The sequence below is a fragment of the Camelus bactrianus genome, chromosome 22 (assembly GCF_048773025.1).
Source record: "Camelus bactrianus isolate YW-2024 breed Bactrian camel chromosome 22, ASM4877302v1, whole genome shotgun sequence".
Classification (NCBI taxonomy): domain Eukaryota; kingdom Metazoa; phylum Chordata; class Mammalia; order Artiodactyla; family Camelidae; genus Camelus; species Camelus bactrianus.
In genome coordinates, this window is record NC_133560.1 from 26499991 (window position 1) to 26774966 (window position 274976).

Genomic DNA, 274976 nt, shown 5'->3' on the forward strand with positions numbered 1-274976 from the left:
TCTCTGACCCGCGCATCTGCCAACACACCGCGGGCGCCCTGATCCCCTCGAGCTCACCGCTGGGCTCTGTGGGGAAGGCCTGGACGCTGCCTCAGGCCTCAGAGGCCACCCCAGCTGCTCCGACTCTGGGGACCTGTCCCAGCTCGCAGGCCAAACTTGTTCATTTCGTGGTTCATGAGGCCGAGACGCGCTCAGGGACCAACCAGAGTTGGGAACCCAAGGAACCACCCTGGGGGGTTGGGAGGCCTGGAGGACAGCTGCGCGAAGGCTTGGGGTTCGGTGGGGTGCAGGGGCAGAGCTGGGAAGATAAGGCGCGGAGCTAGGCCAGCGTGGGTGGTGGCGAAGCCCCAGACTCCCTCTTGCCCAGTGGAACAGAAGGTGATCCGGGATCCGGAATCAGCAGCAGCGCAGAGGGGCAGGGAGCCTGGGTGAGCCATGAATGCAGGACAATCCCGGGTCAGGCGGAGGTGGTCTGAGAGCACCTGGGCAAGCACCTGAAGTCCAGCTGTTCGCCAGTTGAAGGGAAGAGGGTTCAGAGCCGCTGGCCAATCCTACCGTCATCTGGGCAAGTGGCTTCACCTTTGGACAGTAAGTCTCTCCCTGAAGCCGACCCAGGGCGAGCTGGGGGAAGCCCAGGCTGTGGGGCCCTAGGCAAGTTGCTTCACATCGCTGAGATTTGATTTCCACACATACAAAGGCGAAGGGCAACAGAGCCATCTGTTGCAACTGTGGGTGAATCTGTCCCTCTCAATCCAGCGTGGAGGCTTTGCCGTTCCCTCTGCTGGACTATCTTTCTCTTTTCAAATGAGTGAATCCTTCTCCCTCAAGTCTCAGTCCCGTCCTCAGAGGCCCCTGCAGCCCGGACCTCTGCCCCACCATCTGTCCACATTCTCCCTTTTATTCTCTCCCTCACCCTCCAAGAGCTCCTTTGCACATCAGAAAAGGGAAGATGATAAAGCCTCTTTTCTCAGTTGTTACCAGAGGGCTGTGGTACACCTGGGCTTTGCACCTAGGTGTGCTCAGAACATGGCAGATATTTGCACTAATCCTGACACCGGAGACACGGTGGAATGGGGCACTCCAGACCACAGAGGAGAAGCAGCAGATCCCTGGAGAAGTGGAGGGGAGGCCCTTAAAAGAGGATTTGGGTGGGCTTGGGTCAGGGAGAGATTTCAGGTGGAAGGTGCACATGGACAAAGGTGCGAGGCAGGAGGAAGGGCTCAGCCCAGCAGGAAGAGATGCAGGCTGGGCCTTCTGCAGCTGGGCTGCTCCTTGGCTACCCCATGCCCTGCTTTTCCTGTCCCCACCCAATCTGTGAGTATAAAGTGTTCCTGGCAGGCTTCCTGGAGGAGGTGACATCTGAACCCTGAGAGATGAATGGGTGGGGGATTCAGCTAAGTTAGGTTTCCAAAGGTGAGTGAGGCGAGGACAGCAGGGCAGGGCCAGTCACTAAAGACCCTCCAGGGCTCTCCTAGGAGAGACCCAATCAGATTTAAAGTTAGGCATGATCAGATTTAAAATGAGACTGCAGTGGGAGTGGCCAGGGTCTGGTCTGGGAGTTGCAGGCAGGAGTGAAAGGACCGGCAGGATTCAGAGATAAAATCACTAGGGTTTAGGGGAATCAGAGGAGGCTGGGGCCTGATTGGTGGGAGTGGGGAGCCGGAGCCATTTCTAAGGTCCAATGTAGGGTGTCTGGGTGGTAGGAGGGGTGACCCTAGGGAAGCAGGGGAAGCTCATTTCCTCCTCCTCCCCTCCACACTCTCTGTGCTTGAGTGTGGGAGAGGAAGGGAGGACTGGGGTCTGGTAAGCCCTGATCCAGGGGGTAAACTGGGGGCTTCTCTGTCTCTCCTGCCCCCCTCAGATGGCTGGTCCTAACTACATTGGCCTTTTCCAGACCCTGGGGCCAAAATGGCCAGGCCTGGAGGCTGGACCCTGGACAATGGACCCTGCACTAGGCAGAATAAGGATGTCCACACATCCTAACCCCCGGAACCTGTGAACATGTGAATGTCTGTGGCTAAAGGGACTTTGCATGTGTGATTAAATAAAGAATCTGGAGATGAGGAGATCATTCTGGATTATCTGGGTGGACCCACTGTCACCATCACAAGCATCCTTATAAGAGGGAGGGAGGAGGGTCAGCGAGAGAGAGAGATAGGAAGATGCTAGACTGTTGATTTTGAGGATGGGGGAATGGGCCCTAAGCCAAGGGATGCAGGCAGCTTCCAGAAGCTGGAAAAGGCCAGGAAGCACAATCTCCCCTAGAACTTCCAAAAGGAATCCAGCCCTGCTGACACCTTGATTTTAGCCCAGTGAGACCCATTTTGGTTCTGACCTCCAGAACTGTCAGGGAATAAATGTATTTTATTTTAAGCCACCAAGTTTGTGATTTGTTACTGTAGCCACAGGAGACTCAGGCAGAGCCCCAACCTCCCATCCGGAGTCCTGCTTACACCGTCAGGTCCCTCCTGTCTTCAATTTTTTTTTTTTTTTTTTTGCTAGAAGTACTGGGGATTGAACCTAGGGCCTTGTACATGCTAAGCACACACTCTACCACTCAGCTGTACCCCACCTGCTATCTTGACAGTTTCCAAATCAGCACCCAGAGGACCCATCCAGGTCAGACCTACCACCCCTGCTATGTGCTCCTATCACCCACTCCTTGGGACCCTTTGCCCTCGCTGGAGGTCTCAGGGGTGGCTGCTCCCCTGTTCTGGTAGAGCGGGAACTGAAGTCCCAGACGTCTGATTGTCTGTCCCTGCCTCTCCATGCCCTGGAGTGTCTACTTCAGTGACTCTTGCTTCCGCCCCTCACACTGGCCAGGTGTCGGCTGTCCCAGGCCCGTGGCTGGCTGTTCTCCCTGGCCCATCCTTTGTCCATCAAGGTTCCTGCCCTCAGTGGGGGGTTTCTCTCCCTGAGGATGGCAATGCAGGCAGATCTGAGCCCACATTTGTGCTGTGTGACCTAGGGTGTATGACACACCTCTCTGAGCCCTGTGGTATCCTCTTCTGTGGAATGGAAGATAGGCAGGCCGGGGGGGTGGGGGGATCCTAGAGGGACTCTCTCCCCCTGCTGCCCCCCAGCTGAATAGCCTGAGTCACGGCTGGGGATGGGATGGGCAAACAGGAGAGGGGGGGGCCTTTGCATTGGCCGTTCCCTCTGCTGAAGTACTCTTCCTGCCTGTCCATGTGGTCCTGTCCCTCACCCCTTTGGGCCTTTAGTTAAACCCACCCTGCGCCACCTAGAACAGGGCCCAGCACATGGTGGGTGCTAAATAAATGTTCATTAAGAGCAGAGAGGTTGGAAAGAGGCAAGGGGGGAAATGGAGTTTGTCCAAGAAAGGCTTAGAAAGAGGGTGGGTCTCTCTGGGTGTGTCTGTGTATTCCTCTGGGTGTGTCTCTAGGAGTGTGTGTGTCAGTCTGCCTGGGGGAGGGTGTCTGTGTGTCTGTGATCTGGCTAGGTTTCTGGAGGTGTCTGTGTGTGTGCCTCTGAGTGTGGACACAAGCAACCTCAGTGTTCTCAGCAGTGGATCTCCCGCTTTTTCTGCCTGGAGCAGCATTCTCTTCCTCTCCAGTCTTGCTGCTTTTCCCCTCCCTGTCCCAGCACTCTCTTGGCTCCAGGCCTCAGTGTCCCCCTTCACCGGCCCAGAGTAGGTGCTCAGAGCACCCGGCTTCCCTCCGCCTCCAGTCCGGCCCTCCCAGCTCTGCAGGGGCAGCAGGTGAACTGGTTTGAGTTGCGTGACCAGGTTTGTGCCAGGTGCTGTGCTGAGATCTTTACAGAGATGAATGGATCCAACCCTGTCTGTGAAGCAAGTGCATTGAAAGTTCCCACTTCCCAGATGAGGACTCAAGGCCAGAGAGGGGCAGGAAGCTGCCAAAGGCCACACAGCCACAGGAAGGGGTCATCTTGGAACACAGCTCCTCCTCTTTCTTATTCTCTACCCGCTTTCTTTCCCTTTGCTGGGTGGGTTGGGGCACAGAGGACCCTCACCTTCCCTTACGCAGACAGCTCACTTTTTTTTTAACTAAAGGATAGTCAGTTTACAATATTGTGTTAGTTTCTGATGTACAGCATTGTGATTCAGTTACATATATTCCTTTTCATATTCTTTTTCATTATAGGTTATTACAAGGTGTTGAATATAGTTCCCTGTGCTCTACAGCAGGGCCTTGTTTATCTCTTTAAAATATAGTAGTTTGTATCTGCGAATCCCAGACTCCCAATTTATCCCTCCCCATTCCCTTTCCCCACTGGTGCCCTTAATCTGTTTCCTATGTCTGTGTGACTGCTCACTCCTGAAGTCCACACTCGCCCATCCCCCAGGGCTGGTTGTCTCCTCCCCCCTCCATCTCTGTCCCCTGGGAGATCAGGTTGGCCTGGCTCCCTGTGGCCGAGACACAGGAAAGGGCCCCTGCTCCTACTGTACACCCATCACTCACCACCCGCTCCTCCCTTCCGGCTCACAGGAAGCCCTGGTTCACTGACTCCTGCCTGGCGTCCCACTACCCTGCACGGCGTCTGGGAGGCTTGCCATTTCGCCTCATCCTCACCTGCACTCCCTCGAGGTCTGTGCAGTTCAGCAAATAAAAGCCCCTGGGCCCGGAGGCACTGTGGCCAAACACCTGTGCCTGGGACACTGGACTTCCAGGGATCACATCAGGACTGGCCTGAGCAAACCGAGATGGTTATTCCACTGAGAGGGGAGGTGACTTGCCTGCAGTGACACAGCCAGGACAGAAGCCCCCATTCCTTCCTTATTTTTAACCAAAAGCTTGTACCTCGTGCATTCCTGTGCATCTTGATTTTTTAAAAAATTGAGACAAAATATACATGATGTAAAATTGACCATTTTAACCACTTTGAGTGTATACTTTAGTGGCATTAAGCACATACATGTTGTTGTCCAAACATCCCCACCATCCATCTCCAGAACTTTCTCATCTTCCCAAACTGAGAATCTGTCCCCATGAAACATTAGCTCCCCATCCTCCTCCCCCAGCCCCTGGTACCCACCCACCTGCCTTCTATCTCTATGAATTTGACTCCTTTAGGAACCTCATATAAGTGGAGTCGTAGTGTATTTGTCCTTTTGTGTCTGGGTTATTTTTACTCAGCATCATGTCCTCAAGGTTCACCTGGGGTTATTCCATGTATCAGAACTCCATTCTTTTTTATGGTTGAGTAATATTCCACTGTATAGTTGGACCACATTTTGTTTCTCTATCTGTCTGTTGATGGACACTTGGGTTACTTCCACCTTTTGGCTATTGTCAGTCATACTGCTATGCTCATGGATGTACAACTATCTCACTGAGTTCCTGCTTTCAATTTTCAGGGCAATAGACTGAGAAGAGGAATTGCTGGGTCATGTGGTAATTCTGTGTTAAATTTTTAAGGCACCCGAATCTTGGTTTTTAAGTTAATATTTCTGGGAGTTCCTCAATATCAATGCATAAAGAAGACTCTTGTACTTTTTTGTTTTTGAAAGGGGAAGGGAATTTTGGTTTTTGTTGTCATTGTTTTTTTTATAACAGCTTTAGAGATGTAATTCACGACGCTAGCCAGTTCCTCAATTTAGTGTTTAAGTCAAGGGTTTTTCGTATAGCCACAGAGTCAGACAGCTGTTACAACCTTGTTCTTTTTAAGGGAACTTGTCCCCTCTCTGTGGACAAGAAGGTGGCTTCGAATCTAAGCAACGGTGTACCGAGTAACGTGGGGCAGAGCTGATGTCTAGCCAGTGGGAGTAAATCATCATAAATTCCTAGAAGTAGGACTGCCACCCAGGGCGTGTGTGAGGGTAGCATTCGATAACTGTTGCAGCCCAGTTCTCCATCCTCCACAACTGCAGCGCTATCAGGCTCTGTTAATCAGAGAGGTTAAAAATCAGGTAGCTCTAATTTGCATTTTTATTACTCTGGGTGAGGCTGAGTATCTTCTCAATCTTTGAAAGGTGGATCTCTAGTCTTTTCCAGGAATTTTTTCTATTGTAGTTGTCAGACATAAACATTTATTTATAGAGGGTTTTTAAAAAATTATGGTAAAACACACCTAGAAACTCTTTTTAATTTTTTTTTTAAAGGCGGTACTGGGGATTGAACCCAGGACCTTGTGCTAAGCCTGTGCTCTCCCACTGAGCTACACCCCCCTACCTCCAAGAAGCTCTTTTTAATATTAAGGACACTATTTCTTCTCTGATATGAGCTGCAATATCCACTCCCAGACTTCTGCCCCCACCCCAGGATGTATTTTTACTTGGTTTATAATATTTTCTCCCTATACCTCTGTTTGGATTTTTAGAAAGTTGGACTTATCCACCTTTTCCGCTCACATGCTTTCTTTTTTTTTCCCTTAGTGCTTTGATGATTTTATTTTTCCCATGTTCAACTTTGGTCCAATAGGAATTTATGTTGAGGTGAGGTGTGAGGTAGGGATCCAACTTGTATCTTCCCAGCTGTCCCAACAACACGTATTGCATCATGTGAATGAAAAATATCACCTGCCATGTCAGTAAACAAAGGATGCTGCGGCCATCAAGCCATCAGCTGCTACCACCACCCTCCGAAGGTGAGCTAGAGGGAACTCAGGATGGAGACAAGCAGGCTGCCCAGCCTCTGCAGCCATCCGCAGTGGTACCCCCTGAGGGGACCCGGGATGGAAAAGAACAGGATACTAGCCCTAGATAGCTAAGGTGCAGATGAAAGGAATGATTTCACTGAGTCCAGGCTTTCCCATCTTCCCATACACAGAAAAGCGCTAAATTCCTTAACTTGAGACGTCTGGTGTTCTTTCATTAACAGTAATCTTTTTGGCGGGAGGGGAGACATAGCTCAGTGGTAGAGCACATGCTTAGCATGTACAAGGTCCTGGGCTCAATCCCCAGTACCCCCATCAAATAAATAAACCTAATTACCTCCCCCTCCAGAAAGAAAAAAGCAGCAATCTTTTGATTTTCCGACTACCTAGTCTGTTGCAAAAACTCATATATCCTGGCTAATCCCTTATGTCTTTGGAGCTGTCCCTCAGAGCCGTCAGGGAGGCTTCCTCCCAGGCTTGAAGTCCTAAAAAATTCCACCCAATAAAACATAACTCTCAACTTTTAGATTGTGCTTTTCTTTTTTTCCCCAGTTGACAAACATCGATCTTTCAGATGCAGTTTTGAGGAGATCCCTAGAGCTGTCACAGCTGCAGGGAGGGTCGCTGTGAGGTGTGGTGAGATGTTAGAGTCGTCACAACATGAAAACTCTTTACTACTAACTTGACTATTTAGTTCCTCATCCAGACTTCCAGGTTTTTTCTGCACTTACCCATGGGACATGACTGTTTTCTAGATCAGTTGTTCTCTGGTTGTGGGGTATTATAAACATTCACCCAAAAGGCTGCTAACACAATGCAAAAGATATAACAAATCTTCCAACCTGATTGGATTTCATGTGATGGAAGGAAAAGGCAGGGAAGAGGAACCCAAAACACTGGTAATCCTACTGTGCATCACAGAGAACTATATTCAATAGATTGTAATAACTTATAATGGAAAAGAATATGAAAAAGAATATATATATGTATAACTGAATCTCTATGTTGTACACCAGAAATTAACACACTGTAAATCAACCAAACTTCAGTTAAAAATGACAACCACAACACTGGTAAATCATTGACCAAGAAAGACTTGGTGGTCAGTCCAAGAAACAAACATGGAGAAGGCGGCCATTGGTGAAGGTGGGGTAGGCTGCACCAGGGAGAGTGACACAATGCATCAGACCCAGAGAGCTGTGTGTGGTTTCCCCGGGGCTGCTGTATGTAACCCTGTGTCTTCAACTGGACCACTTAAATCATGGAACTTACTCTCTTGCAGTTCTGAAAATTCCAAGTTGGAAATCAAGGTGTTGGAAGGGCCACGCTACCTCCAAAGGCCACAGGGAAGAATCTTTCCCGTCTGTCTTCACTTCTCCGTATTTGTTTCTCTGTGTCCAAATCTCTCTTATAAGGACACCGGCCATTGGATTTAGGGCCCACTCCACTCCAGGATGACCTCATCTTACCTTGATTAGATCTGCAAAGACCCTATTTCTGAATAAGATCATAATCACCGGCTGGGGGCCGGGGTTAAGATTTCAGCTTATCTGTCTGGGGGACACAATTCAATACCCCAATGCCTTTCCCTTTGAAGCATTTGTTTTGTTTTCTTTTCTTTGTGTGTGTGTGTATCTGTTTTTCCCCAAAATGACTCTTTCCAGAATGCTATTGGAATATTAACATGAGAATTATTAAATACAAATTTGTGGTGGGCAGAACAACCCATCCATGTTTCCAAAACCCAGTAGATTAACTTGTTTCAAGAATTAGTCTGTAGTTTCAATTATAACCCACATCTTGTCCACTAGAAATTAGAATGAGTTCCTTGTTATAATTTGGACTCTGACTTGGAAGGCTACAGTTTCTTCCAATCAGGCCTTTTATTTCCTGTTCTTGGGTTTTGGTGCCCCTGTTAATTGGAGGGACTTTTCTCTGGGACCCATGAGCCAGAGCTAATGAGGAGGCCCCTTGGTAATTCCAGGTCAATGTGGTGGGTGTCTCTGGGGATGTGTGTGGGTGAGGACAGGATGTTCAGGATGCGGGCAGGAGGTGGGGGTAGGCTTCCCCAGGATGGCACAGAAGGTCCCCCTGATGAAGGGGCAGATAGGCAGGGATGTGGGGTGGGGAGAAAAGGGATCTCCACTGAAACAAAAACCCAGTGTGACTGAGGGGGCAGCCCAAGGGAGAACTGTCCACTCAGGCCTGGGGGCCCTGGGTTCAGACTTCACGGAACCACAGTCAGTTTTTACAGGAGGGCATCATGCTCTGATTAGCAATTCGGAGGGTCACGTGGCTCACGGTGGGTGGTGCAGGGAGAAAGCAGAGTGAAAGGGGCCTGTTTCCCAGATGAGGGTGTCTGCAGGCTGGCGGGGCCAGAGGAGGGAGGAGAGGGGACAGAGGGAGGTCACGGGGCAGGCCAGGCCAGCAGGATGTCTCTCTGGCTGGGCGGCCAGATGGGCGTCTCTGAGTAGGGCACACAGGGTGACAGCAGATGGGGAGGCAAGGGGCTGGATGGGACGGGGGAAGTCCGGATGCCTGTGGGAGGCATGCTCTGCCCTGGAGGTTCGGTGCATCTGTTTGAGCTGGAGGTGCGGTGTCCCTGTGTCAACCCAGGGGAGAGGCGTGGGGTGGTAGGAGGCCCCATGGCTCCCACCCACCTATATGTGTAAAGGCAAGAGAAGGAGGGAGGGGAAAGGTTAGATCTAGTGCAGGGGCAGCCTGACTAGGGCTAGTCCAACTTTGCCAGACAGATGTGCTGAAGGTCAGCAGTTGAAGGATAGATTCAGACCTTGAACTTGGCCAGAAGACTATCCTGGGGCCGAGGGCGTGTGGATCCAGAGGAAGAGCTGGGAGGGGAACCAGAAAGCCTCACAGGGCATTTAAGTGCCAGACACTATTTTTTGTTTTTGGTGTGGTAGGTAATTAGGTTTATTTATTTATTTACTTAATGGAGGTACTGGGGATTGAACCCAGGGCCTCGTTCATGCTAAGCATGTGCTCTACCACTGACCTAGACCCTCCCCACTCAGACACTATTTTAAATAAAGACATCTGATCCCTTTACAGCTCTGTGAGGTCGATACTCTCATCCTTTTGCAAGGGAGGCAGCTGAGGCACAGAGAGGTTAGGGCACTAGGCCAAGGTCACATAGCCTGAGAGTGGCTGAGGTGGAACTGGAATCCAGGTGCTGTTTCTGCTCTCTGGGTCATGAGTCAGTGGCCATCACTGTCCGCAACGTGAGCAGCCTTGAATGAAGGCTGCCCAGTGTCTGTTCCATGAGTTTATGTGCTGGGAGGCAGGGGTAATGGGAGACAGGCTTGGCTGAGTCTCCCAGGGGTCTGTGCAGCACTGAGGGTGTGAGGTGATGCTCGGACTGACCTAAAATCGACCCCTAGAAACTCCCCTCCTCCCACTTCCCCTTTCGCAACCGTTACAGAGTGGGGGTGGGTAATCCTCCGGAAGTAGGTGGTAGGAGGGAGCCAACGGCTAGCTGGGCAGAGCTGGGGGAGGGGACTGGGTCTGCAGGGAAAGAGGAGGGGCAGGGTTCAAGCTCAGGACCTTTGGAGTCCTGGCCTCACCCTTGCCCACTGAGGGAGGGGGCAGTCTTTGTGTGATGCCTGGGATTTCTCAGTTTCCCTCAGCCCCAGAGTGCCCTGGGGTAGCCCATGCACTGACTAGAGGAAAATCACCTATGGTCCAAAAGCCTCCTGGCCCCTAGATCTGAGCAGGGGGAGAGGGGAGGGACGAGGGAGGAGGAGGCTTCCGGAGCAGGGGCACTCAGGCTGAACCTCAGAGGGCAAGAGTGTGTTGAGGCAGTTAAGCAGGGAGGACAGCAGGTGCAAAGACCCAGAGGTTTGAAGCAGTGTGTTCTGAGTTGCAGGTTAACCTAATGGTGCGAGGAGCAGAGAGGGTAAGTAGAGACGAGACTGCAAAAGAGGCAGGGTCGGTGCCAAGAAACTCCTTAAAGGCTTGAAGCTAATCTTGAGGGGAATAGGGAGCCATGGAAGGCTTCAGAGCAGGGAGGGATATGGTCTTCTAAGTGTGCACTGGAGCTCCCCTGGCTACTGTCTGGAAGATAGACTGGGGAGAGGGGAGGGTGGAGGTGTTGCAGGAAAAATGGTGCGAGAAGATGGTTGTGTCCCAGGGTCTCAGTCAAATCCCTAGGATGTGCCCCACCAAGTGGGGGTCCTTGGCTTCACGCAGGAAAGAATTCATAGGAGAGCCATAGCTGAGTGAAAGTAGAGGTATTCAGAGATGCACGTTCCAGAGACAGAGTGTGGACTGTCTCAGATGGCCAGAGAGAGCGACCACGAGGTGCCAGATCGTTAGTTTTACGGGCCCAGTAACTTCATATGCCAACAAGTGGGAGGGTTATTCCAGCTACTCTGGGGAAAGGGCTGGGATTCCCGGGAACTGGGCCACCGCCCACTTTTTCACCTTTTATGGTCAGCCTCGGAACTGTCACTTACCATGCCAGTATATTACAATGAGCGTATAATGAAGCTCAAGGCCTGGTGGAAGTCAAATCTCCCGCCATCTTGGGCCTCACGGTCCACTGGGAGGGGACTCTCCAATTGCTGTGTCGTTCTTATACAGGTTGTGCCTTGCCCCCTTCCCTCCTGTCTCAGGGGCACTTGTTCAGTGCAAAGTTGATAAAGCCTGAACAGGACAGAGGTGTGGAAGGAAGGGGGAAGATTTTTAACTTTTAGAAACTTTTACTCAAATATAGCATGAAGGGAAGGTATAGCTCAGTGGTAAAGCACATACTCAGCATACACGAAGTCTTGGATTCAATTCCCAGTACCTCCATTTAAAAAAATATTTTTAAAAAATAGCACACATTGAGAAAAAATGCACAAGTCCACAAAAAAGTGCACAAGTCACAAATGTACATCGCGAAGTTTTCACAACTTGAACGTGCTTATAGAGCACCCAGATCAAAGACAGAACATCTCAGCCCCTAGCAGCCTCTGCCATGCCTTCTCCTGTCGCTCCCTTCCATGGTGACCCCGGACTTGACTTTGAATAGCGTAGAATCACTTTGCCTGTCATTTGGACTTTACTATAAATGGAAGCAGGCAGGATGTTCTCTTTCCACCTGGTTTCTCTCGGGCAGCATTGGGTTGGTGTGTTTCCTTGTTCTGGATTATAATCTTTGTTCATTGTCATTGTTGAATAGCAGAGTTTCTCAACCATCATTAACATTTAAGGCTGAATACTTCTTGGTGTGCCCCGTCCATTATAGGATGTTGACCCCCTTCCCCAAGTTCTGACAACCAAAAACATCTGCAGACATGGCCAAATGTCCCCTTAGAGGTAAAAATCAAGGGGGGAGGGTAATAAAGCTCAGTGGTAGAGCGCATGCTTAGCATCTGTGGGATCCTGGGTTCAATCCTCAGTACCTCCATTAAAATAAATAAAAGATTGAGGGGTGGGTAATAGCTCAGTGGTAGAGCACAAGCTTAGCCTGAGGTCCTGGGTTCTATCCCTAGTACTTCCATTAAAAAACAAAAATCACCCCTGGCTGAGAATCACTGCTGTAGAGTGTTCCATTTTGTGAAGTCACCACAATTTATTGACACACCCTTTTGTCAGGCATTTAGATGGCTTCCGGTTTGGGGTTATTGAAAGCAGAATTGTTACGAACATTCTTACCGGCTTTTTGGTAAACAGAAGTCCACATTTCCTTTGAGTTTATTCCTGGGAGCCACAGTCTAGGTGTTTACTCAGCTTTCCGGATCCTGCCAAGGCTTTCCTGCGTGGTTGTGTCATTTTACAGTGTCACCAGCAGAGTAGAAGTGTCACTTGGTGTGGTCTTTGTCATTTTAGCCATTCTAGTAGGTGTCACGGCTTTTTTATTTTTTAACCTAGTTATATCATTTTATTATTATTATTTTTTAAAATTCTGTTTTATTGACTTATACTTTTTTTTTTAAATGGAGGTACTGGGGATATAACCCAGGACCTCATGCATGCTAAGCACGCACTCTACCACTGAGCTATACCCTCCCCACTACATTTTGGTTTTAATTTTTATTTCCTTGATGACTCATGGTGTCAAGCATCTTTTCAGTGATCAGTCATTTGGAGATTATCTTTTATAAAAGGTTCATTTTTCCTATGACATTTCTGCCTTTTTCTTGTTGATTTCTAAGAGCTCCTTATATATGCTGGACACATGGTGGCATCAGGGCCATCTTCACTCTGGGCCCTTTGGCCACCTCCAGCACACTGATGCAATCAGCTGCATTGACCATCAGGTTACATATTCCACTCTGGCCAGTGGACTCCAGGGGTCACTGATCTACAGTGACCTGATCTCTCTGGCCACTGTGGGGAAACACACTTGAAAGACACAAGTACCCAGAACAAAATCACTGCAATTCCAGCAGGGACAGCCATTTCCAACAAGTGTATTTACTTTCACAGGCAGAGGTGTATCTGGAAACAACACCTGTGTGTGTGTGTGTGTGTGTGTGTGTGTGTTTAATTTATATAAATAGTATTGCACTGTACTATCATCACACAACTTTTTTTCATTCAGCATTATCTTTCTTTTTTTTTTTTGAAGTATATATAGTCAGTTTACAATGCTGTGTTAATTTCTGGTGTACAGCATAGTCATTCAGTTCTACACACATATTCTTTTTCAGATTCTTTTCTGTTATAGGTTATTACAAGCTATTGACTATAGTTCCCTGTGTTGTACAGTAGGACTCTGTTGTTTATTTTATATACAGTAGTGTGTGTCTGCAAACTGGCTTCTTTCACTCAGCATAAGAGTAACAGGATTTTCCTTTTTCAGTAGACCTTATGTATTAGAGTAGTCATAGGCTCACAGTGAAAGAGAGCAGAAATTACAGGGTGTTCCCATATACACTCTGCCCCCACACACGCACAGCATATTAACTGTCACCATCAACATGGCACTGGAGCAGTGCATATGGTACAATCCATGAACCTGCCCTGACACATCATAATCACCCCAAGTCCACAGATGACAACAGGGTTCAATCTTGGTTTGGTTCATGCTGTGGGTTTGGATGAATATATAATGGCCTGTATCCACCATCGTAGCGTCCTACAGAATAGTTTCCCTGCCCTAAAAATCCCCTGCACTCCTTTTATCCATCTCTCCCTCCTTAACCCCTGGTGACCACTGATCCTTTTACTGGCTCCATAGTTTTGTCTTTTCCATAATGTCACAGAGTTGGAATCATACAGAATGTAACCTTATCAGATCAGCTCCTTCCACTTTATAATGTGCATTTAAGGTTTCTCTGTGTCTTTTCACAGCTTGGTAGCTCATTTCTTTTTCTCAGTGAACAATATTTTCTTGCCTGGGTACACCATGGTTTATTTATCCACTCACCTACTGAAGGATACCTTGATGGCTTCCACATTTTGGCAGTTATGATTTGATCTGCTGTAAACATTCATGTGCAGGTTTTGTGTGCACATAGCTTTCAACTCACTTGGGTAAATATCAGGGAGGGTGACTGCTGGATCATATTGCAAGAGGATGTTTAACTTTATTAAAAAACCCACCAAACCATCTTCCAAAGTGGCTGGACCGTATTGCCTTCTCACCAGCACTGAATGAGGGTCCTGCTCTTCCATAGGCAACAAGATTTTTATTTTTTATTTTCATTTTGTTAATGGAGGTACTGGGGATGGAAACGAGGACCTCATGTATGCTAAGCACATGCTCTACCACTGAGCTACACCCTCCCTGCCAAGATTTTTAATCATAGAAAAATCTAGAAAAAAATACTGGATTCCGTCTGTATGCACCTATTTTCTTAGATTATTGTATAAAAACACTTTCCATATCATTAAAAAAAAACTCTGTAGCATTAGAAAAATCTTTCCAGTTTGTTAAAAGTGTTAAAAACATTTGTAATGACTGGCTCACTGATATGATCGTGTTACTGTAACACAGTTTACTTAATTGTCCACCTTAAGCTTTGTGCTCAGTGAATATTAAAATAATGCTACCATGAGTACGGTTGTGTGTAAATATTTGCCTACTTCTCATATTTCTTCAGAATGAATTCTTGTGACACAAACGAACTTATTTATAAAACAGAACGAGACTCAACAGACATAGAAAACAAACTTATGGTTACCAGGGAGGAAAGGGGGAAGGGAGGGATAAATTGGGAGTTTGGGATTAGCAGATACAAACTGCTATGTACAGAACAGATAAACAACAAGGTCCAACTGTACAGCACAAGGACCTATGTTCAGTGGCTTGTAATGAAAAAGAATATATATATGTATGTATAACTGAATCACTGTTCTGTGCATCAGAAATGAATTTAAAAAAATTAAAATTTTTTTAACAAAAGAATGAATTCTTGGAGGTGGAAATACTAGCCAGAAAGAGACAAACATTTTTTGATTCTTGGTACATGTTGCCAAATGTTTTCCAGAAGGCTGCCATATATGCTGAAAGCGGCAAGCCAAAGCAAGATTCTGTAATTTTTTTTTCAAAGCCATGGTTTAAATCGACAAAAAGATGTCTCATTTTGAATCAGCAATGATCTTTGAGTATTCACGAAGTGGAATGTCTTTCCCCTGGTGTATCACCACGGCATTGACTGTTTCACCAGGACACTAGTGACTGCTTTGTTCGTCTCCATCTCTTGGCTGGAATATTCATAAAAATCAATTCAGATAAGCTCTTTAGGTTTTAAAGAGGGACAACCTGGAACATTCCTTCTGCAGCCTGGACTATATTCATTTTTATACCAATGCAGTTCTAAATATAATTATAACTTTTTTTTTTTAATGGAGGAAGGGGACCATGAAAGCAGAAGTGCCTAGGGTCCCTTAATGCAACCCTGGAGCGCTCCTCCCAGGAAAAACCCAGCCCCACCTGTCACCGCCACATGTGTAGAGATTGGGTCCCATCCTGTCTCTGCTCAAAACCCCCCAGCAAGTCCCCATCATACTCAGAACAAAAACTTCAGTCCTTATGACCACAGCCAAGGCCCCCATCACCTCCCGGCTACTCACCTCCCCACCCCAACCCTAACCTCACTGGCCTCGCTGCTGTTCCTCGATGCACCGAGATCATTCCTGCCTCAGGGCCTTTGCACTTGCTCTTCTTTCTTCCTAGTTCTTATCATGGTTGAATCTTTCTCATCCTTCAGGACTCAGCCCAAATGTCACCTCCTCCAAGAGGCCCTCTCTGGTGCCCCCAACTAAAGCAGCCCCCTGCAGTCACATCACTCTGCTTGTGTCTCTGTATCACCGACTTACATTCTCCTGTTTGTTTACTGTCTCTCCCGATTCCAGCTATCCACTGCTTCATAACAAGTCACACCCAAACTTATTATTTCTCGCAGTTTTAGGGGTTGCCTGGGCTCAGCTGGGTGGTTCTTGCTCAAGGTTTCTCATGTAGTCACAGTCAGGCTGGGACTGGAGTCATTTCCAGGCTTTCTGGCTCGCCTGTCTGGTGATGGATGCTGGCTGCTGGCTGGGGGCTCTTAACCATAACACCTACCACATGGTCTCTCCATGTGGCTGGGGCTCCATGTGGCTGGGGCTTCCTCCATCATGGCAGCTGGTTCCAAGAGGGAGTGTCCCCAGAGGGACCTAGGGAGGAGCTGCATCGCCACTGACGACCTAGCCTTATGGTGTGATGTCACTCTACTGGTTAAGGTAGACACAGAGGTCCACCCAGGGGCAAGAGGAGGAGACCTAGACCTCAGCTCTTGCCCAAGGGTGTCAAGGTCACACTGAAGAAGAGCAAGTGTCATGGGAGAGATTGTTACCACTATTTTTGGAAAATAAAATCTGCCCCATGTCCCCTGGAGTGTCACATCCAGGAGGGCAGGGTCCTTGCTCAGGGTGGTCACTGCTGTGACCTCAGCACCTTGAAAGTGCCTGGCACACAGATGCTCACACATCAAATACTTCTTCCAGAACATTCCAGTGCTTTCCTGAAAAAAGCCTGTGTTCTGAAAAGTCATACTCCCAAAATAACAGGATATTACTTATATCCTTATATACTATAACATAAATATCATCGTTTATATTATAAGAGGATATTAATTATAATAACATTATGTTACATGAAAATCAAATATTACATTTAATAGCAAAAATAATTGGCGGGAAATAGGGTTGAGGGCAGAACACCCAAGCCCACAGCACTTTGTGCCCAGAGCACTAACAAAGCCAGCGGTCATCCTGGTCCAGTCTACCCTAGGTAAACCTCTCTTGGCTTCTGTGTCCAGTCTCTGGCCTCAAACTCAAGGTACCTGCCTCCTCCCTTGAGATGAAGGCATTACTCCCAGGAGAGGTCACTATTAACCTAGTTCAAATCCGATCCGGCCTGTGAATATCTTCATTAATTTATTGCTTTCAATGAGGGGAAAGTGTCTTTGTTGTGTCTTCACATGAACTTGAAACTTCCCCAGGCAAGAGAGCAGAAGGTTTAGAGGTTCTTAAAGCTCAAAATCAGTCATAAAAAGCCAGCCAGGAAACCTAGCCATGGAACCCAACAGAAAACTCAGCCACAGAATCCAACACAAAACTCAACCACAGAATTCAAACATGGAGCCCAGTCTCAAATCCCCACTGTGGAATGAAGCCACAGAACTCAGCCATAAAACCCAGCCAGGAACCCAGTATAAAACCCAGCCACAAAACTCAGATACAGAACCCAACGTGAAACCGAGCCACAGAACCTAGACATGGAACCCAGCTACCGCTCATCCTGAAGGCAGGCATTTTTGTGGCTCTTCAGTTTTTTCCATTTTAAATAAGATTTTTCTCATTTACCTCGTTAAGACTTTCTCTTTAATTCTGGAAAAAAAAAAAAAAAAGGCTAGTAAAAAACCATGCGTGAACAAACGCTCCCAGGTTATCCCAACCAACATCCACGCCCTCTCTCCATCAATTCCAACAACGTGACTTACAAAAAGGAAGCACATGTGGTTGCAGAATAAGCTGTGATTATTGAATTGGTCCACGGAGACTGGATGCCCAGGACTGGCCTGAAGAACCTCACTCCAGCCTCCACAATGCTGCCTGATTTTGCTTTAACGAGAGAGAAGTGTGTGCTGGTGGTTCAGCCGCTTGCCAGCTGGGCACACTTAGGCCAAATCGCCTCCTTGTTTCACCATCTGTAAACTACAGCATGCGTGCATGTGGCCTGTACGCTTGCCCAGGGCCACGCGCTCAGAAGAGCCCTCCACTTGGCTTAATGCTCTACAGTTGCCATCTGGAAATTTTTTTTCCTCCCCAGCTTTACTGAGATACAAGTGATACATCATTGTAAATTTGAGGTGTATGATCTGTTGATTCGCTACAGTTGTAAATTGCAAAATGATTACCCCCGCATTGTTGGCTACCACCTCCCTCCTTAGTTTCTTTTTCTGTGGTGAGAACATTTGAGATCTACTCTCTTAGCAACATTCAAGCATGTGATACAGTATTAGCTATAATCACCATGTCCTGCATGAGACCTCAAAGTTGTCAATCTTACAGCTGGAAGTTTTTTTCCCTGTGACCAGCATCTTCCCATGTCCCCCACCGCCAGACTCTGGTAACCACCAGTCTACTCTCTGCTTCTTTCTGAGTTTGTCTTTTTTTCAGATTCTACATATAAGCGAGATCACACAATATCTGTCTTTCTCTACCTGATGGATTTCACTTAGCATAAATGCCTCCATCTGGAAGTTTTTAATCATGTTACCTTTGAACTTGTGCTCTGTGGATGAAGTATGACGGGGCAGCAGAGCATGGGGTGAGCAGAGGAGATCCACTGACACCGTTTGTGATGCCCCGTGAGCCCAGAATTTCAGTGGACCCACGACAGCTCAGCAAGACCCAGAGTGGGCGTGAGGTGTGACATCTAGTACTGAGTAAGTGGAGACACTGAGAGCCTCAGGGGACAAGGCTTTCCATGCAAATCAGAACTTGCTTCTAACTTTGAAAGAAAGCAATAGTGTTCTAAGAAACAAGAAGCCCTAAACAGTAGGATGCTCATTATGATGCTTCCATATCTTGGCAATTATAAATAATGTTGCTGTTAATAGCAGGGTGTATGTATCTTTTTGAATTCATATTTCTGTTTTTCTAGATACATGCCCAGGAGTGGAATTGCTGGGCCATATGGTGGTTCTGTTTTTAGGTTTTTGAGAAACCTCCATATTGTTTTCCATAGTGGCTGCACCAATTTACATTCCCGCCAACAGTGTACAAGGGTTCCCTTTTCTCCACATCCTTGCCAACATTTGTTATTTGTGTTCTTTTTGATGATGGCCACTCTGACAGGTGTGAGATGATATCTCATTGTGATTTTGATTTGCATTTCCTTGATATTAGTGATGTTGAGCAACTTTTCATGTTCCTGCTGGCCGTCTGCATTTCCTCTTGTGGAAAAATATCTGTTCAGTTCTTCTGCACTTATTTTAAATGGCTTGGGTGGTCATTTGTTTGCTTTTTAATTGAAGTACAGTTGATTTAAAATGTTGTATTAGTTTCTGGCGTACAGCATGGATGGACTTGGAGGGTATTATGCTAAATGAGATAAGTCAGACAGAGAAAGACAAATACTGTAAGATATCACTTACATGTCAAATCTTAAAAAAAAATACAACAAACTAGTGGATCTAGCAGACAAGAAACAGACTCACAGATGTAGAAAAGGAACTAATGGTTATCAGTGGGGAGAGGGAAGGGGGCGGAGCAAGATGGAGGTGGAGGATTAATTGGTACAAACTATCAGGTGTAAAATAAGCTACAAGGATGTATTGACAACACGGGGAATGTAGCCAATGTTTTATAATAACTATGAGTGGAGTATAACCTTTGAAAATTTGTGGATCACTGTAATGTATACCTGTAACATAATAATGTACATCAACTATACTTCAATTTATAAAAATATGATATTGTAAAATAAATACAAAAAATAAAAATTTTAAATGGTTAAAAAAAGAAGAAACCCTAAACAATAAGGTCCTACTGCAGAGCACAGGGAACTATATTCAATATCTTATAATAAACTATAATGAAAAAGAGTATGAAAAAGACTATATATATGTATAACTGAATCACCATGCTGTACACTAGAAACTAACACAACATTGTAAATCATATGTCAATTAAAAAAAAAAGAAATCTCATTATAGCTTTTCTTATTCGTGAAGCTGGCCTATACTAACCAACGACTGAAGCGTAGGATGACACAGAATTAGACAAGTGACAGGACAACTCACAGCTCCGCTTCCTTTCAGCCCTTCCTTACTCACCAGCTGAGAGGAGAGACTGTGGGTAGAACGTGGGTGTATCAAAAAGTGAACATAGCAGGGGGGAGGGTATAGCTCAGTGGTAGAGCACATGCTTAGCATGCACAAGGTCCTGGGCTCAATCCCCAGTATCTCCACCGAAAAAAAAATTAATATAAGTAAATAAACCTAATTACCTTCCCCCCAAACCCAAAAACAAACAAACTAAAAAACACAAGTGAAAAAGTGAATGTTTTGGGAGGCATTTCCACTGTTCTGGTAAGAACAAAGTCCGCGTGCACAGACGAGCTACAACATCTGAACCGTACAGTGGAGTGGATGTCACAAACAAGTTAAATGCTCGTCCATTTGCATTTAAAACCGTCATTGGACAACATAAAGGTGAATGGTAAAACTCATGCTACGATTTGAACATGTCAAGTCCTCAATACTTTGGATGACATGGGAAAGGTGAATATGTTACTTTGATATAGAAGACACCAGGGCAAATCGAGAGAGAGACTAGAGAAGAAAGGGGAAAGCTTTGTTCTTCTGGTGGGTTGTTTTAAACAAGGGGCCCACATTTTCATTTCACACCAGGCTCCACAAGTTGTGTAGCTGGCCTTGCATAGAACCTGCCCTGTACCAGGGTTATAAATGCACATAAAGTGTTTGGCCCAGAACTTGGCACAGAACAGGGCTTCGGTGGAGATTAGCTGCCACTATCATCATCATCATCATCATCATCAACTTCATCATCATCAACTTCATCATCTTCATCAGCATCAACATCATCATCTTCATCATCATCATCAGCCTCTCTCTGTCCACAACCCCTGTGCTCTCAGCTCACCCACCTCCAGCTCCCTGACTGCTTCCTCCTCTCCCCATTGGTCAGTCCAGCCTCCGTGACCCCCATGACCCCTCTATCCCCATCACCTCTGCCCATCTGACCGTGCTTTGCCTGCACGCAACCACTGGCCTCCCCACATCTGCATCAGTTCAGCCGACAGTCGCACTGCTCCAAGGGGGCTCAGTCTGGGTCAGCTCTGCCCTCAACCCTCTCCCTAATCACCTCCTCTTCCCTTTGCTCACCCCAGTGTCCCAACAAAATCTCACCAAGCTTCCACAGTTCCTCACCATCTCTTCCACTGAAGACCCAAAGCGAAAACCCTTCTCCAACCCAGTACCCCTCCTGCTGCCTACAACCTTCTTCCCTTTAGCAGCGATCCTTGCTCTTACATCCAAGTCAGAGACGACACTGCCCTCTGCACACCACTGCTGGTCCCGGCCTAACACACTTGAGGAGCCCTCCTCTTTGCTCCACCTGTGTTGCCTGCCTTCATTCATTCCGTCAGCAAACGCTTATCAGCCCCTCCACGCGCAACATCTTAGGTTCCTTGGGCCACTGCGGCGGCCAGAACATGTTACCGAGTCCAGGCTCGTACTTCTCACCCCACGGCAGGCCAGTAAATAGAGAGACAAGTTGTTGGGGAATAGTAGACTTTATCTGGAGGGCCAGCAGACCAAGAAGACGGTGGGCCAGTGTCCCAAAGAACCATCTTGGCTGAGTTGGAAGTCAGGCTTCTTTTAGACTAGAAGGGGAGGGAGGAAAGTCAAGCATTTCCAGCTCCCTTCAGCCTCCAGAGGGGATGTGTTGATTTCTTCCTGCCTTCAGTCAGTCACGGGTGGGCCTGGTCAGGGTGTTTCCTGTGAGCTAAACAAAGGTATTTAAATGCTCATTACTTGGGAGGCAGGGTTCCCAGAGATGGGCCATTATGTGTAATATAAGTTTATAGGCAACATCTGCTTAGTGATTAACTTGTAGCAAAAGCAATAGATTGCAAAGCTTAAAGTAAAAGAAACAGATCCAATATGGAGTCAGATTTGTTCTTCCCTATTTATGAACAGATCACAGCTCATGGTCCCCAGGGATCCAGACCCTTGACCTCTGTTTCTAGTTTTGTACCAGCTTCCTGCCTGGTGCTCCTGACTCAGCCCACTCCCAAGCCCACCTGCCACCAGCAGCTAGAGAGATGGCTCTGGAACAGGTGGGATGGCGTCACCCATCCCTGCTGAGAGTCTGCCGATACTTTCCTACAGCCCTGAAGAGGGCTCATTTTCTTAGCTGGAGACGCAGAGCCCTTTGCAAACTGAACTCACTGGCCTTTAGGATGATTTAATCATTCCTTCCTCGTGGTCTTAAGCACTGATCACCCACCACATACACACACATGGCTCCTGCTTCCCCAGCACATCAGAGCCTCACCTGTCCCAGGGCCAGTGCCTCCTCCTCTGTCTGCTATCAAGTCATGTCCCCTCTTAAGTCCTCTCTGTATCAGAAGAGCAAAGAGCAAAGTCTGTGCTGTGGGGACCCAGTCCTGTCAATCACTGCAGGTGTGACCCAACCCTGGACACAGCCTCAGGAGAGCAATTAGACTCCAGCTATAAAACTGTGAAAGACGCACACCTTTCAACTCAGCCACCCCCTTTCTGGCAAAGCAACCTGCAGATAACTTGCAGGCGCAAAGAAATTCACAAGGTGATTTACAAGGTGATTCCCTGCTGCATCATTTGTGGTAGCAAAATGTCAGTGTCTGTCCATTGTGGTCCAGTTAAATAAAAACAGTGGCCCCTCCAGGAAAGGGGATCCCTGTGGCTGCCATGTGGGTGGAGAACATCCCAAGAGAAGCAGCTTAGATGTGCTGTGCCGTGATGGGTGCTTTACCTGTGTTTACGGTTTTTCTTTATACGTATTGAAACATTTATCACACTTTTTAAAATTTTTGTTTGTTTGTTTGTTTTGGTGGGGGGAGGTAATTAGGTTTATTTATTTATTCTTGGAGGGGGTACTGAGGATTGAACCCAGGACCTCATGCATGCTAACCATGCGCTCTACCACTTGAACTGTACCCTCCCTCGCTTATCACATTTAGATCTGGGAAATAGGTGCTGAAATTCTCCCCCATTTTACAGACAAGGAGGGAAACCGAGGTGGTATTGAAGGATTATAGGATCTGCCTGGAGTCACAGAAGTAGTGACAGAGCCAGGAACTGAATCTGGGCAGCGCATGAGCTAATCTCGGAGCTAGCACAACTCTGTTGGCTCATTCAAAAGTGTCCACCATCCACTGTTCATTTTAAAAGCAAGGAACGGTTTTGGAAAATGTTACTCTTTAGAAGAATTAAAAGGAAAAATGCCTCCAAGAGATATCTGTACACCCATGTTCAGAGAAGCATTATCCACAGTAGCAGAAAAGGTGGAAGCAACCCATGCGTCCATCAGCAGGTGAATGGATCAACAAAATGCAGTCCAGCCATAACATTAGAATATTATTCAGCCCTAAAAAGGAAGGAAATTCTGACACATGCCACAACATGGATGAACTTTGAGGACATGATGCTCAGTGAAATAAGCTAGTCACAAAAGGACAAAGACTGTATGATCCCACTTCCAGGATGTCCCCAGAGTAGTCAGATTCATAGAGATGGAAAGTAGATGGTGGGGGCCCGGATCACGGGGAGGTGGGTGAGGAGTTAATGTTAATGGGGACAGTTTCAGTTTTACAAGTCAAAAAGAGTTCTGGAGATGGATGGTGGTGATGGTTGCACAACAATGTGAAGCATTTAATGCTGCTGAAATGTACACTTAAAAAATGCCCTTCTTTATTATGCCTTTGTGCCAGCTCTGTTTCTGGGAGCATCTGTCAATATTTGCCAATGACGGTATGCACCAAGGTGGGGAGGGGTTGTTGCTGCCTGAGGCTGGACGGGGGCTGGGCATGGCTGGGGCTAACTTCCAAGTTACCTGGGTTTATGCAACTGTGCTGGCACCCAGATCACAGAGGATCTTCTCTGGGACCTTGTAAACTATTCAGAAAACAGTAAAAAGAACATTTCATATCAAAATCCCTGAAACAGATAAAACTGATCTTGGAGAAATTCTCAGAGCCTTAATTATCCCATTATTATAATAATGAAAAAGAATATGAAAACAAATATATGTATTTATATGTACGACTGAGACATGTTGCTGGACACCAGAGATCAACACATTGTAACTGGCTATATACTTCAATAAAAAAAAAAAAGCAACAAGGACGGAACTACATTAACAAATTAGACTAAGAACAAAAAGAAATTAGGAAGATGGAATGGATAGAGATGAAAAACAGAAATGAATCAAATGAGGGGGAAAGGTTGTAAATGGGTGCCTACGGAAGTGGGTTCTTTAAAAACCAATGAAACAACAGTTCTATCCCCAGTATCGCCATTAAAAATAAATAAACCTAATTACCTCTCCCCTAAAAAAATTAAAAGAAAAAAAAATGAGACAGGTAACTCCTTGAAACCCTGATAGATTTGTAACAGTCAGAGCAGAAAAATAAACAGGTTTAGCGACCTTGAAGGAGATAAGGTGTCAGCATACAAGGGAACAGTTAAATAAGAGAATTCTACATGCAGCTCCAGGTAACATTCTGAAAATCCTAGGGGAAATCAATGATTTTGAGAAAAAAAAAAAAGCACATTTTGATTACTGACCCAAGGGGAACATCTGATTAGTTCAATGAATATAGATGAAATTAGAAAGATGATTAAAGAACCACATTGAACAGACACAGACAACTTATGGTTTCCAAAGGGGAGAAAGAAAAGGGATAAATTAGGAGACTGAGATTAGCAGGTACAAACTACTGTGTATAAAATAGATAAACAAGGTCCTACTGTAGAGCACAGGGAACTACATTCAGTATCTTGTAATAAGCTATAATGAAAAAGAACATGAAAAAATATATCTATATGTAAAACCGAATCACTATGCTGCACAGAAATTAACACAACATTGTAAATCAGCTAAACTTCAACTGAAAAAGAACCACATTAAAAATTTTTTTTAATTAAATTTTTTTATTGCTTTTTTTTTTTTGGTGGGGGAAGGGAGGTAATTCGGTTTATTTATTTATTTATTTTTAGAGGAGGTACTAGGGATTGAACTCAGGACCTCATGCATGCTAAGCATGTGCTATACCACTGAGCTATACCCTCCTCCCCCTTTTTAAAAATTTTTGTTTTATTTTTTGGGGAGAGGGTATGTGTTTTGCAAATGTTTTCTTCCAGTCTGTGACTTTTTTTTTTTTAATTCTCTTAATAGCACCTTTTACAGAACACAAGTTTTTAGTTTTATTCAAGTTCAGCATCAACTTTTTTTCTTTCATGGATAATGCTTTTTATGTTGTATCCAAAAATCCATTGCCAAACCCAAGGTCACCTGGATTTTTTTTCCTATGTTTCCTTCTAGAAGTTTTATAGTTTTGTGGTTTACATCCAGGTCTATGAGCCTATGTGTGTGTGGGGAGGGGTGGGAGGGAAATATACATAATATACAATGTACTACTTAACCATTGTTAAGTATATAATTCAGTGGCATTCACTACATACACAAGTTGTGCAATCACATCACTATTTCCAGAACTTTTCATCATCCCAAACAGAAACGGTACCCATTAAATAATAACTTCCCACACCCCCTTTCCCCAGCCTCTGGTAACCTCTATTCTCCTTTCCATCACTATAAATTTGCCATTTCAAGGTAATTTATGATGCTGTATTTTGAGTTCATTTTTTTGTGAAAGGTGTAAGGTCTATGTCTAGATTTTTTTTTTTTTTTTTTTTTTTTTTTGCGTATGGACATTCAGTTATTCCAGCACCATCTACTGAAAAGGTTGTCCTTTCTCCATCGAATTTGCCTTTGTCAAAGATCAATTGACTATATTCGTGTGGGTCTATTTCTGGGCTCTCTCTTCTGTTTCATTGATCTATTCTTTTGCCAGTCCCATGCTGTCTTGATTACTGTAGCTTTATAGAAAGTCTCGACACTGGGTAGTGTCGGTCCTCCAAGGTTGTTCTTCATATAAATTTTAGAATCAATTCATTGATATCTACAACCTGATAAAAATCTATTAAAATTAGTAAAAATACACAAGCCCTCATCCATCAATCTCATTCTGGAAATATTTCCCTTTGAAATAAAAGTATCATTGTATACGGACATACGTATAAAAGTATTTATTATTGTAGTGCCTTTTTTCCCCCTTTTCTTTTTGGTAGCAGAGGGAATAAAACTTGCAAACCAAGTGAACACCTGTTAATGGGAATGTGGTTCAATAAATTTAGGGTCATCCACACCATGGGAGATTATCAACCAATTACAAAGGGTGAATTAGAACCTCAGCAGGTGGTCTGAGAAATTTCCATAAGATGCCTTGGGTAAAAAAGTGGATCCAATATGATTCCATATTGATAAAACAATGGCCCTCACTCTCTATTTTCAGTCTGTTTATTTATGCATGTGTAAGTTTATTCAATGAGCTAGAAGAATAATCACGTAGGAAACACTGTAGGATGACCAATACAAGAGGAAATAAGAGAAAAAGAGTTTGCTTCTGAAAACCATTGAAAACAGCAGCTCTTCCCTCTAAGCCAGTGCTGTCCAATAGAAATATAATTGTGGCAGGGCCAGGGGGCGTATAGCTCAGTGGCAGAGTTTGTGCTTAGTGAGCACAAGGTCCTCGGTTCAATCCCCAGTGTTCTCCGTTAAGGGGAAAATTTTTGTAAATGATAATAAATAATTAAAAATTTAAAAATATGTAAAAAAAGAAAAATAGTAATATAATCGTGACTCATATATGCAATCTTAACCACATTACAAAACAGTAAAAAAGAAACAGATGAAATTTTAATAATTTATTTAGCCCAGTGTGCCCCCAAATATCATCATTTCAACGTGTCAATATTTAAAAAAGCAATGATGAGGCCTGTGACATTCTTTTTCCCTTATGAAGTCTTTGGAATCCAGTGTGTATTTCACACTTAAATCTCTGTTCGAACTGGCCGTGTTTCTAGGGCTCAACCGCTCACCATCTGGACAGTGCAGACCTGAAGACAATCTACAGGAATACTTGAGTGCCCCCTAGCGACAGACTCAATGAACTCCACCCTTCTTGACAGTTGATCCAACGCAAACATAAATGAGATCATGTGGCTCCCTGCCTAGAACCCTCAATGGCTCCCTGCTACTGCTAGGTCACATTCATGCTCCCAGGTTTGGCTCCCAATCTGAGTACAACTCACCTCTCTTCACAGGCAATTTCCATTCCTTTCCCCGCAGCCACAGTGGACTTACCCACCATTGATTGATTGATTGATTGACTCAGTGAGTGTTCACTGAGGACCCAGGGGCTACCCTGGCTCATGTGTGTCTTCAGAGAATCAGTGATGCTTGAGCTTCTGGGCCCAAGAGTCTGCACATAACCAACTGCACTGTTGGTCCTCACTCTTCGAGTATGATCTGGGGCTTCACACCTTCCTAGGAGGATCACTGGGGTGACTCACTGTGATAACAGATGTATAGTACCTAGCACACAGTGGGTGCTTAATAGATGCTGACTGAACAAATGGCATCCTTGAGGTTTGGGGGGAGCAGGGCAGGAAGCTGTAAGTGAGGACTCTGATAGCAGTGGGGGTGTGATGGGACCATCAGGAGATACCAGAGCTCCAGAGAGATGGGTGCAGATAGCAGGGCTGGTGGTGGATGCCCAGGTCCTCCTCTCTCAGCAGGATTAATCCATGCCTGGCCCAGGATCCCCAGTCTTTGCAGAACCCACTTGCAAATCACCCCTTGCAAATCACCCCTTGCATGAAAGTCCTAGACAGCTCCCTGCTGATTTTAAAGGAGCAAGAAAATCCCCATGGATGGCCCAGCCTCTCTTCTCATTCCTCTCTCGCTTTTGCCTTGTGCTCCAGCCATGCAACTCACACAGGGCCTTTGCACATGCTGTTTCCTCTCATTGGGATGTTCTTCCCTTCCTTTCCCGTCAGTTTAACTCCTCCATATCCACCAATCTAAAAGTGAGTGTCACCACCTTGGAGAAGCCTCCTCTGACCAACGCCCCAGCCTAAGCCAGGCCCTGGGGCACCAGTACCTCCCTTCCACGTCACTTACCACCACTAGAATGTGAGTTCCAGGGATCTTTGCTTTATTTGCTACCAGTCTCCCCAGCATCTAGAACAGTGCCTGGTATATGGTAGGCACCCAATAAATGGTTGAATGAACCCTGACTCTGATAAACTGCAGGAGGGCAGGGCCTGAGGCTGTTTCTGCTTTCTTCCTGTCCCCTGTGCCTGGTATGTAGTGGCTGATGAAGAAATGGTAGTCATTATAAACAGTTCATACAACTCAGTAACAAAAACCAAACTACCCAATTGAAAAATGGGCAGAAGACCTAGACAGACATTTCTCCAAAGAAGATATACAGATGGCCAATAGGCACGTGAAAAGATATCCCTAATCATCAGAAAATGCAAATCAATGGATTACTGCATTCTGTTGATTCTTATTTTGTAGTTGGCTGTATTCCTTTGAGAGCTATATAAATTCAAAAAGCTAAAGCTCTAAACTGTTCTTAGAAACAATGATCAGTACACATATGTAAACTAAAAAAAGTGCAGTATATTGTATACATGTATTCACATGCAATATATTGTATATGTGCAGTCAAATTGTAACAATTCTATCTAATAAAATTGAAAACTGAAAAAAAAAAAACAGAAAATGCAAATCAAAACTACTATGAGATATCACCTCACACCAGTCAAAATGGCCACCATTAAAAAGTCCACAAACGATAAATGCTGGAGAGGGTGTGGAGAAAAGGGAACCCTCCTACACTGTTGGTGGGAATGTAGTTTGGTGCAACCACTATGGAAAACAGTATGGAGATTCCTTAAAAAACTAAAAATTGTGTTACCATATGATCCAGTAATCCCACTCCTGGGCATATATCCATGGAAAACTCATATTCAAAAAGACTCCTGCACCCCAATGTTCATAGCAGCATTATTTACAATAGCGAAGACATGGAAACAACCTAAATGTCCATCAACAGATGGCTGAATAAAGAAGATGTGGTCCATATATACACAATGGATTCAGCCATAAAAAAGAATGAAATAATGCCATTGGCAGCAACATGGAAGAACCTAGAGATTATTATACTAAGTGAAGTAAGTCTGAGAAAGACAGATATCACATGATATCACTTTTATGTAGATTCCAAAAAAAATGATACAAATGAACTTATTTACAAAACAGAAACAGACTCAGAAAACAAACTTATGATTACCAAAGGTAAAAGCGAGGTGAGAGATAAAGTAGGAATTAGGGGTTAACAGATATACACTGCTATATATAAAGCAGACAAACAACAAGGCTCCTCTGTATAGAGCAGGGAACCATGTTCAATATCTTGTAATAATCTATAACGAAAAAGAAGATGAAAAAGAATATATATGTATAAGTGAATCACTATGCTGTGCACCAGAAACTAACACAACATTGTAAATCAAATATACATAAATCAATCAATAAACGGTTGCATAGAAACAAATGATGCCCTCAGGACTGGGTCCCTGGGCATCTGTGTCTTGGGCTACCACATGGCCATGGCATGTTTCTCTCAGCTTGACCCCACTTGATTTTCCCAAGAAAAGGACCAAAAGAGATTTTCTTTCCCATTTTCCAGATGAGGGAAACAAGGTCTGGAGGTCGAGAGGCACAACTGGGACTTCACAACTAGCTCATTCCTCTGGAGCTGATGATGAGGTATCTTCTCCATCAGGAAAACTCTCCAGAGCAACCCAGAGATGTCCACATCTTCATCCCCAGGACCTGTGGAGATGTTACCTAACGTGGAAGCATCTTTTCAGATGGGATGAAGTTAAGGGTCTGGAGATGGGGAGATGCTCCTGCGTTACTTGGGTGGCTCCAGTGGAATCACCAGGGTCCTCATAAGAGGGAGGCAGGAGAGTCAGAGAGAGGTTAGAAGATGCTACACAGGGGGGAGGGTCTAGCTCAGTGGTAGAGTGCGTGCTTATCATGCACGAGGTCCTGGGTTCAATCCTCAATACCACCATTAAAAAAAAAAAAAAAAAACCAAACACCTAATTACCACTCCCTGCAAAACACTTAAAAAATTAAAAATAATAATAATAATAATAAAAGAAGATGCTACATCACTGGCTTTGAAGATGGAGAAAGGGGCCATGATCCAAGGCATGTAGGTGGCTTCTAGAAGCTGGAAAAGGCCCAGAAATGGACTCCTCCTGGAGCCTCCAGAATGATCACAGCCCTGAGGACACCTTGACATTAGCCAGTGAAAACCATTTCCGACTCTGACTTCCAGAACTGTAAGATAATCAGTTTGTGTTTTTCAAGCCACCAAGTTTGTTGTAATTTGTTACCGTGGCCATAGGATGCTCACGCCTCCTCCAACTGAAAGGAGAAGGTTCCGGCAGGTCAGCGGGCAGTGAGCAGAAGGCTTCCGATGGATGCTGCATTGACCATCACCTCACGTTCCAAGCTCCATGTTCTGGGTGCAACCAGCCTGGCTGCTCTAACTGTTCCCCCAAACGGTGACCAAGTCTGCCCTCCCCAGTGATAGAGAGAGGACTGTGACTCTAGAAATGTGTCCAAACTGTCAGAGGTACAGGAAATGCATGACTTGTGAAGGGGAATGGCAGCTAGCAACTATTTGTCCTAGAGCTGCAGAAACATCTAGGCTTTTCTCTCCCTCAAGGGAGAGGAGGGTATTATCTCTGTGTCAGAGAGCATGCTTAGCGTGCACGAGGTCCTGGGCTTAATCCCCAGTACCTCCATTAAAAAAGAGAGAGAGGGAAAAAACAAAAACCAAGAAAAACACTGAGCACTCAGTGAAGCTGGCATGAGTCATATTTCTGGGGATGCCCTGGGGAACAGAGATGGCCAAGGAATCAGACTCGCCCAGCCCCACCCCTCCAGAGATGGAGGCCGAAGGTAGGGAGAGAACTCTGCCAAAGGGCTGGGCTTGGATGAGCTCAGCAGTGAGACTCCACATTAAAACAAAAAATGTGTACAACACACATGACATAAAATTTGCCATTCAAATCATTCTTTAAATTCTTAAAAAATTTTTTTCCTACTTTATGGAGAAGTACTTGATAAATATAATTGTATTTGTTTAAAGTGTACAATGGGATGATTTGATGTACACATACATCATGGAACGATTGCTTCACCATCTTTAAGTGTACTTTTTAGTGCTATTAAGCACATTGTTGGGCAACCATCACCACCATCCATCTCCAGAATGTTCTCATCTTCCCGAACTGAAGCTCTGTCCCCATGAAACACTGACTCCCCCTCCCCCTGGCCCCACCACCTACTTTGTGTCTCTAAGGATCTGACTCCTCTCGGAACCTCCCATGAGTGGAATCTGACAGTGTTTGTGCTTTTGTATCTTATTTCACCAAGCATCATGTCTTTAAGGTTCATCGTGTTGTAGCAGGTGTCAGGATCTCCTTTGTTTTTAAGGTTGGATAATATTCCATCATATAGATACCACATTTAGTTTATCCATTCATCTGTTAATGGACACTTGGATTGCTTCCATGTCTTGGCTGTTGCGAATCCTGCTGCGATGAACATGGGTGCGCAAATACCTCTTCCAATATGGCCTCCAAACTTTGACCTGGAGTCGCTGACCCATCTCCCCCACTGGGCTTCCCCAAACCCATGCGTTGTTTCTGGACTCTGTCCTCATGGGAGATTCCTGAGAGTGTGGTCCTTGGAAAAGGGTCACCTTCTCAGCCTCCTCCAGGTGAAATGAAACAGGTCCTAAGCAGGCACAAGCTTCTTATTCACCTTGGTGACCTCCAGTCCTCGAGCCTACCTGGGCTCTGCTGATGGGCTGCCCAGGGTTGGAGTCTGGAGGGTTGAGGACATACTGGATGCAGAGGAATTGAACACACTCTTGTGTCACACCTAGTGTCAGTCAACAAGCAAACGGGTTCTCTCAGGGGCTCAGGTGGGTATCAGCTGATAGAACCTGTTATGGTTTGAATTGCATCCTTCCCTGCCCCCCACCCCTGCCAAAAATATGTTGAAGTCCTAACCCCCAGGACCTCAGAATGTGACCTGGTTTGGAAATAGCATTTTTACAAAGGCAATCAAGTTATAATGAGGTCATCAGAATGGGCCCTAACCCAATATGACTAGTGTCCTTACAAACAGAGAGAAATTAAGATGCAGAGACTTCTTTAAAATGTGGGTTTTATCATTATGCAGGTATGACAGAGACAACGGGCCAGGAGACAATGGCCATTGAAAAGGCAAGTGGTTGGCAGGGGAGTGTATAGGTCAAGTGGCAGGGCGCACGCTCAGCATGCATGAGGTCCTGGGTTCAATCCTCAGTACCTCCTCTGAAAATAAATAAATAAGTAAACCTAATTACCACCTCCCTGCAAAAAAAAAAAAAGGTTATTACAGTTCCTAAAAAGAGGGGCACAGTACACTACACAGGGCCACATGGGGCAGCACCAGGGTTGGTCAGGAGGTGGACAGGGCCTGGGGAAACATAAGAACTTTATCGTGGTTCCCAAGGGGAAGGCCAGGCAATGCAGGGTAAGCAGGTTTAGGATTAGCCAGTTTGAATAATTACAGCCAGCTTGGGGCGTAGGGGCTGGCACTCTCTGCCTGGCACCTGGTCCCAGGTGCTTAGGGCAGGGGTGAGGCCTGTGGTGGTTGAAGGTGTGGGCTGGACTGGTTGCTTTGCATCTGAATGGTGCCCTGCGGGGTGATACCAGGAATTAATTCATCCTGGGAGGGGCAGTCCCTCCAGAGTGAGCAAGGCCTCAGGTGTAAAAGCATCAAAAACACAGACAACAAAAAGCTATGCTTATACACTTCCATGGTTCTAAGTCACCTAGTTCATGGTACTTCATTACCACTGCCCCAGGAGACAGATATAAACCCTTTCTGGAGGGTAGTGTTGTAATAATCACAGAAATATGTGTCTGTTCTTGAAAAAAAAATGAGGCTGAATACAATTCCATTGTATGGATGGACCACATTTTGTTTATCCATTCATCCAGCAATGGATTGTTTCCACCTGTTGGCTATTGGGAATAATTATGCTATGAAAATGCATATACAAATATCTTTTTGAGACCCTGAGCTCACTTCTTTTGTGTCAATACCCAGAAGTGGAATTACAGGACCATACGGTAGTAGTTCTTGGTTTAACTTTAAAAAAATTTTTTTTTGAAGATTTATTTAATTTTTTTGGAGAGGGGAGGTAATTAGGTTTATTTATTTATTTTTAGAGGAGGTACTGGGAATTGAACCTAGGACCTTGTGCATGCTAAGCATGCATTCTACCACTTGAGCTATACCTTCCCTCCTTGGTTTAACTTTTTGAGGAATCCCCAGGCTGCTTTCCTCAGGGGCTACACCATTTTGCATTCCCACCAGCAAAGCATGAGGGTTCCAATTTCTTCACATCCTCACTAACACTCATTATTTTCTATATTTAAATCTAGTTTTGGTTTTTTTTTTAAATAATTGTCATCCTCATGGATGAGAGGTGGCACCTCCCTGGCACCCCAGCTAAAAAGCCTCTACGAAGTAGAGTGGTTCTGTTACCTTCTGGCTTCTGGAGGTTCTGGATGAGAATGCTCTCCTAGGACGCCCTCTAGATCTTCCAAGTCATGACATTCCAGAAGTGGCAGAGGTGTATCTCTTCTTGGGGGTGTGTCACCGGGGGCAGGGCGCAGTCTGACAGTCAGGAGCCCTTTCCTTTAGAGACACGAGCCTGTCTCCAGCTCAGGAAATGTTTGCCCATCATGGTTCTGCGGCTCTGCTCCGATTTCTCTACCCAGAGTTTCTGGAAGCCCTCCCGTTCCGAAGTTCCTGCCTTGGACCTCCAAGGGTCTTTGGGGCACCGTGTTCCTCCCACCCCTCCTCCTGGCCAGCACTTTTGCTGTCAGCAGTGGCCATCCCTCCTTGCCCTGGGCTGAGTGGCCGCTGGACCACGCGACTGCTAAGCTGCATCTGCTGCCCCCAGATGATTCTTAACCCTCCCTGCGATGCTCGTGTGGCCCTGCCATTTCATCCTTCCTGTGGCTCTGTCTTCGTAGGAGTCACAGGGGACAGCTGTCCTCTGTGCATCTTGGGCTTCTGCTCTCTTGGGCTTCTGCTCTCCAGTGGCTGATCCTGCAGGAGCTGTCATCACCCAGGTTTGTTCCTTCATTGGACAGGCTGGTTGGGTGGGAGGTGGCGAGAGTGACCATACATGGATAAGGGTTGAAGCTGACGAATGGAGTCATGGAGGCTCACCACACTGTCTAGATATTCTCTCTGCTTTTGCATATATTTGACATTCTCCCTAACAAAAAGCCCCACATGACATGTAGTGTGGGGTGGTGCCTGGACTAGGCTATCTCCTGAAGCACTGTCTGAAATTAACAAAGGCTCATCACTAGCAGATGACGTGGTAAATAAACCACAGTTCCGCTCACCAGCGGAGTCCTCCATAGACATGGAAGAGAAGGAGCACGTTATCTTTGAAGTGACACTGAAATAGTTCCAAGAAGTCTTAAGAGGTGAGAAGAGCAAGTCCGTTCATAGCAGACTATTCACAAGCGCCCAAAGTGGAAACAATCCAAGTGTGTGTCAATGGATACACAAGCTATGGTCCAATCCATACAATGGAATATTATTCAGCCACAAAAAGGAAGGCAGTTTCCATACAAGCTACAACGTGGATATACCTTGATGTCATTACTGGTTGAGAAAAACATTAGATTGAAAGGCTACATACTGCATTATTCTATTGATATGAAAAGTCCAGAGTAGGCAAATCTATAGAGACAGAAAGTAGATTATTGGTTGCCGGGGCTGCGGGGAGGGGGTAGTGGGTACAGGATTTCATTCTGGGCTGATGAAAATATCTTGGAACTAGATAGATGGTTGCACAATACTGGGAACTGTGCACTGTAAAATGGTTAATTTCATGTTATGTGAATGTTATCTTAATTTAAAAAGCCGAAAAAGATGATCATCACCGAAAGGCACTTATTTGGTTTACAAGGAAGAGAAATGTTTACAAAGAGAAAAAAAAAAAAAGCAAGGGCAGAAAGATACAGAAAGCAGATGGGTCCTAATGTTTAAGTTCATTGTCAAAGAGAAAAGAATGTATGAGAGACAGAGAGGTTTCCACTGCCTCCCTCTTTCCAGGAGACTGAGGTTTGGGGCTTTGTGACCTGGAATCAGATCTGCCTGTGCTCTTTACTGGCTGTGGGGACTGGGTGAGTGACTTGGGGGCCCTGTGCTTCTGTTTTCCCATCTGTGTAATGGGTACAAGAGGGCCTGCCTCATGGGTCTGCTGTGAGGGTCCTGCCAGGCACAAGGTGAGCACACCGTGAAACAGATGGGGAAGCCCTGGGGTCCAGATGTTCTCTGTGACCACCCCCAACCCCCTGGCCTGTGCCTGACCTTCTCAGGACCTTCCCGGGAACTCCAGGACCTGTCACCCTTTCACCGCCACCCCCAACCCCCCGCCAGTCTCATTTCCAGGCATCCGGCCAAACTCTCCAGCCATATGCTCCATCCTCCCTGAGCCCAGCTGCTTCCTGCGCTCAGACAAAGAGAGCTCTGTCCCCAGACCACCAGGCCCAGGCAGGCCCAGTGCACCCCACACAGCACAGACTGCACCCCCACCGCCATGTCTCTTTGTCCCCAGCCCTGGCCCTGTGCTCCTGGGCACACTGTGCCAGCCCTGTCTCCATCCCTCCCTCAGGACCATGCTAATGGGCAATTGGGAATCTTCTGGCCCTGGACACACACAGTTGAGTTCTGTCTGCAAGAGGGGACTCTGGAAAGGCACAGAAAGTCAGGGGAGGGGGCACGTGGGGAGCGAATGGAGCTGGAATGACTCAGACATTCCAGAGTGCCCCTCCAGGATGACAGCAGTGTGGGGGTGCTCAGGGTAACATGAACGGTGTGGCAATGTGACAGCGACAGGTGACAATGAACAGGAACAGGGGGGTGATGGAGAAAGTATGACAGCAACAGGTGACGATGAGGAGACAGTGTGACAGCAACAGATGACACTGTAATAGGAGAATACCCTAGAGATTGGGGTAATGTCAGAAGGGCGGCCATACTACGGTGACTGGGGACAGCAGGGGAGCTTTGCAGTGAGAGGTGACAGCACTGTGATGACAGGCCTGCGCCGACCTGGTTTTCTTCAGTCTGGTCAGGAGGAAGAAACAGTCACCCTTTACCCACCTTGGGCCTTGTTTCCTGGAGCCTTGACTGCTGTTCAGAGCACCACCCAACCAGAGACAGCCTCCTTTCCAAAGGCGGTGGAAGACCCGGTTTGCTGGGGGAAGCGGTGTTCTTGGGGAAGCACAGTAGGAGGCTGGCTGGGGTCCGCGTGTCCATCCTGGGGTGCTGCTGGCTCGGCTAGGTGATAAGGCCTGTGGTCCTCTCCAGGGGCTCGGGACCCCCAGACCCTGTCTTTGAAGCGAACACGCTCTCTCCCGTTGCCGGGTGGCTCCATGCAGGGAGAGCTATGTGTGTAGGGCAAGGAGACTATACCCGGGTCAGGTGTGGTGAAGAGTGACGAAAGTTGATTGGCTGCCAAAAAAAAAAAAGACAGTGTGATGCGGATGGGGGTATAGCTCAGTCGTAGAGTGTGTGCTTAGCATATGCGAGGCACCTCCATCAAAAAAAAAAAAAAAAGACTGTGATGGTCATGAATGACAAGGCAGAGGGTTCAGGAACAGGGACTGATGACAAGACAGCATAGAGGACCTCTGCCATCTCCTTGGCCATCAGGCAACTCAGATGACCTTTCCCCGGGTCTGGGAAATACCCCCTTCACAAGGTGGATCCCATAACAAAACGTCTGCATTTTCCCAGCCCCCTTGCAGCAAGGTGAAGGCATTCACCTGCATCGTCCTCCAGCCAGGTGGCTCTGCCCTGAATCTTGACAGACGCTGGCATCAGAATCGGGGCCCCTGGATTCCGTTTTGCTGAGGGTGGCACTGGTTTCCAGCATCCGGGACCATCAAGCATTATCTGAGCCCAGGGAGTGGAGAGGGAATGTATGGGACCAGCTCTGTGGGTGATTTGGGGGTGACTCTTCTGGCTGCAGAACCCCAAATCCTTCCAGGGATTCTGCACGTGACCATGTGCCCTTTCTGCTGAGGCTGATTTCTTGTCACTTGCAGTTGGAGAATCCTGACACTCTGGGTGGCAGTGCAATTATTAATGGATGACAATGTCACAGCAACAAGATAAAGGTGACAGGAGACAACGTGAATGTCACAGGCAGTGGAGGAAGCCATAAACAGCAAGGTGTCCCATTGATGCGTGACAGCAGTGAGTGACAGTGACGGGTGACCTTGGAATAGGAATTTGGTGATCCTGCAATATTGATGGGGAGACTGTGTGACATGCTCTGTCCTCATGACAGTGTTGGGGTGGCCCTGGGATGCCGGGAGGCGGGGAATGAGAGCTTAAATGTCACTTTGCGACAGTGTGACATACTGGATGACCACATAGGGGGCGTTCTCAGGGTGACCTCATTGGTAATGGGCAGCAGTGTCACAGACCCAAGCAGCGGTGCCAATGAAAGGCAAGAAGGTGTGACAGTAGTTGTGGGGGTTGCAATGACCAGAAGCACTCAGTCCCTACTGTCACTGAGAACTTCCGCATGTCAGGGAGACTTCCAATAATTCCACATTGCTTTTGTCTGGGCACATTTCATGGAGTCCTTCTCTCCTGGCTGCCAGAGAGCAGGTAGGGAGAAGGAATCACTGCCTGATCCACCAGCCTTCCCCTGGGCTTAGCCATCGGAGTATTGGTCATGCTATGTCCCTGGCATGGGATGATCCCTCCCTACCTTCTGCACCTACGCTGGGCGCTTCTAGGACAGCTGGTACCTACCCCAATGTCTGTGTAAGATACATTTGGTGGCTGCAGAGCAGACTAGGGTGGACCTTGGCAAAGGAGCCTGAGAAGGGGTGACAGAGGTGTCCCTGGAAGCTGGCTCTTCCACAACAGCCCCTGCGCCTTCCCATACTGGAATGCCACACCTCTGTCAACTTGACCCTGAGGTTCTGCCCTCGCCCACTCTCCCCACGCCTCCCATCCATCCTGACCCTTCTCCCAGGCCCTGGGAACCCTGCTCCCTCTACCAGGATGCCCTGAATCTTGTCCTCAAAGTTTCCCTCTGCCTCATGCTTCCTCAGCCCAGCCCTGGAGCCATCACTGCTCCCAGAATCAGTTCTAGACCCCACAGAGTAGCCTCTAGAGTGACTCCTCTTCTTGGGAGCCCACCACGGCCCCCCTCAGAGGTGGGGGTAGACTACTGAGGGCTTCTGGGTGTTCCTGGCCTCTGCTACCCCTCCAGGGCCCCTCTTGCCCTCCTTCTTTTTCTCCTTTCCCCCAAATCTCCAGCCTCACTCAATTCCCGAATGTTCCATACTCTCCTGTCTCTAGGGTTTTGCCTGTCCTTCCCTCCGCTTTTCATATTTACTTCTTTCCACTGATCCTTCAAGGCTCCCATTCCTGGGCAGAATGCACCTTTCTTTTCCCCCTTCCAGGGTCCTTCTCTCTGGCGCAGGAATGTCATTGAGTCCAGGTCTGTCTCTTGGAACCCATATTGGGAGACTGTAAGAGTATCTCCTTGGTAGGGTTTCTTGGCAATTAAATGAGATAATGTATATGAAACTCTTAACACCAAGCCTGGCACGTAGCACCAGATAGGTAACGGCTCAAATTGTTATTTGCTATTTATTATGTTCTGGAAGTGCTATGACGGAGTCATGATCGGCACAGTCAGTTTTGGGAATTCAATAGGGTAAAGTTAGTTTGAGGGTGGGGAGGATTTTTGAACTGGGCTTTGCCAGATGCATAGAAGTTTGCCGAGTGTAATAACAGCCTCAGGTCCGACAAACAGCTTCTGACCAATTCCCATATTAAGGATCACTGATGGTGTCTCTTCTCAAGGGTGGGAAAGTTTTCAAGGAAAAACTAGAAAATTTTACTTGGGATATAGACTCCAGATATGAAACAAAAACTCTGAAATTCAGCCCTTGTGACAGGTAGAGAAACTGAGGATCAGAAAGTCTAGACATTTCTGGATTCTTAAACTCTTCATTTTAAGAATCAGGATGAAAAATGCGGACCTCCTCCCTAGGAAATGCATCTTTGCCCAGTGTTTTGTCTATTTTTAAGGGATTCTGGATCTTAGTCGAGTTAAGAATCCAGGCTACAGGTAAGTTTCCCAAGTCACTGTTGGAATTCTCCTTGCCCGAGGGAAGAGGCGGCGGCGGCTTGGGAGGACGCAGGAGAGGGCCTCCAGGTGAGTCCCGGGACATCTTGGGCCTGGATCTCTTCCAGGCTACCCCGACTCGCAGCCCCATCTCAGGGCTACCTTCAGTTAATTTCTATACGAAACGCGGTCCCCGCAGCACCCACACACCGCGTCTCAGCCCACGCCTCGGCTTCGTGGCCCCCATGCCGTTTCTTCAGCCCCTTGGAGTTTCACCCGGAGCCCCAGGCCCTCCCCCAGCTCCAGCCCCTCCTCCAGCCCAGGATCTGAGCCCCGGGCCCCCGCCCCGGGAGCTTCGAGGTGCAAAAGCGCCCTCCCCCAACTCCTCCCGCCCCCGACTCCCCCCAAGTGGCAGCTCTGGGCTGGGAAGGCGGCGGGGTCGGCCTCTCGGTTTCGTGTTCCCGCCCCGGGCCCCCAGCGCCGCTCCGAACCGGCCCTCCAACGCCGAGCCTCGCGCATCCGCTCGCGGCGCCTGCCTCCACGCGCGCCGGTTCGCAGGTAGGGCAAGCGCGGGACCGGCGGCGGACGGAGGAACTGGGGACGGCGGGAGGGGGAGGCAGGGGCGGGAGGAGGGGGCCGGGGCGACGGAGGGGGAGGGGATTCCTTTGTTTGTAGCCGGCAGCCCCGGGCCCAGCCCCCTCCCCTCCCCGCGCTCGGATTCGCGCGGGAGTGGGGCGCGGGGACTCGGCGGGCAGGAGGGGCTCTGCTCGGGTGCGGGTAGCGGGCGGCTGGTGGCGGGCGGGGCCGGGCCCCGCGCGGGGCACACGCCCGGCTCTGACACGCAGGTGAGGGCGGAGCCGAGTTTGGTCGCGGCCCCCGGGGCCTGCGTCCCGGGCCCTGCCCGGTGGAGAACGCGGCCCGCTGGCTCCGCGGGTGCGCGACCCTCCTCGTCCGCGGAGCCCGGGGCTCCTCGCTACCCACCCCCGATTCTCTCGTGCAGTGCGCGCGGTCCCCGCTCATTCATTCCACCAACTCCTGGGCGCGGTTCGCGGAGGCAAAGTTTTGGAGGGAGGGGCGCGGGGGCTGGGGGAGCTGAGTCTGGCGGGGCAGGAGATGGAGGCCCCGCGGGGCCCTGAGCTGCCTAGAGGAGTCCTCAGAGCGCAGACCCGCCTGGACAGCTTGGAAGCAGGAAGGGGTGTCCCTCCCTCACCAGCCGGGCCGAATCTTTCTCGCCTGCCCAACAAAGATGACAAGGATCTTTTCCTTCTCTGAGGACCTTGGAGCCACCTGGTCAGACCCTCATGTCACCCCGAGGCCCAGAGAGGAGCAGCCACTGGCCCAAGGGCACACAGTGGACTCATCCATTGTGCTCCCAGCCCAGTTCCTCTCCTCCCTGGTCCAGAAAGTGGGGCTTAAAAGCCCCCTCACCCATCCTGTCCTGGAGGGCCACTTGGTCTGCCTTCTGTCCCTGGAGTACTCAGTTTTCATCCTAACTTTTGCCTGATCATCTCCTCCGCCATCGCCTCCCTCTGGTCCTTCCAGGTCCAGGAGAGAGTCAGCCACCTCCTGAGGGTGGGGTGCCTTGGATCCTCTTCCCCTCCCACCCCTCTGCCTGGGCTTCAGCGCCCATTCAGCTCCTCACTGTGTGATGGCTTAGTGTCCCTTGACTGCCGGGCCGAGGGCTGTTCTGTCCATTGTGCCCTGTGCTCCTGCCCAGAATGTCCTCCTGTCACCTAGCTCCCACCCCTCTCTCCCTCCACTCAGCCCTACCAGCCAGAATTCTAGGAGTCTCCTCAGGCCTCCCATCTCCCTTCAAATCAACCTCTAACTGACGTTTACTTCACCTCCTCATTGTCCCCCAAATCCTTTCCTCTCACCTGGATGCCTGCCCCCAGCCTCCCTAACTGCATTCTTCCTCTGGGGTCCCTACAAGCCCTTCCACACTCCATCAAACGCCTATTTCTGCCCTTCTTCCTCCCACTTAAAGCCCTTCAAGGGCTCTCCATAGCCCTTGGCCTAAAGTAGATGCTCCTCTCCACCACTGTGCACTCCTGAAACACCAGGGTCCCCAGGCCCTCTGTCCCCTCCACTTAGTGTTCCATGCTCTTCTCACCTCTGCTCTCACTGTGCTCGCTCTGTCCCAGCACCCTTCTCTTGGCTGACTCCATCTCTGAGATACCACACCTCCTCCCAGAAGTCTCCCCTGACTGTTCACCTGCTTCCGGGTCAGGGTCGGATGTGTCCCTAGATTCCCGCAGGCCCCCAGTTTCTCCATCCCAGCAGCTGTCCCACTGCTCCTGGTTCTCCTGGGTGCCCTGTGGCCAAGGGTTTCTGGTAAGATTGACTCTGCTTCCTCCCCGCAGCCTCAGAGGGACACATCATGGTTCTGGAGGGTCCGTGCTTGACAGGAAGAAGGGCCAGCACCCTTGCCGTTGCCCGGGACCCCCTGGCTCGGCTCCTGCTGGCCTGGACAGTCCTGTTGTGCGTGGCGGGTGTCCAGGGCCGTTGGGACGGGGCGGTGGAGTCTGCCGGTCTCGGACGCATGCGCAGGCGTGGCAGCCCAGGCGTCTTGCAGGGGTGTGTGGTACCAGGGATGCTGGGAGGCCCCTGGGGTGTGGGCTGAGCTGGGCTGTCCCACTAGGCTGGGGGACGAGACCCAAGGGACAGCCAGCCTACAGGGTCTCACCAGCCACGCCTGCTCTTCTGAAGGCCAAACGTGTGTGGTTCCCGCTTTCATGCCTACTGCTGCCCTGGCTGGAGGACGCTGCCCGGTGGGAACCAGTGTGTCATGCGTGAGTGCCGCTGCCTTCTGGAGGTGGGAGGTGCAGGCAGGGGACGCTGGGGCAGCTGTCCTACTGCCAGCAGTCCAGCCTTGTTTACAAGAGGACTTGGCCTAGGGCATCTGGCTAAACCATAGGAATGGTCCCTGCCTCTGTCCTCAGGCTGCCACACCACACCACAGCTGCCTGTGCATCTGTCTGTCTCTCAGTCCTTTGTCTCTTTCTGTCTTGGTCTCACTTTCTCTTGGTCTTTCCCTAAGTCTCTGTCTCTGTCTTTGTCTCTCTGTGTCTGTCTTTTTCTCTGTGTATCTCTTTCTCTCTTTCAGTCGCTCTGTCTCTCTCTGCCCTCCCCCCTCCCCAGAGTGTCTAGAAGCTTACTCCGCTCCGCTCCCGGGAGACTCTCACTCCACCCTCCTCCCCTGCAGCACCACAGCCACTGCCCCAGCACCTGCAGCTTCTCTCCTTACCACTCAATGGTTCTCATCCAAAGAGCACCTCTCTCCCGATGGCTTCAGCAGGAAACTGGAGCCTCGGCCCGGTACCCGTGGGGCGGGGATGGAGGAGGATTCGGGGCCTGGCCCTGACTGATGCCCACTCTCCAGCCGTCTGTAGGCACGCCTGTGGCGAGGGCTTCTGCTCCCGACCCAACCTGTGCGCCTGCGCGGACGGGAAGCTGGCCCCCAGCTGCGGAGTGAACCGAGGTGAGCAGGAAGTGACCCCCAGGGGCCGGAAGGGAAGGTGAGAGGCTTCCGGAGGCTTCTGGGAGCCGAGGCTGGTTTTGCTGCAGGACCAGAGCTGGGCTGGGTGCACCTGGTCCCACTGCCTTGTATGTGCATCTCGGGCCTTACTGTGTGTCCCGCCTCCCCTCCTTCAGGGTCAGGATGCAGTGTGAGCTGCATGAACGGGGGCAGCTGCCAAGGGGAGTCCTGCCTGTGCCAGAGGGGCTACACCGGCACCGTATGTGGGCAGCGTGAGTAGCCCCCATACGCACCTGGGCTGGGGACCACAGAAGGCAGGTCCCTGCTGCCACCTGCCCACTGCCCACAGGTCACTCTTCTAGGACAGGGATTGGAGGGGACACATTGTCACATTCTTATCATTCAGTCTGGGCCGGATTGTGGGGATTCCTGGGTGAAGAAGGGCTTGCTCAGGCCCCAGGTCTCTCTGCTGCTGGGGGTCCCCAGGCCACCCACCCACTCCCTTCCTTCACAGCCATCTGTGACCGCGGCTGCCACAACGGGGGCCGCTGCATTGGGCCGAACCACTGCGCCTGCGTGTACGGCTTCATGGGGCCTCAATGTGAGAGAGGTACCGAGCTGAGTATGGGGAAGGGGTCTGGGGGGAGGAGGGCTTCCTGGCAGCCCCTGATACATGGCCAGGCCCTGGGAAGGTCCAGCTGACCTCCTTCTTGCTGTCCCTGCTGCTGCAAAGGGCAGAGAAACTGTCTGCTTCAGGGAAGGGAGTCAGGAAGGGCTTCCTGCAGGAAGGGATAAGTTGGAGCTCATGAGAATGATCCCATGGGCTGAGGTGGGTGAGGTCACCTGTTGGGAGGCTGTTGCCAAGACAAAGATGGTGGGAGCAGCGGGATTTTGTGAGAAGCTGGATGGGGGTGGGGAGGGATGGAGGCAGGGATGAACTCTGGGTCTGATCTGAAAACTAGGGGAAAGGTGGTGCAGCTGGCAGTCAGGGAGGGGGAAGACCTTGAGCTCAGTGTTGGCTGAGGAGCCTGTGGGTCATCTAAGAAGCAGCTGGACACCCAGGCCAGTGGCTGCCCCATCCATGGGGTCTGAAGCCTAGCAGGTAGTTGAGGTTCCTGGGGAAAAGAAGGGAGGGCAATTTAAAGGTGCCCTGAAAAGATGGAGCCCACTGGAGGCTGAGACGGAGGTAGTGAACAGGAGTGGGTGGCATTGCGGATGCCCAGGCTGGTGGGTTTTTCAGCTGCTCGAGCCATCAGAGGGCTCAGCCTGCCCAAGGAGTCCAGGAGGGCTAAGATGGCCAGGGCCCTGGAACTAACCCCAGTGTCGGGGATGCCACTGGGGGAGGAGGCACAGCTGTGCCCGAAGTCGGGCTGGAGAGAGTAGAGCAATGAATCAGAAGCTGGGGGAGCTGAGGGTTACTTGGGTTTGAGGGTGGGCTTTGGGTAACTGAATTTGATAAGAAAGCAGAGTTGGACTTTGGGCTGACAGAGGGGGAGCAGACCGGGTAGCTGAGGGAGAGTGAAGGTTAGTGGGGAGGGTGAGAGAGGAGAGGCCTGGGTGGGTGGTGGACGGTGGGGGCCCCTGAGAGAGCCAGGGCTGGGTGCCTCGGCAGGAGTGAGTGGGGTTCCAGGGTCTTGGGTGAACTGGCGTTGGGAGTCAGGACCGTCAGCGGAGGAGGGGGGTCTCTGTGAAGCCCCTTCTCCATATGGGGCCTGGGCTGGGGGCTGGTTTTGGCTTCTCCTTCTGGGAGGGGCTTCCCTTGGTCCAGTGCCAGCCCCTTGATTGGAACCATCTGGAGGATGGAGCCAGGAAGTCACATCTGGGCCTGTGCACAGCAGTGGGGGCACCGAGGAGACCACCTTCTGCTCGGTCAGGAATGTAGAATTGTGGGTTCAGAGCATTTGGGCGGATACTGGGTACCTCCCAAAGTCTGGGAGATTTGGCAGGGCCAGATACGTGCTCAGGGATGAGACAGGCTCTCCAGTGGGGCATCCATGGGTCCCTGCCCAGACCTGAAGGGAGGGTGGGCCTAGGGGAGGGGTAGGAGTCTCCAGACAGGTCTTGGGTTTTCCTAGGGGAGGGGTAGGAGTCTCCAGACAGGTCTTGGGTTTTGTGGGCTTGGAGGTCCTGGCCTCTCTTGGAGGTTGGCTGGAGAATGCTTTAAAGAGAAAGGGTTTTGAAGGGTGAGTAGGAGTTCATCAGGTAAGGAACGGGAACAGTATGAATAAAGGCTTGTGGTCAGGGAAAAACCTGGTGTGCTGGTATAGGGAGGCTGGGAAGGCAGCTGCTGCACTGGTCCAGGCTACAGAAGTAGAGGCCTGAGCTGGGGGTACTGAGATGGAGATGCAGAAGATTGTGGGGGTGGGGGCAGCCTGAGGCCAGCTGCCCACATCTATCTGCCCTGCAGACTACCGGACAGGGCCCTGCTTTGGTCAAGTGGGCCCTGAGGGGTGCCAGCACCAACTGACAGGCCTTGCCTGCACCAAGGCTCTCTGCTGTGCCACCGTGGGCCGTGCCTGGGGCCTCCCATGTGAGCTCTGCCCAGCACAGCCACACCCCTGCCGCCGGGGCTTCATCCCCAATATCCGCACAGGGGCCTGCCAAGGTGAGTGAGGGGCCAGCATGTGAGGACAGAGGTCTCGGAAGCCAAGGCTGAGTGGGAGCCCTCAGCAGCCTTGGTTTCTTTCTCTGATGGGCCTCTCACTCCCTTGCAGACGTGGATGAGTGCCAGGCTGTCCCAGGCCTGTGCCAGGGGGGCAGCTGTGTCAACACTGTGGGCTCCTTTGAGTGCCGCTGCCCCTCTGGACATCGGCTCAGTGAGAACAGCGCCAAGTGTGAAGGTGGGTGACTGGGAGAGGGACAGGCTGGGACCTCCTCTCTGCTCTGGGTGGCTCAGTCTCCCCTGCAAGGAGGAGGAGGAGGAGGAGGTGGCTTAGGGTTGTTGGGGGCCCTGCTCTGATGGGGCATCTGTCTACACAGATGTGAATGAATGCCTTAGTGTGCCAGGCCTCTGCTCCGGGGGCGACTGCACCAACACTGTTGGGAGCTACGTGTGTACCTGTCCCCGTGGTTTTGCCAGCAGCCTGGATGGCACCCGCTGCCTGGGTGAGCCGGGGCCTGAGGGGGCTGGAGGGGCAGAGGGAGAATAGGAGGCCAGCCCCTTGCTCACCTATTCTCTGCAACCCTATGGCCCTTCGGGTCCTCTAGCCCTCCGATTTCTATGTCCTTGTGTCTTTTTTGGACCCTGGTTTCCATCCCCTCCAAAATTCTGGCTCCATAGGCATGAGCCTTTGTGCTCTGGCCCCTAGTCTGAAAGCCCCTTTGGCCTTCCAACTCTATGTCCCTTAGCTCTTTGGTCCTCTGTTTTGGTCTCGTGGCTCTACTGCCCGGCCCCCACCACAACCGTGCCCCTCTGCCCCTCTGACTCTATGCCCTTCTGGCTCACTGGTTGTCTTTCTTGCCTCTCTGGCCCCTGCCTCTATGCCCCTCTGCTCCTCTAGCCCCCATCTCTATGCTCTTCTGCCCATTGGTTTCTCTGGCCCCATGTCTCTCTATCCCTCTTTCCACTTCCAAAGACTTTTTAAGAGTACACCGTCTTCCCCTACACCCTGTGTTTGAGATGGGGAATCGAGACCCAGAGATGAGAGCTTTTCTTGAGCCAAATCAACAAACCCAGAACTGATAGACACCCAGACCCAGCTAGGGTGGGGTCCCCGGGGCCATGTGTCCCCTGACATCCACCCTCCTGTAACCCCCTATACCCCGCCTGGCTGGGCAGTGGCAGAGGGGGATTCTTGGGCCCTCACTCCCTGTCCTCTGTCTTGATGAGCTGGTTGTTAGACTTTCAAAGTTGCCGGTGGCCAACAGGGCTGGCTGGGAATGTGGACACTTGTGGAGGGGGGTGGGCAGAGTCCAGGTGTGGGGAGGAGGGGCGGGCTTGGCAGGTCTCCAGCACCCCCCGAGCCCTGCAGACTGGGTCTCTACTGGGCAGGACCAGGAATATTGTGTTTGGAGTTCAGCCAATGGCCACAGCACCAGACCTATTCCTTCACCTCTGGGTCCATCTTGTCTGGCTTGAAGGCTACCTCTGGTCACATCCCCTGGACTGTGGGGGCTGCTCCCAGCTACTAAACAGCAGAGCCCAGATTTGAACCATGGTCAGGTTGCCTTGGAACATGGGCTTGGAGTTCAGTCCTGGGTTCCAACTGCTACTCGAGCTGCCTGCAGACTCTGTGACCTTGGGCAAGTGACTTAACCTCTCTGTGTCTCAAAAGTCTCATCTGTGAAATGGGAGATAACAGCAGTACCTACCACATGGAGAGGATTAAAGACAGCGGGTGGAATGATTTGCCCCGGGCTGGATGTAGTGGGCACGCAATACACATTCACCAAGACAGGACAACAGTGGAGTTGGGCCTGGGACCACTTAGCAGGCCTAACTGCAGTCGGTGGTGAATAAGCAAAGGCAGCATCATTTTTGTTAAAATTCTTCCATTCTGTCTCGTCTTCCCTACTCGAGGGGAAGCTGCTTGATCAGATCTCCTGGGGTTCCGAGATCTGGGTTCCCATCCCCCCTTCTCCTTTAGCAGCTGTGTGACCTTTAACAGATCTGTTGACCTTGCCTGGGCAGGCCCAGCCAGGGACAGTGCTGGGAGCACAAAACCCTGACTCCCACACTCGCACCTGGGGACACCCCCCACCTCCCACCACCCCAGGTGCACAGGGTGTGGCCAAGGAGGTGGAAATGCATGGATTCTCAGCCTCAGGCAGCTCAGGGGTGGCTTCAAGGGCCCTCCTGGCTGGTGGGAGGGGTTTTTCCACTGTGGGCCACTGGCCAACATGTGTGGGTTTTTAAACCTAAACACACACTTTTTGAGTCAGAGCCTGAGAAATCTGATCACTAAGTAAAGCCATCCAAGTCGGGGCGAAGTGGGAGAGGTTCCGTGGTTCTCCTACCTGGGGGGCCTCTGCCTCAGTTTCCTCAGGGGCTGCAGCCACCAGCCTGTCCACCAGCCTGGCCTCTCCTCAAATTCACAGCCTCTTAGGTTTCCCCGGGATGTCCAGGGCTGGCAGGTGGGGACACCGGCTGGAGATCTTTGCTCCAGCATCCGCCTGATTTTCTACCAGTGCAACCCTGAACCCCGGGTCTTCCTCTGTGTGGTTGAATACTCACAGCGATGGGGAGCTTACTAAAGTGCCAGCTTTAGGTGTCAGGGCACTTTTGCTTGGAATGAGCCCAGATCCACCTCCCTGGGGTAATTTGGAAATCTTGATAATGAGAGTGTTGCTCAGTGAGGATCGGCCACTTACCAAACATGGTGTGCTCAGCAACACTCTTCCGAGGTGAGATGGATGCTCTGAGCATCTCTGGTCCATAGATGGGGAAACCGAGGCACAGTGGCAAGGGGATCTGTCCTGCCCATGGTGCTGGTGGAGCTGGGATTCGAAGTCTGGTGACTGACCCTCCCTACCCCCCTGTTGCAGACCACCGTGCTGGCACCTGCTTCTCGGCGCTGATTGTGGGCCGCTGTGCCAGAGACCTCGCGGGCCACTACACTCACAGGCAGTGCTGCTGTGACAAGGGCAGGTGCTGGGCAGCTGGCCTGGCCCCTGAGCTGTGTCCCCTGCGGGGCTCCGGTGAGTGGCCCAGGGGCTGCCTCCCGCCTTCCTTGGCCCCTGGAGCAGGCTGGGGCCCTGGGGCACGACCAAGGGCCTGGCCTCCAACCTCTCTTCCTTGCAGATGAGTTCCAGCGACTGTGTGCCCTGGGGCTCCCGCTGCTGCCCCCCTACCCTGCCCGCTTCCCCAGCATCCCTGGCTTCGGATCAAGTGGTGGCTTGGGTCCTGGCCTGGGGCCGGCATGGCACAGCCCCCAAGGCTCCAATGGGCGTGGGGTTCCCAGCCTGGGCTTTGGTGATACCAACATTGGTGAGGACTTGGGCAGAAGGATCCAAGACCTGGGGGAGGGGTTCCAGTCCTCAGAGGGAGGATTGGGGCTTGGAGTAGGGGTGAGGGTACCGACAGCGGTCTCGGGGTGGAGGTGGATTGGGGATCTGGGCCTCAAAGTCCAGATTTGAGCTCTGGGTGAGGGTCTAGGGCTAGGGTAGGGGTCTTGCCCCACGGTGAAGATCTGGGGGGTCTCAGCCAGTTTGGGGGTCTGAATCTAGGGCAGAAATCTGGGCTGAAGTGAGAGAGCCTGGCCATAGCAGGTGGGGTTCCAGCCTCTGAGTGGGACACTGAGTCTGAACACAAAGGCGAGGTCCAGATGTACGGCCAGGGGGCCAACCCGTGCTCAGATGCCCCTCTTGGCCCCACCCGCAGGCACCGCCACCCTGAACCAGACCATCGACATCTGCCAACACTTCACCAACCTGTGTCTCAATGGCCGCTGCCTGCCGACCGCTTCCAGCTACCGCTGTGAGTGTAACATGGGCTACAAGCAGGACGTCCGAGGGGAGTGCATCGGTAAGCGGCGGCCGGGGTGGGGTGGGGCGGGGCGCAGCATGCCGGGCTGGGGCTCAGGGTCCTCTGCCTGCAGATGTGGACGAATGTGCCAGCAGCCCCTGCCGCCATGGAGACTGCGTCAACACCCCCGGCTCCTACCACTGCCGGTGCCATGAGGGCTTCCAGGCGATGGTCACCAAGCAAGTGTGCCTGGGTATGGCCTTTCCATTGGAGCGTGGGGGGTGACAGGGGGCTGGCTGATGGATCCTGTGGCTGCGGCCTGAATTAGAGTCTGGAGGCGGGGTGGGGACGCCTGCTGACTGCCCACCTGCCTCCCCCCAGACGTGGATGAGTGTGTGGTCAGCAGTGGCCTCTGCCACCATGGCCGCTGTGTCAACACGGAGGGCAGCTTCCAGTGTGTCTGCAATGCCGGCTTCAAGCTCAGCCCTGACGGCAAGAACTGTGTGGGTGAGTTGAGGGTGGGTAAGTGGGGAGGGGGCTTCTGGGCCCCAGTAGCTGCCTTTTAGAGCCACCTTGCACCATTACTCCTGCTCCATCACCCACCTCCATCCTTACGATGGGTCCTCTGCTCACCTTTCTGAGTCCAGCCAGCCAGTCTGAGCTCCTTCTTGTGGTCTGTGCATCCCCACAAACTACATTCTCTCCTTCTGGGACTCATTCTGGGACTCACTCTGTGAATCCCAGGAAGGCACCTCTGAGGCAAGACTGTGCTGTCAGCTGTCTGCCCCTGACGTGTGGCCCCTCACCTGTCCGCAAGAGGGTCTGACTTACGACAAGAGGTGGGATCAGGACCGTGGAGAGCGCTCTGGTCGCAGGTTCCCTGTGGCGTATAGGGGTGCTGTCCAAGCTCCCACAGCTTGTGGGGACCCCTGGGGGTCCCCCTTTATTCTCTTCTTCCACCGTATCTGAGGAGACCTGCCTTCAAGTCTTCCTACATCAGAAAGGATTTTTTTTCCTTTCCATATTCATTTATCATTCATTCATTTTAAAAAACCTTTTTAGCATCTTTGATACATAATTCACAGAGCAGAAAAGTAGCCACGGATGTACAAGCATCCCCGCAATCTAAGTTTAGACCCTCTTTCCACCTGGTCTCCGTTAGTCGTCTTTCCAGAATCCTCTTTCTCTCCCCCCAGCCCTTGTCACTGGCCAATCCACTTTGTCTCCATGGATTTGCCTGGTCAGGGCACTTTGTGTAAATGGAATCGCACACTTTCATAACTGGCTTCTTTTGCTGAGCATCATGTTTTCAAGGTCCATCCATGTTGTAGCTTATCAGAACTTCATTCCTTTTCATTGTCAAATGACTCCCCATTATATGAGGAGACCGTGTTTTGTTTATACCTCATCAGTTGAAGGATGTTTGGGTTGTTTCCAGTTTTTGCTATTACAGATAATGCTGCTATGAACATTCAGGTGCAAATTTTGATGTGGACCTTTCACTCATTTATTCTTCTATCTTCCTCCCTCCCTCCCTCTCTCTCTTCCTTCCTTTCTTTTGTAATCTTTTATTGTTCAGGACTTACACTGTGGTTAACAACTCATTTTTGCACCTACCGCCTTTCTTTAAATTAGATTCTTTTCTTATTAACTGATTTTTTTGCCTGTTTATTTTAAAATTCAGGTGAGAGTCACACAAGAGAAGTGTTATCATTTAACAGTGGAAAAATTCAGTGGCATTTAGTAATTCCCAGTGCTGTGCAACCACATTTATTCAATTTTTTTAATAGCATATAGCATTTTTAAGTGAACAATTTGGTGACATCTGATATGTTTCCAGTGTTGTGCAACCATCTCATTTCTCCAATTCTTTTTTGCATTTAAATAATTGTGGCACAACAGACGTAGCGGAAAATTTACCAGTTTAACCCTTTTTAAGGGAACACTTTGGTGGCATTTAGGACACTCATAATGTGCAACCACTACCTCATTTATTCCATTTTTTTGCATTTCTTATTACGGCTATATGTATACATATTTATATGTATATAACATATTAAACATTTTTACCATTTTAAAAAAGTTTTTTTTGGGGGGATATTTGGTTTATTTATTTTTGGAGGAGGTACTGGGGATTGAACTCAGGACCTCATGCATGCTAAGCATGCGCTCACCACTTGTGCTATACCCTCCCCCGACCTTTTTAACCATTTTAAAAGGAACAATTTGGTGGCATTAAGTGCAGTGCTATGCAGCCAGCATCTCACTGATTCAGCTTTGTAAAACTATGAGGCACCTACATGTGCCAGCGTGGAAGAAGCAGGTGTGAAGAGGCAATGCCCCTCCTGCCCCGGGGAGTTCACAGTCCATCAGGCCAATATCCAAGCAGACAGTCACGGACAGCCGCACCGGGAAGGGTCCCTGGAGAAGTGAGAGGGCGGGGCTGGTCTACCTGGTCGGACTGACCCAGTGAGGGGTGGGTTCCGGGACCCTGCTGGAACCCAGTTTCTCTCGGTGTCCCCAGACCACAATGAGTGTGCCACTACCACCATGTGTGCCAATGGTGTGTGCCTGAATGAGGATGGCAGCTTCACTTGCCTCTGCAAACCCGGCTTCCTGCTGGCGCCCAGCGGCCGCCACTGTGTGGGTGAGGCTGGTGGCTGGACCACCAGGGAGCAGTGAAGATAGGGAGGAAGGGGAGAGGGGAGGCTGGAAGGGCGGGTGGCAGGGGGCTGGGACCTGGCCCAGTGTCCCACACATCTGCAGACATCGACGAGTGCCAGACGCCGGGCATCTGCATGAACGGACACTGTACCAACACGGAGGGCTCATTCCGCTGCCGCTGCCTCGGGGGGCTGGCGGTGGGCGCCGATGGCCGCGTGTGCGTGGACACCCACGTGCGCAGCACGTGCTACGGGGCCCTCGACAAGGGCTCCTGCGCCCGCCCCTTCCCTGGCGCCGTCACCAAATCTGAGTGCTGCTGTGCGAGCCCAGACCACGGGTTTGGCGAGCCCTGCCAGCTGTGTCCTGCCAAGGACTCAGGTGAGCATCGGCTGCCCAGCCCCCACCCGCTTTCCATGGCCCTGCTCTGCTTAGTCCTCGCTTTTAGTTTATCAGCCTGGGGACAGGAGGGGAGGAGAGTCTTGGCTCTCAAAGGGTGGATAGGGGAGTGTCCTTCCCCATGAAGAGACTGAAGTGAAGTGGCTCTTTCTGTCGGGAGAGGCATCTTAGTCCCAGATCCTGGCTCGGCACCAAGGGGCCATGCCCTTGGGCCTGGCTTGGGCTCAGCAATGGCCAGTGACCCCTCTCGCCGCTCCTGCCCCCTCAGCCGAGTTCCAGGCCCTGTGCAGCAGCGGTCTCGGCATCACCACGGATGGCAGAGGTGAGCAGGGCGGTGGGTGCCAGGGCAGAGGGGCGGGGCCGTGGTTGGACACTACATCAGTTCGCTGGGGCTGCAGTAATGATACCACAGGCGCAGGGCTTCAACGACAGGCATTTGCTCTGCAGCTCTGGAGGCTGAAGTCCAAGGTCGAGGTGTGAACAGGGCTGGCTCCCTCTGAGGCTGGGAGAGTCTGTCCTGTGTCTCTCCCACAGCTGCTGGTGGTTCGCTCTCCGTTTGGCTCAGAGAAGCATCACCTTGGCCTCTGCCGTCATCCTGGCCTGGGGTTCTCCCTTTGTGTGTCTGGGCCCAAATTTCCCCCTTTCATAAGGATACAGTCATATTGGAATAGTTTGCGGGTCCACCCTAATGACCTCATTTTAACTGGATCATCACTGTAAAGCCTTTATCTCCAAATAAGGTCACATGCTGATATCCTGAGGGTTAGGACTCGAAGCTATGACACCATTCCTTCCTGAAGCAGTCTTTCTGACTGATCACGAAATGAAAGGACTTAGGATACACTCAAATTTCTCATCAACTGCTGGGCCATCAGAGAGAACAGATGTCTGCCCCCCACTTCCCCCAGTTAAAGGGACAGGTTCTGGAACCAGACGCCTGGGGTTCAATCCTGGCCCTACTATTTACTGATTGAACAAGTTGGGCAAGTTACTGCCTCTGTGCCTCCTTGTCTGTAAAGTGGAGATAATAACAAGACCCATTTCAGGAGTGTTATCAGGATCAAATGAGTTATGCTTGGCATGTTACAAAGCATCCTATAATGTGAGTGATTATGATGGCGCTTTTTAAAAATTATGTTGCTTCTGTATCAATGTCTGTTCCCGGGAGGGTGGGGGGAATCCTGGCTTCTGGAGCCCCCAGGGAGCCAGGGCAGCTTGCTGACACCCTCCTCCGGCTGCAGACATCAACGAGTGTGCCCTCGACCCCGATGTCTGTGCCAATGGCATTTGTGAGAACCTGCGGGGCAGCTACCGCTGCATCTGCAACCTTGGCTACGAGGCAAGCGCGGGTGGCAAGGAGTGCGCAGGTGAGTGAGCCCGGCGGGGGGACGGGCAGGCGGATGGGCTGCCCCCGCATCACACCCCTCACTGTGCTCCCCCCCTCACCCTGTAGACGTGGATGAGTGTGCCCTCAACAGCCTCCTGTGTGACAACGGGTGGTGCCGAAACAGCCCCGGCAGCTACAGCTGCTCCTGCCCCCAGGGGTTCAGCTTCCAGCAAGACACGGAGACCTGTGAAGGTACGGGCCCCAGGGGCACGTGTGTACACACAGACACACGCAGGCACATGCATGCTGCACGGTATACGTGTGTAGCCACACGCACTCAAAGACAAATTCACACTCAAAGACATAGATATTTAGTTTCACGGTTATACACACTTGTTGGTACACACTCAGACACACATACCCACAGTACACACTCATTCTCACCCTTTATGCACATACTCACAGCCAAAGTTACCACCTCCAAGGCACACCCTTATGCATGTGTTAAGACACTCATACATTCACACACGTGTGCATGTGATCAATCACTAGGTTACACACACTGGTACTCAAAACACACATACACACCCATATTCATGCTCACAGACGCTCTCCTCCACACGCTCTCACGTGCACACTCTCAAAGACATGTATGTCCCCACGTTCCTTCACTCACCCTTTCACACACTTGGGCTCACAGCCACACGCACTTCTGTGTGCAGTCACACCCACCCACACATACACAATCGTGCATTCACACACTTTGCACACTCATGCTCACACATGCCTTCCTTGCTCACACACGTGCTCACCACTGACCTGCATATACACACACACATGTTCAAGCATGCATGCTCACCATTGCGCACACACACTTTGTGGCAGTGCCCATCACACAGACCCCTCAACACTCACAGACATGTGCAGGTGCACACACACACACAAGCCCCACCCCTCCCCTGGCCCTTTCTGTCTTTTTTTCCGGCTGACCCCCCCGCCCCCGAAGCCTGGGTCCCCTCTGGGTTTTCCTCCTGCCTCTCAGTCTTGTCCTCTCTTGTGCTGCCGTTCCCCACCGTTTCTGTCCGTCTGCATCTTCACCCCTGCGTGCCCCGAGGCCCCTGCGAGCCAGTGTGCTTGCAGCGTGGTGTACAACACGATTCCATGCCAACGCATGTGCGTGTGAGCCTGTGGAGCCTCCGCAGTCAGCTCCCTTGCCCTCCGCCCACATGCCCATGCCTAGTTTGTTCAAATATGCGCATGCGTGGATGTCCGTGTACCCGCGTGCGCCCCCTGCCGCTGGACTTCAGCTGTCGTGCAAAGGGGGCCCCTGGTCAGGTGGGGCTCCCTGACCTGCAGCTCAGGACCTGGTGTTGGGGGGGTGCTGTCCCCGCAGATGTCGACGAGTGCCTGTCCCACCCGTGTGTGAATGGCATGTGCCTCAACCTGGCCGGCTCCTACACCTGCGAGTGCGCCCCCGGCAGCCGCCTGGGACCCACCGGCACCGTGTGCCTAGGTGAGAGGCCTCAGGTGCTCCGGAGCAGCGGGGACCCCGACGCCCGGGGCAAGGCTGGGCCTCTGCGGGTTGGCGTGCAAGTGTGAGCTCGCCAGGTGAGACTGTCGGCCCCTCCCCACAGACAGCACCAAAGGCACCTGCTGGCTGAAGGTCCAGGATGGCCGCTGCGAGGCGAACCTGCATGGAGCCACCCTGCGGTCCGAGTGCTGCGCCACTCTTGGGGCTGCCTGGGGGAGCCCCTGCGAACGCTGTGACATGGGTAATGCCCTGGGTGGGCTCCAGGAGCTCCTAGGCCTTTGAGAGAACTGGGGGTGGGACAGGGTCCCTGGATCTAGGTGGAGAGTGACTCTTCTCCCCACCCGTAGACCCAGCCTGTGCCCATGGCTTCGCTCGCACAATGGGGCTCACCTGCGAAGGTAATCCACTCCACCATCCACTGCCCAGAGCCGCCCACCGGCCGGCGCCGGTCATAGGGAATCCCTGGGTTCCTCCCTGAAGTCTTCTGAGATCAAGACAGATTCTCCCTCCTTAGTACCCAGGGCTTCCCTACAATTCCCCAGCCCCCTCCCACCTGCCCAAGGACCACATGGGTGTCCTGGGTCCCCTCGGGGGACCAGCTCCTGGGAGCCTCCAACCCCTGCCTCTCCTTGCTTGCCACTGCCCAGATGTAAACGAGTGTGATGTCTTTCCTGGGGTCTGTTCCAATGGGCGCTGCCTCAACACCGCTGGCTCCTTCCGCTGTGAGTGTCCCCAGGGCCTGACGCTGGACACCACCGGCCGGCTGTGTGTGGGTGAGTGCCGATGGGGTCCCGGTACATGGCTGCCTGCCCTTCCTCCATTGCTTCCACTCCCAGCGACTGGAGACCACTCCTAGGGACAAGAGGGATCTAGGAGGTCCTCCGGGACCCTCTGCCCACTGTCCACCTCCCACTGACCTGTCTCCAAAGACATTTACTTCAGGGGGATTCATCTTCCTTTAACTGTCCCCAAACAAAGCTCATTGCAAATGGTAAACTCCTGTGGAATAGTACCAGCAACCTTTGTTTATTCCTTCTCAGTACCAAGTAAGGTCTACACAGGGTGGATGTGAGCACGAGGTGCCTCTAGCATGAGTGCTGAGGTGCAAGCCTTCAGCTGAGCCAGTGAACCTCCTTCAGGGCTCAGACCCTCACCCTGAATGGCTCTCTCTCAGACTCAAAGCCTCTGAGAAAATTTCCCCCTCAATGAGGGCTTCTTGACTTTGCCCCTATCAACATCTTGAACAGGACGTTTCTTAGCCAAAAGCATCTGTCAGCCAGCAGATGGGACTCTGTGTTCTATCAGTTTTTCCTCCCATAGTTCCATCAACCCATTGGTAGCCTCCTTGGTGGCACCTTGGAGCCTGGTTAACCATAAGGCAGATGGGCTCTGCTGACCTGTCTCAACTTTGATTTCCTTCTAAACTGAGCTTCAGCTGTTCAGCAGGTCTTCTCACTGACCCAGAGGTGTGAGCAAGGATAGGAAGTAATCAAGTGAGGAGGAAAAAAACATTGTGTCAAGGGGCAGCCTGCATATCTTTATTTTTTTCTAAAGATTCTGTAGCAAGGATTCACCCTCAGATTGACCTTCTTAAATGTATGTTCTTTTGTTAAGAGAGAGAAGTTTTCCTAGACCAGAGACCAGCCGCCTGCTTCCACAAAGGGCTGGAGAGTAAATGTTTTCGGCTTTTTGGGTCCTCACGGTCTCTGTTGCAGCTACTCCACTCTGCTGTGCAGTGTGAGAGCAGCCACGGACAATGCAGAAACAGGTGGATGTGGCTGTGTGTCAATAAAACTTTATTTACAAAAACAAGCAGCCAGCCCCAGCCCTAGACCCTTGTGCCTGGTGTGGAGGCTGCCAGATTGTTCTGAGGGAGTTCTACAGATAAAGCATACAGACTCTGGAGCCAGATGGTCTGATTTGAACTCAGCTCTACCTCTTACTGTGTGACCTCAGACCAGCTATCTAACTCTTCCCTGCCTCAGTTTTCTTGCCTCTGAAATGGGCACCATAACGGTATTTTTGTCTTGGTGTTATTTCAAGGATTAAATGGATTGATGAGTTTAGAAACAGTGTCTAGCACATAGCAAGTACCCAGCAGTGCAAGTTATTAAAATGTAACTCTTGGATGACATCGTGATTAAAACGTAACTGTTGGGTGACACTGAATCTGGGTGTGAAAGTCGCTCCCCTTTCCCGCTGGGGAAAGTCTTCCCGTTGGGGAAGCGGGCAGAGATACAGCGTGGCAGGGGCGGGGCTTGTGACTGCCCCTCTTTGCTGCCCCTCTTTGCAGACATGCGCCTGGAGCTGTGTTTCCTGCGCTGGGACGAGGACGAGTGCGGGGCTGCCCTGCCCGGCAAGTACCGGATGGACGTCTGCTGCTGCTCCGTGGGGGCCGCGTGGGGGGCCTCGTGCGAGGTGTGCCCGGAGCCAGAGTCACCCGTGTTCACCAGCCTGTGTCCCCGGGGGCTGGGCTTCGCCAGCCGAGACTTCCTGTCGGGTCGGCCCTTCTATAAAGGTGCGTTTGGTCACATGGAGCCTGGAGGGTGGGAAGAGGGCACCCAGGGACATTGGGGTGGTTTGACGCTTTTGTGGTCCGGCCCCGCAGATGTAAATGAGTGCAAAGCGTTCCCGGGCCTCTGTGCGCACGGCACCTGCCGCAATACCGTGGGAAGCTTCCGTTGCTCCTGTGCTGGGGGCTTCACCTTGGACGCTCAGGAAAGGAACTGCACAGGTATGTGTCCGCCTCTGCCTCCTGGGGGGAAGGGGAGGTGCCTGCAGGGATGGGGGCCGCAAACTAGAGGCACCTAAGGAACAAGAACTGAACTTGTCCTGCCCACCCGCCTGCCTGCCTGCTGTGTGACCCAGAGCAGACTGCTGCCCTCTCTGGGCCTCAGGGACCTTGGCTGTAAAAGGAGGGGCTGGCAAAGGTGATCTCCAGGGGCCTTCAGGCTGGGAGGAACTTCCCTGCCCTCGTCTAGGGGCAGTCACGGCACCTCTGTTTCCCTGGGGGTTTGGCAGCTTAGGGCTCCCTAGCAGCCCTGTGTATGCAGATGTGGAGGCCCGGCCCGCACCCACTCTCTCCACAGACATTGACGAGTGCCGCATCTCCCCGGACCTCTGCGGCCACGGCACCTGTGTCAACACCCTGGGCAGCTTCGAGTGCGAGTGTTTCCATGGCTACGAGAGTGGCTTCATGCTGATGAAGAACTGTGTGGGTAGGCGGCCGCCCCTGGGCAGGATGATGCTTGGGGGTCTGGGGGTGAGGCCAGGGGGTGGGGAGGTTGCTGTGATGGATGCAGGAGGAGGGGGCGGGAGTGGGGAGAAGCCGTGATCCAGCTGGGATGTGGCAAGTGGGGGCACTGTGAAGCGTTGTCCCAAGGCAGCCGGACATTGGGTCTGGTGTTCAGATCAGAAGCCCAGGGACCAAGATTTGGTCAGGTTCTCCCAGGGCAATATAGGGTGTAGCGTGAGAAAAGGCAAGGGCCTGGAAGGGAGGAGCCTCTCCCCCTTCCTTCAATTTGTTATTCATTCCATGAACATTTTGTGTACATCGACTCAGGAGATCCACAGAGAGCTTGGCAACAGGGGGCCATTTTCTCCGAGCTCATGACCTGATAGGAAGACAGATGTTAATAGGATAAATCCCCAGAGAAATGCAAAATAAATAGCCACAGTCAGGAGCACCTGAAAGGGCTGCATGGTGTGGTGGGAGCATGGGCCCGGGGGTGTGCCCCATTCTGTGGGGCTGAGAGAATGGGAGTAATTGGGGTAAAGAGGGGCTGGAGAGTAGCTTAGAGCAAGAATAGTGTGTGCAGAGGTCCTGGGGTGGAGCTGAGTGGTGGAAGGAGCTGCTGTGTGGAGGGCCAGGGCAGGAGGAACAGCATGTGCAAAGGCCCGGGGGTGGTCCTGAGGGGTGGGAGGACCCTTGAGGCTGGAGTGGGAGGAGGATGGTGAGGTGGGTGGTGAGGTCCTCAGCTCCCTCCCTGTGCTGATACCTGGCCGGGCCTTGCCTTCCTGCTGTGTCCTCTAGGGGGCTTCTCAGGGCCTCCTTCAGTTACTCCAGGACCATCAGCCTTGTGTCCCTGATTCTTCTGAGAATTCCAGCTTCCCTCCCAGTGTGACTGATCCCTGCTCCTCCCAGCTCAAACTCTGCGCCCCTGGGTCATCCAGGCCCCAAGTCTCCAGGCCCTTTTGGCTTCAGCCAGGGTGATGGGGTGGGGGACGGTGTGGGGGGTGCTGTAGGGAGGAGCTTCCACAAGCTACATCTCACCTTTTGAAGGGAAGGAGGATCAGCATCCTCACAATCTCCTGTCACTCTCCACATGCCCAGACGTGAATGAGTGTGCCCGGGACCCGCGGCTGTGCCGGGGCGGCACCTGTACCAACACAGACGGGAGCTACGAGTGCCTGTGCCCCACTGGACATGCGCTGGCGGCCAAGGGCACTGCCTGCGAGGGTGAGTCTGGGTTGTATGAGGGAGCTCGGGGGAGTGTGTGTTTGTGCATCTCCCTGAGCACACACCTGCGTGTACGCACACGTCTGTGTCAGCATCTATGTGGGTGAGCGGTTGCATGCACGTGAGGTCATGGAAAGCGTATTTGCATGTGTGGGGTGTGACTGTGGGGGTGTGAGATGGAGGGAGTGTGGATCTGCAGGTGTGCATCTGTGAATGCGTCCGTACTAGAGTGAGCATGTGAGTGGGTGTTTGCGTGTGAGTCTGAGTTTGTAAGTGTGTCTACACAGGATGAGTGTTCTCATGGGAGAGGTGTGAGTGTGCATCTACATAAGCCTGTGAGAAAGTGTGTGTCTGGGTGTGGATGTGTGGTTGCACACGGGTGAGTGTGCTTGTGGGAGTGGGAGCGCGTGTCTGCTGAGGGGGAGTGTGCATCTGGTTGTGAAGGTGTGTGTTTGCTGAGGGTGATTGTGTGTGAGTCCGTGTGAACGTGCACGTGGGTGTGTGGAGGGTGAGTGTGCATTCAAGGGTGTGATTTTGGTGAGTCTTGTGAGTGTGCATGTGGGTGTGCGTGTGTATCTGGGTGTGGGTGTGTGTTTGTACAAGGGCAAGGTGTGTTTGGGAGTGTGTAGACTTGCACCTGTGGGGACGGGTTGATGCCAGTAGTGTGAGCATCTCAGTGTTTGCAAGCACCCAGGTGCCTTGGGGTCCCCGACCTGCTGTCCCCACCAGCTGTGTGCTCCCCCCGCAGACATCGATGAGTGCTCCCTGAGTGACGGCCTGTGTCCCCATGGCCAGTGCATCAACGTCATCGGTGCCTTCCAGTGCTCCTGCCACGCCGGCTTCCAGAGCGCACCTGATGGCCGGGGCTGCGTGGGTGAGACCGCACCCGCCCCGGCCCCAGCCCCAGCCGTGGCCCCCACCGCAACAGCAGCGCCCCCCCAGCCCCTCCCTGCCCTGCCCTCCAGTCAGCCCCATGCTTGACCCTCTCCCTGTGCCACCCCTGCAGACGTAGATGAATGCCGTGCTGGCAGCGGTGGGTGCGCCGGGCACTGCGTTAACACTAAGGGCAGCTACCGGTGCGTCTGTGGACACGGCTACTCGCTGATGCCTGACGGGAGGGCGTGTGCAGGTGGGTGGGCGCCACCCCCTCCCTCCCCGGGGTGTCCCGGGGGAAGGGGTGACGCACCTGGCTCGGCCTGGTGGAAGCCAGCCAGACCTGGGACAGGCTGCTGACCCTGAGGTGGGGTCCCTGGGACTCCCCTTCCATCCCCACCTGCCTGCAGCCCACCCCCCTTCCTGCTCGCCCAGATGTGGACGAGTGTGAGGAGAGCCCGGACATCTGTGACGGGGGCCAGTGCACCAACGTGCCCGGGGGTCACCGCTGCCTGTGCCATGACGGCTTCGCCGCCACGCCGGACACGAGGACGTGCCTGGGTGAGGAGCTGGGACTCCTTCAGGTGGGGGAGGCGGCATCAGAACTCAGCCACCAGTCTTCCACTCGGAGGCTTGGGGGCAAGACAGGCACCATGTCCCATCTTGTCGCTCGCAGGCAGGGGAGATGAGGCTTTGCACCTGGTGGGCTGCTCCTGGCCACCAGTGCCCCGAGCCTGTGCACCAAGGCCCGTGGCATCTCATTCATAGCAGCAGAGCTCCTCCAAACCTGATTCTTTTAAATATGTTTGATGACACTTACCGTGTACCTAGTGCGTACAGAGGTGCGTGCCCTGTTCTGAGGATGGCATTATGCAGTTTTGTGCAGAGGAAGGTGAGCGAGACAAGAAATACACTGTGTTCTCCGAGCCCTGCTTGGGGCCCCTGGCTGTTTGGGCCGTGATCACCATCCTCTCCTGCCTGCAGGTCTTCCTGGGGCCCGGGGAGCAGGTGTGTACTGGGTGCCCCATCAAGGCAGAGCTGGGGCCAACGTGGGAAAGTTCCGGGAAGTGAAAATGTAACTCGCTCCCAGGAAAAATGTGTCCAAAAAATTCCAGATCACAGGAGCCTTAGGAAGCATGGAAGAGAAGGGCCTTGGGACCAAGTGAAGTAGGGAAAGCTGCCTCCTCCATCCCTTCTTACAGAGCCACATTGGCATAAAGGTTCTGAAAAGGCCTGCAGGGGAAAAAAATCCAGTTAGCTTTGTTGACTCAGTGTCCTCTAAATGTATTGGGCTATCAGATCCTTTGGGAAGGGCACGTCCAGTGTGTTCCACGGAATATGCCCTGGAGAATGGAGACATAACACTCGATAGCTGCCCGGTGGTGGAGTCAGGGGAGCTCCCCACCCCAATGATGGGCAAGGGCTCCTCAATGCAGGGGACCCACATGGCGGGGCACACAGCTGTGCTGCCGTGCCCCCACCCTCACCTGCTTCCTCTGCGTCATCCCACAGATGTGGACGAGTGTGACCTGAACCCCCACATCTGCCTGCACGGAGACTGTGAGAACACCAGGGGCTCCTTTGTCTGCCACTGCCAGCTGGGTTACGCCGTCAGGAAGGGGGCCACGGGCTGCTCCGGTGAGCAGGCGAGGGGCCTCCAAGGGGCCATCTCAGGGGTCGTGGGGTCTGCCCCATCACTCGGGGGAGAGGGCGGCCAGACTGCATTCTTACCCATCTCCGCTTGTGGGAAGCCTTGTGTTAGAGCCGATGGGGCTCCAGTCACGTGCCCCTGGGACTCCCTTAACAGCTCTGTGGGGGGTGCTCAGAGCCCTCAGTATCCACGGCAGCTCGCCCAGCATGCCAGCCTGATGCTTTTAAGCACGGGGATGAACGCGTAAACATTTCAGTAGCTACTGTTTTAGTTTTCTAGGGCTACGGCCAGCCATTCCCACAAACTTGGTGCCTCAGAACCACAGAAACCTACTCCCTCGAGAACGAAAGTTCTAGAGGCCGGACTCTGAAATCAGGGTGTCAGCAGGGTTGGTTCCTTCTTGGGGGCCCAGAGGGAGACGCTGTCCCATTCCTCTCTGCTCGCTTCTGGTGGCAGCCGTGGGTCCTCGGTGTTCCTTGGCCTGTAAGTGCATCACTCCAATCTCCACGTCCGTCGGCTGAGGGCAGGAGGTACTGGGGACTGAACCCAGGACCTCGTGCACGCCAAGCCTGGGCTCTACCACTGAGCTCTACCCTCCCCTCCTTGAAATTTCCCTCTTCTGACGAGGACGCCAGTCATTGGATCAGGACCCACTGTAATCCAGGATAACCTCACCTTGACTTGGTTACATCTACAAAGACCCTGTTTTGCAAGAAGACCACAGGCACAAGTTCTGGGAGTTAGGGTTTGAACCTCCTTTTTTGGAGAACGTGATTCTCCTTGCTGTAATTACGGAGTTCTTTTAATGCAATTGAGAAGCAAACGTGAGAAAACAGAGCATCAAAGCCATGACTCTTGAGATCGTTGTTATAAATTTTTCTTTTAAAATACATTTGTGTGATGTGAAGCCAGGAGGCAGCGAGAAGGAATGTTCAGTCGACAGTAGCTCACTTAGGTGGTGTGTGAATATTGCAGAGATACAAGGGTGATGCAAAATAGGCTAAGGATTGGAAACGCTGGTTTATAAGGAAACCCTGCTTTAAAAAGAATGTGCATGAGGACAGTTACTCTTAATGTCTACCCCTAAGTCTCTCATGCTGCCATTTCAGACCACTTTGTGGGGCTGCTGGGAGTCATGCCTAATTGGATTTAGCCCATTTCCTCTTGGGCTTCAGGTGAAGGTGGAAGCTCCCGCAGAGGTAGTCGGGCATTTGTGGGCTAACTAGGGATGGCCCGAGCTCTTTCCCCTGCTCCTGCATTGAATCTTCCCACTCTGTACCCAAAGCCGTAGTTCTTCTAGTCCCAGGCCTTGTGGGGTTACCGTGTCCTCCACCCCCTCTCCTGGTCCCCCTCCTATGCCTGGGTCCCTCTCCTCTCAGATGTGAACGAATGTGAGCTTGGGGGACACAGCTGTGATGGTCACGCCTCCTGTCTCAACATCCCTGGGAGTTTCAGCTGCAGGTGCCAGCCAGGCTGGGTGGGGGATGGCTTCGAATGCCACGGTGAGTGCCTGGGGGCAGGAGGTCCGGGCAGAGCAGCCGAGGTAGGTGGGGCGGTTGGGGAGGTGGGTGGCAGGGCAGGGGTGGCCAGGTGCGGGGTGATCAGGGCTGAGATTGGAGGGTCTGCCTCCTTGCAGCCCCCACTCAATGCACACACCTGGGTGGGGGGGCTCCGGGCTCCGTCTCCTGCAGACCTGGATGAGTGCACCTTCCAGGAGCATCAGTGCAGCCCCAGAGCTGACTGCCTCAACACCCCTGGCTCCTACCGCTGCGCCTGCCTCCCAGGCTTCGCTGGGGACGGCTTCTCCTGCGAAGGTGAGGTTGGGGGTGGGTGGGATAAGTGGACAGGAGGGGCCCGAGAGGGACAGCCACAGGGACTGGATTCGAAGGTGGCTACAGTGGTTGGTTGGCTTCCCGACTCACACTGATCCACCCACCACTCTACGTGGGTGCCAACAAGGATGCGCCTTCAGCCCGGGGGGCCACAGGCCAGGCCTGAGTCCCCTGGGGCAGTCTTCTCCCCTGGACTCTGAATGTATGGAACCTTCTGGATGTGGGGTGCAGGAACACTTGCTTACTTCCCAGCAGCCCTTCACCCTGGATCCTGAGTGATCAGGTCCCCATCTGCTCGCTGGAACTAACTTGGTCACATGACCACCAAGTCAAGGTCTAAATCCTCAGGGCTATTTGCCAGCTGCCTGGAACCCTCAGTGGCAGTGAAGGGTTCAGGGCTCCCTGCCCACCCTGCATGTGGGTCCTGGCCAGCTGGCCCCTAGCCTTCTGCCTCTTGGGGCCTCTCAGACAGGGATGAGTGTGCGGAGAACGTGGACCTTTGTGAAAACGGGCAGTGTCTCAATGCCCCTGGTGGGTACCGCTGTGAATGTGAGATGGGCTTCAACCCCATGGAGGACCAACGTGCCTGCCAGGGTGAGGCCGGGGGCTGCCGGGGTGCGGGCAGAGCGGGGGTCCCTAGACCCGCTGGCACTGGGAACAGCAGGAGCAAGCTGACCTGGGGTTCCCCCTCCCCCAGATGTGGATGAGTGTGTTCTCGGGAACCTCTGTGTGTCCGGGAGCTGTGAGAACCTGCCGGGGATGTTCCGCTGCATCTGTGACGAGGGTTATGAGCTGGACCGCGGTGGCGGCAACTGCACAGGTGTGGGGGCCGGGGGTGGGGCTCACTCATTGTCATTGTCATTCATCGTCCCCTAAATAAATGCGGTGAATCAACGAAGGCGGGTTCCCCTCCACCACGACTGTCAAAACGGTCTCCCCTCTGTGTGTTTCACATGGGGGTCAGTGGACTTTTTCCATGAAGGGCCGGACAGTATTTTCCGTTTTCAGCCATACAACCTCTGCCTTGTAGCTCAGAAACCGACACGGGCGCTCTGTGAATGAATGGGCATGTCTGTGTGCTAATAAAACTTTATTTACACAAACAGGTATGGGGCTGGGTTTGGCCCACAGGTTGTTGTCTGCCAGCTCCTGGCTTGAAATGCATCCTAAATGTTGGTTTTTGTATGTTAAGTCATGGGACCTGGAGCAGGGGGAGCCCTCAAGGGCAGACCTCCATCCCAAGTGGAACAGGGCAGGGGAGGGCATGGGACGGGGCAGACCCCAGAAGCTGCTGTCCCCTTAGGCTTTCTTCCCAGGGGAGGACATGGCCTTGCCCCTAAACCCTGTCCCCGAAATGCAGGGCTTCGACACCCCAGGAAGAAGGCAGGAGGGATGTGGGCCAAGGGAGGGCTCCCCACCACCGCAGCTGATGGCACCCTGCCTCCCCCACAGATGTTAACGAGTGTGCCGACCCCGTGAACTGCATCAATGGCCTGTGTGTCAACACCCCCGGCAGCTACCTCTGCAACTGCCCTCAGGACTTTGAGCTGAACCCCAGCGGGGTGGGCTGCGTGGGTGAGTATGCACTTTGCTCTGGGCGGGGTCCTGGGGTCAGGGAGCTGGATGGGGCCACCGCCTGTGTCACCTTGGCCCATCAACCTGTTCAAATCCACCTGCTTCTCACAAACAGGCCCCAGCCGGAGTGATCATCCCTGTTCTCTGTTGAGATACAGCCTTCTGCTGTAGACAGACAGACACACAGAATCCCACGTGCACACGGACACATGCACACACAGAATTCACGGTCACACGTAGGCAGACATGAACACACCGTTACGCACAGAGGTGCACACACACACACAGAGCTTTTCTCCCCCATCACTTGCTAACCGCTCCTCTCTGCCTGTTCAGACACTCGGGTTGGGAACTGTTTCCTGGACACACATGACCGAGGGGATGGTGGCATTTCCTGCAGTGCTGAGATCGGAGTTGGCGTCACCCGAGCGTCCTGCTGTTGCTCCCTGGGACAGGCCTGGGGTAACCCCTGTGAGCTGTGCCCAATGGCCAACACCAGTGAGTCCCCGGAGGGGTAGGAGCAGGGGAAGGCCTGAGCCACAGAGACCTAGCCCTGGTCCAGGCCTCCTCTGGGTTTGGGGGGCTCATCTCTGCTAAGGGAGGGACACTGGGAACCAGAGAGGGAGAAGGGCTCACCCTGGGCCACACAGCATCTTCTCAGCAGTCCACTGTTTAGGCCTCTCCCCAAAGTCTCTTTCTGCCATCTCTTCCTGCAAGTTCTTTGTGTGTTTCTATTCACTTGCTTGCTCAGTCAGTCAACAAACATTGAGAATTTCTCTGTGCCCTCTACTAGGGGACAGGGACCTAGAGAAGGATGAACCACAGCCGCTGCACACTGTCCCTCACCTGTAAACCAACAGTCCCCAGACTGTTAAGAGTAGAGCTGTCCTAAGGGTCTGTTTGAGGCATAGCGATGGCTCAGGAGGAAGCCATGGAGAGGAAAGGGGGAAGGGAAGGCTTCTCAGGACAGGGGCTTGAATGAGGTTTTGAAGGATGAGTAGGAGTTTTTCAGGCAGGGTAGTGGGAAGGGTGTGTGGTGCAGTGGGAACAGCATGTGCAAAGTCCTCAGGTGTGAAACAGGGAGGCACTTGTCCACCTATTCAGGTGTGTGTGTGTGTATGTCCAGAGTCTTCTTTTCATGGGGGAAGCTTGTGGTCACACTAGGCTCTGGTTTTGGATCACAAAGAATCCCTACTCCCCAACTATTACAAGATCCATCTGCTCACATATTGAATGTGAACACATGTGTACACACACACAGAAACATCCCCCCCCCGATCCGTCAGAATTGGACCAATGTCTCTTGGCCCTGAGAGGCTGAGGAGGTAAGGGGATGTAGTTTCTGTGATAAAAGAATGCAGGGCCCACTCTTGAGCCCTTTTTAGGGCCCTTCCCCTCCCCTGCTTCCCCTGAGCTTTGCCCAGATACCCCAGCCCACAGCCTCTCGTAAGAGCCTACTTTCCTTGCAGCTGAGTACAGAACCCTGTGCCCGGGGGGTGAGGGCTTCCGGCCCAATCCTGTCACTGTCATTCTGGAAGGTGAGTTCCTGGTAGACCATCCATCCATGCACCCACTGACTGACCCATCTCTCATCCCCACCTCACCAAAAAGCAGAGTTGGGCAGCTTTGGTGGTGGTGGGGAACCAGCTTGTCTCAGCCATTTCTTCTTCTACCCACTCATGTATTGATCCATCTTTCCATCCATCCCCCATCCACCCACCCATCCCCATCTATCTATCCATCATCCATGCGTTCATCAGCCTATCCACCCATCTTTTCTTCCTTCCATCCATCCCTTATCCACCCATCTACCCGTCCCTCCATTCTCCATCCATCCATTATCCTACTTTCCTTCCTTCCTTCCCTCTTTCCAAGCACAAACATTCATCCATCCACTCATCAACTATCCATTCATTCATCCATCTACTCACTTACCTACCCACCCCTCCATCCACTCATTTATCTTTCCGTCCCTTGACCCGTTTGCTTATCCACTCATCCTTTACTTTTCATATCCATCCATCTACCCATCCACACATTCATCCTCCCACGTCTGTCCATCCATCCATCCATCCATCCATCCATCCATTCATTTATGTATTCACCTACGTACTCACCCACCTATCCATTCACCCATCTGTCTTCTTGTTCATTCTCACTCTTGCTTGTCCACACATTCACTACTTTTTATATCCATCCACCCACCCACCTACCCCCTCATCCATCTATCCATGCATGCATGCATCCATCCATCCTTCTATCCAGAGGGGATAATGAGATTGAAGAGTTCTATCAGGAGGGAACTTTTGGATGGATGGATGAATGGGTGGATGGGAGGATGGACTATCCAATGAAGGGAATGAGGATGAATCCAGGGTGACATTGACCCAAGAGAGTCTGGGTGCAGCCTCCAAGAGAGGTCCTGGCCCGAACCCTCCAAACATCCAGCAGCTCTTCTTTAAGATATTCTTAAAGAAGCAAGACTCACTCCTCCAGAGCCCCAGAGAGCCCAAGGCAAGGTGTGGGTGTCCCCCTGAGTCCACTGCTTGGGTTTCGCTTCCAAGCATGACTTCCTCACTTCCTGACAGACATTGACGAATGCCAGGAGTTGCCTGGGCTGTGCCAGGGGGGCGACTGTGTCAACACCTTCGGCAGCTTCCAGTGTGAGTGCCCACCTGGCTACCACCTCAATGAGGACACCCGCATCTGTGAGGGTGAGCTTGGGCCAATCCTTCCCTCCCTGCCTTCCTGCCCAGCCTCACCCCACCTTCAGATATGGGGGCCTGAAATGCTCTCCAGAGTCTGCTCACCTGCCTGCTGCCTGGGACCCACTGAAAGGGTTGGGAAGCTTCCCTGGAATGCCCGGATCTATCCTCTTCTCTGCTGCCTCCTCCTCCCCGTTGCCTGACCTCCAGCCTCCTTCCCACCCAGAGTGGATGGGTGAATAAGCAAATGGGTCAATGGACGGAAAAATAAATGAGTGGCTGGAGGGGTGGGTAGGTAAGTGAGTAGATGGATGAATGATTGGATAGTAGATGAGTTGGTGGATGAAGCTTGGAAGTAGGAAAAAAAGGAAGGAAAGTAGGATAATGAATGCATGGGGAATGGATGGATGGGTAGATGGTGGATAAGGGATGGATGGATGGAAGGAAGGATGGGTGGATAGACTGATGCATGTACAAGTGCTTCACCTCTTGGGTTGAATCTTAAGTATTTCATCTTTTGGATGCTATTACAAGCGGAATCATTTTGTTAATTTCCTTTTCAGTTGCTCGTTGGTACCATATAGAAATACAACTGAAATTTCTAGGTCGGTGTGTTGATCTTGTGTTCTGCAGTTATGCTGACCTCATTTATTAGCTCTAATAGTTTTCATTTGGTGGGTTCCTTAGGATACCCCATAGCAGATTCCCTGTTTCTGACTAGATTCCAGAGTTCTGCAAAAATTGACTTTTGTCAATTTTCGCCCAGCTCAGTAGTTGGTTTTGTGAAGGAACAGAGCTCTGGCGTTCCCTGCTCTGCCATTTTTGGAGACGTCACTCCTAGCATGCTAATATTCTACCACCTGTTTTTACAGCCCATCGCTAAGAATGCTTTTTTACATTTTTTTAAATTATTGAGAAAAAAAAGAAGAAGATTTTGTGCCACATGCAAATTGCATGACATTGACATTTCAGTGGCCCTGAATCAAGTGTTTTTGGAGCACAGCATGCGAATTTGTTTACCCATTGTCTGTGGCCGGCTGCCTTTACACTGCAAGACAGGCAGAGTGAATAGCTTGTTGGAGACCATGGTTTGGCTTGCAAAACTGAAAAAGTCATTATTATTTGCCATTTACAGGAAAAGCTTGCTGCCTCCAGACTAGAGAACTGATTAGATTGAGAATCAACGTTTTTTTCCTCAAGAGTATTGTATTCATGGGGCCCTTGCTCCCCATTGCATCACATTAGGAAGCCCATGGTTGCCCCACTCTTGGTGATAATATAATTAATTCATGGGCTCAAGTCATATTTTTCTTAGTAGAAGTGGGATCATAGTAAACTTTTCCCCCACCTAGCACCATGTTGGGTATTTCCATGTCACTAAAATGTCTGTGCGTTTTAAGTTAATCTTGAAATTAAACTCAAGCACATAGTGAAGTGGCTCTGCCAGACCTGGGGTAGGGAGTTATCCAGACAGTTACTGGATGCTGCTCCCCGCTCCCCTGCAGATATCGACGAGTGCTCTGTACACTCGGGCATCTGTGGCCCTGGTACCTGCTACAACACTCTGGGCAACTATACTTGTGTCTGCCCCGCGGAGTACCTGCAAGTTAACGGCGGCAACAACTGCATGGGTATGAAGTGTGCTGACGGGGGAGACCGGCAGTCATGGAAAAAGCACTTGGGAGTGGGAGGGACTTCGGGGAGTCTCCAAGCCTTAGAAGGGTGTGGAGAGGCATGTTTATGGGAGGAGAGAGGGAGAGCAAGTGTGTATCTGAGATGCTGGTATGCAGCAGTGAACGGGGCTGCAGGGCTTAGGGGCTCCGAACTGCCATGAATGGTTGTCCAGGTTGTGCACTGCCCAAGAAAGGCTAACGTGCATTGGGGCCCTCATAGGTGTTGGGGGAGCAAAATCAAGCCAGTAATTTTCAAATGGGTTGGTGAATAAGTTCCGATCTGTCTGACTCTCCCCCTCTGGCTTGGGCATCTCTTATCTACCTTCTCCCCAACCCAACCGCAGACATGAGAAAGAGCATCTGCTTCCGGCACTATAACGGCACATGTCGGAATGAGCTGGCCTTTAACGTGACCCGGAAGATGTGCTGCTGTTCCTACAACATTGGCCAGGCCTGGAATAGACCCTGTGAGGCCTGCCCAACTCCCACCAGCCGTGAGTGCCACTCCCCTGCCTTCATTCCTGCTTGGTCCTTTTTTTTTCCTTTTCATTTTTTTTAATTGGGGGGATATTAATTAGGTTTTTTTGTTTGTTTGTTTGTTTATTTAATGGAGGGACTGGGGATTGAACCCAGGACCTCATGCATGCTAAGCAGGTGCTCTACCACTGAGCTGGACCCTCCCCTGCTAGCTTGGCCCTTTTCAGTGCAGTGTTTAAGGAGACAAGCCATACTTAGGGCTCCCAGATGGGTCTCCGTTGTCTTGGTGAGAGCTGAAGAGTTGAAGCTCCCTCCCAATCAGTGCGTGGAAAAATCAACTCTTTTAAGAGGGACAAGGCATCCGAGGCACCCTTTCATTTCACAGCCTTGAGGAATTCAGGATGGATCAATGAGGCTCTCATTTTTAGGAAAGGTCCTTGAAGACTCACAGACTATTTGGTGGCAGGGAGGTGGTCAGCGAGTGCCTGGCGCCAGGGAGCGCAGCACACTGGTCAGAAGCACCAGGGGCCCCATGAGCTGGGGGAGGGGCAGGCCCGGGGAGGCTCACGGGGGGATTGCAGAAACGTCAGTCAGGATGAAAAAGAGCGTTCCAGCCAGGGAACAGCATGTGCAAAGTCCTGGAGTAGGACTGAGCAGGAGGAGGTTTTGGCAGTTGGGAAGAGGCCTATTAGAATAAGCAGCAGCCCAGATACCAGGAAAAACTGCAGAGAAACAGCAGGGATTTACTGGATAGCGCAGGGAACTATATTCTATGTCTTGTAATAAACTATAATGCTAAGGAGTATATAACCAAGTCATTTTGCTGTACACCTGAAACTATAAATAATAAATCAACTAGACTTCAATTAAAAAAAAAAAGAAAGAGCTGCAGGAATGAGGCAATGACTAGAGGGGGTAACTGGGCGATTACAAGTGTATTAGTGCTATGCACTGAATGTTGTGTCCTCCCCAAATTCCTATGTTGAAGCCCCAGTCCTCACAGTGATGGGGCTTGGAGGTAGAGCCCTTGGGGGTTAATTAGGTCACGAGGGTGGAGCCCTCTGAATGGGATTAGTGCCTTAGAAGAAGAGACACACCAGAGATGCTCTCTCTTCACTATGTGAAGACACAGAGAGGAGACAGACATCTGTAAACCAGCAAGAGTTCTCACCAGACACCAGATCTGCTGGTGCCTTGACCTTGGACTTCCCAGCCTGCAGAACTGAGGGAAAGAAATGTTTGTTACTTAAGCCAGCCAGTCTATGGTATTTCCTTATAGCAGTCTGAGCTATAAGACGATTAGTTACCTAGGGTTGTGGCAACAAGTTACTCCAAACTTGGTGGCTAAAAAAACCCCCAAAACTGTGTTTTCTCACAGTTGTGGAAGCTAGAAGTCAGGAATCAAGGTGGGGGCAGGTCCACACTCCAGAGGCTGTAGAATTCTTCCTTGCCTTGACCAGCTTCTGGTGTTCCAGGCATTCTTTGGTGTTACTTGGCTTGTACCTCCATCACCCCCATCTCTGCCTTCGTCTCATGTGGCTTCTCCCTGCATCCGCGCACGTCTCTCCTTTTTCTTATAAGGACGCCAGTCATTGCATTTAGGGTCTACTGTGATCCAGGATGACCTCATCTTAACTTGATTATATCTGCAAAGACCCTATTTCCAAAAAAGGTCACGTCCAGAGGGTCTGAGTTTCCATAAAGTTTGAGGGGTGGGGGTCATTGTTCAACCCAGTGCAGTGCAATGGGGAAGGGTCATTATTGGGCATCTCTGAGGGCCAAGCCCTGTTCTGGGTTCTAGGAAACAAGAATAAGGTAGACCTAAGCCATGAAGTCTGGGAGGAAGCTGCAGACAGCCAAGTCTGGTCATGAGATTGTCAAGACAGATCCAGTGTCACCCACAAATCATGTACTGGAACTTAAGTACCTGCGTGAATCTTGTGCACCTGAGTTTGAGGGGCAGGTAGAATATGATGAGGCAGAATTCCACTAGACTGAGATTGGTCTGTTCTCATCACGATGTAGGCAGAAGAGTGAGTGAGCAGCAGGGCAGGGACCTGGGAAAAGGTGGCACTGCCCAAACGTCTGACCATTTGTGTCAGATGAGTCCAGGGACACCCACCCACTTGGGGATTGACATCGGGCAAGCAGCATCTTGGTGTCATCAGTCAGATATAATTAGAAAGTGAATTGCCATGGGGTGCCAAAGAATGGCATCATCAGCTGTCCAGGGCCAGAGTGGTGGGCTGCCCTGAGTCCTCAAGGTTGAAGTGGACTATGCCAGGGAACAGCAAAGGGAACAGCATGTGCAAAGTTTTGATGGCATGGCAAGGCGGGACATATCCAGACATGTAATGAAATCAGTGTAACAGGAGGGCAGGGGTTACTGTTGGAGGAAAGGTGGGGCTGAGGGTGAAGATCTTGAGGTCCAAACTGAAGACTATGCATTGTGTGGTGAGGACAGTGGAGCGTGGCTGGCGACACTCACCCAGGGAAGAGGGGAGGAGATGAGGGAGGTCTTGGCCACGTGTTAGAAGATCCCACTGCAGAGGCGAATGGCGCCTGTAACCCACCAACTGGTCAGAGTGGAGGGAGGGAGAGGGACTAGTTATCAGAGGCCAGGTGAGCACTGGGTGACAGGGATGGACGAGGTGATAAGAAAGAAGAGGAGGTGCCCTCCAGGTGAGGCTGCAGCCCCAGCACCCCCTCCCCTGTTCTCTTTTGCCCAGTGGATTACCAGATCCTGTGTGGAAACCAGATTCCTGGCTTTGTCATTGACATCCACTCAGGGAAGCCTGTTGGTGAGTGACCCCTGCCTTCCTGCCTGTAGCCCCAGGGCCCTCTGTCCCCAGAGCCTTGACCCCTCTCTTCCCCTCCCCAACAGCTCTTTCTCTTCCACCCTCCTCTACCTCTCGCCCTCACTCTTCCAACTCCCCAGGCCAGGAGTTCTGCCCCATGAACACTTTCCCTTTAAAAAATGCAATGGGAGTATTTTTATGAAATTGTTACTCGTTTAAAAAAACTCTGATAAAAAACACATAACATAAAATTTACCATTTTAACCAGTCTTAAGTGTCCAGTTCAGTGACATTAAGTACATTAGTATTTAAAAAAAAATTTTGGGTGGGGAGAGGTAATTAGGTTTATTTATTTCTTAATGGAGGTACTGGGGATTGAACCCAGGACCTCTACCACTGAGCTCTACCCTCCCTACCACATTCATACCGTTGTGCAACCATCCCCACCATCCACCTCCATGACTTTTCATCTTCCCCAGCTGAAACTCTGTCCCCATTCAGCACTAGCTCCCTGCCTGCCTCCCAGCCCTGATGAACCCTCGCCCTACTTCCTGTCTCTAGGGATCTGGCTGTTCTAGGGACCTCAGAGAAGCAGAATCATACGGTATTTGTCCTTTCGTGTCTACTTTATTTCATTCAGCACAGTGTCCTCAAGGTTTACTCATGTTGCAGGGTGGGTCGGAACACTCCCTTTTTAAGTTAAATGAGTTTTTTTTTTAAACAATTTAATATGTGAATACCAAATTTCAACTGTGTGGTGTTTAATTGATGAATCCCATTTTCAAGTGTTTTTATCCCACAGATGCATTCTTATTTTCAGCAGTTGGAACAGAGCAGATAAGATCTGCTTCCTCAGGGAGGAGGGTCTAGCTCAGTGGTACAGCACATGCTTAGCATGCACGAGGTCCTGGGTTCAATCCCCAGTGCCTCCATTAACAAAAACAAACAAGCAAACCTAACTACCTAGCCCCCAAAAATAAAAAAGCCAAAAAAAAATGAAAAAAAAAAGAGAAAGAGAGAAAATTTTTTCTTAAAAAAACCCTTGAAATTAAAAAAAAAATCTGCTTCTCCTCCAGTCACCCCCTGAAATCTAAGTCCCCTTCTCACTCTCCCAAGGTTCCAATGCTTTATACCTGGAATAGTTCTTTCTAGTTCTTCCTTCATGCATTTTAACACACAGAGGTCACTCATTGAAAGTATATGACATTGTTGTCTAGGGAGCTTGACCTAAGACTCCATGATGCCCTGCGACCTACTTTTTTCCCCCAGCAAAGGGCCGAGAAGAACTGGCCATGCTGCATGTGCAGCCCTGCCTCCCTCTTTGCCCTGCTTTGTAGGTGCCACGTGTGGACACATCCCGGGTCATAAACCAGTCCCCCATGGAGGGGCACATAGGCTTTTTTATAGACACAACAGTTTTATTGACATAAAATTCACACACCATGTACTTCACCCATCTAACACTTACAGTCCCGTGGGTTGGCGTATGTTCACAGACTTGTGCCCCACCACTTCAGTTTAGGTTTAGAACATTTTCATCGAATAGAAAGGAACCGTGAACAGTCACTCCCCATTCTGTCTCCCCCCACCCCCGGCTAAACCCCAGCCACCACTGTTCTGCTTTCCAACTCTTCGGATTTGCCTGTTCTGGACATTTCACGTAAGTGGAATCATCCAGTGTTTGTCCTTCGGAGACTGGCTTCTCTCACTGAGCATCATGTTTTCAAGCTCCATCCACGTGGTAGCGTGTGTTAGTGCTTCACACTTTTTTCAGGCTGAATCATATCCCCTTGATTGGATGGGCCACATTTTGCCTTCTTTTCCTCCTCTGATGTTTCCAGTTTCTTGCTAACTGTCAGCACAGCTCCTCCTATGCAACTTCCCAGGCACACGTGGGGCTGCTTCATTTCCGGAGACCCCATGAAGCAGGCTTGCTGGGTCGGAGCAAATGTGCACTTTGTTGATAGAAAGATGCTTTCTCCCCCTGCCTCCCCTCCCAAGTTCCCCATCTCTTTCCAGTGTAAGCAGATATCCTTTGGCCACAGCAGGGTTTTTCGAGCGTGTACTGGTTTGTAGCCACATCTTGCAGACTGCGTGGTCCCTTAGGTCAGGGTCCCCAGACGTTGCCAGGGACGGGGCTGCCTCTGATGGCTGACACCCTCCCCAGACATCGATGAGTGCGGGGAGATCCCTGCCATCTGTGCCAACGGTGTCTGCATCAACCAGATTGGGAGCTTCCGCTGCGAGTGCCCCACGGGCTTCCGCTACGACCGCGTGCTGCTGGTCTGCAAAGGTGCCCTCCCCCTGCATCCCCAGCCCCGGGCGGGATGCTCGTCCCCCTGCCACCCTTTGCTCTCTGGGCAAGTCATTTAAACTCCACGAACCTCAGTTTCCCCCTCTGTATGGGCTGATTCCTTTCCGAGAGCCTCCATCCCACATAACCCCCGTGACTCTGGTTCGGGTTGCTTCCGGAGAGACCGCCTGCTCAAGCGGAGGAGGGCGGGTGTGGGGGAGGAGGGCAGGGGTCAGGGGGGAGGAGGCTGGACTTGGGGGTTGATTCTGGCAGGGAAGATTCTCCTTCACCCCCACCCTGCTGGCTGTACTCCCCAGACATGGACGAGTGTGCCAGCGGGGAGAACCCCTGCCAGCAGAACGCCGACTGCGTCAACATCCCCGGCAGCTACCGCTGCACGTGCGCCCAGGGGTATAAGCTGTCGCCGGGCGGGGCTTGCGTGGGTAAGAGGGGCCCCAGTAGGGAGGGGAGGCAATGGGATGTGGGACAGAGCCAGACTGCCTACCCCTGTGACTTCTGGGCAGGGCACAGCTCCCTCCCAGCTTTTCTCCTTGGCTGTACGACGGGGTGGGGGTGCCAAGAGCACCTGTTAATAGGGGCCTTGTGAGGGCTGAGCGTGGTGTTGGCAGCAGCTAGAATGGGGGGCTTCCAGGCGGGGTCCAGCAGGCAAGGGCTCAGGACATACTAGGGGGTGGGAGTCCGGGGACATCACACTGCCTGCCTTCCCCCCCAGGACGGAATGAGTGTCAGGAGATCCCAAACATCTGTAGCCACGGCGACTGTGTGGACACGGTGAGCAGCTACATGTGCCTGTGTCACCGTGGCTTCCGGGCCTCAGCAGACCAGACCCTGTGCATGGGTGAGAGCCCCCTCCTGCTCCCTCCTTGAGGCCCAGGCTGCCACGGGCTAGGCGCCACAGGTCTACACCTCCCAGGGGTGGGATTGGTGCTTCCTGGCTCATAGACTCGCGGGTGTGAGTCCTGGCACCTAAGACCTTAGGTAAAGGACCTACTCGCCTCCCTGCACCTCAGTTCTCCCATCTGTAAAACAGAAGCAATAAAAGGTACCACAGATACTTTCCAGCTATCACTTCCCATCCACCTGGACAGGGCTAGGTGCAGGGGAGGTGGGCTGGGTTCAGCAGGCCCTCACTCCCCAAGCTGCCCGATGCCTTGAGTGAGCTGGGAGGGGACCAGGGGCTTTGCTCCAGCAGACATCGACGAGTGTGACCGGCAGCCATGTGGAAACGGGACCTGCAAGAACATCGTTGGCTCCTACAGCTGCCTCTGTTTCCCCGGCTTCATGGTGACACACAACGGAGATTGCGTGGGTGAGCTGCCCAGGCTGGTGGGTCAGCCTCAGTATACCCCGACTGAAAAGTGGGTTCTTGGCTAGAGGGCACCCCTCTGAAATAAAGGATCTCGCCCTAGGAATGCCTTCAAAAAAACAACCTCAGGGGAGTCAAAACGAGTTAACCACAAAGTTCTCCAAACCCCTTCAGTCGTCGAGTGCCAGGGGTCCCTTGCTAGAGCTTACACTCAGGTTGATAAGAGGCAGGTGGACAATACAGAGAGGAAGGTGAAGCACGAAGGCAAGACCTGGGTGGCATGATGCTGGTAGTTTTAGTGCAGTGGTTAAAAGAAAGCATGGATTCCAAGGTGAGATGGCATGAATTCCAATCCCAGCTCTGCCACCTGCCAGCTGTGTGACCCTTGGCAAGTCATTTGCCTCTCTGTGCTCCAGTTTCCTCTTCTGTTAAAAGGATATTAATAATAGTACCTACCTATCTTAATATCAGACCAAATTGACTTCTGAACAAGGAATATTACCAAAGATATGAAGAATCAGTATATATTGATTAAGGAGTCAGTTCTCTGAGAAGACACAACAATCATAAATGCATACGCAGCTAACAATAGAGCTTCAAAACGCACAGTAAAAATGGACAGAAGTGACAAAGAAATAGACAAACCCACAATTACAGTGAGAGACTTCAACACTCCTCCCTCAGTAAAAGAGGGGACAAATAGAAGATCAGTAAGAATATAGAAGCCCTGAACAACACTGTGAACCACCTAGACCTGAGTGATATTTATGGAACATTCCAGAACACACATTCTACTCAACTGCACATGGACATTTATCAGAAGAGATCATATTCTGGGCCAAAAAAGAACAAGCAACAAATTTTTAAAAATTGAGGTCACACAAAGTAGGTCATCAGAATGTAAGGAAATTAAACTAGAAGTCAGTCACGGAAAGATATCCAGAAAGTCCCCAAGTATTTGGAAATTAAACAATATTCCTTAAGGGTCCGTAGGTAAAAGAAAATGTTACTAGGGAAATTAGAAAATATTTTGAAAATGAAAATACAACATAACAAAATTTGTGGGGGCGCAGCTAAGTTAGTACCTCTAGGCAAATTTATGTAGCATTATAATGCTCACGTTAGAAAATATTGGTGTCTGCTTCATAGGATAGTTGGAGGGTTAATACACAGCTGGCATATGAGTGCTTAATAAGTTGAAGTCACTGCCGTCAACTCAGCTTTGCTGTGAACTGAAGTGGAAGAGAGGCCCAGAGCCCTGGGCTCTGTGGGTGACCCTGCCGGCCCGTCTCCCCTCTGCAGACGTGGATGAATGCACCACCATGGTGGGGCAGGTGTGCCGATTCGGCCAGTGCCTCAACACAGCTGGCTCCTTCCACTGCCTCTGCCAGGATGGCTTTGAACTCACACGTGATGGGAAGAACTGTGCAGGTGAGTCTCCCCGCGGTCCTGGGAGCCATCTCGCCAGCCCCTGTTCCGGGCTCAGCTGCGGTTGTTACTTCTGAGTGAGCCTGGTTCCATTTCATAACCGTGCGTTTATCTTAAGGTATAAACAGAAAGAAAACCAGCACAGCACACCCATGTTTTCACAGAGCTTCTGGTTTAAGATGAAGCTGCCTTGAAAAATCGAAGTTTTATGAACTATGGGATAGTAGAAGTGCTGAATGGATGCCACAGAAACCGTAAAAGGGTTCTGCACGTGGCTCGAGATTAGGAACCTTGCTCCTTCTTCCCCTGGCACCACCTGGCTCCTCCTATACCCCTCGCGGGGACCCAGAATATTCTTGTTCTTGTTCAGATGACCCTGCTTTCCTGAGTCTCAGCTCTCTTCCTCTTGATCCAGGAGGGCTTATCTGGGGGCCCTTGGCCATCACACAGTGACCGTAAGGGCTGGTCCCAGTCCACCAGCTGGTGCTGGGACCCCTCCTCCTCCTTCTCTCCACAGACACCAACGAGTGTCTCAGCCTCGCAGGAACCTGTCTGCCAGGCACTTGCCAGAACCTTGAGGGCTCCTTCCGCTGCATCTGCCCCCCCGGCTTCCAGGTGCAGAGTGATCACTGTGTCGGTGAGTGTCTGGCCTTGCCTCCCAGCTCTGGGGCCAGGAAGGCACCTCTTGGCCTCTGTTTCTCCATCTGTAAAATGGGAATGCCGGCTGGGTGGTGGTGAGTGAAGAGGTCACTTAGCCCAGCACCCAAGGCAGCTCCGTTTACTATTATTTATTGTTTTCAGTTCTCTCTCGGCTCGGGGCTCCCTCTCTGGGGCCCACAGCATTCCTCGCGAACCCTATAAAATGAGCGTGGGTGTGGGGTGTCCCTGCCCCTCACATTACCCAAACATGGAACTCCTCACTCAATGAGTGGTGGTCTAGGACCAGTCTGGCCTGAGCTCCTCTCGTCCATCCATCCATATGGAGTAGCCTTGTACTGTGTGGGCTAACCGGAGCCAGCCCGGCCTGGCCGCCTCTGCTTTATTCTATCTGAGCTAGCCTAGCACTATGTGAGCGAACTCCATCCAGTGTAATTTCTCCAGTCTTGGTTAGCTCTGCACAAACTGAGTCTCTAAAGATGAAGTTTTCCTGACCATGACCCCCACCCCGCACCGCACTCCCCACCTAGTGCTCTGGCTTATCCCAAACCTGGGGTTGAGGGGGTCCCCACCCTGTGTCAATCTCTGGGCCCTCCTGGGCTGGGTCCCCACTCCATCTGTCCCTCCTGGGAGCCAGGACCACCTCACTCTGGTGGAGGATCTGCTCACACCCCACATATCTTGTGTCCCTGCCACCCCAGACATCGACGAGTGCTCGGAGGAGCCCAACCTCTGCCTCTTTGGCACCTGTACCAACAGCCCCGGGAGCTTCCAGTGCTTCTGCCCGCCTGGCTTTGTCCTGTCCGACAACAGGCGCCGTTGCTTTGGTGAGTCCGGGTCCAGCGAGCACAGGGGGTTGGGGAGGAGGTGGGGGGTGGGGTGGGGAAGAACTGGGTCACCCAGAAGGGGGGCTGCGGCCTCTTGTTTGGGTCTCCAGGAACCCCACCGGGCAGAGACGCCCCTCCGCGCCAGTGGGGTTGTCCTAGTCCAAGGGGCCTCTGACCCTCTGGTCCGGGTCAGCCTGGTCCCCTGGGCTTGGGGTGTCCTGCATGGGCCCCCCTGCCCTACCTGGGCTGGCTTTGTCAGGTCTGGGCCAGCCTTTTCTCTCCCAGGTTAGGCCAACGAGGCGGAGGGCAGGGCACTTCAACCAATATTTGCTGTTCTAGGGGCCCAGCCTGAGGACTTTTCAGGCCAGTGGGAGTCCAAGGCTGAGGACGGGGGGTCAGGGACGAGGATTTGGGGTCTGAAGTCAGGGGTCCTTTGGCTGTCTGGAATGAGTCACCTTGCCTCTGCAGGAAGGGGCTTCTGATCCAAGAATGACGTAACTGGGTTTGGCCATTCTCCCGGGTGTGGGGAGAACATGGGGTGTTGCTGGAAGGGATTCCCAGATGTTCAGCAAAAGCCCCCGGGCTGACCCTCACTGGCCCAGTGTGGGTCACCTCTCCATCCCTGAACCAATCACCACAGAGTGATTCTGGAGTGCTCTGATTGGCCACTGGTAGGGTCAGGACCGCCCATGCGCCAGGATTGGGGTGGTTGGGGCACTGGCTAGGCGGGTGTGCGCTGCTGATGGCCCTTCTAACATTTCTCTGGGGCATCACCCCACAGACACGCGGCAGAGTTTCTGCTTCACCCTTTTTGAGGCTGGAAAATGCTCTGTGCCCAAAGCTTTCAACACCACCAAGACTCGGTGCTGTTGCAGCTGGAGGCCTGGTGAGGGCTGGAATGACCCCTGTGAGCTGTGTCCTCAGGAGGGCAGTGGTGAGAGCCCGCCCCCGTCCAGTCTCTCCTGACCCGGCCTGCCTGCCCCCATCTGCACTCCTCTGTTCTTCCTCCAGCCTTCCCTACACACAGGGGCATCCTGGGGGCCGCTCCTGGTCCCAGCACCTCACCTGCCTTCCCCTCTTGCTGTCCAGCTGCCTTTCAGGAGCTGTGCCCCTTTGGCCACGGGGCGGTCCCAGGTCCAGATGACTCTCGGGAAGGTGAGCCCCTTGCCCATGAGCTGAGAGCCCTCTGGGCCACCACATCGTCCTCCTTTCCCGCCCAGCCCTGCCTGGGCTCTATCCTGGGTTCCCAAGTCTGATACTCCCTCCTGGACCCACGGGTGGCCCTCGACTCCGTGCCTCTGAGCGTGGCCAGGGCGTGACAGACACACCGCATCTGCAACCCGTGACTCCCTCAGACGTGAATGAGTGTGCAGAGAACCCTGGCGTCTGCACTAATGGCCTCTGTGTCAACACCGATGGCTCTTTCCGCTGCGAGTGTCCCTTCGGTTACAGCCTGGACTCCACGGGGGTCAGCTGCGTGGGTGAGTGGCCAGTCCGCCCCAGCCTGCTTCCCAGGAAAGGATGGAGTTGGGGAGGGCAGACACGGCCCATGGCAGCATCCCGCCCCCCAGCCACCGTCCTGCTCCCCCACCCACTCGGCCTTCTCTTCTTATTCACTCACCAGTTCTCTCTTTTGCTCATTCATTCACTCACTTGGTCACTCAGTCACTCATTCACTTATTCATTTAGTCACTCACATATTCGTTTACGCATTCATTCACTTGCCTACTCATTTATTTACTCATTCACTCACTCATTCATTCTTGGACACATACCACATGCCTGCCCTGTGTCCAGCCTAGAAGTGACCCAGATTTGGCCCTGTCCAGTCTGTGGCCGTCAGCGGGAGGCAGACAGGATGGTATCAAGGATGGGGGCTCTCTGCGGGCTCTGACCTCCCCCCCCAACCCCAGACACAGACGAGTGCTCCGGCGGGCGCCCCTGTGGGGAGGGCACCTGCACCAATGTCATCGGAGGCTTCGAGTGTGCCTGTGCTGACGGCTTTGAGCCTGGTCCCACGATGACCTGCGAGGGTACGATCCCGCCTGCCCAGACCTGGGCGGTGTGACAGGGGTGAGGGGGGCCGGCCTGAGAGAGGGAGCGGGGGTCCCGCAGGCAGACCCCACCCAGCTGGCACCTCCTCTGGCCTCCCCAGACATCGACGAGTGCTCCCTGAACCCCCTGCTCTGCGCCTTCCGCTGCCACAACACTGAGGGCTCCTACGTGTGCACCTGCCCAGCCGGCTACACCCTGCGAGAGGATGGGGCCATGTGCCGAGGTAGGACCCACACAGGCAGGTGGGCGATGGACAGGGCCCTGGGGCTCCCCACGCCTCAGTCCCAAGAGAAAATGAAATAAGACCTGAGCCTCTAAGGGTGGGAATGAGCAAACAGAGACGGCAGAGTTGAGGCAAGCGAGGGTGCAGTGGGTGCTGTTCTGTGAATGGTGGCTGGACAGACCCTGAGCGGGCTAGCACAGTGGGGACAGCGGTTGTGCTCCCCGGGGGACAGGTGGTAACATCTGGACACGTTTATTTGTCACAGTTGGGTGGTGGTGGGGAGCAGTGCTGCAGGCGTCAAGCGGCCAGGGGTGCTGCGCAGTCTCCCGCAGTGCACAGAACGGCCTCCCACTACCAAGAATTTTCTGGTCCCAAATGTCTGCCATGTCAAGTCCCTGACCTGGGACTTGGTCCCTTAAGGGCTATTTCAGGGGCAGTTTCCAGGGACCATGGTGAGGGCCAGACAGATTCACAGACCCTGATGTGGGCAAGGGATGCAGGTGGGTAGGGGAGGAATGGGCATCTGGCAGAGGGACCTCACTCTGGCCCCACCGAGGCCACGGAGGGTTGGATCCAGGGCCTCCCAGCTTGGAGCTGGGCCATGGTGTGTCATCTGTCCATGGTGGTCCACAGATGTGGACGAGTGTGCAGACGGCCATCAGGACTGCCGCGCCCGGGGCATGCTGTGTAAGAACCTCATCGGCACCTTTACGTGCATCTGCCCGCCGGGCCTGCGGCCCCAGCCAGGCTCCGGGGAGGGCTGCACAGGTACAGGAGGGCTTCAGGGATGCAGGGACCCACCCCGCCAGTAAACGGGAGAGTTCAAAGCTACTGGAGGTGGAGGCTGGCTCGAGGGAATCTGGCCTCCCCGCCGGCCAACCTCATCCCTCCCACCACAGATGACGACGAGTGCCGGGTCCAGCCCGGCCTCTGTGCCAACGGCCGCTGCGTCAACACCGCGGGCAGCTTCCGGTGCGACTGTGACGAGGGCTTCCAGCCCAGCCCCAGCCTCACGGAGTGCCACGGTGAGTGTGGCCAGGCACAGGCGCGGGGCACACAGCTACCCACCATGTGGTGGCACCACCACCTGGCCCTCCCGCCACCCAGGAGCTCCCTGAGGTGGTTACCGGGCTGATCCAGACACATGTGTCCACTGCACGCCCCCACTCCTCCCCTTGTCCCTTCAGTCCCTGGACAAAGAGACCATCTCCTTGCTGCCCTGTCCACATCGTACCCAGGAACTGGCCCTGCCTGGGTCCACCACCTCCTGGGGGCTAAACCTGGCAGGCGACCCACTAGTACCCTCTGTTTTGGTGACAGGTCTGTCCCTGTCCCCACAGTCCTGCTGCTCCTCTCCCTCTACACTCCCCTCCGAGCACAGTCTCCACCCCTAGCATCAGGCCAGGCATGTGTATTCAGCTGCATCCTGGACCCTCTGTCCCCGACACCCGCAGCTGCAGCTCGCCCCAAGATGAGCTCCGAATCTTTGCCACACGAGCCCTGTCTCAACAGCACCCTGCCTCCCACCCAGACCCCCAGGCCAGCCTCCCGGAGTGACCAGTGGCCTCTCTCCCCGCACTTCACACCCAGTCCCCAACCTGTCCTCCTCACTTCCCTGGACGTCCCCCCCCCCCGCTCTGTCCCCACTGTTCTCTCTGTAGCCAGAGGGGTGCTGCCCTTGGCCCTCAAGAAGCCACCCCGGTCTGCAGCCTTGGGGTGCCTCTCCCATCGTTGGGGCTGCAGTTTCTGCCACAATCCAGCCCTAGTCCCGAGAGGGCGTTTCACAGTGCTAGGGGACCACAGCTTGGAAGATGTCACCCTGTGCACAGCGCAGGTGTCAGAGATGCTGGGAGCCTGTCTGTAGACTCAGCACCGCCAGATGCCGCGGGGAAGAGGGACCCGGTTGGCCCCTTCCTCCTGCCCACCATCCGCACCCGTTCTCTCCAGACATCCGCCAGGGACCCTGCTTCTCCGAGGTGCTGCAGGCTGTGTGCCAAGTTCCGTCCAGCGGCGTTGAGGTGGTCAGCAGGGCCGAGTGCTGCTGCGGGGGCGGCCGCACCTGGGGCCCCCGCTGCGAGCTCTGTCCCCTGCCCGGCACTTCCGCCCACAGGAAGCTGTGTCCCCACGGCTCAGGCTACACCGCCGATGGCCGAGGTGAGTGGGTGGGGTCTGTTCACAGTTGCGTGTCTGGGCTCCTCCCCCGGTTATAGCGTGTGAGCCCACACGTGTGCGTGTCTGCTGGCAGGTGTGAGCCAGAGCCCATTCCTTGCTCCGCACCTGTGCAAGTGAGTGGATGCGTGTGAGCTGGTGTGCGTATGTTCTCTGTTCTTGGTGCACACGGGTTCATTAACCAGCACGCGAGAGGGTGTGAGCTGTTGTGCATCCCCTGTGTGTGCAGGCTGGTTGACCAGCATGCATCTGTGCTACTGAGTGTGTGAGCTGGTGTGCTGTATGTGGGCTCTTCAGCGTGTGAGTGTGTGCACATGAACGTGTGTGCTGGTGAGGGTGGGGGCTGGGTGAGGAGTCCACGCCAGAAGGTGGGTGAGAAGAAGTGGGCTGGCCCAAGTGGTCAGGATTCTGATAAGCCTCTCCCAGGGTGGGGACGTGAGTGAGCAAGTGTGAGTGCATCTGTGCGTGCGGGTGTCTCATCCAGGGGAGCCTGTGTGCCCGTGTCCCTGTGATTCCGTAGGAGCGTCTGAGCGTGTGACTGGTGTGCAGTGCTTGTGTGCCATGTCTGTATACGGGGGTGCCCCGCAGAGGTGCTGCTGGTGAGGCCGAGGGGGTCAGTGTGTCCCCACTGCCGACATTCTCGTGTCCAGTAGAAGCAGCTTCGTTAGGATGCGCTGCTGGCTGAGGTCCAACCCACAGCCCCAGTGTGGGGTCCATGGTCCCCCAGCTCTGGGATGCAGGGAGGGGAAATTGAAGCTGGCCTTGCCTCCTGGGAGAGGGCTGGTGGGCTGCGGAGGCGGGCAGCCCCAGCCAAGCCCTGCCGTCCTCAGACGTGGACGAGTGCCGCGTGCTTGCCCACCTGTGCCCCTACGGCGAGTGCATCAACAGCCTCGGCTCCTTCCGCTGCCACTGCCGGGCCGGGTACGCGCCTGACGCCGCTGCCACAGCCTGCCTGGGTGAGCACCCCGCCCCGGCCCCGGCGCCCGCCTGGGCGCTCCCTGCAGCACCCCACCCGCACTGCTGGGAGAAAACCAAGACCAGAAGCTGTGTATCCCCAGTCTGTCCCTCCATCCCGACCCCGTTTGGGCCACTTGCCTCCTAAGATTTTCAGTTACGTTGTGGAGACAGGTGTCTGTCTAAGTTGGGCCTGCAAACTCCGGCCCAAGGGCTGAGTCCGGCCCGCCACTTGTTTTTGTTAATGAAGTTTTATTGGCGCACAGCCAGGACCGTTTGTTTCCTTACTCTGTGGTGCTTCCCTGCTACAGCAACAGAGTTGCTGTGGACACCATGTGGTCCGCAAAGCCAGTTATGTTTCCTCTCTGGCTTTTCCCAGAAGAAGTGCCAGTTCCTGGGGTGGTCTACAGAGCCTTGCTGGCTAGGGTCTGGGAAGGAGGCCTGGGTGGAGACCCCAGCCCTGGAGCCCCAGGAATGTCTGTCTGAGCCCCCTGCGTGCTGCATCCCCTCTAGATGTGGACGAGTGCAGCCTGGCCCCCACGCCATGTCCCTTCCTCTGCAAAAACACTGAGGGCAGCTTCCTGTGCGCCTGCCCCCGTGGCTACCTGCTGGCAGAGAATGGCAGGACCTGCAGAGGTGACCCCACCCACCCACGCCCTGTGGGGCTCTGTCCCTGTCCCCCCAGCCATATCTCCCCTGCTCCCGCTGCATGGGGTCGGGTGCCTTCTCCAGGGTCATCCCCTGGGCAGCCTGCAGCCTCAGCTGGGCCCTGCCCTGAGCCCCCGGGGACGTCTGTGCTGCAGACCTGGATGAATGCGCCTCCGGGCAGCACAACTGCCAGTTCTTCTGCGTCAACACCATCGGTGCCTTCTCCTGCCGCTGTCCCCCCGGCTTCACCCAGCGCCGCCAGGCCTGCTTCGGTGAGTCCCCTTGCCCCTCGCAGCTGGGGCATGGCCCCAGCCTTCACGTGTTTGTTCAAGTAGCAAGTACCCAGTGTGTGCCAGAAGTTGGTTCAGAAGTCACACCTATCACTTCTTAGTATCTTATGATCTTATGAGGAGAACCAGACCTCCCCGAGGGTGAAGCCCAGCCACAGAGGGCTTCGTTCAAGCTCCCACTAATCCACTCAGCCAACATCTACCGAACGCCTACTATATACCAGGGAGTGCTTTACCAGAGGTCAGCTGACTGCAGCCCCCAGATCAAGCAGGGCCCCCGTTGCTTTTGTCAATCAAGTTTTGTTGGTTCACAGCCACACCATTCATTGTGGCTGCTTTGGCACTACAATGGCAGAACCAAGTAGTTGCAACAGAGTAAAAAAAGATGTTTCCTATCTGGCTCTTTGGAGAAGCAGTTTGTCTCACCCTGTTCTAGGCCGTGAGGGCACAGCAACTGAACACAAGGGGCCAACCTGCTGCCCATGTGACCCAGCTCCTCTGCCAGGGAATCAGCCTAGAAACAAACCTGACAACAGATTCTCAATCCCAGCAACTTTTCCCCGCCGTCACAGGCACCAGCTCAGAATCCTTCTCAGCTGAGACCAGTGATGTGTCAGAAGGTGATGTGAGGCATGAGAGAAGGGAAAAACAAAGCAGACTAAGGCCATCAGGAGGGCTGCAATTTTATTTTTAATTGAGATACAATTGGCCTATAAAGTTTTATGAATTTTAGATGCACAACTTAATGATTCGATATCTGTGTACATCACGAAGTCATCACCACAGCAAGTCTTGTTCACATCTGTCATCACATGGTTACAAAATGTTTTATCTTGTGATGAGAAATTTTAAGATCTACTCTCTTAGTGACTTCCAAACATACCACACAGTATTGTTGACCATAGTCGGCATACTGTACATCGCATCCCAGGACTTATTTATTTTATACCTGGAAGTTTGTACCTTTTGACCCCCTTCACCTCTTTCACACCCCCCCCCCCCACCAAACCCTTCTCTGACAACCACCAACCAATCTGTCCTCTGTATCCATGAGTCTGGCTATTTTGTTTTGTTTTTAGATTCCACTTGTAAGTGAGATCACACGGCATTTGTCTTTCTCTGTTTCACTTGTTTCATCTTAGCAAAATACCTGCAAGGTGCAACCATGTTGTCCCGAAAGGCAGGATTTCCTTTTTCTTTACAGCTGAATAACATTCCGTTGTTTATACGTAACACATTGTCTGGATCTATTCATCCATCCAGATCTTGGCTGTTCTGAATAACACTGCAGTGAACGTAGTGGGGGCAGATATCTTTTTGAGTTAGTGTTTTCATTTTCTGCGGATAAATACCAAGTTGATTGGTATTTAATTTATTGGAATTGCTAGGAGGGCTGCAGTTTTAAAACAGGAATAATGAGAAGTCTCATTGAAAAGGGACATTTGAGCAAAGATTTGAAGGCAGCGAACGAGTCGTGTGCCTAGCTGGGGGAGGAGCATGCGTTCCCAGCTTTGAAATACCATTTGTTTCTCCTTTTCTGCACAGTGAAGTCATTTTCCCTCCCTCCTAAGGTGAGCACACTTAACATGGCATTTGTGTTTGTGCAGCTGTAGGCTCAGAAGCCCCATGGCCCAATGCCTCTTGTACCCAAGAGAGACTCCAGGTTCCCACAGGGATGTGCCTGGTGTCAAAAATTCCCATACTCAATGAAGCCCAGGCTACAGTTCCCACTGAAACATGCGGTTCGTTCTTCACACCCCCAGTCCCAATGCAGTTCACCACCACAGGCCATGAGCACCATAGCAATGTTTTCTGGTACCCAGGCTGCCTCAGCTTGGGCTGCCATGACAAAATATCATAGTCTGGGTGGCTTGAAAAACAGACATTTATTGCTCACAATCTGGAGGCTGGAAGTCCAAGATCAAGGTAGCAGCATGGTCAGGTCCTGGTGAGGACTCTCTTCCTGTCTTGCAGATGGCCACCTTCCTACTGTGCCTTCACATGGTGAGGGAGAGCAAGAGTAAGCTCTCTGGTGTCTCTTCTTATAAGGTCACTAATCCCATCAAAGGGGCCCCAATCTCATGACCTCATCTAACCCCAATCACCTGCCAAAGGTCCCACCTCCTAATAGCATCCCACTGGGCGTAGAGCTTCAACATGGGAATTTGGCAGAGGGGGACACACACATTCAGTCCATATCCCTGCCTAATATCCCACAATTGTCAGGTTTCCACAAGGAGAGAGTGCACTGGTTACCCAAGGTCAGTTCCCCACAGAGAAGGAAAGGGGGTTTGCTCATCTTTTACATTAAGCACTATCCCAGTGCTTCATGTGATTAGGTGAATTCTCACAAAACACAGTGAGGCACATATTCTCATCTCTACAGTACAGCTGAGGAAACTGAGGCACAGAGAGGGGAAGTCAGTTGCCCTATGTCACACAGCATTGGGAAGTGGCGGAGATGACATTCAAACAAAGCCCTCTATGTGCATGATCTCATATGTTCATGGTAGTTCTGTGAGGTGGGAATCTATTAAGGATCTCATTTCACAGAGAGAAACTGAGGTCCAGAGAGGTTAAGTGACTTGCCTGAAACTATGCAGTTGAGCAGGTGGTAGGCCTGGCGTCACAGTGCCCCAACACAAATCCCCTACCCACCAGGTGGCCCTGCCTATTCTCTGTCCTCTGCAGATAATGACGAGTGCTCGGCCCAGCCTGACCCATGTGGCACCCGTGGACGCTGCCACAACACCCCAGGCAGCTTCAGCTGTGAGTGTTCTCAAGGCTTCGCCCTGGACAGCTCAGGCCGTGACTGCAAAGGTAGAGCGGGGCTTTGGGGGAGAGCTAGGCCTGGGGGGTAGTCCTGAGGGCCTCAGGGCAAACCTTCTCTCCCTCTCTCTCACAGACGTAGATGAGTGTGATGGGCCCCATCGCTGCCAGCACGGCTGTCAGAACGAGCTGGGGGGCTACCGCTGCAGCTGCCCCCAGGGCTTCACCCCGCACTCCCAGTGGGGCCAGTGTGTGGGTGAGTGGGGGCTGGGAGGAAGCCCAGGACTCCTTGTCAGAATCTGTCCAAAGCAGGTGATGCTGTGATAAGCACAATTCCCTCAAGGTCTGATGGGCTAGTCTGGAAGGTAGTGAGTTCCCTACTGCTGAGGAGGATGGGGCATTGGGGGTCTACAGAGCCAGCGTGGCAAAGTGCTGGCCATTTCCTAGAGAGCAGTAGACTGGAGGGCTCAGCTGAGGATTCTGAGAGGGTATGTACCTGCGATCACTGGGGAAAGGTGTTGGGATCAATTAGTGATGTCTGCCATGGGTGTGGCAATGAGGAGTGAAGGCATACAAGCTACATCTCTGTCATAGCTGTTGCAGGGGCCCTCAGTTTAGGGGACTAGCCTTCCACCTTCCCCAGTTCACACCTCTCCTTGCTGCTCCAGGGCCTCCTAATGTCAGCCTCGTCCTCACCACTTCTCTTTTTTTCCTCCCCTACAGTCTGGCCTTTACTCTCTACCCTTATAAGGACCTGCTCTCCCACGACCTCTCCATCACCTCTCCTCAGCCTTTGCCTTTCACCTCATCTGCTCTGGGTACCACCTCCTGCTCCTCCTGGACTCTCTCTCCTCCCACGGCCTCTGTTACTCGGCTTTCCCCACCTTCCCACTGCCTCCGGCACTGCCTTCTCCCCAGCTGCTCTGCCTGCCCCTCCTGGTGGGTTCAGCTAACTTCTCCATTTCCCCCCACCTCCCTGGGGACCTCACTGACCATCTCAGTATGTCTCCTGTTCTGCATCCTTATTCATTTCTTCGGCGGTGATTTGCCCAGGACCTTGTACCAGGCCCTGTGGATACAGAAATGAGCCAAGGTCGGACTCTGTCCCTGCCATCCAGTTGTCCAGTCTCGTGGCAGGGATACACATTAATTAGGAGAGTGGTTCTCAACTGGGGACCGTTTTGAAGTGTCTTTGAGACATTTATGGTTGTCACAACCAGGCACCAGGTGCTACTGGCATCTAGTGAGTGGACACCCGGGATACTGCTCAGCATCCTATGGGCACAGGGCGGCCCCCTATGCCTGAGAATGATATGACCCCAAATGACAACAGTGCCGCGGGGGAGGAACCTTATTCCAGACTGTCCCACAATTTAGGATTCCTGGGAACTTTTGAGAAATGCTTTGAAGAACCACAGGGTTGGGGATGGGCATGAAGGAGTGTATAAGGAGGTGGCAGACCTCATCGGAGGGCCCCCACGGAGCTTGAAGGAGGTTTTGACTTTGACCCTAGGCTCTGAAGGAGGAGCCAGAGTTGCCTCGTGGGGATGGGAGCGTTGCGGGTGGAAGGCTGCCCCCCCACCCCCATGCCTTTTCTCTCTCCCCTTCCACCCTCCACAGACCAGAACGAATGTGTCCTGTCGCCAGCAGCTTGCGGCAGTGCCTCCTGCCACAACACGCTGGGCGGCTTCCGCTGTGTCTGCCCCTCGGGCTTCAACTTCGACCAGGCCCTTGGGGGCTGCAAGGACGTGGACGAGTGTGTGGCGCACGGCAGCCCTTGTAGCTACAGTTGCGCCAACACCCCCGGTGGCTTCCTGTGCGGCTGCCCCCGAGGCTACTTCCGGGCCGGGCAAGGGTGAGGGGCTTGAGCGAGGTGGACACAGACTGCCAAACCCTGGCAGTGTGCACACACGCGTGTGCATGCACCAGCCCATGCACGCACACGTGTACATACAGGTGCACGGAGAAATGGGCGCAGGGGCCCTCTGGCACCTGTACGTGTGCACGCACAAGCTCACACCCACCGTGCTGTCATTGTCCTGTGTGCCTTCCCAGGCACAATGCTCGGTACCCACTGCCCTGTAACGCACGCAAGTGCGTGCACGGCTCACACCAATGCCAGCATGCCCGGGCACCCTCATGCATTCATATATGCCAGCGCACACCTGTGTGCAAGCGCATGCCAGCATCCAGGGTGCACACAGGCTCACCATGCACACACCCTGAGGTACATTTGGGTGTGTGCATGTTTTCACCTACACCCAGGGAAGCCAAGGGATGCACACATCCCTTGCATATACACATGTAGGTGCATGAAAAGCCACATGGGCACATTTGTACACTCACATTTGCCCCACCTCCGGCAGTGTGGCTCAAAATGGAGTGTGGGGGTGGACGGATGGCTGGGGAGGTTCCACCAGCCTGCCCCCTGAAGACTTGCCCACCCCCTATCCTGGCCCAGGCACTGTGTCTCTGGCCTGGGCTTCAGCCCAGGACCCCAGGACACACCAGATGAGAAGCTGCTCTCACCCGAAGCCTGCTATGAATGCAAGATCAACAGCCAGCCCCCTCGTGACCGGCCACGGCGCAGCACCCACAGGGACCATCAGGTGCCACAAGGGATGCACTGGACATGGGGAGCAGTTAGTGGCAGGGGCAGGTGGGGAATGGGTGGAGGGTGGGGGCACCGGACTCCATGTCACAGCATGTCCCCTATGTCATGCCAGCCCACGTCTTCTCCTTGGGGCCTCTCTAGGGGACACAGGCCCCCAAGCACCCCACCTTACTCCTGGTGACAAGTCAAGCACTTCCCACACAGACTCTGGGTGTGATGCCCCCATGGAGCTCCCAACCCTACCTGCATCCTGGAACTTGTCATCCGTCACCTCCTGGCTGGCACAGCCGTTGGTTTTTGTAAGAGTGAGTGAAGTGGAATGGAGGGCTCCTAAGATGAACACAAGCAGATCTAGGCAGAGGGCTGGGTCCTGTGGCTTTGCCTGCAATAGCCACTGAGTGCCAGCAGGGGTCAGTAAGAGCATGTTTCAGAGCAACATTCCCTCTGAAGGGCTGAAACCTCCAGAATTGAGGAGCTGGGAAACAAGAATAGCTCTCACTTTCATGAAACAGCAGAACACCCTCTTCAGCATGTAAATTAGGCAGGACAAACAGCTCTGCCCAGAGCAAAGGAGAAGAAAACACAGATAGCATCCTGTGGGATTGAATCCATCACCCAGCCTGAGTCAGCCTGCCATTGAGGCTTGCTGGCTTATTCAGGGCCCTGTCCAGCTGCCAGAACCAGGAATGCACTCAGAGGAGCTCAGATAAAGAGGGGTTTGTCATCTGGGCTCTCTCATGCAGGAAGTGCCTCCGGGAACTGGAGAGCTACTAGGCAGCTCCTCTATCCGGCCCTGCCGGGTCTGTGTTCCCCTGACTGTATTCTGGGCTGGCTCCTGCTGCAAGGCCCTTGGTCATAACTCAAGCCACCCTAGACCACCTTTGAGTGATCTTAGGGCTCTGGAGCCCGATGCCATCTGACCAACTCCCAGTCTGGGGTCTTGAGGGGAAATCCTTCCTTCCCTCTGCCCAGGCTGGCAGGGATCTAAGTCCCTTCGAGTTGAAACAAGAGGTCTAGAAAAAGTGGCCACCTACCTGCCGCGCTTTCGTTCCTCCTGAGAGCCGGCGCCTGTTCCATCCTCTGTTTATAGTCCGAGCTGACTGTTGGCCTTGTGCGTGGAGGGCTGGACAGGGGTCAGGACAGAGAATGCTCCATGTTTTCCTCCACTTTAGAGTTGGCTAAAATCTCCTCTTGGCTCCCCACCCACCTCATTCTGATTCTCTTGGCCTCTGACCATCATCCACCTGGTCTTTTTCCCCAGGTGAGCCTGGCCAGCCTTGACTCAGAGGCTCCACTGACCTTGGGCCTGGACCTCTCGCGCCTGGGCCCAGCAGGGCACATCCTGGAGCTGAGGCCGGCACTGGAGAGTCTGGGGGGCCGAGTCCGCTATGTCATCGCCCGTGGCAACGAGCAAGGTTTCTTCCGCATGTATCACCTCCGAGGCCTCAGCTCCCTGCAGCTGGGGCGTCGGAGGCCGGGGCCTGGAACCTACCAGCTGGAGGTGGTGAGCGTGGCCGAACCCTGGGGCACCCGGCCGGAGGGGCAGCCCGGGGACCAGGCCTTGCGTCTGAAGGTGCAGGTGCAGCTGCTGTAGTCCGGAGGTGCCCACACCTTGCCAGCTGGCCCCAGGTCCCTCTTGCCGCCCACTCTCCAGACTCATCATCTGGGCATCGCCCAGCTCCTGCCTCCTTCCATGGGGTTTTGGGAAAATTCTGATGTCACTCTGTTTGCTACTCACCCCTGGGAGATCCTAGGTCACCCCGGGGCCCCCACGCCCTTGTCCTCTCCAGAGGTGGGAGATCCTGGAGCTGAGAGGGTTCGATCCTTGGTGGCAGTGGCTAACCAGGCGGGACCCAGAAACTCAGGAAGAGTGAAATGCTATGCTGTGACCTCAAGCAAGCTTAGCTTCTATCCGCGGGACCCCAACACTCAGCCTTTGCTGGAGACATCCATGTCACCCCTCCATTTCCAACAACCAGGGTCAAGGAGGGCCCCATGTTTCACTGTATCTGGTCAATCTCAGGCTTAAACTTCTGCACTGCACAGGGGCCTCACCCCCAGAGGGTCGGCGGGACATGGGAACGGGTGGCTGGGGTGGGCATAGGGCTTGTCCCTCCCAGCAGAGGGGCCCGCGGGGCCCCAGCCAGAGGTGATGACGTGCAGCTGTGTTTGTCCCCACGGGAAGCTGGGCCAGGGTTCTGAGGATGCTTTTATATCAGAAGCAGAAACGACAATAAAGTTATTTTGGGTTAAGTCTGCCCCCTGGGCAATTTCTGGCAGTAAGCAGACGATGCCCTTGGCAGGGCCAGGCAAGGTTCATGCAGAGGGAAGCAGGAGGCCTGAGGAGGGCAGAAGCTTTGGGAAGGATGGGCTTCCACTCAGATTCTGAGGAGAAAGTGTGCAGGTGAGAGACAGGTCAAGACCATCCTGCACCTGGGGGTGGGGAACACCATCCCAGGTATGCAGGTGGGTTCTGCCAACTTCAGACCTGTGAGCTGGGCACAAAACCAGGCTGCAGGTGGCAACCACCGGGGCCCTCGTGGGTTTACCAATGCTGATGAGAATGGCTTGCGTTCCTGACAACATACTACGGACCAGGCACCGTCCTAAGGATTTTTCAGTTAGCGACCCATTTGGTTGTCACTACAGCCCCATGAAAGAGGTGCTGTTATTCTCATCCCCATTTTATGGATAGGAAAACTGAGGCTCAGAGAGGTTCAGCAACGTGGCCAAGGTGACTCCAGGTTCCAGGGAGCAGAGCCATGTTCAAAGTTGGGCAGCCATGCCTGCGTCCATCCTGCCTGGCTCCAGTTTGGGCTGGAGCTACTGAATTTGATGGCCACGCTCGGGGACAGGATACTCACTGTGGTCACACGTAGCTTGTGCTTGTGTGCCCTGTGTGTCGCAGATGGTATCGTATTTAGTTCCCACAAACTGGTATGCAGCAGGCAGTGTCATCAGGTTCCCCATTTGATGGTAGGGAAAGCGAAGTTTAGAGAGTTTATGGAATCTGCCCGGGTCACCCACATAGTGTAGTGGGGCCTGGATGTGACCCAAGGGCCTTAAGTCTGCACCCTGGCCCCACACCACCTCCTGTCCTCTAGAGATGGTCCACTTGGTTTTCATCTGGAACATGCTCTGTTGTAGTGGAAACAGACTGTCCAAGGACAGCACAGCTGGGGGTTTGAGTCTGGGTAAGTGACCCAGACCCCAGCGTGTGGCCCTGCCTCCTCCCGCAGAGTTCCAGGACTCTGTTCTTGGCCCAGTTCCAGCCCACCTGACATATCAGGAGCCTCTGGGCTCCCTTCAGAGCTTTCAGAGAGCATCTCTGTCCATTAGCCTGTCTCACCACAGCCCAGGGATCTGGGCAAAGAAAGCACTGTGACCCCCTTTTTATAGATGAAAAAAGAGGAACAAGTGAACTGTTTCCTCAAGGTGGCCACTGGGAAGCATGGGGCTGGCCTGGCACTTAGCCCCTCAGGAGCCGTCTGCTCTGCCGGCTGAGAGCACAGATCCTGGGGTGGGAGGCGACCACGTGGAATTTAACACGGGCTGGGGACTTGCACCCTGCAATGAAATGTGATGGAGACAGGAGTGGCATGCCACTAAAGGTTTATTTAAAAGTTACAGACAAGCGTATCCTGGGAGAGGCATCCTTGGGTGGCCTGAAGCTTTGCAAGGAGCCAGAGGGACACAGGCAGGTGTGGCCCAGGGTGGGTGGCAGGAGGCTGCAAGCAGGCGAATCGTGAGGGTTCTTTACAAGAACCACTGTCCCAGGCAGGGCTGACTCTAGTGCCCAGAGCAGGCTCAGGCCTTGAAATAAGATTGGCTCCCTGGTTCCAGCCCCCTGAGGAGCAGGAGATGGCAGAGGTGATGGGGAGGGAACCAACGCAGCCTCAGGCATGGGAATTAAGATTTGTCCTGAAGGACAGAGGGGCTGGGACAGCTCTGGGGCCACGTGGTGACAACTGTGGCGGAGAAAGGTCCAGCTGGTCTTGCACTAGCTGATCCTGGAGAAGTCTGGGCTCACCGTCCTGCAGGAGGGGTTGGAGAGGGAGGTGGAGGTGAAGGTGAAGGAGACTGGCATGGAGTTGGGGGCCCTGCGGCTCTTGGTCCGCATGCCTGGCATTTCGCTTCAGCACTTGCCGAAGCCCACTGGGCAGGAGCAGGGTGGGGAACAGCTCCCCAGGACCCTCCCATGCGAAGCTGTGGAACTGGCCACAGAGCCAGCCCTCTGCAGTCCTGGCGGTGAGTCCCCTGATCCAGTATGGGCTGATGAGGAACCCTCATTCCTCAGCAGCAGTGATGAGTGGAGGCTGGTCACATGATCAAGAGTCCTGACCTGTATTAGCTGTTGTCAGGAGGGAGGCTTTCCTCTTGCTGCTTCTGGTGGGACCACTAAACTTTGACAATGGTAGCTTGGCGTTTCCAGAGCTCAACTTCCTCACCCCAGAGTGAGGGCCTGTTAGAGAGAAGGAGCGAGAAATAGATAAGAGCTCTACCTATACCTTTGGAGCACCTGGATCCAGCCAAACCTGAAGCTGCAGCTTGGCTGGTTATTTAAGCTGATGAGTCTCCCATTTGCTTGAATTTTCCATCTCTAGCAATTGGAAGTGTCTTGAGTTGCACATTCACTCTGCCTCCCACTCACCAGCCACTGGCTCTCCTTGGGGTGCGGGGAGCTGTCAGATGCTGGGCTGTCACCCCCTCTTTAGGGGTTGAGATGCTCAGGAGCCTGCAGCAGGGAGGGTGGGCCCCTTGGATGCTGGACTGGGATCTCACTCACCTTGGAAGTTTCTCCAGGTGCCATGGTGGTGCTTGAAGTGGGTCTTACTCCGAGCATCCAGAATCTTCATCCCAATCTGCACCCACCTGGCCCCCGGCCTCCCACAAACCATCCTGTCTTTCTGAGGGAAGAAGAATCTGTGGAGGGTAGGGGTGCCCAGGTGAGGGTGTCAGTGGGGAGACACATTGTGTGGGAGCCCTGCCACAGCCCCCACAGTCCCACTCACATCACAGCCGGCAGGTTGCAGCTCCCACTCACGTCCTGGCGCTGGTAACTGTGTGCGCGTCGGAGCAAGGATGGCCTGGCGAGGCTGTGATAGGCCAGGCAGCAGTCCTCAAAGGAACCTGCAAGCACATGGCCGCCCACAGGCTCGCGTCTCTATGTGTCCGTGTGCGCTTTGCACCGACAGCCACAGACGTGGGCTCCGCACACTCACCACACCCCATCCGGGCCCCGTGGAGGTCCAGGCAGTAAGGAAGCTGCTCAGCTCAGCTTTGGTCCTTGTAAGGGGCAGCTGGCAGGAACTGGAGCTGGGAAGGGGCTGGGACCGCGAAATAAATGGGGGACCAAGGGCATTTCCACTCCTGCTCGGGGGGCCGAGGGCAAGGAGGGTGCAGTGCCCTGAGGGGCCGGGGGCCACCACTCCCAGCCCCGCCCCTCCTCTGCGTCGGATATCCCAGCTCCCACTCCAGGCTGGCACTTTCCCACCTAGGGCTGTCTTGGTTGCCTTTTCCCCTCTGTCCCCATGCTGTGAGGGGAGGAGTGAGGCTGGGGGTGAGGATTGGGGGTTGCTCAGAGGAGGAGGTACTGGTGCCAGAAGGGTCCGCGAGGACGCAGGTGCAATGAGTAGAGGATGAATTAATGTGGAGATGGTGCTGGGCCTTTAAAGTCATCTGGGATCTGTCCCTCTGTGGAGCCCTGGAGGGCCACAGCTGAGTCCTGGAAGGGGGCAGCACCAGGGAGACCGGAAGGCTCTCTCCATCCCTTAACCTTGACCCCAAGGGCAAAGGGCAGTGGAGTCAGAGAGACCCTGTGCTGCAGTGCCAGGTAGGCAGTTCCTGGAGCTGGGGACACCCTGCCCCGGAGATCAAAGGGCCCAGGCTGGGCCTGGCACCTGAAATGGGCCTCCAATAGCAGGACAATGGGAAATGAAGCCCAACCCCCTCCTGGGCAAAGGCTAAGTTCTGCTGGGGGGCTGGGCTAGGGCCTCTCAGACCCAGCGAGGGGCAGGTGGGGCAGGTGGGTGGGGCTGTCGGGCTTCCACTGGACCAGGGGCCCAGCCTGGCCGGCTGCTGGGGCTCAGCTAGCTCCCTCAGGCCCACCGCAATGCAGCACACGGTGGCAGGGCTCCTGGGGGACACTGCATGTCCAGAACCAATATCCTCAAGTACCTAATCTAGGGAGAGAGGGGAAGGAATTCCCCACCAATAACAGTAATGATTATCGCTGTTGCTGCCGGGCACCAGGCCAAGAGTTTTGCAGGCATCAGCTCATCATGTCCTCATGTCCCATCTCTGCAGCCAGAATTTAGAGCCTCATTTTGCAGAGGAGGAAACGGGCTCATAAAGGCTGAGTAGCGACTCTCAGGCAGATGGCACAGGGAGCCTGAGTAGGGGAAGCCAAAACGAAGACCCACTCTTTTTGGTTCCTGGGGCTCGGATCTCAAACCTTGGCCCGGGCTCTGCGGGCTCAGGTCACTGCGTTGTGTCCCTGGTGGTAAGCGGCCATGCTACCGCTGGGAGCCACCCTCTGCTCCCCATAGCCCCATGAACTAGGGAGGGGGTACCAAGGGGCTCTGGAAGGAGGGGCAGAGAAAGCTGCACTGCCAAGGAGCTGCACAAACCCCAAGAGTTTTTGCACACCTGGTGGAGGAGAGCTGTCTGTCAGAGAAGTAATTCAATGGAGGTGAGATCAGGGGAGGCTCCTGGAGGAGGAACCTATGTTGGGGGGAGGGCACAGGGAGGATGGGGAGGGAGGGCTTCAGGGGAGCAGGGATAGTGTGGTCCAAGACAGTACCTTGAGCATGGACAGCCGGGGCCCAGGCACCCATGAAGCAGGCCACCAAGCAGACCAGGAGCCACGGGTTCATAGTGCAGGCTGCACCTCCTTCTTCGGCGCCTTGAGGATTAACTAGGAAGTGGGGTGGGGGTGATGAGGACCTAAAATGGACAGCAGCAGGCACTGGGAGCACCCCATCCCAAGCCAGGGCCCTCTGTGTGGGAGGCAGGTGGCACAGGATGGGGACAATTTGTGTTGGAGGACCTGCTGCCAGTATCAGCCGTTGCAGGGAGGGACTCACCAGAGCACACTAGGTCCCTGGAGCCGGTGCCTGCTGGGCCGTCCCCAAGCTCTCCTGCCCACCAGGTCAGTGAGCTTCGCCCTTTATAGATGGAGCCCCTCCCTACCGCTCCTGCCTTCCCTCTTCCTTGCCAGCCTCCTCCCACCCCAACTCCCAGCTTCTCTCTCTGCCCAGCCCTCCTCTCTTCGCCTCATTTCTTTCTAGCTCCTCTCTCTGATGTTATGGTGCACCTGGAGGAAGTTGGGGGCAAGGGACAAAAGGACCCTAAGTAGGAAACAATGATCCCTTCAACTAACTACTTGGACGTGGGACAGGCAGGGGTTTGGCAACCTTGGTGATGAGCAGTAGACGGATGCAGGTGGATAGACCCAGCCCTGACCTCAGTCAGCCCCCTTTGAAGGCTCAACTTCACCCCCACACCAGCCCAGGCCTCTCAGCCAGCACCCCTGCTTTCTCCCTGAAGGGGACTTCCTCTTCCCAGTCCCTTTCCTGATGTACCTCTAGGTGGACACTGGCGTCTTATGGACAGGACTCAGGCTGCCTAGAGCAGGGGGAAAGCCCTCACCTCTGCTCCCCACTCCCAAGCCACCTGTTTCGGTGGGGCCCTGACTTCACCAGATTTTTCTCTCCTTTTACGCACTAGGATGACTTATGTCACAGAAATTCCCTGTTTTGGAGAACAGGCAAATCCACAGAAACAGAAAGTAGAATGAGTTGTTGCTATGGGCTGGGAGGAGGGAAGGGTGGGGGGTGGCGGTGTGAGTGTGAAAAGGAGTGTATGGATTTCATTTTGTTCTGAAATTAGATAGTGGTGAGGGTCACGGGACTCTGCGAATACAGTAAAACACCGAGGAAGGGTACACTTTCAATGGGTGCAATGCCTGGTATGTGAATTTCCCCGGAATATCACCGGGAGAATAAATAAAGCGGTTATTAACAACCACAGTAATAAAGAAATGCTCCGGTTTAGGAAGAAAAGCCGGAGCCGCAGGTAACCACGCAGGCAGGAAGCAAAGCAAAACCCATCTAGAAGGAGTTTCTCTTTCCCCTGGGTCAGCCTGGCCCACCTGGAACAAGGGTGCGGGGAGAGGGGCGGGGAGGAGCGGCGGGTAAGGGGAAGGCGGGAGCTCTGCAGAGACCTCACAGACGATCGCTTTTCACTTTTTATTGCCCGCATCCTTAGCTATAAGATCACTCTGAGTCTTTATGACAGTCTATATCCTTCTGTCATCTCTCCTGCTCCACCAAGAGGCCCTGGAGGGGGACCCTCGCCCACTCCTTGGGCCCGGCCAGGTGGCTGGCTGGGTGAGGCTTAGCGCAGGGGGCGGGACTTGATGAAACGCACTTGGCGCCGGGGCGGGGCTTCCCGGTGGGGCTTAGGCTGGGGCGGGGCTTATGGGCCCCGCCCCCACATCCGAGCCGCTGAGACTCCAGGCAGCCCCAGCGCCCAGCGCGCCCAGCGGTCCTGTGGCCATGGCCGTGGCCGCCCCCGCGCTGAGCGAGGCTGGGCGGGAACGCGGCTCCGCGTGGCTGCGGGCGTGGGGACGCGGCGTGGCGGGCCGGGGCCAGCCTCCCCGCTCTGGCCCACTGCCCCTGCCTGCCCTGCTGGCTGGCAGCGACCAAGCAGTGGGGTTACCCAGACTTGGCGGAGGTCCCCAGCGAACAAGCCCACCTCCCCGTCCCTCACGATTTGTCCCACCGGCAACCTTAGCGAAAGGGAAGGGGTCTGAGGAGCAGATAGGGATTTTTATGCTCTTGGACCCGTCTAGGAACCCAAGTGTCGTGGCGGCGAACCGTATGCTCAGGAATTGAAGGCCCTGGCTGGAAACCCGGAATTCTGAGGACCGCAGTTGCTGAGTGTGCGGTCATACCTTCACGGTCAGGGCTGCACTGGGAGAGGGGAGGCCCCCATTCCTACAGCAGCTGCAGATGTTAGTTAACTGCTTCCAGTAGGGGACCGTCTTCTCCGCAGGTGTGAACCAAACGCAGGGGACAGAAGCCTCCTCTGGCCTCCTGGTCACCAGCTCTGAGCCTGGGGCCATTGTGGGTAGCCTCCAGCCTGCAGCAGAACCAAATGCAGGGACTGACCACACCCCAGGGACTTCAGGGCAGGCTGCAGTGAGCGGGTGGTGAGCAGGGGCACAGCTCAGCACTGGGTACCTCTACTGGGTGCACACAGATGGCCCTACTGCAGAATGGGGCAGCCAGTGGTCTCCGTGAAGGGTAACACCACCACTCCATTTGGAGTGAGCTGCTCTGGGGACTGAATACCAGCTCAGTCTCATTTTTGCTGGAGGACCCTTCCAGGTGCTCAGCATTGGCCCACTTTTACAGAGAAGGAGCCTGAGGGTCAGGGAGGCCAAGTCATTTGCCCTACTTTTTATTCTTTGGCCAGGAAAATCCAACTTTTATTTCTTAAATACTGTGAATGAAAGGGGGATAGTTCCCTAATGGGGGAGGGCCATTGAGCAGAGGCTTCGGGGTCGTCAGGAAGGAAAATGGCTGAAGTAGGGGTCCTTCTGCAACTGCTGTTGCTTCAGACTCCATCCCCAGTGCTTGCTACCTCCAGGTCCCGGCTCAGGTGGCCTTCGAGAGAAGCAGCTGGGCCCCCCCCCATCCCTCCACATTGTTGTGCATCCTGTGGGGAGCATACCAGACCCCCAGTGCCCTGTCTGCCAGGCCTGGACTCCTGTTGTGCCCAGCTGCCTCTTGCTCTGGTCCAGATGCAAAGTGTTGCCAGGTAAATGGAGGTAGCAAGGAAAAGTGTTTTTTCTTTAAGATGCCTTGCAAGCCTCTGGCCTGACTTTCAGGGACTTGGTTTATGGACTGTCCCTTGTGAGCCTTTTCACTGTGTTCCCCATGTGGTTGGCCCTGCTGCCTCCTGGAAGGCCTGCTTTGAGGGACTTCCCTCCCCAGACTGACCAGCTGCCTCTGTGTTCCATGGGGTCTGGGTGTGGTACTCGGGCTACCAGTACTGGTCATGGCCAGTCCTTGTGCTTCTCCTGCTCCTACTGGATATGTGGGGGCTGGGTCAGCCAGGGCTGGGGCAGGGGTGACGTGGGGAGGGAGGCTAGTGGGCCCTGAGGAGAGGGTCTTATAGGGTCGTAAGTCCCTCTCTGAAGCTACTGAGCTCCACTCACCCCTTCCACATGGGTTTTCTGGGCACCTCTTACATATCACTCAAGCACTAGGCTCTGAGGCTACTGCAGGGAGCCAGCATATGTATCCCAGCCATGAAAGATGACAGTGATGTCACTGATCCTCACTAAACACCTGTTTGGGGCCATTTGTTATCTCATTCGTTCAACAAACACTTAGCGAGCACCTACTATATGCCAGGTACTGGGCTGGGTACCGGGAGACAGATGATCCCAGCGCAGAGCAGACAAAATAAGCAACAAACAGCAAAGCAAGATCTTTGAGATTAAGATCACTTCTACAAATCCAAGTGTGACAGGGATGCTGGGGCTGGGCTGGGCTCCTCTAAAGAGAGTGGCTTGAGGTGAAAATAAGCCTATAGGATTAATCTCTATCCCAACTTGTCAGGGAAAAAACAATCAGCTGAGGTCCAGGTGCCTGATCAAGTAAGCGGGGCCAGATTCCAAGCCCAGGTCTGACTCCTTCATTCCACATATACTGATTGGGTGCTGTATTAAGCATGTCTTTTAAAAAATAATGTATTTTATTTAACCTTATCTATCCAAGATAGTATCATTTTAATATGTAATCAAATAAAAATGATTTATAAGATATTTCCCCTTTTTTGCACAGGAAGTCTTCAAAACATGGCTCATTGTATGCTTGCAGTATGTTTCAAGCGCTGAGAAGCCACATGTGGCTGGTGTCCACCTTACTGGACAATACAGATCCAGGCACAGATAATAATCAATTCATAATTTTGTATTGCTTCTTTTTTATTAAGACTTCAATATTTTTAAAAAAACAGTTGAATTTTCCCAGCAAAATTGACATTTACCATATACCCCAGCCCCGACACACGCACTGCCTTCCCCATTATCAACATCCCACATCTCAGAGGTACGTTTCTTACCGCTAATAATGAACCTACACTGACATATCATTATAATCCAAAGTCCATAGTTCATGTGCGGGTTCACTCCTGATTGTACATTCTGTGGGTTTGAACAAGTGTATAAGAACATGTATCCATCATTATGGTGCCATACAGGGTGTTTTCACTGCCTTAAATCCTCTGTGTTCCCTGCATGTCTTTTTTATTCTGATGTTTTGACAGCTGGGGCCTTGCTGATCCTGGAGGTACTGCCCCTCCCAGGGCTAGCAGGTTCCTAAAGATAGTAAAGGACTTCCATTGGAGGGCAGCTTTCATATGCAAACCAGCCAATCCAGAGCCCATACCCTAATCTGCTCCTCCATCAGGCTCTCACTCTCAGGGCCACTATCTTCCAGCCCTGAACCACCCCGCCCTTCCCTGCCCGCCTCTATCCCACTAGGTGCCAGACAACTAGGACCAGCCCCTGCACCCCAGAGCTTGCTGAAATTATTCCAGCTAGCCCATCCTAAGCCTGCTGACACTGCCTCACCCATTCCTTCCCATGGAAATCACAATAAAGGCTCCAGCCTACGTTTCCCCTCTAAGATCAAGAATAAGAAAAAGACGTCCACATTGGCCACTTCTTTTCAATATTGTACTACAGGTTCTAGTTGGGGAAATTCAGCAAGACATAGAAATAAAAGGTAATCAAATTGGAAATGAGGAGTAAAAATATTCAATTTGCAAATGACATTTTCATATATACAGAATAAATCCTAAAGAATCCATACACACAAAACTATTAGAGCTAATAAAGTCAACAAAGTTGCAGGACACAAGATTAACACACATAAATCAGTTACATTTCTACACAATAGCAGTGAGCAATCTGAAAGGTAATTTTTAAATAATTCCATTTACAGTGGCATCAAGAAGAATAAAATACTTAGGAATAAACTTAACTCTGGAAGTGCAAGACTTATAGACTGAAAAACTACGAATAATTGTGAAAAGAAATTAAATAAAACCTAAAGACATGGAAGACATCCCATGTTCATGGATTGGAAGATGTGATACTAAGTTGGCAATACTCCTCAGAGTGATCTACCGATTCCATGCAATCCCTATCAAAATACCAATGACTTCTTTTTTTTTTTTTTTTTTTTTGCAAAAATGGAAAAGCAGATCATAAAATTCATATGGAATTGCAGGGGACCCTCAATAGCCAACCAAATGGGAGCCCAGGGCCATCAGTGCTAGTGACAAAAGCAGCCCCTTTCCTCCTGAGTGGTCATGGGCTCTTGCTTGACCAGGCAATTAGAACCTGCAGCTCCTTCTGAGTACCACAGTGGACATACCCTCCCTCAGAGCAGGCCCAATCTAGCACTGGCCCTCACTCAGCTCTGGCATCCTGACCCCTCCACCTCACCAAATTCTTCTTCCCAGGGCTAGCAAAGTCAAATCCAGGTGTGCGCAACTCCTTAGAAATTCTATGTAGAATCCCTCACTCCACAAGAGAAAAATGAAATAAATAGAGCTGTGTGGTTCAACCAAGGGTTGGGGTCCCCAGAGCACTCCCACCCCATCCCCATCCACTCTTGATGAGTGGGAATCCTTGAGCCTCTGAAAGGAGTTTGAAAACCACTGGCTTATGGGAAGAAGTAGGGTCCCTAGAGTAACACATATAACTGGTCAAATTTTCTATTTCTTCTTCAATCAGTTTCTATAGTTTGTTTGAATTTGCTCATTTCATCTAGATTATCTAATTTGTTGGCATACAATTGTTCATAGTATTTTCTTATAATCTGCCATATTTCTGTAACATTGGTAGTTATTCTGAATTTAGTTATTTGGTTTCTCTCTTTTTCTTTTGTCAATTTCTGTTGATCTTTTCAAAGAATCAACTGTTCCTTTATTGATTCTCCCTATTTTTCTATTCCACTCATCTCTGCTATAATCTTTATTTCCCTTCTTCCACTAGCTTTAAATTTAGCTTACTCTTTTCCTGGTTCCTTAAGATATAAAGTTAGGTCATCAATGTGAGATCTTTCTTTTTTAATGTAGGCATTTACAGCTGTGCATTTCTCTCTGAGCACTGCTTTTGCTGCATGTCATGCATTTTGGTGTGTTATATTTTTGTTTTCATTCATCTCAAAGTATTGTTTAATTTCTTTGCAGACTGACTCTGTGTGGAGGGCATTCCTTCAACACTTAGCCAGGTAGTTTATAACTCTGCCTTAGCCTTCGCTTCCTGCTTATGCTGAGCCTGAAGGTCAGCTGGAGGGGAATGCTTAGGGTCTACTCCAAGCTTTTCTGAGCATGCATCCTGCCCTGGCCATGTGCATGACCCTCTAAATTCCCTGTTACATGTAGAATGTTTTCCAAAGCTATTTGTACCCCAAAGTGACTCTCTCCCCAGCTTCTCCTCTCCAGCTTTCATATGCCTATTGTTTGTGCTAACTGTAATCTTTCCCTCAATGTGGCAATACCTTGTTCGTTTATTTGCCTTTCAGTGTTTTCAAACAATGCCCTCTGCATAGCCCTCGTCTGCCCTAAGAGAGTTGCAAGTTAGGCAAAACAAAGGCTGGTGCCTTGCATCCTTCCTTCAGGGAGCCCCCTGAAGGAAGGATGCAAGTCAAAACAGGCCATCACAGCTCCTCAAGCACAAGGAATTTTTGTTTTGTTTTGGGGGACGGGGTAGCAAGTTACTTTATTTGAAGAAATGATACAAATGAAAGAACAAAAGATCTAATACAACTTATAGAAAAGATACACAGGCATGCAGTGCTTGGTGACCATGGAACACGTGTGTTTGGGGACCAGGGACGTCACTCCTGGGGATGGGGGAAGCCAGCCTAAGGCTGAGCTCTCATCAGCACAGTCTCCCAGAGGGTACTCATCGAAAAGTGCACTCTTCCAGGACACCCATCTTGTGCAAGTTGGTTATGTCATCACCTCGTTCTTGGATGGGTTTCTCCTGCTCATTCAATGAAGTCACACAAGTGACTTGGCCATTTTTTGTCATTGGCTACTCTGTGCAGTTCCAGGAGTGACTGATCCATGCCTTTTTCCCACGTATGACACATACTGTGGTGGAGGAGAGAAAAATTGGCCTGGGAAGAATGTGGGAAAAGCCTTTCAAAGTCAGCTATGTCAAGCAAAGATTGTGGCTTTTTGGTCTTTACAGGGGTAACTTTTTTTTTAATTGGGGGAGAAAAAGTGATCATTTTCTCTGTTTCTCCATTGCAGTGTTCTAAGCCTAAGAAGGTCTGGTCCACTCAAACCCTGACTCCTAAACCCTTGTATCCTCTCCATCTAGCAGGAGATGCACACAGTGGGAGACAGACAGCAGCCCACCGTGCACCACAGCTCCTGCCAAGAGAGGCAGATGCCAGCCTGACCACCAACCTCTCCCTGACTCAAGGCATCAGAGTAAATTCTTGTACAAGTTCCTTGTGGCTGCCGCAACAAATTATTGCAAGCCCAGTTGACTTAAAACAACTCAAATGTGTCCTTTTATAGTCCCAGAAGGCAGAAGCCCAAAAATCAAGGTGTTAGCAGAGCTGGTTCCTTCTGGAGGCTCAAGGGGGGACCAGCTTCCTGGACTTTTCCAGTTTCTAGCAGCTGCCTGTAATCCTTGGCTCGGGGCCCCTTCCTCTCTCTCCAAGCCCAGCAGCGGAGCATCTTCAAATCTCTCTGACCTTCCTGCTTCCCTCTCATAAGGACCCTAGTGATGACATGGGATCCACCTAGAGAATCCAGGGTCATCTCCCCAGCTCCAGAGCTTTAACTTCATCTCATCTACAGAGGTCCCTTTTGCCATGTAAGGTCACATCTTCACAGGCTCTGGGGATCAGAATGCAGACATCTTGAGGGAAGGGTATTATTTTGCTGATCGCAGCACCCATGTGGGGGTCAAACTCCTAAAAGCAGGGCCCATGGAACACTCCTCAGGGGAAGTGATATGTAGACTCAGTTCTGGGAGACGACGGGTTGGGAGGGGAATGGGGGGACAGAGAATTCCTGGCAGAGGGAAACAGGGCACATAAAACAGCAGGCTCCCAGAATACCTGACCCGGATGTGAGCTGAAGGCCCTTAACATCAGCACAGGAGCCCGGTCAAGGGAGCACTCTTTCCAGGCTTCCTTCCTAAGCGGGGGTGCTCACCTGGCCAATTTTTCCCCTGGGGGACACCTGGCCAAGTCTGGAGAGATGTTGTCATAGAGGCTGGAAGCAGGGGGAGGTGGTGGCCAGAGATGCTGCTAAACATCCTGTGAGGCACAGTTCTGCCCCCGCCAGGAAGAATCCTCCGGCCCAGAGGTCAGTGAGCAGCCCTGCTTGCAGGGCACCTGCTGCAGCCACTTTCTTAGCCATGTCCCTCCAGCCCAGAGGGGCTTCTCCCCCTCCCCCCATGGAGGATTTTTGTTCAGTGACCTTTGGCCTGTCTACCTCCGCCCCACCTTTCTGGGGAAAAATCTGTTTCTAGTTCCTCCTGACCCTTGGCCTGCTCTGACTGAAGGGAAGCACTGGTGTGGGTTGAAGGCTGGGGACTCTAGAATGCGAGGCCCAGCCTGGGTCCTGGGAGGGGACAGATCTGAGGGGAGGGGCGCTTTCTCCCCGCCCCCCACCCCTGCCCCAGGCCTGACCCACTCTGGCCTCCAGGTCCCTGCAGCTCTGAGGTGAGTGAGGCAGATGGTGTGCTAAGGATACTGGTCCAGCCTGTGCGGGTCACTGGACAGGGAACAAGCTAGTTCACCCACGAGGCACCAGACAGCAGGTGGCATGGCTTGTGACAGAGGGGTTGTGAGTTGGGGCTGGGGTGCCCCCTCCAGCTCCTTGTTGCCACCATCCCACAATGCTCATGTCAGCAACGCCCTCAACCATGGGCCCCTAGAGTCTGGCAGGTCCACCTTGGGCTGGGGCAGAAATGGGTGACCGTTTTGCCCAACTTGGGTGGCCTGATAGGGGCAGGGGGCAGGGATGGGGATGGCGACAGGGACGGGGTGGGCTCTGCCAGGACATGGTGAACCCAGGCTGCTGTCTTACTGCCCTTGGCCCTTGACAGGGCGGGTGGCTGTTTGGTCATTTGGTCAGCGGACCTTCATTGCCTACTGGGTGCCAGGCCTTGGGCTGGGCCCCGGGGAAGGCCAGCTGTTCCCTCCAGGAGCCCACAGCGCCTGGAGAGGGCAGGGCTCATGTTGCTGGCAGCTCAACTGAGAGTCAGGCCCTGGGCCAGTGCCCTATCTCCTGAGGCGTGGTGGGAGCAGAGCTGGGTTTCTAGGGGAAGGGGCAAGAGAGCGGTGGGGATCTGAGTAGAGAAAGCCCCGGGGCAACAGCTCAGAGGAGGGCAGGTGAGCATGTGCTCAGTGGGACTTCCCTGGGGGTGAGCTCAGGAAAACCCCTGCTCCTGGAGGGGGAAGCTGGTCCAGGGAGACGGCCCGTCCCTCCCACCAGCAGCTCCCGCCCGCGCTGTGGCTGTAGTTGCTCTGGCCAGCCTCTGCGCTCTTCCATGTGGTCCCCTGCTGAGTCTTGAGCCCCCAATGTACAGGTCCCCGTCCTCCAACTGGAGCTCCAGGTCCACTTCATCTGTCAGAGAATGGGGGTACTCAGACTCCAGAGTCCTCGTGACCTGTGGAAGACTGGGCAGTGCCTGTGTGTGACAAAGGCCATGTGAGCTCCCCTGTCCACACTCAGTGGGCTGGCACAATCCTGTGAGCTGAATCGTGTCCCCCTACCCCAAATTCCTATGTTGAAGCCTTAACCCCCCCGGACCTCAGAACCTGACTGTCTTTGGATTTAGGGCCTTTCAAGAGGTGAATGAGTTGAATGACGTCATTAGGGTGGACCCTAATCCAATACGACAGGTGTCCTTATCAAACGGGGAAATTTGGACACAGACATGTGCAGAGGAAAGACCGTGTGAGGACATGGGGAGAAGATGGCCATCTGCAAGCCAAGGAGCGAGGCCTCAGAATGAAACCAGCCTTGACCTTGGACTCCTTGCCTCCAGACCAGTGAGGAAATGGATTTCTGTTGTTTAAACCCCTGGTCTGTGCTGTTATGACAGCCCTAGTGGACTCACACGCCCAGGAGGCACCTGAGTAAGACGGCACTGCATCAGGTGCCCAGGGATGTGGGGAGGAGCAAAGATAAAGCTGCACCCTTCCTCCATGGCCTCGGCTTCCTCCCTCTCGCGTGTGAACCTGAAGCCGCACTTTAACTGCACTACTGGAGATGCCAGCTTCTCTCCACCCTCAAGCATCTTAAGCCGCTGGGCTCTGCTTGGATAGGGGGAGTGGAAATAACACCATAGATGCCACCACAAACCCAGGACCCCCAACCCCGCCTGGTCCTCCTTCCCCAGAGTGGTCCATGCAAGCCATCTCCCAGGGCCCTCCTCTCTCCCCAGCCCCTACACACCCCTTATCTGTGGCCTGCTCAGCCCTTCCCCCTGCCCATGGCCCCTGGGGCTGGGCCTCCCTCGGGGCTGGTCCACTCCATTTCCCTTTCTCTCCTCTGCCCCAACCTTTCTGGCCATGGGCGGAGGGCTGTGCTCTGCTCTCTTTTCCATCATGAGCAGTTTGGCATCAAGGTTGTGCCTGTGTGTGCCGAGGTCCATCAGTCCCTGGCCCCTTTCCACTCTCTTCTAGGAGTGACCTTGGGTCCACTTGATCCTGTAAAATGCAGCTAGTCAGACCCAACTCACAAGCTTATGTGAGGATTAACTGTGTCTGCACAGTGTTCGGCCCAGGGCCCGGAGGTGCCTTCTACTCCACACGGTCACCGGCCTCCTACCCGTCATTTCTAGTGGATGTGCAGTTCACCAAGCCAGCCTCACTGCTGGGTGTTTAGATCATTGCCAACCTTTCACTCATTAATGATCGTTAAGAAATAACCCCCTGTAAATAGCCCTTCCACTGGGGGTTGAAGATACTTCTCAGTGATTTAATCACAGAGTCAGGGTATGAACTCTTTAAGATGCCAAGTAAGAATCTTCCAAAAGGGCCTCCCAATTAACATGGCTGCCACCGCAAGGAGAGCCAGCGGCGGGGGGCCTGGTGGCACTGGGATGATCTCCCCGACCAGCTCGCACCCAAGGGCCGCTTTGAGGTTTGTTGGCTCTTTCTCCCCTGGGAATTGTCTGTTTCTGATCTTTGCCCCTTTGGTTCTTATCAATTTGTGTGAGCTTTTAATAGCTGATACCACACCTGGCTTGTTCCTCAGGCGCAACGTGCTCCTAACCGTGCATGATCAGAGGTTAATGCGCGTGGAGCACTCCAAGAAATGCTGCTGGCCGTGCTCTTGGAACTTTTGTCTGGGAAGCTGGGTGGTTTGGGGGTCTGTGCTACATGGAATGTGGGAGTTGCCAGGGTTGGGCAGAGGCCGGTCACGGGAACACCATCCGTGGCGCACTCGTCCCGGTCCATCGGGGCAGGTGGGAGGCACCCTGCAGGCGGACCCTGGCAAACTCGTGGGCCCTTGGCCTGCTTCCCGTAGGATGCTGGACAAGGAGCAGGGCTGGAGAATGGTCATGTCATAGCAGACTGAGCACCTGCCAACCACTGATAAGCCTCCATCTCATTTATAAACAAAAGACTGGGGAAAACAGTATGGTGTTTCCTCAGAAAGTTACTGTGGGACCCAACCATGCCAATCCTAGGTTATTTACCCAAGAGGAATGAAAACATATGTTCATACAAAAACTTGTCCATGAATGTTCACGGCAGCGTGACTCACAAAAGTCAAAAGGAGGAAACTGCCCAAATGTCCACTGATGGATGAATAGATAAACAAAATGTGATCCATCCATACAGTGGAATATTATTCAGTCCTAAAAAGGAATAAGGTATTAAATCACACAACACTGATGAACTTTGAAGACATGATGCTCAGTGAAAGAAACCAGACACAAAAAGCCATGTATCGTATGGTTGCATTTAGGGGAAGAGTTCAGAACAGGCAAATCCATGGAGCCAGAAAGTAGACTGGTGGTTGCCAGGGGCTGGGCACAGACTGCTAACAGGCATGGAGTTCCTTTCTGGAGGTATGAAAATGTGCTGGAATGAGACAGTAGTGAGGTTTGCACAACTTTGTGAATATACTAGAAACCACTGAATTTTTGCTTAATTTTTTTAAGAAGCATTGCAACAAGCCTGACAAATACACACAAGGCATTTAGAGACAAAGCAAGAACAAAGAGGGGAGGGTATAGCTCAGTGGTAGAGTACGTGCTTAGCATGCATGAGGTCCTGGGTTCAATCCCCAGTATCTCCATTAAAAACAAAAAAAGCACAAGACATTAAGAAGAACCCGTAGGGCATGAAAAAGAACCGTTGGATCAAAAAACCGCCAGAAATCTTTAAAAAAGAAAAAAAAGTAACAGTGGCTGCTCCTGAGTCACTGTTGAGAACGAGGTGGATGACAGTGGAAGTGAAAGTGATCACCAACAGCACAATTCTAACCTTTGACACGACGGGAGATAAAACGCCACTGCTGTTCTGGCCAGAAGGACACTGAGTGGAAGGGTCACGGGTCAGATCCAGGAAGGTCGTCTGGAAAGCGAAACTCACTGAGCTCACTCAGGTCAGTGACCCACGCCATGGCACTCGGGGACCCGTGACCCTGAGACGGGAAGGCGAGCCCTTCCTGCTCTCCAGGGTATTAAATACAATTTTCTTTATGGGTCTGTGCCACGACCGTCCTGGGCGTCAGCTGCTCTCCTAGGGGCCTGCCCTCCACGTGTTCCCGAGGTGGCCACGCCACCTGTATTTTACAAAGAAGCAAACCAAGGCCGGGGGAGCTGATGGGCACAGCAGCCCCTGGACAAAAGCCCCACGCTTCTAGGCCCGCTCCAGGGCCAGGCTCTCTGGGTCAGAAATGCACACACAGAGCCTCGGGAACCCACGCCTGGAAGGAGCCAGGGCCCATGGCTTCCTGTTCCTCCAACTCTGAAGTAATCGGGGATGTGACCTCCAAAGTGCTGCCGACCTGAGAGGAAACTCAACTGCCTGGGGAAAATGAAATAAAGCTTCCCAGTTTTCTGTAGAACTGGCCTACTCAGCACTTGAGACGGAATCAGGTTGAAGTCGGGGTCCCAAAGGGCTTGGGTGCTTGAAGGCTCTTTGGGCTTGTTCAGACTTCTGGTTCTCAGGATGGGTGCTCCGCTTCGATGTTTCCCAGACAGAGGTGACCCATGAATGGCTCCCCTGACGTTTAAACCTATTTCTTGTGTCCCCCAAATAACCCCCACCCATGTTCGGAGCCCTGGAAATGGTTCAGATGTCACGGCTTTCCCCCACATCACTGGGTCTGATGACTCGGGCTACCACCTTGTCCACGCCTGCCTGCTGCCAAGTCTCAGTGGTCCCACCTCTGGAACATCTGGAGTCCTCCTTCTCTCTATACCCCACCCCATGCCTGCTTTGACATCTCTCCAGCCAGATGTCGTGACAGCCTCTTGTGGTGACATCTCCCTCCTTTGAAGTGTGTACACCACCCTTGCTTCTGGTTCCCTTTCAATCAATCAGCAAAGAATCATGTGACTGTCTCATTTAAAACTCTCTTTGGCTGAAAGGCAAATTCTTTTAGGTGCTCACTGCCCATGGCAAGTGTATCAGTGCCCCGCGGATGCTGTAATAAATTACTACAACCCCGGTGGCTTCAAACGACACACATTTATTATCTAATGGTCCTGGAGGTCAGAAGTCCAAGGTTAGTCTTACCAGGCTAAAATGCAGGTACCAGCTGGGCTACAATCTGGAGGTGCCAGGAGAGGATCTGTTTCTTGGGCTTTTCCGGCTTCAAGAGGCATACATTCCATGGCTCCTGGCCCCTTCCTCCACCTCCAAAGATGTCAACAGCATCACTGTTCTCTGCTTATTACTGTCACAGCTCCTCTGATCCACCAGCCTCCCTCTGATAAGAGCCTCTGTGATTACATTGGTCTCATGCAGATAATCCAGTACCACCTCCCATCTTCAGATCTGTATCTCATCTGCAAAGTCCCTTCTGCCAGATCAGAGAACTCTTCACAGGGTCCTGGAGATTAGCACGTGGACCTCTTTGAGGGGCCTGTTATTCTGCTCACCACAGCAAGATTAGCCTACTTTTTTCTGAAAAGGGTTCGATAGTGAGTATTTTAGGCTTTGTGGGCCATACGACCTCTCGGCTAGATGATTTTTGGAGCCTGGTGCAAGATAAAAATATGCAGCTCCTCCATTTGTAGGTGAAGCATTTCAAAACAGCTGCAGCAGGAAGTGCAGGGCCCTGTGTGGTTGCCTCATCTGTGCAGCCCCGAAGCGGGTCCTGCTGGAGCAAGTCTGCCTCTGCCGTGGTGGCCTGAATATAGCCACGGGCAACACGCAGATGACAGCTGTGGGCGTGTTACTATCAGGCTTGATGGACGCTGAGACTGCGTTTCATGGAATTTTCTCATGTCACAAAATGCTCTACTTCTCTCGGTTTTTTCCCCACCATTTAAAAAATGGAAAAATCATTGGCAGCTCACAGGCTATACAAGAAAAGGTGTGAGTGGAAGCAGGCTGTAGTCTGCTAACTCCTGGCCTGATGTGTAAAATCTCAAGTTCTCTGCCTGACTCTCTGGGGTCCTTTACAGCCGGACACAGACATCTCTCCAATCCCACCTCACTGTCCACTTCCCTCACAAGCTGCATCGAGTGTGTCTACTGCTCCCTGCTCCCTGAACCATCCTCTGGGAGAAAGCTATGCCTGTGCTCCGGCCAGTCCCTCTGGCTGGCAGCCCCTTCCTCTTACTGTCCTCCTGCTCAGCCATGGCCCTCATGGGAGGCAGTGTTCTGTACCTAGCCCTAGTCACATTGGCTGGGTGCATGCGTCCTCCTCTGTCTCGGGGCAGTGATGTCTTCAAGAGCAGGAACCCAAGCTGAGTTGCCTTTGTGTCTCCTGATCGCACAGATCCTCCTGTGTGCTTAGAGGGGTGACAAGAACCACCTGGGACTCTGGTGGCTGAAGTGTACTCTGATTCTGAGCCTTAAGAACCAAAACTATGCTTCTTACTGAAAAAACAAAAAGCAAAAAATAAGAACTCCTATCTCAAATTCAGACCAGGGAAATAAAAGTTCTCTGGGACTAAGTAAACTTGGATTCAACTCCGGGCTCTTTCCTTACTAGACATGTGCACTTGGACAAGTCACCTCACTTGCTCTTAGGACAGGGTATCTCAACTCACCATGACCAGCCAGACCTTATGTATCCTACCCCTTTCAATCCTATGAGCCACCAGCCTTTTCTCAGTTCCTAAGTGTGCCAGGCTCCTGCCTGCCTCAGGGCCTTTGCATGTGCTGTTCTTGCTACCTGAAACATTCTGCTCCCCTTTGCCTGGTGACTTGCCCTTCCTGTCTCAGCTGCAACACTACTGACTTGGCAAGTCTTCCCTGGCTGCCCCCAACAGAAGTCAGGTCCTCCTGTTACACACTTTGCTGGCACTCCGAACCTCTGCAGAGTATAATTATTTGTGTAATTTCTTCTTATTATTAATAAGAATAAGACTTAATAAGTGCTTTATGCCAGGCTCTGTTTCAGAGATTTGAAAAGTGAGTGATTTCACCAGTCAGAATGGCCATCATTTTAAGCCCACAAACAAAAAATGCTGGAGAGGGTGTGAAGAAAAGGGAACCCTCCCACACTGTTGGTGGAAATGTAGTTTGGTCCAGCCACTATGGAAAATAGTATGGAGGTTCCTTAAAAAAACTAAAAATACTTACCATATGATCCAGCAATCCCACTCCTGGGCATATATCCAGATAAAACTCTAATTCTAAAAGATACACAGACCCCAATGTTCATAGCAGCACTACTTACAATTGCCAAGACATAGAAGCAACCTAAATGTCCATCAACAAATGACTGGATAAAGAAGATATGGTATATATACATAATGGAATACTACACAGCCATAAAAAGAAGGAAATGCCATTTGCAGCAACATGGTTGGACCTAGAGATTATCATACTAAGTGAAGTAAGTCAGAAAGAAAGACAAATATCATATGATATCACTTATATGTGGAATCTAAACTATGACACAAGTGAATTTATTTATTTAACAGAAACAAACTCATAGACAAAGAAAACAAATGTATGGTTACCAAAGGGGAAACCAAGGGTAGGGGGATAAATCAGGAGTTTGAGATTAGCAGATATACACCACTATATATAAAATAGATAAACAACAAGGTCCTACTATATAGCACAGGGAACTATAGTCAATATCCTGTAATAAACCATAATGGAAAAGAAAAAAAAAAGTGGGTGATTTCATTTAGTTTTCACAGTGCCCTCATGAAGTATTACGCTCACCCCCATTTCATGGAAGGGGAGACTGAAGTTCAGAGAGATTAAACAATCTGCCCAAGGTTGCACAGCTATTCAGTGTTGGAGCTGCCCTCTTAAGCCTATTCTCCCAAGATGACTGTGAGTTCCACGAGGGCACTTGCCACATCTGGTCACTGGTGTATCCCCAGGGCTGAGCATCTATACCAGCTGCATTATGGGCGGTTACAAAGTATTGATAACCTAAAAGAAGCAACACCCCAGTAGCAACGAGCACTCTGAGTGCCCAGATCTTGGTTTCTAACACTGTTCTCTACTAAAAAGAACCAGGCTTGGAGAAATGGCTGATGCTAGGACTAGGGCAGGAAATACACAAATTGAGCCTGGAGCATCTTGTAGTAACAGAAAATAAGGAAGTGCTCCAAAGGAAACAAATAAACAAAAAACCCAAACCAAAACATCTGTCATACACGTTGTGTAATACAACGTGTCAACGGCCAAAGGAACCAACTGAAAGGGCTTCCAGTGGCCAAAGATGGAGCAATTTAAGCACAGAATAAATAAAGCAGTATTGAGTTATAACCCAGAGTATAAATATCCAGGAGGCCATATTGATATAATCAAATGATTAGATAAACTAATAAATGGAGGGAGAAGACTCAAGTCTTTCATGCAGAAGAATTCCAAATAGTTTACGTAGCTATCCACCCATATGGAGGGGAACATATGTCTCCACTCTAGATGTGGGCTGCACATAGTGACTTCCTTCCAAAGGTAAGCGGGAGGAAAGTAAATTATAGTAGAGAAACCTGACAAATAATAACTCAGCCAGGTGATGAAGGCCAATATCAACAGGCACAGATAAAGCTGATAGTACGTACCCTTGATATGCGTGGTGAGAATGGTACTTTCCCTCTTCGGTCCTCCTCCCTCAAACCCATCATCCCGGTACTATCATGAGAAAAATACCAGACAAATTTCAACAGAGGGACATGCTATCAAACATCTGTCCAGCCATTCTCAAAACCATCAAGATCATCAAAAACAAGGAAAGTCTGAGAACCTGCCACAGCCAAGAGGAGCTTAAAGAGACAGGACAACTAAGAGAATAGATCTTAAAAGTTCTCATCACAAGGAAAAAAAATGCAACTATGTGCCGTGATGGATGTTAATTATTAACCAAACTTACTGTGGTGATCATTTTGCAACATATACATATATCAAATCATTATGTTGTAAAACTAATACAACGGTATATGTCAATTGTCTCTCTTTAGAGAGAGGGAGAGAGGTAAAGAGAGAGAGAGAAGGGAAACAACGAATGAAACGTGGTATCCTGGATGGGATTCTGGAAGAGAAAAAAGACATTAGGTAAAAAAGGAAGTTAAATAAACTGTGGTTGACAGTGATGTAGTGATACTGTATCATACAAATGACCAAACAAATATATCGTACTAATGAAAGGTGTTATAAAGATGGAAAACTGCGTGTAGAGAAAATAGTAACTGTATTTTCTGTGCAATATTTCTGTAAGTCTAAAACTCTTCTAAAAAAGAATAAAGTATATTAATGATAACAAGCACAAAGCATAGATGAATGAATCAAAGACGTCATTATTCATCATGGTGACAATGATTAGAGCTCCCGTCTTACAGTCTGTGAGGACTCCACAGAATCCACAGACAGCATTGAGCACACAGTACAAGCTCCATTCAGAGCGCAGGACTTCTCACCATTCTACTAAATCTGTGCTGCCCACTATGGGAGCCACAAGTTCTAGGTGACCAAATTTACATTAAGGAAACATTAATTTAAGTACATTAAAAACTCAGTTCTTCAGTGGCACAAGCGATATGTCAAGTGCTCCAAAGCCACAAGGAGCTAGTGGCTAATAAATCAGACAGTGCTTATTAAAAACATGCCACAGAAAGTTCTATTGGACAAACACTGCACAAAACAATAAATGACATGATTATTTGTTCAGTGATCTTAACTCCTTCTGCAAATCCTACCTTCTCAACCTTCCTGACAGCCCCCTTTCAAACTGAAACCCCTACCTTCCTCACCTGTGCCCTATGTCCAATCTACTTTCATCTTACCATTTTTTCAGCATTTGGGGTAGAATCTGCTCGATTTCTTTTCTACCTCGCCGTCCAGCACTACACAGCCCAATCCAGTAGCCACAGAAACTCTGACTGCTGAGCCCTTGGAATGCAGCCAGTCCAACTTCAGACCTGCTGTAAGCATAAAACACATACCAGATTTCACAGGCATGTAAAGTAAAGAAAAAAGGAAAATGTAAAAACATCCCATAATTTTTATATGGGTTACATGCTGAAAAAACATTTTGGACACAAACTGGGTTTCAAAAAACATAAAAATTAACATCACCTGTTCCTTTTTACTTTTTTTTAAAACATGGCTACTAGAAATTTTAAATTATGCCTGTGACTAACATTTGTGGTTCGCTTCTATTTCTGACGGACAGTGTTGGTCTAGAATACCAGCTGTCAGTAAAATTTTAAACATGCTTATATTTGTATTGGACAGAGGCAGTCTAGAATGTCAGCCAAACAGGCAGGTGTTTTCGCCTATTCACTGCCCTTACAGTGACTGACACACAGTAGGAGCTTAATTAAATTTTAATGAATGGATGTTGGGCTGTGCCTCTGGGAACCCGCTTGCACTAACAGTCAACAATGATGGAACATTGACCACGTCCCGTCCCCCCTCCTCACTACACCAGATAAGGAAACTGAGGCCCCGCGAGGTGACGTCAGCCTCTGCCCAACGGCACGTAGTGCGGAAACGTCGGGGCCGGGATTCGAACCCGGGTCCTGTCCCCACAGCTCTGGCGCGCTGACCGTTCCTACCTTGCAGGGTGGTGATGGCGGCGGGACAGGCGGGCGCGAGACACACAGCATGCGCACGGCAAGAGCGCGGCTCTTCGGCCACCGCCTTCCGTCTGCCTTCGTAAGCCTGGCCCCAGTCGGCCGCCTCCGCGGCCATCGCCGGCCACCCGCGTCTCAGCCTGCAGCCGAGCTCTTCGCAGGCGGCGCCAGCCGGAAGTCCCGCCTCCCCCGCGCGGCCCCGGGCGCCGCGACAGCAACGCCGGCCAATGAGTAGCGCGCCGTGGCGGACGCCGACCAATGGGCGCGTGCGCTGGGGGGGCGTGTCCGGGCCGCGGGCCGGAGCGGGTCGTGCGCGCTGAGGAGGAGCCGCCGCCGCCGTCGCCGTCGCCGCCGCTGCCGCCACCGCTACCGAGGCCGTGCGGAGCCGTTAGCGCCGCGCCGCCGCCGCCCGCCCGCCCCGGAGCAGCCCCGGGCCCGCCCGCCCGCGTCCAGGTGAGGCGGGGGCCTTCGGCGGCGTCCGACGGGGTAGGCCGCGGCAGGCCTAAGCTCTCCTGGCCGGGCCGCGGGCGCTCGCGGGCCTGCACCGGCCGAGGCCCAGGCCGCGCCGGGCCGGGAAGGGGACGCGCGCGGGCCTCGGCAAGCGGGCGGGGGCCGGCCGGTGTGGGCGCCGGCGACAGGCCCCGGGCCGGATTCTTCGGCCGCCGCGAGGGCCAGGCGAAGGGGACACAGCGTGGGCACGCGCCTGGCGGCCAGGATCCACGGCCGGGCCCGGGTAGTCTTGCAGGCCGGGTAGCCGGGGGCGGGAGAGCAAAGCCAGAGGCGAGGGAGTGGGGTGAGTGCCTTCAGCGCGCAGAGGTCACGGCCCACGGGCTCGCTTCCCCGGGAAATCCTACAGATTCTTTTGTGGTCCTTGTCAGAGGACCGCGGCCGATCTGAGGTCCTTTTAGAAGTGTGCAAACCCTTCAGTATGTATGAAAGCCCTAGAAAAAAAATATTTTTGAACGCCATCTCTAACAAAGCTGTTTTTTTGTGGCGTGGGACTTTTGGATTTGTAAAATGTGTATGTGTTGAAAACACAAACTGCACGCAATTGAACAATGGGGGATGGATGCTCTCCCTTCCTTTTCCGGTGTCCTCTGCTGCTCTGCTTATTAAAATGGGCTCTAATACCTACTGTGTGCAGGACTGGTGGGGAAGAACTTCTGCAGGCGCTTCCCTTGGAGGACCAGAGCCCCCCTGGCGGAAAGTATTCATGTGGGATCCGGATAGCTCTTGCTCTAGAAGTGGGATGATGGGGAGATGAATTCACTAGAGAAGGGTTTCTCAACCTTGGCACTACTGACATTTTCGGTCTGATCATTCTTGGCTTGGGGAGGGGCGGGGCTGTCCTTTCTATTGGAAGATGTTGAGCAGTATCCCTGGCCTCTTCTCACCAGATGCCAGCAGCATCCTTGCTCCCCAGTTGTAAAGATGAAAAACATCTTCAATCATTGCTAGAAGTATCTCACACACGTGTGTGAGAACCACCAGTAGACTAAATGATCTTTCGCTAAAAGTTCCCTGGGCCCCATCTCCGATGCTTTTGAATCCAGTGCTCCCAGGAGGTTGAACAAACTCAACAGTAGGAGCCTCAGTTCTCTTATCTGTAAAATGGGATGGATGAGAATATTGCTGTGCAGACTGAAGGGTGTGGGAAACTCTTAGTATCGCACATGTTCTGTGCCTGGTAGTCACTGGATATAAGTTATAAATAGTTGACACTATTTAGTGAGGATTTACTACGTGCTCTACACTCACAGACATTTATCTCCAGCCCCTGAGATAGGTGCTGTCATAATTTCAGTTTTAGGGGTGAAACCGAGACTTCAATAGATCATTTAATGTGACCAGTCTTACACAGAGAAGTGGCTGATGGCAAGCAGGATTTGAACTCAAGCCTTCTGACCCAACGTCCTTACTCTTAACCACCAGGTTTTACCGCTCTTCTAATCACAGGGTCCAGGGACATTCCTTTCAGTTACCATTGAGCATCTTCTGTGTCCAGAGCGCTGTGCTGGAATCTGTTAGAAAATTTTGCAACTTCAAGATCCATGAAGAAACCAAGATATATGAACATCTCAAAATGTGGAAATAAGTCATGTTTATGTCGAAGCATTGGTTTGGAAGAGGCAGAATTTCAGTTTGGATGTGTTGAGTCTGAGGTGATGGGGCAGCAAGTGGAAAAATGAGAGAAGAGTTAGGAAAATACCATCTTCCTAATGCCTTGCTTTTGCCTCACTCCCTCCCACTTCCCACCTCTATCATCTTTCCACACTCCAGCGAGAGTTGTCTTTTTAAATGCAGATCTGATTATATTACTCTCAGTTAAGTATCTTTGGATGCAAAAAAATTAATTTTTTAAACCTCTTTAGGTCGCTTAAAAGCTAAAGTTTGGGATCCCAAGTCTTGCACGTTCGGACCCTCGCTTCGTTTCTCATTTCACCTGCTCATAGGCCCTAAATGCCAACCCTCTCTGACCGTTGCCTCCACTGCCTGAGGGCTGTTCTCCTCCACCTAGAGATCTCTTCCTCATGCTCTGTGGCCCAGGTCAGAGCTCACTCACCATTTGAAGCCTCCCCTAGCTGCCACTCTTATTCTGTCTACCCACACTGGAATCAGCTGTTCCGTCGTTGTGTCCCCATCTCATTCAGTTGAATCAAATTAATGCTGAATGGCCAGAGAAGTGCAGTTACCTCTTTTCACCAGTAGATGGCAGTAGTGAAGCGGCGAGGCTGACCTGAGACTAGGTCGGGGGAAGACCAGAGGAAACCAGCCTACCAAAGGGAAGTTAGTCTTGCTTCCCTCCTTTAGCCAACTCTCTCTGCCCCGCTGCTGTGTCCCAGGCCCTGTGCTAGACTGGGGAGGCGCTGGCGATTGTAGTGTGGGCATAGATCCTTTTAGCCTACTCTGTTGAGTCTGGTGATGGTTATATGCACTGGCTGGTGTGGAAGTACAGAAAAGGAAGCTATTAACCTAGCCTTGGTGGGCAGAGGAGATCACAGGATGTTTCCTGGAGGAAGTGAATGTGAGGGGTGGGGAGGAGTTAGCCAGACCAAGACCGTGGGGAAGGGCTTTGTTGGATGCAGGAACAGCACAGCAAAGGCATGGAGGTGGTTACACTGTGGTTCAGGGAACCATGTGGGGTCTGGTATTTCAGAGGTAAGAAAGGTGACATGAGTGGTGGCGAGAGGACTCATGTAGCTGGTGTGCAGAGGGCTTGGATGTTGTCCTAGAGGCCAGGCCAAGAGTGGCTTTTGGGCAGTTTCAGTTCACAGGGTGAAGGAATCAGGTCTGCACAGAGGAGGAAGAGCTGGAGGCAGTATTGCTAAATGCCAGCAGACCATTTTGGAGGTGATTATTTTCCTGCAAATAAGAAAAGTCGCGACTATAACCCAGGCTGTAGTGGTCAGGAAAGAGAGGGGATGGATTTGAGACGTGGTTAGGGGGTAGAGGACATAGGACTCTGGGTATTTAGCTGTGGGATGTAAGCAAGAGAGAACAGCGGTGGATGCTTCTGGGTCCCTGCCTGAGCCTGGTAGGTGAATAATGGTCACTAAGAAAGAGAAGGCAGGAGAAGGATCCATTTAGAATGTGAATGTAGACCCAAAAAAAGCACATCACTTGAGTAGAATGCATGTCATGGATATACAGACAGGAAGTGGGTGGGTGCCAGAAGTCAGTGTCTGTCAGTATGTGTTGGCAGGACTCGCTTATCTGATCACTGTCCATTTTCACTCAACCCAGAGCCTCAGTGCCCTGGCCAATCAGCAGTCACTTAAAGATTGGACACATGAAACGTGACCACTTGTTCCTTGTTGCGGGAAACAGGGGTAAGTGAAAGAAACTGCCTCCCGGAGGAGTTCACAACCTGAACTGGGGAGAAAACACACAGATGGGTGAGATTAAGTAATAAAAGGATGAAGCAGTGGGGAGTGACAGCCTTGAGAGTATTAAGAGAAATGATTGTCCATTGTTTGGGTTTTGTTTTTGATGAAAGAACTGGTGTCCAAACTGGTTGTTGTAATCAGGGAGGCATGGACAGCAGTTTCCGTGTGCAGCCAGCAGCCTGAGTGAGTAAGAGAGGAGGCAGGCACAGTGAGGTCTGGAAGCCTGAGGGGACCGGTTTGGGCAGGCAGAGGGTCAAGAAGGTGAACTTGGAGATAAATCTAGAAAAGCCTGCCAGGGTCAGGTGGTAGAGGCTTTCTGGACACAGTTGAGAGGTGAGCTGGGAAGCTTGCTTTTCTGAGTGAGAAATAGGGGTGGGCAGAGCAGTCAAGAGGCTTTTGCAGCCCTGAGATGGCCCGGGATGGCCTGAACTTGAGTCTTGGGACTAGGACTGCTTCTTTATCTACATGCCCACTGCCTTGCTCGTGCCTGGCACCGGGTGTACTCCGTGTGTGCTGGGGGAGGGAAGGGTTAGCAAGGAGCTCAGAAGTGACTGGATCCAGCCATCCATCAAAGAGGCATTCATGTCAGAGGAAAGATTTACAGAAGGAATAGTCCATAACAGCCCAATGGCTAGACTGAAGACACTATGAACAGAAATGGGGAGACAGAAGGAATAGGAGTGATTTGGAGGGAGAAGACCAAATTGGGCTTAGAGACGCTCAGTTTGAAATAACCATGTGAGGTGAGCAGTTAGGAGTCATTCTAGGCAGAAGGTGACAGGGACCTGAATGAGGACGATGGCAGAGAGGTGGGGGAAGCGAGGTGTCTCAGATGTAAAACTGGCAGAACTTGGTGCTCACTCTGCTTTGGGGGATGGAGAGAGCTGGCCTGGGGGAAAAGTGTGTGCGCCACCAAATGCAGTGATTCAGGGGGAGGAGGAGGTGTGAAGAGGGGTCTAGGGCAGGAGGGGAGATGAGGGTGCTTGCAGTTGGAGACTGGCAGCTCAGGGAGACAGACTCTCACCTGGATTTTGTCAGTAAAGTAAGAGTAAGAGGGCAGGACTGGAATAAGGTTCATGTCTCTGGTTAAGAGATTAGGAGGCCTGCTGATTCGTTCAAGGTTCTCTTTGTGATTGGTGAGTGAGCGCTGACTACCAGCGAGATCTTCCACATTCCATGGGGTGCTGTGAGCATGAGCCCTGGCTGGTGAAACCACACTGGCTTCCATGGAACTGGGGTCCATTAGAAATGGCATCAGAGGTGTGGGTCATTTCCAGGGCCCCAAGGGGAAAGGGTTGAAAGTGTTCCTTAATGGACCTGGAGGTGAGCGATGAAGGGATAGCTTACCAAGTGTCAGGAACTGCTGGGGGCTGGTGAAGCAGGTGATACCACCCCAGTTTGCAGACAAGGAAGCTGAAGTGATGCACCCACTGTTGCTTGGCTGATGAGCAGTAGGGTTAACAGTGGATCTCAGATCTGTCAAAGCCCCTGCCATGCCCTGTTGCTCTGCTGCTCTGTGTGAGAGTCCTGGAGGGGTCTTGACAAACCAGAAAGAAGCCTTAGCAGGGCCGTGGATCTGATCAGGCCTCCTTGGGGCCTGTGGAGCACTTTGACTGGGCCAGACCCTGGGATGCACTGATCTGCACGTGCTCTGCTTCTCCCCTGGGCTCCTTGGCCTGGCGGGTATGGAATTGCTGTGACTTAGACAGAGCTGCCAAATCCGGGCAGCTCCCCCCAACGCCTGCTGTGGCCTGTGGGAAGAATGAGTAAGGAAACGTAGATCAAGTCGATCTGAGTGAGCCTTCCCCTTGCGTGGCAGTTCTAATTGGGTCAGGTGGTGCCTTTAGTTTTTTTTTTCTGGCACGAGAGTGTTTCCTAGGTGACCTTACGTTCCTGAGATTTTTTTTTTTTACCTTAAAGAGCTCAGGACTTTGTGTCTAGAAAGGACCTTAGAAATAATTGAGTCCAAGCCTCGTCTTATGGTGTGTGAAGTGTCAGGGCTGAGCCTAAGGATGTTTGACTATTCTAGTTTTGTTCTGGCCCAAGTAGTTTAGAAAGCCTGCTCTGTGGCTATAAAATGAGACAGATTCTCATGGGTGCCTGATGGAAAGCAGTCTTGCTGCTTTACGTATGTATCACCTACATATGTTTTTATGTCATTTATATATATGGATATATCTGTTGCCTATATACGTAGCAGGTACGCTCCTGATGTGAACAGCATCACTGAAGTCATACAGACAACCAGGATTGTTTAAAATAGTGCGATGGGGCTGAAAACCCTCAGAGATCATCCAAACAGGACTTCTTCATGATACATCCCTTACCAGAAACATTTCCAAATCAGCAGGAATTGCTTTCCTAAACTAAGTTTCCCTTTTTGCTCCCTGCAGTTGACTCTGATCCTGTGGGTTGAGATGGGATGGGATGATCCTAAAAAAGTTAATAGACTCTCAGTACAATTTGTAACAGCCCGTCTTTAACGTAAAAGAATGCACCAAGTACACACGATTCCCAGGTGAGCCTGAGATCCAGTGTCTGTCCCCTTCTCAGTGTACCTGTGTGATGCACCTACAGTTTGCCAGGTTCCCTAGGTTTGCCTGGGGACCCTTAGCAATAGTGCTGTAGCCTTGGCCCTCCAGGCTTTGGCCGGTGACGTGGGTGAAAAGCTAACAATTACAAGTTAGAGTGACTGGTGCAGTAACACAGGTTCACATCGGTGGTGGCGAGCACTGAGAACTAGAGCAACCTTGTGTCCCGGGACACACTTTAAAGATCAGTGAGGAGGTGATGGAGAGGCTGGTGAGCCTGCCAAATGGGCAGCCGGATCCAAGGCACAGAAATACGGAGGTCTGTGGCATGCCTCGGGGAGCTCGAGTGAGGGATGTAATGAGGGGACGAGCAGGGGCCATCAGGCTCCATCCTTGCGAAACCGCTCTGTAGTGACAGCTCGAGGGCTGGCCCTGCCACTTATTAACAGTGTGATGACTGCCCCTGAGCAAAGTCATGTAACCTCTGAGCCTCAGCAGGTGGTGACCCCACTGACAGGGAGAGCTGGAGGGGAGGATCCGGCTTGATGGGGCTGAGCATGGTGACCTGGAGGAGTCCACAGGCTGTCACATGGAGAGACATGCCGAGTGAGAGGAGGCGGGGCCTGGTGGCCTGAGAGACAGAGGGTCAGAGGTGGCCACGACTTGGGAGTCAGTGATGGACAGGCAGAGAACAAGACCCGGTTGTGGTTGGTGCTTTTGGGGACGGGGCTGGTTGGGCCCTGGATTCGATATGCAGATGTGGAAATGTCAGGTGAAGAGACCTGGACAGCACCGAAGCACCGAGAAACTGTGCTCTTGGGGTTTGGGTTCTTTGTTGTTGCCGGTTGACCAAGAATGGGGCCTGCAGGGGACTGCTCAGCCTAGCCAAGAAACAAGGCTGTAACGCAGAAGTTTCACCTGTTAAGTCTTTTAAAATTGATCTTTTAATTCACTCTTTTTGATGTGGAGTTCTTTGGGTTTTGACAAGTGAATAGAGTCTTGTGACCACCATCAAGATCCAGATACCAGAAAATTTTACCACCCAGGAAACAAAAATGTTTCCTCATGCTCCCCATGTCCTGTCAACTCTTCCCCTGCTCCTGGCAACCACTGAGCTGTCCCTGTGGTTTTGCCTTTTCCAGAACGGAATCATGTAGTTTGTATCCTTTGAGTTTGGCTTCTTTCATTCAGTATTTGAGATCTGTACAAGTTGTGTGAATAATAGTACCTTTTTATTGATCATCAAAGGTTGATATTGTCTGTTTTCTTGTCATTGTTTGCTTGCTTTTGTTTTTGTTTTAGATGTCCTAAATGGGTCTAAATGGATATTTTGATGTGGTTTTAATTTTCATTTCCCTGTTAACTGATATGTTGAGCATCTTTTCATGTGTTTATTTGCCATCCATATCTCTTCCTTGGCTTAGGGTCTGTTCACATCTTTTACCTTTTTTAAAACTGAGTTGTTTGTTTCCTTATTGTTAAGTTTTGAGAGTTTTTTAAAAAAATGTGTTCTGGAAACAAGTCCTTTTTCAGATGTGTGATAATGCAAATATTTTCTGGTCTGTGGATTGTGATTTTCCTAGCAATGTCTTTTTCAAGAGCAGAGGTTTTAAATTGTGATGATACCCAGTTTGTCAGTTTCTTTTAAATGGATGTGCCTTTGATATGGTATCTAAGAAATCTTTGCCTCACCTAGTATCACAAAGATTTTCTCCTAGAAATTTTTCTATTTTTACGTTTTAGAACAGAGGTCGGCACAGTTTTTCTGTAAAGAGCCAGATGGTAAATATTTTCAGCTTTGTGGACCATATGGTCTCAGTCACAACTACTCAACTATGTCACTGTAGTGCAAAAGCAGCCATGGGCAATACATAAACAAATGAGAGTAGCTGTGTGCCAATAAAACTTTATTTATAAAAATAGGTGACAGGCCAAACAGTTTGGCCCGCAGGCAATGGTTTGCCAACCACTGTTTTTTTTAGAAAACTAACTTTTTACCAGGCATAGCGGACACTCCCACCCTGACCCTCCTCCTCTGGATAATGAGAATGGGGTCATTACTGCCCCATTGATCATCCATGAAAGCAGGGTGAGGGAGAAGGCAGAATAGTAGATGCCTAACTCAGAACAAGGGTGAAGAGAGAGAGGGATAAAGGGCAAAAAAGAGGAAGGAAGAAGAAAAATGTTTGAATCACATTTTGAGCAAACTTCAGTGTGCATTTCAATTTTTCACAGTTAACCTTTGTACTTTGGTTCAGGCTTCAGCAGATGTTTCTGTTTGTTCATTTGTTTTTGAGCTAATAATCTAGCTTAAAGTCTCATGGCCACAAGCGGTTTAGCAGATTTGTGGAGCTTTTCATGATGAAACCCGTTAGTGCCATGCTTTCTACTGAAAATTGGTATTTATTTAGCCATCTTTAGGTTATGTCCAGCGTTTCAGTTTTACCAGCCATGGGGTTGTGTGTTCCTTTCATGTATTTCCCTGCACTCATGATTATTTCTGTAGAACAGTTTCCTACAGCTCTGAGTCAGAGGGTCAAATTCACGTTAAACATTTCTCTAGGCCCTGCCATGTCACACTCACATCAGTGGTGTGTGAGGGTGTTTCTTCCCCCCTTATCCTTACTGGCACTGGGCTGTATCCAGTGTAACTATTCCACTGGACTGAGTTCCATCTTACTGACAGAAGGTAGCATCTCTTTTTACTTTGCATTTTCTTCGTGAACTTGAGCTTCTTTTCATGGCTTACTAGCTGTTTGAATTGCCAGCATCTGTTAGTTGCTACTCAGATCCTTTGTCCACTTCTCTGTTAGTGATATGTTGCTTTTTCCCTGTTAATTTGTAGATGCCCTGAATCAAGTTTTCTCAGTCTTGGCAGTATTGACACTTTGGGCTGGATGATTCTTGGTAGTGGGGCTGTCCTGTGCCTTGTGGAGTGTTTAACAGCATCCCTAGCCTCTGCCCACAAGATGCCAGTGGCACTCCACCACCCCCAGTCTCGATAACCAAAAATGTCTCCAGACACTGCCCAGGGCCCCTGGGGGCAGAATCACCCAGGGTGAGAACCCCTGATCTCAGTCATGTGTTAGGGAGCACGTGTTTGCCCCTAGTCTTGCTGCTTGTCTGTTTGTGACGCCTTGTGCCATCTGGGAGTTTTTCACTTTGTGAAGCCTCACTTTCCAGTCTTTTCTTACTTGGCTTTTGATGCTGAACTGTTTTATAAAGAGCAGGGAGCACAGAACATTTTCAAAGAAAGAAATAGTTAGAGGTTGGGCTACTTGTGCCTGCTGTGTCTGGTCTGGCAAGTGAGGGCGTGCACAGGAGCAAAGAGCCGGAGTCTCCTCCAGGAAACGGAACCAGACCTAATTCCTCTCTCCGCGTTGACTCGGGGGCAGGTGGGAGATCCTGTGCAGGGGGTGTGCTCAGGTTTTTACACAACTGCTGGCAAGGCTATTTTTAAAGGGGGCTAAATGCTCTTGATACTGAGCACTGGGTTTTCAAGCATAAAATCAGAGCCAGGCAGTAGGAATCTAGAGGAAGGGGGTGGGCTGCCCCTTGAGACCTTAGGCTGGGTGGGCAGTGGGGCCTTTTTCTCAGTGATGACATTTTGGCCCTACAGGGTGCCTGCTTATCTAGAGGCGGGGGCATGGGACATCTTGGACTAGGCAGCCGCAGAGCAGTGCTTGTGAACAAAACCTAGAGCGAGAGGTGCTTTCAGAAGAGCGGTCTTGATCCAACTCTACTCTGAAGTCATTTCTGTGCTCTGATGTTTGTCACTGAAGGTAAAGATTTCTGCAAGTGGCCAAAGGTATTCCAAAGCCTGCAAGCTTTGAAGACCAAGTTCCTCTACTGGTAGAGAATCTTAACTTCTTTCTTGGCTCAGCTGCTGTGCCTTGGGAATAAAGGGGTGCAAGGAACCATTGGGTGGTCTGGGCTGGGCGCTCAGGCCCGCGGCGCAGGCTCCTCGACATGCAGCTGTGTCAGTAGTGCCCATGGGGACGAGTGAAGCACTCAGAGGTCTTTGGAACAGTCTTGAGGGACAGTCCATAGGCTTTCTCTGGGGGCTTGAGTTGTGCTGCAGGGGGCATGTGGGTTCGTTCCTTTGAGGCCCTCCTCGTAAGTGGAAGTGGCTGAACGTGGAGTTGTTTTGTTTTTGTTTTCACAGACTTCAGAGACCATGTAGTATGTAGCCTTTCAGACTCTTCTCTCCCTTGACGGTGTGCAGTTAAGACTCCTGCATGTCCTTGTGGCTTTCTGGCTCATTTCTTTTTGGCACTGAATAACACTCCGCAGCGTGCGCGTACCAGACGATAGGAGTGTGTCTCTCCATTCGCCTGCTGAAGGGTATCTTGGCTGCTTCCAGTTTGGGGGCAATTATGAATAAAACTGCTATAAACATCCAAGTGCAGGTTTATGTGTGGACATAAGTTGAACTCGTAGTGTTGAAAAGAAAAATGTCTCAGTACAGTTGTGGTCACAAGTGTTGCCTCAATACTCTGCAATGTGAGCATTTGGAATTTACTTGATTTTTTTTTTCTCCTGCAGATTTTTAAAAAAAATACAATGTCTAATGGTTATGAAGACCACATGGCCGAAGACTGCAGGGATGATATCGGAAGAACAAATTTGATTGTCAACTACCTCCCTCAGAACATGACCCAGGATGAGTTACGAAGTCTGTTCAGCAGTATTGGTGAAGTTGAATCTGCAAAACTTATTCGGGATAAAGTAGCAGGTAAAGAAACAGACACCTTTTATAAAGGGGGTACGTGCGGCCTCCTGCTGAGCACTGTCTTCTTTGCTTGTGGCTCTGCAGTGTCCTCAGTGAAATGACAGCTGTGAAGTTTCATTTTTATCTCAACTCTGTTTTGCCACTGCCCTGGTGTCAGACCAGACATAGATTCCCAAAAGAGGGAAAACCCATCATAAGAGAGTGAGTAAAAATTGAGACGGTGAGAGGAGGGGAAATGTGGGGACATGAGAAACAGGGACCATTCTGACAGCTGGAAGGGACCAAAGAATGGCACCCTGGCCTGGTGTGGTCCCATGTGTGGAAGGGACTCTGGCCAGCGCCCTGCCCAGGGCAGGCCCAGGCAGGCCCATCCTCCCTCCCCAGGCCCGCATACAAGGCCAGGCCCGAGGCAGAACACTGAGTCCCTTGTGGGCAGCCCTTTGTTAGGTTTGGGCCACCCTGTCACACTATTAACTTGAACATCTGAAACACACTGAGCTTGAACTCTTGGGGGCTGGATCAGGGCAGTGGATCACAGGCGGGCTGTGGGGTTGGCCGGCCGATTCAAAGCCCCACTCTCTCGCACCCTCACAGTGTGACCATAAACCTCTAAGCCTCAGTGCCCCCATCTGTAAGGTGGGCGTGGTGGCTCCTACATCCTGATGCTGCTTGCCTCATAAGGGTTTGCAGAAGGCCTGGTACCTGATAAGGCTCCCTCTATAGATGGGGCTCTGTTCTGAGAGCATGGTTTCAAGAACCCTGGAGAAAAACATGGCAAGACCGGGTGCTGTGAAGCGCTTCTTCCTTTCTTTTCTTCCCAAGGAAGAACATTTTAGGGAGCCCTCTCCCTCCTCTCCCTCTCTGCCCAGCTCTGCTGAGGAACGAGCAGTCCTCCTGGGTGGCTCTGACTGCCACCTTGGGTTGTGGGACTGTAATTCCTGCACTGAGAAATAATTTCAAAATGAAAAGCTGTATTTATTATGGAAATACAATAATATTATGTTCACATTTACGTGAAAGTAGAGGAGTATGTTGAACCCCATGTACCCATTGTCCTGCTGCATTGAACCCTCAGCATTTGCCAGTGATGGAAGATGCCTGTCCCCAGGATGACTTTTGTAGAGGCTGGCCGACCACTGTGCAGGGAATTAGTTTATCAGAGGGGGCTTTGAACTGAAAAGTCCTTTAAGGACCCTTCCCATTCTGAGAGCCTGCGATTTAATAAATGTCTTCAAAATGGGAACTTAACGTAATACACAAAATTGAACAGCATTAGAATGTTCTAGAAGGCACTGTCTCTCCAGTTCCAGGAGGACATCCTGAATAAGAGAGTCCTTGTTCAGAGGGGCTTAGAGATTCTCCTGTGCTGCAAAGAAGTCCTGCCTTTCTCTTTTTGTGTTCTGGGGAAGGGAACACTCGACCCCGTTGGCATTCCTGAGTGCTGCAGGTGCTCGCCGGCATTCTCATAGTACCTGACTTCCTTGTCTCTTGGTTTGTGGTTTTCAGAGTAATGTGAGCTGTGTTCATAGGAACACTTAGCTTTGGTGTGATCTGCCCGGAGAGAACTGGTTTGAGAACCAGTGAAAGCAGTAAAAGTGTAATTTGGAATTTATCTCAGTTCAGATACAAACTTTTTTCCTGCTTTTTGGGCAAGATGAGTGGAGTGCACCAGGAGTTGTAGGATAGGGGGCCCGGGCTGGCATTTCAGCTCTGCATCTTGCTAGCAGTTCTTTAAATTTTTTTTTATTTAAAAAATTTTTTTTAAATGGCTGTACTGAGGATTGAACCCAGGACATCATACATGCTAGGCACACACTCTACCACTGAGCTATACCCTCCCACCCAGTTCTTTAAATTGAATGAATTTAACTTTATGAAAAACCTACTGCATTCACTTTTCTCCTGCTACTTGGTGTGTGAAAACTGCTTCGAAGCTGGTCCCAGGGCTGTGGCCTCACAGCTCACTCCCCTTTGTCCCTTATGACACCGTTCCAGTGAGACCCTAGACATGCATGGTTATGTTCATCTGATGACCTTCTCTCGGCCTGGCTCAGGCTGCCCACCCCAGAGAGAGTCTCGCATCCCGGCAGAGGGGCACCCGGTCCAGTCAAACCCCCAGCCGACCTCAGCTTGTACCACGGGCATCCCGTGCACAGCAGCCAGTTCAGTGCATTTTCTCCGCTCAGGCCCCTTTCCTCTCAGGTGATGATTGCTTCCTACTTCAGTGAACGTGACAGCCATCTCCACCTCTCTCCCGGATCCCTTCCCTTCTCAGCAGCCCAGGAACCTCAAGTTATGCATGTACCCACTTTTCTGAGCCTTTCCAGGATCACCCGCCTGCATTCAATCATGCTGTAGTCTCTGCTTTCTTTGAAAAAAGTCCTTGCTAGGTTTCTGGACTCACTCCAGCTCAGGGATTCTCCACTTGAGCACGGTCGATGTTTGGGACTGGGTAATTTCTGTGGGGGGGGGCCATCCTCTACGTTGCCAGTGCCAGTGGCACCTTCTGAGTTAAGAAAACCAAAAAAATGCCCCCCTACATTTCCAAGTGTCCCCTGGGGACAGAACCGCCCCTGAGTGAGCGGCCCTGTTCTGCTGATGTCCTCCTCCCTCCTGTTCACAGAGCCGTCTCCTCTTCTTTTTGGGAGCTTCCTCTTCCCTTGGCTTCCGTGAGCCCCCCCCACCCTGGCTTTCTCCTACCTCGGAGGCCTCCCTCTGCCTCTCTTGCAGCTCCCTCCCAGCCATTAACGTAGGCAGTCCTCGGGTTGTTCCTGAGCCTCCTCTTCCTAAGCCAACACTGGGGTACACAGATGCGCCCCCGCAGCTTAGCTTTACCTTCAGCTTGCCACCTCTCTTTCAACCAGAAAGTCCTCCTGAGCTCCAGACCCCTCAGCTTCTCAGTGTTTTCCAGACTGACCTTGACTCTCCCACAAGCCAACTGCTTGTTTGCCAGGGTCCCTGTCTTAGCAGATGGCGCTCCTCCGTCCACTCAGTGGCTCCAGTCAGAAATCTAAGCATGACCTTTGACCTGTGTCCCTGGCACTCGCCCTTCTGGATGCTTCCATCCCTTTTCCTCTGTCTCTCCTGCCTCCATCCTAGACCAAGTCTCATTGTCTTCTCCTGTCCTATTGCTTTAGGCATTTAATTGGCCACCCGTGCTCCCTGCAGACCATTCTCCTGATTCTTTTAAGGAAGAGTTAGGAATCTCTGTAACACTGAATGCACCCTGTCACTCCCCTGCTTTAAATCTCTTCAGTTCCTGTGCCCTGTTTGCTTTAGGATATCTTTTCTGGCCTGATCTAGTCAGTATTAGATGCTCCTCTCCAGGGTTCCTATAGTCATTGGGCAGACCTGCAGCATGGGTTTCCACACTGCACTGAAATTACAACTTTCTGGTCTAGTAGGTCCATATGGTTCCCAGAGGCAGGGACCCTGTTGTATCCCCAGATGTAGCCATAATCAGTGTTTGTTGAATGAATGAATGAATGAATGGATGTAGGAGTTAGAGGAGAATGCAGATCAGCTCGGACATTCATTCATTCATTCATTCAGCAAATGTTTAATGAGTGCTGACCATAGGCCTGGCATTGGTGATAAGAGGAAGTGGGGACGGGGTGGTGCCTGGGATACGGGGAATGTTCTGTGTGCTGGCCCCAAGGCTCAGTATTCCTGGTCAGCCAGGCCCCAGTGTTGGAGACATGGGTTTCTTGCTGCCTGTTCATCCACAGTCACTACCTAGCCTTACTGTGCAGCCCTGCCCTGCTCTCTGTCCTGGTGTCTAATCCCTCTGCAGATGCCATATGGCCCACGAGGGGCCGTGAGCCAGCCTCCACCCTCCTGGACTAGGTCATGCTGGCCACTTGGTCCCCAGCCCCCGGCCTGCTTGCTCAGCTTCTGTCTCATTGCCTTGCATCTCTGGTCAGGACAAAGCCCATACCCTAGCCTGCAGCTCCCAAGTCTCCTTGGGACTCTGTCCCTTTCATCCCCAGCCATTGCACCCCACAGTCACCCTCTCGGGCTGGACTGAGCTCTTGTCATTTTGCAGACACAGCCTGCTCTCGTGCTCTTGTGATCTCATCAGTACCGTTCCCTCTGCTGGAATGCCCTTCCACACCTACCCAGCCTGACCACTTTTTCTTCTTAATGTGAATCACTTTTGTTCTTTATAGATAAAAATTTAACACGAGAGGGCAGAGTATAGCTTAGTGCTGGAGCGCGTGCTTAGCATGCCCGAGGTCCTAGGTTCAATCCCCAGTACCTCTCCATTAAGAAACAAACAAACAAACTTAATTACCCCCCGAAAATTTTTTTTTCTTTTAAATTTTAACATGAGACAAGCAGGAAGAAAAGTTTAAATTACCGATAATCCCACCCCTGTTAGCTTTTTGGTTCATGTCCTTCCAGACTCTTTACATATTCATGTTCTCAAGCTGTTGTGTGCTTTTATAAAAATGGGCTTGTGCTACCGAAGCTGTGTGGGAAACTTTTCTTCCTGCATCTGTAAACATTTTTCCCTGTCCCCAAACATAGCTAGCTCGTGGTCACAGTGTCTACATAGTATTCTGTTGCATGCAGTTCTGAGCTTACAACAGGTCATAACTGTTTTTCCCTAGTTACCAGCCCCACTGAGATAAATATCCTGGCACCAGTCTTTGCTCACGGGTTATTTCATGGGAATTCTTCTTGGAAGTGAACTAGCAGATGGGAGAGCGTGTACCTTCTAAAAGCTCTTGAGCTGTATTGTCAGCTGGCCCTCCAGGGGGTCTTTGGTTCACACGCCCTTCTGCTCGGCCCTGCCATCCATCCCCTAGGCCAGGCAGGGTTTCTCACCTCTTCTTGTTCTTGGCAAAAGTGAAAAATAACATCTGATTGTGACGGCAGTGTGCATTTCTAGTAAAGTTCATCTGTTTTCCCGTAATTGCTGGCTGTTTGTGCCCTTCTTTTATAAAATACCCTTCTTATCCTTTGCCCATCTTCTTTCCTTTGGAGACGTTTGCTGTTTCTTCCTTATTGCCTAATTAATTCACTCATTCCCCCAAGATCCAGTCTCTCCTCCAGTAACATCTTTCCTTTAGCCTTGTGGACCTTAAGAGAAGGCGCTCGAGTGTGCCAACCCCTCACGGTGTAGAGGAGGGCCTCGTCCACGGGCTGGGGCCACCCTCCTCAGCTGTGCATCCCAGGTCAGGTGAAGAACACTAAGGGATTAAAGCCTTATATCTGGCTGCCCTGGTGTGGGAAAGCAAGGCAAAATGCCATGGAGTTATCTGTTAGTCTTGACCCCATCTAAAGAGAGAGAGAGAGACATTTGGGAATGAATGCAGGAGCACTGGCCCAGGGGTCATCCAGCGGGGCATACAGAGCACTTGCTGCAGAGACATCCTCATTTCCCCGGGCTGGCGGCTCCCTGGCCAGCAGCAGCACCAGGGGACCGGGAGAAACGCAGGTCTCAGGCCCCACCCGGCCCCACTGAATCAGCCAGTCTGGGGTGTTGGAACCTCCCTGGAGAGGGGGCAGTGCTGGTGCCTGGGCAAGTTAGACCCAGAGCTGAGAAGCACCGCCCTTCCTGCAGTGAGGGGCGCTGGCCTGGGACATCCCTAGACCTCAGGCCTGGGGCTTATTCATCCTTCATCCCTGTCCCTTCTCCCTCGGCCTCCTTTTCCTCATCTCCCACCCTCCCCTCTCCATCACACCTCCAGTCCCGGGCTCTGGTTGCCCCCACCCCTGACTGGCAGGCCTTGCCCTCCTCAGGCCCCAGCAGCCTGTGCAGGATCCATGCCCTGCTTGTGCTTGCCCCCCGGCACCCCTACTCCCCCATCAGACCTCAGAGCTCCCGTGTTCGGGGCTGAAGGGGGCGGGGGCAGCAGCTGACCTGCCTTCATGGCATTGACTCCAGCAGGCTCTCTGCCTCTAAGGGGCAAGAGAATCATCTGTAGGGAACTTGGAAGTGCAGGTTCCCACGCCTGCCCAACATCCTGGGTCTTGGACTGAGGAGAGCCCCAGGAAGCTGCATGATTACCCTGAGTGGCTTGTGAACCCTGTTAGAGAGACAGTAACTTGGGAAGTGAGGGCCTTCTGGAGGCACCTGCTCCAAGCACAGACCGCCAGGTTGGGGCTCTTCTGTGTAACCACGGGGAGCCCCGCTCCCCCAGGCACTTCCAGCAGCACTTCAGTAGGCGGCTTTACAAGCTGTCCCCACTCCTGCCTTCCCACCCCCATTCTGATGTCATTGGTCCAGGATGTGGCCTCGCCAGTGATAGTTTTTAGCAGCTGCCCTGGTGATTCTAACAAGTGGCCAGAGTTGAGAGTCATTGGTTTATAGTGAAGGAAAGGGTGGAGGTGGGCCCTCAGCATTGTGTTAAGCACTTTAGTCTCCGTCCTCATTCAGTGAGTGAAGACCTGGGGCTCCCCTTCATTCCTCTCCTGACTCCCCTCCCTCTGTATGCAGGTGCCCACCACAGAGGGTGGAATAGCCTGGGGGACAGAGCCAGTCCCAGTCTGGGAGTGCTGGCAGGGAGCTGCTCCCTGGCACTTTAGGGACCAGTGGCCCCCTGGTGCTCCCTCCCGCATCAGCCCACCTGCAGGTCCGCTTGGTGGGTCCTCTTTCTGCTGCCCCTGCCCTGACGCGTGGCCCTTGTCTCACACCTGGTCTGGCTCCTGGGCTCCCCAAGGTCTCTGCACTGGTCTTGGCCCCGCTGCAGCCGCTGTCCACCCCACCATCTGGGCCGTGCCTCCGGCTTGTTCTATTCAGCCGTGCTGGCTGCCTTTCATTTCCTGGAACACCTCAGAGACTTGACACTTGCTATTCTGTCTGGAATGCTCACCTCCAGCCGCCCTGAAGTCTTGCTTCTAATATCACCTCCTCAGAGGGCGCTTCTGAGAGCCCTGTCCCCATGGACCTGTCCTGGCAGTCCCTCTCGCACCGCCTGGAGGTTCTCCTCGTAGCACCTGCGTGATGGCTTTGTTCGTTGGTTTTTTGCTGGTTTGTTGTCAGACTTGCCCAATGGGAGGTGCGTTTTGTTAAGGAGTGAGCTGTCCTCTGTGATTATCATTAAACCCGCTGGCCAGCCTGGCACGGGGCCCGACATGTCATAGGTACTCAGTTGGTATATGTGGGCTCGTTGAGGAAAACTGGAGGAGGAGCAGGGCTTGGGAAGAAGGCAGTGGCCGTCTGAGGGTGTGTGACTTCTTAGGTGACGTTCCAGATGTGGGCACACAGTGGTCAAGGAGGTCACCCAGGAAGAGTAGATGACAGAGACAAAGGCCAAAGGTAGAGCCTGAGGGACCATCTCGATGGAATGGGGCCCAGGATGAGGAGCCCAGAGAGGGCCAGTTGGGGAGAAGGGAAACCTGGTGGTGGTGTCACATCCTGGAGGAGGTGGTGCCACAAGCTGGTCATCAGCTCCCAGTGCTGCTGAGGGCTCTGGGAGCTGTGTCCTGAAACTCTGTGGGACTGGGGTGGCACGTTGGATGGCCTTGGTGAGGCCTGAAGGGGAGGGGAGTAGGGAATCAGGAACTGAGGTGGGGTTGGGCCTGTGTTTGTGTGCCGAGAGGAGCCAGCTGCAGCAGAAGACACAGAAACGTGGCCTGGGGCACCTGAAGCCCGGTAGCAGAGGAGACAGGTGGCCCAGGGTTGGGACTGGCCTTGTGGGAGGAGCAGGAACACAAAAGACCAGAGAGAGGTGCAGAGGATCTGGGCTGACAGGGCAGTCTCCGTGGCCTGGGCACAGTGAGAGGTGGAGGGTGATTGGAGGGCAGGTGCTGGGGAGCAAAAGTCCCAGCAGGGCTGGAGTTCGGTGGGACGTAGACATTCTGCGCTCTCCGACTTGACTTTTATAGTCTGGACTATCTGCAAGGTCCCTGAAGTTGTCGGCCTGGAGCCCAGTGTCATTTTCTGAGCTGCAGGTCTGATTCTCCCGCTGGATGGGCCCTACCCCCACCACCCTGCTGCTCCCAACATCCTCACTCTCCAAGGCTCAGGAAGCGGGTCTCTGAGACCCATGGCATTTTATTAGAAATATGGGCCTGGAGGATCAGGTTTTGTTTTTGTTTCTTTAAAAAAGAAAATGGCCTGTGCAGAATTGCTGATAATTTATGTAGCTACTCTGCCCTGAAGGAGGGAGCATGCACTTCCACAAGGCACTCATTACACATGGGCTGTGCAGAGTGACTTCCTTCCAAGGGCTGCAGTGCCCATGGGGGAGGAGAACCCTGGCAAACCGATTGCCTTGGCCAGGGGACCAAGGCCAGCTTCAGCGGTGATGAGTCATGTTGACAACATGCACCCCGAAACAGTGTCAGAAGGCACTTCACTCTGTTGTCCTCCTTCTCAAAACTCCTTATAACCCCAGCCTGACCAGAGAAGAAGATCTGTCAAACCCAGATTGAGGGAGATTCTACAAAATTCCTGATGAGTTCTCAAAACTCAAGGTCATCAAAAAAGGAGAAAGTCTGAGAAACTGTCGCAGCCCAGAAGAGCCTAAGGAGACTTGACAACTAAATGTCGCGTGGGGTCCTGGGTGGCATCTGAGACAAAAAAGGACATCAGGGAAAACTGAGGCAGTCAGAATCAGGTGTGGACTGTAGTTAATAAATCAGTACTGATTCATTAACTGTAACAAGTGTACCATCCTAGGGTAAGGTTACTAATAGGGGAAACTGGGTGTAGAATATATGGAAACTCTGTATTCTCTCTATATTTTTTCTTTAAATTAAAAAAATAAAGTATGTTTGTTTGTTTGTTTATTTCCAAGTGGCATAACTGGGTTAAGCTCTCCACTGGGTCTCGTTAGTGGCAAGATGGGTCTGGGTTCATGGGTGCGGGGTCTGAGCCAGCTCAGCTGCCATAAGGATCTCTGCCTGCCTGTGGCTCGAGGCCTTCTCATGTTTTTACCACCAACTGGAGGGACTGAGCAGAGCTGGGAGGCAGGCCTTTATCCCACTCGCCCCTCTGTCTCTCCCCAGAGCAGTGGCTGGTGTGTGGTGGGTGCCCATTAACGTGGCACGTGGACAGGTAACGTGGGCTTGGTGGCTGTTTTCTTCTCTGGGCCGCCTCCTCCTCCTGCTCTGTAGTGAAAGCGCAAGGCTTCTTCCAACTCTGACTCTTGGCCATTGCTTCTCTCTGGGCTTCCTGGAGACCCACAGCCCCTCCCCTTCTGGGCCATGTTCCTCCTGTAGTGTCCATTTAGTGGTCACTCCTGCACTTCTGAGCAGTTCCCCAAGAAGGAGTAGGGCCACCCTGCCTGTAACCCTGGATTTTGTTGGGAAGAACTCAGGTTTCTGCGTGCTACACTCTCCCAGGCTTCAGCTGATGATGCTGGCACCCTGGGAGCTGGCTCTGGACGCGTGGTGCTGTGAAGGTGGGGCCCAGGCCTCTCCCTGTCCTCTTCCCCCAGCTGGGTTGCAGGCTCAGAAAAGTAAGGGGAACCGACACCGGGTGGCGCCAGAGCCCAGCAGGCCTTCCCACTCTGGGGATGGAAGTGGCGGAAACCGGCCTGGATGCTGACAGCTGGTGGTCATCGGGTTCTCCCCACCCGCCTGTTCACTGTTGTGACCGTCCTCCTCCTTCTCCCTCACACAGTCCCCCTCGGAGCACCCCCAGAGCGGCCGCCACCAGTAGAACCCATCCTCCTTGTTGCTTTGGTGGTGGGTTCCCCAGGATACTCTTAGTAACACAGTATTTCTTTTTAAGTAACCTTTTTAAAAAAAATTATAAATGTAATGTTCTTTGCAGAAAATGTGTGTGTTTGCCAAGGAAGTGTAACAAGTAAGCCATCAATACAGACTGTAACTGCGATCTCTAATACCCCTTGCCGGAGACCATGCCCGTTAGCATCCTTGTGTGTTTTCTTGGTCTTCTTCTCTTTGGTCTTGTACTTGTGAGCTCAGTCAGACATAGTCCTGTCCATCCTCCCTGTCTTGCTCACTTGCTCTCAGTGGTTTAATGCTGTCCCCATGTTTTCCCACACAGGGCACAGCTTGGGCTATGGCTTTGTGAACTATGTGACTGCCAAGGATGCAGAGAGAGCAATAAACACGCTGAACGGCTTGCGGCTCCAGTCGAAAACCATAAAGGTAAAGAGCTGCGATCACCATCTCACTCGCTCCTGGCTGTGCCGAGCCCTGGCCTGGGTGAGGGACCCCCTTCCCTCACCATCAGCGTCACGACACCATTAGCACCGTCGCTCCTCAGAGGCCTGGTGCTTTCAGGGCATCAGGGGACCTCCTGTCTGCTCAGGATTGAGGCATTGTGTGTCAGAGGTGTGTTGGGTGGTGCCATCCCAGGCCTTACACCTGTGGCTCTTGGCCTCCTCAGCCCCACCAGTGAAAGCAGGGTCCTGACAGAGGATGCTTACACAGGGACGGCCCCCTTTGCAGGCCTCCCCCCCTGCTTCTGCTGGCTGAGGGGCTCCATCGTCCCTCCCGCCTCACTGCCCTGTCACAGCCAGTTGCAGTCCTTCTCTCACCAGTTCATTCAGCGTTCATTTGGCAAATGTCTGAGTGCATACTATGTGCCAAGCAGTGAGCAAAACAAAGCCTGTGCCCCTGTGGAGCTGGGGTGTGTGTGTGTGCGTGCGCGTGCGCGTGCGTGCGTGTGCACACGTACAGTAAAAAATATGAAAGCCACGTGTTGCAGAGGTAAGTGTCACGGAGTCACATGGTGGCACCAGTGTGTTCTGCGAAGAGGCTTCATGTTGACTTGCAGGAGTGAGGGAGCCATGCACACGACCTGGGAGAGCCTTAGGCAGATCGGCACCAGTGTCCTTGGTGTCTGTGGTAGCCTCTGGGATGAGTTGGTGTGTCCTCCATGTCTCAGGACAGCTTCCCCAACCTCCCCTCACCTCTCAGCCTGCCACCGCTGACCTCTCCCTCCTTCCCCAGCCTGCAGCCCCACCTCCTTGCTACCACATGTGTCTTCAGGCTCCGCCTACCCTGGGCCTGCCTTGGGTTTTCCAGACCTTGGCTCCTTTCCAAGCCCTCCTGTAGGACACGCCTCCTCCCCCACCCCAGGCCAGACCCTGACCCACCTTCCTGCAGCCGTCCCCCAGAGCTGTGTCTGCCGCCCCGCGCCCGCCGGTGTGGCCAGTCTCCCTCGACCTGAAGCGACTTGGAATGAGCTTGTCCTCTTGAGCCTTTGTGTCTGCGAGACCCTCACGGGCTGGAAGCCCGAGGTCTGGGGCTTGGCAGGTGGAGCACCTCCCGAGGGCTGTGGCCGTCCAGGCCTCCCCGAGCTGGGGGTCACTGAACCTTTAGTGGTCGTTGGCCTGCGGGAACATCACCCAAGTCTGCCTTTGTCTTCACACGGGGTTCTCCCTGAGGACGTGTCTGTGTCCACATTTCCCCTTTTTATAAGGACATGAGTCATTGATTTGGGGCCATCTTTCTGCGCTTCGGCCTCATTTTCCCTAACTGCATCCTATTTCCAAATGAGGTCTTGGAGCTGGACTCCAAGGCACGCCCGCTGCCTTGTTGCACACCTGTTGCATGTGGGGTTCCGCAGGGAAGTCTTCAATTCCGACTTGATCCTCAACTTGACAATGGCTAAAGAGAAAAGGAAAGCTCTAGTTGGTATCGAGGTCCTTGAAGACACCTGTGTTGAAAGGAATTGAAGTGTATTTGGCTCTGAAAGCATTTCCTCTTTATCAAGGGACAGTCTTGAACACGTCAGTGGCGGCCTTCCCGCTGCTTCCCTGGCACCGGTTTGGAAATGTTCTTTTCCACAGTGTCCTTCACCAAAAGCTGAGGGCAGACCCCAAATGCAACCTATTCCCAACAGATCTGCCAGTGGCCAGACAGAATGGTCTGGAGAAAGCACAGAACAGCCTCAGCCATGCTGCCTAAAATATGATGCCTGACAAACAGTTGGAGAGCAGCAGTTTGAGGAGGGTGTTCTGTGGATCTGGTCAATGTGGGTCCAGGTGGCAGTGGGAAAGCTGACCTGCTCTGGAAGCCAGGAGCATGGCCAGGCCACCCTGATCACAGAGGCCCTGTGGGCCACGGTGGCCTCTTTCTCCGGGGACAGTGCTGCATCTGGCCCAGGCCTCAAACACATCATTAAGTGGCCCCAAAGTGCCTGCACCACAGGCCTCACCAAGGTGCCTCAGGCCTGGATGCACCTCAGGGAAGCTTCCAGGGACTGTCAGCTTGTACTGTACTGCCTCTTGGAAGCCACTAGCTCCTGACAGGACCCAGTGCCCTGGCGTGTCCTCCTGATCAGCGTCACTTTCTGTTCCACTCACCTTTGAGCTCACCTCCGTGGTCCCCGCCTCCTCTTCAGGTGGAGCTGGGCTGTGACTACACCACCAGTTTCTCCTGTCATTTGCCATCTTTCCGTGGCACTGCTGTCTGCTTCACAGGCAAAGGCGATGTCTGTCGTCTCCTTTTCTGGAATGTCATAGGTGCTCATCCAATGTTTGGGAGTCCGCAAGCACACGCGTGAAGGGGCGTGCGCGTGCGTGTGTGTGTGTGTGTGTTCTGGGTGTGTAGAACTATACCTGCCCTTCCTGGAGGCCTGAGCGCTGTGAGGACACTCCTGTTGTCTGTGCCCTTGTGCCTCCCGGTGGCACGTGAGAGGTCATGTTCACTCCTGTGTTGTGGTATCAGGCTCCTTGCTGCATCGGTTTTGTGACCCTGAGAGAACATTCTGCACAGGTCTGAGCCCCACCCTTCCAGAGCACGTGGTTCTCTGCCTCCTCCTCCTCTGTCTGCAGCCTCCTGACTCGGCTCTGACTGCCTTGGGTGTGATTGAGTTCTGTCCCCCAGGCTGCCCCTTTGCGGGCAGAAGGGCTTTGTCCTAGCTGCTCCCTCCTAGCAGGGGCCTGGCCTTGGCTCCATCGCTTCTGGGCCTGCAGGATCCACACAGCTGTCACCCCAACCTGGGAAAGCACCAAAGATCTTTCCTTGCCATTGGCCCCAACACACACACCATTCTCCCTAAGCCACTGCAGAAGTTCCTTTTAGCTTTCCTTCAGTTTTGCAAAGCATAAAGCCAAAAAACACGTGTGGGCTTGTGTGGGCTCCCCCAGGCCTCGGGCCCTGTCTGGGCTCCCTGCTGGCAAGCTTGCCTGCTGGCAGTTGGGTGTCACAGTCCCAGCAAAACCCAGCACTCACTGCCTTGCCCTGGGCTCCTCACAGAAAGGACCAGGTCGTGTTCTCAGCCCTGCTCGTTGTCCAGAGAGGCCTAAGGCCGTTGAGGGGGTGGAACAAGCAGCCTGGGTTGGGTCTGCCCTGCTGCCGACCAGCTTTGGGCCCTGAGTCTCTCGACTATGGAACAGGGGTAACGTCTGCCTCATCAGGGTGCCCAAGAGGAGCTGCCAGCACGGGCTGCCACCAGTGATGAGTGCTCACGTGACCTCCTACCAGAGGGTTGACTTCTCACTTGAAAACGTAACACCCTCCCTCGATGCTTTGGCCACACACCTGCCCTAACCCCAGCCAGCGGTTTTGTTTTCAAGGTGTCGTATGCCCGCCCGAGCTCAGAGGTCATCAAAGATGCCAACTTGTACATCAGCGGGCTCCCGAGGACCATGACCCAGAAGGACGTGGAGGACATGTTCTCTCGGTTCGGGCGCATCATCAACTCCCGGGTCCTCGTGGATCAGACCACAGGTACGGCGGGCAGCCCTGGACGCCGGGAGGCTGTCCTCCGGGCCGGGGGCCAGGGCTCCCAGGGAAGACAGGTCGCTGTTTGACGGTAAATGCCGTGAGTGATTCCTCCAGTGAGGACAGAATCAGTCTGAGGATGCTGGCTTTTGTTTTATGCGGCTGGGCAGGTAAAATGACATAAAAGTAGCTCTTGACAGAGAATGTGAGGCCAACCTTTTATGGTGAAAACACTGAGAGATTCTGGCCCTTCTCGCAGGTAGCCACGTGGCCCGGCTGGGTCTACCGAGTGGCCATTCTTACTGCCAACGGTGGTGTGTGGCGTAAGACAGTCTTTACTCCAGGTCCAGAGTCCCCATCTTTCACTGCCCCAGAGCTCCAAGGGTGACTGTTTCTGAGGAGCCGTTCCTTGGTCTTCATGACCCAGCTGCCCCCCTGGGGCAACACATTCACAGCCCAGAGGGCTCCAGGGCAGCAAATTCCTCTCGCTGGCCATCCTGGCCCCTTTGCCAGGCCCTCTGGGGTCATCTCAGTTCAGGACGTGGCAGCTTGGGCTCTGGGCTTTACGTGAAGCAGTCAGGCACCGCTGAGCCCCACACCCACCTTCCTGAGAGCAACCCCAGCGGGTGAGCAGTGGCTGGGCTCCACTGTCGCCGTTCGTCCACCTGCCCTGCTGGCGTAGGGCCTGGCTCCGTGCGGGGAGCAGTGAGCTGGGACCGCCCTGCTTGTGGGCCACTCAGCTCTGCTCTCAGCAGGAGTAGGGATGTGCTGACAGACTAGAAAGGAAGGCTGCTGCTCCTGGAGCTCAGCGGAGCCAACGGAATTGTCTGCAGTTGACTTTAATGTTCTTCGGCACAGAGCGTGTTCACCACTCACTTGGCTGAGGTACTAAAACAAACACTGGCAGGTGGGCCTCAGGCAGTCATAGCTCTGAGGTGACCTCCCTTCTGAGAGACCAGCGGCTCCCGGAGACTGCAGAGCAGACACAGAGCAGGCGGGCAGGGCCTTCCCGGCCCGTGACAGGTGGGGTGGAGGTGCACGCATTCCCCTGCATTTTCCTGCACCCTGCCCTGAGCTGTGTGCTTTGGGGCCGGCGGTCTTGTCACTCGCTCTCCCCTCTCCCGCCCCAGCTGTGGAAGCTCAGCTTGGGGTGTGCAGGCCCCGCCTGCCGGCCAGGTTGCAGTCCTGGACAGGGGCCCAGCCTGGAGAGGAGTGGACAGCCCAAAGCCCCCAGGGGCCTGAGGAGGAGTCTGGTCCCCCAGTGCGAGTTTCTGGCCTTTGATGGCAGCTCTGGGTACCCCACAGCCTGGTGCAGATGCCCACTCCGACAGCAGGCTGTGCTGAGGGGACATGGACTCCACCCATCCGACCTCCTTCATTCTGCCCCTTGGCTCTGGGGCAGGGGGTGGGTGTGAGGCCCAGATGCTGTATACTTGATATAACCCCGTCTCTGCTCCAGAAGGCCTTCCTGTGGCCCCTGAAGTCCCCTTTACTTACCTTCAAGTGTTTGTTGAGAGAGTCATGCAGTTGGCTGGTCAGCATGTGTATTTCTTCCCAGCCCCACCAGCATAGGAGCGTCTGGGGGCGCTGCCCGGGACCCAGAGCAGGGCCCATGTTCCGTATCCTCAGCCCTGCTTTTCCTGATCCCATGTGGACAGCCGTGCCTCTGCTCATCTGTCCAGCCCAGCACTGCTGAGCAGGGCCCGACTCTCTCTCATTGGAGGCCACCCAGCTCGAGACCACACCCCAGGCTTTCATCCCCACCATGCCGAGGGAGGTCACTCCAGACAGCTTCCAAACGGACAGCCCATTTGCTGGGGATTTTGCCCCCTTTCCCTCTGCAGGGCTGGTGTCTCCTAGAGTTTGGAGGCACCTCAGGGTTTCCTCTTGGTCTTGGCCTTGAACTCAGGGTTGTGCCCTCAGGCCTCCCCGCCAGTGTCTGCCACTTCAGCAGTTGGACAGCCCCCCCACCGCCTCCCATGTCTCTCTGTCTTTAGGATCTTTGCAAGAGGACAAAAGGAGAAGCTATGAGGGGGTCCCAGGGGTTCCCTCCTCTTCACAGCCCTCCCCTAGCCCAGGAACTGGAGTAGGATGGTGAGCCCCTGGGACTGTGAGCCTCCCTTCCCTCCCTCTGCTCCAGAGGACCACCTGCCCAGGGCTCCTCTGCTGGGGCAGAGGGTGCTCGTTGCTGGGACCCCATGCAACCTGGGCGGCCGGGGCAGAGAGTGGCGTGGCAAGCAAGTTTGCGTGTCAGGTTTGCCTTCATATGCCCTGCTTTCTAGGGTTAGAGAAGTGGGGAAGCACGTAAAAAACCTTAACCTTCTGAGCTGGCCAAACTTTTATTTTTTTTAATTTCTTTGTTTCTTTATACATTTTAATTGTGAACTTCATGGTTTTTTCATCTGGAGATTGTGCCATTTATTGGTCTCTGCTCTTAATTCTAAAAACACTAAAGGAAAAAATCCCCACAGAGCCATCTTCAAAAAGTATACATTCATCAAATCATTGAGTGAGTTTATATCCCCTCACTGTAAATAACACTCTTTCTCTTATTCAGGTTTTCTCCGTTTCACTTGGGCAATTTTCCTCTGATAGTCATTTTATTGAACCAAACAGGGAAACCACGTTTGCACACACTCTCTCTTTCTGCTTGATCACAAGGTCTTTATAGATAGAGTAGAACTGTGTCCTGCAGGCAGCTCCCAGATGCCTGCCTGCAGTTAGATTTCATTCAGGTTCTCATCTGTCTAAGCCATCGTTCATGCCGTTTAAGAGTAAATAAAAACTGTGTATGCTGAGTTCGTGTTTTCAGGTGTCCCTTCTGAACTGAAATTTTAAAATGAGCTCGGCTCTAGAATTTTCCTGGCACACATGTGAATTGCTGGGTGTGATCTCACTAATGTGTCTCTCGCTGTGTCAATTTAAAGTTCATGTTTAAACAGTCATGGAGCCAGTGTGGGGGCAGCCTTGAGGCCACTGGAAGCCACTGTGGGGCCTCCCAGGGTGCTGTGCTGGGGGCGTTTCCCAGTTGGAGAGCTGGGGGTTGTGCCTTTAGGACTCAGCTGGGGTGTCCGCAGTATGTCACAGTTGTAAAGGAAGAGCCCTGGCCCAGGGGCCCCTGCCTGCTATCTGCCTGTTCAAATGGGGCCCATAGTGTTGCGTCCAAGTCAGGACAGAGTGTGGGATTCTAGGCCCAGAGGGGGTGGACCGTGCCTTGTAGTGACACTTATCTCTGCACCCAGTGTGCCCACGTCTCTCCATGTCCCTCTGAGGCCTGGGGGCCAGCTGGGGGACCCTAACCCTGTGCCCACCCTGGGGACAGTTGGTGGGACCTGTGGGAAATGGCGAAGCAAGGTGTTGGGGCCTGGGAGCTGACTGGGGGATGTTCCGCCTGCTCACACTGCTAGTGGCCCAAGGCCCTGGATGTTCTGCTCTGATGACTGTCATTCACCATGTGCTGAAAGCCTTTATCTAGAGAAGAAAGTGCGACTTAGGATAGCCTGTGACTGGCAGTGGAGGAAGAGTGTCCAGGGTCGGGCCATCTGCTGCAGCCTCCCTGACCGGGCCTCCAGCCCAGTCACATCACCCCAACACTGGCTGTCAGCTGTCACCTCTCTGCTACACCTCGATATTCACACTTGACCCCTATTTCTTCTCCCTAGGTGTTCCTTCACCCCCACCCCACCCCATTCCTCGACTTTTTCAAGGGACGAAGGCCCCCATCATTCCTCCCAGGCTCAGAATGTGGACAGATCAGGGACAGAGGGCAGAGGGTGGCTGAGCCCCCTCCCACCTGTTTTGCTCAGGTCTCGCACTCGTGCCGGGCTGACCCAACCCTGCTTTCAGCACTGGGCCTTGGACTCAGGCAGCTTGGTCCTGGGCATATTCTAGCTCTGTCAAGGGATGGGGTTACAGCGAGATCCAGGGCTTGCCTTCAGGTGGCTCAGTCCAAGCAGTAAGAGAAGGTGCCCTCCTGAGGCAGCTGGCGCCCGTGATGGGGAGCCCTGGCCCTTCCTATGCAGGTACGGAGTGGGCCCCAGGCAGGGACCCTTATGCTGCTGGGGAGTCTGTGGGTGGGTGTCAGCTCCGTTGTGTGTGCCTGGGGAGTCTTCTGGGAAAAGAGCCAGTGACCTTAGTAGATTCTGAGGGCGATTTGGGGTCCACAGGAGGGCCCAGGACCTCACAGTGGGATATCCAACAGGTCAGTGAGTTGGTGGTGGCCACCCAGAGCCTTCAGGGTGAGGCTTGCTTACTAGAACTCCACGCCCTTCCTGGATGAAGGAGGCTGAGCCGGGCACTGAGCAAGCAGGCGTGTGGTCAGGCCGGCTGGGAAGGCAACAGGCTGGGAAGGCCTGGCTGGGGTGCGAGGCCAATGGCCGGGCTGGCCGTGGGAGGGAGTGTCTCCTGGCCCAGAGAGAATTCCGCGTTGCCCGCCCACTCCTCAGCACACTGTGCACCACACTGTGGTGGCCCCTGGTGTCAGAGTAGTGGTGGCGTTTAATCTCCTGTAACGTAGCTTCCTTTAAGAAGGAGGTTTGGGTGTCTGGAACGTCCGTCACCAAAATACCTTTGGCACGAAGACTGTGGAGTTGTTGCTTCAACTCAGAAGAAAGTCTGAAACCTTAAGCTTTTACTAGTCATTGTTTTTTTTAATTTGTTCATGTTTCCATTATTTAGGTTTAATTTTTGTTTATCTCATTAACCAAGCATCCAGTTTGAACCACAGTTGACTGACTGACTTGACTTTTGCTTTTCAGTTTTAAAAATCCTTACATTGTTTTCCCCCTAACTCCATCTTTGTTGGTTTGTTAAAAAGGTTTGTCCAGAGGGGTTGCGTTTATCCGGTTTGACAAACGGTCGGAAGCAGAAGAGGCAATTACCAGTTTCAATGGTCATAAACCCCCAGGTTCCTCCGAGCCCATTACAGTGAAGTTCGCAGCCAATCCCAACCAGAACAAAAACGTGGCGCTGCTCTCCCAGCTGTACCACTCACCGGCTAGACGGTTCGGAGGCCCCGTGCACCACCAGGCGCAGAGATTCAGGTGGGTCAAGAGGGCAGCGCTCTCACCTACGCAGCCTCTTCCCACCACGGCTCAAGGTGCCCCTTCCAGTTGTGCGTGGCCCTGCTGGCTGGGTGACCACGTGCAATGGAAACTGCTGGGCACACAGGGATGCTCACATCAGAAAGTTGCATTTCATGTCTCCATGCCCCCCACCTCCATCAAAAAGGTATCTGTATGAAGGCTGTTGCTTCCCAATCCCCTTTGTCTTTAATTGGAATTTGAAAAGATGGTGCAGATCCAACCAGCTCCTGGCAGAGTGAGTGTGCAGCGCTCCAGCGTGCAGTTTCTAGTGGCAGGTGGGTGGACCCGTGAGTTGAAAAGATCCTCCGAAGTCTGGGAGAGGAAAGATGCAGCCTTAGGTGTGCTTAATGCGAGAGCCGTTCTTCCTGAGTCTTCCACAGGTTTTAGACTTTTGATCAGCAGCCCCAAGGCAAACCTTTCTTCTCCATCTACCCCATGAGTCATTTGGTGTCTGACTATCATATTACATGCCTTCGGTTTAAAAGCCCTGTCCTAGAGGTGAACCATTTCCTCGCCTCCCTTAGTCTTTCCATACTGAAAATGATTCTAGTAGCCAGGATCTCATAGAACAGAGGTGATTAGAGCCAGTAACTTGAGCTCTAAACTCAGGTATGTTCTCACCTCATGGATAGCTGAGATCCCAGTTTAGGAGCCATTCTGTTTTGTTTCTGTCAGAACCTCAAGAAGTGTCATGAGGGCTCATCTCGGGTGCACTGAGGACTTTTCTCTGTGATTTTCAGATTTCCCATCTTTTTTAAAGCAGTGAGCTTGGGTAAAACCCTGCTCATTTCCACAGATGCCGTTTTTCAAGGTCTCGTTTTCATAGTCCAGTAATTCAGAGTTCTCAGCTTGGCTTGTGTTCCACAGCTGGCTTTTCTGGTTTAAAGACAAAGGCAGAGGAAGCATTTTTGGATAGAAGTGAGCTAAATTCAGTTTTGAAAGTCAGGTAGCACAGTCGGCATCACTGCTAATCGTGGGGGATGTGTGGACGGCCAAGTCCAGTGAGTTCTCCAGTCCCCTCTGGGAAACCAAGGTTGGAGAAGAAAAGATGGAGCCCAGAGGGGCAAGAGAGGAGCGTGACCCCCAGCGATGGGAGGAAGGAAGGGGCGGGAGGGAAGACTCGCCACCAGAAGGCAGACTAAGATATGGACAGGGGTAAGAAAGACCCAGAAGAGGAGAGTTTGCAGTAAGTTCTTATCACATCGAGAGAAGCCCCCAAATTAAGGAAGGGTCAGTTCTCCTTTTGTACCATTGGAGTAAAGAGTAGGGGGTGGGTTTCATGATGGCGGAAACGAAAGAAATCAGCTCCAGCAAGCAGGAGAAAACTCACAGTAATGGATACGAGTGAGAATCGTGTCAGTAAGAGACAGTAAAAGGTCACCTCAGGCTATTCTCAGTATAACATGTACGTAAAGATTTGGTTCATGATAACTTGGGTCCAGATGGTACAAAACTTGGAGGAAATGAGGTCCTTTTAAAAATCAGACTCCAGTTCTCACTGAAAACCAGCTCATACAGATACTTGGGTCCCTTTTCCCACCCCCATTTCAGTGATCCTGTGGTCTCACCACTAACGGGCCACCTGAGTTGCTCAATCAATTCAGTCATCGGGTGTGGGCTGTTTAAAATTATTCTCACAAATTCAAAATCATGGCTGGTAATGTGTCTTGATTCCTCTGTCCCTGCATTGACAAAAACCGTTGGCTTAGTGGGTAGCACTTCGGGGGCTGGTCCCTCCTCTCTCATGTTTGTCTAGAGAGTGAATCTGTGCAGTGGCACTTGAAGGCACCCCACTTACCCCCGGATCACACCCACAGCCCAAAGCCAGATTTTATTTTGGAGTAGGTAATACTTCTCCCATTATATCGTGTGGCTTCAGAGGTGCTGTATCGTGCTCAAGTATTCTTAAATTGACCCTGTGACCATTCCTCTTTAATTTGTGAAATACCTAGAGGGCCACGTGGCTTCAATAACATTTCATCATTCCCCTTCATCCTTACTGCAATGGCTACCGTTTGTAGAAGGCTTATTTTTGACATAACTAAAAGTGTCGCTTTGGAAAGGGCCCTGCGTTTTTGGTAAAGCTTGATGAACTTGCCGTTCCCAGCCATCGGTTTGGCCCTGAGCCTCCAGGGATATTAAGGCTGTCCAGAGCTGTGGGAAGGAACTCCCTGTGCCCTGTGCCCTTCACAGGAGTGTGCTGTATCCAGACACTGCTGGGCTGTGAACCCTCGGAGAGGGTCATGACAAGGGCTGTGTACAAAATTCAGGGAAAGAAAAGAAAAAAATTCGGCCCCTCCCCTACACACCGACATAGAGTATGAGGGAAGAGTTTCCTCCAAGGAGAGCTGAGGGTGTAACAGCACCTAGGAGGACCCGGAGAAGCTTCCATCACTTAAAATGTGGGATGTACAAGTGTGACTCAGTGGGACCTCCCCACACACACAGGGAGGGATGGAGGGAGCAGCTGGTCAGAGGCCACCACAGGCCATCTCTCCAAGGGAAGTGAGTGGAGGCCTGACCACCTACAGGCAGCCAGTGTCTCCCTGTGAGCCGGGAGTCCATGCCCTCCCTCCGCCACCGTAGTGAATTCCTCTCAGTTAAAAAAACTCCTGCTTGTGACCGATGGGGGTGTGCCGGCCCCAGGCACCTCACCTGGGCCCCCGCTGACCTTGACCTGAATGCTGTGCTCTCTGTTTGCTAGGTTCTCCCCTATGGGTGTAGATCACATGAGTGGGCTTTCTGGTGTCAATGTCCCGGGCAACGCTTCTTCGGGCTGGTGCATCTTCATCTACAACCTTGGTCAAGATGCCGATGAGGGAATCCTCTGGCAGATGTTTGGCCCCTTTGGTGCGGTTACCAATGTGAAAGTGATTCGCGACTTCAACACCAACAAGTGCAAAGGCTTTGGCTTTGTGACCATGACAAACTATGAAGAGGCCGCAATGGCCATAGCAAGTCTGAACGGCTACCGCCTGGGGGACAAAATCTTACAGGTTTCCTTCAAAACCAACAAGTCCCACAAATAACTCGCTCATGCTTTTTTTGTACGGAATAGATAATTAAGAGTGAAAGAAGTTGAAACTTTTTTGTTAGTGTACAACTCATTTTGCGCCAATTTTCACAAGTGTTTGTCTTAGTCTAAATGAGAAGTGAAAAGGTTTTTATACTCTGGGATGCAACCGACATGTTCAAATGTTTGAAATCCCACAATGTTAGACCAATTTTAAGTTTCTTAAGTTATTTCCTTTAAAATATATATTAAACAGAAGTCTCAGTAGACCGCGTTGCCTGACCAGTCCCTCGGGACGGTGGTGAGACTGAAGCAGGCTTTCACTTCTGAGACTGACACGCGTCTCATTCGATGTCTCCACAACTGGATAGAAATAAACAAAACGAGATATGACCTTTTAGTTTTAGTTTGGAAACTAAAGATGTTAGACAGATGCTGAGTGTGCGTTTGCTCGCCTGCTTCAACATTTTAAGCGATTTCTGCTTTGATTGACAGGAAATTGCTTTCCCAGGCAGGTCCCATTGCCGCCTCCTGCTCGCTCAGCTGAGGGGCCCTGGCAACGGTGGCCCGTCTGCCTTGGTGACCCGAGGTGGGGGGCCCGGGCCAGGCCCTCCAGAGGACGCAAGTGGGTTCCCGTAAGCCCAGGCGCCAATGGGAACGGACCAAAGAGTTTCAGGGAAACTCCAGTGTATTCCAGAGTCAGATCTCAGCTCCAGGCACGCCTGAAGATGTGTTGCTCCTCTGACTTCCCGAATTTCTGTCCACACATTGCATGCACGGTGCCCCACACATCAGATTCTGTTGTTCACAATCATTTCTCCAGTTTCCAAGAGCATTGAACACGGCTCGAATGCGTTAAGATAGCTCTGTTTTTTAATGCCCAGAAACATTTGAGCATTGTATTTCTCGCATCCCTTCTCGTGAGCGCTAGACTTTCTTCTATTTTAGTCGGGTTTTGTTTTGAAACTTTGCTTTCGTATGAACACTCAGCAGAAAAGTTACTTACTTCCTGCCAGTTATCTGTTAACAACAACAACAAAAACCCTTTGATTTGTAGTTTTAAAGATTAACCCTCCAAGTTCTCTTCATAACTGCCTTGACATTTGGGTTGTTCTGTTAATTTTCTTTTGCTTTTTTTGTGTTTTTTGTTTGTTTTTACTTTTGCATTTAAGACCATTAAATTTGATTTTGTTTTGCTCAAATTTTGTTTTGTTTTTTATTTTACCTTTTCTTTCTTTTTGGCTAGGTAAGGTACAGACGGCCCAGCCTTCAGGGAGGATTTATAAGATCTTAAGAAACAGATGTACTTGCCTCACGACAGAGCTGTGACGTGGGCCTGTGCAGTCACAGATGGTGTTGTTGACAGCAGGGAGCCAGCAGAGAGAGTATGAGGGAGGCCTGAGAAGTCAGCGGGCAGGGCCAGGTCTCCAGGCCGCTCCTCAGGAGCGCACTCTGATTTTTAGAAATAATAAGTGTATGAGGGAATCAAAACAGGATAGCTTAGTACCAGCAGCTTTTAACCTCGACGCGAGACTGAAACATGGAACGATAGGCAAGTTGTAGTTACTGATGTCATGGAATTGTGGCATTATTTATCTATTTATCTATCTATTTATTTATTTAAGTGGCCTTCACCAGAGCAGCACAGTGTCCCAAGAGGCCCCTGGGCCTGTCCCCACCCCGTTTCCCTCCTACTTCATTGAGAGGCTGCCAGCTGCTTGCATTACCCTCCCAAATGTAAGATGTTGCCATATTTTTCTCTCACAAAAGGCCAACCAAGTTCATACCTTGAGGCCTGGTCTCATAAGTTGGCTGAGTGCCAGGGGAGATCCCCTCCCTCCAGCAGAATTTTCCAGATGCTAAGTCAAAGCCAGCTTATGTGCCTTCTCCTGGAACCAAGGCTCGTTTGCCTGGATTTGACACAAAGAAGGTCCCTGCTCTGCCCCAGAGTGCTCTTCACCCCGGGACTGGGATGCGTTCCTGGAAAAATATGCCTTTTAGGTTTTGCTAGCCTCGGGCCAACATCTTCTCAATGAAGATGACATTCCCAGGTCTAAAAGTGACCCATAAGTGTCCTCACTGACGCACGTTCCTGCCAGCCCTGCTAGTGTCGTACGTCTGTCGAGAATTCTGTTGGAAGCATAGACTGAGATGACGGGCCCGCAGCCAGCACCTGCCACAGCTTCTGTCCTCCCTTCTCTTATTTGAACCATACTACTATCCTGATGCTGGCACAGATGGGAAGGAACCAGGAAGTATGTATGATGGAACTTTGAAAGTTGCCTGGAGTTTCTCAGTTCAGTAAGCTGCTCGTTTTACGTGGTGCCCACTCTGCGCAGCCTTCTAGCTAAAAACCCCAGTGTTTCTTTGGGACTTTTAATTTTCAAGTGTGTGGAAGTATTTTACTTTTGACATGTTACTCCTGAAAAATAATTGTCCAGGGAAGTGCCAGATGCTGGCCTGTGTCCAAAAAGTTCATCACATCTTCTCTAGGCTTGTTTGCAAAAAGAAGATCCCAGTTTCTGAAACCACAATCTAGAAGAAACTGTTTGAAACAATTTTTTTAAACATAGATCAATCGTATTTGTGCTTCGTAAAATGAATGCTCTCCTTTTATTTGGGAATTTTGATGAAAAAGAATTAAGAGTAGATGATGTTAATTTATCTAAAGTTTGGTTTGGTACATAAATACCAAAGAGGCTCTGACGGCGTTCTCTCTTGGCCTGTGTGACTTCCCCTGATAGGCCTTCAGCAAGCGGCTCCAAATCTGTGAACCTGGTTCTGATTGAGTTACCGGTTTTTCACCCCTTGGCTCTGCCTTTCTTTAGCCTTTCGATGTAACATGCCAAGCAGTGGTTTTCTGCAGTGGCTGTGCCTCCAGCCACACGTCCTGTGGCAGGGATTCCCCCTACTGCCACCTGCTTGCCAAAAAAGCTGAACGCTGGGCTTTCTCAGCCTGTGGGCAGGTGGTGCTGGGTGGGTTCCACCTTCTTTATTCCCAGAAGGTGAGTCTCCCCTGCCAAGGGCAGCTGCCTTAACCTTTGAGAATCCGCTCTTGGTGTCAGCGCTGGCAACCCAGGGGCCAGGGTCTGAACCGTGCTGCTCTAGGGAAGGGGGTGCCCCGCTGGGTCAGACAGACAGGTGACTCCAAAGACAGTTACTGGCAATAACTTACCCTGGGTTGCCTCCAGACTAGGGCCATGGACCGGCCCCTGTCGGCTTTCAGCCTTGAACGTCAGAATTAACACCTCCCAGCTGTTCTGTTTCACATCCGATTCCGCCTGGCTTGACCTCTGTGCTTTTTGCAGCCTTCGTGGGTTGGATAGCAGAGAATAAGAATAAGCAGCCGGGGGCCTCTTTCCCCGACCCCCGCGCCCCAGCCCTCCACCTGAAACCCTTCCCATCTTCCCAGGACCTCTGGCACCTCCTGGGACCTGAGGCAGCTCCTCAGGAAGCCCCTCCTGCTGTCCCTCAGCGCCCCAGGCCTGGCCCCAGCTGAAGCCACCAGTGCTTTCTGTGAATGGGCGCCGGTGACTGGCACCTGCTCATGGTAGCGGTGGGGCCTGAATCCCCGAACTCTGGCAGGGTTCGTGTGTCCACACCTTGGGGTTTGCCTGTGACTTCTAATGATTGTATTTTTCCACAACCCTTTGGTGACAAAGTTCAGTTTTCTGCTTGGTCTTTGCAACAAATAAATATATCACTACTTGTCAGTCACCGCGAGGAGCTCAGGTAGGCTGACTGATGGCTTGAGCGGCAACTCGAGAGACTGTATTTCACTTCCACCAGGAGAGAAGGCTTGTCCGTGGTTGGGGCCACCTCTTTACCATGTAACGCTCGTTTACAGTGACTTGCTCGGGGGTGGGGGGGCACTTTACCAACTGGTTCCCATGTTGTACAGTAGATGGCCAGACGTTTTGTATATTAGTGTGTTTTAAGTTATTGATTTGTTTTATATAAAATAATTTATTTTTCAGGTACCATTTTTCATTTTAACTTTGTTTTTACATGGGTTTGTTTTCAATAAAGTATGACACTGCTGTGCAAAGCCGCCGGTGAAGTGGGTCCCATTGTGTTCTTTGGAGGATGCTTATGTAATTAGCTTTCAAAAAATTTTTTTTGTTTTTTGGTTTTTTTTTTTTTATTTTCAGGGGAAAAGTCCTTCTCAGTTTTCCATTTCCCCAATTTGCCTTTTTATCCTTGTGAATAAATGTTCTTTAGTGTTTTAGGAGGAAAAAGCAAACCTAGATTTTGATAATCCAGAAGATTTCAGATTAATAAAGAAGCTTTGAAAGAAGACCATTTTTCAAAATTTTAGTGAAGTGTGAATATTTTTTGTCAATGGCTTTCTCAAAGAGAATGAAACTTTTGCACCATTTTCAGAGTTTTTATAGAGATGCCAAATTGATATATTTACATGTAATGGAAACATGAAAAAGTTTTATTAAACAATTGTTCATAGCTGTGTAGACATTTTAATTCAGTTTCCAAAGCTCTCAAAGTGTATTTTTGGAGTCTGGAGTGATAACGGTTTGGGGCATTAACGATACCAAACGACTCGATTGTCTGAATACTTAGTTCTTTTCACAGGTGACAGGTTTGTGTTAAACACTTGTATGTTAACGATGACTGGAATTCTGTGATATTTTGGTAATAAATGAAGTGGGATCGTTGCAGTGTGGTGCTGTAGGGGTGATGGTGTGTAACTCGTAAGCTGCCATCGCCGAGTAAAGCTCCAACCAGGCTGATTTAGCCTCAGGGGACCTCCTCCTTCTTCCTAAGTGAGCTCCGTGCCGGGGCCTTGACCCACGCAGGGCCACGTGCTGTGATCGGCTCCCCACAGCCTCACACGCTGCCCTCTCTTCCCGTGGGAGACCCAGAGGCCCCTCTTCTCCAGGCTCAAAGGCTCATGGGCTTCCTGTCTTGTCCCTAAGTGTTGCCTTTCCATCCCCACGCCCGAGCCTGTGGCCATCCCCAGTGTCTTCTGACACTCATCTCCTTGGGTGAGGGGAAGTGAGTTCCAACTCACTCAGAGGCGGGAGGATCAGAGTCTCAGGTTTGAATCCTGGCTCTCCCGCCCCTCCTCCTTAGTGTGCAACGTGGGCAGGCCCCTGACTACCTGAGCCTCAGTGTCCCCATTTGTGAAATGGGGTCCACAACACCCACCCCATGGGATCCTTGTGAAGAGGAAGACAGATCAAGTAGGTGTCCCACTTAACCATGGCTGCTATGAATCCAGCAAGCAGCCAGGGAGTGAGGCTGGGTTTGGCTCAGCAGAGAGAGCAGCCCCCAGGTCCCTGCACCCCTGGGCTCAACTGAAACCCATGGACATGCTTCTCCTGTAGTCTCTCCTAAAGTCACCAGGTTTTCTTTCTTGTGTGTGTCTTGTGGTCTGTGTTCTCCCTCAGAACAACTAGCCCATGTCCCTGCTAGAGGGGCAGGCAAGCACCACCTGGGGGAGGAGGGCCGAGCTCCAGCAGGAGGTGGCTCCAGGGCTGTCCCTTGGGTGCTCAGCCTTCCAGCAGGGGCTCTGGGGCCCCCAGGCAGCTCCCCAGGCACTGTCTACACCTGTGCACGGGGGAGAAGGGGTCTGGGGGTCAGCCTTGCCCCACGCATCGCAGAGCAGGGCTTCTCAGACCCAGAGTGTGCCTCCCCCTCCCCCAGGGGGCCTTGTTCAAAAGCAGATACAGCAACTTTGGGCTGAACTTGAGGGTCTGCATTTCTGACCAATTCCCAGGTGATACCAGTGCTCCAAGGGCCCACTCTGAGAAGCAGGAGGTTTAAGAGCACCATGAGTGGGGGTGTGCTTCAACAAAGCCATGCCGCCCCCCATCTCCACCTCTGGCGCCCAGGACGGCTTCTGATCCTCCCCTACCCTGGAATTGGGAGCCAAGAGGCTGAGCCCCCTGTGCCAGGTTGGGGAGCTCTTGGCACCACACTGTCTCAGCGGGGCTGTTTCCCCAGTTCCATTCAAGGCCAAGGCTCTGAGGGCCAAATGCCTGCATCCTTTTGTCTTTGGGTTTTGGGTGAGTTTGTTTGCCCTCAATACTTTCCTAGCACAATTGGAAAGGATTTCTGGGGGAGAAGAGAGAAAATCAGACACCAGTGTTGTCCTGGAGAAGCGTGGCTTCTGTTCAGTGATAGGAAGGACCGAGTTGTGATGTGAGAGTGTTTTTCACTGTGGAGTGAGGGGTGGTGGGTAGGGGCACAGTGAATCGGCGCCTTATCCTCTGCTCCTGGCCTGGAGCCTGCTCAGAGCAGGACAGTGGGTAGCGTGGGGCTAGGAGCCCTGACAAGTGGCAGCCCCAAGCTTTGGGGAGCCATCAGAAGTCCTGCAGCAAAATGAAAGCTGGCCAGGGAGCATTTCTCCCAAGTTAGCACCTTGCTTTGCCCACCTCTCGCGGGCTGGTGGCACGTTTCATCCCGCCCAGGATCCAAAAGAACAGACCGAACACCCCCATCCCATTCCCAGGTGTGCTGAGTGCTGGGTGTAGGGGGCCCTCAGAGGCGTCTGAGAAGGCGTTAGCGGAACAGGAGGGAGTTCCAAGGAGCTAGGAGGTCGTGGTGGGAAATGAGAGCTAGTCGCTAGTAGCACGCTGTCCACTTCATAGAGCATTTTTCCTGAACAGTGAGGAAGGTTTACTATTGCTCACGTACCCATTTCCAGGTGATACGCGGAAGCTTAGGCCATTGGAAAACAGACACCATTCAGTGCTGGTGACTTATTTTCACCAGTTTGATATAGAGCATCCTGGATTTAGACTGCAACTTAGTTTCGTGCCTCTGAACTGTCCCCTTTGGGGTTCAGCCGAGGATGGGAAGTTGGGGTGCGGAGGAGGCCTGACACCTTCTGCAGGCGGGACACTCGGCTTGTGTAACCACACGGGGGTGGGAAGGGGCTGGGCACGTGCCAGGGGCCTGGAACCACCCAAGCTCTCCCAGGGATCTTCCGGTCACCCCAGAGCTGGCAAGGGAGGATTCCTCTTGAGACCCTGCATCGTGAGCACGCAGCCAGCTCCTCCCCATTTGGACGTCCGGAAACGGTGTCCTCTGAGAGCCCCAGGGCTCCTCCTAAACTCCCACCAGAACTGGGGCAGAATTTGCAGGGCTTCTGGTTCATAAAGTATCAAGAATTTCAAGAAGCTTAACTCAAGCTCAGGCAGGGCCCTCGGCGTGGGGTCCCGTGTGACTGCCTCCATCTCTGTTAAGCTTTCTGGTTGTCTTTGGGTTTCTTCTAGACTATGGAATCTCAAAGCCCACCTTCCCCTTCATTCCAAGGACCTTGCTCTGTCCGATGGGTTTTCTCAAAGTTGAGGACTTGGTGGGGGGCCTGAAGAGTCCGAGCAGGCAGCATCTGGGCCTTGGGGTGTGAAGGCCTGGGTCCTGGAGGAAACCAACTCAGACAGCCCTTGGCTGGGTGTCGGAGAGAGCGACCAGGGCTCGGGGCAGGCCGCTGAGGGGCCCTCTCTGGTTGCAGGGACCCAGGGCAGAAGGTGGGGGTGGGCATAGGGCCGGCCGGTTATCAGGAGAGCCGGTTTGGTGGCCCAGGCACGCATGCCCTCTTCTGTCAAGTGAAGCCTCGTGGAGAGGCCTGGTGGGTCCATGGTGTAAACCACCCAACCCCTCGACCCACACCAAACAGCTAGCCGCTGGGGAATGCAGAGGGACAGGGCAGAGCGAGTCTTCAGAAGGTCTGTACAGGGCCTGGAGCTCCGGGACCACCAGGGCCGGCTGGGGTCCGGGGGCTCTAAAACTAAAGCCAGTTTTTACCTACCAGTGCACGTGAGCTTTCTCCTTTGCCCACATGAAATTGTCACATCCCAGGAAAACAGGAAAGCAGCGTGATGGTGATGCCTGGCTTGACAAGCGGAGTGCGTGGCAGCCCAAAACTTCACCTGGGGCCCCTCAGAGAGCTGTGCATGGGGCTTGAACAAAAATCTCAGGGCATCCCCTGAAAGCAGGCGTGCATGTGCCTGCAGGCCTCTGCCAGGAAGGAAAGGAACAGTGGGGTGTGTCTGTTCAGAAGTCAAGGAGGTGGAGAGCTCGAATGCTGAGGTTACCCCTGCAGTGAAGGGGGTCAGGTGTCCCTGATCCTTGGATGCCAAGCCCTTGCCCACGCTGTTCCCCCTGCCAGGAGAGGCCTTGCCTCTTGCATGGCTTCTCAGTGTAAACTCCCCCTCCTGGGCCATAGGGACTGGGCTGGGCTGGGATGGGGGCAGCACCACCAAAAGGCTTTCACAGGGCATCTGGCAGTGATATGTGTTCCCTGACGGAGGAGGCCCCAGGAGCCAACAGACTGGACTGCAGGGCAGCGTCTCCAGGTGAAGATAAACAGTGAATGAATAAAGGGAACCTCAGGAAGAGATGGGTCCCAGACAGAGGCATCAAAGTGCCACCCAGAGAGCAGAGATAACGCAAGGAGGATGATTGTTGATGGTGGAGGTGTCGGGCCCCTGGACCCACAGAAAGGCAGAAGCCTAAACCTGAAATATGCTTTTTCAAAAAGCTTTGCTATTTTTTTTTTTTTTTTGGTAATTTAAAAAAAATCTTAAAACATCCCACTCACTTCCTTTTGTGACTGAAGAAAAAAATTAAAATTTATCAAGTTATTTTTGAACCCTTTGGCCCCATGAAGATACAATCTGTAAATGTTTTCAGTGTAAAGAGATGATGTGTGTAAAGCTCCCCCTTCCCCCTCACATCCTCCTTTTCAGGACCTTTGAATCCACCCGCCACCTTTTGTTATATGAATTTTGCTTCAATTAAAATACAAAAATCATCTTAGGGCTTTCAGCTGCCAAAAGTTTGACGTTCGTGGTAGATCAGCTGACCCGATCGTGTGCGCTCAGCCCACATGGGGAGCCCTCCAGCACTCCAGTCTGGCCAGCTCACATGGGGCTATTGAGTCTGCTTGTGCACAGATACTAACATACGACAGACATTAACTAAAGACGTGTATTAGTTTGCTAGTGTGGCTTAAACAACAGAAATTTATCATCTCACAGTCCTAGAGGCTAGAAATCCGAGATCAAGGTGTCGGCAGGGTTGGTTCCTTCTGAGCGCTGGGAGGCGCAAGTCTGTTCCAGGCCCCTCTCTGCTTCTGTGATTGCCGGCGTTCTTTGGCTTCCTGTAGCCTGACTCCAGTTTCTGCCTCCACCTCCACGTGGCGTTCTCCCTGTGTGCGTGTCTGAGTCCAAATGAGGACACCAGTCATGTTGGATTTGGGGCCCATTGACTCCAGTATGACCTCATCTTCACTGATCTATAATGAACCTATTTCCCAATAAGGTCATGTTCTGAGGTCTTAGGGGTTAGGGATGCAGTGTATGAATTTGGGGAGACATAATTCAACCCACAACCACCTACAGTGTGCCAGTTCTGAGGGTACCAAGATGAGGCCAGGAGGACAGTCCCTGTCCTCATTGAGCACATGCCATGCCGGTCAAGGCTGAGCCACAGTAGCAGGCACAGGACAGGAGCAGAGGGCTTTAGAAACACGGGCAGCATTTTGACATTGTCGAGACATCCGAGTGCCTTCTCAGTTGACCTGTCATGTTCTCTTGCCTGGGCCCCAAGCCAACCTGGGTGCTGTCTAAGTCACTTAGCATATTCCCAGCTGTGTACCAGCCACGCACAGCCGAACCACATATTGCTTCACATCAGACTGGACATTTTAAAAGAAGCATGACCATGGTCTACCTGATCCTTCAATATCAGAGAAGAGCTGGTCTCATGGGAAAGACAGACATCACTGAATAACCACACAGGTTGACTGCTGTGAAGAATGGCAGAGGAGACAAATCTAGATGGGGGTCAAGGAACTGGGGGGATTTCATCCAACCAGGAGGGGCTAGAGTGGGGAGGAGGACTGAGAAGCCATAGGCAGGACAGGGCAGGAGGAATCCCAGGTCTGTGGGGCAGGGCTCTGTAGACACGGCTGCACCTGCCAGAAGCCTGGAGCAAAGCCAGAGGCACAAAGAGCCCTGGCGGGGCTGCGTTGTCAGCTCAAGACCCCAGGCTTGGTCCTGGCTATTCCCTCAGCCCCTCCATTCCAGAGAAGGCTCAAAGGCAGAGGGCATAGGAAGGATGGAGGGGGTCCCAGCCTTGACACCCGTCTCCCACTCCATCCATGTCTCAGAATCTGCCCTGGCCTGGTGGGACAGTGACTCCCAGCCCCCGGGACTGCTCTAGCCTTCCTGCCTTTGCCCTTTGGCAGTGCTCTCCTTGTCTTTGCATATTAACCATGTCTTATCTTCTGTATTCTGGTGCTTTGACATCTTGGGACCTTGGTAATCTGGGCGAGACTCCCAGGGCTGGCTAATTCCTAGGAAGAGTAAATTGCTTGCCAAAAAGTGCACCTTTCCCGTGCAAACCAGCCAATCCCGAGCTGATACCCCTAACTGCCTCCCTTATCAGATCTCCACACTCCAAGAGGCCATATTCCTCTGTCCTGATCACCCCAAGGCCAGCTGCCAGACACCTAGGGCCAGCCCCGACACCTAGAGCCTGCTGAAATCGCCTAAACTAGCCGATCCTAAGCCTGCCTAGACTTCCTCACCCATTTCTCCCCATGCAAACCACAGTGAAGTCTCCTGCCCATGTCCCCCCTCCCCCAACTCCTGAATCTTTCTTTTTAAAAATAATACGTGTGTTTATTAATTTTTGTATTGTGGTAAAATATACATAACATAAAATTTACTATCTTAATTATTGTTAAATGTCCAGTTCAGTGACATTCAGTGCATTCACGTTATTGTGCAACCATCCATCTCCAGAACTTTCTCATCACCCCAAACTGAAATTCTGTCCCCATTCACCACTAACTCACTATTCTCTGGAGGCCCTTGCTCGCTCGCTCAGGGAATGGTGCTGCCAACTTCACAGATTTAGAGGAGGATTCAATGCCTGCCGGACCCACATCACCTTGCCTGCGCCTGGCGGACAGGCCAAGGGTCTGGGCGGTGATCTGAGTCAGAGGCTCTGCCCTGATGGGACCAGCCAGACTCCCTTTGTTGATGCTCTAGTTGTGGCCAACTTCCTTCCCCTCTCTCTGCCAGCTTTGGGGGCCTGTCTGTACGAGATGGCTAATGATAGCATCCTTCTTGAAGTGGTGTGGGCTGGAGCTAAGTAGGATGCCGCCCCTAAGGGCCCGGCACCCCGTCTGGAACAGGGGAGGCACGCCACCAGTGCCAGCAGCTATTCTTACTCCTGGGAAGGAGAACAGGAGACGGAGGAGAGAGTCAGCCGGGTAGATGGGGGGGGGGGGGCAGGAGTGGGAAGGAGGCCAGACAGAAGGCAGACAGAAGGCAGCCAGATGGCGAAGGCCTGGGGGCAGCAGAAGCCCGGCGTGGGCGGGGGCCCTGAGCCCCAGGGAGGAGGCAGAGGAACTGCTGTGTGAATTTGCAGCGGCTGCCCTGACAAAGGACCGTAGTCTGGGCGGCTTACACAGCAGGAATGTATTTACTTATGGTTCTGGAGGCTGGAAGTCCAAGGTCAAGGTGTCAGCAAGGTAGTTTCTTCTGAGGAATCTCTTCTTGGCTCATAGGTGGCAGTCTTCTTGCTGGCCTCCCCTCTGTGTGTGTCTGTGCCCTAACTTCCTCTTATAAGGACACTGGTCAGATTCTAATGACCCTGTTTTGCCTTAATTACCACTTTAAAGTCTTGTTTCTTTTTTTTTTTTTTTTTAAGTGGAGGTGCTGGGGATTGAACCCAGGACCCTGTGCATGCCAAGTGTGTACTCTACCCCTGAGCTATACCCCACCCCACCTCTTAATTACCACTTTAAATGTCCCATCTCGAAATACAGTCACATTCTGAGGTGCTAGGGGTGAAGGCTTCAGCATATGAGTTTGGAGGGACACCACTCTGGCCCTAACAGCGAGTGAGGGGTCGCTGGGAGAAGGTGAGCAGGGACAGCCTTAGGCTGGAGACAGTAGATTCCTCTTCATAAGGAGGTGCCTGCTTCCCAGTCTAGTTTCCACGAGGCCAGAGGGACGATCTAGTTCTGCCTTTGAGGCTCCGCTGCGGGGTTAGATACATTCTCCTTCATCCAGGCTCCTTCCAGCCAAAAAGGGCCTCACCAAAGAGCGTGTGAAGTACTTGGCACACTGCCTAGCCTGCTGAGAGCTCAGTAAGTCACAGCTGTTATTGTTCTAAACAGTAAAATCTGATCGGCACTGTTAATATCAGAGAAAAATATCATTTAGGTTGAAAAGATTAAGAACCTGATGCTATGATGACCATCATGACAATAAAATCGGAGATGAGGGCAGTATTAAACCTATAGCCTTCATAAAATACAAGAATAAAAGGGGAAAAAAAGGAGAAGAAACTGACAAGAGACATAATTGCAGTGAGAATTGAGTGCCATCCTATGGTACACTGAGTGTATAAAAAAGAAATAATTGATCTGGCAGTCACACTCCTTGGTACTTCTCCAGATGAAGTGAAAACTTATATAAGCACACAAAAACCTGCACATGGATGGTTAGAGCAGTTTTATTCATGAATGCCAAAACTTGGAAGCAACCAAAACGTCCTTCAGGAGGTGAATGGATAAACCGCGATATATCCAGACAATGGGGTGTTACTCAGTACTCAAAAGAAATGACCTATCAAGCCATGAAGATGGGGGAAGAACTTCAGTGCATATGACTAAGTGGAAGGAGCCCATCTGAAAAGGCTCCATGATGTATGCTTCCAGCTCTGTGACGTTCTGGAAAAGACAAAACTAGGGAGACAGGGAATAGATCAGTCTTTCCAGGGGCCGTGGGGCCGGGACGGATGAACAGGCAGAGCACAGAGGATGTTTAGGGCAATGAAATTATTCTGTACACTCCTGTAATGGTGGAGACACGTCATTAAACATTTGTCCAAACCCACAGAGTGTGCACCACCAGGGGTGAACCCTAATGTCATCTGTGAACTGAGGGTGACTGTGGTGTGGGAGGCTGTGTGTGGCAGGGTGGGGCAGAGGGCTTACGGGAACTCCCTGTTCTTCCTTTCTCTCTCTCTCTCTTTCTTTCTTTCTCTCTCTTTCTTTTTGTTGAAGTATAGTCACTTTACAATGTTGTGTCAATTTCAAGTGTCCAGCATCATATTTCAGTCATCCATATACATGCATATATTTGTTTTCGTATTCTTTTTCATTACTCCTGGCACTTTCCACTCAATTTTGCTGTGAACCTAAAACTGCTCTGGAAAATAAAGTTTTATATTAAAAAAAAAAGAGAGACATGATCACTAATTTTTTTACATTAATGCCTAAATTCAGAATAGTAAGATGAATACATTAAAATGATGCATCTATTTGTAAAAAAAAAAAAAAAAAAAAGACACAGACACCACTTCCCCTATTAGTAATGTCCTAGATTAATGGGGGACTTTTGTTACAATGAAAGAGCCCATACTGATACATTATAAAGCTATACATTCTACATTAGCTGAAGTCCACACTTGATTCAGATTGTCTCAGATTTCCCCTAATGTCGTTTTTCTGCCCCAGGTTCTCTATGCTACAACTGTAACTAACAAAGCCTGCGTTATCCCCGAGTCCCAGTCTTGCCCTCCCCAGGCTGTGTAATCAAACCTCTATAACACTTAGAAAGAGTACAGGTGGGGGGCAGTCTCTAAAGTGGCCCCATGACTCCCACCTCCTAGGTTCATGCTCTTGCCTGATCCTCTCCCCTTGAGTGTGGGCAGGACCTGGTGAGACCTTCTAATGAACAAATGGGATGGGATGTCACAACCAAGATTAGGCAACAAAAGACTGAGGCTTGTCTTGCCGGTGGGCCTCTCTCACCCCCTCGGACAGAGGCCGGCTGCCATATTGGAAGCTGCTGTCGCCCCCACAGCAAACAACCCAAGAGGGCCACCACCAGTCATCAGTGGGAAGCAGAGGCCCTTCACCCACAGCCGTCAAGGGACTGAATCCTGCCAACAGCCGCGTGAGTGATCTTGGAGCAGAACCTTCCCCGAGGTGGGCCTAGATTGTGGCCCCACCAGACACCCTGGCTGTAAACTTGTAAGACACCCTGAACCAGAGGAACAGCTGGGTCGCACCCGGACTCCTGCCTGACCCGCAGAGAGTGTGAGAGCATGCATATTCATTGTTTTAAGCCATTATGTCTTCTGGATGCTTCTTATAAAAGTGCCCCAGGACCTTTAAAAAAGAGGCCCTGGAGAGATCCCCTTGCCCCTTCCACTGCGCGAGGACACACAACCTTATTGGGGTACAGTTGATCTACAAAACCTGCCCAGATTTCATGTATACAAGTTGATGCGTGCGGACACACCTGTGACCCCATCGCCACAATCAAGGTAATGAACATGTCCATCATCTCCAGAGTTTTCTGCATATCTCTCTGCATACCTCTCTTTGAAGGGGCAGAACACTTAACATGAGATCTACCCTCTTAACAAATGTTTTTAGGGCACAGTACAGGACGGCAAACTGCAGGCACTGGGCTAGCTGTAGGGCAGAGCTCTGGAACGGACTCATCCCACTCATCGCCGCATCCTCCCACCCCTGTACCCCTGGTCCCTGGCAACCACCGCTCTGCTCTCTGTTAAGCCGCCACATTTTGGGTACTCTGCTACAGAGTGGTATATAATAACACCAAGAGTCTTCCTGTGATAATCTTAGCCCTGAACCTCCGCCTTCCCGCCGGATGCCAGAAACCCATGGCCAAGAACCGGCTCTCCAGATGCTTCTCCAGAGGGTGGCTCCCTGATTGCCTTGGTCCTTGTCACTCCTGGCTTTGCCATCTGCCACACCCAGCCCACTGCAAAGCACACTCACCATATGGTGGCGGTGGGAAGGTTCCCTGCACTCTGCCATGCCCCAGCGCTGGGCAGGCCGGGGCACACGGAGTCAGTCATCTGGAGCAGCTAATGCAAAATACCACCTCCTAGGGGCTTACACAGCGGACGTTTATTTCTCACAGTTCTGGAAGCTGGGAAGTCTGAGATCAAGGTGCCGGCAGATCTGGTCCCTGGTGAGGGCTGTCTTCCTGGCATGGGGGGAGAGAAAAAGAGACAGAGAGAGAGGATCTTAACTAGTTTTCAAGTGTAGAGTATGGTCAACTATATACCCATTGTAAAAATACGTCACTCACTTGTCACCCTTACACAAGGGGCCGGGCTAATCTTCTCTGTCTTGTTTCAGTGTTAATATATGTGCTGTCACAGCAAGAACCCAGCCAGACTTCTTGCCTTTAGGCTAGAAAATGTTAGCTGGGTTGATGTTGCTGACCCTAGCCCCATTCCCACCCCAGCCACCCAGGAAAAGCCCATCCTCCGCCTGGAAACCTGTGCTATATACATAAGGCCTTCCATGTTCAAGAGATTTCATGTAAGATTCTCCAGTGGCTCTTTCTTTCATTCCTTTTGTCGATACACATGTTCATTGAGCACCTACTGTGTGCCAGGCACTGAACTAAGCAACCTGGTCCCCAGGGGGCTCACAGATTGACAAGAGTGGTGGAGACTCAGAATTCCTTGTGTGGGGCTCTCTGAAGAGCATCTGCCCACCTGCACGCCCCCCTGCCTGGCCCTTCCCCACGGGGGACCAGGGTGGTGAATGCAGAGCAGGCTCTCTCCCTGCTCGTCACAGGCTGGACCGATGCCCTGACCGACACCCTCCTGGGCCAGCACAGGACTTCCCAGTCACGCTCTCTCCCCTCCCTGTCCCTCCCGGAACAGACCCAGAGCACGGGGGTTGGGGGGCCTCTCTCTTCCTCTCCCCGGCTCTTCAACATTCTCTTCCCTCCAGCTCAGAAGGCCCAGCAGCTCAGCATGTAAATATACCCTCCCTCCCTCCCCTTAAGAACAATCAAACCCTTAGCCTAGCCAGCAAACTCAGCATCACCTTCAAACTAAGCATCACACGCTTATGTTATGGGCTTCCCAGCAAGAAGGAGACATTTCCATCGGAACGTTCTGGACAAAACTGCAGCCTAATCTTGCCAAATCAATTGGTCAGTTCAGAATGGGGTATGTTTTTCCAAGACAACAGGCCTCCAAAATCATCAAAGTCATGAAAGACTCCCCATCCTGCCCCACCAAAAAATCAGGGGGGATGCTGCTGGATGAAAGAGACGACAACCAAATGCAATAAGTGAAACCTGACTGAACGCTAGATTTGGAAAAAGAGCTATCAAACCGGGGAAAGAAGGATACTTTCATCGATTGAATTTTCATTAGTTTATCAATGAGAAGGAATGTCTTGTGACGATGGCACTGTGTCCTACAGGCTGAAGTATTGAAGGGGAAGTGTCCTGATGCCTGCAACTCTTCCAAATGCTTTAGCAAGACAAATTTGTTTGTATCTCTCTCTCTCTCTCTCTTCTCTCTCTATCTATACTAGAAAGAATGCTAAAGCAAATGTGGCAAAATGAATCTAGTGAAAGGGTATGTAAGTGTTCTTTCTTTATTTTTGGGGGGGAGGGAGGTAAATAGGTTTATTGCTTTATTTATTTTTAGAGGAGGTACTGGTGATTGAACCCAGGGCTAGTGTGCATGCTAGCCATACCCTCCTCCTCCCTTCATTATACTATTCTTGACATTTTCTTATGGCTTAGAAATTTTTCAAAATAAAAAGGTGGGAAAAACAAACAAAATACCCTCAACTCTACCACATATGTCCCTCCAGCTGTCATCCCTGCACCTTCTAAGCACCATGAAGCTTCCTCAGAGGCGTCACGTTCACTCTCTCTATGTGCTGGTTAAATAACTGACCCTCTGAACAAACCAGAAAGCTCCTGATCTGTAGTGTTTGTCAATTCCTATGCTGTAAATATTTCCACCATGGCCAATTTCAGGCTATGAATGTGGTGTCCTTAAACACAGAATTCGTGGGGGGAGGATATAGCTCAGTGGGGCACGTGCTTAGCATGCACGAGGTCCTGAGTTCAATCCCCAATACCTCTATTAAAAAAAACCAATAACAAAACAAAACCCTAGGAGAAGGGATACCTCCATTAAAAAACAACCCCCCCCCCAAATTGTAAAAGATGCAGTGGCACACATAACATGGTATTTCCAGCGTACAGATGTGATTGGTAGCATCAACAGAACATAGATGAGTTTTGAGTACTACCTTTGTTTCAGTATAATCCAATCGATTGTAAGTTTATACAATTAGTTTTAAAACAATGGCTGTTTTTAATAACTGCCTCCAAAATTCCTGAAAATTTGACAGTTGGCTCTTGCCAGGCATTATGAGCTGGCTCCAGCACTCCTCTGGATGAAAAAAAAAAATCTCAGCCCGCTGAAACCTGGCTTCCACAGCCACCATTCAACCAAAACCCTCGTCACACCAAGGACCTCCACGTTGCAAAACGCAAAGGATGATGGATACAGTTCTGACCCGCTGCCTTGCCTGAGTTCTCTGTGGCACTCAGCACTGCTTACTCCACCAGCCTTCTCCAAGGCCCTCCAGGTCCTCTTCCTACCTGTTGACCAGTCCTACCCAGTCTCCTCCATTTGACCTATGGGCCTTTGATGTACCCACCTGACATACTCTCCCTGGGTGCCCTTGTTCAACTCCATGGTTTCAACTACAACTAAGAAGCCAGCCCTTCTTCTCAGCAACAAACCTGTATAACCCAGCTATTTAACTTAGTTTGCTCCTCTTGGAGTAAAAGACATTTCAAACAAAGCCAGAGTGGAATCCCTCATCCCTTATTCTCACCTGGAGAGGGAGCTCCTGAGGGACAGGGAACGCAGATCAAACCTACCCTGAAGTCATGGAATGTTTGTTGCCTCCCTTTCAAGTTGCATAGACCAGACCACAGTTTAGCAAGGCAAAAGGTTTCAATAGGGCAAAGCACTAACCCACGACGGTACTAGCCCACCACCCCTCCCCAGTCTCAGACTGCATGTCAAGGTACCGCCACTTGAGGGGCGAAATTCTCTAGATGGAAAATAACTTCTGGGTGCCAACAGGACAGAGGCCTGAGCTTCTTCAGGGCAAGGTGTGTCAATTCACACTGAATCGATGGAGTGAGACCACACCCAGCTTGGTCTCAGCTTCCCGTTCCTTTTCTGGACCAAAACCAACAGACGCCTTCCCAAACTGCTGTAACTGTAGGCTCATTCGCTCTTGATCTTGAAGCAACTCATTTGCCCGTCTGTTGGTCACTGTCAGTCGTCAGTGAGAGCCCAAGTCAGTCACTATAGGGCTCGTCCACCGGCCAGTCAGAATGCAACTGAATCGGTCCTGTGGTGGGTGGCTCTGCCCACCTATTCCTCCGGCCACGCGAACCCAGCATGGTCTGTCGGGGATTCGCAGCTCGTGACAGAATCCTTGCCCTCAGGCTCCGCCTCTTCGCTGTCTTATCCAACCATAAGTCTCTGTCTCACAGGAGTGCCCGCCCCTCACGTCACATCCAGTCACAGGCCTCGCTCTTTCGAAATTCTGCCCTATCGGGGGCCTAGCTCTCTAGGAATTCCCCGCCCCCCGTCAGGCCACGCCTCCACCGTGGGCCCTCCTCCACGGCCCCGTCCCGCCTTGGGAGCCCTGTCCAATGATAGGCCTGTCCCTCTCACAAACACCGCCCTCAGTTACCGCTTTTCCCAGGTCCAGGTCGCACCAGGCAGACGCGGCGGCTGACGCCATCGGATCGCGCCGTGAGAAGGTCACACGGGATCCTCCAGCATGGCGGCGGCGGCGGCGCTGCTGGGAGGCTGGTGCCGCTGCCCGCGGGTAAGCAGACCTGTGGGGCCAGGGGGCGGGACTAGGGAGCTCCGGGCTCGTGACCTCCAGGGCCTCGTTTTCCCCAGGCATTTGGTCCCCTCGGCCCTTCTCTGGGCTCCTCGAGAGGCTCGGGGTTGGGTCCCTGTGTCAGCCGAGGGCGGGGCGGGGGCCCCGGAGCGAGGCCTGAGGGCGAGGGCCGAGCGTGCCGGACCGGGAGAGGCAATGCACCGAGCCGGGCAGGGAGCGGATCGCCCCTCACTTCCTGGCGGACCCCACGTGCACCGGGGAGGGAATGGTGGTCGTGGCTCTCAGTGGAGAAAGTGGCGAGGAGAAGGCAAAAAACCGTGACAATCCTTGCTCACCTTTATATGCCAGGCCCTTTACCTGGAGCATTTCCTGTATCGCCTCTCCTAGTACTCTCAGTGTAAGTGTGGAAGGTAGTTGTCCTGGCTAAGACCCTGGGCTCACAGTTGCGATAGGTGTCAAGGCGTGTACAGCGCATTCGGAAAACAGTACTCTGGTTTCTGCTGCTTGTCGCTATTTCAGAAGGTTAGGAAACTGGGAACTCAAAAGTATTTAGCAAGCTCCTCACAGTTTCAGAGCTAGTGGGGCCGCTGACTTGGTCCAAAGCTCTGTTTGATTCCAGAGCCTGACTCTGGAGGAAGGAAAATATCTCATAGGAATCTGAGTGTCAGGAGAAAGAAGGTGTTTTTTGACCCAGGACTGATTTTTTTCCCCCTGGGCTACTTGACTTTTGAGGCAGGTTTAGAGGTTGAACTTACACGTGTTTGGATTTCGGCAAGAGACTGAAAGGGAACCAGCCTTAGGTTTGGTCCTGCTCTGGGACTCTTCTTCCAAGTTAGACAGTCGTCCATTTCTATTTCAGACTGTTGCTGAAGTCAGTGGCTCCAGGGTCGATGCGTGTAGGCATCAGTTACTCTTTTGAGTAGCCATAGGAGTCGAGGCATCCATATGTACGTGTGGGATGTTGCTTAGCGTTCTGTAGACAGGAAGCAAGAAACAGGGAGAGGAAAAGTCCAGGGAATATGGAAATGGAAGAGTGGTTCTTTCACGTCATTAACATCAGTGCCCCTGGTCACTTGCTGGGTGCTTGGGTGCAGCGCTGAACAGGACCTGCATGGAGCTTCAGTTCATCGTTAGGTAGAGGAAATGGCTTTCATGTGAGGTCAGCAGCATCTTTGCCCAAGTGACTCCCCTTGTTGCCCTGCTTGGTCTGGGACGTGGGAGATTTGTTCCAGCTTTGTGCTGGGACAATAAGTTATCAATGTTTACCTCTGGAAGCCCAGGTCTCTGGTCTTCCAAGACTGGCAAAAGTAGGGTGCCCTGGTGAGAGAAGACTGCTTGCCACCAGCATCGAGGTTCAGCATGCCCATATTCAGACGAAGGGCATTAATCAGCCTGGCGCACTTAGCCTTCTTCCACCATAGGTTGGCATTTCCTGGGACCCATGTGGTTTCTACCAGGTTCAGAGGCAGAAGGGTAGATGGGGGCCCTGGAGATGCAGATCCAGTGTCTTCTCTTTCCACTGGCTTCTCAGAATTTGTGAAGATCGTAGAGTGTCTATCATGCATTAGGCAGGTGATAAAAATTGTCAGATGAGTCTCAGATGATCCCTGCTTTTCTGTGCGCCCTGCTTACCTCCTTGTCACCCTCTGATTGGAATGGATCTTTCTCTTTTCTTTCTGTATTAGAGATGCCTCAGCAGTGGAGTTCATTTCCTGACCAGCCACAACCTAGTGCCGCTCCCCCATGGTACCTATCAGATGCGCCGGCCGGGTGGAGAGCTGCTCCTGGTGAGTGACTCAGGACGTGAGCAAGTGGACAGGAGGGGGGATGTGAAAACTGACCTAGTTGACAGGAGAGGGGGCTGCAGAATGCTGCCCGCACTACCAGGGGCGTCTGATTGACAGGCATACCACATCCGAGGCCTTCGGAGTTAGAGAGCCCAGTGTGCCTGGTCCTTTTGGTGTCCCGGGAACTGCTTGACCCTGTTAAGGGTTGGGCCTCTGCCACACGGAGTGGCATGCCATCTCAGCTCTGATGGCGAGAAAAGCATCCTTCTTCTGAGCTGAAATCCGCCTCCCGCTGGCTTCCCCGTGCAGGTGCTCCGCCACGGAAAGCTGTGCCCTCTTCTGGGTGACAGCCCCCTAGGCTTTCGAGCAGAGTCACCCATCATCTCCTGAAGCTGGGTTTCCCCAGGCTATGTCTGCCCTTACTCTTTATGTTGTTCCTCCCAGATAACATTTTCTAGAGCTTTTGCCCTCCTTGCCACTCCTCTTCAACCATGTTTCTGTTGGTGCCTCACCAGCACAAGGGAAGAAAGCCCAAAACCTGACACTGTCTCCAAATCCACATGCTTGGGCAGCCCCCACCCTCTCTCCCCTTCCCTCCAGGTTACCTGCCTCAGGGGCTGTTGTGCCCCTGTGTTCAGCCCCGCCCCCACCCCCCACCCACAGTTTGCAGCCCTGGGAGTGAGCCATTGGGCTGCTGCGAGCTGGTGCAGTCCCTGACAGTCTTAGAACTCCGATTTCCCAGGAGGAATGCTGGCAGGGGCACATCTAGACCAGACGGTGGCCTGCCAACGCCAGGCCTGGCCACCCTACCTGTGGAGTGGTGCCCGGACTTGCTGTGGCCTTCCCTGGGGCTGGAGGGCGCCAGGAAGGCAGGTGCCCCTGAGGCTGGTGCCGCTCCCCCAGCACCCCCCTGGAAGTGATAGGAGCAGCCCGGCACGTGCGGCCGCTTTCCCATGACTTGACTATCTCACTGACATTCTTTAAGCTTTCTCTCTTCCGAGCCTGCTCTTAGTTATACAGGTGGTGAAGCAGGGATGTAAACCTGGTTCTGTCTGACCCTGAAGCTTGTGTCTCAAGCAGGGCAGCATATAACACCGGCTCCTGTGCCTGGAATACGGCCTCCCGGGGTCTGGCCTCTGGGGGTGTTGGGTTGGGTTTTCCTCTAGGGGATGGGGGATACCTTGAGCTTGGGTTCTCGGCGACTCTGATCCTGTGGGCTGAGAGAAGGAGGTTTGCGCCAGTCCCTAGGCCCTTGGGTGACATGTAAATCATAGCTGGGGACTTGAGAGTGGCCCCAGGAGTCCAGGGAGTAGGGCCTGTACCCGCTTCTTTGGGATGAGGGACCACAGAGCTCTTTTGACTCTAGTCCTGGGACGAGGGTCCTTTTGGGTGTTGACCTTGGCCTTGGCCCAGCATGTTTGAATCCCTGTGAGGATTCCAAGCTTGCCTGTTCCTCGCCCAGCCTTTCCCCTCTTGCAGAAGGAGCCTGGCATTTTTGTCTTGTTTTTAATAGATTTTATCTGTTTGTTTTTGGAGTGGCAAGTACAGGGAGTGCCCGTCAACTCCCTCTGCTCCTCTTCTCCCACCTGGCACACTTCTCCCCAGGATGGGCATCTCGCAGTTAGGGCGGTACTTTTGTTACAACTGACAAGCCAATATTGACACGTGACTGAGGTCTGTCGCCTGAGGTCTGTCGCTGGCATTAGAGTTCACTGGCTGTTGTACATTTATGGGATGGAAACAATGTCTGATGAAATGTATCTCCCATGACAGAATCACACAGAGTGTGTTCCCTGCCCTAAAGCCTGGCCTGTTCGTCCTCCCTCCCCCCGCCCCAGCTCCAGCCCCTGGCAATCACTGACCTTTCCCAGGATCTTAGAGTTGGAATCATACAGTCCGGAGCCTTTGCAGACTGGCTTCTCATTTAGTGATATGCATGTAAAATTGAGATGTAATTGAACTATAACATTATGTGAATCGTTCATATCTTTTCATGGTTTTGGTAACTTTCTTTTTTCTTTTTGTTAGTGGAGGCACTGGGGGTTGAACCCAGGACCTCATGCATGCTAAGCACACACTCTACCACTGAGCTTTTCCCCACCCCCACCCCCATTTCTTTTTATTGCTGAATAATTTCTCATTTAGATGTCCCACAGTTTATCACCTGGTGGTTTTTTAAAATTTATCTTTTATCTTCTAAAAGAGATAGCTGTTTCTTTTAAACTTGTTTCAACAGAAAAGAGAAAATTAAAAAGCCTTTGTTTCTTTTACACTTTTTTTCTAGTCCAAATCCTATTCTTCTGGAAACAGGAAAGGCTTTCTCTCTGGCTTGCTAGATAATATAAAACAAGAATTAGCTAAAAACAAAGAAATGAAAGAAAGTATAAAAAAGTTCCGAGATGAAGCCAGGAAGTTGGAGGAGTCAGATGCGCTCCAAGAAGCCAGGAGGAAATACGTGAGTCCTTTTGCTTTGTGAGTCCTTTTGCTTTGTGTCTCCCTCGGCCACAGGCTCCCTCCCAGGACCAGGGATTCCCTCTAAGTGCAGGGCCAGGGCAGCTGGGGAGGCTTGGTCACTGATGACGGGGAGCGAGGGGACAGGAGCCGGCCGCCCAGCCTTCCAGGTCTGCGATGAGACTGCAGTGTTCTCTGCAGACCAGCAGCGCCGGCGGGGGTTCAGAGTCCTCTGGACCTGCTGGGTCAGACTCTGCAGCTGCACGGGTCCCCCAGGTGGCCCCTCTTGCACCAAGTTTGAGATGTGCCGCTCCTGAGAGCCTTCCCATCGTGGCCCTTGAGCAAAGTGGGTAGAAGGTGGGTTCGGTGCTGGTATCGTTAATCACACTGCCACCTCACCCAGAGCATTGCTGGGTGCCTGCCAGCGAGGGGGCCTGGTGCCCCGTAAGGGGTCTGCCAGGCAGTGCACCACCCCCATCTCGCCCACGGTGGCTGAGCCTGGGGGTGTAGGCACTTGCCCCAAGCCCCTTGGGTTTTGTTCTGTTGCCCCCTGTCTCCAGGCTGTGGGTGAGGCCTCTTCCCTCTGAGTGTCCCCAAGTCACTCACCTGGATCTGACTACCTGTGTGGGTCCCGCCAGTGGGGGATTTGGCCCTATGGGAGATGGCCCCTCCTTTTCATTCAGTATGAGGAGCAGACTGAGAGGTTGTCTGGGGGCAGAGCAGGCTGAGGTTGGGGCAGGGTGGCTGGGTTGGGGTAGGGCGGGGCAGGATAATGTTGAGAACAGCACACCCCGCCACTACAGACGAGCGGATGGGCAAAATCAGCCCTTGCCCCCCGGAGAGAGACGTGGAGCCTGGGGCTCTGCTCAGGAGGGGCCTGTCTCAGCCCTCTGCTGCTGGGACCCGCTGCTGGGACCCACACACCAGGCTAGGGGGCAGCCTGAGCCCCTGGGGAGAGGGAGGGACTGGGTGGGTAGGCGGGGGGTGTGGACATGGGAAGTGAGGGGTGTCTGGGGAGGAAGGGGCTGCTGAGAAAATGCTTCTTTGGACCCTGGGCTGTCCTGTTACTGCTGTACTGCCACGAAAATCTGCAACATCCTTTACATAGAGAACCATTGAATCCGAGACCATGCGGACTGGCGAAGTGATCCGGAAGAAGCTGGGGGAGATCACAGGCACCGTGAAGGAGGTAATGGTCTCTGGGCCCCACAGCCTCTTGGCCAAGGCTCTCGGGGCCCAGCTGTTCCTCACCTCCCGGTGGCGGCAGCAGGTGGGGACATTGCCTGGAGCGGCAGGAGGTGCGGGCACCCCGGCAGGGCTGTGACTTGGCAGCCAAGGATGAGTGGGTGTAGGTGGTGAGCAGGGAGGAGCCAGCCTGGTCGGGAGGCTTCCGGAGAAGCTGAAGCCTAGCAGGAGGATGAAATGAGGATGTTTTTCTTCCTGCCTTAAGATAGAAGTGGAGAGGTGCCCTGCCCCCGGGTGGGGGTAGGGGTGGGGTGAGGGTGGGCTCCTTCAAGGGGAGGGGGACTTGAGTTTTGTTGCTTTTCTGTTCTGGGGGCTGAAGAGGGGTAGGGCCCTAAACTTCAAGGCCAGCCTAGCCTCGGGCACACCCTCCTTGCCTTCTTCCTTAGCTGGGGTTGCTGCTCCCATGCCAGCATTGGAGGGCTCTGGACTCCTGCCTGTTCTAGCCCTGAACCCCAGGGCCTAGCGCCCCAGAGATTGCACGCAGGGTTCTCGAACATGTGCGCCCAGGTCTGGAGCCACGTGAGCTCTGGAGGGCTGGGCCGCTCTTAGCCCTGGGAGCTCCTGCAGGCCCGCTGACGCTGCACCCGTCTCTGTCTCAGTAGAGTCTTGATGAAGTCAGTAAAAGTGACCTTGGCCGGAAAATCAAGGAGGGTGTGGAAGGAGCAGCCAAGACCGCCAAGCAGTCTGCTGAGTCCGTGTCCAAAGGAGGGGAGAAGCTTGGCAGGACGGCTGCCTTCAAAGCCCTCTCCCAGGTGAGCTCCCAGGTGTCCGAGGGAGCCCTTGGCCCTGACCTGCTCCAAACCTGAGAGCCAGAGTCCCTGTCTCTGAGCTCAGCCCTAGAGAGGCCTCACCAGGTGGTACACAGCATACCCGTCCTCGGCCCCTCCTGGCTGGGTGGCCTTGGGCAAGTCACAGGCCCTGAGGAGCTACAGGTTAAGGCACCAAGAACCCCGGCCTGCTGTCAGCCTAACAAACCCCTTTAGCTTGTGCTCATGACCCGGAGACTGACTGGCTCACGATTACTCCAGGTCCTGAGCTTACGCTGTAAATACTCGTTGGAGCCTCCCACGTGCTTGGCCCTCTACTGGCCCTGGGGCCACAGGAGAGAAAGTCCAAGCTACTGCTCTCAGAGGGCCTGGGGACAGGGAAGGGGACAGGCAGTTCCTGAGCGACGCGAGACAGGGACGCCTCAGTGCCAGCCAGGCTGAGGGAGCAGGCCCTGCCAGCTCGGGGCACCCCACGCAGCTTGGTGTGGCTGGTGCGAGGCCATAGGGGCTGAGGGTCATGCATGGGAGTTTGGGTTTCATCCTGAAAGCACAGCCACCCAGTGCCTGGCGAGGACTCTAGCAGCAGCTCAAAGGCAGAGAAGGGTCTTGGGTGGTGGGGGCAAGAGGAAAATGGGTTCCAGAGGTTCAGGGAGGTAGAATCCGCAGGCTTTGGGTCAGCTTGGTTGGGGGCAGTGGGGCAGAGGTGGATCTCAGGATGCCCCTCTGGCCTCTAGTCCCCATGAAAGAATGTTTCCAGGGAGGGTGAGGAATCAGGTTCAGAATCTGAAGTTCATCTGGGGCAGCAGGAGGCATCAGATGCTCTTGGAGGAGGCGGGGGCAGGAGTCAGGCAGAGCTGGGGCCTCCCCTCAGCAGTATGCCTCCCCCTGAGGCTTCAAGCCTGGGGGTGGGGTTGACCAGGCATGACAGGCCAGCGCTGCTGGTCTGGGGTGTCAGGGAGGCCCCCGAGCGCCCCCATGGCATGGCTGTGTTCTGCAGGGTGTGGAGTCGGTAAAGAAGGAGATTGATGAGAGCGTCCTGGGGCAGACGGGGCCCTACCGGCGGCCCGAGCGGCTCAGGAAAAGGAAAGAGTTTGCTGGAGAGAAACTCAAGGAAGAAAAAGTGTTTGAGGCCAATGAGTAGGTACCAGACTGGCTGAGGGGCCCACCCCTCTCACCTCCATTTTCAGCACCTGCACTGTTGTCCCTTTTTGAGGACCCACAAAAGGTTCCTCCCAAGTCATTTCTTGGAGTTGCTTTCCACTTGAGATTCTCTGCCTCCTTTGAGAGAATTGAGGGGTTGATGGGGTAGAGAAGGCCAGAGGCCAGGCGGTGAGGACAGGTCATCACACCGCCATCTGGCCGCCCCCTTCCCTGGGGCTATGGGAGGGCCGGAGGGCCGGAGGGCGTGGGGCTTGGGACAGCAGCTCCCGGCTGCCGCTCAGCGGCCTCCTCGCCCTTCCCAGGGAGGCCCTGGGGGTCGTGCTGCACAAGGACTCCAAGTGGTACCAGCAGTGGAAGGACTTCAGGGACAACAATGTGGTGTTTAACCGTGAGTGGGCACGTCTCAGAGCTGGGTGACGGCAGGGTGGTGACGGTGGGCATGCATTGGGTGCTCCCCGAGTGCTGGGCACAAGACAGACCCCCCTTTCACAGAGGAGGAAACCAGGGTCAGAAAGGACTGATCACTTCCCACAGAGTCGCCCCGTGAGCGGGTTGCGGAGCGTTGGCCCCAGGCGGCCTGAGGGACACACCCAGTACTTCTTGGCTGGTGGGGGTAGTGGGGCACTGCCATCAGGGCTGTTCACTGTCTCTGCTGGAGCCAGCATGGTCGTGGGGCAGCCTCCCAGATGTGCAGTGGGCCTCTGATGAGGAAGCAGGCTCAGAGGTGCCCCCCCATTTTCCTGATCTGCATGGGGGCCCACGATGGAGTGGGCATGTCCTTCTGGAAGAGCCCCTGACTCCTGACCCTGCCCCCTGCAGGGTTCTTCGAGATGAAGATGAAGTATGACGAAAGTGACAACGCTTTCATCCGGGCGTCCCGCGTGCTGACGGACAAGGTCACAGACTTGCTGGGTGAGTGGTCTGCCCCAGGACTGTCCCCCCACCCACGCCGGCAGCAGGGAGGGGTCCCCAGCCCTCACCCCACCCCTGGCTCGGTTGCACCCAGGGGGCCTGTTCTCGAAGACGGAGATGTCGGAGGTGCTCACGGAGATCCTGCGGGTAGACCCCGCCTTTGACAAGGAGCGCTTCCTGCAGCAGTGTGAGAATGACATCATCCCAAACGTCCTGGAGGTGGGTGCTGGGCGCCAAGCCCCATGGGCCTGCCCCAACCCCCCACCTCGTGTGTGCGCATGGCTGGTGCTGGGGCCCAGTGGGAAGTTCCAGGGGCACTTGGCTATGGAAGCAGTCTTTGCTCTGATCTTGAGAGGCCTGACCACCCCATGCCCGGCCATTGTCGGACAAGCAGCTCTGAGAAGGAGGACATCTGTGGCCCCGCAGGTCCCCGGGCTGCAGCTCTGACCGCTCTTCCCTGTCCACAGGGTGTGCCCGCCCCAGGGACTGAGTCCCTCACACGCACTGGAGCCGGGAGCTCCTGGCTCTCTGCGGAGCCCTCTTCCTAAAGTAGTTGTGAGGGACCAGGTGTTTGTGTTTCAGGGACTTTTCAGGGGTGGGGGAAGCTGGCTGCTGCCCCTTGGGGAGCCTGAGGGCCTTGGGGAAGCCCCTCAGGGCAGGAAGGCAGGACCACCACAGCAGCCCAGGGGGCTTTCCCTCTGTAGGGTCCTGAATCCTATCTTCTGGTCCTCTTGCCTTTCCTTTGGCTCATAAGCGAGGAGGGGGTGGCTTGCTCAAGGTCACCCTCCATGAGGCCCCTGCCCGCGGTCGGCTGCTCTTTCCCTGCCTCCTCTCTGCCCGTCTCTGGCCCCCAGCCCTGGCTGGAGCCCGGGCATCCTGCACTGAGCCAAGCCAGAGGCCTTCGGAACGCCTGCAGGCAGCCCATCCAGTCCCATGTGGATGCCTGTTCCCTCCTCCTGGGCTGCCTCCGCGTAGTCCTTCCTGTGGAAGCTTCCCTCATCGCACCCCGGGAATCCTCCCGCCACTTCCCCCCTGCCTCACCTGGGCGTGGGGCCTGACGGCCCAAAGCTTCATCTCCAGGGGAGGCAGGAGGCCATTCCTGTCCTCCTTGGCTCAGTTTCCTAGCCAGGGTGAGAGCCCAAAACAGTGTCCCCTTCTCTTCTTCCACCAAACCCTCGGGACCCACCCCAGTCTGCCCTGTTGTCCTGAGAAAGGCTTGAGCTCCCTGCGCACATGCAGGAGCTCCGCTCCTCCTGCAGCCTGACCCGGTCTCCCCTGACTGAGACCCTCGGGGTGGGGGTCTGCAGAGGAAAGGTGCTCACTGGAGAACATTCTCCAGAGCTTTCCTGCCTCAGAAGCCCACTCATTCTCACGCTTCTTTTTTCCTTCCCTTTTTAGGCCATGATTTCTGGAGAGCTTGACATTCTCAAAGACTGGTGTTATGAAGCAGTGAGTGCTCGCTTTTTTCTTTCTTTCGTTCTTTTTTCTATATAGTCCTAAAAAGAAATCACAGTTTGGAGAGGATCTGCTCAGGAGGCTCATCCTGGGAAGGGCCCGCCAGGGTGGGGGGCCCTGGGGTGGGGGTGGCTGCAGGCCAGGGCGAGGGACAGCGGCTAGCTCTGGGGCGCATTAGATACTCCCCTGGTGCTCAGGGGTTGCGGGTGCTGGACAGCAAGCAGGGTGTGAGGCCCCGGGCCCGCGTCACCTCCCTTCCCTGGGCCAGAGGTGCATCGTTGGAGTCATGAGGGTGCAGTGCAGACACAGGAGCAGCTCCAGAATGCGCGGCGCCAGACAGATTTATCAGCTGTTCTCATTGTGAGAACCTGAAACACAGATCAAGACAGACATGGATAGATTCCCACCCGGGGAGAAGCCTGTGTCCAGAGGAGGGGCTCTGGGTCCCAGGCCACAGGCTGACCTGGACCGTGTGGCAGAGGGTCAGGCATCCTTCAGAGCACACTGTCCGCCCTGCCCGTTCTTGGAAGCCATCTTGTCACAATGGGGCTCCCGTCTGTCTCTCAGTCCACTTCGCCTCACCCTGCTTACTCCCTGACCTGCGCTTCTTGGGGTTTGGTTTTTTACCCCTGGCTTCTTTATATTGAGCAATCCAGAGTCTCTTGGCTGATTCTATTCTGTACTCAGCTCACAAACAACTTGGAAAAAGCAGAGGAGATGTCAGATTTTCTTTTCAAATACTCCCCTGCACGGTGACTAATCCAGCAGGCATTTATGAGTGTTTTTTTTTTCCTTTCTTTCTTTCTTTTTTTTTTTTTAACTTTGGGACCATTAGGATGTGCTGGTTATCTCTGCCAGAGAGCTGCTGGTGCCCCTGGAAACGCAGATGAAGTTGCAGCCACTCACACGGGGGTATTTTTAAAATGTCATCTCCAAGAAACCACACACAAAGTCGGATTGGCACCTTTTTTTTTTTAAACTCGGATCAGTTATTTCCATAAAAGGTGGATGCCTTTGGGATGTCTGCCATTGTGGTTGCTTGTTGAGATACAAGGCTGCATGTGTCACTGGGGCTGTGCCTGGGGCTAGGGAGCAGGCACAAGGGGATGAGGGTGTCATTTGGGGGGCCCCTGCGCCCCAGAGGAAGAGCAGGGTGCCTGTGGCTGACGGCTACCCACAGGGCAGGTCGGTGAGAAGGAGTTGGACCCAGGCAGCTGGCGCCTGGGCAGCCGTGGGGTAGGATGAATCCTAGAAAAAACGTTTGGTTCCAGGCCAGGATGCACAGTGAGGTGAGCATTGGGATGTCCAAGAGCAGCCAGAGAGGCCCCAACTTCCCGCTGGGAGTGTGTTTCAGGTCGCGTTCCAGGAGCATCACCGAGCTCCCTGACTAATACCGCTTTCATTAGCGCAATGATGGCACCAGCCTCCCTGCTTGGACCTGTGCTCCTGGCATCTGCCACCCCTGGTGCAACACACCCAGGCACTGGGAGCTGTTTCTGGAAGGTGTGTGGGCTGGAAGCATGGAAACCGTGCTGTTGAGCCCACCGGCAGGGAGTTTCCTAGTCCTCGGCCACCAGCCCCCGAGGGGTGTGGTGCCCTGGCGTGGCTTGCGCATGCGGGTGGCCGGCCACGTGGGGATATCTGGCTTCTTGTTGCAGACCTACAGCCAGCTGGCCCACCCGATCCAGCAGGCCAAGGCGCTGGGCCTCCAGTTCCACTCCCGCATCCTGGACATTGACAACATCGACGTGAGTGCTTTTTCCCAGGGGGGCCCAGTCGACCCCGGGGTGGGGAAGGTGCTCAGCAGGGAGGGGTGAGCTCCCTGTCCCCTAAGGAGCTGCAGCATTTGGATTAAATGACCTGGAGGATCCCTTCAGTGAGAGGTTTCCATAGCTCTGCAATTGGGGCTTCTTAGGCAAGGGGTGGCCCTGGGGGTGCTGCTGCCCAGACCTAGGGCCCCCCCGAGGTCCCTGAAGGCAGTGCTGCCCCTGCACTTGAACTGAGAAGGGTGGGGGCTTTGTCAGGGAGGCTCAGGCCCCCAGGAGTCTGCTCCGCCACAATTTCCTCCCCGAGGAGGGCTGAAGGTGGGCCGGTGCCCACTCCCCTCTGACCGAACTGTGTGCACACAGGCCGTCCCCGTGAAGCCTCCCTGCGCCCACACAGCCTCAATCTGGGGAGCCTACGTGGGTCGTCAGCAGCTCAGACTCTGGCTCACAATTGGGAAGTGCCCACCTGGAAGTGGGCCAGTGGGAAGGGGCAGCCCTGGGGTTTGGGCTCAGGCGGGTCCTCGGGCTCTTTCTGGGGGCTGGCCCGATATGTCGAGGTGCCGAGGGCTCCTCCTGGCCATGTCCTGGGAAGTGGGGGTCCGCACCTGATGGGAGCAGCAGGGAAGGGTCCTGGGACTATCCTCTGAGGCCTGCTCGCTCTCTTGGTCCCCCTGCAGCTGGCCATGGGCAAGATGATGGAGCAGGGGCCTGTGTTGATCATCACCTTCCAGGCCCAGTTGGTGATGGTGATAAAGAACCCCAAGGGCGAGGTGGTTGAGGGCGACCCGGTGAGTAAGCGAGGGAGAGGATGGGCAGGAACTGCTGGGTGGGCTGCCTTGCCCTGATGGCGGTTCAGTCAGGGACTGCGTGGGGACGGCAGGGCAGTGCCTTGAGAAGTCCCAGGGCCCTAGGTGGGCCTGCTGGAGGTTAGAGGCGGCTGATCCGTCTGGTTTTACCAAGTCCTGAGTTACAGCCTCTGTCTCAGTCTCTGCTTGGGACCCCCCAGACTTGGGCCAATAACCCAGCACCCCTCATCTCCAGCCCCTCCCAGCATCTCCCCAGTGTCCTGAACCTGCCCTGCCCCTCGACAGCCCCTCGTCCCAGTGTGGGTGCCGAGCCCACTGTCTGCCTCCAGCCCTCACCAATTCCTGGTTCTGCAGGACAAGGTCCTGCGGATGTTGTACGTGTGGGCACTCTGCCGAGACCAGGACGAGCTCAACCCCTACGCAGCCTGGCGGCTCTTGGACATCTCTGCCTCCAGCACAGAGCAGGTCCTCTGAGCACAGTGGCCATGACCAGGGGCTCTGGGGCAGGATCGTCACTGCAGACACGCAACAGACTGGTGTCCACCTGCAGCAGCTAGACCACTAGGCCCAGGACTGTCGGCTCTGCCCCCACTCTGCCAGGGTGGCTGCAAAGCTAGCTGGATGGAGCAGGGCGGGGAGGGGGCTACAGCACCAGCCCCTGCACCGCCCTCTGCCCCATGGGGGCTGCTGACCAGTGGACCACAGAGCCACACAAACCAGACTGTGCCAAGGGGTCCCTAGCCCAGGGACTGCCTCCCAGGACAGAGTGGTGGGGCCTGGGCCCACTGGCCACAGCAGCCAGGCTGTTTTAGCTCCTTTTTTTTTTTTTTAAAGAGTGCCCTTATTATTATCCTGTACATACGCTGGAGACTTGGAAATAATAAAACACCAGAGTGCAGGAGAGCAGCTTGGGTAGTCAACACATGCTGTCTGTCACTGGGGTGGGGGGAGATGGGACTGAAGAGGGCTGGCGGGGGCCGGCGGTCATGGTCACTGAAGGAACTGCAGCAGAAGAGAGGGCAGCCTTACCTTATCCTGGATGTGTGTGGAGGGGGTGGGGGAGACGGTGATGAGATAAGCTAAGGAGGCCTTCAATGACCTGCTGCGGTCTCCTGAGGGTTGGGGTCCCCGGAGCTGGAGGCTCCTGAATGCTTGATGTGTTTCCGGAGGCATTAGGATCCCCCAAACAGGGAGTTTGTGTGAGGGGTCAATCGCAGAGAATGAGGGTGTGGGAACTGAAGTCGGGCTGGGGATTTCTGGGGGTGCTTGTGGGGGTAGGGAGGGCGAGGTTCTGGGTGTTGATAGCTCCTTGGGCCCGGAGGTCTCTCCAGCGTCTTGGGGCTGGGGCTCGTTCTCCCGGAGGGCGGGGCAGGGTCGCGAGCCCGCGCGCCGCTCCCTGCGCAGCCTCCGCCCCCCGCGGCGGCCCCGCCCCCCGTCGCCATGGGAACAGCCGCGGCGGCCCGGCTAGAGCGCGGCTCGCCTGCCTCGGTCTCCGTCGCTCCAGGGGCGGGTGAGGTGGGCTGAACCCGGGCCGCCGCCGCCGCCGCCGCCGCTGCCGGGAAGAGGCCGAGAGCGGAGCCCAAGCGGGTCCCGGAGGAGAGCGCGGCTGCCGGGCGCTCTGTCCCCGTCCCAGTCGAAGCCAGGGTGAGGGGCGCGGCGGAGCGAGGGTGGTGGGGGAGGGGGGTCCACGGGACGCAAGAACAAAGAGAGGGGGGCGGGAGAACCGGGTCTCGCCCCCGCCACGCCGCCCGGGCCGCGCGTTCGCACCTGTTGTGCGCGGGCCGGCCGGGTCGGGGCTCCCTCTCCCTGCTCTTAGCGTCCCCACCTGCGTGCACGCCCGGAGTTGGGTGCCCGCGGGCCGGCCTTGGGCGTAGCCCGGGGACGGAGGCGCAGGCGGCGGCTGGGGCTCCGCAAGGTAAGGGGGCGGCGGCGACAGGGCTACGCGGGGGCACGGGAGGGCGCAGCCTCATCCCCGCGTCCCGGGCGGGTCCCTTCCTCCGCAGGGCGCGCGGCGATGTGAGCCATGAGCGCGACGTGGACGCTGTCCCCTGAGCCGCTGCCGCCGTCGACGGGGCCCCCGGTGGGCGCAGGCCTGGACGCGGAGCAGCGCACCGTGTTTGCCTTCGTGCTCTGCCTGCTCGTGGTGCTGGTGCTGCTGATGGTGCGCTGCGTGCGCATCCTGCTCGACCCCTACAGCCGCATGCCCGCCTCGTCCTGGACCGACCACAAGGAGGCGCTCGAGCGCGGGCAGTTCGACTATGCGCTGGTCTGAGCTGTGCGGCGCCCCCAGCCGGCCCTCCGCGGGGTCTCTCCCAGCGCTGATTAGACGGGGCGCCTCCAGGCCTGGACCGCGTTCGGGATCCTGACCCCGAGCCCGCAGCCCGAGGCGGGAGGGCGTTAGAAGACCAACCCCTCCCCGCTCAGACCCCTCCCATCTTCGTGCCTTTATCCTGCCCTGTCCTCTCCAAAACTCACCGGCCTGGCTGGCCCCGACTCTGAAGTCTGGGTGGAAAGAGAATCCTCCCCACCCCAACCCCAGCGTGTAGGTGGCTCTACTATTGGCCAGCCGCCAAGCATGAGTGTCATGTCCGCTCCTGGATTTGGAGACCCCCGTGTCCCTTTTCCTCCCTCCCCCACCGTCTGGCCATCCTCACTCCCCCGCTGCCAGCCCCTCTTTAGTGCTGAGCCCCTCTTTGGGTTCTGGCCCCGTGGGGCAGGCTCTCCTGGGCCCACGGGGTGGATCCTGCATACCAATATGCCCTGCGCAGCTGGCCCCGGAGACAGAGCCTGAAGAGCGACAATGGCTGCTGTGTCCAGGATGTGTGGCGCCTTCCGTGTGGGGAAAGCGTGGGCAGGGACCCTCCTGCCCCTAGCCCAGGCCCTAGTTCAGGTCAGCGCGCTCCTCCCTTACCACCTCCAACCCTTATTTGTCCTCCTGCCACCTCCCTCTGATCCCTTCTGCCCTCCTCCCCACAGGCCTTCCCCCTGCCTTCTCATTTTTCCCTGCCTCTGAGCCGATGGTGATAATAAAAGCTATTATTGAGCGCTTACTGCATGCCAAGCAGTGTGCTGAGTTAGCTCCTCCTGCACATGGCCTGTTCCCTCTTCAGGACCCAGTGAGCCCTGTTTGTATCCCTGTTCTACAGTCCAGGAGATTTGGGTCCAGGCAGGTTGTGACTTGCTCATAGTTGGATTCTGGCCAAGCTAGAATTTGAACCCAGGGCTGACTTCTGCACACTCTTAACAGCTGCCATGGGCTGGGAAGCACCCAGATGCATGCTCTGGGGGGGCTGATGTGTAGTCATCTCAGTCCCCTAGCGCCAGGGACAGCCAAGGCTGCCCTTCTTCCTTTGGACTTGGGGAGACGCTGGGGGCTGTGGAATGGACTTAAGCCTGGTAAGCATCAGGAATGGGGTGCTCTTAGCCAGCCCTGCAGATTGTCTCCAAGAACTGGCATGGCCTCCTGGCCCCATGACCTCACCTGTAGCCCCAGACCTCTCTGATCTGGTCCCTCCGCCCCTCCGTGAACATGTGCACTTTGGAAACTGCGGGTCTGGTGCTGTGGGTCATGGAGTGGGCTGGCTCTGCTCCACAGCCCGCCTGGGAGCTGCGTTGTGAACCCCCAGGGAGCCGTGTGCAATGTGTGTGGGGAGAAACAAGTGTTTCTATAAAAGGAAGGCTGTGTGAACACACAGGCGCTGTGAACAGAAAATCTACCAACTCGCAGAGGACTGGTTAGATTTTGGGGGAGGCTGTGCTGTGGGAGGACAGCTGGTTCCCCCACCTGCCCTCACCAACTGGTGGGGTCCCTCATGACCCTGTGCAGGGAGACCCAGCTGCACATCTGGGAATTTGGAGCCTTTGACAGCAGCTAGGACTCCAGCCCCCTCGTCAGCACAGCTCTGCTTCCCCTTCTCTGCTCCTAAGGCCCCTCCAGCTCTCCCTCCCCCACTTGCTTCCCTAAGGCCACCTCAGGGCCTGGCTCCCCTCCCTCCAACTTCCTGCCACATGGGCAGCCCACCCCAACCCTCCTTGGCTGGTGGCCTGGCTCCTCCCACCTGGCTACCCTCTCTCTGCTGGCTTCTCCCCTCTTTCTCTATGCTGAAAGGCCCCAGGATCTAAAAACCTTTCCTGACATCAGTCAGGCTCAGGCCTAGACCCTCCAAGCACCAAGGGTCCCCTCATGACCAAAATGAGGTCACTCCAGATGGCATCGGACTGGACCTGGCAACAGCAGCCTTTAGTAATGACTGCGCCCTCCTCCCTGGCATGCCTCCCCTTGGTCCCTGGGACCCCAAGCTATGGCTCTCCTACCTCTGATTCTCTCTTTGGCATTTGGGGTCCCCTCCCACCTTTAACCCACAGGAAAAAGAGAGCATGGGGGTTTGAGCAGAACTTTATTCGCAGTTATAGAACACAGGATGCAGGACATCAGAAGGGATGAGGGGCGGGGGAGTATTTGATGGTGGTTTCAGCCCAGCCACCTGGCTGACCATTCCCTTGCCATTTCTATGGCTGAACCCCATACCACTGTGCTTCCATTTCTGAGGCCCCTGCTGTGTGAGCATTTTAATGACCAACCTGTACTGCACACTGTCAGGGACCTTCCACTTTTACCAGATCCTTGTGGCAACTCAAGGCCAGCCTAAGCAGGACTGAGGGCTGGGGGGCTCACAGATGTCTGCTGTGTCCTCTGCCCACCAGCCCCCTCATCTTGCAGGGGGTGCCACCTGGCCCAGAAGCTCCAGGGGCACCAGGAACGGGTTCAAGGGGCAGACCCCAGCTGACTGCCAAATGGGTATTGGTTTGCTGGGCCCAGCATTCCCAGGGGCCTGAGAGGTGGCCTGGCCAGCCGCCTCTTGCCCCCTGGAGCCTGTCCCATCATCCTCAGCAATGGATCCCAGGCTCCCACTGGAAGGGTCGGGCTGGGGGGCCGTCAGGCGTAGGAACGTATCCGACATATGTTCAACCAGGGCAGCGCAGGGCAGTCGGGACAGCTCCTTGGGAAGTGCCATGAGCAGGTCAAGGACCACAGCTGACTCTGGTAATGGATCCAGATGGGTGAGGGGAGGGTGGGGCTTTCCGCCAGGGTCCCCCACCCCAGAGTCCCAGCACCCTCCTCCTCACCAGCTGCGGAAAGCTCAGGGCCAGGGCAACCGCGGGAGATGGATGATAGGTACTTGTAGATCTTCTCAAAATCCACAGAGAAGTCTCCCTCAGCACACGGGCCAGCTGGGGACTCAGAAGATGCCTCTGGGGCAGGGCCTTGGGTCTTGGGGGCAGGGCCAGGAGCCTCCTGCCCTCCAGGGGCCTCAGGGCCCAGGTCCTCCTGCCCTCCAGGGGTGCTGAGGAGCAAGTGCTTGCCACGAGCCTGCGTGGGCTTGGGGGGCTTGGAGTGCAGGAGGCTGAGGGGCTCCGTGGCGCCGATGGTGAGCACCTGGCAGGCAGGGAGGTCAGGGAGGGAAAGGCAGAAATCTTCCCACTCTGCCCTGCAGGAGACTGAGCCTTCCACCTCCACCAAATCCTCCCTGACACCGGGAGGAAGGCACCACATACAGGAGATGACACAGAACTTTGGACACTGAGGTTCAGGGTGTCTAAGGACTGTCCAGAATCACAGAGGTGGAGTCTGGCAAGAGGAATGTACCCAGGACTCAGGTCCCCCTTATTTAGACTCATATATCTGACCCTGTCCCCCAGGGACACCCCCATCCTGCCTGGGGGATTATACCTGTGAGAAAGCCACAGTCAAGGCTTCCTCCAGCGGGCCTGTTATCTTCTCAGCCAGATCCATCCACACCTGGGTGGGGCAACCATAAGGTAGGGATCAACCCTCAGGAGTTCCCCAAGCTCTACTCCTTCTGGGGCTCCCCTGACCATGCTATCCCCCTCCAACTCCCTCATTCCCCAGGGGCCGGCCCTGGGGAGCCTTGCCCTGCCTCACCTCGATGGGGGCAGGGGTTTGTGTTTCTCGGCGCCTGGAACCCTGTGGGCCACCTGGATGCACCCTCTGAATGGCCTCCCGGGCCACTCGGCCCTTGAGCTGCCGAAGAAAATCCTGAATCTGGGGAAGTGAGAGGAGGAGGCCAAGTGGGACCTTCTAGAAGCCCAGGGCTAGGCAGTCCACTGCCTGCTCCAGGCCGGCCACTGCTCCCTAACCTCCCGCTAACCCGGCGTTAAGGGGTTACAGTGACTCTGCCAGGGGGTTGTCGGGCCAAGGCCCCTGGTGTTACCAGCCACCTGACAGAGGTAAGGACCAGGATAGTTCTGGCTCCTCCCCGCGGCCAGGGCCCACCCCCATGCTAAGTACTACTCCATTCACCGCCCCATTTCCTGACTCTCGCTTCAAGCTTATCCCCGCCCAGTCTCGCTGCGCCTTCCGCCCAGTCTGGGGCCTCCGCTCGGTCTTACTCGCAGTTCGCCCCGCCCCTCAGCCGCACCACTTCCCGCCCCCGCCCCGCCCTCAGCTTCTCGCAGGCACACGATACCCAGCCTCGCACTAGCCCCGCCTCCTCTGCGCTCATCCGGTTCCTCAGCCTCGCCTCGCCCCCAACGGGTCCTCGGCCCGCCCACCCCAAGACCCCGCCCCCGCCTCACCCAGGGCCCGCCCCTCCTCTAGCCCCGGATACATCCTAGCCCCGCCTCCAGCCTCGCTCCCTTGCCTGGACCCCTCTCACCTCGGCCTCGCTCCGGCCCGGCAGCTCCCGGGCCAGCTCGGAGGCATCCGGCTCCGGCTGGCCCCGTCGAGCCTGCAGTAGTCGTAACAGCTGCCGTTTCTCGCGGGCGCCCCAGGCCGTGGGGCCGGTCACCTCGCCCAGATAGCGAGCTGGGGCCGCTCGCCGCCGCTGCGGGGGCTTCATGCCGGTGAGGCGGGTGAGGGCGGTGTCGGAGCTCCTAGGCCGTTTCCGTGGTGGGCGGGGTTACGGGGACCGCTGAGGCCAAAAAGCCCCTCGCGGAGGCGGAAACAGATGGGGGCGTGGCTCTGCGTTTGCGAGTCAAAGGGACATGCCTCGATGGGAGATTTTGGGGAGACTGGCCTCCAGCGCAGGCGGGGACGGACGAGACCCTCCCGCGTCCTCATTCTATCTCATTTGTGAACTGGAGCCGTGACCTTAGGTTTCTTGCCCTCCCTCCATTCCAGGACCAAGTCTTCTGAAACTCTTAACTGTTTTTTGCTTGACTTCTCGAAGAGGGATGGGTCCTGGCCAGAAGGCAGCTATCCAGTCGTAGCTAAGAGCCTGAGCTGTGGGGTCGGCCAGCCCTGACTTGTGAGCAAGTGATCTGCTGTGCCGATCCTCAATTTCTTCAACTGTAAAATGGTCCCGCCGTTGCCTATGCCCCGGGAGGAAGGAGCTCGGTCAGAAGGGATTTAAGGACCTTTAGGCTAGACGGAGAGGAGACTGGAGCAGAGGCCTGAGGTCGAGGCCCTAGCGAGGGTAGGGTCCGGGCGGTGGGAGTGGCGAGCGGGGAAGTCCTGGCTTTGAGAGGGCAGCTGGGCTGGTGCAGGGGTGGAGGAAGGAGATGAGACTTACTTGAAACTTGAGCTGGTGAGCTTGGGCGTCCCTTTTTGTTTGGGACAAACTGCCCTTGGTCTCCCCTGGCCCGGATCTGCGCACCTATGTAAGGGCGTATGAGCCCCACTCCAAAGCGCCACCCCTCCAGTCTGGACTCCTTTAAGCCCGGAATCCCCATCCCCGCGCCATAACAGAAAAGGACTTCAGAACTCAGCAAGTCAGACCAGATGTTTATTTTGAGCCCAGGTGAGAGGGTGGGAGCGAGGGGTCGCGGGGCGCAGGAATCGTGGTCCCATAGGGTCCGAGGTTAATGGCAGCCGGTCCAGTCCTGGCGGGCCTGGTCCGAGGCCGTGGCTAGTGCGTCTCCAGACCCTATTGGGGGCGTTCCATCCCTGGGGAGGGGCGACTCAGGCTGAACCGGGAAGAGGACACTACGCAGGTCAACCCCTTCCCAGCCGATCACTGGCCGCCCCCTCAGTCTGTGTGCCGGGGTGAGTGTGGGTGCTAGGTCTGAAACCCGAATTCCCCTTGCCTAGTGCCTGTCTGAGGTGTTGAGGCCCCTTCTTGCGACGCTGAGCCTACAGTTGGCCGCCCGTCACCCACTACCTAAGATCGAAACCCACCTCCACCAAATGTGATCTTTTGCAAGTTAATTTTTTCTTATCTCTGTTATGGGGATTATAAGAGTATCTACCTGAAGGTTTTCACGAGGATTAATGTGCGTAAAACATTTAGAACTCTGGCGGAGAGAAGGCGCCATGAAGTCATTATCATCACCTCCCTCCTCCAGCCGTCCTACTGGCCCCACGTTACACTCCCGCTTCTCTCTCCCCCATCACTTACCTGCCTCATTGGGGCCTCCTGGACTGGGGGCAGCTGGGCGAGGCTCTCGGGGCGGGACCGGGGGTGCGGGCACTGGAAAGGAGAGAGGCTGGCTGAGGAGCAGTAGGGGTTGCTGCGCGCTGGGCCGGGCCAAGGGCGCCCCCTGGGGGCTGCTGCAGGCGTAACGGAGACAAGTCTAGGGATGGTCAGGCCCCGGCTGGCTGGGATCGCGGCGACCGCAGATCCAGACGCGCGAGAATAGGCTGTGAGCCAGACAGAGGTTGGTACCTGAGTGCGCGCAGACGAGGCCGAGCCCGGCAGCCAGAGCGGCGCCCAGCACGAAGGCGGCCACCACAAGCGCTACCACCGGCGCGGGCTCCAGGGCCCCCGGGGCAGGCGCGGGAGGCTCCGGGCGCACAGTTCTGCCGGGGATGCCCTTGGGCGGCCCTGTGAGGAGTACAAAGCTAAGATTTCGCCCAGGCCCTAGATGTCCTCCCTACCCCCTCTTCCGGGCCCCAGGGACCCCCGCGGAGGACTACTGCGCGCTCACTGGTGGGCAGCCGCGGCACCGTGACCACGATGGGCTGCGTCAGCGTGTGCAGGTAGGGGCTGTCGGCACCTAGGCTCTCATTGCTGCCACTGCCGGCGCCCGCGCACGCCTCATCCCGAGGCAGACACTGGAAGGAGGAGGAGGCAAGAGACGGGGATATCAGGGCCCCGTTTCCAGGTGATGGTCCCCAGGGCTTCTAAGAGATCTAAGTGTCCGGCCCGCTACTGCAACCAGGAGTCACACTACTCGATCCCTGGAAATCTGGCCCCTTAAGGGTCCCTGAGTCCACCGCCTAAAATACACAAGCAGCTAGCAGCCCATCCACGGGAACTCCAAATTTCAGACCCTCACGGAGGTCACACAACCCAGCTCTCTGAGCACCTAACCTGTGAACCTCAACTATCCAGAAATTTGGCCCCTCTGCAGCCTCCCAGCTCTGGAGGGATGTCAGAGCTCTGCCCATGAGGGAACCCAGTGCCCGCCCACTGCTGTCCCCTGAGGAACCTTGCGCAGAGCCCCATGGACCCCCTCGGTCTTCCCGGGGCCCAACCCCAGCCTGAGAGACCCAGTGCCTCCCTCCAGTTCCGAGCTACCCCTGTCCCCAGACTCCAAAGTGCCCCAGTTCCCAGATCCCAAAACCTTAAGGGGCTCCTCCCTCAGATGCCAGAGCCTCTTGTGCCCAGCCCCCGATGGGCCAAGGCGCCCAGTTCCCAACCCTGCGCCCGCGCACCGGCGACGGCGGTGGCAGCGTCGGAGGTGCAGGCATTCGGCGAGCAGGCATCCGGCGGGCTCCCCGGAGGCGGCGACAGCGGCTCAGCTGGCAGTGCAAGAACTGCACAGAGGCGTTGAAGACGGGGCGCAGGCGGAAGCTGAAACGCGTGGGGCGGAGGGCACCCGGGAGCAGCCGCTGTGACGGGAAGGCGACCGAGGAGTCGGCGGGGCAGCCCCCTCGCAGCAGCGCCAGGGCGGGGCCGGGGGCCGGGCGAGAGGACGGTGTCACTGAGCAGCGGTGCAGGGCCAGGCCCCAGAGCGGAGAGGGACGGGCCAGGGCCGCCTGGGGGGCGGGGTCGCTGTCAAGATAGGCCGCCCCCACCGGCCCCCACCACCTCCCACCCCGTGGCTTCCGCGCGCCCCGCGTCCGCACCTGCACGAACACGCGGCTGTCGGCCGGGACCTCGAGCGGCCCCGCGCGGCGCAAGAAGCCATCCTCTGAGTCTGACAGTTTCAGGCTGAAAAGGGGTCGGCGCAACCAGGGCCCGGGCGCCGCGGGGAACAGGGGCGCTGGAGGGGAGAAAGGGTGGCAGAGAGGAGGGAGGGCGCGCTGCCCCTTAAGCCCCCCTGACAAACCTCCTCTCCTCCGCTGCCTTCTTTGGAAAATGAAAGCAGTTGTGGTGGAGGATTCACCCCTGCTCGGCTCCGAGCCTTGCACCGCCAACGGAAAAGCTGCTGATATCCCCCTGGAGAGCCCTCCTCCCAGACCTCGATTGCTCTACCCGCGGTGGGCGAGGGAATCCGTGGCCAGGAAGAAGTGGAGGGGCGCCTGATGCGGAGGGTCAAGCTGGGTGAGGTCAGAGATCCTCCCTTTTTGGACTCTCCACCCCAAGGGCCCTGGGGCTGCTCTGTGGCTGCAGCAGAGCCGGTTTGCCTGGGGGTGGGGTGGGGGTGGTTGCTGAGCCCACCCTTTCCTTTCTAAGGGGAGGCAGGTGCTGTCATCAAGGGGAGGGAAGAAAAGCAAGGTGCTCTTCCCCTAGGCCACCAGGGTCTGGGGCTTCTCCCTTTGTCCAGGTTCCTCACTCCCATGCTGAGGGCAGCAGCAGCAAAGGGTGGAGGCAACAGAGGAGTGTGTGAGCGCCCACCCACAGGCCACACCACCATACAGACAGCTGCCTTCAGGAGGCACTCAGCTGGTCCAGGACCATGGGCACACATGGGCTGCAGTAATGTTTGCACAGACTGTGCCCATCCCACTGCCCTTGGCCTCACCGCGGCTGCTGGAGAAGCTGGGGATCCGAGAGAGCCTGGAAAATGGGGGATGGAGCAGACCCCACCTCCCACCCACCTGCTCCCCCAGGCTGGGTGGACAAGAGGTTGCACGAGAAAGGGCCACGCAGGAATGGGCCTGTGCTGGGCCACGTCCCCACTCCTGTACGTACCAGGTGGCTGGCTGGACGGGGTGGCCAGCCCCAAGAGCAGGGCCAGCAGCAGGAGCCTGGCGCCCAGCATGCTGGACTGCCTGGGGCAAGGGCTTGCGGGGTGTGCGGGGCTGGCGGCAGAGGCACCAGTCCAGCAGCACCCAGGCTGGGCAGGTGGGCAGGCCGCCCTGTCCTTGGTTGGGTGGCCACTTGGGGAGGCAGGAAGTGGGGGCGGTGGACTGACGGGCCGACATCAGAGCTGGTGCCCAAGGCCTGCCAGGGATTAAGGGCTCCTCTCCCGCCTGGCCTGTGGCTACTGGGGTGGGGGTGTGTGAGGCCCCTCACACTGGCCACTTGATATGGGGCCAGTCACTACAAACACTACCCTACCAGCCCCTAACCCTGCCTCAGTCTCCCGTCCATGCAGAGGCCTCATCCACCAGAATGGTGCTGATCCACCAGCCCCACCACCCCCAAAGTCAGGGCTCACGGCCCCTTCGCCCATTACACTGCCAAGTCCTGCCTGGCTCACAACACACCACAGACTCGGTGGAAGAAAAGGGAAGGGTTTTATTCTCGAGCGTCTAAGGATTTACAAACAAGGGTGTTTCATTTTAAAAAGGGATGGGGCAATACTGGCGGCCTGAGAAGGGGCCGTGGGCCGGTGGGCCAAGCCAGGCCACCCCAGGCCCCTGCCTGCCTGCTCCGCCCTCTGCCTGGTCGAGAGGGATGGCTGGTGACTGGTGACGGAGGAGGAGGAAGGCATGGGAGAGGCGGGGGAAGGAGAGGCTCTCGCTTAACACTGAAGGGATGGGGCGGGGGGGGGGGGACGGGCGGACACACACTCACAAAACAGAAAATAAAGTTAAATAAAAATAAACCCCGGCAGCTGGCCTTAGGCCCCAGCGGCCCTTGGGGCTAGCCACAAGACCTTCCCGGCTACTCACAGAGGCCCCCCGAGGCGGAGCCTGGCCAGGGGAGGCGAGGCCAGGCCTGTTGGCCCCCACCCTGCCCCCGTCCCCCTACAAAGGGGATGGGAGAAAGAGGAGGTGGCCACCCCCCGACCCCAAGGAAGGGGGAGGCAAAGAGAAGATGACCGAGTACTTTTTCAACATGCGGAGTTTTGTGACTATCCTAGTAGTAAGGAGTCAGTCGGAGAGAGGGAGGGACAGGGATACCTGGTCTAGGTCACCTCGGCCACTTCCAGCGAGGCTCCTCACCTTTGGTGTTGGTTGGGTTTTGTGGGGTTTTTTTCTTTTTGTTATTTTGTTTTGTTGTCCACTTGATTTGCATGCATTACCAACAAAAAGGAAACACACTCCCTCCTGCTCTGGCTGCTGCAGGGGGCCCCTGGGGGTGGGCCCGGGACTGGCCAGCTCTGGGTGAGTCGAGGGGCGCTCAGGGGCACCACAAGGGCGTGATAGACTCCACACGCCCAGCCCTTGGCCTGCCCCACCTCTGTCCCTGTCACACATCCTCAGACCCCCACATCCACTCCATGCACCCTCAATCCCTGCCTCCCTGGGCCTCATGGGCCCCGCTCCCACCATCTGCTCCCACTGCCTCCTCCCTGCCACACCAGCGCCTGCCACCTGCCACCACTCCCCACGCCTGCCTTCCCTGAAGGCCACCCTGTGTGGCCACGGCCCCGTGGGCTCCCTCCACACCCCCTGAGGTCCTTGACTCACCCCTGCAAGCTGTGGCCAGTCACCAGCCCGGAGGGAGGGCCCCCCAAAGCCCACCTTTGGGACTAGTCTCTCCCAGGCAGTGGCCCAGGCCCCCACGGCTTGGTCCCCCGCCCAGCCCCCCAGAGCCAGTGGGTGGGTGGGGGCTTCCACCACAAGCAGCTAAACATGACTTTGGTAAAAGTTTCTGAAGGTACCGACAAACCCCATGAGAACAAGCTCTTCTCCTCCCCCCGCCCCCCAAACACCCCACCAAGTACAATAAAATACAAGAAACTCCAAAAAGGACCCCCTGAGATCAAAAAGAGAGAGGAAGAGACCAGCCCCAGGCCGGCTGCAGTCAACGTCCAGCCCGCCTGCCCGGGGTGAGGACGCCAGCCGACAGACTCATCGCTTGCCGGAGACCTAAGCGGACCCAGGGGTCCCGCCGGGGGTGGCGGGGCCTGGGCCTGGGCTAGGAGAGAGGCAGAGGCCGGGAGGGAGACTGGGAAAGCCGGAGAGGTAGAGAGGGAGGTGCCAGAAGAGAGGGAGACGGAGCCAGGGCGTGCGTGTGTGTGGGAGGCGGCAGTGGTGACAGCGCTGCAGGTGAGGGAGGGTGCGGGATGGGGGTTCTCTCCCGGCCCCTGGGGGCCGCCCCAGCCCAGAGGTTACAACTGAATAAATAGCGAGTCTGCTCGCGGCCTGCTGTCTTCCGTTCACAGTGTCTGTCGGGGTTGGGACGCGCACGGCCGGCTGACCCCAGGACGGGAAGGGCTGGGGCCTGATGGGCCCATCTGTCCACGGCTTGGGGGCAGGGAGTTGGGGGTGGGTGGGCGCCCCCTACTTTCTGTCCTCAGCCCTCGGTGGCCGTCTAGGTCCCAGGGCTCCCCCGGCGGGCAGCTGGGTGGCCGGGTGGGGAAGGGGGGCCTGTGGCCATGCCCCAGCCCCCGGCGGGGTGCCCGCCGCCGGCTCGGCTACCTGAAGAAGGGTAGGTGGTGCTGGCTCAGGACTCCGCTTGTCCGTGGGGATTCGGTCTTCGCCATGACATCCTTGAACCAGGACGCCACGTCCACTTCCAGCGTCTCATAGCGCTTGATGAAGCTGTGTTCCTGGGGGATCCAAGTGAGGGGTGCAGCTTAGGACCTGGGCGTCTCCCCTGTTGGCCTTGCTTGGGTCCTGGGTGTCCAGCTGGGCGGGCTGGGGGGGTGCTTAGGACAGGCCTGGGAGAGCCCCGGGTACTCACAAGTAGCTTATTATACTTTGGTCTCTTCCTGTGATCTTTAGTAAGGCTGGAGAGAGGAGGAGAGAGAGAAGTGAGAGCCGGGAGCAGGGCCTGGTGGCCCTCCCACTGAGTCAGGGGTCTGGGGGAAGAAGTGGCTGCTTATCCCTGTGCTGACAGCCGGGAAGGCAGGGAGGCCCCAGGGGTCTGCACTTAGGGCCCCCCAACCCCAGGGGCACTGTGATGCCTGTGGGAAAGGTGGGTGGGCTCCCCCCGGGAAACTCCGAGGGAGACATCCTGCTCACTTGATCCTGCTCCCTGGTGCAGGACACCCAGAGCCCTCAGTCCTGGGGCACCCTGGCTTGTTCCAAATACCCACAGGGCCAGATGTACCCTCGGGCTGGGTCCAAACCCAAATCTCGGCTCCCAGGTCCAGGCCTGGCTCCTGTCTGCAGGCCCCTCTCCACCCTCTCCAGCCTGACCTTGCGTCGCCTCCCAGAGTGGAGGGCCGGGGCTCCTCACCAGTCTTTGACGAAGGACTGAAAGTCCCCCGAGAAGCCCATGTGACCGGGCAGGAGTGGGGGTTCTTCCTGTAGGACTTTGGTGAGGACCTCAAAGTCCGTCTTGCAGTTCTTGTAGGGAAACTGTCCTGTCGCCAGCTCCACCTGGGAGAGAGACAGGCAGGGCTGGGCTGGCCGAGGACGGGGTCCTGCCCTCCCCTGGCGCCTGCTTCCACACCCCAAGAAGACCCCATCCCTGGCCTCCAAAAGCAGCGCCCCCAACTCACCAAGGAGATGCCCAAGCTCCACACGTCAGCCCGGATGTCATAGTCGGGTTTGGTGGGGTCAGGAGGGTCGATGCGCTCAGGCTGCCGGTGGGAGGTGGGAAAGGGTGGATGTACCCCTGTGGCTCGGGTGGGAGCAGCGCCCAGAGCCCTCACACCCCCACTGCCGGGCGCTGCTGAGCCCCACTTACTGCCATGTAGGCGGCGCAGCCCGCACTCCGCGTCTTGGCCTTGGAGTCGACCAGGCGGCCGCTGATGCCAAAGTCGCAGAGCTTGATCTGGCCCCGCTCGTCCAGCAGGATGTTGGAGGGCTTGACGTCGCGGTGGATCACGCCGTGCTTCTCCTTCAGGTAGTAGAGCGCCTTCACGATCTGTGGCGGGAAGGTGTGGGGACGCTGGTGACAGGGGTGCAGGCATGCGGCCTGGGGGCCGCCCGCCTGGCCACACCCTACCCGGCCACTCACCGCTACCGTCATCTTGCCCAGGATCCGCTCGGGGATGGGGCCCTGCATCCGCTTCTTGAGCTTCTCAGCGCACGTGCCCATGAGCTCCATGGCGATGAAGACGTCTGTCTGCAGGGGCAGCGGGCAGCAGCTTGAGCAGGGGTGCGTGGCTGTACCCACCCCCCTGCCCACCCCAGGGAGGCTCCAGTCCCAGGAAGCGGCAGGGGCACAGGGCTGGCTGAGAGACCAGTCTGCAAGGCTTGGGGAGGGGTCCCCAGGGCTCACGTTGGTGATGAAGGTCCCGAAGCACTGCACGATGTAGGGGCAGTCGTGGCTCTTGAGCACCACATCCAAGTCCATGAGGATCCGCTTGTTCTCTTCCTTGTTCCCCGAGCGCCGCATTTGCTGCACAGGACAGCAGGCGCCTCAGTGCCAGGCCTGGGGCACAGGGCCCACAGGGGCGGGGACCAGGCTGGGGACAGGCTCACCTTGACGGCAATGACGTGCCCTGTCTTCCGGAAACGCATCTTCCACACCTGGCCGCAGGTGCCACTGCCCATCTCCCCCAGGTTCTCCAGGTCATTGATTTCCGCCTGGTAGCGCTGGTGAGGAGAGCCAGGGCTGGGGGGTCCAGCGGGCCTCTGCTCCCCACCCCTACGCTGGACCTCCCAGCAGCATCTGGCCCACCCCTGGGGGGCCGAGGGAAGGGTGGTACCTGGCCCCCGATGGTCAGGTAGCCCGTCTGCTTCATGATCTCCTGCAGCTTCTGGTCAATCTCGATGCTGAAGAAACAGGGAGTGGGTGCCATGGGAGGGGGTCCGACCAACCCAAAGCAACCCCAGCCCCCTACACACAAGGGTTCCCATGGATCTCACCGGCTCCTCCCTGGGGCTGGCCCCGCACTGACCTCCCGACCCTCCCCCGGCAGCTCCGGCAGCTCACCTCTCCATGCTGCGGGGCGTGAACAAGGCTGATGGGAGCCCCAGCATGTGGCGAGGCCGGGCGGGGGGCGTGGGGTGCTGCGGGGAGTTCTCGGAGGACGGTGAGCGGCTGCCCCCATCGTTGGCCAGTGGGAGCTGCAGGGCTGGGGGGGGTGAGAACCAGGAGGGGGGAGGGGGTTAGCTCCCAGCTGGGCCCCTCCTCTCCCCCTCCTCAGCATCCCTCAGGTAGGCCTGCACAGCCCCCGCCCCCAGCCCACTCTTAGGGCACCTTCTCCCGCCCCCAAGACCTGGAAGCATGTGCAGTGGGCTGGTGGGGGAGGGGTGGTCCCATAGGCTAAGGGTCCACCCCAAGTCTACCCTGACAGAGAAACGGGGCCCAGAGGCTGGCGGCATCCCTCAGCCAGGCGGCCTCCCCGCTGGGTCCCTTTCCTCCCCACCTGGGCCCGGAGCCACCACACCCACACTCTGGACCAAGCAAGGCAGGACCACCGCTGGGATCAGCCTGAGCCCTGAACTTGGCTGCACAACATGAGTGAGGTGACCACCCTGGGGAGAGGGTGGGCGAGGGACCCAGGCTTCCAGCTGCCTCGCCCAGCATTGTTTCAGGGTCAGGGAGGGCCACTCTGGCCAGCAGCAGGGAGCCTCCTGACCCGGCCTGCAGAGCCAGGGACGGCGTGGGGGCCAGGACCCCAGGCTGGGCCTGTGTCCTTCAGGTGAGGGGACCCAGGTGGCGCAGCCCCTCCAGGGGCCAGCGGCACTCAGGGGGGTGGGGGTGGGCACTGGGCCAGGCGGGGAGTTTGGTTCTTTCCAGCGGCCTGCATGCGTACAGCTTGGACATGCTACAGGCAGGCGGGCAGGCAGGCGGGCAGGCAGCGGGCACCCCAGGATGGGCAGGCGGCATTAGGGGACGGGAGGGCAGAAAACAGACAGTGGGAGCTGAGACTTGGGGCCCAGCTGCCTAGGGGAGGCACTGCAGAGACAGGCCAGAGAGGAGCCTGGGATAGGAGAGCAGGTTCCCTGGGGGACTAGGAGCCTCCCTGGCCAGGCCAGCCACAGGGTGGGGAACAGAAGTCAGCATGGCCTAGAAGAGACAGGTGACTCTCCGGTGAACTCTCCAGCCCCGGAGCCCCTAACATACAGCCTCCAGAAGGGAGCCCCTGGCCGGGGAGGCCGCTGGCTACAAGCAACCCCTAGGCTCATCCCCCTGCGGAGAGCAGGCTAGGAGGCCTGGGGCTACCATTCCCCACAGCTCTCAGCTGACACCCCCTCCTCTCTCCCCACCTCCTGCATGGCCCACCTTTCCCTCCCACAGTTGTCTGCGCACCCAGTGATGCGGGCCCAGTGACCAAGGGGTAGAGAAAGACAAGGTTCAGCCACTGGCAACTGGGCACTTCCCTTGCCCTGTTGGCCCAGGACCTTGACCACAGCCAGAGCGAGGGGCAGGTCTATGAGGCTGGTCTGCAATCCTCGGAGGGTCTGGCAGGAGCGACAGAAGAGCATGGGGACTCCAGGGACATGGCCGTGCCCAATGCCCTCTGCTGGCCTGGAGGCCTTTCCTTCTGTGCCCTCCCTGCTGTTCCAGCGCCGCTTCATTAATATTCCTGCTTTTCTGCTCAACCAGGGCCAGAATCAGAACCTAGTCCCTCCCTATCTGGCTGGACGATCTCTAGGCTCTTGCTGGCCCTCGTGCTCTCCCAGCTAGGACCCTGGAGACACTCTCAGGGATCTGGGTCCCTTTTCTGCCCTGCACTGTCAGCTCTCTGGGGTGAGGACCCCCCCACCGCACCCAACAGTCCTCTGGGACCTCTGAGGGCTGCCCCAGAGCCCAGGGCAAAAGGTGTGGGGGATAGAGGCTTCCAGCTCGCCCCAGGAACTGAAGTGATATGAGGGGGCCCGGTGTAGGGTGTCTAAGGTGGGGGGAGGTATACAAAACCCCTGAAAACACAGTGGTGACGGGCCAATGGCAGGTCGGAAGGGCAGAGTGAGAGCAAGAGGCTGGGGTAGGGAGGGTGGAGGGAGAAAAATGAATGAGAGGAAATGAGAAAGGACACTGGGTTGGGGGGGGCAGGGGGCATGCGGCCATCAGGAGCCACAAACGCACCAGGCTGTCAGTCAACGCGCACGTGCACACGCACAGCATGGCACAAACCCCACGCACATGCAGACGGGAGATGACACGCCACAGAGCCAGCTCACCGCACGTTTTTACACACAAACGCATGCATGCACACACACACAGACACACAGACACACACACACCCCACCACAAAACTGCCCAATCTAGTCCCACTTACATACACACACAAGGACCAACAGGGCCAGACGCCCACCCGGCCTCTCACACACACCCCCACGCACACAGATGTCCCCCACTCATCTGCTCCCAGACCCACTGGCACCTGCCCTCGGGCCCTGGCAGGGCTGTTTCCTCTACTTCCATCCCTGCGCTCCCCTCAACCTCCCAGGAGATTCTACTCCAATCCCACCTTCTCCAGAGGCTTCCTCGACTGCCCGTTGCCCCTCAGAACCCCCAACCCTGCTGCCCTGTGCCTTCCCTCCAAGGCACGGTGGCCCCTCCACTTCTCCCTACCCCCACTGCAGCAGAGGGATGCGGTCCTTCCTGCTCGCTACAGTGTCCCTGGGCCCAGAGCCACACAGCCTAGGGGAGGCAACATGGGTTTGCTGAACTGTTGAGGTGGATCGGCTGGCGCAGTTCGCGCACCGGCCCAACTTTCTCTCCCTCTTGCTCAGGCATGCTTGCACACGCACGAACACTCGTGACCCCCTTGGCAGGTGACAGACTCCCAGCCAGTGAGGGAGCCTGTTTCCTCCTCCAGGGAGTCCAAATCTGAGCCCGAGAGGAAGGGAGGAGCGGGAGGTGAGAAGACACAGAGGAAAAGACTGGGTGGACCAGACGCTGATGATGTGGAAAGACAAAGTGAGAGTGAGGGGAAAACGTGTGCATGCGCGCGCGCACACACACGCGCGCGGGCGCACACACACACACAGCATGGGGGACAGGGGATGGCATTCTGCGGCCAGGGCAGCGGTTAGGTCAATGGTGCAGACGTCCAAGCGGCGATGACAAAAAGGCTGGTACCTGCTCGTTGGGACGGGGCAGGAGCAGGGCTTAGAGTGATCACAATAACTGGATGGGGAAAAGGAAGAAAAAAAAACAACACCACGATAAATCACAACAGAAACAACTGATTTGTCCAAAAGAAAAGAAATCAAATCATAATGAGGAGGAGGGGGAGGCGCAAAGATGGGTAGAAACCGACAGAGATGGGAGGATGGGATGGAGCAGACACAGACACCTGGAAGGGGGCTCCCCGGGGGCCTGCTCGCCATGAGCCTTGCCGTGCCTCACTCTGCATCTGGGACAGCCGCCCCGAAGGAAGCCCAGGCCCGGTACTCAGGACTGTCTCGTCCACGCTGGGGCTGGGGTGGGGGGAGCAGCACTGTAGAGACCAGCAGGAACCCTCTAGTCCTGGCCGGGCTTCCTACCCCAGGCAGTGTCCAATGCCAGCACTACCGCCTCGGGCTTTCTCTGGACCCCCAAGAACAACCCCCATCTCCAGCAAGAACCTACGATGACCCAGGTTAGAAGAGGGAGGGATGGGGAGTGGACCCTACACAGGGATGAGGCTCAGGCTGGGTGAGCAGGGAGATAAGGAGGTCTCTTGCCCCTCTGTCAGGATGACCCCACAGGGAACTCCAGAAAATACAAGAGTCATTTCAGAGGGGATTAAAAAAAGACAACTTGCTGAGTCAAGAGAGACACAGAAAGCATGTGTGTGGGGGGCAGAATCTGATTCTCTCTGAGCTGTGAGGATCTGGGGAGGGGGTTCTGTATGATGTAACAAGGAGACTAGATGGGGTCGCAGTGATCCCAGGCCGGGTGTGGGTGTTGACTCCAGATGACAAGATGCCAGGGAGGTAGGCACTGAGATCAGGGAATCAGGAAGGAGGTGCAAGGGCACTAGGATGCCTAGACAGCATCACACTGGGGCCTCAGGTGTCCCTGAGCTGGATGGGTGTGGATGTGTGCAGAGAGGAAAGTCACTTGACTCAAAGTGACAGTTACCAGGCTTGGGAGTTGGGTGTGTATTTCTGGAGGAGCCAGACACAGCTGCTAAAATGGTGGCAGTGAAACTAGTCAGAGGAGCATGAGGGGACCTGGTGTATGTGAGCAGGCTGTATGTGGAGGGGGGGATTTGCTGAACCCAGTGACAAGGTCCCAGACAGGGGAAAGGGAGCTCCAGACAGGGGAAAGGGAGCTCCAGACAAAGTTACAAGGAGGCAGGGAAAGAATCAACAGATTGGAGGCACAAGGGGTGGTTATACGTGGACAAGTGAGCTCAGGTGTCCCCAGGCCAGGTGTATGTGTGCGAGCGTGAGTGGATTATCTGCTGAACCTGGATGACAAGAACCGAGCTGCGGAGCGCAGGGAGGGGGCCTCTTGACACAGTCCCTGAGATGCCGGGAGAGGAATCAGCTGGTCAGAAGGGATGTGTCCATGTCTACGGAAGGGCTGGATGTGGTCGCGGTCGCAGGGAGTAGGAGCACGGCTCGCGGGTGATAAAGGCTCTTGAGGATCACAGTGATGGGGGAGGATCAATAGGCGGGAGGCCTCGCCAGGAACCGGGTAACTAGGCTCCCAAACCCCGTAACGGGGAACCCTCAGGCAAGGAGAGGGCTGCCCAGGAGCCCGCCGGCCCCACGCGCCCCGGGTCACCGTGACCCTCTCCCCGCGAGCGGACAGCGGGGAAGGGGGCGGAGAGGAGGAGGAGCAAGAGCGCCCCGGAAGCAGGGGCGGGGCTTAGATGCGGGGGCGGGGCCTCCCGCAGCGCGCGCCCCGCCCCGCCCGCCCCCTCCCCCACGCCGCCGTGCTTACTGGGCCTGGGCCGCTGGGGGCTGATATCCAGGTTGAGGTCGATCCTCCGCCGGGCCTCGCGGTTCTCCTGCTTCAGCTTTGCTTCCAGGCGGGACAGCTTCTGCTCCAGGGAGGACGCCGCCATCTTCCCCGCCGCCGCCGCCGCCGCGCACCGCCCGGCCGCCCGTCAGTCCGGCAGACAAACACCGCACTGCGCCTGCGCTTGGATGACCCCGCCGAGCCGCCGTCTCGCTCCTCACGGCGCATGCCCGCGGCGCGCACCCGCCCTTCACGCGTGCGAACCTCCGCGCGTGCGTGTTTCGTCCCAGCCGGAGGGATGACGCCACCTAGAGCTTGCGCCTGGCAACGTGCAAGTCCGCCCACTACGATGCGCATGCGCGAATTCCCGGCAGCTCCGGCAAGAGGCGCTGTGTGGAAACCCGTTCGCCTTTTCGCCCGGAGCGGTGAGTGGAGAAGGCAGCGCGCAAGCGTACAGAGCTGGAGACCAAGTCACGCGCGTGGCATCCGCTGCGCATGCGCATCCTTGGCAGTTTTCCCGGCCGCTGTCCCTGGTGGTCGCCTAGGCTGTTTGTGCCCAGCCTTGCTCTCTCTTCCCGGCCCGGCCCTCGCTGGCACCCACGCCTTCTCAGAACTGCCTTTCTCAACTCGGACAGTGCTTCATTAGGATCCCTGTTATGCTTAATTGCTGCTTCCTCACCGTAATTAGGCACCCATGGGAAGCCCTTTCCATTTCAGCAGCCCCAGGGTTGGCAGAGGACAAGCAGGAGAGGAGGGGTAGGGCACGGGCCACTGGGAATCCGACGGCGTGACCCCTGATCTCGGCGACGGGGTGGGGGGGGCAAGGTCAAGGCCAGGGAGTTCCAAGTCAGACTTGCCTGGGACATTGTAAGACTTCCCCAACCTGTTCTGCCCCCAGAATGTGAGCCTAGCTCCTGGACAATGCAGAAGACAAGCCCTGGTGGCGCTTCCACACTCTACACATTTTCTTTAACTGGTCTGAAGAGTGCTGGGAAAATGTCCCTATCTGGAACCCTGGGTCCCCCGGAGCACAGCTTGCCTCTGCTCTCTGGTGCACGTTTTGCAGACACCTTGAAGGTGGCTGATCCCAGGAGGTCAGGGTCAAGTAGGCTGTGCCTGTGCCTTGCCTGCTCCAGCACAGGAACACTGATGACCGTTGAAGGCTTGTGGAAATTCTTACGGGTGGAACAGACGCAAAACTGTGGAGCCAGGAGGATAACAGGGAAAGCAGAGGAAGAGCAGTTCTCTAGGAAAAGTTATGATGCTGAGGTTGGCTGAGGTCTCTTTCTGCCTCTGCTCACGGTCGGAGACTCATACGTACCCTTGACCCTGTCACGTGACTTGCCACTTGCTGCGTTTTGGTCTGGTGAAATCAAAAGCTTAGACAATATCAGGAGTGGACACAAGAGATCAGAATTACAGTTCTCATAGTATTATTTATTGAGCGCTCACTGATGTACACTTCCTCACATGGGGAACATTTGAAAGACAAAGTCCCTGCCTGTCCTCAGAAAAATGTACCTTCCACAGCAGGTGTTCTTAACCTGGGGTCCACAATCCTTAGGATGTCCCTGACTAGCCCTCTGGGGATTCTGGAGGAATCTGTTAAAATGCCTGAAGTTGTTTGCAGAACTTTTCATGCATGTGTTCATGAGCATTTTCCTGAGGAAGGAGATGCCCACCTTTTATCAGATTTCTCAAAGGGTCTAGGGACCTAAAAAGAAGTTCAGAATCCCTAATCTAGACACCCAGATATCTGCTCTGTAGGCCAGCACTTCTCAACATACAGGCCTGGAACCACCTGCATCAGAATTACCTGGGATGCTTATATTTACAGACAAGTTCCTGGCCTCCAGCCAAACCTCCTGAGTCAGTCTTTCAGGGGTGGGGCCTGGGATGTTTAGTTTGGGGGATGTTGATTTTGAGGCATTGCCAAATATGAGAACCATTTTTCTGAATTCACATGTCTGTGGCAAACAACTCATAAATAGGAGATTAGCATCAAAGTTAGGGGTGGGAGGAGCTGGTCCCTTGCGTCTGTGTCCCCTCCTTGGGAGAGAACTCCAGATATAAGCTGTTCTGGTCAGGGGAGAGGATTGAAATCCCATTGGGATGTGCCCCACCCCCCCATACATGGCACTGTTTGAACTAGACGGGGGAGGGCAGGAGTTCTGGCCCAGGGCTGGGAGCAAGCCAGCCAGCCAAAGACACAGGTGTGGTTTTGGTCTGAGAATCTGATGACTGAGTTAATCCCTCCATTCTGCTCAACCCCAAATCCATGGCCTCCCATCTATCCCCAGACAAACCAGTCCCGGGATCTTGCCCAGGCCCCAGCAGCCTGATATGTCTGCTCCCCGTCTCCTGACCTGAACCCACTTGGCCACCTCCCTTGGAGATGAGGTAGCATCCGGAAGGCCTCTATCTCCACCTGCCCCTCCTGGCTTCACTCCACCTCCATCCTGTCCCTCACCTCTGCCGGCAGCCCCTCATAAAGGGTGTCCTCCACCAGTATCCCTGCCTTCTTGAGCCCTCCACAGTGGCCGAGTTCTTCAGGCAGTGCTTCCAGCCGGTTGCCCTTGAGTTCTAGGCGGCTGAGGGCCCTGAGGGCCCCCACCTGGGGCGAGAGCTGGCGCAGGTGGTTGTATCCGAGGAGCAATGTCCGCAGCTTGCGGCAGGAGAAGAGCTCATCGGGCAGGAACTCCAGGGCATTGTAGGAGAGAGCCAGGTGCTGCAGGTTCTGGAGGAGGCCCAGCTCGGCTGGCAGGGAGCGCAGCCCATTGTGGGAGACGTCCAGCAGGCGGAGGCCGGAGCACATGCCCAGCTGCGGGGGCAGGGTCTCCAGCTTGTTGTGGTTGAGATAGAGCTGTTCGAGGCCCCGGAGCTTCCTCACGTGCTCGGGAACGTAGGCAATCTGGTTGTGCCACAGCCGGAGCGTGACCAGCTTGCGGCAGTGCTGGAAACTGAGAATCTCCTCGATGGACCGCAGGTGGTTGTCCTTGAGGTCGAGTTCCTGCAGTGCGCCCAGACTGAAGACGGCGTGGGGGATGCGCTCCAGCCCGCAGGCCACCAGCTCCAGCTCCCGAAGCACCGCCAGCTTCTTGAGGCTGTTCAGTGCCAGCAGGCGGGCCCCATCATTGTGCAGGCTGAGCCGTTGCAGGTGCCCAGCCACGTCGGTCACGCTGGCTGGCACCTTACCGGCGTTGCTCCGCAGAGACAGCACCTTCAGCTGCTTCAGCTCCCGGAGGCTCTCGAGGGTCGCCGCCCGGGCCAGCTCCGGGGGGAAGAGCCCCTCCAAATGCAACTCGTCCAGGCCCCGCAGTCCGAACACCCAGAGGGGCACCTCGCGGAGCTCCTCGCACTTGACCCGGATGACTTTCAGGCGGTCCCGCAGGAAAACCTGGGAGGAGAAGGGCAGCCTGGCAGGTGAGTGGAGCAGGCTGAGCTCCTGCAGGTGCACCAGCTGCAAGAGGCCCGGGGGGAAGGTGATGTCACAGATGGCCTCCAGCCGCAGTGCCTCCAGCTCGCTGAGCTCGAAGACCGTGTCAGGCAGTCCTGGGAGCATGCAGAGGGCCAGCTCCAGCCGGCCCCGGGCGTTGCGCTGCAGTTTCTGCCGCAGTTTCTCAGCTGTCCACTCGTGGTTGAGGTTGAGCTGTTTCAGGCGGCTTTCGCTGACCTCAGAGAGGAAGACAGCAAAGCGCTTCGAGTAAAGCGAGTCGTACTGGTCAATGAGGTGCAGCATGAAAGCAAAGTCGTTCTTCACGTCGGGGATGTCCCCCATGCCCGTCTCCTCCCGCACAGACCGGAAGGAATACTCCTTGAGGGGCCGGTGGAAAAGCCAGTAGAGCGTGTAGAGGCAGGTGATGCCATAGACGCACACGAAGGAGATGTAGCAGAAAGCCAGCTTGGAGAAGAGGTGGGCTTTGGTGTGGTTACAGCAGAAGCTGGCGTAGCCCGTGACCTCTGAGGTCTCCACCCTGCAGGCCACCAGGAAGCTGATCTTCTCCACGTAGACAAGGTTGTAGACCAGGATGGCAAAGAACTTGCAGACCTTGAGCACCATCTGCCGGATGTACATGGTGTACAAGATGTCCCCCTCTTCCACATGCACGCGGAATTTCTTGACCTTCTCGAACAGGGCTTTGGCCTGCTCACCCTCCTTCTTGTCCAGCAGGGTGACAGCTGGTGGCTCAGTCACCACCTTCTCGGGCTCCACCAGCACCTTCTCCTTCTCGCCCTCACCAGCCTTCCCCGGCCCGGCTGCAGCTGCCACGGTTACCATTGCCCGCCCAGCGGTGGGGCCCTTGTGGTTCTCCCCAGAGACCTCAGACAGGGCCCGCGTGGTCCACGGTGAGTCAAAACACTTGCCCAGGATGGAGATGAAGTGCTCAATCTTGGAGCTGGTGCCAGGGAATTTGAACCAGAAGCTGGTGCAGACCATGAAGATGAGTGTGTGGATGACGACCAGGTAGGGGAAGTACTTGGCGTACCAGTGGAGGGCCGTCTCATAGCAGAGCTGGTTAATGAAGCTGTACTGCTGCAGGTCCAGGTTGTTCTTGAGGCCGCTCACCTCCCGGAGGTCCCCCATCTGCTCCGAGACCCCCCGAGGCAGCAGTTGCTGGCATGGGGCCTCCGATAAGTTCTCCCGGGGTTCGTGACTGGGCAGACAGATGATCTTGTCCTGAGTCACCTGGGGATGGGGGAGAGGCCAAAAGAAGGTGAAGAGGCTGGGTGGCCCAGGAAGTTGCAGCAGGGTGGAGGGGAGGAAGCAGGCTGAAGGCAGAAGTGGCCCCGATCAATCCCCAACTGTCCCCAGCTGGCTGTGACTTTGGAGGAGTCAATAAAGCTCTTAGCATCAGACTTTATCTGAAAAAAAGAGCCAGGTTAACTGTGTCCCTGGAAAAGATGTTGAAGTCCTAACCCCCAATACCTGTGAATGTGGCCTTGTTTGGAAATAGCCTTTGCAGAGCAGATGTAATCAAGTTAAGGTGAGGTCGTTGGGGTGGGACCTAACCCAATAGGACTTTGTCCTTATGAAAGGTAGAAATTTGGACACAGAGACAGAGACGCACGGACACACACACAGAGGGAAAAAGCTCTGAAGATACAATGAGAATGTCCTTTATAAACCAAGGAATACCAGAGGCCACCAGAATCTAGAAGAGAGGCATGGAGCACATTCGCCTGCCTCTCCTGTCAACACTTAGAGTTCAGACATCCAGTCTGTACAACTGTGAGACCATAACGGGGAAGACTTCCGGAACCCAAGCCCCGCCCCCTAGAGACCCCGCCCCGCCCCGCCCCTTACCTGGAGGGTGCAGCCGAAGACCCCGATCATGAGCATAGCCACCGTGAGGTACTCGGCCAGCACGTCCCACCAGGGTTTGAGCACCTTGAAGGCGGGCTGCTGCTCCGTGAACTGCTTGAACTCTGCCACGGGAATCATCCTGTCTACGGGAGCGCCTGTGGGAGAGCAGGAAGCAGCGAGAGAGACCCTCAGAAGGGCGCGCCTGGTGCTGGGTCCCCAGAAGAGCCAGACACAGTCCTCTGCTCCCAGTCCGTGCTCCACCCTGCCCAAATCTGGCAGAACCCACAAGCTGCGTGCTCCCGTCCCCTCCCCGCCCCCCACCAGACCTCCGGGAGGCCAGCGACTGCGGGCCTCACCCCCTCTGCTTCCTGGGACCCCTGCTTGCCCTCTCAGAGCTCAGGAGGGGCAGTCCACGGGGCCCCTGCCCCACAGCTTGCCCGTGTGGCCTTCGCCCGGAACCCAGGCATCTCCTCCCACTCTTGACGCCAATCCCGAAACACTGGCTCTGCTTCTCTGACTCCAGACACCCGGTAGTCAGGCGGCCAGCCCAGGCTCTCTCCACCACAGGCCCAGAGAGAGTCCAGAGGCTAAGGACTTCCGGGGCGTGGGGCCCCCCCACCGCCTTCAGGGGCGCTCTGGGCACCACCTCCAACCTCCAACCGGAAAAGCCGGCTGGAGCCTGGCTCTGGTTACGGGCCCCAGGGGCAGGGAGTGGAGAAGCTGAAGGCCGGTCAGCCCTCGGGGGTGGTGACAGTGACTGGGACACCTGGATTTCTAGAGGGGCTAGTGTCTAGAATCTGAGGCAGAAAACCGAGACCTGGGCTCTGAGAGGCAGGGCAGGAGAGTGCTAGGATGGGCCGAGGGGCAGAGGAGCAGGAAGTGGAAAACTCTCAGGGGAAAAGCCAGGGTGACACCTAGGACTGGGACAGGGCTGGGCTGCCAGGCTCCTGGGCGGCCGGCCCACTCTGTCTGTCCCTGGGTTTCATTTTAGACCAAGGTATCATTATTCCAGATACAGACAGCCAGGCACAAGTCACATAGGGGCGTGGGCCATGTGCTGGGACGTCATCCTCCCAGGCAGGCAGGTGGGGAGCCTCATTCTCTCTCCCTGAGACTGGAGGGGGAAGGAGAAGGAGGCAGCGAGGCCCCCACTGCCTCCGAGGAGGCTCCTAGGCCGGTCCGTCCCTCCCAGCATCCATGCTCTCCAATATGCAGTTTTCTCACACAGCCTGCTGTCCTCATCCTGACAGCCTGTCACTGGGCACGCACTGGCCAAGGAAGGGAGGTATCTGGGCCACCAGCGGGTCCTCCAGCCTCCCACCCATCTCCTGGGGGGAACCTGGCCCATGTCCCACACCTCAGCCAATTGCTCTGAAACCTCTATGCCTCTCTTTTGGTCCCCATAACCCTTGAAGGCCTTAGGGGCTACTCCTGAGTGAGGACAAGGTGGGGGTGGGCAGGAATATAGGATGTAGGCCCCACCCACCAGGATGAGAGCAGACAGTCCACCACACCCCTTAATCCCATCAGAGGCTCCCACCTCTGTCCCAGGGATGGCGTGCAAGGGACAGGGACACACCTGCACACACCCTGTGTCCCTGGGGCCCCGACTCAAGCCCTGACTCATCCATCACCAGGCTCACGCAAGGGGGTACACAGAAGAGCACAGGACTCCTCACCCAGTGGCCCATCCCTCACGCTGTTTCTTGTCCTGTCCTAAACAAGGGGGTAGGAGAGTATAACTCAGTGTTAGAGTGCATGCTTAGTATGCATGAGATCCTAGGTTCAGTCCCCAGTACCTCCATTAAAAAAAAGAAATTGTCCTAACCAACAAGGAGAGTAAAGATGCCCAGTGCATCACAGTCTTAGGCACCGAGGAATCTGGAAGAAATACACCCAGGGCAGCTCAGCAGCCCTCAGGGGCCAAATTGCAGCCACCAAAACGGACACATGGGGGCGTTCTAGAGCATGCATATCAGTGTCTGTCTGTGTATGAAGTGCAAGGACACACTGAGCTGAGGGGAGACCCAGGATCAAGGAGCCAGCCATATGCCCCCTTCCAGTGCTGGCTACCTGTCCCTTCAAGGGATGCTGCTCCACTGCTCAACTGCAGAATGGTAACTCTGGGGCTGTGGCAGACTTGCCAGACAGATGGGCAGGGACCAACTTCTTCAGACCCCCGTGTCCCTGCCACCCATCAGGACCCATCTCGAAATGGAGGAAGGTCTGCCACTGACCATCCTGGGTCCACAATTAAAGACAAGAAAGCAGAGACACCCAGGGTCCCCAGCGGATGGCCTAGAGTCTCCCTTGGAACAAGGTGTATACACAAGAGCATCAGAGGCAGACATGGGGTTATCATTATCTGTCTCCGTGACTCAGTCTCGGTCATCCCAAACCTACCATTAAGCTTCCGCAGACACAGGCTGACCCCCCTTTGTCTAAACAGGGCTGGTGGGAGGGCTCAGGGAGAAGGGTTCATGGGGGCATGGAGACAGAGAACTTAACTTACGGCCACTAGACCCTCAGTGCCTCATTTTATCCCTGGGATGTAGGGACACTCTTTCTCCAGACTTGGGGTAGTAAAATAACCTATTGAAGATATCACAGCTACAAGTGACATCTGAGGTGGGACCCCCAAGTCCCCTCTGTCTGACTGCCTGTGCTGCTCCATGCTGAGTGAGGACGTCTGGCTGAGATGAAGCATCTTTTGCCAAAAGAACCTCATAAAGGGGTTCCTTCCAGCAGACAAGAGATGGTGTGGGGGATGGCTGCTCTGCACACCAGGCTGGGGTGTCTTTGTTGGACTGAGACCGGGTACAGGCCCCTGCTCAGCCTTAGCTCCACCCACCCATGCCTCCACTTGCTGCTTCTCTCTCAGGCCCTCCCCCAGTCCCCAGCTAGCCTCCAGACACACAGGTGGTGGCGGTGGTGGGTGCTCCTGGTCTAGCCGCCCCCTCCCCGCCCCGTCCCCACCCACAGGCCATGCTAAGGGACAAAGAAGAAACAGTGACATTTGTCAGCCCTGCAACTGTCCTTGGAGGGCACAAGGTCCAACTTTTGACTTTTACACAAGGGAGAAAGTGTGGCCTGGGTTGGGGATGGTGGCCCAGTAGTCACAGATCCTGTTCTGGGACCCAGGCCTGGGGACTTATAACCTAGTAGTTTTCCAAGTTGCCCTGCCAGGGCTTAGGGGTCCGGAGTCAGACCGGGGAGTCAAGTCTCAGAAGGGACAGCCTGGTGAGGCCCCCACGTGGTAGGAGCCTGCAGAGTTGAAGGGCTCACAGGGATGAGTTAGCAGCAGCGGAGGAGAGGGAAAAAACATGGTGAAGACTCCCAGAGTGGACCCCAACCTGTTGATCTTCACTCCGTCCTTGGCCAGGCCTGCTGGGCTCCCTGGACAGGCGCCCTGGGGCTGGCCAGAGCCGGGCCTCTCTCTGCCCGTGTCCCCACTTCCACCCCTCCACCCCACCCTTCCCCGGCTCCTTGTGTGCCCTGGAGGCAGGCGTTGGGCTCAGGTCACAGTGCCAGCCGCACCTGGGGCCGACCTCCCGTGGTTCAGATCCTCACCCCACAAGCCCAGTCCCCAGGGGCGGAGAGTCACCCACTCACCGCACAGGCCGGATGCTGGTTCCAACTGTTGTGTCCCTGGGACCCGCGCGGCCCGGACTCCCGCAGAGTTCCCGGGCCAGGCTGGGTGAGTCAGGGCGGGCGGGCGGGAGGAACAGGAGGCGGGAGCCGTCCCGCCCCGCCCACCGGGCGTCTCGGCCCCGCCTCCCTTCGGGCGCTCCCAGGTCGCCCCCGACTCCTGGCACTGCGGGATCGTGGCGGGGAGGACGATCCTCATCCTGATGTACCCGACGTGGGCAAGGGGCTGGTCAGAGGAGCCGAGGGCCTTAGAACTCTGGGCTCTGCTGCAGTGGGGCGGACCTGGTGTGGGGAGAGGTGTGGAAACTGAGGGGGGCTGGAGGCGCTGGGCTCCCAAAATCAACCTGTGGGCACCCTTCTGGGAGCCAGGCTGTATCGATCCTGTCAAGAACGCGTGAAAGTCCTCCTCCTCCCTTCACCTCCAGGTGCAGAGCCACCTGGCCTCAAGGCTCAATCAAGGAACCAGTGACCAGGGCCCAGGGGAAGCTGGGCAGAGTAGGGGCTGACCCTGCCCAGCCTTGAGGCCAGCCCTCCAATGGGGGAGGAGAGGGAGCAAGCTGCTCCCAGGTCCTGGTCGAGGGTGGGCTCAGAGGTCAGAGGGCTTGGTGAGCTGGGGCTAGAGTCCAGTCTGGGAGGCCGGCTTCTCAAAGGGAGACTGCCTCCCCACCCCCACGATTTCCTCCCCACCCTCAGAGGCCTGGGCTGGGTCTTAGACAAGCCGTTTTTGACCTTGATCTGCTCTGCCTGCAAAACTCAGGGGAGAGGGGACATGGACCAGGTCGGGTGAGTGAGACCCCCTCTCCCAGGGGGAAAAGAAACCCAGGAGTTCACCAGATCAGAGGCAGTCTGAACCTTGAGGGCTGGAACCCCCTGAACTTAGGCTCCTCTGTGAAACCCTGCAATGAGCATGGCCCTTGGAGAAATCCCTGTGGGTTCGACCACAGGCAGCCCAAAGATAAACCTTCATTGTGTGGACAAGATAAGCAGAACCACCTTCTCTCTCAAAGCGTCTGCTCTAGTTGGGAGTGTGTGCGCGTCCTCAGGAGACAGATGGTAAGAATGCAAACAAATGAAGGAACAAGATAATGTCAGTTTGTGTCAAATGTGACAGTATATAACAAAGTGAGGTGAAATGAAGTGGTAGTAAGGCCCAGGACTTTTTTAGACAAATAGTTTCTTTCTCTTTTTCTAGCCTTGGGAGAAACTCCTTGAGGTCCATACCCTGGGGTTTTGTTTCCAGCTTTATGCTGGGCTGAGTGTCCTGTTACACACCACTTTGTCCACTTGTGCAAGTCTCTGAGGCCACGGGAATCGAAGCCCCATGAGCCCCAGTCACATGTCTCTTCTGCTCCTCACCGTGTCCCCAAGCCCTCGGGTTGGTGCCCGGCACACAGTGGGCATTCAGTCAGTGATGGATGGATGCTTGAGGTGTTGTCTAAGTTTGGGCTCTTCTAGATGCAGACACTGAGGTGAGGAATTGGAGGCAAATAGTTTCTCTAGAAGGTGATCTCAGGAAATATTAATGGTAAGGCAATGGGGAAGAGAAGGAAGCGAGTAAATGTTAATGAGAGTGCATTAATGGGAGTGAATGAGCAGGTTGCCACTGTGGGGGCCTGGGCTCCACTGTGCTGGAGAGCTCTGGGAGATGGAGGACACACCTCCAAGTTGTCCCACTCCAGAGGCGAGGGAGTTGAAGCATTGATGCACCAGCTCCTGTCTGTCATGGCTGAAGGATGCTCTGGAGAAGGGGATGGAGGGAGCATTAACTCCCAGGAACTTCTGACTTTCCCTGCATGTGGGGACTGTAGGTACTCAGGGAATACAGGGGAGGCTATAGGGCACTTGCCACAGGTGTAGACATTTGAGTGCAATGTCTGGGTCATATGACACATGTACAACGCTTTTCAATTGTTCTCCAGAAAGACTGTCCACTTTACATTCCATTGGCAGTTTGTGAGTTTTCCTACATTGGTACTATCCAGGCTTTTAAACAATTGTGGTAAAACACACATGAAACACAGAATTTGCCATCTTAACCATTTTTAGGTGCACATCTCAGTGGCAGTAATACATTCACAGTGTTGTGCAACCATCACCACCATCCATCTCCAGAACTTCTTTCATTTTGCATAACTGAAACTCTGTCCCCACTAAACACAAATTCCCCGTCCCTCTCCCTCACTCTGACACCCACCATTGGACCATCCATCTTTATGAATTCCAGCCCTCTAGGGACCTCATATAAGTGGAATCACAGTGGCTGCACCATTTTACATTTCCATCAAAAGTACGTTCCAGTTTCTCCACATTCTCACCAACACTTGATATTTAATACCCAATTTTTAAGGTTCTGTGAGCCTAAGGTAGTTATCTGCTGCTGTGTAACAAACTACCCCCAAACCTAGCAGCTTAAGACAACAAGCATTTATTGTCTCACATAGTTTCTGAAGGTCAGGAATCAGAGAGACTACAATGGGTGGTTCAACAGTCCTTCTCCCCCATCAGCCACGTTTTTACACCCCCAGAACCCCCCCCCATAATCTTATCCCCTCTCCAAAGCCCAGCTCTCCCAGAAAGCCTTTGCTGACTTGACTTCATGTGACTTGGGAGGGTGTGGAGAGTGGGGGTGCTCTGCCTTGCAGAAGGCTGGGTCATCTCTCACGATAAGGTGGTCTCTCTCCCTCTCATCCTTCCTTTCTTCCTCTCTTCCCCCAAACCGGGGGTCTACCCCTACATTCCCAGGACTGCATTCTCCCACCACTGTCCGTACCCCAACCAGGTAGGGGGTTTCCGGGGGTCTGTGAAAAGCTTTTAGGTTTTAGGTTTTAGTTCTCCCCTCCGAGAACTCTGAGGGGGTCCGCCTCCGCGGTCGCAAAGGCAAGGACAGGGCCAAGGACACCGACCGGCCAGATTGGTTGATTGGGCACAAGACGCGATGGTCCAGCCCCCTGGTTGCCAAGGCTCAGCCTATCTGCGTCCAGGCGGGTCTTGGTCGCCAGGTGGTTGGGGTGGGGGCCCCGGCAGGTGTGGGTCTGTGGCAGGAGGTGGGGAGGAAGGTTAGGCCAGGTCGGGGACCTCAAGGGATTTCCCCTAAAGCTCCTCTGTTTGGGTGCCTGGGGTCCTTAGGCGCAGCCTCAGAGAAGCCACCCCTCCCTCCTACGCGCGCTCCCCTCTACTCGGCGCGCTCCCGCCTCCGCCTCCCGGGTCTGCATCCAGCGCGTTCCCTTCTCCCTTGCCCGCAGCCGAGGGGCGGGCCCGCTTCCCCGCGCCGCCGCCCACTTCCCTCGCTTGCCCTTCGCTCGCGGCCCGCCGCTGAGCTCCCACTCGGCCCCACCCCAGGCTACCCAGCGCGGAGCGGCGGGAGGCCGGAGCCCGAGGTGAGCTCGGCGCGAGCAGGTGGACGGGCGGCGCGGCCCAGGGCCCAGCTGGGGGAGGGGACGAGCTCGGGAAGCGGGTCTTTGTCTCCCCGAGTCCGTTCGCGGGCAGCCGGGGCCGCTCCTCCTCCCGGCAGGTGTCTGCATCCCTCAGGGAGGCCCGGGGCGGCGCTGGGGCCTGGCAAGGAGTCCTGGGCGTGCTCTCCCGTCCCTCTCATCTGGAACCTGTGGCAGACCCCTGTCCCCGAGGATGGTGGTCAGGTTCCCCGAGGGGATGAGGGGGTGGATTTCGGATCAGGAAAGGGAGATGAGGCGGGAGAGGGAGGTGGGCTGAGGCAGGCTGGGCCTGGAGGAAGGCGGTGAGAGCAGGACTTGGGGACAGCCGTGAGCAGCTGCGATGGTGAGCCGTGGGTGGGTGGGAAGGAAGTGGACAGAGGCAGAGGTTTGGGCGCTCATGGGTGGCGACCCTGGGGAAGGAGCCGAGAGGTGCCAGGACCCAGGTCCCTGCAGGCAGTGCAGAGGTCCAGGACCTCGGATGCTGATCAGTCTGTCTCCTCATCAGGTGCGGGATGGACAAGAGGGACAAGACCAGGGCAGGGGCAGCCGGCCGGACCCCCGCTTCTCGCTCTCCCAGCCTTCAGACCCCCCGGCCCCCAGGGTCTCCAAGGCCCCCTCCCCCAGTAACCAGCGCGGCTCTCCGAGTTCTGGGAGCAGCGGGAGCTGCAGGGCGAGGGCCCCTGGCAGAGCGAGCCGGGGACAGCCGGGGAGCAGCTCTCCCGGAGGCTACTCCCCGGGTGGGATCTACGCGGAGTGCTGGGACAGGCCCCCGGAGCCCAGGTACCCTAGCCTCCTTCCTTGACTCCAACCCCATCTTCTTGCCCCCTTTTGTTCTGAGGCACTAGCCTCCCCTTCCTTTCTTGGACTTCTGCGTTGACTCGGCCTTCTCTCCACAGCCTCCAGGCCCCCAGCGGCTGGGAGAGGGGAACGCACGCCTGCCAAGACCACAGGCCCAGGCTGTATCTCTAGCCCGGGGAGTGCCAGCGGGCCCACCAGGTAACACGCCCTCCTCTACCCCGGTCCCTTAGGCAAAAGTTAGTGTCTCCATCTGGTACTTTTTAATTAAAGTGCATGGGAGCACTTGAACATCACTGGGCTCAAATTGGTGAAAGCTATTATTGGTTGGCCGAGAGGACATCTGCTCCATTTTACAGATGGGGAAGTGTAGACTCGGGAACAAAACAAGGAGCTGGAGCTCTGAGCACAGCCGCCCCCCTCCCTGTTTCCAGGCAAGGCCCTCTTGGGCAGAAGGGGCTTCGGCTCCCATCTGAGGAACCCGTGGCCAGAGGAAAAGCCCCAGAAGCTCCCAGAAGGAGTGCCCTGAGTTCCGGGGCACGGAGAGGTATGTGATCTGGGGATGAAAGGGGTTTCTGGGTTGTGAAAGCGACCAGCCGGTAAGTATCTGTGACTCTTCGGCTTTCTGCTTTGTCCCTAGACTCTTCCGAGTCCACCCCAGGCGCCCCCTCCCCAGCCATCTCCCGTCGGTCACGGGCTGCGGGCACTGAGGTTGGTGTACCTCGGGTAGCTCCGAGTGCCCGGCAGCGGCCCTCGACCGAGGTTTCCAGGAAATCAGTGAGCAGCGCCCCTGAGCGCAGCACAGCAGAGCCGAGCCCTGCCGCCAGGAGGCGACCCAGCGCCGGCGGGGGCCTCCAGAGGCCAACCTCGCGCCTCCTGGGCTCCAGCGGCACCCCTCTTTCCTCCCCATCTCGCTCCGGGTCCTCTTCGGCTGGAACACCCCGGACTCTGGGGCATCCCTCCCAGCCCAAGTCAAAAGGACCGCAGGCTCAGCGTCCCCCGCAGGCCACACCGCCAAGGAAGGGCGCACCCCCTGTGCAGGACCTTTCTCCTCCTTTGGCCACATCTTTTCTACCCTGTCCTACTGCACCGCCTCCCCGTGTCCCAGAGACTCCCTTGAGAGACTCTCTTCCTCCGTCTCCACCGACCACCCCTCCTCCCCAGGCTCTTAGCTGTCCTTTGGCCACGCCCCCTCCATTAGCCCCTCCTTCCTCCTCGGCTCCACTGACTTTGCAGGCCCTCCCCTCTCCGCCGGCCACACCCCCCTTGCAAGCTCCGCCCACACACCTGAATACATCTTTACCCAAGGCATCTGCCTCTTCCTTGGCCATCGCCAATTTTCTGGCTTCAAATTCTCCATCAGTTTCACCCTCTCTGCTGAGTATGTCCCCCACCCAGGCTTCTTTGGCTTTAACCCCTCTTCCGGCTCTCCCTTCTCCCTTGGCCACACATCCTTTGTCGAGCCCTCTACCACCAGCCACTGCCCCTCTACAAGCCCCTGTTCCTCAAGCAACATCTCTGAGGAACCCGCCCTCTCCCCTAGCCACACGCCCTCTGCAGGCGCCCTCCCCTCTGACCACGCCCCCTCCGCCGACCAGTCCTTCCGTGTCTCCACCTTCTCTTCAGGCCACACCCTGTACACTGCCTCCCACAAAGGACCCTCCCCTGGCCTTATCCCCTCTACAGGCCTCTCCCTCTCTGACCACACTCTCTCTGCAGGGTTCTCCTTTAGGAGCGCCCTCTCCCTTGGCCACGCCCCCGCTACAGATCCCACCTCCTCTGGACACGCCCCTTCGACTGGCCACTCCTCCTACACAGATACCACCTGGGGCCTCACCACCTCTACAGGCCCCTCCATCCCCACTGGCCGTGCCCCCTCCACACACTCCACCTCTGACCACGCCCCCTCTACCACCCTCTCCCTCTCAGATCCTGCCCACTTTGCAGGCTCCACCTTCTCTGGGCTTGCCCCCTCTGCAGGCCCCTCCCTCTCCCCCTACTTCACCCCTTCTGCAAGACCCTCTCTCTCCCCTGGCCGCATCTCCTCTGCAAGCTCCACCTTCTTTGGCCTCGCCCCCTCTTCAGGCCCCTCCCTCTCTTGATTCACTCCCTCTGCAAGACCCTCCTTCTCTGGCCACGCCCCCTCTGCAGGTTCCACCTTCCCTGGCCTTGCCCTCTTTGCAGGCCTCTCCCTCTCCCCCTGCCTCACCCCCTCCGCAGGCCCCACGCCGACCCCCGACCCCAGGTCCCGATGCCCCAATCCCGGGCCCAAGGCTGACCCTGGCGCTGGCCCCCGGCCCGCCGCCGCCGCCTTCGCGCAGCCCGTCCAGTACGCTAAGCGGCCCGGACCTCGCGGGCCACAGCAGCAGCGCCACGAGCACGCCCGAGGAGCTGCGCGGCTACGACAGCGGGCCCGAGGACGGCGCCCCGGCCTCCCCTCCCGCCGATGCGGAACTCGCCGCCTGCCACCCGGCGGTCTGGATCCGAGGTTCTGCTCCGCCGCTGGCCATCCGCGGCACCCCAGGTAAGTAGCCCTCCAGACGCTGCAGAGCAGTAGGAGGGGCGAGGTCTTGGGAAGGTAGGAAAGCGGGGTTGCAGGCGAGGCTGAGGGAAGGGGCGGAGTCGTGTGGCGGAGGCAGGGCTTCCTGCTCTCTGCCCAGCCTGACGCCTCTCTCCGCAGGAGCGCCCCTGCCTTGGTCTCCTGCTGCCGGGTCTAGCTCTGCTGACGGCTTGTGCACCATTTACGAGGCTGAAGGGCCTGAATCGGCGACCCCCGCCACAGGCGCTCTGGATCCAGGGCCTGGGCCTGGCGCGGGAGGTGGGAAGGCGTCGGCTGGGGCTGGAGCTGGAGCAGCCTCGCGGGGCGCGAAGCCGGCGCGCCTGGGCGAGTTGCCGCTGGGGGCGCTGCAGGCCAGTGTAGTGCAGCACTTGCTGAGCCGGACGCTGCTGCTAGCTGCCGCAGAGGGTGCCGCGGGCGGCAGCAGCGGTGGCCCAGGGGGTGCGGGGGGTGGCGGCAGCACGGGGGGCGCCCGCACTGCGCTCAGCGACGCCGAACTAGGCCGCTGGGCCGAACTATTGTCTCCCCTGGACGAGTCCCGCGCCAGCATCACGTCGGTCACCAGCTTCTCCCCAGACGACGTGGCCTCTCCGCAGGGTGACTGGACTGTGGTAGAGGTGGAGACCTTCCACTGAGCCAGACCCTCAGGTTACACCTCTTTGTCTTAGATCTCTCCCTCTCCTCTCTTGGAGTCCCCCTCCCAGTGGATTGGTCTCAGCCCGCTAGAGCCCTAGAATTTTGGTCCACCCTTGCGACTCACCCACATCTTTGGCCAAAAGCCCTCCCCTCAAGCCCTGCCCCTCCCTCGGCCTAGGCCCTACGGGTGTCCAGTGTTTTGTCTACCACGCGCAGCCCTAGTTTCCAATAAAGCTGGAAAACTGAAGCCTGTGCACTTTCGCCTTCGCAGTCGCAGACTGAGGAAGCCCTGTTGGAGCTGACGGCGGGGCTGTGCAGGGCTGGGCCAGGCTGTGCTGGCAGCTGTTCGCGAGCAGGTTGTAGCTCTGGTTGAAGGCCTTCCGTGCACTCCGCAGCCGTGGGTCTTTTCCACTAAGGACAGGGGTGCGCGAGGAGGGGCTGGGGTGCGACTGGACGATGCTGAGTCCCGGCCCAGCGAGGCGCACCCACCCGCATGCGGGAACGTAGGCTTTTTCATGCCCGGCTTCTGATGGAAATGTTAGGTGCAGGAGGGGCCCAGGTGGTGCTGCGCGACCAAGTGGATGAGCTGGGGCGTGGCCAGATGACCAAGCTCTCTTCCCACGCCAGGCCAGGGGAGCCGGCACTCCTGGGGGTAGGGGAAGACACGTGGGAAAGGTTTGCTTGAATCCCAGGAGAGGGTGAGGGGGCCCCTTCCTGAGGTCCTTCCTTACAGTGTGCACCCCCTTACTTTGCATGCCCTGGGGTATGGGAAGGAGATAGGGGTGGCCTGACATTGATGGCAATCTCAGGTCCCTCCAGAGCCTCCAACCAGGGTGCACTGCCTTCTGCTTGCCAAGGAGACTGCAATGCAAAGGGCAGGCCTGCAGGTGGGTCCAGAGCTCATAAAGAGGATTCCCTGCCTTCTAGGCAGACTCACTAGGAGGGGCCTGCTGGAAGGAGCAAACTCTCCCAAGGCTGGGTGGGAGATCGGGCAGTCCTCCCCTTGTCCACTCCTCTCCAGGTGCCCTCACCATGCCCCCCTGTGCCTCCCAACCTTGGGCTTCATCCTTCACCCCAACCTAGGGTGTCCTCCCCAAACCCCTCCAGCCAGGCATCCTTGCCTCTGCCCCAGAGTCAAGGGTCCTCACCAGAGCCAACCCATGTCTTCACTTGCCTCCCCCAGTCTGAATTCCTTCCCTTCCTCCCACAGTTCTGTCCCCCTGATCCTGGATCCCTCAAACCCCAGCCCTGGGCCCTCCTTCTTCCCAAGTGCCCCTGTGAGAAACACCCCTCGCCCTGGGTCTTCTTCCCTCCCTGAAGGTGTCCTGCTTCACACCAAGAACGATGAAGGCCTAAGGGGAACCACAATCCTCGGGCAGGTAGGACAGAGCAGAACCCTGTGTCAGGCCCTTAGCCCTGTCTCTGCCCCTAGACCCAGTCCCTGCAGTCCGTCCTGTAGGCGGGTTCCTGTCAGACACAAGTCGCTAAGTCCTGCCTGTTCACACCCAAGAAGTGCTGCTTCCCAATCTAGGGTCCGAAAAGAAATCGGCCCTGTCCCACTGGGACACCCCTGGGAGCCAAGTAGTGGCAAATTAGAGGTTTCCTTTCTAAGCTGGACCCCAGTGAGGAACCCAAGCGTCCTTGTTTCTAGAAGCTGAGACAAGCCCGAGGGTAGGGGGCTGACCCCTGACATGCTGGGCAGCCAGGACTCCAAGGCCAGCCCCTGAGAGAGAGCAGGGCAGAACCTCAGTTTCCCCGAGGCCCTGCCCATCCTGGGAGCCAGCCGGGTGTAGTTAGCCCATGGGAGCAGGAGAGGCAGACAGCAGCTATCAGGGCTCAGTGTTAAACCGGTGTGAGGTGTTAAGTCTGTGTGAGGGGAGTAGTGCATGGACCCCCAGGAGCCGCTGTGTGACAGAACACTAGGTGGGACTTGGCTGTCTTGGTGTATAACCAGTGTCATCCTCTGCTGCTCGGCAAGTATCAGGCATCAGAGTTGGTCCCACACTGGGTGTAGAGGGCAGGGCCTGGCTGGCATCTGGATGGGCCCAATTAATGTCTCCCCCTGAGAAGACCTTCCTTTGTCATCCCTGGCTCTATCCCCCTGCACTGGCTGGGACTCTGCCTCAGCTCCATGGGGAACCCCATGCAGGACACTGCCTCTCTAGGTCTTCTTCCCCCAGGGGAGCCCCCACTCACTGTCCCCGCGATCTGGTTCAGTTTTGTCTCTGCACTGACCCCCAACACTTCAGTCCATCTGATGGTGTCCCTGTCACCTAAGCCCTCCATGGCTCCCCAGTGCCCTCAGTTCAAAGTGGAAAGTTTCTCCTGACTAGAGAAGCCCCTTCCTGGTCTGGCCGTGCCCACACTCTCCTGTTCCTTCTTCACAGACATCAAGTGCCTCTTGCTGGTCCCTGCCATGTCTCTTCTTTATGCTTTTGCTCTGGGAAATGGGTCCCCCACCACCTCCTCCAGGAAGCCTTCCCTGATCTTCCTATACATTCACCTATTGGGCACTTGCCACACTTGCACCCAGGCTGAGCCCCCCTAGTGTCTCTCTTCCCCACTCTGCTTGGGACCCCTCAGAGCCAGGCAAGGAGCAGAGCACCCCAAAGGCCCCAGGAAGCGTGTGCTAAATGAAACTAGACCATGAATCTTCCTGAAGCCCCAAGACCCCTCATTCTTCCTGGTCTCTCAGGGGGAGGTCCCAGCTGAGTTGCTCAGGTAGGAAATCCTGCCTCCCTGCTCCCTGTCCTCACCATTGCCAGAGCCACCCTTCGGAAAATGCCATGCTCTAAGGCTCTGTCTATAAGTCTGACATCCTAGGTCCTCGGTGGCTTCCTCCAATACTGTCGCTTCCAACCCTCACATTTGGGCTCACGTGGAGCCCGGGAATGTCCTTTCCTCTCCCATGCTGCACCCCCACCTGGGCAGCCTCTTTGGTCCCCCTACTGGCCTGCTATGACCTCTACCCCTGATACTCTTAGGCTGCGGGAGGCTCCCAAGGGCAAGGACAGCCTGCTGTCCTCCCCACTGCTTCACCGGATGAGGGGCTGGGGACCCATGCTGCTGGACCCACCCCCACCCCCAGGCCTGCCCCTCTCAGTGTCCCTTGTCCATGACTGTGTAAATACACTTTATTTTCCATCTTTCCCGCCTGGGCGACATGTGGAGTGTGAACAGGCAGTGTGCAAAATGATGGTGGGCAGTGTGGGGGGCACGTGGGAGAGCCCCTTGGATGCCCACCCTGGTCCCCAGGCTTTGTAACACTGAGGAGTGGGCAACCAGGAAGGGGGCACTGAGCATGGATCCCCACCCCAGGAAGCGCCAGGGATTCTGCTTGTGATGCTGCTCTAGGCTCTGGGAGCACCGAGAGGGTCATCCCGAGGGTCATGAGGCCCCAGGGGATCAGGGTCTGGGGGCATCGTTGGACTTTGGCACCGTTCTTGGTTCTGACTCAGCAGAGACCACGGGACCACCATGAGCAGGCATGGAGAGGCAACTCTGCTGAGAGACCTCCTCCCCTGGGACCAGGCCCTGGCCGGAGGGTGGGGCTGGGGACAGGGAAGGAAGGGAAGTGGAGGCTGGGGACCCCCTGGAGAACAGGCTAGCCTGGGTGGGAGAGCCCATCCATCACTGGCCAAGATGGGGTGAAGATGTGGGGCATGGCAGGGGTGGGGGTGTAGCTTCATTTCCTTACAGCTGCTCTGGCTCCCAAGAAGCAGGGGCAGACACTTCCCTGGCCCTTGCTGGTTCCAGTTGGCCACTCACCACCCCCATCTGGCCCTGCACACAGCAGGGGGGACTTTGGTTTCTGCTGCAGGGGCCACAATGCCTGCACCAGGCAGGAAAGCCCAGCCTGGCCATCTGTCCCCAGAGGCCAAGGGTTCCCAGGGCCAAGGTGGGGTGGTAACGTCCAGTCTAGAGCTGCCCCTTCTTCCTCAGACCTCCTCTAGCTCCTGGGCCCTTCCCAGCAGGGCGGTCCTTGTCCCAGAAGAAGGCTTGCTAGGAGAGGGGATCTTCCTGCTCGTCCAGTCCTGGGACCCCTGGGTCCTCCCCTGCCCTGGCTGTTAAGAGGGGCAGACGCTCCAGGTAACTGGGCCCAGAGGGGTATGGACCAAGATGGGTAAACACTGCTGAGGAGGGTGGCCTGGCCGGGGACTCTGAGGATCCTCAGACTCCGGCTCAACCCTCCGCGCCCTGCCGCGCTGGGCCTGGCCCTCGGGGTGGGCGGAACCACCGAGGGCATGGAGTTTGTTAAGTGCGGGCGGGCGGCCCGCGAAGAAGGAGCGGGCGGCGGCCCCCTGGCTCCGAGCACGCGGGGCACGGCCTCAGTTGTCCAGGCCCTGGCAATAGGGCGCGGCCAGCTCATCAGCGTCGCTGTCTGAGCTGCCCTCACTGTCCTTGGCCGGCCGCTCCAGACGGCGGAAGAAGCGTGCGTCGCGCGGGGACAGCGGGTAGAGCGCGTCCTGCAGCGCCGCGCCCACGCCCACGCCCAGCAGCTCCTCGTCGGACGACGGCAGCGAGTCCTCATCCAGATGCCGCGCCAGGCCGAGCCCGTCGAAGGCCAGCGGGTCCTCGAAGGGCGGCGGGCCCTTCAGCAGCCGCACCTGGGGCGGGGGACCCGCGCGCTGGAAGCGTGGACTTACGTCCCACAGACGGAGTCCGGCCTCCGGGCACCCGCCTCCCGCTCCCCGAGGCGCCGACGCCCGGCCCCGTCAACGTCAACGGTGAGGACGCCAGGGCCCTTAGGCCCCTCCCGCGCTCACCTCGGCCTTCAGCTCCTCGATCTGATCCTTGAGCTCTCGGATGTACTGCGAGGAGTCCGAGTGGTTCAGCTGGCCCTGGATGCGGCCCTCCTCCCTCTGCGGGCAGGCCGGGTCACGGGGCATCAGCGCAGGGCCCCGCCCCGGGCCCGGCCAGCCCCGGCCCGACCCCGGTGCTCACCTGGATCTCCAGCTCCGCGATTCGCTGCCGCATCTCGGCCACCGCCGCCATGCTGTCCGCCTCCCGCAGGCGCACGGCCATCACCTCCTCTTTGCTCTGGGGACAAGGGGGACAAGGCAAATCAAGGGGCGCGGCGGGCGGGGGCCGGGGCGGGGCCGCGGGCGGGGGGCAGGAGGCACCTTGCACTCGGCCTCCGCCTGCTTGCGGCGGCTTTCGCTGAGCTGCGTCTGCAGCCCCTTGTTCTGCGCCGCCAGGTACTGGAGCTTCTCCTGCAGCGCCGCTCGCTCGGCCTCCACGCGGTTCAGCAGGTTGCGGTGGATGTGGTCCTGAGGGCGGACAGGCGCGGGTCACGGCCTAGCCGAGGGGCCTGCCCCGGACGCCGAGTCCCCTCCCTGAGACAGGCCGCGGCCCACCTGAGTCTCGAGTTCCACCACGCGCTGCCGCAGCTCGCGGCCCTCGGCCAGAGCCTGGGCCTCGCGCAGCCGCACGCTCATCAGCTCGTCCTGCAGCTCGCCCAGGACCAGCTTCCGCGGGGACTCCTTCCAGCGGCCGCCGCGGGACAGATGGGCCTGCGCGGGGAGGTGGGCGGTCAGCCCCGGCTCCGGAGCCCCGAGGCCGCTTCGTGAGCGCCGGGCGAGGCCCTCACCTGCCAGGTGTCCGAGAGCTCCTGCAGTTGCAGCTTCAGTTCCCGCGCCGAGGCCACGGCCTCGCCCTCCCGTACCTTGAGCGCCTTCAGCTCCTCCTGTAGCCTCGCCACGTTGTTCTCGTCCGGCAGCGAGCTGTTCCTCTGCGGGGAGAGGAGCGGTCAGAGCTCAGCCGAGGTGTGCAGCCACCCGGCCCTTCCTGCAGGACCCATGCCCTGGCCCCCTTTTCCTCTGAGCCCTGCTTTGGGTCTCCAGGCTAGAGGATGCAACCTGGACCCCAGGATGCTCTGGGGGAACTTGGACCAGGCCCAAGAGGAGCAGACTCTGCCTATGCTGCCCCAGCCAAAGAGCCTGGTCTGTAAAATGGGTGTATTAACAGCACCTACTCTGGCAGGGCTGGCCTAGGGCGACATCTAAAACGTGGTACTGCTAATAACAACTAGGCAGGCTGGGTGAGGGCAGGTGCTACCCACCTGGGCATCTGAGATCACCCCCTCTGGGCCCAGACCCTCCCCAGAAGGAGCTGAGAAGACTAGATTTTGACACCCATCTTCTTGGGGACGGACTGAGGGCTGGACTGGGCCCTGTCCTGGCCTCCCAAGAGCTCAGTGATGACAGATTTGTGCTACAGCCCCTTGGACCAAAAGCCAGCTCACTGCCCGAGGTTCTCGCTGACCTTTGTTTAGGTCTGGGAGTCGGGGAGGGTGGCAGATCTCCTGGGCTCACATTTCCCTCTGATGTGGAGGGAGGTGGGAGGGATGCCCAGCTCTGGGCGGGCTGACTGATGGGGATGGAGAGGCTGATGGCCCCACACAAGGCCACGGCAGAGACACCCAACTAGGGAGGGTACCCAAAATAGTGCAGCTTGGAGGTGGAGGGGCATGGCTTCTGCCCATGTGTGAGTGGGTCCTGCTGCCCTCTAGTGGCTGAGGCATCTCCCTTCTCCTGGAGGATCCATGGGAGTTCAGTCAATAGCAAGTCAGTGTGGAAGCAGCTGGGGAGGGACCAGGAGGCCTGGTGCCCCCTGCAGGGCTGCAGGTGGGAGAGGGGGGCCCCTAGTCGGCCCCCTAGGTGGTGTCTCCTCCAGGAGGGGGAGCAGCCCTGATGGGCTTGGGCCTCCGCCTTCCCTCCCCGTCTCTCCATCCTGGAACCTAGGGCCTGAGGGAGACACAACAGGTAGGATGGGCGATCCAGGAAGTCCATGAGGCCACCATGCTGCTGGCCCTGTGCCTGGTACATGAGGGCGAGTGTGCCCCTTGTGGAGTCGTGCTGCTTTGTGTGTGTGTGTGTGTTAGTATACCTCCAGGGCTTGAGAGGGTCTGGGGGTGAGGGGCCCAACTTCCCATCTGCCCAGACCCTGGTATGGAGACCACAGTGGAGGAGGCAGGGGACAAGTGGGCCAGGGAGGTGCCCTGGGTTCCTCGGGGGCTGCCAGGGCAGGGGATCTGACTCCCGGACCTGTCCTGCTGGCCCCCCTGGCCGCCCCTTCTCAGCGAGGGCCTGCTCATGCACCGGCCAAAGCACGTGTGGTACCCTCGCCTTCCTTTCCCCAGAGTTCCCCCCACACCCGCCCAGTCGCACCTTCTCCATGTCTAGAACCTTATCCTGCATCTCCCGCAGGGCGCCCAGAGTCTCCGTCTCCCGCAGCCGTGACTGCTCCAGCTCAGTCTCCAGGTGGGCCACAAAGTCCTCGGTGAGGCGTGGGTTATCCTGGGGGCAGGCAGAGGGCTGGGCTAGGCCCCAGGCTGCAGCGGGAGGTGGGCAGCCTTCCTGCCAGCCTCTGTGGTCCCCAGCCATGCCCCACCCCCTCCACCTCCAGGACCCCTGGGTGGAGAGAGGGTGAGGAGAAACCCTGGATCTGCTTCCGGGGCCTTCTGCCCTCTTGGAGGAGCTGATCTTGACAGGGGCCCTGATGTTCTGTGCCTAGGGGTCCTGGCACTCGTGCAGTCATCCGGGCCCAGCTTCCCTTCCGGGAACACCACACAGCGGGGACCTTCCATGGCCTCAGGATGCCCCCTGAGGGACACCAATGACTGGTTCCCAGGATCGTTGCAGGGAGGGTGGAAGAGCTCTCTGGAGGGCCCCTTCCTGCTGTGCGGTCCTGGCCTAACCACAGGGTGGGGGTTGTCTGGAGGTAGGGCTCAGGGCTCTGGCCCTCCTGCCCCTCTCTCTTTATCGGCCCCATCCTTTCCACCCCCTCACCCCCCACTGCCCACCACATTTCACAATGGTCGAGGATGGGGAAAGAGTTTGCCAAAACCACTTTCTCTCAGTGCCGGGGCTTCTCAGAAGTACCCTAGGGGGCCGCAGGGGTGATGGGTGCCACCTGGGTCCAATGAAGAAGACCTAGCTAGTGGGAGAGGGAAGCCCCTAGGGCTAAGCTGGGTCCGCATTTTGCTGCCCTGGTGGCTTGGCAGGACAGTTCTCAGGGAGGGTGTCCCAGCCATCCCCTCCCCCGGCTGCCACCCCCTTCCCCACTGGCCTCCTGCCTAACCGCCCAGGTCTGCTCGCTGCCTGGGACCTCTGTGGGCCTCGAGGCCCATGGCTGCCAGTGGCTCTCCCTGGGCCCAGATGAGATTGGGGCCTCTTCCAAGCTCTGCCAGGCTGCACCTCCTCCAGGGGCCTCTGGAGACGGTGCTTAAGGGCCTCACTGATGTGTACGGCACCACCCTCCTCTGCCTGCAGCGGCCTACTGCTGCACCCATCCCTGCGCCGGGCCCCAAAGGCTGGAGCGCAGAGGTGGCAGGTGAAGTCTCTCATGCCTGTAAGGGGCCACCGTGCCATGGGTGGCACTAGCCCAGCCTCAGATTTCCCATTGGCCTTGCTGCTTCAGAGCAGGTGGGGCTCCAGCACCGGAAGTCGAGGGGCAGGAGGCGAAGCAGGTGAGAAACGGTGACGTTCTGCCTCCCTGTCCCCAAGAGCAAAGAATCAACTCACGTTCCTCAGTCCAGGCCTAGGTGAGGGGGCCCTCCTCAGCAAATGACCCTTCCTTTTCTCCACCCATTGTTTCTTGAACACCCTATGGTTTCTCCAAATCAGAGACCCCACCTCACTGCCAGGCTCTGCTGGGTTCAGCCCCGGATTGCAGGGCACCAGGGAAGCCTATAGCATCCTCCCCTGCCGCTCCAAGGTGTGTGCTCGGGCATGCATGCTGAGTTTGGGGGCTGCAGCTGCTGGTGGGTCATCACATCAGGAAGGCAGCCTACTGGGTACAGCTGAAGGAACGTTCTGAAGGCCCTCTCTGGGAGAAGTGGACTCTTGACAGTGCTCCAGCCCATGGGCCCTCCCACCACCCATACGGAGCTCATGACCCCACGAAGACTTGGCCAGCCCCCTCCCCTCGTCCTTCCAGCTCAGAAGGCTGGGCACAGACCAGACTCTTTTGAGGGCAAAGTGCTGGGCACTGTAGGAGGGGGGCCTGCTCCCTGATCCCAGCTCCTACCCTGCATGGCTGGCCCCCAGCAAAACCCTGAACCATTTAGAGTCCCCCTGAAAGTTTAGAGCCGCCCTCAAACTGAGTTCCCCTGCCAAGTTTATCATTACTCTCTCTAACCAGAACTTTATTCCGTTTCTTATCCCACCCCTTCCCCCCTCAGGTTGAGGAGTTTCAAAGAAAAGGGGGGATTGAATCTGAGCAGGACCCAGTGGGGCTTCCCCTGAGTTCCACAGAGCAGACTCAAGCAGCAATAGAGTCATAGGACACCAAGTTCCCCCTGAAGGAGTAGACAAAACTATCTGACCCAGATCTTTGAGTCAGTCTGTAGAAACTAAGACCCTTGCTCAGGTGGATGATGGTGACTACATGCTGACCACCAGCACTTAGTCCCCAGACTGGCTGGAACCAGAAGGGTGATGACTGAGATTCCTGAAAGCTCAGCCTGTTACCTCAATGCCAACCAATCAGAAGAAGATCCATGAGCTGATCTCGCAGCCTATGACCCTCTCCCATGAAGCTGCTGAAAAACCCTTGTCTAAAAGCCATGAAGAGTTCAGTTTTTTTGAGCGTGAGCTGCCCGTTTCCCTTGTTTGGTGCCCTGCCATAAATGCTGTACTTTCCTTCACCTGAACCCAGTGTGGGTAGATTGGCCTTGTGCATGTCAGGGGAGTGGACCTGGGTTTCATTTGATAATAGACCAACAGCCCTTCAGATTCTGGGGAGACACCAGGGCTCCTCCAAGGGACCATAGCCCCATCAGTGGAGGGAGAGGTCCCTGCAGGGACAGCCTTGTCCCAGCGGCCCTTGAGGGGCCGGGGAGGCTGACTGCCTTGCTCTCAGTGTGGTAGGCCAGACACCCCACTGGGTGGTGGGAAATAAAAACCACAGGATCCTCTCCTCCCACACCAGTGTGGGGCTGCTTGCTGCGGCGGGGCTGGGGCAGACTGCATTCTGCTCTGGGCTCCCCTGTCCCCAGGAAGGAACAAGATGGCCAGGTGCTGAGGCAGGGGTGATTTGGAGCCAGTTGCTCAAGAGCCCGGCAAGTAGCCTGGTGGGGGCCTGGCCTTGCCCTGGGGGCCCCACCCACCCGGCTGGGTACCTGCTGCTCCTGCAGCTGCCGGATGGTGCTCTGCGCCTTCTGCAGGTCCTCGGCCGCTGAGCTGCACTGCTGCCGCACCACGGCCAGCTCCCGCTTGATGACGTAGTTCTCCTCGGCCTCCTGCGCTCGCGTCACCTGCCCCTGAGCACAGCGAGGACGGGGGTGCCGTGACCCTCTGCTCACACCCCAGGCTCTGCCTTGGGCCCACCTCAGGGGAGGCCCAGAGAGGATGGAGGCGGAGCAGAAGGAAGAGGGGTAAGGCCTCCCACACTCAGAGCCTGGCATGGGGTGCTCCACAGGGCCGGGGGACGTGGGTGGGAGGCAGGCAGGAACAGGACACCAGGAGGAACCTGGAGGGACCCACCCGCCCCGGGGCCCAGGCTCTGGCTCTAAGCCTCTTATTCAGGGCAGATGGCACAGCAGAGGCCGAGCTCTGCTGGTGACCATGGAGGTTGGGGGGTGCAGCCAAGGGACCAGAGGCTCAGGGCTGGCTCCTCAGGGCCAGGCTGGGAGGTGGAATACATCTCTCCCGGGGCCTTCTCCAGCCCCAGACCCTGGGACTTCCAACTGCCTAAGGCTAAGACTTGCCCCCCCCCAGCCTCATCCCCTCACCCCACCCAATTTGGGCCCCGCATTCCAGGCTCGGAGCCACCAGGTGGCAGGCAGAAGCTTCCAGATAAAGCCATTCAAGATAAGGCAGCAGCAGAAGCAGGTGAGTGAGAGATGGCAGGCCTTGCAGGTAGGAGCCGAGAAGAGCATAAGGGGCCGGAAGGGGTGCGTGTGTGCACGCGCGCGTCGTGTGCATGGTGCGCGCACGCGTGTGTGTGTGTTGGGGGGAGTCTCAGCCGTGCGCACACCAGGGCCTGTCGCTGATGCACCCTCAGGGTCCTGGAGCCCTCCTGGGTCCCCACCTTTGTCCCCTGGAGGGAGGAAACTCTCTGTGCGTGTGCGCGTTCATACGCCACACGCACACCCCCGCCCCCGAGGGAAGCCTCTGTCTCCCCTGAGAAGCGGTCCCCAGCCGCCCCCATGCGCAGCGCCAGGCCGGCCCCCCTCGCCCCGGCCAGGGGAGAGGCGGCCCGGTGGTTGTGTGCGGACCGGGAAGGAGTGGGAGAGGGAGAGCTACGGTACCTGGATTAACCTATCAGCCAGAGCAGCGCTCTCCTACCCGGCGGAGGGGTTCCGAGCGACAGGGGGAGGAGGCAGAGCGGAAGGCGCGGGGACAGGAGAGGGGGAGAGACAGACAAGAACCACTCGTCACTAATGCAGTGGACTATCTCTAGAAGCGGGGAGAGAGGAGTGAGACCGGAGAACCAGAGAACCAGCAGGAGAGGACCCGGAGGAAGACCAAAGCCAGAGCCAGCTCCGTCCTGAAGAGGGATCTGTGTGAGCAGGCAGGGCAGTGCCACCCCGCTGCGGGCCACCGGGCTGGGGCCCCGCTGGGAAGAAATGCATTGGCCTCCTTTCCTGGGAGGGTGATGGGGGGACGGAGGTGGCAGCACTGGGCCGGGTGAATGCATTTTAATTGGGAGGCAGAACAAGAATGGAGGCTTTGGGGCAAGAGCAACAAATTCCACCTACTCCCTGTGGTCAGTGGAGGGTCAAGTGTGAGAATGAGGGGTGAGCTGGAAGTGGGCCCCTTCATTTCTATTCCAATCTTTAAAAACAGGTTGGAGGCTAGTGTCGAGGCTATGGGACCCCCTCCATGGTGCTGGTAGCAAGGCCACCCCTTCCTTCTCCACCTTTCTTTGGAGGATGAATTACATTTCCAGGGCACCTACTTCCCGTACCCAGGCAGCCTGGTGTTTGCAGTTAGTGGGGTTATAACTCAACCTTCACCCCCAAGCAAAGTTTCCCCATGGCCCCCAATTTATATGGCTGCCCAAATCAAAGTGGGGCTTGTGGCGGGATTTACACTGGGCTCCTCAGAGCCCGCCAGGTCAGGGCGGGGCCGGCACAGAGACGGGGGAGTGGGGGCAGATGGCTGACTGGCCCTCTTGCTGCTGGGTCCTGCCTGGGGCTCGGAGGGTTCGTGTCACAGGCTGGTGGCCATACCCCTCACCTTCTCCAAGGTCTCAATCCGCTGCTTCAGGAGCCGGTTCTCTGTCCGAAGCCTCTACGGGGTTGTGGGGAGAGGGGAGAGCATGTCAGAGCCAGCCTCCTGCTCCAGTACACAGTGAGGTTTGTCCCCTCAAGGCCAGGCGCCCTCCAGGCAGGAGGCGTCTAAAGTTCTGGGTGAGTGATTGCAGAAGACAGTCAAGGCCAATTCCGTTCAGAGTGGCCCACTAGATTAGATATATTTATGTTTTCAAAACAAACCTTGGTTCATTAAAAAATAATATGATCACTGTTGTGGATGTGAATGGTGTGCTGGGGGCTGGGTGGTCAGCTCCCGTGCCCCCCTCCGATGTGTCTACCCCAGGGTTAAGCCTGTCAAAGGCCAACCTCACATGACGCCTACCAGGGGGCAAAGGACCCTGGGTTTGGAGGGAGGCTGCTATCAGATGGCCCCCACCCCTAACTACTTCCCTTTGAGCCCCAGGGTTAAATTCTCAGAGGACAAACTCCTCTCTGAGTCTGAGTCCGGCGGGAGGGAGCCTTGCTGAACAGGCGCGCTCCCGTCAGCTGGACAGCTACATTTCTGCAAGCCACTGAGAGCCAGCTGTACCCAGCAGTTGTCACTCCCCACTCAGGAGTTCTGGAGATGCTCTCCCCTGCTCCCACCCTCCCTCCTGTGCTGGTGGTTCTGGTTAGATATCTGTGGTTTTCGGTTCCCCTGCAGCCTTTTGGGGAGCAGGGGAGGTTGACATATGCCTTGTACCTAGTTTCTACCGAAGTACCCCTTAAGAAGTAGGTACAGAAATGGTTTTCATCAGCAGATTAGTGAGGGGCCTGCTTCCCTGTGGATCACAAAGAACATTGCCTAGTTTCTTCCGGGGAGAAAAAGGTGATGGAAACACCCGGAACATTCCCAGCAAGCAGCTGTGGTCAGAGATAATCGCAGACTTGGTGGATGGTCACTGACTCATGGTGGAGTCAGTGGGAGGGGAAACTTGAGGGAGAGGAAACTAGCTGGAATCAGGCAGTGTTTGGCCTGAGCCTCCCAGCTCACTGGGGTCAGAGCTGTTTCAGGCCCCGGTCTCTGTTCCTCATCGGGACCCAGGACCAGAGTCCTGCCCCCTGCCCCCTGGATTGCCCTGCCCCCTTTCTGGCCTCAGGGCATTGAGGCACAAGCACAGCCATCCTTGGAGGAGCTGGATGTGCCGACCAACAGCTCTCCTGTCTCCTCTCACTCTAAAGGGAAAGTGAGAGCAAGTGAACAAGGACCATGGGGTGGGGGGGCTAATCACATTATTTAAAATACTAATACTAATCACATTATTAAAATTTTTTTTCTTCTGTATCTTTGAGTCTTGACATCCTGCAGCTTTGCTAATCCTGGAGAGACTGCCCCTCCCAGGGTTAGTTAATTCCTAGGGATGGTAAACGACCTGCCTGCTAGTTTGCCTTCCACATGCAAACCAGCCAATCCAGAGCCCAGGCCCCTATCACCTCCCTTATCTGACACTCACACACCAAGCCAAAATTTCCCCTGCCCTGTTGTCCCAGGGCAACTAGGAACCACTTCTATAGCTCAGAGCCCCTGAAATTATTCAAATGAGCCAATCTCAAACGTGCTCAAACTACCTACCTCACCCTACCCTGCCTTACCCCTCCTTTCCTGTGGGAATCACAGTAAAGACTCTCACCCATGCTTTGCTCTTCACTCTTTCTGCCTCCTGACGCACCCTCGTACCTCCCTGTGTGGCCCTGTGTGCAGTGGTGTGCCCCCTCCCCTTGGGAACTGTGAGTAATAAACTCTTCTTTCAAAGGCAGTCTTCTCTGTGTCCGTCACAATCACCATGCCTGATTAAAACAAATCCCAGGTACATTTTAAAATAAGCTAAAGGTGAAAGCAAAGGGCAGGGCCAGGGGAGAAAGCATCTGCCCTGCCCTTGGGCACCCAGGCTCCTCTCCGGGGAAACTTCCAGGCTGGGCAGGTGGTCTCCGGGTCTGCTGTGTCCCTGCTTACTGCTGAGCCCTTGTGGTCAGCAGGTGGGAGCAGGCCCTTGTCCGTGCGTGAGTAAGGCACGCGTACGTGTTTGGACTGGTGCCTCAGTGAAGCTGCCATTCTTGACAAAGGGAATGGCTTAAAAGTTTAGGGCACAAAATTATTTCTGGAAAACCTACAAAGAGGGTCCAGACAATGATGCCCTCTTTCCCCACTCAGGTACAGGGGGCAGGTGACCTGGATTCTAACCTAGGTTTCTAGAGGAAGTAAGGATGATGATGATGGTGGTGGTTAATAATAATAGTAGTAGTAGTAATAATAATAATTTGACCAGAGAGCAAGTGTCATCCCCATTTTGCAGAAGGGGCACTGAGGCTCAGAGAGGTGAATTCACCTTCCTGGCAGGTCACACAGCTGGTCTGTAGCAGAGCTGGGGTCTGTGGGACTCCAGTCCCAGCCACTGTGGGACTCTGTCCCTGAAGAGGACAGAGCCAGGCTGTGTTGAGGTTTGTGTTTGTGTCTGTCCCCCAACCCCTACTGGACTAGGGGCCCTCAGTCTCTGCTGTGACTCTGGCACACAGTAGGTGCTCAATAAATGAATGTTGAGTCAATAACCAAAACCATGGCTGGAGGGATGAGAGCAGGAGGAGGACTGGATTCAGAGGCTCTGCAACCTCAGGAGACTTTGTGATGTGTAAGAAATGTCTATTTGGTTGTTGTTGTGGTCCTGGCACAGAGCTCCTAAAACCCTGGGCATTTCCTCAGTGAGAAGAGGAATAAAGGTGTCTTTTGTTACCTCGGTGAGGTGGCTTTTGGAAAGCCCCCAAGTCACCTCAGGAAGGGGCTGGTTGCCAGGTGACGCAATCTTGTGATTAGAGGGTTGGAACCACCGGGGAAGGGCGAGGGCTGGAGGCTGACTCGCTGCCTGCCCCGGGGACCTGTCCTTAGTGCTGGGGCACACCCTGGCTCACACAGGGCCTGGAGGTGAGTGAACACCCCCCCCCCACCAACCTAAGCATCGCGGTGTGCAGCCCGCTCAGGGAAGGGCTGCCCTCTAGTGGCCGCTGAGGGGCTCCTGAGGGCACTGCGTCTGGTCCGGTCCTGGACTCACCTTGATCTCTATCTGCTCCTCCATCTCCTTGCTCTTCATGGCCGCATACTCCTTCTCCAACCTGCAGGGGGAGGGTGGATGTGCTCACTGTCCCATCCTCAGGGACCCCTTCTACTAGCACCCCGGCTGCCTGGTACTGACCTCTTCATCTTCTTGGGGTTGTACTTGACCTGGTAAGCCTTGAGGATCAGCTTGTCCGGGCAGCTGTCGAACTGATGGGGGATCACCCTCTGGAAGTACTGTGGGGACACAGACGGTCACCGACACACAGGCCTGGGCCACCTAGGGCCACTTGAACCCCCACTGCACCCTCCTTCCTGGGAGGAGGGTCTGCTCAGGGTGTCACCATGACCTCAGTGCAGGGCCTACCTGCTATGGGCGCTCAGCCTGCTCAGGACAGCGGGCTTTGGGAGCTCCTGAGGGCGAAGGCCAGGGGTGGGGCGGGGGGTGGGGTCTGAGCACAGGGGGCCTTCAGGAGGGAGACATGCTGCTGCCCCAGGGCAGTGAGAGGAGGCAGAAGAAGCTGAAGGATCAGGGTGGTGGAGAGGAAGTTGGAGGGAAGACCCCTCTGTGGTCTGCCTGCTTGCCAGTGGCCCCTGGAGCCTCCGCAAAGAGTTAAGTGCAAGCTGCCAGTGGACACAGCTTGTGGCAGCTCGGGGCCAGGCTGGCTCCTGCTCCCCAGCCCAGCTGGCCCCCTCTGGCAGCTGCGGACAATGGATGCCCGTGTTCGTGGACACAACCATGGCCTTTGTGCATTCTTCCCTGAAGCACCAGCTGGAGGACGCTGGGAGGGGGCAGGGGCCTGCATGATGGGGACATGGCGGTGAGAAGCAGGCTGGCCTCCTCTCGGCAGGCAGGGCAGCTGAAGCAGGCCGGGGCGGGGCAGGGCCAGAGACTGTCCCAGACCCCTCACTCCCTCCTGTGCCCTCGCCCCGCCTGGCTGCTGGGGCTGAAACCACACCCAAGGCCTCCTGGTTTGCTTAGTATTACTGTTTGCCACATTAGGCTCTGGGGGACCCAGAGCTGGGAGTAGGGGAGGGGCACCTCCCAGAGCTCGGCCTGGGCCTTCCTCTCTCCCGCTGCAGGCTGCTGGCCCTGGACTGTATCTGGCAGAGCCTGAGGCTCCTCGGGGCCCACGCTGGTCCTCTATGGAGACCTCAGGGTGGGGAGGAGCAGAGGTGATGGGAAAGGATCAGGGTGCTCAGGAACTCCAGGGTGTCCCCATCTCTCAGGATGCTCCACCTGCCCAGGTGCCCCCGCTGGGGGCATGCCCACCTGCCCTGGCCCTCCTGGCCCACCTGGGACATCCCCTCCATGTCCAGCTGCATCAGCTCCGTCTGGTTCACCTGCAGGAGGGCGAGGCCCACCCGGAACACGATCTCCAGACCCTGCAAAGGCAGCGGCAGGGGCAATGCATCTCTGGTCCTACGCTCCCAGGGAGTCCTCTGACCTTTCCCAGAGCTCCCGCCCATCCTCGGCCTGGGCCTGGTCCTGAATCATTCCCAGTGAGGATGTTGATCACCCTATCCAGAGCGGCCAGGAGAGGGAGGGTGGTGTCCTCACCTCGTACATGAAGATGTCAAAGATACGGGTAGCAACGGGCAGCGGGAATGTGGTCAGGAAGAGCGTGAGGAACCAGGAGGAGGCGTACATGGACGTGTGGAAGCTCTGGGAGCGGAAGTGGGTGTTCAGGTCCGGGAGCTGCTCCTGGGGGTTGGGGAGGAGGCCAGGCACTGTGAGGAGGGCGCTGGGTGCAGCTGTCAGCACTGCTATCTAGAAGTGCTGGGCCTCAGTGCCCATACATCTGGGAGCCTTCCCTGATCTGCCCTGGGCAGCCCTTGGCTCCCTTCCTTGGTGTGTCCTCAGCACTGTGTCTGGGTGGGGCAAGAGCACCCCAGAGCTCTGAGTAGCACAAGGTGGGGACACAGGCAGGGGTGGCAGGAGTAGCAGCAGCTTGTGGGTGCTGGGTGCCCACCCAGGGCAGGCACTGGCCCAGCTGCTCCTGGGATCCTCACCACTTCTCCGAGAGTGAGCTTCTGAGGCTTCGGGGGGTTATGTAACTCCCCAAGGTCACCCAGGGGGCAACAGGGAAGGGTGGTGTGAGCCATCGCCTCTGTGTCCACTCCTAGCACCCCTCCCCTACAGCGCTTTGTGCCCAAAGTGCTCAAAGGATGCTCAAGGCTGGGGCTTCCGACACTGGGAAGTGACAGAAACTGGGGAAACTAAGGCTAGAGAAGGCGTTAGGACCTCCTGGATGTCCTTCACTGAGCAATGGACACTCAGGCTGTCCCCCTGCCCACCCTGGGCTTCCTCCTGGACTTAGGGACGCTCTGGTGGCATCTGGCTACTTCACCATGGGAGCGCCGGGTTACCCAGCCCACTGTGCAATCGCTTCTTCTCTGGGGGCCCGGGCCCCTTGCCTGCCAGCACTACCGGTTACCACGACCAACAGCACCTCCACGTCCTCTAGGCCTGAGGAGGGGGGCCTTCACCACCAGGCACACCCTGCCCACTGTGGTGCAGAGCTGCACAGCCCCACCTGCAACTGGCTTCCAGAACAGGTGTGTGTGTATGTGGTGCGCGTGCGTGTGCATGTGTGTGTGTTGTGCATGTACACCAGCTCTGTCTGCCAGCCAGGAGCTGGCCCTGCGGGGGCTGCTATTTATAAACAGGCGGCTGCGGCTCTCCAGTAATCAGCAAAGACAGGCAGACAACACTTTCCCTCCTTCTCCACCCCGGGGAGCAGACAGGAGGGGACCGTGGGTGTGTCTGAGCCATCCCAACCGCTCCATCCCGGCCCTCGTGGCTCTGGGATGCCCGCGCTCTCTGGAGCCCCCGCTGTAAGGGGCTGGCCCCTGCCCAGTCCCTCAGAGCATCCTTCCCACAGTGCTATACTGCCCAGGGGACTAGAGCCCCTTTCTGAGCTGGAACGCCTGGATGTGACTGCTCAGGCCTGGAATTTTCAGAGACTTGCTGGGATGGCTGAGGTGAGCACCCATGGGTGCGAGCTGGCTGAGAGGAGTGGGTGGGTGCCAGCTGCCCCTGCCCCCGCTCACCTGTAGCATGTACTCAAACTGGTAGATGCAGAGCCCCAGCTCGGCCATGCTGGGCTTGAAGAGCTCCCGCAGGCGGTACTCCTGCATCAGCCGCACGAACACACAGAAGGCCTCCTCCTCGGGCATCTAGGGGTGGGGGTGGGGGGTGTCTGTGAGCAGGAGTGGGGTGGGAGGGGGCACCTGCTTTTCTTCTTACGGTTTCTCCTCTTTCTGTTCCATTTACTTTTACTGAACATGGACAGTGCCGGGCTGCCTGGAGCCCCTCATCAAACCTCTGGTAAATACTGTCCCCTTGCTTTACTGATAGGAACCCTCCCCAGGCTGAAGTCGCCTGTGGAAGGCTGCCTGGCAGGTAAGAGTGGAGCTGGGACTTGAACCCAGGTCTGGCCGCCTCCAGAGCCCACAGTGCAGACATCCTCCAGTGCACTCCCAGCCGTCTCTGTTCTCCCGCTCCTAAGCCTGCTGGATTCTCTGGAGGAGACGCCCAGCCCCACAGACACCACACTGGCTGACCTAAGCCTCCCACCTGAGACTCTGGAGGGGTCCAACCCCGGGAGGTGACTGAGTAGGTCAGTCTGCACCTCCAAGCCTGGGACAGGACAGGCGTCCGGCCCTCTCTGCTCACCCACTGGGGGCTTGGCTGGGGACTATCAGAGGTCATGGGTGGATGGAGAGGGAGGCTCTGACCCTTCTGTCCACCTTCTGGGGGAGAGCCAGGATGGGCTGTGCCCTCCAAGAGCCTGGCCCCGGGCCACCTACCTGCATGAGGAGCAGGCCCACGATGAAGGCGCTGCCCTGGCAGTAGCCCACCTCCCGGTCCACCAGGGAGTACGCCTGCCGGGGAACACATGCGTGTCAGGGCAGGGTCCTGCCGGGCCCGGTGACAGCAGGCTGCCGGGGGTGGGCAGCACTTCTCTGTGCAGGGCTGGGGGGCGTCACCTTCATGACATTGAAGAGGACCTCCTGGCCCAGGCTGTCCTGGCCCTTGAAGAACTCGTGCTCCGGGTAGGTGCGGGCGATGTCCCTGCGGATCAGCTTCTCGCACGGTGAGGACATCTTGAGCAGCTCCGAGTACTGGTTCTTGACTGGCATGTCGGTGGCGCTGCACAGTAGCTGCCACACGATGGCCCGGAAGTGGTGCGGGATGCCTTTGCGGATCAGCTCCTGGAGACAGGGTGGCGGGGGGGAGTGGGAGGCTGGGCTGGACCCCATCCCAGCACCGCCTCCCCACAGCCACCAGGCCTGGCCTCTGAGGTCTGGCTTGCCCGCGCCTTGCCTGTAGCCCAGAGCTCAGCTGAGCCACCACACTGCAGACGGAGTCCACAATGAGGATATGCCACCCCAATCCAAGGTGGAACACGGTGGGCAGAGAGCAAATGGGTGCCTGGGACGCCAGCGCCTCCCCACATTCCCTCCTCTCACCCTGCCCTGGCCAGGCGTCCTCAAAGTGCCTGCGCACCTCCACTCCAGCCCCCGTGCTCTCGCTGGGGCCCCTGGCAGACCCTGCCCCCCAGCCCCACCGCCCCCGCCACCTTGAGCAGCTTCTCCTTCCTGCGTCGCCACTCCTCCCACTCATTGGCGATCCGGCCCCACAAGATCCATGTGTCCTCCTCCAGGTGGCTCAGGTTGGAGGAGGCCGAGGAGCTGGACACCAGTGAGGAGCCGCTGTTCCGCCGGGAGCCATTCATGGAACGCATGGACTTGGAGTCGGCTTCCAGGAGCCTGGGCAGGCAGGGTCAGTGGAGGCAGCTGGGCTGCAGGCGCCTCCCACGCCGGCTCCTGGCCCTTCCTCTGGGACCCCAGGGATTGGGTCTCAGTGGTTCTTCCCCTATGGCACTTGCTGAGTGACCTCGGCCCATGCCCTAACCTCTCTGAGCCATGGTCCTGATCCCTGGACCCCTGGAGAGGCTACCATTCCCGTGTCTCGTTCTGTGGCCAGCACTGGGCTGAGAAGCATGTGGATTAGCTCATTTAATCTCGTACCAACCCTGTGGGGCAGATTTTGTTCAGGTCTATGTTTACAGACAAGTTGCAGAGAAGGTAAAGCTGGCTGGGGGCACCAGCCAGCAAGGGCCTGTACTGACCATGTTTCCGGTGCACTGACATCTGGGAGATGTCCCTGACCTGGAGACAGCTAAGGACTCACCTGCCAGTGAGCCCTTCACGTGCAAACCAACCAATCCAGCACCCACAAACCAACCACCTCTGTTATCAGGCTCTTGCATTCAGGCCACTGTCCCTCAGCCTCAGTCACCTCAGGGCCAGGCGCTCGACAAATAGGCCCAGCCCCTATGCCCTGAGCTTGCTGAAATGATTCAAACTAGCCAGCCCTAAGCCCGATTACATTGCCTCACCATTCCTTCTTGCAGAAACTGCAATAAAGGCTCTCGCCCACATTTTTCTCATCCCCTCTGCCTCCTGACGGACACTGGTGCTTCCCCGTGTGGCCCCACCTGGTGTGCTGTGCCCCTCCTCTTGGGACCTGTGAGTAATAAACTGTCTTTCCAATGGCAGTGAACTCACCAAACCTGAGTAATAATACCACCTACACTTTAAAACAGGGGGAGGGCCGGGGAGAAAGGTGAGAAGGCCCAACCCCAGTCAGAGTCCTTATTTCTCCCTCCAACAAGGGCTAGATAAGTGAAGGCCAGACTCACTTGGCCTCACTTGGTACCTCAGGCTCCTCATCTGTTGGCAGGATGACAGGAGACATCCTTGTCAAGCCACTGATGGGAGGTGTTACTCTGCCCAGGGCTGGGCCTAGCTCTGAGTGTGAGGGGACAACTAGGAACTTGTTTGGGGCCCAGGCTGCACCCCAAGACCTCTCCCCATCCCTCGGGTCCCAACTTACCGGTTCTGCTCCTCGAGCTTGGCCAACAGCTCCAGCTCATCGGGGCTGAGGTTCTCAGAGTCGGAGGTGGGGGAGCAGGTGGGGGCCGACAGGGCCTCCTGGGACGAGGAGTCCGGGCTCAGGGTGGGACTCGCCATGGTGGGCAGGCTCATCAGCCGCGAGCAGGGTCAGGTCACAGCTGCATCTGGGGGCCAGAGATGTGTGTGGTCAGAACTGGGTGGCTGGCTCCTCTGGCTCTGGACCAACTGAGTCTGCTGCTCACCTGGACACTTCCTCACCCCGGGCTTCCCATCTCTGGTCTGCTGACCTGGTGCACCCCTCGTCCCCACACACCCTAGCCCAGCTGATGGCCTTGCTGGCTCCTTCTGTTCCGGATGCTGGCTACTGGGATCCCTGCCTTTGCAGTCCAGATGCCTGGATGGAGACAGGGGGCCATGGCCAGGCCTGAGCTGTCCTGCTGTCCCTGCCAAGCCTCAACTTGACACCCCTGAGTCTTCAACAGGGCCAGGGGCCAAGGCTCCCCCAACTCAGGGCCTCTGCTGGGACCCAGAAGTGCAGGTACCCCTGTTTTGGTGGCCCTTCCTGACAGCCTTGGTCCCTGTCCCTGGCTGTGGCCTTCCCTGGAGCCCTGCCTCAGCATCGGACCTTCCCTGTCTCATCAACCAAAGTGGGCTGCTGGCACAGCCAGAAGCAATTATTCTCTGCTGTTAATTGTCTGGTGCTGCCAATGGCCTTGGGCTGGGAAGCCAACGTGTCAGAGTGTTGGGAATCTGTGCTCTGGTGGCCGTAGGCCCATCTCTCTATTTCTCCTGGGGATGGTCTGGCCCCACCCTCCTGGGGGCTTTGGGGGCACTAGCCTCCCCACTTCTGCCAGCCGCAGGAGAGGCAGCTCAGCACTACACCAAAAGCAAGGGCTCTGGACTCAAATGGACCAGTGTCTGAACCATGGCTCCCCTTGGACCCCACCTGACCTGGCTCTGACTGCTCAGCCACAGAGGGGCCCTCACCCAGTTCCTGGAAAGGGGGCATCTGGTCCCTTAGGCAGCAGGAGGACAGTCACAGGATCAGCGCAGACCTTTTCTCACCTGCCTAGCACCCTCAGGTCGATGGGCACCTTCCCACAGCCTAAGTTCAGCCCCCAACCAACACCTGAGGGCCCACATGTTGGCTGGACTTGCCCTGGCCATGCACTTGGTTCTAGTCTCCTTCCCCTGTGCTGCCCTGTCATGGGAGGAAGGGGGGTGTTTTTCTTTCACCTTGTGGGGGGCCTTCTACCCCAGGACCCTGTGGCTCCCCAGGGCTGGCCCTGAGCCCCTGGCCTCTGAGGGCTCCCCGAGTTTGTTGGGCACCAAAGGCTCTGGCTCTTGGTGAATGGTACAAATTCTAGGCAATGGCTCCCATCAGAAACAGAAGACCTCTTCCTCCCATTGCCCAGCTGGCAGGGGACCACCTGCCCCAAATACCAAGCCAGGAGTTAATCATTCCTGAGAGAGGGGCGGCTCCGGGATCTCCTGCAGAGTCAAAGTCTGCGGGTGGCCCGGGGCAGAGACGGGCTGTGGACAAGAAGCGCTGAATTGGAGGGATCTGTCTGGGCAGGGAGGGGCTGGGAAGGCAGCGGGGCTTTCCCAGCTTCAGAGCTGGGAGACGGGGAGGAGGTGGTGGAGGCTCATCAGCACAGCTGGATTTGGGAAGTAGCAGGGGCCTCAGAGAAAAAGACCACACATGGCTGGGGCTGGGGCCCACTGTCTCCTTGCTGAGCCCAGGGGACTTCAGAAGTGTGTTGCCTCCCCATCCCCTCCCCACAAAGAGCACAAGAGAATGGTTCAGCTCTGGATTTCTGGGCCCTCCACTAGCAGAGTTTGCTCAGATATTTATCACATATTAATGTGTATTTCATACCAGAGATAAAACTGATTCAATACCCAGGGCTGAAATCTGCAGTCTGAGAGGCAGAACCTCCTGATCCCTCAGGAACTTTGTCTTGACTCATCTTCAGGCTGTAAACGCTGCCCAGCCCTGGAAGCCGTCCTTCAGATGCAGGCACACAGGCACACGCACGCAGACAAACACTCCTTCACATTCACACACTCATACACGACTGCACTCCCACACACGACTGCACTCCCACACACTCACTCAGATACATTCACACTCCCAAACCATCTCACACACAGACACACTAATACACTCCTGCATGCACACACACACACTCTGAAACACTCACACACAATCACCCACCCATGGACTCAGATACACATTCTCACACACATTCACGCACTGTCTTCCACCCATACACACCCACACATGCTCTAACTGGCACACACTTGCACACACAAGTACACACACTTCCTACACTGACCAGACCTCACCACCCCTAGAACCGAGTAAATACAGATGGACATGGGGCCTGCTGCTACCTCAGCTCTGTGAGCGGCCCTGCCACCCTCTCTAGAGCTTCGTGACTCTTCCTGGCTCAACCCCTCCTTCCCTGGCGCCTACTGGGGGCCATCTGAGGGCCGGCCGATGTCCTAGGTACAAACATGTGGAGTGGAGCGAGGTGAGTGAGCCCCCACCTCCCCAGAGCATGCAGCCGTCCCACCCTAGCTGGACAGACACAAAGATGCGGAGACAAGGCAGGTCCCCTGGATGCTGGGAGGCCACTAGCCTCTGAGATCCTCACACAGATCCCCCAGGTCTGGGGTCCCAGACTCTCCATGGCCCCAACTTTAATGCCCTTTGCTTCTGCTCCACCTCAGCCACCCGAGAGGGGGTCCTGGCCCCTGTAGAGTGGGCAGTGGGCCACCAAACCCTGTCCCTGCTGGCTCCATATGGTGGCCCATGGCTGGTGAAGCTGAGTCAAGTCAGAAGGGTGGGAGGAGTCTGTGCTGGTCAGCTGGGGTCGGGGATGGGGGAAAGGTCCAGATGTTGGGGGTCTTCCAACTCCCTTTTCCTCCCATTTTGGACACTGCCAGTCATGCTTCCACCTTCGTGAAGTCCTCTCCCATCTCATTTCTGAGCAGCCAGACTCCTGGGCCTCCTCCTACCTCTGCCCTGGCTTCTCAGGCTCCCGCATGGTGCCCCTCCCTCCACAGGGCTGCCTCAGTCCTCATCCCTTCCTGGGCTAAGGTGATCTCACGCTCCAGGCTTAAATGACCAAATATATGTCAGTGATGCTGACACCCTTGTTCCCAGCTTTTCCTCTCTCCTGAGCCCCAGCCAAGATTTCCAACAGGCTCCTGAACATCTCCATCAGATCCCCCACCGGGGCCGGAATCACCACTGTCTGGGTCCCTGCTACTTCCGTGCCCTGCGCTGAGCCTGGCACCATGGGAAGAGTTGAGACATATTTGAGGAGTTGAACCCACCTGCCTGCTCACTGATCAGTGTCTCCAGAGTGCCCACCAGGTCCCAAGCACCGTGCTGAGGGCTGAGGACTGCTGGGCAGAGAAAGACATAGACCCGGCCCGCCCTGAGCACATGGAGGGTAGAGACCAAGGAACAATCATCCAAACTTTCTATTACAGATTGAGAAAAACGCATGGAATAAAAGATAAGGAAGCGGGGGAGGGTAGAGCCCAGTGGTAGAGCGCATGCTCAGCGTGCACGAGGTCCTGGGTTCAGTCCCTCCTCTAAAAATAAAGAAACAAATAAACCCAATTACCTCCCTCCCCCACCAAAAAACCCCTAAATAAACAAATCAGTCTTAAAAAATTAAAAAAAAAAAGATAAGGTAGTGTGGAAAACAGTCTGGCGGTTCCTCAAAAAGTTGAAGAGTTACCAGGTGACCCAGCAAGTCTGCTTCTAGGTGTCTGCCTGTGAGAGTGGAAAACATATACCCAGCAAAAGCTGGACACGACCGCTCACGGCAGCATAATTCATAAAGGCCAAGGAGTGGAAACAATGCAAGTGTCCACTGACGGATGAGTGGATAAACAAAATGTGGCCTATCCATACAGTGGAACGTTATTTCACCATCAAAAGGAAGGAAACCAATGTGTGCCACAGCATGGATGAGCCTCCAAGACACGATGCTCGGTGAGAGGAGCCAGACACAAAAGACCACAAGCGATGTGATTCCATTTATGTGAAACGCCCAGAACAGGTACATCTCTAGGGACAGAGGGTTGACTAGTGCTTGCCAGGGGCTGGGAGAAACTGGAGAAACTGCTCACGGGATTTCTTTTTGGAATAATGAAACGTTCTGGAATTAGACAGTTGCATGGCTTTGTGAGTACACTAAAACTCACTGAACTGTTCACGTGACAGGGCTGAATTTTTCTGTTATGCGAATGATAGCTCTATTAAAAAGGTGATAAGGGATGGGTGGGCGGGTGGAGGAACAGTGGGGCAGGAGCGGCGGGGAGGGGTGTGACTCCAGAAGGGACGAGAGGATTCTGCAGGGGCCAGGCCCCCACGGGGCCTTGCGAGCTACGGCGGGATCCCGAGTGGGCTTGCACTTTTGGAAAACCCTCCTGGCTCCTCAAACTCAACCCCTCCTGACTTAAGCTGGCCCCTCTTCCTGCCACAGGCAGGCCTACCTGGGTCCAGGGCAGTCTGCTGCTACCCTCCTGGTGCTTGCCTAGAAGCCTTCGGCTGTGCCCAGCTTCAAGGTGGAGGCCCAAAGTTTCTGCGTGGTGCATCCAGCCCGGCCAGCCTCGCCTCCTCCTGCATCGCAGGCCAACCACACTCAGCCCTCCAGGAGCACCTGTTTCTTTCTGTCTTTGCACATGCTGTTCCAACTGGAAGGGCATTCTTCAAGACCTGGTTTGAGTATTTGTGTGTGTGTGAAATCTTTCCTGTGTGTGAAACCCTACTGTGCTGGGCCACTTCTCTCCCCTCTTTCCCTGAAAATTCCTACCCCTGCACCCCAGCCCAAGACACATTCTATGGCAACTCCTTCTCTACACGCCTGCCTGCCCTACTGGGTCATGACCATTCTGGGGGGCCAGGACCTATCTTCTTAATTTTCTACTCCAAGCCCCTAACACTGCATCTGGCAGTCAGGAGGTGCTCATTCAAGGTCTGTGGAATGAACAAAGAAAAGAATCTCTGTGCTGCTCAGCCAAGTGATCAAGGTCAGCATCAACAGGGCTAAGTCATGTTGAGAGTGTGTGCCCTTGGGGTGAGAAGGGCGCTTCAGCTCTGTGTCTTTCTCCCCAAAACACACCACCCTGGTTTCATTAGAAGGAGAACATGTGACAAAACCAGGTTAGGGGACATTTTAGAAAATTCCTGACTAGTCCCCCGCAAAAGTATCAAAGTCATCAAAAACAAGGAAAGCCTACGAAACTGTCCCAGCTGAGAGGTGCCTCAAGAGACATGGCGACAAAATGTCAGGTGGGATCCAGGAGGGGGTCCTGAGACAGAAAAAGAATATTAGGGGAAAACTAAGGACATCAGAATAAAGCATGTACTTTAGTTAATAATAATGCATTCTCTGACTTTAGAAGTAACATACGTAGAACACTGAGTGGAACGGGCACTCAGTAAATGACAGTATTTTTCAATGGGGAGAGTGACTGAGTGCGCGCGCACCATCTTTCAGGGCTGGGCATTTTTAAAGGCTGGAAGAAAGACCACAAGTTTCCTTTAATTTTGGTTCCCTACCTGGTCTCCCCCAACCACCCCCAACCCCGCACCTCCCCCCACCAGCTTCTGACCTCTAATGACGGGGACACAGGATCACTTCTGAATCTGAAGCCTTGAAAGATGCCACGTGACCCCATGTGCCCGCCTCGTAGACCACCAGTGTGGGCCAGCAGCCCACCACGGTCCAACATGGCCCGGCTCCTGGGGAAACGGCCTGGCACCTCAGGTCCCTTTCCTTGGCCATGGGGTGGGCAAGCGATGGGCAAGCTGCCCCTCGGATGACAGGGACGGTGGCTGGAATTCAGAGGCCACTGCCTGCCCTCCTCTTGCGCCCAGGCCTGGCTGCTCCTCTGTGCTACTCTGGATGTGTCCACGTCCAGGTACCTTCCTCCATGGCCATGTGTGTGGATAACTGATCCCAGATCTCTCGGCCTCCCGTAAGGACTTCAGGGTCAACAGCCTGCATTCAAATCCCTCCTCTACTCCTTTCCATCTTTATGATCTGGGTACAATGCACTTTGCCTCAGTTTCCTCATCTGAAAAGAGGGCTAATGATAGAACCTACCTCACAGGTTTTGCTGGGAGGAAAATATGAACTAAAACCTGTCGAGTGCCCAGCACAGGAGCTGGCCTGTAATATTTATTCCCTGTTGGATGGAAAGTTCCACCAGGGCAGGGGCTGTCCAGCCCACTACTGGGTCCCGAGCATCCAGCACACCATCAGACGTCCAGTATTTGTTGGACTGAATAAATAAACTTCCCCTCCTCAGCAGGCCCATCCCTCACAAGGTGGCCCTGTTTAAATATTAAATACAAGAAAACTATAATCATTATAATTTGTAATAATCAGTAGCAGCAGCGACCTTGAGGCTAAAATCCGAGGGACAGACCATTATGACCCCTTCTGATCTAAAAAAAAGGAAAGTTTACTACCCTGCATCATCACCAGCTACTTTCTGCCACCACAACAAGTTCATTCCTGGCAAATTGTACATTTCTCTACATTTTAGTGTCTCTGAGAATGACAAAGGAAAAAATGGAAAGCCCTCACAAGCCTTCCAGGGACAGGTGGATAAGAGAAGTGGCATCTCGTAAAGGCTCCTGGCTCTTCAAAGCCAGGATGGGGCCTTTCCCGCTGAGAGGCTGGCTGGGCCAGGGGCAGGGTTGGGGTGGCTCTGCCCTGCCTTTGGGAGCTCTCCGAGCGGATGGAAACGACCTCTTTCTGCAGAAGAGATCCAGGCCCTTGTGCAGAAGTGGGTGGGTAGGGAAGCCTCTTCAGCTCTTAAAACCAAGTATTTACTGAGCATCTGCTATGTGCCCTGTACTCGCCTGGGACTCAACCACGAACAGATGCATGCACTGCCCTTGTGAGACTCACGGGTTGATGTGGGGGACAGCCCTCAAAGAGACAGTCTCACACACCTATCATGGCACGCTGAGAAATGAAAGAAAAGTGCGGGTGAGTTGTGCCAACAGGGGCCTTGAAATCTCCCCAGAAGGGATCAGTCTTGTCCCCGGCCCTGGTGGGTCGTTAGTTGTCCTAACTAACCTCTCTCCTGCTACTGCCCTTGTTTGGTTTCGAGACCATGTGTGCTGCAGATGTCCCTGGGCAGGGTGGGGCTGGCTGCCTGTCCAAGTTCAGTTCCAACCACTGAGCCCTTGTACCAGGACGCATCCCACAGTGTGTGCCCCGTGGATCATGTTTGGGACACAAAGGCCTGTAGGGTGAGACCCATCAAATGAGGCACAGTTCCCTGCATGCACCATGCTTCTCCCTGCTTCCCGGGCCTCTGTCCTGGTGCTTGGCTGCCTGGAACACCCTTCCGGGCCATGCCTGCCTGAAGAGCTCCTCTTGGTGGCCCATACATCATAACCCTGCTCCACCTTCCCTGTGCTCCCTGGCATGCTGTACATTTATCTGTCTCCTGCTTCCACACAGGATCCTAAAGGCACACGCTGGAATGCTGGGTCCTCCAGCTTGTCTGGAGAATTAAATGAAATAATATGTAAATGGGGCGCAGCACAGGGCCTAGCACTCGGCAAGGCCTGATCAGTGTATAGGTGCTGTTGGTATCAGCTCTTGTCTCCTGACGTTGAGAGGTTCTTTGGACGTGGGGCAGGGACCACACCTGACATTCCTCCAGGCCCCGGCCCCTGATTCAATTCTCAGTATGTGGTAGGACCTCACCTAGAACAACCAGCACCTATATTCTGCAAGAGGAAACTGAGACCATGTTCCTCCTTGCCCCCTGCACCCATCAAAGCCCCTACACAAAGACCTGGACCCCAACCCCCAGTCTAGGGTAAAAGTGCATCGATCTGGTTTGCAAGCCCTCCCCGGGAGCCTTCTCGTGTTTTCCCAGGATGTTCACAGTCTACTCGGGGAGCCTTCTGACCCCACTGCATCTGCACAAAGTCCCACCCTGGGGAGGCGGTGGAGTCTGTTTCCTGTGTGCCTCGTGACCTTCAGGAGTCTTTTCATTCACTCCTCCCTTCGGCAAGTGGGCAGAACCAACCTCTACCTGCCCAGCGTCAGAGGGCTATGAGGGGCATGGGCATTGCCAACAAGCAGGCCTCTGGCTACCCTCTGTCCCCCTGGGAGGTCCCTGTGTGGCCACAAATCCTGCAACAGACTGTCTCTCAGTCCTGATTCAAATCAGTTTCCTGAAGTACAGCTCAGCCATAGAAAGACATAGAAAGGCAGCCATTATCCACTGAAGCATCTGCTAATTACAACCAGGGGACCAGGACGACCAGTGATCCTGCTGGCACTCAGATGGGTGACTGCCCTCTGCCACCCCCACTGACCTCTTCCACATGGTGCCCATGGGACATTTAGGGCCACATCCTATAACCTTACTGGCTTCTCTGAAATAAATAAAAAGTACAGTTCTAAGGATTTATCACTCCATTTTCCAGATGGATAAGTTGAGGCTCCAAGCCAAGACACACTCTTCTCCAGAGCTATCCAGAATCCATTGGTGAATACCCACAAAGAAGTCTGAGTTTGTTTCTCTGGGGTTTTCCAGGCATGCTGATGTCAGCCCAGACAGGCAGTTCTCGACTGATCTGGAGTCCCCACAGGCAGGACCTGGGGTTCCTCCTCACTCCCTGCAGTCCTGGCCATGCCATCTCACCATGCTGTGATCTGCCCTCCTCTCTGTCTCTCCTCATCCCTGTGCCAGGGTCAAGCCACCTGCAGTTCCTTCCAAACCACCCGCAGTCGACCATGGAAGCCCAGGAGAACCCACAGGTTGGACTGTGGAGAGGCAGGATGGGCAGGAAGAGCCAAAACACCTGGAAAGACGTGAGGACATGGGTCCTCCAGCTCCATCACCCCCCCAACCCGGGCGAGGGGAAAAGAACCAAGCCAACTACTCACTCCTGTTCCCTCAAGCCGCTTCAGCACATTTTTCTTGTCTGAAAATATTCCTTAACAAAGAGCTATCTGCTTCTGGCAGGCCCGAACCCAGCCCCACCGGGTCCCAAATGCCAGAAGAGAAGAAAGTCGTTTCATTTCGGGCTAACACATGTGGGTGAGAAAACTCACGTGGCTGTCAGGGGCTGCCCCTGGCTAGCAACACTAGCCCTGCCATCTGAGGCCAGCGGGTGTGATGGGGTCAGGATGCTGGTCCTACCAGTCTGGTCAGGACTTCAGGACCGGAGCTGGGAGCAGGCTGAACTCCTATCCCTCTGCCAGAGGTGGCATCAACCAGGGGGCAGGCAGTGGTCCTTTTGGGGAGGCTTTGGGGTAAGAGAGTGAGCATCCTTCCCTTTGAGGGGAGACGGAAGAAGGGGAAGAGGCCTGGGGCAGGTGTCCACAGGGGTGCTGGGAGATTCTGGGTCACCCTGCCACCTCCAGGGCCCCAATGGGGACACTGGCACAGGGAGGCCGGAGTGGCTGGGAAAGCTGGCTGCCTGGGGCAGGGCAGGCAGCTCACCTCTCTGAGTCTCCATTTGAGCTGGGAGCTGTGTGTGTGTGCGGGGGTTCCAGGAGGACCTGGGAAGGTGAGGTCCAAGGAGGGGTGTTGAAGTGCTGAGGAGCCTGTGTGAGGGTGTGTGGGTGTCAGGGGGTCCCAAATGTCTGGGTCCGTGTTGGAAGCCTTAAGTTTCTCTCTGTGTTGGGGATCCAAGTGTTGACTGCATGCATGTGTGTGCACATGTCAGGGGCCCCTGAATGTCCGTGTGCAAGGGGCCCAGGGTGTCTGCCAGTGTGAATTGTTGGAGGTTCATAGGTATCTCTCTGTGTGAGAACTGTTGGCTCCCAGATGTGTGTGTGTGTGCCTGCTTGTGTGAGTGGGGACTCTCAGAAAGGTGTGTGTCCCTGGGTGGGGAGGGGGTTCAAAACATCTGTTGGGAGGTCCTGAGCATGAGCTGAGGGTGGATTCTCAGGAAGCAGGGATCAAGAGAAGTCAGGATCAGGGGTGTGTGTGTAGCTGCTGGAGTGGGCTGGGAGGACCCCAGGAGTGGGTTTCAGGGATGCCCTTGGGCATGGGGCTGCTGGGAGGTAAGAGATGAGCCAGCTGGCTGATGAGGCTTGTGAACAGGAATCCTGATTTACAGAGGCCAGGGAGGGGTCCTGTGGGGTCAGAAGGGAAGGGTATGGCTCTGAGGCTGGTATCCTTGTGGTGGGGGCAAGTCAGGGCCCACAGACAGGATGTGAAGTGAGGAGAGGGACGGCGTGCAAGAGGTCTACAGATTGAAGGGGTCCTGAGGGATTGGGACAGAGGAAGGGCGGGGGGTCCTGGGCATGAGGGGGGCACTAATAGGGGGCAGGTGTGTGGGGTGGGGGTGGGGTGCCCTGAAGGGTCCGGGAAGGGGTCCTGAGGGTCAGTAAAGAGGATGGGCGGGGGTCACAGGCCTGAGGGGGCCTCCCAGGGAGGGGGCGCCGTAGGGGAGGAGGGCCCCCAGAGGGGCTGGGGGAGGGGTCCTTGAGGGGTCTGGAAGCGTCGGGAACGAGGTGGCGGCGGGGGCCAGGACTCAAGGCCGTCGGCCAGGATCCATGCTTGGAGTGCCGAGGGCTCCCAGCGCGGGTTTCGGGGCGAGGGGGCCCGAGTTCTGGTCTTGTCCGGCCCCCGCGGGCCGCAGCGCGGAGCCGCCTGCCTGAGAAGGCGCCCGGGAGGCCCGGCCCGCGCCGCCTACCTACCTGTTCCAAGCGCGCCGCCATAGCCATGCCGAGCTTCGCCGCCCCGGGCCGCGCCACCGGATCCCCGCCGCGCCGCTCGCTCCGCAGCCCTGGCCCGGCCCCCTCAGCCGCCCCCCGGGACCGCGGCCGCCGCCGGCTCCGCCGCTGCCATTTCATCCACTGACAGGAGCCGCTGCCCCGCCCCCGAGGCCCAACCAGCCAATTCACCGCCCCCAGGCACTCTGGCTCCGCCCACTAGCCAGGAGTGACAGGGTGTCTGTCCAATCGGTGGCCATTCCGTAAGGAGGGCCCCGGCTACGGCCAGAAGGTTGCCGCCTTTAAGAAGAGAAGCGAATTGAAATTAAGGAAGCAGTGAAGGACGGATGGCTTTGCCTATCGGAACGTGGAGTCATGTTGATCAACACTTAGCAGGTCCAATAACTAGGAGACGGGGGTGTGTCTCTTAGGGAAGGCTGCATCCCTGAGGAACTCCAGACAGAGGCAGCCTAACGTTTGGCACTAAGCCCCGCCCAGAGCCGGGCTTTTTGCCCAATAGCGAGACATCCTGAGACGTCCATTATTATCTGTCCCTCAAACCTCAGCCCAGGCAACTGTTGGGAGGCTAGAAAGAAGATTGACACCTAGGAAGCCAATGAAACTGAAGGAGGGCGGTGCAGTGACACTCTCTGACCAATGAGATCGTGAGACTGGTGTGAGGTTGGCCTCCCGGGAGGTGGGACTAGAGACCAGGATTGAATGAAGTAGGGGAGGGGCTGGGAGGGGTGTGGCCTAGATCAACGACGGGCGGGGGTAGAAAAGGTAGAGACTAATAGGTTGGGTCTAAGAAGGGTCATTGCCAGAAATCCCTAAGTCTGAGAAGGAGGTGATGCGACCGCATCTTCTCTGAGCCGGGCTCTCTGCTGGGGGCGGGGTTTTTGGGATTGGGGTGTCACACCGAAGACTCAGACCCGTCCCTTGCCCTAGTCTAGGCTGGGTTAAGCATCTTTTCTGAGCTTCAGTTTCTTAACGTTCCCCTGACAAACTGATGATGCAGTTATCACTGTTTACAGGGCCCTCCCATCCTCCACCCCTCCTAGGCAGATGAGGGAAGGGGCGGGGGAATGCAGAGCCTAGGCCCAGTCTCCCCAGGACCCCAGCATTGCTGAACAGGAGCCCAGCACATGAGAACTGATTATAAATGTTTGATGAATGAATGAATAAGTGAATGGCGGGCCTAAGACTCTAATAACAGGGAAGGAAAGGGGAGGGGGAAGCATTCAGGCTGGGGAGGGACATATTAAGGCAGTTACTGAAAGCGGGCAAGAGTTAGCGGAAAGACACGTTTCCACCCCAAGATACAGGAATGGGCCCCGGAGAGGATGGGGTAGGAAAGGACCCTGTCATAAAAGAGGGTGACATTGTAAGTTCAGAATGGCGGCTGAAGATGGGGAGACAGAAATGGGAAGGGGAGGGCTAGGACCCAGAGTGGGATTGTCAGGACCTTCTGAGGTCTCAGATTTCACCCTTCTTCATAGTAAGTAGGGGGTTCCTTCTGGTTTTGGGAGACGTGGATGACATCCTGCCACACTCCCTGACCCTGTCCATCTGTCTCTGCTCTGTCTACACTCTGTCCTATCTACCTTTTGCCCCGTCTAACACTCCCTCTCTTCAGTGTGTTCTCTCTCTGCCCCTGTCTCCACTCTGAAACTGTCTCCACCCTCTGCCACTGTCTACACTCCCTCTCTTACTATCTATTTTGCATCTATTAAAATTCTGGAACTCTTAAGAAAAGCCACAAAACGTATTTCTAAAAACTTGATGGTAAAAATAAATATAATGCATTCCTTCTCCCCTACAAGTCCATATCCTCCCTCTCCACACCACCCCCACCTTCCTCTCTTTCTTTCTTTCTTTCTTTCTTTCTTTCTTTCTTTCTTTCTTTCTTTCTTTCTTTCTTTCTTTCTTTCTTTCTTTCTTTCTTTCTTTCTTTCTTTCTTTCTTTCTTTCTTTCAGAACGTATTTTTGCCTCTCTTCTTTTAAAAAGCCAGCTTATGTGCTGGACATTTCATAGACCACTGACAAAGTTGCAAGGTGACCTTAGATTTGCAGAGTATGAAGTTGAAGTGATTCTCGTGAACATTGTCCCCTGATTCCTGGGTGGGTCTGGGAGGGGGCAGAGGACCCCTGTGAACATAGAGATATGAGGCAGGGTGGTAAGTCAAGAAGGCAAGAGTGACACCAGGATGCGGTGAGGGCCAAGTAACCACCAAGGGACAATCTCTGAGCTACCAGTGGTCCCTCAATGTGGGGGACTGAGGGGCCATCCTAAAGGACAAAATCCTGGGGTTCACCCTCATTTTCAGAAGTTCTCAGGACAGAACAGTTTGGTATTCACAGCTTCCCAGAAAGAGGTCATGACCAGATCATTTCTGGGGCCTTGCCTGGGAGATAAGTGGCATCTGGTGTCTGAGAAATAAAATCAAACACCAGGAAGATGCATGGGGCATTTGACCCTCTCACTCTCACGCTGCCATTTTCACACAAAGATGGTTTTATTCTGGGGACACTTTGATTCCATTTTTATAAGCGCAATGGAAAAAAAAAATCCAACACATTTCTGTTGGAAAAGACTCTTGAATCATAAGCTGCATTTAGCCAATGAGATTCCTGGATCACTTTGCTATTCAGCGCAGTTAAACCGTTCCCAAATTTTTTTCAATGTTCATTTTTTACTTGATTAAATCATTTTATCAGGAACTTTTTTTTTGCAGTAAAAATTTTTATTCATTAATTGAGATCTTTTTGTCCAATTTTTACCAACTGTCAATTCTACCTTGGTGATTTTTTTTTTTTTTTGGTGGTTGTCATTTCTTCACAGTCAAGTTTTGCATATTTAAATGTCTTCAAAGACTCTTCTCTCTGTATTTCGTGGATAACGAGTTTTAGCACAATCAGATTTTTTTCTCTGGACTAAACTTTGGACCCAATATTTGTTTGTGGTGAGTGTTGACTCATGTGGGCTCAGATCTGTTACTTTATCTCATAGAGAGAGCAAAAAAGGAGACAATATATGTAGCTCCTCCTATGAAGAAGTGGAGTCTGTCTCCCATCGCTTGAATCGGGCTGTCTTTGTCACTTGTTCTGACCCACAGAATGCTTCAGAAATGATGCTGGGCCAGTTCTGAACCTAGAACTTAAGAGGCATTGCAGCTTCTGTTCTTTTTTTGTTTGTTTGTTTGGAAAATTTTTAATTGTAGTAAAATATATGTAGTCTAACACTTGCCATGTTTTGGGGGGGAAGGTAATTAGGTTTTATTTATTTATTTTGAATGGAGGTCCTAGGGATGGAACCCAGGACGCCATGCATGCTAAGCACGCATTCTACCGCTGAGCCATTTCCCTCCCCCTACACCTGCTATTTTTAAGTATGCAAGTCAGTGGCACTGGGGACATTAACAATGTTGTGCCAGCATCACTGTCTATTTCCAAAACTTTTCCATCATTCCCCAATAGAAAATCTGTCCCCATTAAACAATAACCCCTCCTTCCCCCTCCCCCAGCCCCTGGCAACTGCTATTCCACTTTCTGTCTCTATGAAGTTACCTGCTCTAGGTACTTACTTTAAGTGGAATCCTACAATGTTTGTCCTTTCATGTCTGGTTTATTTCACTTAGCAAATGTTTTCAGATTCATCCATGTTATATTAGAACTTCATTACTTTTTATTAAAAGCTGAATCATATTCTGATGTATGCATATATTTTGTTTATCCATTCATCTGTCAATGGACACTTGGGATGTTTCCACCTTTTGGCTACTGTGAATAATGCTACTATGAACCTGGATGTACAGGTATCTGTTTGAGTCCCTGCTTTCAATTATTTTGGTATATACCCAGGAGTGGAATTGCTGGATTATATGGTAATTCTATATTTAGCTTTTTGAGGAACCGCCAAAGTGTTTTCTACAGTGACTGCACCATTTTAAATTCCCACCAGCAATGCATGAGGGTTCCAGTTTCACTATATCCTTGCCAGTATTTGTTATTTTTCATTTTTTAAAAATTATAGCTATCCTAGTGCATGTGAATTGCTACCTTATTGTGGTTTTGACTTGCATTTACCTAATAACTAGCAATACTGAGCATCTTTCCATGAGCTTATTGGTCATTCATAGACCATCTTTGGGGAAATGTCTATTTAAGTCTTTTGCCCATTTTTAAACTGAGATATATGTTTTTGTTATTCAGTTGTAGGATTTCTTTATATATTCCAGATATTAAGCTCTTATCAGATATATGATCTGCTTATATTTTCTCCCATTCAGTAGGAAGCCTTTTCACCTTCCTGAAGATGTCCTTTGATGTGCAAACATTTTAAATTTTGATGAAGTCCAATTTATCTATTTTTTCCCTTTGTTGCCAGTGCTTTTGATGTCACATCTAAGAATCTATTGCCAAATTCAGTGTCATACAGATTTATCACTATGTTTTCTTCTAAGAGTTGAATGGTGTTCGCTCTTGTATTTAGGTTACTGATCCATTTTGAGTTAATTTTTATATACAGTGTGAAGTAGGGGTCCAATTTCATTCATTTGCTTGTGGAAATTTGGTTGTCCCAGCACCATTTGTTGTAGACACTAGCTTTTCCCCATTGAATGGACATGGCATCACTGTAAAAAATCTACTGGCCAGGGATGCATGGGTTTATTTCTGGACTTTGAATTCTATTCCATTGGTAATACATCTGTCCTTCTGGGACCACACTGTTTTGAACTGTTTTGTTACTGTAGCTCTGCTTTAAGTTTTAAACTCAGAAAGGACGAGTCTTCCAACTTTGTTTTTCTTTTTCAAAATTATTTTGACTTTCGGGGAACCCTTGTAATTCCACATGAATTTGAGGATGGGCTTTTCCATTTATGCAAAAAAAAAAAAAAGATGTTGGAATTTTGATAGGGATTGTGTTGAATCTGTTGATAGCTTTGGGTAGTACTGACATCTTAAGAATATTATAAGTCTCCTTAGTCCTGAACACAGGCTGTATTTCCACCAATTAAGTGTTCTTTCATTTATTTGTAGTCGTCAATGTTCAAATCTTTCCTGATTAAATTTTCTCAGATATTTAACTCTTTCATTGTATTCTTCAGCCCTGTTGGGTTCCTCTTTTTATTTTCTAATTCTTTGTTTAAAATGCCTGACTTCTCACTCCGCTCATCCACTTTCTCCCTAGTTCTTTGAGCATCTTTGGGATTAATTAATTTAAAGGAACTCTTTGTTGGGTGGAGTTGCTATAAACCTTTGACTGTTGAGAAATGTGGTTATGACAATTTTTGAATGTTTCTGTTGGGGGTTGATGAGAGCTGCCTCCTCTGCCATTTAGCTCAAGCTAGCCTGGGTCATGAGAGGCACATTACTCAGTCACCTCTGTGGCCTCGATCATCAGTCAATCCACTTTCAGCTATGAACAAGGCCAGCTGTTCCAGTTTTCTACTGCTGTGTAACAAGCCATCCCAGAAGTCAGTGGCATAAAACAGCCACCATTTTTAATATATTCATGGATTCTGTAGGTCAGGAGCTTGGACAGTAAGCAGCAAAAATGGTTTTTTTCCTTCTCCAAGGCATCTAGTGCTTACACTGGGAAGACTTGAAGGGCTGGGGGTGCCTAGAATGGCTGGGAGTTGAAATTATCTGGCGGTATTTCCATTCATTTGTGTGGTTCCTGGACTGGGATCACTCAAATGGTTGGGGTCTCATGGGAGAATCTTTCTTTCTTTCTGTAGTCTCCGGGAGTTTCCATGTAGTCCTGTCACATGACATCGCTAGTAGAGGGCAGCCTCAGGGTAGCTGGACTCCTTATCTGATGTCTCAAGTCTCTTAAAGTGAGTCTTCCAGCAAACAAGCCAGGAGGTTGCATGGTCTTCTGTGATCTAGTGTTGAAGATCACACAATATCACTTCTGCTGTACTCTATTCATTGAAGAAGTCCAAGCCTACTCACATTCAAGGGGATCAAGACCTCATCTCTTGATAGGAGCATTGTCAAAATATTTTCATCTATGTTTTAAAACTGCACTGGCTAAGTAGCCAGACTTAGTCAACCCACCAGCTGACCACAGATGCACAAATGAGCTCAGCTGTGCTTCACAAAACTATTCAACTGAGCCAGACCCAAATGTCTGAACCACACAGTTGTGAACTAAATAAATAGTTTTTATTTTGAGCTATTAATTTGGGGGAGTCAGTTTGTTATGCAGGAATAGCTAATTGATACATTTGGTAGGTGCATAACACTCACCAAGTCTAATACCTGCTGATCACTTCCTGGAGCCCTTGCAAGGTGATACAAATGAGCAGACCCATGGCTTCTGTAATTCAGTGACTCCTCCCTGTCTGGGTTCACCCTATAGTCCACCACCCTTGGTTTTATGTGTCGTGACAGTGGCATCCATCCCACTGCTCCTCGATTTGTTTCAACACCTTTGGTTTTACCTGTCATGACAATTCAATCCATCCCACTGCTCTTTGATTAGGACCACAACCCCTGAACATAATAAAAGAAATGTTGAATTGAAGCAATTCCTAGCTCTTCTACTCCTATACCATACAGCTTACTCCATTCAGTCTTTCATTTTACAGATATTAATTGTCTACTATATGCCATTCACTTTTTTTGGGTCATTCGCTCTTTTTGGGAGGGGTGTAATTAGATTTGTTTATTTATTTTTAGAGGAGGCACTGGGGATTGAACCCAGGGCCTCCTGCATGCTAAGCATGCCCTCCACCACTTGAGCTATACCCTCCCCCATTGCCATTCACTCTTTAAAACACTGGAGATATAATAGTTAACATGAACAAAAGTGTCCCTGCACTAACAGAATTTACAGTCTGGGGAATATGGTAAGCAGTTTCTAAAATGGTCCCCGGGGTCCCAGCCTCCTGGTATTCACGGCCTTGTATAATCTTCTACTAATGAGTAATTTCCTTCTAACCAGTAGACTATCTCATCACTGAAGAAATGTCACTTCTTTTTGTTTGTTTGTTTCAAGCATGCCTATTTAATTTTTTTGAATTTTTTTGAATTGAAGTATAGTCAGTTTACAATGTTGTGTCAATTTCTGGTGTACAACACAATGCTTCAGTCATACATGAATATACATATATTCATCTTCATATTCTTTTTCACCATAAGCTACTACAAGGTATCAAATATAGGTCCCTGTGCTGTACAGTATAAACTTGTTTATCTATTTTATAATTATCAGTCAGCATCTGCAAATCTCGAACTCCCAATTTATCCCTTCCCACCCACTTCTCCCTGGTAACCATAAGTTTGTTACTATGTCTGTGAGTCTGTTTCTGTTTTGTAAATAAGTTCGTTTGCCTTTTTTTTTTTTTTTTAGATTCCACATATGAGTGATATATGGTATTTTTCCTTCTCTTTCTGGCTTACTTCACTCAGAATGACATTCTCCAGGGCCATCCATGTTGCTGCAAATGGCATTATTTTATTATTTTTTATGGCTGAGTAGCATTCCATTGTATAAATATACCACAACTTCTTTATCCAGTTATTTGTTGATGGACATTTAGGTTGTTTCCTTGTCTTGGCTATTGTAAATAGTGCTGCTATGAACATTGGGGTGCAGGTGTCTTTTTGAATTAAGGTTCCCTCGGGATATATGCCCAAGAGTTGGATTGCCGGATCATATGTTAATTCTATTTTTAGTCTTTTGAGGAATCTCCATACTGTTTTCCACAATGGCTGCACCAAACAGTATTCCCACCAACAGTGTAGGAGGGTTCCCTTTTCTCCACAGCCTCTTCAGCATTTATAGTTTGTGGACTTCTGAATGATGGCCACTCTGACAGGTGTAAGATGATACCTCATTGTAGCTTTGATTTGCATTTCTCTGAGAATTAGCGATATTGAACATTTTTTCATGTGCCTATTAGCCATTTGTATGTCTTCACTGAAGAATTCCTTGTTTAGGTTTTCTGCCCATTTTTGGATTGGGTTGTTTGGATTTTTGTTGTTATTAGTGAGTTGTATGAGCTAAAATAGCACCAGACCAAGATGGTTCACCCTGGTCTCCCTATACCCTCTTTGGTGTTTATAACCAGCTTGGACTTTCATGTTTGGCCTGTTGGATCTTGAGTGTTTCTCACTCAGTTCTTGACTTGGTGTCTCCCTCTAGCTTTGCTGCCCCCCGCAGCCTCACACTGGCTGCCCTCCTGGAGAAAGTGGACAATCAGACCATCTTTGGCACTCTCCCTTTCTTGTTCTTCCAACAGCAGAAGGAGATTTGGGTGGTAAAGAGTCATAAATGACAGGCAAACTTCAAGGCCAGGAGGAGATGGAGAAGGAGCAGCAGGTGAGGCCATCAGGGGGTCCCAGGAAGGTGGGGTTCAAGCAGGAAGGAGGGAGTAGACATCCCTATCGTGGGTGAGACCAAGACAAATCTGGTCTGCTGGTTTTCTCAAGGGAAAAGTAGATACTGTCGGTGATTTTCAGAGAACGGGGGTAGGTCGGGCAGCAGAGAGAAGGTAAGAGGGACGAGTGAAGTCAAGAGTGAGAACGACCCTTTTCCAAGAAGTTTGGTGACACCTAGAGGATTGAGGAGGCTTTCCCCCAAAAATGGAAGAAATGCGCCTATGCCCCCGGAAGTCTCCCGATTCTAAGACGTGAGGCACACGCAGTTCATCCACATCACCAGGGACAGCCTTTGAGGCTGAAGCAGCAGCGGACCCAGGAGCCAGCTTTACTGCAGGGCACAGCCTTGTGGTGGGGCACGTCTTCCTTCCTGAGGCTCCGGGGTGCTGGCTAAGTCTCAAGGTGGGGACGTGAGCACACCCGGGAGGACTGTGACGTCACTGTTTTTTATTTCCTGCGGGGGGACAAGCCCTCGGGTCGGCGTTGCTGACGACGGACGGCACCTCCCACATGCTCTGATACCCTGCAGCTGGAGGCTAGCCCAGCACAAAACCGCTTTGCCTGTGTCTCCCCGGACGCGTGGCCCAGTGAGACTCGAGTTTAGCGTCTCATGGGAACCGTGCGTGGCTCACTCCCTGCTGGCCGACGTCCCCTCACGGTCTCAACCTGGCCAGGCCTCGCTTACAGACCCCACCGACGGGAACTGTGAGCTCACCATGTAAGCCCCACAAGACCACAGAGTCTCACTGGGGATGGGCGCTCTTTCCTGTGCCCTCTGGCAATGTCAGGGCACTTTATAGCAAAAGCCCCCGCAGTAAGGCTGAGGGAGTGACGTCACTCTTAAGAACAGGTAAAATGTTGGCGAGATGGAGGAAGGGCAGCCTGGATCGGGACTCCAGCCAATGCAAAGGCAAGGAGGCAGGAAGGTGTGATATCTTTCTGTAAAACTGTGTTGAAGCCTCCTTGAGCACTGGGTGGCGCTGTCCAGCCTGGAGAGAAACCCGCCATAGGCTCTCCATTCCCTGATTCCTACCCACAGCCCGTGGTGATCTCCTCCTGGTCTGTGGGTGTTAGAGAGATTTTAGAAATCCATCACTGGCAGGTTTCTGAGAGGCCAGCCTAGTCTGGGTCACATTTCGAAGAAGAGAAGAATGACACTTTTAAAGCAGCAGGTGGCACTTGTCTGGGAATTGGGGAAGTAGGCAGCATCAACCTGGGGCAGATCTTTGAGGAAAACCTCCTGCTGTCAGATCAAAGCTTACAGGGTATGACAGAGTCCATGCAGCCCAGCTGATCTGAGAAAGGGCTCCAACTGGGTAAGGAAGGAAGGCTTCCTGGAGGCGGTGGTATTAAAAGATGATGAGATGTGTCCATGGGAAAGAGAGATGAGAATCCAGGCTGGAATGTAGGACTGGGTGTATGTCTGTGTGGTATAGAAGATGAACTAGGTAATGGAGTGAGACAACATTTCCTCACTTACCTCATTTGTTTAATAGACATTTGTTAAACACCTGCTTTAATCCAGGGACACAGTCTCCTGTGGCACTCACAGTCTAGAGGGGGAGACAGATCTGAAAGCAGAGAATTAAAGAAAAAATTTTATTGAAGTGTAGTTGATTTACAATGTTAGTTTCAGGTGTACAGCAAAATGATTCAGTTATACATATACCTACATATATTTTTTTGTTTTCAGATACTTTTCCATTATATGTTATTACAAGATACAGAATATAATTTCCTGTTGAAGGCAGAGAATTTTTGCATGATATGTGAAAAAGGTGTTGCGAGAGCCCAGAGGAGGCACCTGACCCAGCCTGGGGGTCTTTGTGTCCGGCTCCTGGCACAGGGCATGTAATTTCCTGAGTGATCAGGAAACTTTTCTTATTCATAAGGAGCCCCTTTTGATTACATCTCAGTTTATTCTAATGAGATTCCTTAGAGTAGGGTCCCTTTCTAGCCTCAAGGGTGGGGCTGGTCCCTGGAAACCAAGTGACTAGAGGGTTGAAACTATGGCGGGGCTGGAGATTAAGTTCTGCCTCTTGAACAAGATTTTTTTAATGGTATTTTTTTGAAAAATTTTTAAAGTAGTGGCTTCTTTTTATTTATTTATTTGGCAGGTGGAGGTAATTAGGCTTGTTTATTTAATGGAGGTACTGGGGATTGAACCCAGGACCTCATGCATGCTAAGCATGCACTCTACCACTGAGCTATACCCTCTGCCCCTGGAAGTGGGAACCTAAGCCAGCCAATCAAGAACCGCCTGATAGTCTCCCACCATCCCCTACAAGAAAGCAACCTTGCAACTTGCCACTCCCTCGTTCCTGCTCCTGACTGCCTATAAAACCTCTAGCCTTGCATGTCTCTTCAGAGCTCCTTTCTGTTTGCTAGACTGGATGCTGCCCAATTCATAAATCACTGAATAAAGCCAGCAAGATCTTAATGTGCACACAGTTGTGGGTTTTGTTGTTGTTGTTGTTGTTATTTATTTTTAGGGGGAAGGTAATTAGGTTTATTTATTTCTTTTTAATGGCGGTACTGGGGATGGAACCCAGAACATCGTGCATGCTAAGCAGGCGCTCCACCCCTGAGCTACACCCTCCACCCTGTTGTTGATTTTAAAACAGATCTGACGCTGTCTCCAGGTTGACAGTGTCAGAAGTGAGCTCAATCTGCAGGACATCCAGTTGGCATCTGGCTGAGACTTGAAGAGTCGCTTGGTGGTGTTGGAAAATATTCTAGAGCTTTCTGAAGGTCTCATTCTAGGGGAAAGGCTGCATTCTGGAGGATGACTTGTTTGCAGAGATGGAATGGGGTGGCGGAAGGAGGGGTGTTTCAGTTCCAGCAATCAGCACATGCAAAGGCTGAGAAAGAGAACATGACTTCCTAGAGGAAGTAAAAGTTTTTCAGCAGAGCTCTAGAGCCCCAGGAGGGAAAATGGGATACCGGTCCAGGGTCCAGTCATGAGGTATTGAACTCCAGGCGGAAGGGTTAATAGTGAGCATGGTAGGAACAGCCCATCCGAGAGAGTATCTCTTTTCACCTTCCTGAGGGGCTGGTGTTCCAGCTCTGTGGATGTGTCTCTGGAGATGGGAAAGCCACCACCTCCCCAGCTCTGCCTCCACCTGTGAGATCATGAGCATGTCTCCTCAATTCCTGAGCCTCAGTTTTCCCCACATGTGAAATGGGGACATGGACTGTCTTAGTCCATTCAGGCTGCTGGAACAGATAGCGTAGACTGGGTGGCTTAAGCAACCAACATTTATTTCTCACAGTTCTGGAGGCTGGAAGTCTATGACCAACGAGCCGGCAGACTGGTGTCAGGTGGACCCGCCTCCTGATTCACGGAAGACCATCTTCTGGCTCTGTCCTCACATAGCAGAAGGGGAGAGAGAGCCCTCTGGGGTCTCTTTTGTAAGAGCACTAATCCCATTCATGACCCAATCGCTTCCCAAATGCCCCGAATCCCCACTGGGATAGAATACCATGCTATTGGGGATTTGGTTTCAACCTAGGAATTCCTGGGGTGGGGAGACACAAGCATTCAGTCTGTGATACAAACCTATCTTACAGGGCTGTCATGAGAAAAGTTAGGTCTCTTGGCACCAAACAGATGCCCAATAAATGTTGTTCCCCTTCCCCTTTCTTTAAGGAACAAAAAGTCCTCTAAAAGACCTTGAACGTATTCCAGAGCTGGATGTACCATGCTCTGCTCGGCCATTCCACCAGCACCGGTCACCCTGCTTGTGCCACCTTTTCTCCCCCAAGAATATACAACCCATAATAATTCATTCAGTCATTCATTTAACATTGCTGGAGTGCCTACTATGTGCCAGGCAGTGTTTTTTTTTTTTTTTTTTGAAAAAATAAAGCTATCTTTCTTTGCAAATGACATGATTATCCACATAGACATTCTCAAGGAATTTACAAAAAAACTCTTCTAGAACTAATAAATTAGTTCAGCAGTATCATGGGACACAAGATTAATCTATAAATCTTAAATGTATTTGTATACACTAACAATGTAGGTACCAAAATTAAAAGCACAATACTTTTTACAGCTGCTTCAAAGAAAATGAAATGCTTAGATACAAACTTTTTTTTTAAAACAGCAACATTATTTATAATCAGGCAGTGTTCTTGACACTGGGGATATACTAGTGAAGAAAAAAGACTCAGTCTCCTCCCTCTGAACAGCTGATCGCAGCTGTTTTTATAAATAGTTTAGTGAAACTCTTCCCCACCCATTCACTGACATATTGTCCATCATGATTTCCTGTTACAGGGGCAGAGCTGAGTAGTTGTGGCAGAGACCGGCCCACAAGGCCAAAATAATATTTGCTCTCTGGCTCTTTTCAGAAAACGTTTGCCAACTCTTGGTCTAGAAGGTAACATTCTGGGTGAGATAGCTAGTAGACAGATAAGCAAAAATTTGAACCTCAATCTGGTTCTCCTCTCTCTCTCTCTCTCAGGACTCCCCAATTAAGAGGGGCAACACTATAAATCCCTTCCCCCTATTTTTTGAGCTGGATGGAGTTGAGGGGCACAGAGGTGAATGAAAATGAAAATGCTTTCATGGACTGAACCCCAGCTCCAGCGTTTATAAGGTCATGGACCATGGACAGGTGACATGATCTCTGAGTCTCATAGGTAAAATGGGAACATTAGTAGCTGGGTTATGGGGATTCACTGAGACCATGTGTGAAAAGCATTTAGCACAAAAGAAGTTTTGAAGGAATGCTGGCAGGATTTCCACTTCAGGTGAGAGCATAGAAGGCCCCAGAAGACCCTCCCTTTCATGGTGATAAGTAGAAAAAAACCAACTTTTCAATAGGACTAGTCAAGAGTGGTGAAAGCAAGGACGCCCGGATGAGCTGGGATTCAGAGATAAAAATGGGCCCTTCATAGGTGAGCCAAGTGCAGTGGTAGCTTCCACACCAGGGGGCAGGCAGACACCAGCTCTGGGTATGGGGAGGCTTGCATGGATGGAGAGGTGTTTAGAGGACAGAATAAATCAGCCAGTTCTTAGGTGACAAGAGTAAGTGTTCAAAACTGTGGCCACTAGAGTGTTGGAGTCCAAACTTGGTGAGGAGATCATCCTCGCAGAGGGATGACGGGTATGGGATGTCAGAGCCCAAGTAAGGTAAGAAGGCCAACAGCATGGGGGTCTCCATCTGCCTGGTGGGAGGGGGTCAGTGTCCAAGTGCAGTGAGGAGGGCATCCACTTAGAGTAGGGGATGGTGATGGGAATATGAGATTGATGAACCAAATATATATATTCAGGATAATGGGGACCAGGTTTCCCACCATCCGAGAAGAGTATTGCAAAGATAAATGGAGAGAAAATTAGAATGAACCTTATTGTATTTAATTGTAGGTGTTGGTGTGAACTCATGGTTTTCAAAATACAGAGAGAAATAAATGTGTGTGTGTGTGTGTGTGTGTGTGTGTGTGTGTGTGTGTGTGTGTGTGTGGTGTTCTTATTAGTTTACTCAGAAGTCCTGGGATCAGTGATACCCCAAAAATAATGAGCACGCTTAACACCCTGGTCTTGGTTTCTGAATGCCAGTCTCCCCTTAAAAACAAACCAGGGCTCTTTGGAGAAAGGGTTGATTCCAGAGTTTGGACAGGGAAAGCTTGATCAGCAGAAAAACTGATAGGCATATGTCAAAAGGACATAGAAGGCAGCATGAAAGGCTTCCACTGGCCAAATCAAAGATAATTTAAGCATGAAAAAAACAGAAAGAAAAAAAAAGAATGTCAGCGAAAATGGCAGAGTGAATTTTCCTTTTTCAAAAATGAAAAAAACCACAGAATTTGTCAGAATCAACACTTTTAGAACTCTGGAAATCAACCAAAAGCTTACAGTAATTCAGAGAGCATTTAGTCAAGAAAAATGGCTGAATCTCAGTAAAGAACAGAGAGCTTGGTGGAATTTTAACGTATCCCAGTCCCTGCTTCACAGCTCAGAAATAGCCTTAAAAAATAACAGCCCACATTCCTGGTGCTGGAGGGAGAAGAACTGATTGGGAGCTCTTATAAAGCTTTGTTTCCAATGAAGAGTCATTATCTGATCTGTCTAGTGGTTTCCCAGAAGACCACACCCAAAAGGCTTGCCTTATGTGATCTCAATTGAACTTGCCCTGTCCTAAAAGCCTCTCCCCAGAGGGCACCTGCTAAATGTTTTAACACCACAATTGCCTGAGGTGATGGATAATGGTTGGGACAAACAATAGCCTAACCAAAAGTCTTAAAAGGAAAAGTTACGGAATGAGGTGTCCTTAGGGCCTTTGAAAAGTTCCAACATAGTCCTGAGAATCTGGAAGGCCACATGCATGTGTAGGGCTGTGTGCATGCCCAGGAAAGATATGAGAAGGTCCCAAACTCTTAATTTCAGCTAACTCTGAGGCTCTGTGAAAGCAGAAGTAGAGGCTAAGGCAGAGTTGCAAACTTCATGGTGGAGTGTGGAAGTCGTGTCCAAACACACAGAGACCCGGGGCAAAGACTGGGAGATTTTTAGTTTCAGGTTTTCAAGGAAATCTGTGCCATCATCCGCTAAGCACTAAGCTAAGTGGCGATTTTAGTGGCCACATATGACAGAGAATAGAGACTCTACAGAATTAGTTAAGAAAAGCCATTAAACAAACAAAAACAACCACTACAGAAAACAGCAGTGACAGCAAACCCTAAGAAGGAGGTAGAATCTGATTTCTGTAGCTGCCATATTCCATTACAGGTATATCTGGGAGATACTGTGGGTTTGGTTCCAGACTAGCACAATAAAGCAAATATTGCAATAAGGCAAGGCACACAAATTTTTTGTTTCCCTGTGCATATAAAAGTTATGTTTACACTATAATGTAGTCTATTAAGTTTACAATAACTTTATGTCTAAAAAAACCAATGTACATACCTTAATTTGAAATACTTTCTTGCTAAAAAAAAATGCTAATCATCGTCTTTCAATGCAGGGTTGCCCAAAACCTTCAACTGCAAAAAAATGCAATATCTGCAGAGCAAGATAAAATGAAGTGCAATAAACAAGGTATACCTGTATTTGAAATGTACAGTTTTCAACAAAAATTATGAGACATACAAAGAAACAGGAAAACATTACCCATACATACACAAAAAAAGTGAACAGAAACCGTCCCTGAGGAAGTCCTGATATTGATTACTGCACAAAGGCTTCTAATGAGCTATTTTTAAATATGGTCGATGAGTAAAAGGAAATCGTATGTAATGAACTAGAGAAGTCTAAGAATAAAATGTCACCAAATAGAGAATACATCAAGAAAGGAATTGAAATTATAAAAAGGAACCTTATGGATAATTCTGTGATTGGAAAGTACAATAACCGAAATAAAAATTTCAGTAGAGGGCCTAATAGCAGATTTGAGGAGGCAGAAGAAAGTATTAGCAAAAACTGAAGATGGGCCCATTGAGATTATTCAGCCTGAAGAACAGGGTAACAACAGTAGAAAAATTAACAGAATCTTGGAGGGAGGGTACAGCTCACTGGCAGAGCATGTGCTTAGCGTGCACGAGGTCCCGGGTTCAATCCCCAGTACCTCCATTAAAATAAGTAAATAAAACCTAATTACCTCCCCTCAACAAACAAAAATAAATAAATAAAAAGTTTTAAAAAAATTTGTAACAGAGTCTTAGAGACATGTGGGACATCATCAAACATAACAACATATGCATAATGGGAGTGTCAGAAGTAGAGGAAGGACAGAAGGGGGCAGGAAGAATATTTTTTTAAACATTTTTTATTGATTTATAATCATTTTACAATGTTGTGTCAAAGGCAGAAAGAATACTTGAATAGTGGTTGAAAACTTCCAAAATTTGATGGAAGTATTAGGCTATACAACCAGAAACTAAATAAATTTCAAGTAGGATAAATTTAAAGAGACCCACACTTAGACACATAACTGTCAAACTGTTGAAAGATAGAGACAAAGAATCTTCAAAGCAGCAAGAGAAAAATGTCTCATTGTGTACAAGTGATCCTCAATAAGATTAACAGCTTATTCCTCATCAGAAATCATGGAGGCCAGAAGGCAGTGGGAAGACATATTTGAAGTTCTGAAAGAAAAAAAAAACCAAAAAACCCTGTCAACCAAAGATTCTATAACCAGCAAAATTACTTTATTCAGCCATAAAAAGGAATAAAGTACTGATATATGTCACATGCATGAGCCTTGAAAACATTATGCAAAATGAAAGGCCAGATTCAGAAGGGTGTTGTATGATTCCATTTATAGGAAATAAACAGAATAGGTAAATCCATGGAGACAGAAAGTAGATTAGTGGTTTCTGGAGCCTGGGAGGAGGTGGAAATGGGGAGTGACTGCTTAATGGGAATGGGGTTTCCCTTTCGGGTGATGAAAATATTTTGGAAGTAGATAGTGGTGATGGTTGCACAACATTCACAACATTATGTATTAAATGCTACTGAATTGTACAGTTTTAATGGTAAAATTTATGTTATGTGTATTTCATTACAATAAGAGACATGAAAGAAGTATTTTAAGATGAAATAAAAGAACACTAAACAGTAACTTGAATCTACATGAAAAAATAAAAAGCCCCAACAAAAGTAACTTATATAAGTAAACATAAAAGACAATATAAATGTATTTTTATTTGCAATTCATTTTTCCCCTATCTGATTCAAAAGACAACTGTATAATGCAATCATTAAAATCTAAGTTGATGGGCACATAAAGATAAAATTTGTAATAATAGCAGCATAAAGAGAGGGGGAAATGGAAGTATAAAGGAGCAGAGTTTTGAATTTATTAAAATCATGTTGATATTAATCTGAACTAGATTGTTATCAATTAAGATGTTAATAGTAATCCCCAGGGCAACCATGAAGAAAATAAGTCAAAATACATAGTAAAAGAAACAAGAGAATTAAAGTGATATACTAAAAAGTACTTAACACAAAAGGAGGTAGTAATGGAGGAACTGTAAACAAAAAAATAAGACAGATGAAAAACAAACAACAAAATGACAGACATAAACCCTACCATATCAGTAATTACATTAAGTGTAGATGGGTTAAATTCTCCAATTGAAAGGTAGAGACTGGCAGAATGGATTTTAAAAAAAGATCCAATTATATGCTTCCCACAAAGGACTCACTTTAGATTAAAAACAGAGATAGGAATATATAACCAATTGAATCAGATAGGAAACAAGGATCCATATATAAATAAATGGAAAATTTGATACACAAAGTTTCAAAATGACTCTCTCTACAAAATATTTAGTAATTACAAAGGGAAAAAGAGTAACTTCTTTGTGGAGTAGTTACGCAGGGACTCAGGGGCCAACTCCCAGCCCCACTGCTTTTGAGCTGTGTGACCTCAGTTGCTTGCCGGCTCTTGTTTCTCAGTTTCTTCATTTGTAAAGCAAGATGATTGTACCTTTCTCATAGGGCTATTGGGAGAGAGGTGGTCAACAAATCGGGGTTTATTATTGCTGAAGTGGGGGAGAACACAGCTGAGGGGAACTGTGGGCACATGCTAAGTGCTATTACTGCTGAGCACCTGCCATTTGAATAGGCAGCTTATACTCACTACTAGCACACTGTATAAAACCCCACAATTACAGTGTGAGGCAGGGTAATTGTCTCATTTCACAGCTGAGTAAACTGAGTGAGGGTCTGATAGCCCCAGGACTAGAAAAGGGTTGTAATCATGCCTTCTGGCACCAGTATTAACTGCACAGCTTCTGCCCACCCTAATGGAATTCTGTGGGAGCACAAACTTGGATTCACAAACTTTAATGCCACTCTGTTAATTGACTAAGTGTTATATGTCACTCTGTAAGATTCACGTAAGAGCACAAGTTTTGATTAACAGATCAAAATACCACCCTGATAACTAAATAAGTTTAGTTGCTTTAAAGCTGCTTTGCTAGCAGGAATCTGCTACAATCTGCCTCCTTGCTGTAAAAAGCAGAGACATGCTTTGCTTGCTTTGCTTGGCTCGAGGTCATAGGTTCAGGGCTGCTTGTGCTTATGGAAAACCGTAACTTGTCCCCTGCCCTAACCAGCAGGACATGCTTCGCTTATCAGGCGTAGGCGGTTGGAGCAGGCTGCGGACGCTCACGGAAGAGTGTGACTTAGCCCTTAGCTGGGAAGAGCTGGGCTGCTTCGCACGCTTAAGATGATTTTTGATCGCTGTATAGAGACTCTGTACTGGTCTGGTTTTCATTATCAATTGTTTGAAACACTGCAACCTTTCTTATGACTGTTTGAGGTTTAAAATAACTGTATTATCAACTGTACACTCCTTGGCTCCTGAAACATTTTAACCTTCTCCCTAAGTATAAATTAAGATTATGATGTTTCTGTTTTTCACAAAACTGCTGACTTGCATCCCTGCATGTACACCGTGCCCCTTACACATTCCCATGACATATTTCACTTTGATTCTTTGTTTGACTATTCTCAGTAAATACCAGAGCTTTGGAGGAGCTCAGGGAGTCGGTCTCCGACTCCCTCTCACTCTCTTGACTTGATAAAGTCTTGAGTAATTCCGTCCTTCCGTGATGGGACTCTTGCTGGACAAAACCCACAGAACTCTGCCTTAGTTGTGTCAGATGCTCTGTTTCTCCCCGGATATTTCCAAGTAAGTGGTATCCCCATCGTGTTCCTCATTCTCCCTGAGTTGAGAAGGAACAGATTGGAGGAGGGGCTACAGAAGGAAATATGTGGTGTTATAAGAAAAAAAACCCACATTTCAGAGAGGATTTGGAAAGAGGAGCAGAGGGGAAAGGAGGATGGCAGAGATGTCTGACCCCAGGGAGCCAGATGGCTCTGGTGAGACTGGACCCCCACTCTGGTTGGTGATGGGGACGACAGGGCTCCAAGGTCCTGAAGGTGTTGGGGGTCTGGCCTCCAGCTTGCTGGAGGGGAGATGTCCAGCCTCCACCTTGCAGGAGGTGGGAGGGTCCGGCCTCCAGCTTGCAGTCCTGAGCACAGGGCTCAGCAGCCTCCTAAGCTCAACTGAGTGTGTTCTGTCCTATTCAGAGGAGGAGAATTTTGGGGGCAAGAGACTGACTGGGAAAGACCCTGGACAACTCTGCAGTTGGAGGAGCTTGCCAGGTACTGGGGTGGCTGCTGCAGGAGAAGGCAGCTGGGGAAAGGGGTGGTTAGGAAGCTCTCTCCAGCATGGGTGGGGCGGGGGCAGGATCTGCCCCCTGCCCCTAGCTCTCTGCTTATCTGCTGATCCTACAGGGTGTCTGACCCGGGCCCCTCTGCTTCTGTTCCTGGTTTTCATCTCACTGGGTTTCCTTATGCTCCTGGTGACCACCATGGTTCAAGGTGAGTCAGAGGCTGGGGGCTTGGAGTCCTGGGTCCCTTTGGGTTTTCTCCCTGGGATGGTCCTTTCCTACAGTCCCCAAACTTACAAGGGTTCACCTTCTCTGTGACCATGGGCCAGTTACTCCCCATCTCTGAGCCTGTTTCCTTGTGTGAAATGAAGCTCATCCTCCCCCAGTGCGGGGAGCCTAGGCTCTCAGCATCCCTGACATTGAACCTGGCCCAGGGTCAGGCATCGAGTGGTGCTCATAAAGGGAGATTTCCCTGCTCTGTTGTAGTCTCCAGGATTGACCAGTCCCTGCAGAAAGAGACAAGGGACGATCAGGAGAGCCACAACCCGGGTAAGGGGCTGCAAGCCGGGTTCTGGAGGAGGAGAGGGAGAGGGGGCTCCGAGGCTGCACGCCCTTGGACGAGCCACCGCCACAGGGGTGAAGGAGGGAGGGCAGGCATGGGGGAGGGGACTGGGCCCCTGCATGAGGTCCTGGGGGCTGACAATATTGGGCTAGTCATTCTCTAAGCCTCAGTTTTCTCGTTTGTATAATGGGCTCTTGGAGTCACTATGTAACATTCCATACGTAATATTATTGTGGCACCCTCTCTGCACCAAGCACACAGTAGGTGCTTCATAATTGAGGTCCTCTTCCTCCAGTTGCTGTCGCACAGGAGCAGATGCAATCAAAGCTGGAAGGAATCCGGCAGCAGCTGACCTGGATGAATGCCACCCTGGGTAAGGGACCCACACCAAGATTAGGAGGATGTCACTGGGTTGTGGGTGGGGCTGGGAGCCACCATCTATGGCTTCCACTCTGAGGAGGGCAGTATAGAGCTGTGATCTGTCTCATGGGTTTCCTGGGGACTGAGCTGTCAGCTGAACATAGGGGACTGGCCCTGGGTTCCCAAGATCTGAGGCAGGTGTCTGGTGCCAGGGATCCAAGCGACCTCTCTGTCCCAACCCCGCCCCCTTCCCCAGCTAGCCTGTGCCATCCTTGCCCCTGGAATTGGGAAGTCTTCCAGGGGAATTGTTACTTATTCTCCTGGACCCAGAGTGACTGGAAATCTGCCGTCTCTGCCTGTCGGAACATTAAGGCCCAACTAGTGATCGTCAGCAGTGCTGAAGAGCAGGTGGGCTGGGCAAGGTTCCCACTGGGGCTGGGTCAACAAAGAGCTTTCTAGGGGGTGAGTATAGCTTAGTGGTAGAGTACATGCTTTGCATGTGTGAGGTCCTGGGTTCAATCCCCAGTACCTTCATTAAAAAAAAAACCACACTTAAAAAAGAAATATTAAACACACACACACACACACACACACACACACACAAACCAGAGCCTTCTGCCACCCTCCTCTGCCCTTTGAGAAAAGAGATGGGAGGGAGGACGCAGCCAGGAAAGGCTTCCTGGAGGAGGAACCATACTGGACTCAGGAAGGTCATATGAGAGAAGAATGTGGATAAGAGGAGCCCATGTAGATAAAAAAAGAACTCAGAGTACCCTTGAGACCATCCATAATGGACGTGAACTGAGACCCAAGTTGACATATTTCTACATGTGTATGCACATGAACACACATCCACAGCCTACAGGCAGGTGAGCACATACAACTTGAGGAGGGGCTGTAGGCTAGACTGCAGAAAGAACTTTCGTGGGAGGCAGGGGACCTTGGGAATGCGGGCAGACATGGGACGGGTGGTGTTCAGGGATCTTCCTCCTGATACCCCTCCCCCCTTGCCCCTCACCTCCAGAAATTCCTGAAGTTTTGGTATGTCAGAAATAATAAGCCCACTTGGATCGGCCTCAGTGACCACCACAATGAGGGTTCCTGGCGGTGGCTGGACAACAGCTCCCTCCAACTCAGGTGACCTCCCAATGACAATGGCCCGGAGGGAGTGGGCAGGGAAAACCACCCACCACCGAAACCAGGGTGCTCAGACTCTGGGACCAGGAAGGATCACCTTTGGGGCTTGGTGAAGATGCAGAGTCCTGCCTCCACCCTCGGGGTTGGGGCGGGGATGTCTGATTTGGGACCAGGAATCTGTATATTTACTTTGCCAGCACTGGTTCTGATGGAGGTGGTATTTGAATCCACATTTTGAAAACCCTCCCTCTGAATTCCTCACCACCCTCTGGCTGGTCCTCAGCAATTTGCTGCCAAAGCCCAGGGACCAGCTCCTCTGAGGTGGGGGCTGGCGGGTGGTTGGGAGTGAGCTCTGGGTGGAGTAGGGGGCCTCAAAGCTCTGGTGGGGTTCACAGCTTCTGGAAAGATGGGGAACCCAACAACCACGGAGATGAGGACTGTGTGGAATTACACAATGATGGCTGGAATGATGGCAGATGTGTTACAGAACACTCCTGGATCTGTGAGAAGCCCTCAACTCCCTGCCCTGAACTCTGAGGGTCACTGCCTCTTCCAATCCCCGGCCCCTCCCCCACCATGGTCCCCAGAGATCAGGCAACTGGGGCTCTGCTGGTTTCTCTCTGGCTCTACGCCCTTCTGTTTTTCCCTTTGGTGAATTCCCATCCTTCTCCTGTACGGAGGTCTCTGAGATCCTGAGAGATTCTGAGACCCCTTTATCCTCTAAGACCCATCCTGCATAGGTAAAGACCATCTCATTCCTTCTATTGATACCCTCGGCCCCTCCCATGACATCCCCTTAATAAAATCACACATTGCATTACGTGTTCCACTGAACTTACTGTCTATTCCTTTGCTACCGTTTCAATTACTATAGTTTGATAATATGTTTATGTCATTTAAAAAAAAATTGAAGTATAGTCAGTTACAACGTGTCAATTTCTGGTGTGTGTACAGCATAATGTCCCAGTCATGCATACATACACATATATTCATTTTCATATTTTCTTATTGAATGATAATGTTTGCTGTACACTAGGATATTGTCTTTTTTCAATTGGTTTTTCTCTACTACCATGTATTTTATTTCCCAGATACAGTTTTGAATTCTTTTGTCATTTTGGATGGGAATATACAGATATACAAATATGTATCTATATGTCTGTCTATCTGTTCATTATTCATGAACCCATTATTTATTCAGGAACTTAAAAAATGTCCTTCAGTAAAGTTTTATGATTTCTTCATATAAGTTTTTTTTTAAAACCCATTATTTCTGGGTGCGTGTATTAGTTTCCTGTTGATGCTATAACAAATCACCCCAAACTTAGTGGCTTGAAAGAACACAAATGTATTATCGTATAGTTCTGGAAGCTGCAAATCCAAAATGGGTCTCATGGGCCTGAGATCAAGGTGTCAGTAGGGATGTATTCCTGGAGGGTCTAGGGGAGAATCCACTTTCTTGCATTTTCTAGCTTCTAGAGGCCCCCTGCAATCCCTGGCTGGGGGCTCCCTCCCTCCATCTGGAGAGCCAGCAATGACTAAGTCTTTCCCACCTTGCACAACTCAAACACTGACTCTTCTGCCTCCCTCTTCCTCATTTAAAGGACTCTTGTGATTATACTGGGTCCACCTGGATAATGCTGTGCACCTTCACTATTCTAAGAGGTCAGCTGATTAGGAACCGTCTTTCTACCTGCAACCCTGATTCCCACTTTTCTGGGTGGCATAGCATATTGACAAGTTCTGGAGACACAGGCATATTTAGGGGGATATAATTCTGCCTACCACATTGTGTTGTATTTCTTATTGATGTGCTGAGTAGGGTAAATCTCAATGGCAGATGGGAGTTGGGTAATACCCCAACTCTCTCTGCTGTTGGCTTAGACAACTCTGAAGTATCTTTCAGAGGGCAGCAAGAGGAATGAGCCTTGGCAGCCCAAGGCCAACGCTTTCTTAAGTCTTCCTTACCCTCCTGATTTGAGAATGACACCACAAATCGACTTCTTACACTGAAAGCCTTGCGTCAGGGTCTGCATCTAGGGGAACTGAAACAAATTCAGGTTGAGCTCAAGGGACTCATTCTGAGTTGTGGGTTAGAACCACGCCAGATAAACAGATGGGCTGAGATGAGACTGACCATGTCACTTCTAGACTGGGACATTTAAGAACAAGTGGTCACCTCCCTGCACTATTCTTTCACCTTGGCAGTGCTGGAATCCACAGTGGCCACTTGGACGCAAGTAGCTTCTCCAGCTTGCAACAGTTTCCACAAGAGTGCATTTTGGCCATGACTGCATTGTGCTAAACTGCGGAGGTGCCAGGATGTATTTGCTATTGGGGCATAGCACAGCCCCAATAGCAAATGTGCTTCTGAACTCATCCACCAAGGAATTCCAGAACCTAACTTACAGCCATGCATTGGGCGTGTAGAGAACTCTTCCCAGCTCATACCTTAAGGCTAGCATAATTTATTATAAAAAAATAATGCCAGTGAAATAAAAGAAAAAGAAAAAGGAGGGAATAAAAGGAAACTGTTAAACTGTGTTGAAAACAAAAGTGATCCAGGAATCCAACTGGCCCAACTCAGTGCTGGAATGGTCTTTCTCAAGAAGAGTTCCTCAGGCAAGTATTATAATTCCCATTGATCAGCAGGTGTTTGCAAAGATGAAATTAAGATATCCCCATGAGAGGAGGGAGGATGTAGCTCAGTAGTAAAGCCTGTGCCTAGCATGCCTGAGGTCCTGGGTTCAATCCCCAGTACCTCTATTAAATAAATAAATAAACTGAATTATCCCTCCCCCCAAAA

General features: G+C 53.8%; 12 protein-coding genes, 5 long non-coding RNA genes, 1 other non-coding gene and 1 pseudogene across 29 annotated transcripts; 8 read left to right on the forward strand and 11 right to left on the reverse strand.

Moving 5' to 3' along the window:
* Positions 1-21000: 21000 nt before the first annotated feature.
* On the reverse strand, positions 21001-42365 carry LOC141574675 (uncharacterized). Its single transcript, XR_012501656.1, has 3 exons — positions 42228-42365; positions 35986-36336; positions 21001-21540 (listed from the first exon to the last, which is right to left on the reverse strand). It is a non-coding gene; the product is annotated as an uncharacterized LOC141574675 (long non-coding RNA).
* FBN3 (fibrillin 3) lies at positions 38813-93329 on the forward strand. Of its 2 annotated transcripts, none has more exons than XM_074350879.1 (65): positions 38813-39538; positions 41344-41557; positions 41690-41772; positions 42363-42461; positions 42635-42730; positions 42973-43068; positions 44866-45063; positions 45173-45298; positions 45438-45563; positions 47943-48095; positions 48199-48384; positions 48778-48921; positions 48995-49114; positions 49243-49368; positions 51386-51508; positions 51628-51903; positions 52190-52243; positions 53163-53288; positions 53375-53500; positions 54642-54761; positions 54883-55020; positions 55127-55177; positions 55427-55552; positions 57073-57297; positions 57388-57513; positions 57869-57997; positions 59113-59238; positions 59987-60112; positions 60245-60367; positions 60547-60672; positions 61624-61749; positions 63142-63264; positions 63454-63576; positions 64063-64188; positions 64292-64414; positions 65047-65169; positions 65506-65667; positions 66639-66707; positions 67758-67883; positions 69380-69505; positions 69892-70041; positions 72754-72825; positions 74990-75115; positions 75433-75558; positions 75849-75974; positions 76329-76445; positions 77745-77873; positions 78388-78507; positions 79229-79354; positions 80136-80288; positions 80444-80509; positions 80710-80835; positions 81268-81387; positions 81510-81632; positions 82266-82400; positions 82532-82657; positions 83580-83786; positions 84632-84757; positions 85269-85391; positions 85559-85675; positions 88385-88513; positions 88599-88718; positions 90083-90317; positions 90924-91071; positions 92338-93329. In XM_074350879.1, exons 1-65 carry the CDS (start codon positions 38887-38889, stop codon positions 92668-92670), a joined length of 9246 nt encoding a protein of 3081 aa, XP_074206980.1. In that variant the 5' UTR covers positions 38813-38886; the 3' UTR covers positions 92671-93329. The 2 variants fall into 2 exon arrangements, with proteins under 2 accessions (XP_074206980.1, XP_074206981.1); XM_074350880.1 differs by having other exon boundaries at positions 80136-80240.
* On the reverse strand, positions 86721-92331 carry LOC141574676 (uncharacterized). 2 transcript variants are annotated; one of them, XR_012501658.1, is made up of 4 exons: positions 92111-92331; positions 91320-91406; positions 89456-89531; positions 86721-87688 (listed from the first exon to the last, which is right to left on the reverse strand). It is a non-coding gene; the product is annotated as an uncharacterized LOC141574676 (long non-coding RNA). The 2 variants fall into 2 exon arrangements; XR_012501657.1 differs by having other exon boundaries at positions 91320-91551.
* Positions 93330-94671: 1342 nt separating the features above from the next.
* CCL25 (C-C motif chemokine ligand 25) lies at positions 94672-98305 on the reverse strand. The gene is made up of 6 exons (XM_010966820.3): positions 98162-98305; positions 97879-97992; positions 96089-96206; positions 95863-95999; positions 95419-95538; positions 94672-95110 (listed from the first exon to the last, which is right to left on the reverse strand). The coding sequence occupies exons 2-6, from the start codon at positions 97949-97951 to the stop codon at positions 95103-95105; spliced, it is 456 nt and encodes a 151-aa protein (XP_010965122.1). The 5' UTR covers positions 97952-97992; positions 98162-98305; the 3' UTR covers positions 94672-95102.
* A 15899-nt stretch (positions 98306-114204) lies between these two features.
* On the reverse strand, positions 114205-117569 carry LOC105078292 (uncharacterized). The gene is made up of 3 exons (XR_836149.3): positions 117355-117569; positions 116581-116718; positions 114205-115829 (listed from the first exon to the last, which is right to left on the reverse strand). It is a non-coding gene; the product is annotated as an uncharacterized LOC105078292 (long non-coding RNA).
* Positions 117570-117665: 96 nt separating this feature from the next.
* Positions 117666-151420, forward strand: ELAVL1 (ELAV like RNA binding protein 1). 2 transcript variants are annotated; one of them, XM_074350881.1, is made up of 6 exons: positions 117666-117825; positions 128336-128525; positions 138490-138593; positions 141974-142127; positions 146938-147163; positions 149910-151420. In XM_074350881.1, exons 2-6 carry the CDS (start codon positions 128354-128356, stop codon positions 150232-150234), a joined length of 981 nt encoding a protein of 326 aa, XP_074206982.1. In that variant the 5' UTR covers positions 117666-117825; positions 128336-128353; the 3' UTR covers positions 150235-151420. The 2 variants fall into 2 exon arrangements, with proteins under 2 accessions (XP_074206982.1, XP_010965121.1); XM_010966819.3 differs by lacking the exon at positions 117666-117825 and adding an exon at positions 118148-118165.
* Positions 151421-165317: 13897 nt separating this feature from the next.
* LOC123611818 (U6 spliceosomal RNA) lies at positions 165318-165414 on the reverse strand (annotated as a pseudogene).
* A 3353-nt stretch (positions 165415-168767) lies between these two features.
* TIMM44 (translocase of inner mitochondrial membrane 44) lies at positions 168768-182198 on the forward strand. Its single transcript, XM_010966818.3, has 13 exons — positions 168768-168924; positions 170628-170729; positions 173014-173184; positions 174289-174369; positions 175028-175177; positions 176190-176329; positions 176656-176741; positions 177173-177265; positions 177360-177484; positions 178664-178714; positions 180379-180468; positions 181164-181274; positions 181647-182198. The coding sequence occupies exons 1-13, from the start codon at positions 168877-168879 to the stop codon at positions 181764-181766; spliced, it is 1368 nt and encodes a 455-aa protein (XP_010965120.1). The 5' UTR covers positions 168768-168876; the 3' UTR covers positions 181767-182198.
* Positions 182199-182566: 368 nt separating this feature from the next.
* CTXN1 (cortexin 1) lies at positions 182567-184347 on the forward strand. The gene is made up of 2 exons (XM_074350882.1): positions 182567-182936; positions 183296-184347. Exon 2 carries the CDS (start codon positions 183316-183318, stop codon positions 183562-183564), a length of 249 nt encoding a protein of 82 aa, XP_074206983.1. The 5' UTR covers positions 182567-182936; positions 183296-183315; the 3' UTR covers positions 183565-184347.
* A 1325-nt stretch (positions 184348-185672) lies between these two features.
* Positions 185673-188194, reverse strand: SNAPC2 (small nuclear RNA activating complex polypeptide 2). Of its 2 annotated transcripts, XM_074350893.1 has the most exons (5): positions 187970-188194; positions 187237-187356; positions 187024-187092; positions 186420-186729; positions 185673-186333 (listed from the first exon to the last, which is right to left on the reverse strand). In XM_074350893.1, the coding sequence occupies exons 1-5, from the start codon at positions 188150-188152 to the stop codon at positions 186002-186004; spliced, it is 1014 nt and encodes a 337-aa protein (XP_074206994.1). In that variant the 5' UTR covers positions 188153-188194; the 3' UTR covers positions 185673-186001. The 2 variants fall into 2 exon arrangements, with proteins under 2 accessions (XP_074206994.1, XP_074206995.1); XM_074350894.1 differs by lacking the exon at positions 187237-187356.
* An 822-nt stretch (positions 188195-189016) lies between these two features.
* On the reverse strand, positions 189017-192416 carry TGFBR3L (transforming growth factor beta receptor 3 like). The gene is made up of 7 exons (XM_074350895.1): positions 192332-192416; positions 191323-191459; positions 190909-191232; positions 190179-190305; positions 189917-190075; positions 189650-189721; positions 189017-189198 (listed from the first exon to the last, which is right to left on the reverse strand). Exons 1-7 carry the CDS (start codon positions 192399-192401, stop codon positions 189179-189181), a joined length of 909 nt encoding a protein of 302 aa, XP_074206996.1. The 5' UTR covers positions 192402-192416; the 3' UTR covers positions 189017-189178.
* Positions 191413-193628, forward strand: LOC123611784 (uncharacterized). Its single transcript, XR_006718879.2, has 2 exons — positions 191413-191745; positions 191930-193628. It is a non-coding gene; the product is annotated as an uncharacterized LOC123611784 (long non-coding RNA).
* MAP2K7 (mitogen-activated protein kinase kinase 7) lies at positions 192861-202579 on the reverse strand. Of its 2 annotated transcripts, XM_074350890.1 has the most exons (12): positions 202259-202577; positions 200462-200509; positions 197363-197504; positions 197136-197202; positions 196909-197022; positions 196706-196825; positions 196442-196549; positions 196169-196348; positions 195981-196061; positions 195716-195858; positions 195218-195263; positions 192861-195083 (listed from the first exon to the last, which is right to left on the reverse strand). In XM_074350890.1, exons 1-12 carry the CDS (start codon positions 202380-202382, stop codon positions 194949-194951), a joined length of 1308 nt encoding a protein of 435 aa, XP_074206991.1. In that variant the 5' UTR covers positions 202383-202577; the 3' UTR covers positions 192861-194948. The 2 variants fall into 2 exon arrangements, with proteins under 2 accessions (XP_074206991.1, XP_074206993.1); XM_074350892.1 differs by lacking the exon at positions 200462-200509 and having other exon boundaries at positions 202259-202579.
* Positions 202580-203692: 1113 nt separating this feature from the next.
* LRRC8E (leucine rich repeat containing 8 VRAC subunit E) lies at positions 203693-211307 on the reverse strand. 4 transcript variants are annotated; one of them, XM_010966812.3, is made up of 3 exons: positions 211194-211307; positions 207582-207736; positions 203693-206963 (listed from the first exon to the last, which is right to left on the reverse strand). In XM_010966812.3, exons 2-3 carry the CDS (start codon positions 207717-207719, stop codon positions 204720-204722), a joined length of 2382 nt encoding a protein of 793 aa, XP_010965114.1. In that variant the 5' UTR covers positions 207720-207736; positions 211194-211307; the 3' UTR covers positions 203693-204719. The 4 variants fall into 4 exon arrangements, with proteins under 4 accessions (XP_010965114.1, XP_074206986.1, XP_045360089.1 ...); XM_074350885.1 differs by lacking the exon at positions 211194-211307 and adding an exon at positions 207908-208212; XM_045504133.2 differs by lacking the exon at positions 211194-211307 and adding an exon at positions 208019-208211.
* A 2645-nt stretch (positions 211308-213952) lies between these two features.
* Positions 213953-218895, forward strand: PRR36 (proline rich 36). Its single transcript, XM_074350883.1, has 6 exons — positions 213953-214606; positions 215166-215440; positions 215557-215656; positions 215890-216002; positions 216096-217979; positions 218136-218895. Exons 2-6 carry the CDS (start codon positions 215173-215175, stop codon positions 218645-218647), a joined length of 2877 nt encoding a protein of 958 aa, XP_074206984.1. The 5' UTR covers positions 213953-214606; positions 215166-215172; the 3' UTR covers positions 218648-218895.
* A 140-nt stretch (positions 218896-219035) lies between these two features.
* Positions 219036-250763, reverse strand: EVI5L (ecotropic viral integration site 5 like). 4 transcript variants are annotated; one of them, XM_074350888.1, is made up of 20 exons: positions 250576-250763; positions 239841-240024; positions 238522-238711; positions 237929-238153; positions 237749-237823; positions 236990-237115; positions 235497-235640; positions 235232-235321; positions 234075-234172; positions 233934-233994; positions 230834-230887; positions 229903-229935; positions 228772-228912; positions 225818-225946; positions 224239-224379; positions 224006-224161; positions 223772-223918; positions 223593-223688; positions 223415-223510; positions 219036-219294 (listed from the first exon to the last, which is right to left on the reverse strand). In XM_074350888.1, the coding sequence occupies exons 2-20, from the start codon at positions 239990-239992 to the stop codon at positions 219187-219189; spliced, it is 2262 nt and encodes a 753-aa protein (XP_074206989.1). In that variant the 5' UTR covers positions 239993-240024; positions 250576-250763; the 3' UTR covers positions 219036-219186. The 4 variants fall into 4 exon arrangements, with proteins under 4 accessions (XP_074206989.1, XP_074206987.1, XP_074206990.1 ...); XM_074350886.1 differs by lacking the exon at positions 219036-219294 and adding an exon at positions 221765-223255 and having other exon boundaries at positions 250576-250762; XM_074350889.1 differs by lacking the exon at positions 219036-219294 and adding an exon at positions 221765-223255 and having other exon boundaries at positions 238522-238780; positions 250576-250762.
* LOC141574677 (uncharacterized) lies at positions 224375-231116 on the forward strand. Its single transcript, XR_012501659.1, has 4 exons — positions 224375-225910; positions 226164-229026; positions 229412-229483; positions 230055-231116. It is a non-coding gene; the product is annotated as an uncharacterized LOC141574677 (long non-coding RNA).
* Positions 250764-259683: 8920 nt separating the features above from the next.
* Positions 259684-259810, reverse strand: LOC123611814 (small nucleolar RNA SNORA49). The gene has a single exon (XR_006718909.1). It is a non-coding gene; the product is annotated as a small nucleolar RNA SNORA49 (small nucleolar RNA).
* A 9899-nt stretch (positions 259811-269709) lies between these two features.
* CD209 (CD209 molecule) lies at positions 269710-272990 on the forward strand. Its single transcript, XM_010966810.3, has 8 exons — positions 269710-269818; positions 270029-270103; positions 270236-270322; positions 270598-270660; positions 270969-271046; positions 271290-271441; positions 272058-272170; positions 272566-272990. The coding sequence occupies exons 1-8, from the start codon at positions 269779-269781 to the stop codon at positions 272705-272707; spliced, it is 750 nt and encodes a 249-aa protein (XP_010965112.1). The 5' UTR covers positions 269710-269778; the 3' UTR covers positions 272708-272990.
* The last annotated feature ends 1986 nt before the right edge of the window (positions 272991-274976 follow it).

What these genes read in the sequence shown, in the direction of transcription:
- FBN3 (XM_074350879.1), top strand. Translation starts at nt 38,887, where the DNA reads ATGCGGACCTCCTCCCTAGGAAATGCATCTTTGCCCAGTGTTTTGTCT. An exon ending in CATCACCACGGATGGCAGAG is followed by an intron (nt 52,244 to 53,162) that starts GTGAGCAGGGCG and finishes CTCCGGCTGCAG; the next exon opens with ACATCAACGAGTGTGCCCTC. An exon ending in GCAGAGTGATCACTGTGTCG is followed by an intron (nt 78,508 to 79,228) that starts GTGAGTGTCTGG and finishes CTGCCACCCCAG; the next exon opens with ACATCGACGAGTGCTCGGAG.
- CCL25 (XM_010966820.3), bottom strand. Translation starts at nt 97,951, where the DNA reads ATGAACCCGTGGCTCCTGGTCTGCTTGGTGGCCTGCTTCATGGGTGCC. An exon ending in TGCAACCTGCCGGCTGTGAT is followed by an intron (nt 96,000 to 96,088) that starts GTGAGTGGGACT and finishes TACCCTCCACAG; the next exon opens with ATTCTTCTTCCCTCAGAAAG. An exon ending in CACCTGGAGAAACTTCCAAG is followed by an intron (nt 95,539 to 95,862) that starts GTGAGTGAGATC and finishes TCTCTCTAACAG; the next exon opens with GCCCTCACTCTGGGGTGAGG.
- ELAVL1 (XM_074350881.1), top strand. Translation starts at nt 128,354, where the DNA reads ATGTCTAATGGTTATGAAGACCACATGGCCGAAGACTGCAGGGATGAT. An exon ending in TATTCGGGATAAAGTAGCAG is followed by an intron (nt 128,526 to 138,489) that starts GTAAAGAAACAG and finishes TTTCCCACACAG; the next exon opens with GGCACAGCTTGGGCTATGGC. An exon ending in CACCAGGCGCAGAGATTCAG is followed by an intron (nt 147,164 to 149,909) that starts GTGGGTCAAGAG and finishes TCTGTTTGCTAG; the next exon opens with GTTCTCCCCTATGGGTGTAG.
- TIMM44 (XM_010966818.3), top strand. Translation starts at nt 168,877, where the DNA reads ATGGCGGCGGCGGCGGCGCTGCTGGGAGGCTGGTGCCGCTGCCCGCGG. An exon ending in TCATCCCAAACGTCCTGGAG is followed by an intron (nt 177,485 to 178,663) that starts GTGGGTGCTGGG and finishes TTCCCTTTTTAG; the next exon opens with GCCATGATTTCTGGAGAGCT. An exon ending in AGGTGGTTGAGGGCGACCCG is followed by an intron (nt 181,275 to 181,646) that starts GTGAGTAAGCGA and finishes CTGGTTCTGCAG; the next exon opens with GACAAGGTCCTGCGGATGTT.
- CTXN1 (XM_074350882.1), top strand. Translation starts at nt 183,316, where the DNA reads ATGAGCGCGACGTGGACGCTGTCCCCTGAGCCGCTGCCGCCGTCGACG.
- SNAPC2 (XM_074350893.1), bottom strand. Translation starts at nt 188,152, where the DNA reads ATGAAGCCCCCGCAGCGGCGGCGAGCGGCCCCAGCTCGCTATCTGGGC. An exon ending in CGGGCCGGAGCGAGGCCGAG is followed by an intron (nt 187,357 to 187,969) that starts GTGAGAGGGGTC and finishes TCACTTCCCCAG; the next exon opens with ATTCAGGATTTTCTTCGGCA. An exon ending in AAACCCCTGCCCCCATCGAG is followed by an intron (nt 187,093 to 187,236) that starts GTGAGGCAGGGC and finishes TGCCCCACCCAG; the next exon opens with GTGTGGATGGATCTGGCTGA.
- TGFBR3L (XM_074350895.1), bottom strand. Translation starts at nt 192,401, where the DNA reads ATGCTGGGCGCCAGGCTCCTGCTGCTGGCCCTGCTCTTGGGGCTGGCC. An exon ending in CCCGTCCAGCCAGCCACCTG is followed by an intron (nt 191,460 to 192,331) that starts GTACGTACAGGA and finishes TCTCCCCTCCAG; the next exon opens with CGCCCCTGTTCCCCGCGGCG. An exon ending in GGTGCCGCGGCTGCCCACCA is followed by an intron (nt 190,076 to 190,178) that starts GTGAGCGCGCAG and finishes TACTCCTCACAG; the next exon opens with GGCCGCCCAAGGGCATCCCC.
- MAP2K7 (XM_074350890.1), bottom strand. Translation starts at nt 202,382, where the DNA reads ATGGCGGCGTCCTCCCTGGAGCAGAAGCTGTCCCGCCTGGAAGCAAAG. An exon ending in GGCACGTCATTGCCGTCAAG is followed by an intron (nt 196,826 to 196,908) that starts GTGAGCCTGTCC and finishes TGTCCTGTGCAG; the next exon opens with CAAATGCGGCGCTCGGGGAA. An exon ending in CAGTCCTTCGTCAAAGACTG is followed by an intron (nt 195,264 to 195,715) that starts GTGAGGAGCCCC and finishes TCCTCTCTCCAG; the next exon opens with CCTTACTAAAGATCACAGGA.
- LRRC8E (XM_010966812.3), bottom strand. Translation starts at nt 207,719, where the DNA reads ATGATTCCCGTGGCAGAGTTCAAGCAGTTCACGGAGCAGCAGCCCGCC. An exon ending in TCTTCGGCTGCACCCTCCAG is followed by an intron (nt 206,964 to 207,581) that starts GTAAGGGGCGGG and finishes CCCCATCCCCAG; the next exon opens with GTGACTCAGGACAAGATCAT.
- PRR36 (XM_074350883.1), top strand. Translation starts at nt 215,173, where the DNA reads ATGGACAAGAGGGACAAGACCAGGGCAGGGGCAGCCGGCCGGACCCCC. An exon ending in AGTGCCAGCGGGCCCACCAG is followed by an intron (nt 215,657 to 215,889) that starts GTAACACGCCCT and finishes CCCTGTTTCCAG; the next exon opens with GCAAGGCCCTCTTGGGCAGA. An exon ending in GAGTTCCGGGGCACGGAGAG is followed by an intron (nt 216,003 to 216,095) that starts GTATGTGATCTG and finishes CTTTGTCCCTAG; the next exon opens with ACTCTTCCGAGTCCACCCCA.
- EVI5L (XM_074350886.1), bottom strand. Translation starts at nt 239,992, where the DNA reads ATGAGCCTGCCCACCATGGCGAGTCCCACCCTGAGCCCGGACTCCTCG. An exon ending in TGGTGGAACTCGAGACTCAG is followed by an intron (nt 223,919 to 224,005) that starts GTGGGCCGCGGC and finishes GTCCGCCCTCAG; the next exon opens with GACCACATCCACCGCAACCT. An exon ending in AGGCGGAGGCCGAGTGCAAG is followed by an intron (nt 223,689 to 223,771) that starts GTGCCTCCTGCC and finishes CCTTGTCCCCAG; the next exon opens with AGCAAAGAGGAGGTGATGGC.
- CD209 (XM_010966810.3), top strand. Translation starts at nt 269,779, where the DNA reads ATGGCAGAGATGTCTGACCCCAGGGAGCCAGATGGCTCTG. An exon ending in TCAGGAGAGCCACAACCCGG is followed by an intron (nt 270,661 to 270,968) that starts GTAAGGGGCTGC and finishes CTCTTCCTCCAG; the next exon opens with TTGCTGTCGCACAGGAGCAG. An exon ending in CTGGATGAATGCCACCCTGG is followed by an intron (nt 271,047 to 271,289) that starts GTAAGGGACCCA and finishes CCCCTTCCCCAG; the next exon opens with CTAGCCTGTGCCATCCTTGC.